At 33.7% G+C, this 210,302-nt stretch overlaps 4 protein-coding genes across 7 annotated transcripts; 2 read left to right on the plus strand and 2 right to left on the minus strand.

Annotated features, from left to right (window-relative positions):
• The first annotated feature begins 30,138 nt into the window (after positions 1–30,138).
• Positions 30,139–177,237, plus strand: LOC106667703. Its single transcript, XM_014395818.2, has 6 exons — positions 30,139–30,638; positions 139,406–139,620; positions 152,383–152,518; positions 152,582–152,715; positions 175,234–175,501; positions 175,999–177,237. Exons 1-6 carry the CDS (start codon positions 30,587–30,589, stop codon positions 176,124–176,126), a joined length of 933 nt encoding a protein of 310 aa, XP_014251304.1. The 5' UTR covers positions 30,139–30,586; the 3' UTR covers positions 176,127–177,237.
• On the minus strand, positions 172,689–189,131 carry LOC106667702 (serine/threonine-protein phosphatase 2A 65 kDa regulatory subunit A alpha isoform). 3 transcript variants are annotated; one of them, XM_014395816.2, is made up of 12 exons: positions 188,740–189,131; positions 185,056–185,247; positions 184,773–184,992; positions 184,513–184,673; positions 184,253–184,408; positions 183,924–184,195; positions 183,206–183,323; positions 182,961–183,126; positions 182,738–182,892; positions 182,523–182,665; positions 182,352–182,455; positions 172,689–172,942 (listed from the first exon to the last, which is right to left on the minus strand). In XM_014395816.2, the coding sequence occupies exons 1-12, from the start codon at positions 188,821–188,823 to the stop codon at positions 172,923–172,925; spliced, it is 1,791 nt and encodes a 596-aa protein (XP_014251302.1). In that variant the 5' UTR covers positions 188,824–189,131; the 3' UTR covers positions 172,689–172,922. The 3 variants fall into 3 exon arrangements, with proteins under 3 accessions (XP_014251302.1, XP_014251303.1, XP_014251301.1); XM_014395817.2 differs by lacking the exon at positions 172,689–172,942 and adding an exon at positions 177,048–177,293; XM_014395815.2 differs by lacking the exon at positions 172,689–172,942 and adding an exon at positions 180,865–181,291.
• A 2,542-nt stretch (positions 189,132–191,673) lies between these two features.
• On the minus strand, positions 191,674–205,164 carry LOC106667687 (transport and Golgi organization protein 1). Its single transcript, XM_014395783.2, has 16 exons — positions 204,989–205,164; positions 200,697–200,827; positions 198,328–200,635; positions 196,711–196,784; positions 196,539–196,646; positions 196,361–196,477; positions 196,228–196,305; positions 195,959–196,171; positions 193,760–193,894; positions 193,409–193,670; positions 193,215–193,353; positions 193,030–193,131; positions 192,862–192,958; positions 192,678–192,798; positions 192,252–192,524; positions 191,674–192,192 (listed from the first exon to the last, which is right to left on the minus strand). Exons 1-16 carry the CDS (start codon positions 205,095–205,097, stop codon positions 192,125–192,127), a joined length of 4,335 nt encoding a protein of 1,444 aa, XP_014251269.1. The 5' UTR covers positions 205,098–205,164; the 3' UTR covers positions 191,674–192,124.
• Positions 205,165–205,640: 476 nt separating this feature from the next.
• LOC106667689 lies at positions 205,641–207,342 on the plus strand. 2 transcript variants are annotated; one of them, XM_024230666.1, is made up of 4 exons: positions 205,643–206,422; positions 206,694–206,748; positions 206,924–206,981; positions 207,050–207,081. In XM_024230666.1, exons 1-3 carry the CDS (start codon positions 205,895–205,897, stop codon positions 206,938–206,940), a joined length of 600 nt encoding a protein of 199 aa, XP_024086434.1. In that variant the 5' UTR covers positions 205,643–205,894; the 3' UTR covers positions 206,941–206,981; positions 207,050–207,081. The 2 variants fall into 2 exon arrangements, with proteins under 2 accessions (XP_024086433.1, XP_024086434.1); XM_024230665.1 differs by lacking the exon at positions 206,694–206,748 and having other exon boundaries at positions 205,641–206,422; positions 207,050–207,342.
• Positions 207,343–210,302: the final 2,960 nt, after the last annotated feature.

Consider the following 210,302-nt stretch of genomic DNA (forward strand, 5'->3'; position numbering starts at 1 on the left):
GTTCACAATAAATTGTACTTTTACTTAATTGGTGAAATTTATACCATAAACCAGAAGATGTAAAGTTTACATCGGATGTTATATAAGAAAGAAAGAATGAGAGTGTGTGAGAGAGAGAGTGAGAGAGAGAGAGGGGGTGAAAGGGAGGGAGAGAGAGAGAAAGGGAGGGGGAGAGAGAGAAAGGGAGGGAGAAAGAGAGAGAGAGAGAGAGTGTGTGTGAGAGAGAGAGAGAGAGAAATAGAGAGTAATTGTCTTTATCAACGTTTTGGCAAGTTTATTAGGTTTTCCATCATCTTTCTAAAAGCACTCGCAGTTTTTGATCAAAAAGTTCTTGCACTGTAGTTATCTCGTTCTGCATTAACCCGGAAGTATTTTGACCTAAATAAACATTCTTTGACAAAAACAGATAACTTCGTATTTACATATACAATACGTAAATAAAGAAGGTCTTTATGCTTATTACTACAAAATGTAAGGCGAATATCTGACTTTTCTGTTCTTGTCAATAAAATCGAACAAAACCTTTTTTCCTCGTAAAGTTCTTATGTTTTGGGTTATATATAAACTTTGATTGCCGTTTTATACTGTTTCTACGCTGAACGTCGATTCAAGAAAATAAATGGACTGCAATATTTTTTGTCAACTTTTCTACGGTTTATTAGCGTCTTCATTGAATTTAGTCCTCACCTCTGCCAGCGGTAAATTTTCTCGATTGAAACTAATTATGGTACATGGATGATTTACAAAACGCTGAACCCTTTCCGGTTTTGGCCGTAACCCAAAAGAATCTTAAAATTTCCGGTATAAATTAATTTAAGTTTCCCCCGAGCATTATTTCATCGTTAAAGATGCTAATGAGCTAGAGAGGTTTAGAGAAAAAAGAAAGAAAGCCCGTCCATTTTCCCATTTTTTGTTTAATTCTCTCCCCTTCGATAATAATTTTTTTTTGTTTCACAAATTCTGATGAAAATTTTGCAAGACGATTTCAAACTTTAGTTTGAGTCTAAAGATGCGAAGAACATAAACATGGAGTTTAAGTATCCGGGGGGGTTTTGTGACTTTCAACTGGATTTCTCAACACTAACAAAACTGATCCGGCATTTCTTCTGTTTATACCTGTCTTTTTAACCTGGCTAATTTTGTTTTCCCGGGATAGCTGCCATTAGTCTAATTTGGTGAACGGCTGCTGGCATTCGATGGTCACCGTTCAAGCCTTAAATATCACTTTCTAAGTATTCATTGTTAAATACTGCACATTTTATTACCATTTTTTGAATTTAACGAAAAGTTGAAAAATAACAAGTTCTCTTTTGGTTTTCAGCAGCACTTGATTCTTGAGAGAGTCTAGCTATTTGAGATGACAAAAGGGAACTTATACGTTTACCAAGTATCAATCTCGAGACGGATCAATGTTTAGGGAGTGATTAGGGCACCCCAGCCACGGCCAATGCCTCATTAACTTGAGTGCAGTTTTAACCCCGGAACTCGACCCAGTATGAATTATGAATGTCCGCTCCCAGCCTTTCGCCCCCTCTCGACACGATCTCACACGAAACGCGCCCTCGACGATTCGCCTCCCCTTTTTAGGCCCCTTCCTAAGGATTGTGTCCTTTTGTGTCGTCTCGAAGTATGCGAAGGGTTCTTTTACTACCGTACGCGTCATCCCGACTTGAATCCCTCTATAAACACCTACAAAATATACTTCTATTGTTATACATACATCCTTGGTGAGATGTGCCAACTGAAAGTTTAAATTTTAAGTATTATCCACAATGTTTTCGTATTCATTCATATTTCTTTTTAAATGAATATTTAAATGGATAAATTTGATTAAAATCGGTCATTTCTCAGCAGAAATATGGGTAAATGCATCGAAGTGTGCTATTAGAATGTACTTCCATTGAATTATTTATAACAATCGTAAAGCACGCATACAATGACCGTACGTTCAAATCACATCCGTGGCATGGACTCTTAATCTCACCATTCGTGTATATGTTCCCGATAAAGCAAAAACGAAAGTTAAACCTTGGTTTGACCTGTTAAAGTTGAGATTATGAAGGCTTTGCGGCTAAAGCCCAAAGAGTTTCCAACGTCTACCACTTTTAACCGACTAAAACCAGGCCTTATCAATCCTAGTTGGTTAAAGCCTGAAGAGTTTCCAACGCTACCACTTTTAACCGACTAAAACCGGGCATAATCAATCCTAGTTGGGTAAAGCCTGAAGAGTTTCCAACGCTACCACTTTTAACTGACTAAAACCGGGCATAATCAATCCTAGTTGGGTAAAGCCTGAAGAGTTTCCAACGCTACCACTTTTAACCGACTAAAACCGGGCATAATCAATCAAATATGTTATATCACACATTGTAAAATTCTAGTATAAATGCAGGAAAATACGATGATTAGGGTGTCTCCTGTCCGGAAACCTCTCTCTGAAGTGAAAAAAAAAGTGAAGAAAGTGATAATTAAATGAATTCAAAGGATACGGTAAGCATTAAGAAGTCGTCAGCAACAAAAGCAACAAGCATATCTCTCTTCTCGGGTTGTTTTTTGTTGGAAAACAGAACATGAAATTTATATTCAGGTATACATTATTGTGCGATAGAATCCAAATGTTTTCAATAGGATCAACTTCGAGAAAATAACAAAAGCAAAAATTACAATAAGAGAGGTCATTAACATTCTAAATTTAACTAAATGTTGATTTTATTAAATACATATTACAAATACATACAAAATGGAAGATAACGCTATAACACGGTCAAAACAAATGAGAACATTTTTTCGCTTGCAAAAGAAAAACCAAATCGAGCTTAACCCAGAAACGGATCTTATTAAAATTTCCCATTCAATAAAAGTGGCATAAAATAAGCTCTAGAATCGATTTGTACAATAAAAATACGGGATTATCATTTAAAATAAAAAAGTTAGTCCCAGCTAGATGAGAAAATAATGTTAAATCTGTTACCACCACGCAATTCCTAGCCAAAATTAATTTGGATTTCGTGTAAGGACATTTTTTGATAAAGTTAATCGTTTCCAAATTAAATGGGTGGTCTGTAGGAGAGTTTAACACCCTGTATGTAATACATATATTTTATTTTCTAATTACAATTTATTCTTCTGCTTCAATCTATTCATGTTCTGCGAGATCAATCGTACTTAACATCGTGACAAATGGGACGTAACATTAGTGGGGGATTTCTGACAACGTGACATATAGTTTAATTAATAAAACTATTAAATTGGCTGAGGACTGAGGACGAGCTCAGAGGAGCACGAAAAAGTCTACCTAACGTGAAATAAACACTGTAAAAGCGCTGTGAAGTTCAATAAAGCACGAAACACCTTTAAAATCAATTGAACAACCAAAAGTAAAAGAAAATAAAAGAATTGTTTTTAACATTTCTCATTTAATTTAACTAATATTGATAATAATTTGAAGTAATTAATGAATTAAACGTTAATACATTATTAGAGCTTTATTTATTTCTTCCCTTTTTATGCTTGCCAACTTTGTTCTTTGACCATAGAAATTTCGTTTTAAAGAGTATTCCAAAGCAATTAAAGTTTAGCTGCCTTACCGAAAATTACAAAGCCAATGTTCACTCGTTCGTTAGAAGAAATTGTTTTTTGGTCAATTCAGAAGAGAGAATTCAGCTTCAAATTACTGACAACCGGAGTAATTGAGAGTCGTTAGTTTGGCCAAATGACTTCGTTCTCGTTTTATCCGTGATATATGAATGAGGCAGCTTTCCGTTTAATACACTGTGCTACAGACATTTATCCGATTGAAATATATAAAAGCTAATTGCAAATAAAAAGAAAAGTTCCTCGATTAAAATCAGTGAATGATGCGCCTGTTCCAAATTTTTAAGAGGTTTTAGTGAGTTTTTAACTTGTAGACGATTTACCAATTAAACTAAATTACGAATAGAGACACGTTTTTCAATTTTTCATTAATTTACACTCGTTTTTATATATTATTATTAATTTATTTTCTGTAATTTTTGTTCAGGGTACAATTTACAGTAGGTCTGATTTTACATAGTTTTGTCTTTACAAACCAACATGTCTCTGCAAATAGCAAGCATCGAAATTAAAAGAACATAATAATTGCATTGACTGTTAAACAAACATCTTAAATAACTGAAAATACTTATAAATAATAATTGAAAGAAAACAAACTAAGCGTTTGAATGATGATTGATAGCTGCACTAAATTATAGCTTCTTAAAACTTCTCTGACTAAAAACTTAGATCAACAATACATTTGTTAACAACAAATCAATAAGAAATAAACAAAAAGAAAATAAATATCATATAATTTAATTCTCCAAATAGCATGTAGTTTACAATATTCTGGTCAAAGCTGTCATATATTCTCTTTGTCAAATCATTTATTAAGGCATTAGTTCCTTAATCTTCTTATTCCCAAACGAATTTGTGAGGGGATATTTTTTTCTAAATATGTTCTTAAAGGAAAGTTCTAACACTTATGAAAGCACTGAAGCGATTGTAATGAGTTTATAGCACTCCTAGCTGCCCCATTGTCCTTTTTTGAAAATAGGAGTTACTTACGATTATTTTTGGATAATTGGAAATTTTCCTTCATTAAAAGACAAATTTATCAAATGTCATAGAGGTTCACAGATTTACACACATATTTCAGGACATTCGTAGAAATTTCATATTTATTTGTTGTGTCTATTTTATTTTTTAAGTTTAGGATAATGTTACAAACTTCAGCTTCTGTGACTGGGATAAGGATCATGGAATGACTAACAATGAGGTGAACTTTCGAGGTAAGTGTAATAGACATGTGTGGCTTTTAGAGAGTTTTCAACTTCATTAATTTTGGGCGTTCAAGAAAATACCTATCCACTGTTTCTGGATCTATTTTATTTTGATGATTTTCCCTCTTCTTCCTTTCGAAATATTGATCAGCATGTGCTAAGAACATTGTAGATTCTAAGACACGTTTCCTAGTCACATTCAGTTTGTGCTCATTAACCGCTTGTTTGTACCCGTCCCTAACAACAGATGGTAATTTTGCATGAATATTTCACAAATTTGTATTACTTTTTATAATTTTAGTCTGACAGTGTCTTCTTTGTTTACACTGTTTTTTTGTTGGACACTTTTGTCCTGTCATGTGAAATCCCTGCTAACGAAATTCCACTGTACTCGGGTTTCTTGTTGGGTTGTTGGCAATAGAGGCCTCCTGCTATAACTTTCTTGTTCACTTGTTTCTCAATTACCGGCAACCTTTGAATTTCAAGTCATTTTAATATATTCTCCAATCTGTAGTCTTTTTTTAACTCATTAACGTCATTTGCCAATAGTTGTTTTACTGTCTTAAGGTTAAGATTGTTTATTAGTGTAGTTAGATTCACCAATATACGCTGACTGTGTGTCCCAGTGTTTTAGTTACGATAATTTTTATTGGTTGATTGTTGCCCAGAACAATCTTGGCTAATTTCATGTCGTCACTTTTTTTAAAGAATAATAGATTTGGGATCTATCTAAGGCAGAAATCTTTGGGGATAACCACATAACAGCACGTAAAGTTAGTTCGATCCTTACTTTACATTATTTCCCTCAAGACGTTTTGACCCACAACTTAAATAGTTTTTTAACACTTTTTTACACAATTCCAACGTTTTTCACTTTGAATCCATTTATTCACGGCATTAGCACCACAACGGCACTTAATACCTTTCGTTTTCACACGTTCACGCTGTAATTTCCCTCCATCTCGTCCATCACCATCTCACCTTCTTATAATTATTGGGTTGTCCGGAAAATAATGCAGGATTTTGGTATTAAACAAAAAAAAAGAAACTAGTTACTTTAAAGCAATGTTCTTTAATCAAAATAATTTCTTCTCCCAACGTGTTGGTAACTTATTAATTCCGTCTGAGTAGAATTCAGAATTTTTAGAATTGATAAAGTCAATAAATGCATTTTCCAGTTCCGTTTGATTTTTGAATATTATGTGTTGTAAGTAGTGGTCCAGGTGTCTAAAAAAATGGTAGTCAGTAGGCGAGAGGTCCGGAGAGTAGGGTGGGTGAGGCAAAGTTTCATAGCCAAGCTCCAATAATTTTTGTGACGTTACACGTGACACATGTGGTCGAGCGTTGTCATGCAACAAAATGGGCCCTTTCCGATTGACCAAAGAGGGCTTCATTACTGCCAATTTCTGATGCATGGTATTAATTTGGTTACAGTATGATTCAGCATTGATGGTTTCGCCAGGATTTAAGAAGCTGTAGTGTATTAAACCAAATGAAGCCCACCATACCGTAACCATTACCTTTTTTTGATGAGTTGGGGGCTTTGGAAAATGTATTGGAGCTTCTCCTTTGTCGAGCCACTGTCCAGAATCCACTTTTCGTCACATGTAACAATTCTGGCCAGAAATGGGTCATTTTTGTTTCGACAAAGAAGTGATGCACAAACATCAAAGCGCTGATTTTTTTGGCGATCGTTTAATGAGTCGATTTTCGAGTTTTTTCACTTTTCCAATCGCCTTGAGGTGGTCAGCGACGGTCGTTTTACTGACTTTGAGTTGCTCTGCAAGTTCTCGAACAGTTGTTTTGGGGTTTTCTTCCACCACTGATCGCAGAACATCATCATTAAGAGAGGAAGGCCTTCCACGACCTTCTTCATCTTCAAGGCTGAAATCTCCCTCCCGAAATTTTTTAAACCACCTTTGCACAGTGCACTCATTAACACAACCCTCGCCCCAGACTTGGTTAATGTTTCTAGCCGTTTGGGCTCCGCTTCGGCCGAGTTTAAACTCGTAAAAGAAAATCGTACGAAATTCTCGCTTTGACATTATAAGGATGACTGAATTATTTCCAAGTAGCGGAATGCTACAGTGGTAAACAAACAATATCATTTGGAAGAGGATTAATAAGTGTTGACATTCATACAAATGAGTAATCCTGTAAACGTAAACAGAATATTTTATATAGATTTTTTTTAATGAAAACTTAAAATCCTGCATTATTTTCCGGACAGCCCAATAGTTACATAGTATTACTACCATGCACACATTTTTTAAATGGAAAATTACAAAAAAAGTTTAAAGTTTACCACTCTTTGCGTGGTCCGCTTGACCAATTAATACATGACAATTAATTAAGGTTTTTAGTTGAGATGAAAAAAAGTTAATGGCACGAGAGGGATTCGAACCCACGACCTTCGGCTAGATACGCCGCTGTTCTACCACCTGAGCTATCGTGACATCGATCCACTCGGACGTCAACTCCCTATCTCAAGGAGGGAAAACTCATAAGGTGGGGTTGAGATGGGGAGTTGATGTCCGATTGGATCGAGGTCACGATAGCTCAGGTGGTAGAGCAGGGGCGTATCTAGCCGAAGGTCGTGGGTTCGGATCCCTCTCGTGCCATTAACTTTTTTTCATCTCAACTAAAAACCTTAATTAATTGTCATTAATCTACATATTTTAACTAATACGGTCAATTATGTGTACTAAACATATATGGATTAATTAATCTATGTACCTAGTCTTTATCTACAATGTATTGTTGAACTATTCTAAACTATTGAAATCTCAATTAAAATTGATAATAGTATCGTATTAAAATGCAAAATGAATGGTAACTAGCTAAAAACACTGGATATAAAAGGATTATGTAGTAATGGCCCGAAATATTCACACACCATCATCAATCAGAATGATCGATTCATCAGACTAATTATGCTCGGCAGTACATTTATAAATATTTGTCTTGATAGGTCCTAATGGTGAACAATAAATCTTTGGTTTTGTATAACGCCACTATAACCATTTCATTGCTTTGTGTTGATAAGGTTTTTGTTTTTCCTGATAGTAATATTTTTTATTGTATGCTATGTCGAAGAGACACGATGATGAAAGAAAGACGTACTTCGACTTCCTCCCACGGCCACCTAGTACACTTCAGCACATCGCGACCGTCGAATAGGCAAGCTTTAATCCTCATAAATTATAAAAACTACGTTGACTCGTTCTTGAACAGCTGTAGCTCTAATTCCATACGCTTATACAAACTACGACGATGCCAGATGAGAATTATGTGCTATTTCAAACGCGTTTTATTGATTCCTGTGTAAAAGATTTATCAGATTTATAAACGAATGTGGCTGACGCAACCCCGATCTGCCAGTAATTTTAGACTTAATCTTGCTTGTAACTGCTTTCTCCAATTGCCAATGCAATTCCCAGTCATCGAAATGTCTTAAAACAAGAGGGGGACTTGATTTATAAGCAGGGGAGAAAGTCGTTCCCTCACTGCCAAAATACAAAATCTTTCTTTAACATAAGGTGGTGTTAACAAACAATGGATATTTGTGCCCTAAAAAAAATATCATAAATTGTTGTCTGTGATCGGTGATTACGGTTTATTTTCCGCAATACTGTTTAACAATACCTGACGTTTGAAGTTGGTTGAAGCTGTTTAAAACTTCCACCGCAAAGTTTCTCGTCTTTGCGCCCACTTATTACACAAATATAGACCAGTTTTTGAATAATTAACCAAATCTTTCACACTGCAGGAAGCAGCTAAATGGATGAACTGTCCAGTTTGTCTCTGTTTTTAAAGAGCCCTCACGCTATGTTTTAATTTCAGACCTTATCAAGCGGAGGGCAAAAATCTGACCACGAAGATTGATGTTGTTTCGAAAAAGTTGACTTTTCAACTTTCAGAGTTCGAAATACATCGTCAACATTATTAATTGCAGCCGTATCTGAAAATAAATGTACTACAATAGATAAATATTTTTATGTCTTACTAAAAATTTATGTTTATGCATAATCATATTCTTTATAAATTAAGGTATAGTTTTACGTCATTTATCAAATGAACACAAATTAAATCACTAATCGTATTTACTTAAAAGTGCTTAGTACCGCTAATACTTAAAAGTTGCCGAAGTTTAAATACTGCAATCACAATTAAAAGTCTTTTATAACATGAAATCACAATTTTAAAATCTTTCTGATTATTTCCGTCTGCCAATATCCAATATATCTGTTTTGGTCTGTTAGATGTTGTACATAAAAAAAGCTAAGGAATGTCACCTTTCAATTATGTGGGACACATCGCGCAACTATTGGGTTGTCCGGAAAATAATGCAGGATTTTGGTATTAAACAAAAAAAAAGAAACTAGTTACTTTAAAGCAATGTTCTTTAATCAAAATAATTTCCCATACTCTCAATACATTTCTCCCAACGTGTTGGTAACTTATTAATTCCGTCTGAGTAGAATTCAGAATTTTTAGAATTGATAAAGTCAATAAATGCATTTTCCAGTTCCGTTTGATTTTTGAATATTATGTGTTGTAAGTAGTGGTCCAGGTGTCTAAAAAAATGGTAGTCAGTAGGCGAGAGGTCCGGAGAGTAGGGTGGGTGAGGCAAAGTTTCATAGCCAAGCTCCAATAATTTTTGTGACGTTACACGTGACACATGTGGTCGAGCGTTGTCATGCAACAAAATGGGCCCTTTCCGATTGACCAAAGAGGGCTTCATTACTGCCAATTTCTGATGCATGGTATTAATTTGGTTACAGTATGATTCAGCATTGATGGTTTCGCCAGGATTTAAGAAGCTGTAGTGTATTAAACCAAATGAAGCCCACCATACCGTAACCATTACCTTTTTTTGATGAGTTGGGGGCTTTGGAAAATGTATTGGAGCTTCTCCTTTGTCGAGCCACTGTCCAGAATCCACTTTTCGTCACATGTAACAATTCTGGCCAGAAATGGGTCATTTTTGTTTCGACAAAGAAGTGATGCACAAACATCAAAGCGCTGATTTTTTTGGCGATCGTTTAATGAGTGTGGAACCCAATTTTCGAGTTTTTTCACTTTTCCAATCGCCTTGAGGTGGTCAGCGACGGTCGTTTTACTGACTTTGAGTTGCTCTGCAAGTTCTCGAACAGTTGTTTTGGGGTTTTCTTCCACCACTGATCGCAGAACATCATCATTAAGAGAGGAAGGCCTTCCACGACCTTCTTCATCTTCAAGGCTGAAATCTCCCTCCCGAAATTTTTTAAACCACCTTTGCACAGTGCACTCATTAACACAACCCTCGCCCCAGACTTGGTTAATGTTTCTAGCCGTTTGGGCTCCGCTTCGGCCGAGTTTAAACTCGTAAAAGAAAATCGTACGAAATTCTCGCTTTGACATTATAAGGATGACTGAATTATTTCCAAGTAGCGGAATGCTACAGAGGTAAACAAACAATATCATTTGGAAGAGGATTAATAAGTGTTGACATTCATACAAATGAGTAATCCTGTAAACGTAAACAGAATATTTTATATAGATTTTTTTTAATGAAAACTTAAAATCCTGCATTATTTTCCGGACAACCCAATACTAACCTTACCATTGAGCTTTGATCCTTTGACCCTAAATATTCAGTCAAAAACATGATTAAAAGAAAGGATCGGCCGAAAAGCTCTCACATATCACAAGTTGGCATTCGGAGGATCTTAATAAAAGAATAGGCATTATTCACATCTGAATACGAATAGACCAATCGAGGTTAACACACAAACAGTTACTGTTAGGCCAAAGTCCATGTCCAGCAAGTAGAGCTCGATTTTATTCTCAATTTATTAGTGATTCAAAGTCTAGCAAAGCCATCGGGAAGAAAATGTGCGTATTGCAGGTTAGGATATCGGAATTACTAAGAAATATATCAAAAATAAATAAATTATTAATCAAATTATTAATATTATACATTTTAAGCATCGGGCTGATTAGATTTGGATATTACTACAAAATTCACATGTTATTTAATTTTTGCTATACTGATGTAACTACAATATTTTTTTTAAATCATGATTTTCAAATTGATAACCATCCTACATAACAATAGCTTGTGGGCACCCCAGCACTCTAATGATTTACTGAGGGATTTGCAAGGTGCGTAGGTGGGCAGGGTAAATCACCTTATTGACGGCCGAGCCTGCTTCAAACCGGTGCAAAATTTGTTGCCCCGGAGAGTTCAAGGGTTGTTAAGGAGCTCCGTTGATAGTAGATAACAAATTGCCTCGCGCCATAAATCTTGCACAGGAGATCCTTCTCTACCTTCGCCCACCATCCCACAAAGCTCGAGGATGCGACATTTCAATTAGCTCAGTACACCAAGAGAGAAAGCCTCGGTAGACTGTTTAAAAACACGCAGCCCACAAATATTTACGTTGATGGCTCAATTGGCAAATTTTCTTATACACTCAAGTATTTTAATTGTTTCAAAATTGGACACTTAATTCAAAATATTCTAAATTACAAAATCAATCTATTTCAAAATAAACATGTTTTAACTAAACTTTAAGCCGTTTTTGACAATTTATCATAAGCATATTGTCGGCAATACAGTGGGTAAAAGAAATAAATACTGTTCATAAATCGACCTAGCGGGAATAAATTTCTTTTATAAGCAGATACAAGTTGTTGATCTGAAATACTGAATATATTACGAAAATATTGAAAAAGGTAAGTACCTAAAAAAGTAAGTAGCCTATATAAAGCCATCAACGAATGGAACCTGAATTGGCAGGAGACAACAGCAGCACAAATAAAAGTGTTTTTTTCTTCAGTTCGCTCTAGGGTAGAAATAAAGGATTTACCACTTAGCCCCAACAAAATCACTATTCTGACATGGTCCATTCAGAGGCTACCTCCACAGCATAGATAAGAATCCGTCACCAAATTGCGCTTGTAGAAACAGCACGGCCCAAAACATCAGACATATCCTTTGGGACTGTCCTCTATTGGAAAAGAATAGAGTTTAACTCATGAGGAAGGTTTTGGGTACCGGGAAAAATGGCGGCCGTTTGAATTTTCTTAAAAGACGATATTAGAGACACTGTCGGTATTTTTATTAAAATTGTAGACGTTGTTACATTAGAGCACGGATAGCTTCTTGGTTTTCGTTATGGTCAGATTTTTCATTGATTTATCATAAATCTAGCAGTTAAAATAATAAACAGAAAAAAAGTAAAATTGCATTTATTTATATAGAAGCATGCAGATATAAACTTTCCAACATCAGGGCGCACTGTTGTTGAAAAAACGTTAGTGATCTGAAATATTGAATATATTGCGCAAATATTGAAAAAGTAAGTACGTTTTGCAAACAAAACGTTTAAAAGAATTTACGAAGGCATTAGACGTTTCTTAATGCATATCAGTACTTTAGTTTCTAATCCTAATAGCCATGCATTGTTTTATGGCGAATCGTTTAATGCGGACTTTGAAAAGTTCAAATTGTTTTCTATTCTCAAAACAAAATTTGTTATATCAACACTAATGATTATGTGATTTTATCGTTAAATTTTTTTAGTCAGGCGTGCATTTACGCTGATCGGTCTTCGTTTAAACATCAGTTCAACGAGTTCTGCCTTAAAGTGACTTCTCTTTTTGTCTGCTTCAAGTGGAGCTTCTTGTGCACATACTTGAGAAACATGTCGATGAAAAAAAACGCGAGGGTGCAGGAGAAAAACGTATAAAAAATCACTTGTTTGCTCAGGGCGCATAATCCCGCAAATGGTTTGCTCCCGCTGCACTCCTTGCGGGATGACTGTTGTCAAGTCGCGTTTACAGGAGCCATTGTCGGAAATTGAAAAGGAGGAACACGTGAAGGGGAATTCAATAAGAAGTATTGCTCGTCTCCCCAGTTTATCTTCAACGAGATACAAATGACGGTTGTATAAAGCATCATAACTTTTAAAGAAACGAGGAACGCAGTGACGTCGAACATGATAAACTTTTTAAGACCCTCCGCTTATCGGGGGCTTTGTTTCATTACAGCCCTCTTCTCTTGTTCTTCCTTCATTTGTCATTGTGCTCCCCTTCGAGCGGTGAGACGACAGGGAGGTCGGGTAGGTTTAGCATCTACGCCTCCGAGAACTTGGCCGGCTCAGTCTGTTCTCGTGATGTACAAAGAATTAATTTAAGTGTCGGTCCGCCTGTTCTCGCTTTTGACTTCGCAACGTGTTACGGCTAACACAGGGAATTTTAACAACGCTATTGTTTTGTCTGAAAACAGTATGAACTTTTCACGCCGTTTGCATTTATTTAGTAATAATTAGCTGTATTACCAGGCGTTTCCCGGGGAGGGATAATACCCTTAATATTTTTAATTATCTCTTAAACCTCCATGGATTTACAACAATGGTTCGTTTTAAAGGATTAGAAGGGAATAAACAAAGATAAAATCTGCCTCTTGTGTTTACAATTGGATTTTGTAAATAAGTCTTTGAATAGTCATTCTCTTATTTGTTAGTTTTACGTAAAGCTTCTTTCTGAAGTTCCGGTAGTTTGATTTTTTAAGGCGAACAATTTTTTAAGTTTTAAATTTGTTTGAGTGATGTTTTAAAGTATACAGAATCGGTTTTTTTGTGGCTTTGTTGGTACACATTAGCCAATGAATAAACACTGTGAGGGATGTATATCAACAAGGAACCAGAGATCACGAACATGGCCGCAACAAACGGACTGGGAAAAGGAAGGGATTTTTTACCCTCTGACCTTCTCATGCATAAAAATTTTCTAATTTTAGATCCATTACGAAGGTCCTGTCTGGAGATGTTCCTTAGTTGCATTACGTCGCAAGATTAGCGATAGGGAAATTTTGATGTATGGATAACATCCTTTAATTTATCACAGTGTAATTTATAAGGGCCGCCCAAAGCCCTTCCACGAGCCACTAAAGGGAGGAGGAAGGAGTCTTCCACTGGAAGAGGGCCTGCTGGGTTTGCGCTGGACAAGGGGCGAGACGTTTGATTTTTTTGGTGAAAAAGCAGCAAAGATCAGCCCATTTTCATCTAGCGAGAATCATCAAGCAAGTTTTTTCATTTTAATTTGTTTTTCGTGGAAAAGGATTTCTTTATCATTTAGTTTACAACATAGAGTCAAATTTTTCATTTGTTTAATCAACACAAAGTCTGTCTTGCAGTTTGTTTATTTAATTTTATTATTATTAATAATAATAATAATTAGTCAATATAAAAATTGTTTCCGTTATTAAAAAAATAATGGTAATAATATTTAGTCAAGTAAGAATTGTTTCTGTATTTTAATATAAAAAAAATAATAATAGTAATCAGTTACCAAATTGTAAAATTGTTAATTCCAAACTGACGACCTTAATTTCAAGTTTTGTTAATATTTCAACATAAGAATTGTTTCCATTTAAAAAAAATAATAGTAGTAATATTTAGTCAATGTAATAATTGTTTCTGTTTTTTAATTTAAAAGAAGATAACAATAATCAGTCAGTTTCCTTTACAAAATTGTCAAATTGTTAATTCCAAACTGACGACCATAATTTCAAATTTTGTTAATATCTCAATATAAGAATTGTTTCTTTATTCAATACTCTTTTGTTTATTATTCATTTATTTATCAAAACAAGGAAAACATCCACTCCCATGGGGAAGGACCAAACAGTAAGGCAATAAATTGTAATTGTCTTTATTAGATTATTTATCAGTTTTAACTATCTTTTTCAATTTTTTTTACAAAGAAAAAATTTTATAGGAAAAATTAACAAAAAAAATTATAAGTAATAAAAATAATGATCACTAAATGAAGCTACGATGTTTGAGTATTGGCGGTAAAGGAGAAGATTTAAATAATTGTCGGTTGAGAGGAGGAATTGGTGTATCGTGGACCGGAGTCACGATAGCTTAAGTGGTAGAGCACTGCGGTATAAAGCCAGGCGTCGTGGGTTCGATTTCCGCTCATGACACTTCTATAATTTTTGTTCTCTTCTTTACATAAAAATTGCAAACAATACGTAATAATCTTTAATTTTAATTGGTGATGACTTTTCATTCTGCTGCTGTTAGAATGGTATTTTGCTGTGGTTAAAAAATGCCCCCAAAACGACAAAATATTGGTCGTCCCAGCCATGAGAAAATGAGAAGAAAAACAAAATGAAACAGCAAAAGAAAAAATACATCGAAATGAACGAACGAACATATGACAAAGTTACGTTATGTGCATTTTATACCTGTATCAAATATTAAAATTGAACAATTATTTCCATTAAAAAAGAGTAATTTCTGACAAATAATTTTGTTATTTTGAGTAATTTTATATAGAAATATTTTATTTATTTTTTCGTATATACGCCGTTAAAACTATTTAGTCAAAAAATTAATAAATTTAAATTAACAATTAAATTAAATTAATAAATAAACAATTTAAATTAGGGGTCCCTAAAGGTGCTAAAAAGAAATTTCATATTAGTTTCACGAAAAAAATTTACTAACTTGAAACAATTCGTTTTTAGGAATTTTTTGGTTACTGATAATTTTTGAAAGCTTTTATTATATTTATATTGCAATCTACGTAAAAAATCCTGTAAAATGATCTATTCACATAGTTGATTTGAGTACGTAGAACAGCGAAATAAAAATGCTAAAAAATGGAAAATTTCAAATTTTAAATTTTGGCGAAACCAGGGTTGATTCACAAGAAGTGGAAGAAATGTGTCCGATATTTTGAGAAAAATGTTTGTTCCAAATTCGTGACACATCAACCTGGTCGTCCTTTTGTTTAGGAAAGAGGACACTTTGGAAGGTATTGCTATAATTTGTAGTGGTTCCACAATAAATCTATGTAAAATGTTGTGTTGGAAAGGATTTTTAAAACCCTTATTCAACCCCCAAACCTCAAAAAATAGGTAATTGATTTTCGAATAAATAAACAATTAGTTTATGGATCTCATCTCAATAAAGTTGTCTAACTGCGATTTCTATTGAATTCTGCAGGTATTGACTATGGGAATAAGTTAGAGATAACATTTAGATCTTTCTTCGGGAAGAACTACCGTTATTTTTCCAGACATTTAAAGAAAAAATAGTTATAACAAAAAGTGGGGGTTCCTTCAGAGAGCTTTATGCAATACCAATAAGTATTATCATTCCCGCAAATACATCTAAAATACATACCCGTTTGTATATGTAAAGTGCAATGAGAATAAAACGTTTTTGAGCCATTAGCCCATAAAGTTTTGATATGACTGACTTCAAATTTCGCCATCGTTTATATTGATAAATAATATTTTCACAGTGAACAGAATCCAGAAAAAGTAATGAAGCCCGACCCCTTTAATCTATACTCATCCGGGGTCGTTTCTTTCCCTTCAGCCCCCCGGACTTTTTTTTTACTCCACCGTATAATTCAGCGATTTGTTAGGAAGGGAAAAAAACTAGTGTAAGTGCATTAATAATATTGTACAAGTCGGTTAGCCGCAATGACGGGAATTCTGCCTACGGTCGCTTTTTGTCTCAAAGGGCAGCGTGTGATTTATGCACACGTGCTCTCGAACCGCTGGCACAATTACCAAAATTCACAAACCGTGAATGCCGGCTGTCTTTGATCTGTCGTCAAATCGATCGGATTCGAAAGCATACTTACAGCCAATGTGCAAATCCAAAAATGTTGTTTGTTTCATGTTTTTTAAAATAGTTTTAATCTGCATTATGCCTTTTTCTCTGGCATCAATGAGATTAACAATTAGGGAAGAAGCTAGATCTAAAACGGTTCTCTTTTCAAATCACCCGTTTGACGGTGAACTCAGACCAAGCAAGAAAATCTGATCCATGGTAAAATAAATCGACTAGAACAAAAGCCCATCTGGAAATAAAAGATGAAGTCCAATTAGTAAGTACATTCGTTACGTCAGAAAAACCTTCTCGGGTATCAGTCATTGGATTTTCTTCTCCTTCTTTTCTAGCGGGAGTTCAGGTTTCCCGGATTTAGATTGAGCTTTCTTCACTTAACTTAAAAAAAGATTTTACTCGTTCAAATTGTTTTTACGAATTTCTAATTTTTAAAAGTATGGTCTTTTTGTCTGTGTGAAACTACAATTAAAATAAAATTTTAATTAAATGATTAGTTTTAAATGCACAATATATAAAACTCACATTTTTCTCTCAGGTTAAGATTGGCCTTTCGCAATTTAAATTACAAAAAAAGGAGTTATTCTTCAAAATTTTTTACAGTGATTATTTAGGGTTCGAGAGATGCGGTCTGGTGTGATGAAAGGTTAGAAAAACATTTTCGTTATCGTGCCAACGTTTCGATCTATATTGACATCATCTTCAGGGCCTGGGATTTATAAACATTGTTTGAATTATACAAATGATATGATATGAAATTTGAATTTATACAACGATGTACACAATATAGAAATTTTCGGTTTAATCAAAGTATTTGTACTCACTCAAAGTGTGTGTTTTCTGTCTAGATGTGTCATGGTTGTCTGTCATTTTGAGAGTGTTAGTGAGATATTAATGTTTTTTGTGTATATAGGTTTGATTTTGAAGGAGTGGAAAAGAAAGTAGGGTTAGAAATTCATTTTGCTATAAGGAGTCGGTTTTTTTGAGGAGAAAGGGACCGACAATGGAAAAAAGGGGTTGTGGTTTGCAGTTCGGGCCTGGTTAGCTTTTCAGGATTATTGTAGACGGGATTATTAGGGATAGGAGAGATTTTGAAGACATTTTTATATTGTGTTCATCATTCGATAAATTTATATTCATATCTTTTATGTATTTGTATAATTGAAACAATGTTTGATGATCTGAAGATGATCTCAATAAAGATCTTCGTTGGCACATTAAGTATGAATATCAGTGTATTTACTGAGAAGTTGTGTTATATAAAAAAAAATTATTTAACATAAAAACAAAACTCGTTATTGGATGTGCAAAATGTCTAAAGAGTTTCTTATCTGAAATAACTGTAATATCAAAAAGTTACACAATTAAAGTTAGCGAGACCTGCCTAGATTTTGTGTAATGATACTGACTTCGACCTATTAACTCATTAATTATTCTGTGGAACATTTGCTCAAAACTGGTTTTATGTAAGAATTTTATGTGTATAGTTCATTCAAAGAACATCTATATCATTAATTAAAAAAGACAAAATTCCAGTTGTTTTCAACATTTCAAGGTTTTGTTTTTCAACGACACCCAGCTGTTGTCAATTCCAGTAGCTCTCTGGATTGGACCACTGTATTACTGAGGAAGGCTAAATGATTTGGTGTCGTGTTTTGTTCCCTCGATTGCCCCCAGTCGCCCCTCAGGATCCATTTCTGGAGTATATAGGAGGGGGATGTTTACGTCTATCCACATCACAAATCGATAGTTGAAGTCAAACTTTTGCCTCTAGAATTTTTTCGTACGATAAATGTAAACAAACTGATCTCGATTCAGCAGAAAATTACATGATTTTCTATATTTTTAATATTCCCAGTTTTATAAAGAAGGGGTAATCTTTTTTTATATTGGAACTTTCTAGGAGAAGGTCAAGTATAAATAAGTCTGTTTTTATTTTCCTTTCCTATCTTTTTGTAGTTGTTCTATATGATATTTTATTGATTTATGCTTACTCTATTCTATCCCGTTCCCCGTCCCAATCACTTTCTATATTCGCGAAAATTAAAAAACACAAAAATAATTCGATTTTTGAAGAATTTGAATTAACACGGTAAGAATTTTTGAAAATTCTTACTTAAATTGTACGCATATTAAACATCGTAAAATGAAAGAAAAGTGGAAATATACAAACTGTAAAATTTAACAGTTGTAAATAAAATCATAAAGTGGTTATTGTTTCATTGTGTGGTGTGTCCTTTGTCTAAATTATTTTTAAAGTGTCCAATGCTGAGATCTCAGTGACAAAACACTGATCGCCCAACATAGCATACTAAAGAAAATCAAAAGAAACATTAGACTGCAAGGGATTAAATATACGTGAAAATTAAGGGGAGCATTACCAGTAAAGAGTTCGAATTATAATGACGGATCGAATTTAGATTTATAAAACGCCCTCCCTCATTAACATTGCCTCTTGTTACGAGAAATATTTCGTATTAAGTGTACCAAAATATATAATTTTTTTTTTAAATTTGAACAAACATTATCTGTCTATCTTTCAATAATTCTCTCCATCTGTCTGTCTCTCTTTCTTTCTCTCTATCTCTCACTCTCTCTCACTCTCTCTTTGTCTTTCTCTTTTTCATTCTCTCAATCTTTTATTCTATTTCTTTTTCTCTCTAGCTACTCCTCGATTTTTTTTTCTTTTGCTTCATCATTATATTATATTATAATCTATTATATTATATTATCTATTATATTTGTAAATAAACTAATATAAACTACGATACATTTGTTATCAGCCTTCAATATTTTTTAATTACAAAATAATATATGTAAGGCTAATGAAAAGAAAATCAGTTTTTTGATGATTTATTTTTATCGACAATTGAAAATATTTACAAATATGAACACATATTTAGGAAGATTAACGCGCAAAATAGGATTCGAAACATAACATTGTCGCCCGCAAAAACGTTACTTCGAGGAATGTGAAATAAAGTGAACGCAGAGGAAAATTTATATAATGTAGAAGCCAACAACGAGTAAAAATTGTGACGAAAAAGTAATGTGAAAACCTCTTCTGAATTGAATATTCTACTTTATATGGCAATGGTACAAAGAAAATTAAACTTGTATGGAAAAAAATATGAAAAATCAAAACCTAGGATTAACAGTTAGCATGGCTATGCTTTAAAATGTACAATTATCTCGCAGGGCAAAGAAGGGCCAACAAAGTCGTCCTATAGAAGAAAATGAGAGGAAAATTATGGAGTATAATATATAAAATAAAAAAATTGAAGTGAGAAGAGCATGTTTTCACACATGCAAAGGGTAAAAAAATCTTTAGTTTCACAAAATTTTAAATAAAATGCGTTCTGATGATTATTTATGATTGGGGTATGTTGTTTTCAATTAATCGAAACAATAAGCGAATTCCTGGGTTGAATAAAAGTTTAATTGCCAATTAGAAATGCTAAATTATTAATTGACTATTCAGTTTGCTTTACGGGTTTAATAGATTTTACTGTTGTACCATCCGTGGCCCTCGGCAGATATTGACCCTACTATCGTATATTTTAAGTAACATTTACCTGTTTATTCATTACATGAACCAACGTTTTTCTGACGAAATGGAAAATTAAAATTAGTATTTTCATATTATTTTCTAATGCAAAACATTTAAAAATTAAATTATTTAAATCTCGTTTAAATGGTATCAAAACATGGTGCTTTTATGTTAAACGTTAAATTATTTAAATTGCTTAAAAAAATGCTTACAAAGATTTTTTAATGGGAGAGAAGATTTTCACTCTGAAAATATATTTGCAAGTCTGACTTCAATATCACATTTTAATTTTGAATCTTTTATTTTATATTTTTAAAAGAGTCTTTTTAAATATAAAATATTTCATTTTTGCTAAATGTTAAATATAAGGATATAAGGAGTTTATTACTTATAAGAAAAAGTACACATTTCCGAATTGAACAATAACAATGAAAAATAAAAATGCTATTGGCTTAACCACGGTACGAAATCATTTTAAAAAAATGTAACGAGCAACCAAAATGTTGGAATAAATAATTAATTTCCACAAGAAACCGCGATTTAATTTTGTATCTTTTAGTTTAACGTATAATTATTTGTTAGAATATGTTAGTATCTTAAGTGTTGCACATGCACATTTATTACAGATGCTGAAAATACATAATGTATAAGAGAATATAGAATAGGATATATACTTATTTTCAGCATCTATAAAAAATATGCATATACAATACTTACGAATCTATCATATTCTAACAAATTAATATACATTAAAATAAAATATACAAAATTAAATCTCGGTTTCTTATCGACATTAATTATTTATTCCAAACAGTTTGGTTGGTCGTTACATCTTTTAAAATAATTTCTGAATTTCTTACTGTGGTTATGCCAATAGCATTTTTATTTGGACTCGACCGAACACATTTGGGGCCAACTTCTTGACGAGTACGACGGTGAAACCCAGGTCCAAACACCCTAGAAGAGTTGGAAATGTCTGTTCTTGAAGAATGGGAAAAACTTCTCAGGTTTTTACCAGAAATCTTTTCCAAATAATACAAAAGCGTTTAATGGAGGTGATTCATACCAGAGGTGGAAATGGAAGGTTTGGAACCTTTGGAAAAAAAGGTTCGGTATTAAAGGGAGCACAAAAGGATTTTAACATCTTTATTACGTTTTGTATTTTTTTTTGTTCTTACTCAACAAGTGCTTTTTTACAATTAGGTAATAAACATTTTCTTTTTAAATGTCTTATTTTTACAAGCAAACTATTTTTGGTATGAATAAACCTAAATACATTAAAATTTAAGGGTGGTGCGTTAATTTTGTCCATCAGTGTAAATTATAAATGAGCGAGATGGTCGTATTTTGGTTTTGTTCCTTACTTGCTTGTTTGTATTTATCTTTATTTTGAAAATGTTCAGCAGTGGTTAAAGTTTTATCTATTTTAGTTCTTTACTTTAAGGTGCTAAGAAATAGAACATTGTCGTTTACGTCGCACTGACGTCACCACAGTGTCTCCAAATTTCGCATTAACGGTAAACCATTGCAGAACACAAACAGCGTAAATAGAGGGCTTCAGAGTGTTTACCAAATGATTCAGTACAATAGAAAGGGTCGGTCCTGCTAATACGGATAGCAATACAACGACAAACTATGTGGTATTAAACCAAAAATGGGAGTAATTTATTTTTAACAAGTAATTAAATGTTGCACGACGGTTTTACAAAATACTATTTGTTATCGAAAGTTATTGTGCATGTATGTAGTTTAAATTTGAAACATAAAGTAAAACAGATTAAATACTGTACAACCTCCATATATATATATNATATATATGATTACGTGTGTTGTTGTTGTTTAAATTATTGTGAAGATATAAATTATAACGAATATATACTTGAAAACAGTATTAATTAGTTCACGAACGCACTCACACAAATGTTATACTCACAAAATCACAGTTATAAAAGAATACACATCCACAAAAACAAAAATACACACATCCACATAGATGAACACAAAAAAATACGTAAAACCACAAAAATACGTTTCAATAAAAACAACATACAAATCAATTATTACGCATGCACGCACACCTAGCGCTTTCCTGCTAATGCTCCTTTATTGAGTGCCCGTATAGTTAGATGTCCTAGAGAGAAAGGGGGAAAATCCGGCAAAGACAACTGGAATCACGCTATCTTTTTAGCATGGATCCCATCCAGGATCGATAATATGTAACGCGCCGATGCATTCTATGGATTACTGTATTATTGATGCCGACATAATGACAATGTTGGTTGTGCATTTGTGGTATACTCGAAAAATCAAATAATTAAGGAGGGAAAATTTAAGTTTGTTTATGTTCAACAACAAGCAGAATTGCTGGATCTCCTTCAATCCCTTAAATGGCTATATTAAAACAACAAGGAAGAAATATATGTATAAAAGTCTATCTTCACGGACAGCCAGCCAGACACGAAGGCTATAATCTTTCTATTATCTATCTTCTATAATCCTGGTCAATTATAGAAAGTTAACTCCTCTGGTATACAAAATTCGGAAATTGATAACGGCATTGAAATATAAGGCATCTGTAACATTTAATCGCGCCATATATAGGAATTGAAGGAAATTAAAGAGCCAATTAATTAGCAAAGGAAGTCAGCCAGAACTTACCTGAAGAGGAGGCAAATTATCCTGTCTCGAGCTTACACTTTTACTTAAAAGAACGATCGTTAGAAAAAGGATTACATTCTAGACAAAATTTTCGTCATAGGCAAAGAACTCAGACCGACAAATTCATCCTAAGTTAGAAGATGTCCTAACGGGCCATGGGAGGATGAGTACTATCGTCACAAGTTTAAAATATTACCAAGTGTATGGTGTCCGTCTGCTGATGGAAAGATCAAACACTGAACCTCATCTTTTCAACCGTCCCATCTGCGAATCAAATATAGTACCGATTATTCGACATGTAGCTGCCCTAGGACAGACAACCTTGGCACTTGGACACTTAACACTCCTTAGGCCGACAACTTACGGCGCTACAAAAGATTTGTCAACGATATCGATTTCGAGCAAGTGTAATAGTTATAAGTACAATATTACACAGGGTATTATTTCATTGATTAAAAAACTTAATTTACATTAATTTTTTTAGAGCTATTTTATTTAACTTTCAATTTTCACACACATCTAAAAATACCACCAATACCAACAAACGTACAAATAACATAAACGAAAAGTGAAGAAGAAAGTAACCAACGAATCACAGAGCACGTAAATAACACACAACAAACACACACAGATTTTCTAAGGATTTGGGAGAGGGTTGGTATAGAAGACCGTACTTTCCTCCATTGCGACCTAACCAGGCCAGGTCTATTGTACAAACCCCTATACCTTATAGCCATACCTTGGAAAGTGCGCTATTCCTTATAAAAATGAACACTTTTCTGGTGCCTCTTGGAGGATCTCCTTTGGTAAGAGAAGTGGCTGTATCGTAAACGGGCTATCGCATTACTTTCACATATGTGCCGATGTTTCTGATTCCTCTTGACTAAGCCGGCATAGAAATGTAATGTTGAATGTTTCTTTACGTAGATTATAGATACCTCGATTTATTATCATTTTTCAATTCTGGTCAATCTTTTTTTTTTTTAGTTTAAAAACATGGTTTCTAACATGGTTGTCTCTGCTTGGTCATTTAATATTTTAGAATTACATACAAAAATATGTAATTTTTTTATGTTAGTTTAGTTTTGAATTTATTTTTATATTATATTGTACGAAAATTTTATTTTGGTTTTATTTTGGTAAAAGTGCTTGTATAATTTATTTTTGTGGCTCTGAACAACCGTCTGCTGTCTGAATAAGTTATTCCGTTAATGACGGAAGGTTTAATAAAATAATTTATTCATTTAATCTATATTTTTATACCTGTCAAATAAATCACAGATAGTTGTTTGTTTAGTACTTCTTGGAATTGAACGAAAAAAGGTGATGTTTAAATAGTTCTGCTATGTATTTTATTTCGGCATTTCTAAAAACAATCGCAGAATATACAAAATGTAATAGGAACCAACCAAACCTCCAAAACCGACAAGGGTACGGGAGCTGGAGTCTTTGGGATGGATCTCAAGACCGAACTAACAGTAAACCTAGGCAAATATGCCACAGTTTTCCAGTCTGAAATCATAGCGATTCAACAATGTGCCAGAGAAATAAAAAGGCTAAGAATACATTTCCGGAAGATAGCCATTTTCTTTGACAGCCAGACAGCTCTCAGAGCCTTAGCTTCATGCGAGGCGAAGGCAAAGAGTGTTTGGAAATGCATGGAAGCCCTGACGGAAGTCAGCGACATTAATGATCTCACCCTGGCATGCGTTCCTGGACATTCGGCGCATAGAGGCAACGAAAAGGTTGACACGTTGGCCAAAAAGGGAGCCAACATGGACTCTAAGGGCATAGATCCCTACTGCGGCCTAGCAGCCTGCCACAAAAGAGGATACATCTTAAAATGGATCCTTAATGAGTCAAAAACCTGGTGGAACAATACCACAGGTATGAGGCACACGAAGAGATTCATAGAAGGACCATCCATAAAACTTACAAAAGAATTACTGGAAGGCAACTGCAACCAAACCAGGATTCTGGTTGGACTCCTGTCGGGGCACTGCCACTTAAGAAAACACACGCGCCGGATAGGAGTACAGACAGAAGTAACACTGTGCATGTACTGCCAGGAAGAGGAGGAGACTGCAGAACACATTTTATAGGTGCAACTAGGACAAGAAAAACCACAAGCAACATCCTACACCAAAAAACCGCTGGCAAAGCTATGTAGGCTGGTTAATAGCCTGAAGCTGGCCAGTGAGTTATAATTAACAGAGGAGCACAATTGATCTATTTAGGTCGAGGTGCAGTAGGCCTTGTGGCCGCCTCTCTTATCCCTATCCTTATCCCCTAATAGGCACATATTTATAGTATAACACCTGAACAAGCATTTTTAAATCCATTTTACTTTGGAAGAAATCTTTGATTATTTGGAACTAATTTTTGGCTGTGCAAAAGTAGATAAGTGTAAGTTATTTTGTAATATTGTAAAAGAGTTAAATAGAGAAAATGGACAGGAATTACATAATTTTGTTATTTATAAGTATGAAATTCGTCTTTTCAGCATTATTTTGAAAGTTAGGATGATCTTTTCCAATCTCTGTTTATATCATGTACCCTTTATTTTTGCTCACCAAAACGGAAGAAATTGCCGCATTTATAATATAAACTGAAAAATTCTAGACGGAGAGAGCTTCTTGTAAGGATATTGCTCTCCATCTAACGTCGCTTCAATGATTTCAAGAACAACAAAGACCGCTTTCATCAAACTTCAGCCCGTCGTCGAGAGTCAATAAGCAAAAATTCTTTAAAATATAATAAAACGCACTCCTTCGAAAAACCTGCAATATTACTTTTCTAACTACTTTTTTAAGACCACTTATGTTCACGACGAGGACGGTTCCTTCAAAGCATAAATTCATTCAAAAATCGTTTAGCATTGGAAATTTATTTAGAAGAAAAAGAATAAATGTACAACTGAAAGTGTGCAAAAGTTGCAATGGTTATTACAATTCTGTGTGGAAAATTCTAGTTTGCTAATTGTCTGACTCTAGTCTTTTGAGAACCTTGGCTTTTTAAACAAAAAGAACTCTCTTTCTCATTTTTTTGTCAATATGGTGTAATGAATAGAAATAATTGACTTGCAGTGATAATGACATAATATTGACATTTTTGAAGGTTTAATTTTTATCTGTCCTCATGCAATTTATTTTTAATGGTAACTTCTCATTAGGAATTCATGAAAGTAGACTAACTAGTTAAAGGTAATATTTTAAAATTTATAGTTAATCATAAAACATTGGTATCTCAATGAGTTTTGAGAGGGCAGTACTCTTAATGGTAGCTTTAATTTGTCGAACGGCCATTGATAAAAGCTAAATAGGTAAGTTGGACAATAAAATTTGACCCCAGGTCACCCTAAATTATCTTCAACCTCAATCACCTTTAATGTTTATCTTAATCTATTTTCATTTTAAATTTCTTATAAATGTATTTTTCAGACAACTGAAATCTTAAAAAAGGTCAACACTATTCACGAACTATCTATAACGATAATACATTTGAAATTTATTTGGCTAGGGTTTATTACATGAGGATCATATCAATTTTCTTAAAAACAAGATAAATGAATAAACTATTAATTAATCTAAATTATAAATTAAATTTGTGTTGTATTAGTGCTGAACTTATAAGTTTCGTTGGTATAACATTTCACGTCGACTTGCAGTAAAGTTTTTATGATCACATATATTGGCAATATTTTTTAGTACGTTTTTTAGGTCGAATAAAAAATATGGCCTAATAAACATAAGAAGGATGTAAACATAAAAATGTGTCATATTTTGTCATTATCTTGTCATCGTCAAAAAATCCTCTATCATCATTTTTACGGTACCTATATGTGTATTTCATGATCCTGAAAATTTACACAATTTTCTTTTCGATATTTCGGTTTGGCACTCTCATTTACGATGTATCATAGGTGACGATTTATGACATGTTGATTGGCTTAAATTGTCGGCTCATGATGGAAATGGTAATTAAAGCACTTCATCATGATGACAATACCTTGTATTAAAAGGTTATAGCTATGATTTAATTCGCGCTTCAACACGGACAGTATGAATATTTCATGACCGCCCGAAAATCGGGGATGAAAAATAAGCCGACGACTTGAGAGTTTACTTTGTGAGAAAATTGACATCCATCTTCTAATCGCCTCTTAAAGTATAAAGTTCGTAAAGATCAAATTAAATAAAGCGGTAATAATTAAAAAACTATAAACTTGATTGTAAATAGTGAAATAGGTGAACACCCACTCTCTACCTTCTTATCCAAACGGTGGTAAAATTTGTGAAAAAAGGTCGTGACAACGAAGATTAATACGGTTATTACTACAGCAGTTCTGGTGTGATCGTAGGGAGAATAAAAGATTAACTGTTTTATTAGTAATATGATACTTGGCAAACGAGCATAAAATTTCTTTTTCAAAGACATGCTATTTAAGTTAGAATCGCTTCCACGGAGGAATGCTTCTTTTATTTAATGGCTTTACAACCTTTGATTAGCTAAAGAACGTAATTGATCATATGAGATGCGTATTCCGTTTTTTTTGTTTTTTTTTTGTTTTGGGGGGTGGTTGGGGGGAAGGGTTGCGTGAAAATAAAAGGGTCTTGGCGAGGGTGGGAAGCGAACCCACGACCACGGTGTCTATGAGCAGAGTCTATCACGTGCCCACTCGGTCTCCAGACTGACTAATTCAGTAAATGCTAATAATTCAGCCTACTTAACCAAGCACTTTTTATTGTTTTTATTCGTTTTACTGTAGAGGAAAGCATACGGTATCCAGGCCGGAAGTCTGAATAATCTTTTAATAAAAAATGTATATAACAACTCTACCTTTTCGTGTTTAATTCCTCCCCAAGTATTAAATGACGGCTTTTGTAACATATTTAAATAGCTAATTGCTCGAATAATTATTATTACGTAAAATTTATACTTGATTAGGCTAATTAAATTGTTAAATTTTTGAAAGTTAATTCATTTTTCCCGAGCGGGGAAATGTTAGGATACAACAGGAAACAATAACGAAAATGATATGTTACATACAGTTTCAACTCGACACTAATTAATCGGCACAATTTTAAATAACATTTTCTCTTAACGTTCGCTATTTTTTGGAACGCTGTTCGTTATATTACCATTAATCCGTGGATATTGATGGGATTAAATCTTGCTTTGATGTTATATGTAGATTGATAGCGGCCGTTACTAAACATTCTTAAGGCAAGATCGAAAACAAAAGGAGTTTCAGTGGAAGTATGGGACAAATCAATAAGTCAAGAACCAGCGGAGTAGTTAAGTCAAATAAAAGTACCACGAAATGCTCAATATTTCATATTTCCAATTGCTTTGCAAACTACCAGACAGCCGTTTTTAAATATATCATGATCCGCGTTGACAGCTATTAATGACTGCCGTGCGAGACATTTGGAACTAAACATACATAATGCAGTATGTGCTATTTCATTGCAAGTTATTAATTAAGCAAACATAATTTTATAGCTTAGAGATAGATAGGTATATAAATGTCTTGATTTATTTTTATATATGTTTTTATACTTTGTATTGTAAATTATACAAATGAAACAAGGCTTAGTAAATAATCTTTAAGTTGGTTATATACATTCACATTGATAAAAATTAAACAATTGAACCTTTTGTTTTTAAACATAGAGAAAATAAGTTAAAAATCAATAAATCATGTTTTCTTTTTTAAGTGGGTATTTCACCCTTATTTTACGCGATATAGAAAACGAGAAAAAACATATGTACGTTATAATACAAGGCGAGTTGGAAATGAAAATAATCGAAATAAATGAAATTAGTAAGAAGTGCTTCAAAAATGCTTCACTATTTTACACAGACACTTTTGCGTATCTCGAGCACTGTTAATAGGTGACTCGTAAAAGAAGGATAATCCTCACCCGATTAAGGATAGGTCAAGCGAGGTTGACATACGGACTCTTACCTTCTGGCTAAAGCCCGCGTACATCCTACACCGGCATGTCGAGCAAGGTTGCTCGACATGTTCGACTTAATTGAAGGGTGCCAATCCTTGGCTCCCTATAGAAAGCGCGTAAGAGTGAGATTTGTGCTTGAGCACAGCAGAGAGTATTTTGATCCCCTGTTCCGATTAGAGAAAACATGGTTGCCTTTTTAGTAAATAGTATTGACAGTTTTGTGCCCCGAAGTGAGTGTTGAGAAATGAATGTTTTTATTGGCATGGATCTATAGTGTGAGAGGACTGATAGCGGAGTATTCATCGGCTCTCAATTAGGTTAGTCATATAATGTGAGCAAAGATAATCGATATTCCTCCATCAAACTAACTAAGTGAACGGTGTGTAAATATAAAAGAATTAATCAAAGAGTGAGTGAGAGAGTGTTCGGGAGACTGATTACTATGGTGCTGAAATGACTTAGCTGTTGATAGCTCTGGAGCCCCCCCCCAACCTTGGTGACTGGACGGATACGACCTAGGTCTACCTATTTCCGGGGTGGGTGATTTTCGAGACCTGCCGGTAATTTCATGTAAAAGACAAAAGCCGGAATTGCTGGTGGACTGCGAGAAACTCTGTACACGTGCTTCTGTATGTATGTAGACGAATTTGAGCTTATACAAATCCAAGTGCGAACTGAAATATGTACCAATAACCGGCAAAGATTAAAGTAAGTCAAAATAAAACCCTTTTAATTATATCTGTTAAAAAAGTTAATGTTTTAAGATCAAAAATATCGATAATTCCATGCAGCTCTACATCAATTAATAGGTAACTGCTTTTCTATTCCACTAATATAAGTTATAATTTTCTTATCGAGAAAGAATACTCCTCAATACATAATCTTATACATTCAGAAGACAAAGGCACACAACTTATAACGATATTTTGCAAAAGGAACGTTTGCTTTGATGGATCCCCAAATGTACTAAAATTCTGTTTCCACTGATCACCCCTCGCTTTGAATAGCCAACTTATATAATAAATTGCATGTTGTAATTTATATTCACCACTCTGTTTGTGTATTTTTTAAATCTTAATTTAGGTACAATAATTTTTCTACATTGTTTTAATGGTTTGTTATCATTTATTGACTCTCCTACTGAATAGTACATTACTGATTTTATGTTTGAAGTTATGTCTGCACATTTATATTATATAAATAAAAAGTTTTATGTAAATTTATCATTCACGAATACGCATACATAAAAGGAAACACAACATTCTCTCTCTCTCCCTCGCTCTCTCTCTCTCGCTCTCTCTCTCCCTCGCTCTCTCTCTCTCTCTCCCTCGCTCTCTCTCTCTCTCCCTCGCTCTCTCTCTCTCTCTCTCGCTCTCTCTCTCTCTCTCCCTCTCCCTCGCTCTCTCTCTCTCTCTCTCTCACACACACACACACACACACACACTGATCTTCCTCCGTTACATACTTTATCATTGTTGACATGTGAATCGTTCGAATACGTTTAATTATTACATATGGTCAACATCAGATTGTAAAAAATACGTTGTTCTTTGACATTGTCTTTTACATTCATTTCCGATTAATATATTAGATTGTTTTCGAATTAAATCGGCCGTCGGGCATTATTGGCCGCTGCGGCGGACAACTTGGCGTTGCTACATCCCGAGAATGGATCGACATGTGGAATTCGGACGTTATTAAGAGCGAAGCCGGCCGGACAAGAATGCAAGTAATTAAAGCCGTGGGGGTGGCCCGGAGGATGCGCTGTGGATCTCTGGCCAAATCCACCCCCGGCCCTCAGTCGCCCTCGTGGAACCGCTCGGATCGGGGCAAAACCTCTCGAGGAAAATTTGAGACTGGTTTACGTACAAAATGTTCGTCGACATACGTCATTTTACCAGTTTTCTCCATTCATTTTAGTTACGTTTGGTGATTCTATTTTAAAAACATATTTTGTGAAAAAAAAATCTGTGCGGCATGCATTTTTTTAACTTCGCATTGCACCTTCTTCTGTTCACAATTTTCAAAGGTAAGTTGTTTTTAGTAAACAACCTCAATGTTTGCAAAAGTTCTGCAAACAAAAATTATCACAATACCAAGAAAAATTCATGTATTTATTTAAAATATTTTATAAAAGAATTGGCACAGGCCAAAAATTATAAAGGACAAGAAAGAAAAAAAATTATAAATGTACAAGAAATATCAACCTGTAAAATTTAAAAACTATAAATTGCTAAAAATTATTAATGGCTGTATGAAAAGTTGAACTTAAATTTTCAACAACACGTCAGTTTTTACTGTCATACTTACAAATTCTCGCTGAAATGAAAAATATTTTAGGATCTATTTACTTTATATACATAAATGTCACGTTGATGGATAATAACAAAGCCGCCGAGAACTTGAAAAAACTAAGCAACGTTTTAAATATGAGCAATTGTGGAAACAAATTCCAGCAAATTGCAAACTTTTTAGGTCATATATTAACTTCCTGCTTTTTTAAACAAGTGCATGAGAGTGCGTTATTTTTCACACATACTTGTAAATTTTATAAATGTGCTCTATTCTTTTTACTACATGCTATTTTTATAATGAATTGTGCATATATTTCTTCTATTTTTATTTAAAAAAGAAAATAATTTGAATAAAAGGAATTTCTGGCCGATCGACGAGGGTCAATATAGGCACTGAGGGTATGTTTTTGATGTATTTTGCTGTCCAAAACAGCATACCCGCTGTTTATTTTCCAGGAAAACATCGCTGGAACGTAGCAGACATTTTTTAAACGCTTTCAAAACGAGGAAAAGCGAGAAAATGTATAACTTATTAACCAGCACCAAACTTCAAATCAAATGTATTGATCAAAGAAAATGGTCATGACCAGTGCTAGAAGTATTATTTTATTTTTGTAATAGAGTACGTATTAAGTAGTGGTAAAAAAACTGTTAACAATTCAACAGTTAAAGTGAAAATGCCCTGGAAACCTTTATGATTATAACATAAACAATTATGAAAAGAAATAAAGTCAACAAAATCATAAAGCTTAAGAAGATTAATCGTTACGAAGATGCTGAGAAATGCTGTACAAACCAATTGAAGTTAACAGTTTTCAAGGTTTTTTTTTTTTTTAATTTTCTATAATCATTTAAATAAAAAACCTATCTACGGGTTGTTAACACAACTACCTACTACATATTGTATAATTACTACAACAAAAAATGGATGTATGAAGGCAACTTTAAGCGAAGTACGTGTGGGTTTGGATAATACAACAAAATACAACAAATAGTACATACTTTACCGCGCCATACATTTCCAGATGGTATAATTTACAATAAATTTTGGTTGTCACATAAAAATTTAAATTTCTTCTGTAGACTTTCGAACATTTCATATTAACAAATCAAATATTCATCCAGTGTACAAATATTTTATTTTTTTATTATTTCCTTTTTTTACCCCAACTTATGAACCAGTATGAATTAAATTCATTGGTCGCGAGTAAATAACAAAAAACAATTCATCAATTATAAATTTTGATCAATAAATATATCACTGCCAATAACCCACCATAATATTGATTTTACGGAGTACTAAATTCTATGAACAGATTGAATTACACTTACTGCTAACTGTCTACTTTTTATGTTTTTATGTCACAAAAACGCTTATTACGAAAAACATTCTTTTCTTTCCCAGACTCGTAAAGTCAGTGCATGCTATAAAATTTTATTAGAACCATTATATTAATAGTATTTGCTTAATGTTATTCCATTAACTAATTACGTAATGTAGATAATTTATTGTATATTTCTGATAGTCATGCTGAAATTGTTTTACACAATCGAATAGAACTTTTTGGTTTAAATTTTACCATTAAACTATAGGCGTCATGTAAACGACAGTCAATGAAAATAATAAACATTCCTCCGCAGATGTTCAGTGTAATGTTATCGTTGATGTCTGCTAGTTCAAGCGTATTTGGTGTTTTTCCCACGTGTGCTCAATAGATTTAAAATAGAATTCAAGTCAAAAGTTTTACTGTTATGATCAGAGAAATTACAAACCTCAACGTCAATATTAGACAAATCGTTAAATAAATTGGAAAATAGTAAAATTTCTTCCATCCTGGTGTCTGGTGACATGTATCACTATTTGCCGGTATTGACGTCCTTTTTGCCAAGTTGCACTCAGATGTCTGTCACGCTAGCTTTCCGCAAAAGAAGTATGAAGGGACTTAAACCTCCGATAAACTTTCCGGGCGTTTTCAAGTATGTTTTTACCCAACGAACGCTTAGAAATAAGACCGTTGGCGTTATCGCTCTTGATTGAGTGACCAGCTACCCTACTTGACACATTGAAGACTCAAATATAATTACTCCCTGGTGACCCGGTCATTGATTGGCACTTTAAAATCACCCAAATATGGTTTTTCCAAGACTTAATAATTAATTAAATGATTGCACAATATTATTCCGTTTCAAATAAAGTATAAACAAAAGATTTCTTCTACGAATTATTTCCGCATGAAGCTGATTGTTTCTAACTAACAAAATAATTAACAAAGTATAACAAAAAATATAAGTAAGAGGATTTGCTGATGTATAGACGTACAGAGCACTTATTTTTAATACAGATCGTATTTTTATTGGTCTGTCTTGATATATAGTAGTTTATATAGTAAGCAATGATATACAGTATGTAATACCTGCAATTCATATGCATAAAAACAGAAAAAGAGGCAGAGAGAGGAGAAAGAAAATATGAGTTTTAAATTAGACATTTTAAAATTAAACATGAAACTTAACTAATAATGTCGCTACTCATAATTTACAGTAATTACCTAATATGTGTATTTTGTACTTTATTTATTCCCGTGGTGGACAGACAACTAATTTATTTGGGGGGGGGGGGTCGAGCAATTCTCGGATTCTTTTTCTAATCTTTCCATTCTAACCTCACATCTCGTGAAATAATAGCCCGATAACAACGTGGTTGGTCACTGTATCAACTGTAAAAAGCCCGGGTTCGAATAAAGCGGCCCTGCATTTGAACCCAACATACTTACATATGGGCTTTTTGTTTTTCAAAAACATCGACATCCGAGGGTTGATAAGATATCTGCTGTTGCTAAGCCTCGTAAAAGAAATACATGACGTTGAACATTTGGTACAAATTTGCCCCTAATTATCGTCAATCAAATTTTTGGTCACACTGGGCCTGAATTTATTTTAGATCTAAAAAAAAGCGCTCTTCTAACCATTATTTTGTTCTTGTTTACTTAAAAAATAAGCAATTCAAACAAATATTGACCATAAAAATAAAAAACGTGAATTTTCACTAGTTTTTTTTTTAGTTTACGTTCGATTTTCAACTTTTTGAGAGCGTTTTTCTGAAGTATCGTTTTGATGAAGCCACCCAGTACTGTCGGCTTTAAGACACGACCGCCGGATAGCAGAGTTCCAGTTTTATTGGAATTTATCCATTTCTAGACTTTTAATTTTAAATCGAGCTTTTCTCGCTCAAAATTAAAAATTCTTTAGACCAATCGACACACACAAAAATCTAGTTCAACAAAAAACTTTAAAAAACTTAAAAACTTTTCAAAAATTATTTTGGAGCACTTCCAATGCTTTCGACGGATATGCTCAAAATTGCAAATCTTTTACGCCAAACGATGCTGGAAAATTCTACTTTAATATATTATATTTTATTTTTGGTGACCAATAACCAGAATTGGTCGTCCCCCCATTAATAACAATCGACTTATCCATCTTTTATGAGTAAAATTTCTTATTTATTTTTTTTATTAAAAATTTTTATTCAATGTGTGGTTGAGATGAGAAATTAGCCTCACGATAGGGACTCGAACCCTCGCTCTAAGCTGCGGTTTGAGCACCGGGGTGCGGTCGGGGCCGAGTCCTGCTCGTCACGCTAATTTTTCATCTCAACCACGTTTTACACAAAAATCATAAATTAATTTGAATCATTACTTTGGTTTACTAGGACCAACTGAAAAACGTGTATTTATGAACTTTTTTGCTCAGACTCACAACATTAACATAAATCAGCAACCCAAAACAAACTGTTTTAATTTACTTTTAATTAAAGATGTGCATATAATATACATTATATGTAATATAAATATTTATTCTTATTTTTCATGACAACATCCAATCATCAAAGTTGCCACAAGTCTGAGCTATGAGCAATCTACTTTCAAATTTTTTTTTTGTTAAGTGTTAACACGAAGAAAATTTTTCCATTTGGGAGTGAAGTGCTTTTAATCTCGGAAAATGCCATCCCCATAATAAAATGTGTATACAATAATAATTCTTTCAACATTTTATTCAACGAGAAAATACACCAACCGCCCCTATGAGCGGATTGGCTCAGTAAAAATACGTGAAGCGTAAAACAGAAAAGTGGAGGATAGTTGAATCCAAATGGGTTGATTTTAGGCAGTCTTGGAGAAAATCCAATATCCGAGATGAGATTTCTTATGCTTCTTTTCTAAGAAACGCATCGCATCGATTCTGCATTCATTTTTTTACTTTATTTTAAAAATAAATTATGAAAAAAGCTTTAACTTCTTTAATATTTAACATGTGTTGTGAAATGAAAGTTGTGTTCAATGTTTACCTTTTTAAAATTGAAATACTGCGTGCATGCATTTTATTTTTATTTATTTTCTTACATCGTAAAATGAAGGAAAGCCCAGGATTTTTTTACGCAAAAGATTTATTTATTTTATATTTAAAATTTTTCAACATAAATTTCAACACAAAAAACACCCAAGAAATTAACATTCTCAAACATCTAAACTGGATTGAAATTTAACAAGCAAAACTAGCAATGCTAAAATTTAAAAAAAGTTTAAAATTCAAACTTATTACCCTTCAAGCTATCAGGATTACTATTATGTTAATCAAAAATAATCTCAACGCAATGACATTCACAATGATTAATGGTCAATCAATTTTAATATTCCATAAAATTATTTATAATCAAGTACCAGTGAAGAAAAGGACTTTTTGTAAATATTATTGTTGTAAATTTCAATGAAGATTTTTAATCTTATAGGCAACAAATCATAATCGATTAACAATGATTTAAACTGTTTAATGTTCTTTTCGGCCAATTTCATAGGTTTTCGTGTTTTTTTAATAAAATAATTTATATCCTTTCGTAGCTTTTTTAATTAACATATTATTTATTTAAATATAAATAATACAACTTAAACTACTGTTCTTCAACGCTCAGTATATCTGTCTCCTTCTTTTGATGTTATATTATATTGCACCTTAATCACTTATAACACACACTATTATTTTCTAATGCTGTAGCATAAACTATGACCTTCAAATCTCAATCAATCAAATCCAAGGAACTAAATACCAGCAGCTTCTGAGCTGTGGACCCTACCTCAATAACAACAAGTCCAGGCCGTAGTGTTTGGATCCCATCTCCTTCTCCAGTCCTTACCACCTATCTTCCACCTCCACTGTGTATTAACAACCAACTGATCTCATTTTATAAATCTTTCAAAACTTAGGGGTCACCCTTGATCAAACCCTAACCTGGAAACCCCCACATTTCCCAAATATCCCGTCACTGCTTCTGTATCCTCCGCCAGTTCCGTCATGCAACTCTTCCCAATCGTTTATGGCTGTTTGGCCTAAGTAGGCTCACTAGCGAGCTTGTTAACAGACTCAAGAGAATCATGAATTACTTTATACTTTATATATTCACTCTGACACGAATTGTGCCAAATTTTGTACATTTTGTTGTTCAAGGTGGCCCAAAGCTTCAGAATAAAATTGATTTTCTTCCTTTTGTAAACCAGGAAAAACTAAAATGAAGTTTTTTTAAAATGTTGATCTTTTTTTCTTTAATCATTCATTAGTGAATTGCTCACATTCGGCTAATTTTTTTTAAAGTTGAAAAGCATAGCAAAACGATCTTCAATTAAGTTGTAAATGGACCGAAATTACTTCATTTGCAGAAAAGTATATACAAGCAATTAGGATCAAAAAAATATATCCGTGATTTGGCCTTAATAACTGCCTTGAAAGTACTTTCTAGTGTCCGGTAAAAAATATGAATTCCATGTTTTATGTATTTTTTAATAGATTTAGACTGTCATGATATATTGCGTTTTTGCATATACTTCAACGCAAACATTAACACCAAATGGGAAAATAATGTATCCAAAAGGAATTTTACAGCCCTTATACAAAAACACTGTTCTAAATATTACTACAAGTACTGTTTTTTAGGTTCGATGCACATTGTTGGTGATTGTAAATTAAACGGGGGAGAGATCGGTTGTAAAACCGATAAGATCAAATGCCGATTCGACGAATCGCTCTTGAAAGAGGATCGCATTTTTCACCATTTCTTTTTTTTTTACTGCCGCGGATGTAATTTGAGCTTGGATACTTGTTGTTTCTCGATTCAACAGGGAGGCGAACGGTGCCAAAAAGCAACAGTTTGTCATAGAATCCTTTCATCGCGTTCTCCATTGTGCGATTTGATAAAGTGGGAATTCAGTATTTCCCTCTTGCTCAAATCTGGCCTTTTTGTGCTAGCCAAGATTCCTCGCTTTTCGTCGAAATTCGAATAATGTTTTATGCTTTAACACAACTGCTGGAATAAAGGATTGGGAATTTCACAAATTACTTACTCATAACTGTTATAAACTTAATTTCAATTATTTTCAACCTTATAAAATAAGTGACCTTATTAAATGAATGAGCTTTATATTATTGGATATTGTTTAACTAAGACCATCACAATATTGTAATGACCATAATGACAGTAGTGTCAAATTTGAACAAAAACTTTTAATTACTACCTTCATTTTTTTGTAGTTTTATTGTCTCCAATCTGCTGGTTTTCTCTGTCGAAACTGCATTTTACTTCAGATCTTCAGAGCAGGGAACGTTACAGAAATTTTACTAATATCGCATAATTATTTTTTTCCACCGGTCAGAATGGTCATTACCTGCAAACCCTTTATAATTATTGTTACACTTTACATTAAAAATGTCAAAGATGCAGTGGTACCACAAGGAAGTATTTTAGGACTTATCGTCTACACAGTATACACTGCTGATTTTCCTACCCTTCCTGAAACGACGCGTACCACCTTTGCGGATGATACCGCCATCCTTTGCGCTCATAAAGAAACCTGCAAACCCACATCACTTCCCTTGAGGAGTGGTTCAAGCGGCGGAAGATGATAATAAATATACAGAGATTCACCCTTCTTTAAATTAATTTAAAACGATGTAAGAATCACTGTTTCAATACAGTTACGCAAATACAGTGATTGTCCGGAAAAAATACGTTGAGCGAACCCTATCTCTAGTTTTTACAATTATTGCTATTATTACTGATTACAAAATACGTTCTAATTTAGTACCAATGCATAATTACAGTTTATTGACGGCTACTTAATTAATGCAACTGAATTCTGTTTGAAAAATTAATTCTGTAAATTATTGACATCCTCTAATTCGTATTTTTCCAAATTGTAATGGCATTGGGAAATGGCCTCAGCCCGGAGGGAAATAAGTTAAACAGAATACCAAACTGTCGAAAATCCCGTGGAAGCTTTTTGACGCATTTACAATGCGAGGTTGAGAAAGCTCCGGCTCGTTAAATCAATTTACAGCCCTGAGTATGAACGAGTGACATGCCATTTTCCACTTTTGGCACATTCACATCCCTCATTAAATCCAAATGGATCAAATGCCGGACTGTTAAGAATTCTGATTTATCTTCCTTATTAATGAACTATGGACATATGTCTTAACAATAATTCGTTCATAAAAAGTTATTGTTTTAAACTAAAATAGTCTTGTAAAAATGTAATGATATATGTTTACAGTTCAGGTCGAAAGCAGTGTATAAAAACATTAGTTTTCCTATACAATTCAAGCAAAACGCGTTTTACAGTACATCTTACAACACCACGTTAAAAGATTTTAAAATTTAGAAAAACGTTTAAAATAATGCTGGAAGACAAAAGCTGTCTTTTAATAAAATAAACATCGGTTTGTATAGAGCATATTGTTTAATGATTAGACTTTGGAATCGACCCGTTAACCGGCAAGCGTCACAGTTTCTGCAAAATTTAGAAGCGACTGTTCGCAAACACGACAAAACACTTATCACATTTATGTGAATGGTTAACAATATAGTGCTCATCCGATGACAACCGCGCTACTTGTACATTTATTATTAGTGAAGTAATTAAATTATATTTTTGATGTAAGGTCTTCGTTAAGAGGAAAACTTTAGTGACACGAGCAGAATTTGAATCCCCCACTAGACACATTCACTAGTTTTCGTGGTCCGCTTGACCAACTAATATCTTTCAAGTAACTAAAGTTTTTAGTTGAGATAAAAAAGTCAGTGTCGCGAGCGGGATTCGAACCCACGACCTTCGGTTAGATACGCCGCTACTCTACCACCTGAGCTGTCGTGCACTAACTTCCCATCTCAGCCCCACCTTTTGAATTTTCCCTCCTTTTTGCCATTTTTCAAATGTCATGTAATTTATTTGATTCTCGGCGACAAATGAAATAGCCACGGAGAGCTTTAGTGAAGATATACTTCATTTTAACTTTTTTTTTAAATTCACTAGTGTTCGTGGTCCGCTTGACCAATTAATATCTTTTAATTAATTAAGTTTTTAGTTGAGGCGTATTTAGCCGAAGATCGTGGGTTCGAATCCCGCTCGTGACACTGACTTTTTTATCTCAACTAAAAACCTGAATTAATTGAAAGACACTACATAAAGTTTATAATAAATTTAAATAATACGGTCAATTATGACTACTAAATACATGCATGGATTAGTTTTATTTGTAAATAAAACCGACAAATCTATTGTACACTATAGAACACCGTGTAGAAACTGATTCTTGATGTAACACAGCTAAAACATAACAGTGATACTCACTTTTCTAAACGTAGGTGCATAAGATATAGTTAATAAGTATCGAGAAAAATAGCCAATTAAACTTAACAAAGAAATAAATAAACTACTAATCGAGTCATTCGGGGATTTAGGATAGTAGATCTCGCGGTCGCGGGTTCGATTACCAGCTTCGCCTCTGGGCTTTATTCGGACGCATGATGAAAGCGATGACCGAAATGAAAGTTGACACGGCTCTTGTCAATGGAAGGCTCTTGGCGGGAACGAATCTCAGTGACTCTTAAAAAATTCGGTGGAAGAACACACTGGGGGCTCAATTTGTTTTGTTGCGAGCTCCGAAAAACGGAAGAAATAGTCCAATAAGCGGCTAATCATTCTGGACCCCTTAGACTCGCTAGTTTGGCCCTTTATACTTGTTTTGGTATCTCGTAATCTTCTACTGATCACGTTTTATCTGTTAAGTTTTAAGATTTGTTGCTAATTGTAAGACCTTTGCTGTGTTGTATCTGTAGTTTCTTCGTTTGCTGTAATATTCAGTAGTACCGTTGCTTTTTTTCTGGCAGAAGGTTTTCCTCACTCAGCCTTATAAGAACTACAAAAAAATCTATTAAGCGTAAAATGAAAAATGCGTTAAGTTTAGTTAATTAAGTTTTGAAACGTTTAATTTCGACAATAAAAAAACCACACATTGAAAAATATTGGCGTAACGTCTAATGATACCAAATCAACGTAAACATCAGCATTTTTCGATTCAATACTTTTAAATAATTAATTAAAACACTTTATCATTAAAATAATATTTAAAAAATCTATTATGACATTTTAAATACACAGTGTGGGCTAAAAGGTCCAGGAGCAAGGTAATTTATAAACTTATTTAAATCGAATATAAGGAAGTGCTTATTTTTTAATCCGATGGTGAATGGATATGTAATAAAATTATTCATGTTGGCCAACTAAATATTCAACAAATTGGAAGAAAAAACATTTAACTCTTTTCACCATCCTCTGAAAATAATTTCACGGAAAATTAACTTTTCATTGTGTTTTATAAATAAATATAAAGAAAATGACATTATTTATGGAATGATTTTGTGTCTAAAACAGCAGACATTAGCTATGAAAGGGTAAAAATTGGTAGACTTTTTGGGAGAGACCAATTAGACCATTTATTTAGCTTTATATCAGTGGATGAATAATTATGTATTTAATTCAATACGATACTGCTGTTTTGGATTGTTAAAACGCGAAGAAACATTTTGCACGGCCTTATCTTAAAATATTCCGTAAATGCTAACAAATGTTTACTAATCGCCACTTGCAAATGTAGTTCTGTGTGTTCACGGGCTTGTTTGTCCGTAGAGACGACTAAGTGTACGTGGGGGGGGCTTAATTGTGAAATATCGCCGCGGACAATTAATTCTGTTAACTTAGTGTGTCCGGTCGGATTAAGCCTCAACGCGGGCCGGCACGAACCCACTGCACGCACCCCTTATCGACGGTGGGAAAGAGAAAAAAAATAAAAACCTACCCACGCGCTGTTCAACTCGTTTTCTTTAGCGCCTATTTCACTATCTCAACAATTGCCCTTCTTAGTATTCGGCTGCGAATTTGCCGGTCGGACCTTCTCTCATCGTATAAACTGCGGAGTTGGTTTGCAAACGATAAAAGAAAACGAAACAAAGCTCGTTCCAAAGGGGAAACAATGAAAAAGATCTGATTAAGAAAAGGTTGTTGTACAGCCAATACAGAGACGTTAACTGAAAAGGCTGATCGAACCGAAGGTCAACGGGTTTACAGGGAATCTCATCAAAGGCCGAAATATCCTCTGTAAACCTAATTAAATACTATCAATGTTTACCTCAAACACATATTATATATTTATATATANTGTCAGTATGACCTTTTCCCTTTTTGACCCATTTTCCGTGAACCAGGGACCGACGTCTTTCTTAACCTGCCACAGTTTGGCAGGGTTATCAAACATATTATCAAACACAAGTTACCATTCAATTTACCGAAATTTGTTTTTGCGCTTACCACAATATTCTATTCATATTTACTATTGTTTTATTAGATTTTTACATTGTAAAAATTAGCTATCACTCACTGGTACAATATCCAACAGAACCATAAATTAAGAACGTCATGTAGAGAAATGTTGCAGTATGTGCCCCACTTTGACCCAAGACGTTAGATTAAAAATAAGGTTAATTAAAATAATTAATAGATCAATTGTGAGTGCTAAATCCACATATGGGTTAATGTGTGGTGATTAGTGACCGTTAATCGATTCAGAAATCGTGAGATGCGGTCTGGTGTGATCTAGGTTTCAGAAAAACATTTTGTTTATCGTGCCAACGTTTCGATTTTTATTGAGATCATCTTCAGGGCTCAAAGTGTTTGTCTTCTGTGTAATTGTACCATTCTTGCGTGTCGTGTTGAGAGTGCCACTTTGAGCCCTGAAGATGATCTCAATAAAGATCGAAACGTTGTCACGTTAAAGAAAATTTTTTTCTGAAACCTACATCACACCAGTCTCACGATTTCTGAATAAATATGGATTAATATAGTAATAACAGAAGTACTTACTTCGCTAAAAGCTCCCCGTGGCCGCATCATAAGCCGCCGAGAATCGAATTCTGATTACATGGTATTTCAAAATATGGCAAAAAGAGGGAAAATGCGAAAGATTGTAAGTTGAGATGAAGATTTAATAGTTTAATTTTATTATTTAATTGTTCTATACGAGTAACGTCATCAGAAAATGTATATAAAGAATTCCACTTAAAATTTCTTAAGCGACTAGAGAACGGTAACACCCTGTATATTTCGTTCCTACTATAACACTTTATAACCAAAAGTCCTATAAAAATCTCGTCTTTATAAAATGCTATCATATTACACCATATTATTTGGAATAAAATATTTATTACTATCTGTATAAAGTAATATATTTTGTAATTTTATGGAATTCATATATATTTAAATACTATGTCAGAGGGGAGTTAGCAACCATTGTTGGTCTCCCAACTTTACACAAGTGCTAATGCTTGGCGAGGAGGTCCTGGGGCCATTTCTGCATTAGTCGTCTGATAATGATGGATTATGTTGGACATGGGCGTGGGTTGGGGTGAGTGGAGAGTTCATCGTGGAACTTAGAAAATATTGTGGTTTTTTTTAATTTTGAATCGTTGAGACGGGTGGATATTGGAGACATCGTAGAGAGTGTTCTTCAAGAGGATTCTGATGAGCTTGGATTGGAAGGAATAATTTCGTTACATATTGGAAATGTAGTGGAGCTACATAGTCTTCTCTATATGTTCAAATCGGTTTCAGTAGTGTTTTGTAGAATGTAAGTTTATTTGTTGACTTGTTAAATTTCCGTCCAAATACTTTATAGAGAAGTCCGAAGTTCCTGTATTTTTATAGATAATGTGTCTTTTGCAGTCGGTTTCAGGGATAGAAATATTATGTGAGGGGTTTTGCTGCGGAGGGTAAATGTAACATGGGTGCATTTGTTTCCGTTACTTTTTATGAGTGATGTGCCTGGAGCTCCTCCGAGGTAATTCCAGGGGCGGGAACAGAGGAAAACACGGCAAGGGTAGAGAGTGCAAATGATGCAAGGAGGGTAGAGGTTGTAGCTGGGATGTCTGAGGAGGTACAGAAGTGGTCTGGCACATTATCCTGGGGGACTCCTGTTCCCACAGGATAGTAGTCTCAGTATCCGTTAGCTAACTCGGATGAATCGTGTTTCTTAATTACTTATTACGAGTAGCGTCATCGGGAAGTACATAGAAATATTCCCACTTAAAATATCTTAAGTGACTAGAAAACCGTAACAACTTGTGTATTTCATTTTTATAAACAAAGGTACTATAAAAAAATCTCTTCTTTATAAATTAATATGAAATTAAACCATCTAAATAATATTAATTCCATAAACCTTAAATGCCACATATTTTTAAGCATACTATAAAAATTAGTATGAATGAGTGAGTTATATGAAAAATGTAGTTAGGCTTGTAAATTATTTTTTCGTCCTAAAGATCTCGGTCATTATAAGGCGTATTATGGCTAAATATGGATAAAGCCTATTAAAGTTGCCCTCGATGGGACGTCTTTAAACTGCGTGGCAGACTTGACCAGACTTCTTTTCTGGAGAGGGGAAGGTCTGTAACGGCTTGAAATTCAAGCATAAGAGGTTTTTTCGTTTTGTTTTCTTTTACTTGAAAATTTTAGCCCATCATCATGAGTTGTACACGATAATTACAAAGTAGCATTTGATTAATCAGTATCATTGCCGAAAGGAACTGCCCTAGAGACAGATAAATAGTAATAAATTTTTCCGTTTGCTATATTGTACCGACGATGTAATCAATATCGCAACAAAAATCTAACCGTCAAAAAAGGCCATGTTCCAGACCCTCCTCCAAAACAATTAACCTTAACAGTGCAATGATATCTACACTGTGGGAAAGTCCGTTTGTTAGCCTAAAACCCGAGAGAACTCAAAAGAAAAGGAAAAACTGCCAGACTCCTTTGCAAAAAGTCAGCTTATTGATAGTGTATCTACATTATAGCCAATTCACTACTTTCATGGTCCGCTTGACCAATTGTAGCCAATCTCACTTCATGCCTATTTTTATGAGCAACACTGTACTTTTATTTTTATTGCTTAACACTTGACCAGTTCCTGAATAAGGATGTGTGCTCACAGAGGACAGGTGGGTGAAGGGAAGGTAGAGCCCAGAAGAAAAGGGGCTCATTGCTCATTCAGACACTGGCTAAGTGGACTAAAAACTAAGATATCATTTCATTCATAGTCGATTTTTTTGGAGAGGTCTGGAACTTGGTCCTTTTTAGACTGTTAGGTTTTTGTTGGGATATCATATTTTTTGCTCACCCTTAAAGCTGCATTAATTTTGGGAAAATGGCAATTTTCAGCCTTACCTTTTTTTACAATAGAGTACCAAATTTCACGTTCATACCTGTTGTATTCTACCTATAGGGGAAGTGCCTTACAATTTGGATGATGAGATTACCACCTTCACTTTCTAAAGTGGCACTAATTTTGAGAAAATTGCAATTTTCAAATTTTTTCCTTTACTTGATATAGAAATCCTATCTTTTTAACGAATTTCATGTTTCTAGTTATTCGGGAAGTACCTTATAAATTTGAAGATCAGTAACAAAAATGCAATTTTTTGAAATTCTCCCCTTTCGAACAGGCTCCATATTGAGTGCTCAAATTTGTACGATCACCTAGCCGACCTCAGCTTAATTTATATTTCAAATTTCAGAAGCCCATCCAAAAAGGAAGCCGAAGGGTGAGAAAAACCAGGAGAATGGGTTCGAATAAAGATACAGCTGGTAGCATGCTGGAGTTTGGACAGCGTACGCTCAGATTTATTCAGTTGTTTTTTAAATCTACCATATGTATCAGAAAATGTAAACTTTTTCCATTTTTTTGTCAAACATTTATAAAGAATTTGGTACTTGAACAATGAAGATGTACAGTAAAATATTTTTTTAAAATTTATTTGGAAGGTCTTTCTTTCTTCGAACAGACTTGCAGAGTTTTAAATCCTCTCGCCCTCCGCAGGGGATTGATGCAAACAAGGATAGTACTTGTTTGGCCTCCCGTGTTATGTGTAATTACTAAACTTGGTTATATACACACACGCGGATTATGGTTTCCTTCTTTTCTGCATGTAGTGTGGGATCGTTTTCATCCTTTTCCATGGTTCCATGGCCTCCGTTGTGGGATTAAAGCCGTTTGTTTCGTTTTTCATTTCACTTGTAAGGGAAGTAAATGAGAATATCACATCTTTATTATATCAAAGCCTTAATAAGTAAACGAAAAGAGTGTAACTCACTGGGGTAACATGTGGTGAAATTATTCTTTTTAATTGGAATTCGTATTAATATGATTTTACTTTTTCCTACCGCGAGGAAATAACTATCTCATGAAAATACAGCAGGGCATTTTTTAAATTTAATTCAGCCTCAAACTATACCATAATTTCCTTCCTAAACTTCACAAATAACTATTTGTGATGATTTTATTCTTTGTAAAGAGTTTAATAAGTTGTCTGATGTGATTGATACCATGCCTATGGCAGGAATCTTACCGATTTATGTATGCATTTGATTATTCAAATTATTTCTCTTTAAGATTATTTGCAATCAAAACACTGTTTCCTTTCTATTAAAAACATGTTACACAAAAGAAAACTAGACCCTCGTGAGGTAAGAACCCGTTTTTCAACTTGCCCCGACTTTTCTGAAACATATTTGCATGCTAACAAAATGGTCTCCTTGGATACTCAGCGCCCTGTCATCAACTTTGCGCAGAACGATTCAGAAGTTAGCATGCTCTTTTTACCCGCTCGACCGTGTGAGCGTTTCCTTTTTGCATAAGTTTCAATTATCCCTCTTTCTGCGCTAATGCTTCTTCAGTGTTTAATTTTAGAATATACACGTTTTAAACTTTCCAACCTTCCAATAACAAACAAAACATGCGATATAAAATGCGTAATGAAATTATTTGGTTACGGATCCGTTGATCAGAATAAGCAATTTAATGAAAATCAAAAATGATATGTGACATTTTTCAAAATCGGAACGGGATTAGGATGTGCAAAATTAGTAGAAATGCCTGTTTGCCGATGTTGACGTCGTGATAGTGCTATTACGGATTTCAACATGACATGCAGACTAGGTTCAGTATAGTGTTGACGAAATGAGACGTAATATTGTGACAAGAGTTGTAATATTCATTGAAAATCCACCTGGAAACGATGACCCGGAAGAAAAGGGGTTGACGACGTCGCCGGCGCGTCTTTGCCGGAGCCGTAATTCTCTTGGAGAGGAAGACACTAAAAAATGGCAGAATCGAGAAGTCTGAAGTAAGGGGTAGAACCTAAAAGCTGTGATACTTTTGGTAATAAAAGACTAAAAAAGTTTCTCTTCTACTCTGTGCACCACCCTCTACTTACTCGAAGATCCTCCTCACGTAATGCTGTAGGCGATTGCTAGAAGAGTGCTTTGTTGAAGTTAACAACGTCGACGTAGCAACGGGTTTCAGCATAGCCGTTCTGTCCCATTATCTACATTGTTAACTTAAAACAACATTAGATCTTAACCACTTAAGCTATGATGTTCAACTAGCCAAATTCACCCAATGAACAAACTTGTCTCCATTAACTTTTGATTTTTTCCTTCATCGTTCAATGAAATAATACGTTAATATAACAAGAAGAACCAAAAATAATTATAAAAAATAAACTATAAAAAAGATAAAGCGCAAAAATTGACGTTTGTATTAAGGTTCATAAATGGAACAGGGGTGGTTTGGCTTTGCGGCTCGTGATTTGGTATCAATCAATTTTTCTTATGTGTAAGGGCAGGCTAATGAACCTCCATTAACTATTTGTAAAATCGGTTTTCACCCAATGGCCCCTTTGATGAGATTAAAAAACTACAATTATTGAGCAGCGTATTAAGACGAAGGTCGTGGGTTCGAATCCCGCTCGTGATACAAATTTTTCATCTCAACCAAAAAGCTTCGATAAATTGAATAATTAATTGGATCCATTAACATGGTAAATTATGACCACTAAGCAAGTATGGATTATTATTTTCATTCGCTTCATGATAAAAAAAACAGTCATTCAAATATTAATATCAGCTCGACCTATTAGGTGCAGTTTAAATTGAAAGCAGTTTGTTTTATTCATTTGGGTTATTTTTCCCAGAGGTTTATATTTTATTTGTGGTGTGGAAAACATGGTTGAATTTGTGTTGAACTGTTCATGTAATAATAGATGTTCAATCCGAAATTATATATGTGTGCGTATGAGAATTCAAAAGGTTTACCAACAATCTCTGTTTGTAAAATAAACAAAATACGAATGTTTGTTTCGTCTGTACGTTTCGAATTTGGAGAAATTAATTACAGTTCGTTCAGTAATAAAAAAATATACAATTCTCTCTCTGTAGCTAACTTTTAATAACTTTTAATAGTTTTAAATATGAATTCACTATGCTGGGTGAAAAGGTACGTATTAAGCACAAGCTCCAAGGCAGAAAAGTTACGACTTTTCCCTCTTCTAAACCAAACTTTGCCTAACTTTAAATCATAAACCTGAAAAAGCATTTTACTCAGAAAAGGCCCATTTGGCCAAAACCTTTTAAATAAATTTGTACGGTTTTAACTTGTGCATCCAATTAAAATAGAGTCAGAAAACTCACCAGATATTTTGAGCTTTATATAAGAACTTGTCAGATGTGCATACATTTTCCGAAAATACATTTGTTAGGTCGAAATTATATAAATCAAACTACTGCGAAATCGGGTTTTAGCAAATACGATTTTTTTAATATCTTGATCTTGGTATTCGTTGCATGAGTGGGGAGTAGTGCGTGTCTATATGTGTCTTTATGAATTTATTTAACAGAGTTTTGACAAGGTGTCTAACACTACAATGAAAATACAATAAATGAAAAGAGGATAAGTTCCAGAATCAGCGGAATAATATATTGAGCAAACTAGAATAGGCACATTTGATGAAACAAAAATAGTGTACTACTTTAATTAAAAAAACATTTGCCCCATGTAATAATATACTGATTAACACAAACATATTTCTTTTACTTTTTATTAGGTTCTACATATTTTTTAATGAAGTTCTGTCACCATTAGTAAGGTTAATTTCCTTTGGAAAGAAGGACATTATCGGCAAGAGTTCTAAGTGCTCACTGAGAAATAACCGAAGATACGTTGGCTCGTTTATTTTCTAAACAACAGCTTAATCCTTGAACAGTTAGCCTGAAACAACAGAGACTAAATTTTGTTGCATTTTTGTTGATTGTTCTCAAAACGAGTTTTATTGATACATAACAAAAAACATTGCTTATAATCTATAACGATTTATATTCTATATAAATTACAAATTATTAAATTATTAAATTACTATTTGCAGAATGTAGGAAAAGTTAATTATTCGAATTTAAAATGTAATAGTCAAATTTTCTATTTGGAACGTGGCTTATTCACCACATTTCAATAAATTAACATAAACATATCACCAGGTCTGGTGACATTTATTACCCCAGAGTTCCCCGTGGCAAGGTCAAACCCACTCCAATCCCCCTAATAATTACTTTCACTTTCCAGACGGCACTCACTCGCCCCAGAGTACTCTATATTCATCTGGAAGGGGGTAAGCAACTCCTTTTTGTCAAGTTGCCATATTACATTCATTCCAATAAATTAACATAAACATAACACCCGTTACAGACATAGGTATCTGGTCAAATTTTCACTCCCAGAGTACTCGATATTCCTCGGACCCGGGTCAAAACCTCCATTCTCGTTAGTAACTTACTTTTAGTATCATAGCTAATATAAATGGTTAATAATTAATGTAATTAAGTTTTTGAAATTCTAATAACGTTGTTTAAGATAATAGTTATTTTAAATATTCTGTTGGCTCTTGCACAGTTGTTAAGAAGAATAAATAAAACAATATTCTTACTGTTCATGAAATTATATACTTACTTCAATACTTCAATTCAATACTTACAACGATAACGTGATTGTTAATAATTAGCGTAAATTCGAATTTCCAGGCAGAGTATTGGAATTCCGTATGGTTATCGTGATGTTGCAATTCTAAGTCTAAAAATTATTAACTTGAGGAACATAATTACTATCAACTTCATTGTTTTCGAACTTGCTCCTCAAAAGCATAGAGGATTCTAGGCTTGATTAAATCAGGAATGCGTATAGCCTAAGTACACATGTTTCTGTTCATTAAAATCAAAATTTCTTGCAAATTTCACGTTAAACTACTAGTACTACAAATTGGACGATGTATTTATTAGAATCATATATGACGATGGAGTTAGAACTATGGAGAAAATAAGAATAAGTTTATATTGAAACAAATAGAGAAAATGAAAAAAAGAAATAAATATGAAAAGGAATAGATTTAGAGAAATAAAGAGTGATAAAATATATAATGAACTAAATGCAAAGAAAATAAAGAAATAGTAAAACGTTTATGCTGATTCAACTTAAAGCAAAACATATTGTATGGTAACATAATAGAAAAAATATTATACAGCAATATGCCTTACAAAAATATTATATATCCATCATCAAAGGCAGGTCATGCATCAGTTCTGGACTTTGTGTAAAAAAATACTTATATATATAATATAATCTGTTTATATATCATAAATAGTTATAAAATTTATCACTACTGCCGACAATTACAATTATAATTCTAATTAATGAGGATAACGATTTTTTTTGTTATGCTTAAGTTATTTCTTACACTGACCGTAAAAGTTGACCATAAAAGTTATGGTAAAGTGAATGATCATACTTAATTAAAAATTAAAATGGTTATTACAATTTATTCTATCTAACATGTTTGTCGTACAAAAAAAGTTATATATTATTAAAAAAGATAAAATTTTAAATTGTATAAAAGCAACCTTAACCTACGTGTAAACCATTTCTTTCACCTTACGCCCGGGAGGCACTTCTTTATAATTCTCCTATTTAATTGAGTTTATTTTATTTAAATAATTGTCCTAGTATTTTGAAAAAAAGATAATACGATTCTTTTGTGATTTCAGCCACTTACAGTGGAACAGAGAATTTCTGGGTTTCTCTTGTGCGCTATATTTTAAAACAATGTTTTTTCAAAATTATTATTAATATCTTTCAATTAATTAAGGTTTTTAGTTGAGATAAAACAAGTCAGTGTCAGGAGCGGGATTCGAACCCACGATCTTCGGCTAGATTCGCCGCTCCTCTACCATAGTACCAATTGAGCTATCGTGACTTCGATCCACTCGGCCACTAACTTCCCATCTCAAACCCACCTTTTGAATTTTCCCTCCTTTTTGCCATTTTTCAAATTTTGTGTATCTATTTGATTCTCGGCGACAAATGAAATGAACAGAGAGCTTTAGTGAAGATGTACTTCATTTAACTTATTAAATTCACTAGTTTTCGTGGTCCGCTTGACCAATTAATATCTTTCAATTAATTAAGGTTTTTAGTTGAGATAAAAAAGTCAATATTATAATTTAATTATTAAATATTTTTTACGAGTTGATTCTAATTAGGAGGTCATATGAACTCTGGGGGTGCCGGTGTTTTTGAAGAAAGCCCATTTGTAAGTATGACCTTTACTTTACAGTTATGAGCGCCGTATCAACGCCTTAACCGTTGCTGTCACTGACGCCCTAAAAGCTATGTATTTTGAAGTGCACTTTTGTCTTTCATAAAACCTTGAATTTATTTAACGTAACTGATTAATATTTTACTTTACGTGGTGAAAAGATGAAGAATCATGAGTGTTGCTCAATGTAATGTAACCTTTTTTTAAAATTTCCCATATTGTCTTGTCACTAACGAATGTTTTTGTAAAAGTTTCGCTGGATTTTGTTGGCACCGATCTTATTTTCTGCAGCAGCCCCCTCAGTGGATTGAAGGGGGATCGGTCCCTATTTGAGTTGGCGGCCTAATGGCGCATCGGACGGGGGGAGGACCACTTGGAAATAGCCAGAAAATAGAAGGCGTTTTATTGAATGAGGAAGTTTTGTTTCCCCAATACTGAGATCGTCTCTAAGCGCTCGCACTAATCTACGACATGGGAACCGTTTTCCAGCGGCGATTTCTCACCTTAGAAAGCTCATGAAAGCCTATTGCCAAGGGCCAATGATTATTCAATTGACACAAACATCATATTGGATAACATCTCGAAGTGAGACGTTGCTAGAAGCAGAGAAAATCAACCCCTTCCTAACGTTAATAAATTATATTTATTCCAATAAATTAACATAAGCACAACACAAACACACATAAAACAACAAAAACTCTATACACATTTAAAAATCCCTACAGCTCAAAGCGCATCTGCACCCACTGCTGTGCCCAATGACCGATGATATATAGAAATATTGCCTAGAAACGTTATGCCTTCTTTAATGAAAATGTGCTGGTCCGCTATTTTATTCTTGCATAATGGGCACGAACGCAGTCGCTTTTCAGGCAGGAGGTGCCCGTGAGTCATTTTTGAATGACCTATGCGCAGTCTGGTCAGTATGGCCTTTTCCCTTGTCGACCGTTCTCCGTGGCCTACGGACCGACCTCTTTCTTAACCGCCACAGTTTGGCCGAGTTATTTCTATTTTTACGAGCCCAGCGGTTTTCTCATTCCCCTTATTTTAAATTAATAGTTTTAAATCGGCTAGGCGTACAGGTTAGGAAGCGTCGTCGTGTGGTCTTCCGGCGGCTTCTTTTGCTTCCCTGTCTGCTCCTACTTTTTTCAGGATGGCTTGGTAGTCAATTTATTTCCTTCTTTATTTGACAGCTGTAATATATTTCATTCGTATTCGTAAACAGTTTCCTTAATTTTTTTCAATTACATTTATTTGATATTTACAACTACAATTTATGTATTAAGTAAATATGTTCGTATATGTCGAATTATCATTTGAGGCTCTTGCAGGAGAAGTTTCCCAGTGGTAACACTCCTTCTCCCTGATATCTTGTTCAGTATTCACTCAATTAGAAGGTCTCGGGGCCACTTTCGCTTTAATCGTCTTGGAGGATTTTTAGGTAGGGTTGGAAGTGATAAATGTCGTACGAATAAATTACTGTGAGTGATTGATAAAATTTTTTGTAACTGGTTTTAATGAGTTCATGTACAAACAGGAAGTGTATATCGTTTTGAATAGTGTAATTTGAAACGTAAAAAGGAGCACTTGACGGAGAATTTTAGATTGGATTGATTGGAGACGCTGGGAATTGGAATCTTTGGTTGAGCCCCACATCTCACAACCGTACGCCCAGAGAGGTGTAATCATTGTTTTATAAATTAAAAGTTTATTTTCAATGTCTAATTTTGATCGTGAGTCAAATAGTCTTTTTAACAATTTATAACGTCGGTTTGTTTGCTGTCTTTTCAGTCTTGTGTGGGGATTCCAAGTCAGTCGTTTGTCCATGAAAAGTCCAAGATAACGCACAAGGTCCGTGGTAGGCTATGGAATTCCATTTATACTCACCGCATGACAGTCACTTTTTACGTAAGGTAAAATTTATCTGTGCGCTTTTCGTTAGATTTATCTTTATTCTCCACTTTGTGAACCATACTGTTAATTAATTCAGGTGTTGTTGTAAGTGTTGAGTGTTAATTGATAGGTCCGAATTACGTGTAAGAATCGCTGTATCATCTGCGAATGTGTGTGTCGAAATGTTAACATATGTAGGAATATCTGCAGTGTATATGGACAATAGAAAAGGGCCAAGTATGCTTCCCTGAGGAACACCCCTCTAAAGCGTATATAAGGTGAGAATTCAGTTCCCTGACGGATTGTTTTGTCGAGACAAGATCTCAGTATAAGATAGTACGTATGAGGGAGAATGTTCTTCAGTTTTCAAAGCAAGCCCGAGTGCCAGATTGTTCTAAATCAAGAAAGACACCAAAGTAATGCTGTTTTTGTTCGAGGGAAAAGGCTATATTGTCAGCAACACGATGTGATTGTTGAGTTGTCGAGTGAAATGTGCGGAACCCAAAGTTAAGTATTTTTTCTAGTATATTGGCAAGGATAGAAAGGAGACTAATGGGTCGATAAGTATTTGGAAGATCAGAAGGTTTATTTGGCTTATGAATCATTTTAATTATAGAGAACTTCCATTGCAATGGAAAATATCTGGTCCTGAGTACAGCGTTGTATAGGTATGTTAAGCATAGTAAGCCTCTGTGGGGCAAATTTTGTAATTTGTTTTGTAATTAGTTCATAACCTGGTGCTTTTCGTGAAGGTAGTTGTTTAATAGTGTGTCGTATATCTGATGAAGTAAATGCTTTAGGAGGATGAGAGAGTTCCAAGGGGACATTCAAGTCGTGTTCAATGTTATGCTGATGGTCATGATCAAGTAAGTTATGGTGTGCAGTGAAAAGTGTGGAAAGATGCTGTGAAAACAATTTAGCTATGTCGGAATTGGATTTTGCCCAAGCGTTGTTACTTGATAGGAGGCGTGTGGTCCTTATATCGCTGGATCTGACGGATGCAGTACCAAAAAGACTGTTTTGGAAAGCGAACTTGTTTGTAAATTTCAGCCCTAAGTTTGGCCAGTTCTTGTTTCAGCTTTCTCGCGAGTTGGTTCATCCGTCGGTGATTACTCGGATAACTGTTACGCTGCCAGATTGCTTTTTTCCCCACTTTTTCCAACAACTTGATTATGTCCCTTTTTGTACATGAACTACTGATCCCTTTCACTTGATTTTAAAAATACACATAACCATTTTTTTACTCAATTATGGTACTGTTGGTATTTGTAAAACTTGCCGAAACGGTGCAGATCACTTGAAAATTACATTGAATAAGTAAAATTAAAACACGAATTGTTACGAACGCCTTGTTTTAGAAAACTGTATAGGATATGTGAAACTTTGTACTTTTCCTACGAAATTTCATAGGGATTTCCCTAAGCCTCAGTGTATATTCTCTGAACATTCAAGTTTAATTGGATTTCCCTAGATTCATCTCTATATTCCATTATGAGATTCCCTCTGTTTCCATACACAACACGCTTTCAGCACACGTGCTCTAAACAGTGAAATAATAGAATATTAGTGAACCCAGGCAACTAATTGCTATTTGGAACGCGTGGTGTTCTTGTACCGAGGTGTGGCCTTCCAAGGGATTTGGTTTCTTGCATCCGTCAGATTAACTCGTGTGGGAAGAATTAAACTACAAAAACGAAAATTAGAATGGTCAATTTACCTGCTTATGTTAATTTAAGGCTGAGATTAAAAACAAACCGCCATCTCGAGATTGAATTAGAAAAGCACACGCGAACACCTGCCGAACATGGCAGATGTATCCTGTTTCTACCCGATTAAATCACACACCCCGAATTTTTCAGTGTGCGTTTGTTTGTATGTTTGACAGAGTTTTATAATTAAACTCACCCTAATTTGTTGGAGTGCACCGTTACGTATTTTTATAGAAAAGCGGGCATTGTCTCCCGTCCCACGTTTGAAGTGCCAACCGGTTCATTTGCTTGAATGGGCAAACAAATCCCATTGAGTACACGTTGTCGCTCTCATTAGCAGTCCTACGATTTACTAATCGCCTCCTAATTCATACTCGCAAATAAATTCAAACATATTTGCAGAGAAATGGCGAGGTGTTGGGTAAATATTCAACCTAGAAAAACATACCGTTAAATCAAACTGCTATTAATCATATAATTGAAATTACGGGTTCCTCAGAGCTATACTAAATAAGTGAGTACAACTCCCTTAGCAACAAATTATCTGATTTGACACACTCTACTCTCTCTCACGCGATAACTACCTTCTATTTTACACCAACTCAACTAGCTCACTCAACCTACTCACTCCTTACAATTTACTTCTCCAACTAACCCACTCGCAAATTCCATCAGGTCAGTTAATTTTTAAATTAAATTAATTTAAATTTTTAAATCAGTCGCCCAACTAGCAACATGATGAAGCTATTTAATCAAACACTTTCAACCAACTCAGCTCTTCAGTTGACTACTGCCTCAACTACTCACTCAACTAGCTTACACAACGTACTCAACTGAACACAATGAAAACACACTGAACTAACTGTCTTAAATCCGCCCAAACCAGTCCACTCGATACGCTCAACTAAAATCTTAATTTATTCTTCTAATAAAACTTATTTATTAAAATTCCTAATGATTCAGCATACAATCATACCAATTTAGCTTTTAACTTTATTCTGTAAAGGACTCGCCCAATTAATTCGGTGGTGTTGATTTATCGATTACTTATTGTACATTTGTAAAAAAAAGTTAAATGAATTATTAATCAATAATAGATTATTGATCATCATTAATGGTAATCATTAAAATCTATGCGACAGTAGCACTCGTAATTTTTTTTATATTTCAATATTTTATTACAATCGTCAATTTTTGGTTTGACGATACATAAATTTTTTTAGAGCTATTTACATATTTACATTGAGGGAAGGAAATAATCAATATTTTTCTCCCGCTTACTTCACTAAATAAACTTCACTGCCTACTCTTCTGAAAGGAGGTCGTGTGGCCTTTCTTTCTTAAAGAGACGCTTATGGGATTGTAGAGATGGGTTCTGAAAAGGCTTGGGTGATAATATTAGGGCGATCGGAGAGATTATAGTGGAACTTGGTAAATTTTTGGGAAATTATATTTTAGATAAATGAGATTTTAAGGTCGTTGGGGAGGGTAGTATTGGAGTCATGATACGGAACACATGATCTAAAGATTTTAGACCTAAAGGATTGGAAGTTTCACCGGTTCCCAAGTTTTATACTGTATGTCCAAATCGGTTGTAGTAAAATTTTGTAAATTTTAAGTTTGTTTTTCGTCGCTAGCCTGGATTATTGTCCTGTTAATTTGTAAAGTCGACTTTAGCCTCTGTTTAGGTCTTGTCGTTTCAGTCGTATATGCCGATTCCACGTTAAGCGTGAGTCTAGGCAGAGCCTAAGCCCTAAGGTAACGAACGCAGCTAGGAACGTTGTTGCAATATATTTTGAGAGGAGATTTGCTTCGAAGTGTAAATATATCATGAACGCACTTGCTTTTATTTTATTGTATTTTCTGTAATTTAATGAAGGCTGGGGTATATATTTTGGAGTTTACCAGCCGTTTATTGAGTCTGCTGAGGTTTATTAAAATAACCTTGATAACTTTGATTAACATTTTTATTCTCGGAGCAGTTTCGGGTTCTTCTGTTGCCCCTTCTTAGCACACTATATTATTAGAAAATAATTTTATAAAAACGTGATATATAAATAACTGATTATAATACAAAAACATCACTGACCTTATATAAACTCTTTACAAAAAAAATTAAAACAATACATTTCAGGTTAACCTACTCATAAGGACCAATGCCATCCCATGATAGGTCAAGATAAAAAAATCTATAAGTTAATTTAATATCTTCATTCTCCATTGTTTACATCAGTATGCTATATGTGCTATCCATGCGATCGGAGGATCGGGGTTAGAGAATATCACAGCTATGTCATCGGCAAGATATGAGAGACAGAGAGAGAAAAAAGTACTTTATTTTGAGACTAGAGTCCCATAATAATAAAAATAAGGTCACAAAAATTAGTATAAATATGGCACTTAAATTAATGAAAGTTTGACGTTACATATAGTTAAATAAATGGCATAAAACTCATAATACCAAATAGAAATAATAGTATCAATAATAAAAGTTTAAGGGAAAATTGTAATAATACGGGCCTTGCGCGATTATACGCACAGCTTTAAAGTTGAGAAAAAGAAGGAAACAAGCTTTCTTATGTAGTAAAAGGAACTAATAACATGGTGGACTATGTTGGCTCTGTTTGGAGAGAAATGAGGTGTTTGTGCAAGAAGGCTTTAGAAGAGGTAAGGGAGTCGGCTTTAGGGATTGACAAAGAAAGAAAATTCCTGAGATCTGTGGCCCGAGCAAGGAAGGATCGTTCAAATATGGAGGTTTAATTACGAGGAAGGTATAGGTCACTGGGAGTTGCGGATAGATAGAGGATATTAATTTAAGTACTTGGAAGATATATTGAAGTCGATTAATGGCACGGTATAGGAAGTTGCTTAGGAAATATTTCCTACGGAAGGAGGTATAAACCAAGATAGGTCTGAATGCAGGTGTGAGACTCTGGATATTAGTGTCGAAAATAAATCTGACACAACCGTTCATTAGTCTTTCAAACGTTTTTCTTGTTCCTCCGAAAGTTCACCATAAGCGACACAGCCGTAGTCGAAGAGGGGAATGTTGAGGAAGGAAACAAGACGTTTACGAGCCAGGTCCAGTGGAATTGAATGAGAGATGCAATACAGCGTCGGGTAATTTGGGTGATGTTTGGTTTCCAGGAAAGGTTTTGGCGGAACGTAACCCCGAAGTTTTTAATAGTGGAGCAGAAGAAAATAGGTTGGTTTGATGGTAAAAGTTGGGATGGGAGGAGAAATTTGAAGACGTAACTGGATCTTATAGCTATGGCATTGTACTTCCTTACATTTAATTGTAAGTAGTTTTTATGTGCCCTTTCGTTTATGATCTTCCTGAATTATGCAAATAGCCAAATGTAGTTCGGAGAGACGGAAGGACTTCTAAATTTGGGAGTCGTCGGCGCAGAGGTGGTAATCGCAATGCTGAAAGGAGTCGAGGAGATGTACATGCTGAACCCTGAGGGGAATTGTTAGAGCTTTGAAGAACGCCTGAAGCTAAAGGGAAGAAGGATGATGCGTGGCCATTAGGAATAGTTACTTCTTGAAAGCGGCAGGGAAAGTAAGAGTGGAATCATCGGATGATAGTGTTGGAAATTTGAAAGTAAGTTTTCAAATTTGATTGATGAATGACCGATGGAAACAATGGCTTTGGTAAAATATCAGTACGGTTTATTTTTTGTTGGTCCATTGCGGTGTGTAAGTCACTAGTAATTTTAACTAAGGCCGATTGGGTGGAGAAAGAATGACGGAAGCCGGATTGAAGGGGATCAGGAAGATGGAAATTTTCTAGATATGTGATAACATGACATTGACCTAACTTTTCAAGGGGTTTGGAAAGGATTGGATTGATATGGGTCGGATCTCAAAATATGCAGGAAGTATGGTAGGTTTAGTAGGAACATCTGCAGTATAAAGGATATAGGGGATTGGTCCGAGAACATTGCCTTGCAATCTCCCCCGGCCAGACAGCAGTTATTGGGAGTAACCTGAAAGAACCAGTTTTTTGGAAGGACGCGCTTTAATTTGTACAGGAGACACTTGTGCCACTTGCGGTCAAACGCTTGGATCCCATCAGAAAGGCTCCCATACAATAATACACGTTGCGCTCAAGAGAAGAGGATATGGGGTCTATAACACGAAACACTTTCTGGACTGCGGAATGATGGGGGCGAAAGCCAAACTGATGATTAGGAAAAGGTAAGAGTAATTTTGGCAATAGCCTTTTAAAGAAAATTTTTTCAAGTATTTTGGACATAATAGAAGTAAGGTAATTCGACGATATGATGATGCTTTTTGAACATCTGGTTTGCCAGGTTTCAAGAAGAGGTTCCAATATTTACAATGTAAGGGAAAATAGGCAGTGCGGAGTATACAAGTTGTACGGGATATTGTGATGAAAACAATAGCTTAGAAAGTTGTTTCAGAATTTGGGATGTAATTAGATCAAAACCATGAGCTTTGCAGTTCGGTAACCGAGACAGGATATATTTGACCTCAGCTGGAGTGACGGCATTTGGAGGAAAGGGCATAGAGAGAGGAGATAAAAGGTATTCATCAATTTCTGTTTCGAAACATTATCAGGCTCTAAATGAGGAGTGAGGGTTCTGCGGAGATGTCGAGCTTTTTCTTGGTTAGATTTTGTCCCATGATGAGGAAAAGATAGAATGTGGTGTTGTAGGATTCTTCTCGTGGCTGTATATTTAAAAATTACGGATGTAGCTTAATATACTAAACAATTCTTAAATACAAATATATAACTGATAATTACAAACAAAGACTTATTTCGGATTTTTTTAAACTTGTAATGTACTTCTAAAACAAATTTTACGTCTCTGATCATATAAAATAAAATATTTGTCATTTATACAGTTACAGTCAAATTATTTTAAATTAATAATGAAATTTCTTGAACTAAGTATGTAAAGTGAAGTGCAACAATTATTACAAAAATCAGTATCTACAACAGAATGTTGCTATTGTAATGTTTAATTTTAATTTTTTGTGCGTTGTTTTATTTCATTCTTACTAACCATCGATAATGTCAGACAAGTATTTTGTAGGATATAAAGATTTCTTTAATTGTAGAAATCTAACAATTGCCAATCCATTAAAGAATTTATTAAATCAACAATTTAACGGTTGACAAACTTCAAGGGTCAATATGAATTAGCTCGAAGTTAATTCAGTCAGCGCTGTAGAACAAGTGTTGAACTCGGCCCGTCAATATGAATGCAATTTAGTTGGAAAGACCATACCCATTTCATCCAGAAGTCGCCTCTCCCCCTCAAAGATTTAGCAACGAACCAATCAAACAAAGAATGATAAGAATCGTTTCTTGAATCAAGATCAGATCGGAGACATTGAATTTCAAAACAAGCTGTTACGGTCTGGATTAAAATTTTGGCGGTGGCCTATATTTGATTTGCCACCGGAATGGTCCGACGGTCTCGAGGATTAATCCAAGCGTGTATCCTGAAAATTTGTGTGTTGTACTCTTCGGAATTGCAAATTCGTTCATGGCGATGTCACGTTGGGGCTCGAGCTGAGTACACGGTGGGATTGAACTCAATTTTGAAATGAGCGAAAAAAAAGACCGGCCGTGACCGCGATGGAGAGAGAGAGAGAGAGAGAGAGAAAGAAATAGTTTTACTGACTAGTTTTCAATGTACGTATAATAACATAATATACATATAATAAACACAATGGGCATTAACAAAGGGAAAGCACTCCGCGCGCTACAGCATTCTTCTGAAAACAAACCTTGGCTTGTGCATAAGCGAAAAATGCTAGGAGGTCGTTTTATACTGTCTTGTAAGTTACTCACATGTAAATACTGGAGTAAAAAGAACTTTCTTTTTGTTAACTTACGCCCCACCTTTAACATAGGCTTTCACAAATCTATCCAAATACGAACCATCAGTCGGATCATTGTGCCATCACCTTATTTTTCTTCAAACTTTGAAATTTGTTGGACAATCTACCTACATCTACCAAAACATACATAGATCTAAATACAATCAAAGTCACCCAAAAATACTTAAGTGTCTTTAAGAGAATTTCCAGACGGGCATTTTATTTACACTAACTGATCACTCCTGAATGAACTTATAGGCTGTGTTTGTTATGATCCTGTACAGGGTTACAGGAAAACGTTTTCACTTTAACATCACCTACCTACATTCACAAGTTGCAGAGTTGGTGACTATGTGGGAAGCTATGAAGTATGCGATGAACAACCATTTCCCCAAAGTTGTCTATGAACTGATTAACAACTACAAAAATTTGTATATCGCAAAATACATTATTATAGATCTCTTCTAACTAGCTGCAAAGATCAAGTATAAGGGACACAAACTAGAAGTCACCTGGACCAAAGGCCTTACAGGGTTTAAACACAATGATCGGCTTACCAAAGATGCCACCACAAAAGGCAATTCCGTGATGACACCTGTACCCAGATAAGATCTCCATGCAATATTAGAGGTGCAACTGCATATAGATTGGTAAATACAATATCCGGCAAATGATAAAGGCTTCAGATTTTTTAAATTTGCAATGTATTATAACTACCTTCAAGTAGGTAGCATGTAATAATAAGCAAGGTGATATAGACAAAATTAAAAACATGAGTGGAGAAAATACCCATTGTTATTACTCCAATGACACCAAAATATTGTCTGTTTAATTGATATTTGTGTCAGTATCATTTTCACTTTGAAGTACTCACCTATTGCGTTTGCATTCTCGACTTCAGTAATTTTGTTATGAAGAAATTCGAAGAAGTAGTTTTAACATAGCTTGTTTTTTGGATTAGAACTATGTTTAAGACATTTAACTCTTTTCCAGAGTGAGTCATTTTGGGGATCCATTTTCGATCGAAAATTCGTCCAGCGGTATATTTCAATACCTTTAAGTATTTTGGACTTCAATCGATTATTTATAAGTCCTAAGGGGAGCGTCTCTTGTTGACAACCAAGTCAATTATTAATCTTTATACATAATTTTCAATTAATTAAGGTTTTTAGTTGAGATAAAAAAGTCAGTGTCACGAGCGGGATTTGAACCCACGATCTTCGGCTAGATACGCCGCTAAGCTACCACTTGAGTGACTTCAAAAAACTTTTTACCACTCGGGGACTAACTTCCCATCTCAACCCCATCTTCTGAATTTTCTCTCCTTTTTGCCATTTTTCAAATGTCGTGTAATCTATTTCATTATCGGCGACGATAAATATTTCTCCTTCATCAGGACGTTAAAACTACAATGTTTCTAATGATTTTAATGGTTAGCAAATATAATAATCTACTTACAATATTGATGGATCGAGGTCACGATAGCTCAAGTGGTAGAGCAGCGGCGTATCTAGCCGAAGATCGACCAAGACTTTTTTATCTCAACTAAAAACTTTAATTAATTGAAAGATATTAATTGATCAAGCGGACCACGAAAACTAGTGAATGTATATATAATCATTTTTTATTTTTTAAGTGCAAGAAAGCTTTGCCCGGCTTGAAATGAGTTTGCAGTTTCAATAAGTTGTGAAAACCGCGTCGGTAAAATTATCGATATCGCTATTAAGCTTCGGAACGTTGGCGAAACTATAGATTTACAGCCAATACGTGCTAGATATTGCACGCTGGCTTACCGTGGTAACTGCTTCTGAGGAATTTGTGATTCCAGTAAAAAAAATGTTGACAGAGCGATAAAGGAGGTTTAAAAATATTTGTTCTCTGTTTTCTAACTGTACCTAGTATGCCAGTTATGGCAACAACTAAACAACAACTCGTAAATGTTTTAAACAAAACAGAGTGAAAGTTGTTACGTTTTAGAAAAAAGAAAGAATAAATAATATAAAGAATTTAGCAAACAGTCGGTTTTACAAAGATTATTTATATATCATTTTCTGAGTTATACATGTTGAAAGTAAAAAGAAATATGCAACTACTTCCCCCTTTTTTAACGTTGTTTAAGGGTAGTTTCAAATCGCTAATTGTCACGATACCTCCGCTACCAATGCTGATTAATTTTACGAATTGATCTTTTTATTACATAATTTTGACTAGTTCGGATAAAATTAAAACTCCTTCAAATCTTTTCATCCTAGTTTGTTTTCTTTATTGTTATGAGATGCCCCCTTCTTACTGATTCCCTACTTTCATTGCATGGTAAAATTCATTTCAAGTTGTTCCTCCCCATTCTTCTCTACCAGTGTTTGATTTTGTCTTAATTAGTATTTGAATAATAAATATTGAATTAAAATTTTTGAAGTGAACATTGCCTTAAAACACCGTTAGTCTCAAGACTTTATCATTAAATTTATCTCAACACGACACGCAAGAATGGCACAATTACACAGAAGACGAACACTTTGAGCCCTGAAGATGATCTCACTCAATAAAGATCGAAACGTTGGCCCGATAAATAAAATGTTTTTATGAAACCCACATCACACCAGACCGCATCTCACGATTTCTGAATAATTATTAAATTTATCTATCTGAGATGATTAAGTGATTAATTGACCTACGTTTACTTCGGTTATTTAAAAAACAATGAAATATCAAAATAAATATCCAAACTTCGTATTGTACCGGTTTCTTGATACAGCTGTTACACATTTAGACTTACTAACATCATTTTATGTAAAAAAAAATATAAACATTTTTGATAAAATAACGATAACGGGTCAACAAATTTTCATGTTCAGCCATGCCATTCATTCGAACTTCGTTTGTGGTGTTAACTTTTTAATTAAAGGGTTATAAATATTATGGAGCGGAAGCCATGTGGGCGAAGCAATACGATAATGTAGCCGCCAATAATAGAAAATGAAATTCAACTGGCTCTGGTACAAAACTAATAATAAGTACCTATTTGTCTCATTTTAATCTGCTCAAGGAAGGAACAGAAGCTTCCATTTGGTAGGTCCTGCACGTGGTCATCCCCGGTGGTAATGTTTTTTCCAAGTTACTAAATGTGTCATTTAGTCAATTATATCAAGTTTAATTTATCTCTAATCGAGGCTGGTGTTAATCATGATGAATGCCAATTCAGGAAAATTATTTAAATGAATCTTGCATACATACATAAAATCATTGGGGCGCCCTTTTGACGCATTTGATACATTTAGGTTTGAAAAGCCAAACTTTATGTTTAATAATTAAAACAAGACTAACAAATACAATAACTAAAACATACAACAAAATATTGAAAGAAAAGCCCAGATTTGATATTTTTGTACAACACTTACATCAAGTAATTAATAGAAAATAAGCTCTGAAGGGTTTGGAAAGACAAAAAATCTCCTTAGAAGAACAAGGCAGCCTCTTGTAGATTGTTTACCTCATTAGGGTTTTTTTACAAAATCTAATTAACTCATAAATTCAAGATATGCTTTGCTCACACATGAGGACAATCAAAAGGATGTCTGATTCAACCAAGAATTTAATATTTTAAATAATGGCAAAAAAATTAACTCATCTCTCTTCCAACAAGAATGGGTAGATAGATAACCATGGCTTTCTTCACAGGTCTTTGTCTTTAAATCACCATTATCAAGTTTAATACCAGACTAGACTGGACGTAGTTTGTACCAAAATTCATGAATTCATTATGGTTGAAGCCATAATTGTAAATATTGAAAGTAGATTATTATATTTGCTAACCATTTAAATCATCAGAAATAGTTTCAACGTCATGATAAAGGAGGTATATTTCTCGAAAACGACAAAGGAATTGATTGTTTTCTTTCTTTGAAATGCGCCTTATATTAAATATTTATATACAACTAGCTACATAACTCGCCATTGCCAAGGGGGAAAATAAAAAAGTGTTATTTAACACATTGTTTTGAGTATATCCTCCTATTGCTAGATAGGAGCACACATGTAAATTAAATGAACACAATTGAATATTCGATATCAATGATTGTGTTTATTCATCATATTAGATATTTACATATGCAATATTATTTTTCTTTTGAATAACATTATATTAAATTGTAATTACTGTTGCATTCAGCGTTAAATTCCCTGCAATGCTTTTGGATATACAATGTTTTTCCCAATCAAACAAATCCCTTGATTTCCTGGAGCATGCAACTTATAATCGTCCATTAGAAAATCATGGATTCTCCAAACCCACATAATAGCAATGATTAACCTTGTGATTTATTTATCATTACTGCAAAAGCCGGTTTAATTGGAAATTGCAATCGTTACGTTTGAATTGGAAAGGTACTTCTGTGTTATCATTGGTATATGTTTAATACCACACTCTTTTGAATTTTAGTAAGTATATATTAATATTGAAAAGTAAGAAACTATCAAAACTAAAAAAACTCGGGGGAGCTGCAAATAGCTGTTATTTTATTCCATTTTATTCCTAAAAACAACCATTCACACCTTCACTATAAGATTATCTATTGATTTTTGTGTGTATTTATTTAATATATACAACTACATCACTTGCATGCGTAAACCACTGTTGTTCATTTCGATCACAATAGGGGAAAGATTGTCTTCTCTCTAATTCTTACTCGACTTGCTTCATTCCGTGCTTCATGATGTTGTAATGATTCAGTAGCACGTGAGGATGACATATCAAATATATTTTGTTCATTTCGTTGTGCTGTTTCTTCTTCTGATTCATTTTTAATATTTTTAACACACTCACTCCACCATTTATCCTTTCTATTACATCTTTAATTCTCTTGGCAATGTTTCTGCGACGACCAATATTTTGTCGTTTTTGTGGCATTTTAAACAACAACAAAATGCAATTTCAACGGCAATTCTACAACAGGAGCGTCAAAAAGACAGAATATAAGATTAAACATAATTCATAATACAACAAAAGCATATCAATTAATTACAAAACGTTGAAAAATTGAACATCGGAACTTGCAACATCACATTTTATAAAAGTCAGAATGGTAATAAATCCAATTGACAGAACAACAGCACTACGTATCACATTTAATTTTTAACTGACCGAGTTCGGTAAAACAATGTTTAATAATATTTTACATAATTTATAATTATTACATACTTGTAAAACAAAATATGTTTTTATAGTCTTTATATTTGTGCTCTAAATAAACGTTCACTTGGAGCAATTTTCTCAATTACGATGGTTTGGCGTTTGGGTGAATGGAATGGTCCACATGCTGGCAGTTCGTTTTCCTACCTAAAGCACAATCGGTAACGATACAACTGTGAAGTTTATATCTTCCTATATTTACATCAACGAAACCAATTCTGTAGTTTTTGCGACTATGATGTATCAGTAGTTTTAAAACTATAACCGATTCAGCAATTTTTGAGACTATAGAGTGTTAACTTAGCTTTTGCGTCTATTGACTATTAGCGCCAACAAATCAGAATTTGAAAGACTCAGGAAACGTGTCATTTCAGGAGCTGAAGGCCTGACTAGTCAGCTGACAGCTGTGAAAATGGACGCCACAATTCCTGAAATCTCCCCTTTTTTGTAAATCCTAACGCCCATTATTTATATGCCCATTTTATATTCTCTAAACCCGCCCGGCACTAATACAAAGTGTGAAAGTTTCATCGAACTTGGTTCCGTAGTTTTCGTTTTTAACATTAATACACATATGAACATTCACTTTTGTATATATGTATGTTAAATCACCTTCTTAAGAAAGAAATCGAGTAAGTAAACACAGAAACAGACTACGTCAAGAAAAGGCAGAAACCTTTGAAACATGGCACACATCTGAGTGACATGAATGCACCGAAGCTGTACCGTTGCCATCTCAAACTGTAAAAACCAAAAATCAATAATATGTTATGCATGTTTAAATATCACATTCACATCCATTGAACCAGAGTCACAATAAAACTCAAATTAGAAAATTCAATATTTCACACAAGACTAGAATATCAAAACCCTGCGGCAATCAAAAAGTGTTACTCTCTCAAATATATGAAAAGTTTACCTCGCCCTCAGCTGGTAAGCATTATCAGGGGGCTCTTAAATGGACATTAACAATTAAATTTCTATATAGAAAAAATGAGGGAAGGTGAAAAAGAAGCTGCCCTGCTGCGTTATATGCAATTTGCGTAGTACCAATGAAGGTACTAAAATTCATACAGAAAAGTTCACTCTCCTTCGTTTAGACAGATCTGAAATGGCCCGTAGAACAAAGAGAGTGTTAATAAATTAAAAGAATAAAAAAAGAGACAGTTCAACTCAAATTTTTGCCTGTTTTGGTCAGTGTTAAATTAACCTAACATTTATATTTTCAACATATTTTACCTAATTATTCTGTAACATAATTTATTCACCTTTAATTAATTATACGTGTGTGTTTTTGCACACTGGCGTCCCAGCCTCATTTATGATAAAGTTACAACAGCGTTGTTTTAAAATCATTGACGAAACGCGGATATTAATTAATTATGAATAATTAATGTCTACAGGATTAAGTTTATAAAGTGAATGTCATTGTCGATGCCGCTGAACGAACTTCGAGCCAGGAAAATAAAACCGTAAATATGCGTAAAACGGCGGCGTCTCGAACTTTGCTCTTCATAAATTTACGAAATGTGTCGTCCCGACGTTTAACCCTAATGAAAGCAAACAAAACAAAATCAAACACATTTATTAAGCACACGCCTAAGTACACACTGACAAGGGCTTATTAGTTCGTGTGGCCGGAGAGCCACTAGCGGCAAATCGGATCATCTTCATACCACGAGAAAATTCGATTTTTATTTATAATAAATTTATGATAACTTTTTAACATCTGGACTAAGCCCGACCGGCCATTTTAATGTACTTTAGATAACGATGATTAAAACTTAAGCGGAATTTATATTTTAGTATTTTAGGTCAGGCAAATCTCTTTAATTTCCATTTAATACCACACATAAGTTTTAACTGTTTTACTTGGAAATAAAATTCAAATCCATTCGAATTCTGCTTTGTAAATTTTTTTATATCATACCTAACCATTCTAATAATTATTTTTTTGTTTACAACATACCGTTTCTAACAAATAGAATATATTCCAGTATTTTCACAAATATTTGCTTTTGTGCTTTTATTTCTCATCAACCGTCTGTAAAAGCAAACATTCGATCGTCTTTCCGTTCTCATCACGAACTTATTCCAATCATCATTTCATCCACTTGTTTAACGGCATTAATTTAAGACTATTTTTTTTATTAACAATTCGTGATTATTTAATATTGACTGGGAATTACACCATTTTACGGAAACGATTTATAACTAAACAGTAAAGAGTAAAATTGTTTTCCGTACTTTCTTGTTTATTCTAACAACGACAACAGCACATTTATTATTATTACATACATAAGTATAATATACCTATTATATAAATAAAAGAATACATAAAATAATTCATGTCATACAGGAGGGGGTGCAGCTTCCCCTTGAGTGTCGCTGACGAGGGGGTAGAAAGTACTGTGCAATATATTTTTTATACTATAATCAATAAAAAGTAATTATTATATTATTAAATGCTTTAAACCTGTACAATCTTAAACAGAAAAAATAAGTTGAATAAAAGATTTTCTTACATGTATATTTAATTTCTTTAAATAAAGCATAGTTAAGAAACTCACAATCTATTATAGAATAATACTATCTATTAATTCACTACTTTCGTGGTCCGCTTGACCAATTAATACATGACAATTAATTAAAGTTTTTAGTTGAGATGAAAAAAAGTTAATGGCACGAGAGGGATTCGAACCCACGACCTTCGGCTAGATACGCCGCTGGCCTACCACCTGAGCTATCGTGACCTCCATCCATTCGGACATCAACTCCCCATCTCAACCCCACCTTATGAGTTTTCCCTCCTTTTGCCATTTTTCACTTTTTTTCATCTCAATTAAAAACCTTAATTAATTGTCATGTATTAATTGGTCAAGCGGACCATGAAAGTAGTGAATTAATGATTTAAAAATGAAGTACACTTCACTAAAGCTCTCCGTCGCCATTTCAATTGTCGTCGAGAATCCAAACCGATTACACGACATTTGAAAAATGGCAAAAGGAGGAATACGCGGCGGCGGCGTATTTAGCCAAAGGTTTTTTCATCTCACCCAATACCTTAGTCAAAGTATGATTAAAATAATGACTAGGTCAATTATGACACTAAATACATATATTGATTAAAATAATAACAACCTTAGACCGTCCAACGGCACAGATAATGAGTCGGATAGGAATGATGATCGAAGAGTCTTGGAGTTCCTTGGCTCCTTATAGGGAGAATGCAGAAATACAATCGGCACATTTAATTATTGGTAGAAATAGGAGTATTCTGTTGAATACAGTTGGTTTAAATAATCGATTGTTAATACACCTTATACCACCTATCGCTAATATTCAGAACAAGAGAAGGCCTGCACGAAGCTAATTAATAACCATGTAGAAGGCATCAAAATAAAGAAAATTCACATGTCCCTTGTGTATCCGTAACGTGCCAGTACGACTTTTTGGAAATATGCCCGGTTCTGAGGGAGCTCATAGAAGCATGCAAAATAACGCAAACCGTGGTTGGTTCACACGCCTACTTATTTTTAATTCCTTGGGAAAATAATGTAACACAGCTTAAATATTACAAAAATGGGTTTTAGATTTTAGATGTAGATTTTATTGTTATATTTGAAGAAATAGATTTGTTTTGATATCATTAAGAAATTTGGCACTTTGAACAAAAATATTTACTATTATATTTTTATATTAACATCATTATTGCGGGGTTATGCAACAATAGAGATCACATCAATTCTCGTTATGCGCTGTATTTTTGAAAGCCCGCATAAGTATGTTGGGTTTGAATTCATTAATGCTAAGTAGTACTAATTTATTTTGTATAAGAAAGAATAAGTCAATAATAGTAGCTAGAAGGCCCTACTTACAAAATAACATGTCATTGATATGCTGGAATTACGGATATGTCATTTTCTTACTTTATTTTCGATAATTATCGTTGTGAGGATTTATGTATCAGACTTCGTTGATAATTACCTGGAAACTAGAGTATTGGGTATATTCCTATTTCTATCCTTTCTAACACCTCAAAGGATTGATATGCTGGACCAAGAATTTAGAAAGGTTTTTATTTTTTATATTTTGATTTGATGCTGTACGTTTTCTGCATATATCGGACTTTTGTTTATGGATTCTGTGACTGTTAAGTCAAGAAACTTTGTTTTATTGTTGCTCTGTTCAGTTTCTACGGTGAACCATGATGATCGGAGAGGACAAAACCACAAGTTCATCACCTCGCAAATCTCACCAAAACATTTCACATTTTCCAAGAAACAATAATTAAATAACGGCTAATGCCAAAATTGTGCAAAATTTGGTTTACTGAAACGCAAAATGTCAAAATTACCAACAAATTGTAACTACTTGAATCCGATATTCGTTAACTTGACACAATATTGAAATAGCATTATAACACCCAACACATGAAAAATCTATTAAACTAATGTGCAAATTAGAAATGAAGTTATAAATCAGACCAGAAAATGAACAGAGTTGGGGTTTTCTGAAGCCAGCCATTGCATATCAATCCATTGAAATCTTGTTTTCCTCCTTACTTTTTCTAAATAAAAAACGAGATTGCCCAAGTGATCCGGTCATGTCGGTTTTATATTACGGCAGGCCCTGAAAACAATTTCCGAGAAATATGGAGGGGAACGGCCTCTGTAATGGCTGTTTATGAAAAGCTCGAAAGCCCGCCTTCATGACCCAACCGAAAAACTCGTGTTTGAATATCATTTTTCTTCCATGACCGTCCTGGTACTCGAGGAGTTTTTCTGGAAGGACTATCGATTCTTTTGAGAATCTCTTTGTTTACCGATTGTCTATGAAGTCGGGGCTTATTCAAATCCATTACGTCTCCGGGCATTTTATAGGGGCTATTACGTCCTATACAAACAAAAAGCTACTTAGAACTCAAGCCCACTTCGTAAAGAAAAATAAACCGAAAACGGTTCAATTCAATCGGAATATTTACTAACAAATACCACAATCATAACCAGCAAATACACAAAAATAGAATGGTAAAATACAATCGAAAATATTGCAAAAACAGGGAAAATTTCGAAAGTTTGTACGTTGGGATGAGGAGTTGGTGTCCAAATGGATCGAAGTCACGATAGCTCAATTGGTTAGAGCAGCGGCGTATTGAGCTGAAGGTCGTTGGTTCGAATCCCCCTCGACCTTTTTCAACTCAACCAAAACGTACAACACATACGTACAAAACGTACATCACCACTCGATTCAAACAAAGAAATCTTCACTCCCCCAGAGTACTCGATATTCATCGGGGCATGGTTAAAAGGTACGAGAACGGCGATTTCTGCCTGACACCGTGCCCCAAGACTAACCGCAGGTCCGACGATATGTCAAAATTGTCTATAAACATTCTTAATAATTATTTATTCGTTATTTAAACAAGTTGTTAACATAACAGTGTAGAGAAGGCTGTGATGAAAAATAAGTGTCACCAGCGGGATTCGAAACCACAGCCTTCGGAACAGTACCACGGCGCACTTGAGTTACGTGACTCCTCGAGACCTCAACTCGTCCCCATCCTAACCGACTACTATTTAAATTTTTTCTAGTTTTACGCCAATTTTAAAAAATCGTGGCATCAAACTACTACTATAACTACTACTACTCATAACTATTATTTCAATTTTCCCTCGTTTTACGCCAATTTTCAAACATCGTGGCATCATATGGCTGCTCAATGACGTTATCAGTTAGCTAATTATCGAAGTAGGGAGACGAACAATAATTGTCCTGAGCGGGACTCGAACCCACGACCTCCGGATCAGTACCCCGACGGTGGTAGAAGCGGAGGCGCCTTTTAACTGTTCTTTTTAACTTATTTTTAGAGGCGCTTCTCTTGAGCCTCTGAACCAAACTTTGTAATTCCAAATGTTTATATGAAATAACATGCTAACTAAAAAAAATAATATTGATCTGTTACATAAAGCGTTTTATTAAATTTAAAAAAACATTACACTTGAATAGACTAAATTTATCCATTACTTAGCCAGAAGTTTAATATCGTTTAAACTCAATAACAAATTAAAACATACACTTTAAACACAAACAAACTCTGGTAAAGAAATTAATTACTGTTTTATCTGGTTATCGGTATGCACACAAAACCCGTATAAAACAAGGCTACTGGTGAAAATTCGAGGGATCTGGCGAATATTTGAATTGGTTAATTGGCCCGCGAAGTAGTTAAACAATGTCGTGTTGGCATAATGAAGAAGTGAGACGTTCCTCGGGAAAATCCATTGCCTCTTTTTTTCGTTATCGTGGGATCGGTCGTCCCCAATAATTTAATTTTAAAGGAAATTTCCCCCAAAGGAACCCCGAATGGGTAATCAATGGGCATTCGGAAGTAAGGACCGGTCCGGCCCTTTTAGGCTAGATTGTCACAATCTTACTTCTAACTATAATACAATTACCATGTATTAAGAGAAAGTTGTTAATGGCTTTTATCAGTCAATTTCATAAAATATTAATAATCTTGCAACAATTATTACATCAATAACTACGAATTATATCTAATTCTTAACATCATAAACAATACATTTATAGCTGAAATTAAATATCATACTTATGATGTTAGTCACAAATACATAAGAATTAACTTTGAAAGTAATTTCTTTATTCCGCTCGTGGCACTAACTTTTTCATTTAACGCAATACCTTACGTAAAGATTAATTAATTGAAAGAAGTTATTTGGTCAATCGTACCACAAAATATAATGGATTTAAAATTAAAACGGAGTTTATCTTCACTAAAGCTCTCCTTGGCCATTTCATCGAATCAGCCGAGAATTGAATCCTGATTATACGACATTTGAAAAATGGCAAAAGGAGGAAAAATTTGAAAGGTAGGTTGAGATGGGAAGTTAGTGTCCGAGTGAATCGAAGTCACGATAGCTCAAGTGGTAGAGCAGCGGCGTATTTAGCCGAAGGTCGTGGGTTCGAATCCCGCTCGTGACACAAACTTCTTCATTTCAACCAATACCTTACGTAAAGATTAATTGAAAGAAGTTATTTGGTCAATCAGACCACGGAATATAATGGATTTGAAAGCAATATCCTAAAAATAATATTTAATGTGTAGTGATTAGTGGCACTCTCAACACGACACGCAAGAATGGCACAATTACACAGAAGACAATCACTTTGAGCCCTGAAGATGATCTCAATAAAGATCGAAACGTTGGCACTATAAAGAAAATGTTTTTCTGAAACCTACATCACACCAGACCGCATCTCACGATTTCTGAATAAATAATATTTAATTTTAAATAATTTATCCATGAACAATTGTTTTAATTGATATTGTTGTAATTCAAGTGTAACATTCGTTCGAAAATATTCTGATTAACAAATTCCTTTAGTACAGTTTATTTATTGTATTCTCCATTGCTAATGCAGGTCCATCTACACTTGATAGCTGCATTTGGTGGGTCGACTAGGATGAAATTGACCTTCGTTCGATATATGTAATATTCATGAAAATTTCTTCGAGCCAAATATCCCGAAAGAATGGTGATTCACTTGGATCTCGCCGAACTAAATTGTTTTGAACATCGTCCATATTGAAAAAAGTTAACCGTTAAAAAAACAGTCACCATCAATTCACTAACATGAAGTGTTTTAAATATCTTTGCTAATACACATGTAATTTGAAAATATTAGTTGCGTCAATCCTTTTTAAAAAGATAGTTCCTATTCACAGTAAGTTATTTTGCAACGATCCAGATTTCGAGCCATTTAGCTCATCATCAGGTTGGAGGACTTCTACAACCACGTCTCTCGACATGAATTGCAAAAATGAACTCGCTGATAGCCCCGCCAGCGCGACGTTCCAATTAGCAGCTTGTTTTTTAATGGCGCTCAATTTGAACCTGCGAAACACAAAAATTATAACACAATTAAATATAATGGTAAATACTGTAAGAAATTAATTATAAATTAGTAATTAAAAATACAAGAGAGAAAATTAGAATGATACCTTAATACCAGCTGATGATGAGCTAAAGGGCTTGAAATCCGGATCGTTGCAAAACAACTTACTGTGAGTAGGAACTACCTTTTTAAAAAGGATTGAACACCACACTCACTCCATCATTTATCATTTCTATCAGTTGCGTTTTTTGGACTTGAATCATGAGGACTTATTTCGATAGCTAGGTGGTGATGAGCTAACTTCTTCGTTACTGATCTTCCGGGTCCGCTTATCCTAAATGTAAAGCCTTACCAAGAATAAGAAGAGGATGATGATGATGAAATGCAATGCGTAGAAGCGGTGGTTTTATATTCCCTAAGTAGTGCATCCTTCTGGCTTAATATACTTTTCCTAGTTTCTTAGTTTAGTACAATTTACTTGATCGTTCTCTTAAGAAGTATTAGGTCATTGACTGTCATTGCTGAAATTCCATTCCTTGGTTTTTCTTGATATCCTAGGTTAAGTCTTCATTAAGCGGTTACGCTCATTCGAAAATGGTATGGGTGGCAGTTTCTTGCTCCACATTGCATAGCCTACAAATTGGGTCATCATTGAATATACCCATGTTGTGCATCAGTAGCCAGTGACCCCGTAGCAATATGTTTTCCAGTTTTGGTGATGGTTCTTTAATTTCTTTGTCTGGCACTCTTGAGCTAGCCCACGTTTCCTTTTCTTATTTGTAGACTCATTCTGACATGGAGGAGTTTGTGTTTGAACTTGTTATCCTAAGGTCTGGGCTGTAAATGATCCTCATCCTGGTCAAAACAAAATCATAAGCATGTTTCGCGTAACTATTATAAAAAAAATATATAACAACTTACAACACAGGTGCAGATTCAATCAACCATTACAGCCTCAAAAAGGCAGCATGAAAGTGCATAACTATTAAATACTAATGTACAAACAATTTGTATAAACGATTAAAAATTATGCTACAACGATCCAGAAAATTGTCATATTCACCAACCACATACCTAAAAACAAATCTACATCTCAAAAACACAAAACATTTAACGGACCACATTCACGTACATAAAGAAAGAAACATTAAATACGAACTAATCTAGTTAATAAAACACTCACTAAACATTACAAATACCGTTGGAAAAGATATTAAACAAAACTTCAATAATTTTAATTTAATTTAATTGTATCTAATTTACAAAGAACATGTAAAGTCCACGGGCTTTTTTTTGTTACATTGATCGTGACAGCTAGTATGTTCACAGTTTGTATAAATATAAAGAACGAGGTCTTTCGTATCGTAGTAAAATATATTAGTCAAAGTACGTCTGCAGACCCTGCTAACAACAAGTTTAAAATAAAAATCATATCTCTTTAAAATAGACTTCGTTTTCTTCCCTCTCGCTATATTGAATGACAAATGTATAATACAGATGGTACTTAATTTTCTCATCATTATATAGTAGACATAACAAAAACAGAAAACTAATTAGTAATTTTATACACTTTTTAATAGTTATTTGTTCCTCAGAAAACATAATTATCTCGGTTTACTGTTATTTTTTTAATTTATGAAAAAGATGAGATTGTTATTTATTTACAACAGATTTGGTCCTTAGGACGCAACCTCAAAATAAGATCAAAACAAAAATAATGCTACCTATTATTGTATTGGTCGAAAGAGTTTCTTTTTATGTATAAACCGGGCCAAACCCACCTGACGGTTTGAGATTTCATGCAAATTTATTCCCTGATAAATAAAGCCGAGATGTTTTTTCCCGCCAGTGACTGCGGCCTGACGATAATGAGACCCTTGTGGAAAATTTAAAGCAAAGTAACGGATTTAATTAACTAAACATTCCAATTTTTTTTACACCCAAAAGGGTCACTAAGCTAAACAAAATCACGTTAGACAATAGCTGGTGTTTTTTTCACTTGAAATTTGGTTTTATAAAATTCAATTTTTATTCAAATAATAAATATAATCAGTTTTGTGTTCCTCAGAGCGATAACACTAACTTATATATATAATTTTTTTCATCGAGGGTTTGCAACAGCAGAGGTTATATCAACCCTCGGGGTGCCGGTGTTTTTGAAAAAAAAACCATTTGTAAGTATGTCGGGTTCGAATGCAAGGCCGCTGGATTCGAACCCGGGACCTTTATCTTACAGTGATGATACCACCGACGCCCCTTTTATACTATTTTATGATCAGAAGAAGAAAATGAAGAAGAGTTTTTTGTCCAAACTGATGAATTTTTTGTTTTATAATTTTAAGCAATTATTTAAATTTTACGTCCACCCCCATCTATTTATAATACTATACATCTATTTATAAGTACTACATACTACACTATATATAGTACTTATAGAAGACTTTTTCCTTTATAATAAACATTATTAAGAGTTTTGAATATGCATCTTGCCTAACAACCTATTCGACATTATAATCTTATCTTTCTTCCTTTTTAGAAATTAAACAAAAAAGGGAGTTAAAACACTTTTTATATACACCCAATGACAAAATATCGGACACTAGTATATTGTTGTTTATTTCAAACTTTATGTATGTATTTTTATCGTTATATTATTTCAACATACTTATTTTAATGTAAACCAAGTTTAACCGAAAATTCGTATGTTTCAACAAAAATTATGAGAGTTTGAAAGAAAATGCACCAAAACACAAGAAAATCATCGACCAAATAAGCGATCGGATTACGTCGTGAAACAAAATCCCATTCTTCAACAAGAGCGGTTTGAACCTTGTTTCGGTCATTGCCGAAAAAAATGTTAAAAATAAAGAAAATAAAGTTATAATGAAATGAAAGTAAATGAATTCAAATAAAATAAAATAAAATAGGTGAAATTAAAAAATAATACGAACGGAAGTAATCTGGAATCTTCACAAGGAACCAATTAGTCACAATGAAGAGCTAAAGTAAAAATGTACTTACCACCAGTCACTAGTCGCCCTAGTGGCCCTACAGGCGACTCGAGCGGGCCTCTGCCAGAAGGAACGTGTTTCGCAAATCGTGATGGTCTCCAGTCGGTCTTCTCAGCCCCTTTTCTAATCAATAATGGCTACTTGCACGGACTCGTTTGATAAAGAAATAAAATAAAATAAAACTTTAAGGGTAGTGGAGAAAATCGCAAGATTCGATGGAAAACGTAAGAGCGTACAGACTTCTCTCATGCCTTGAGAGCAACTGGATTAACCGAGACCCCTTAAGATCAACGGTCACCATTAACTGTGATTTCAAATCAAATTACTTTACTGGCGTAAACAAACCTGTTCAACGATTGTTGGACCTGGAATGATACCTAATCCGACCTTCCATACATTCTTCCAGTAATAGGTGACTACTCGAGCTTAATTATCATGAATTAAAGCGAAGTTGTCCCCAATAAATGGAACGAATGGGACCACAGCTCCAGAAGACATTCCTCACCTTAGTGACGTCAACGATCCATTCTGTATGATTATCAGTTTGGTACTGGAATGGATGTTGTATCAACCCAATACTATAAACGACTGTTGTTGAATAGGCTGCGAGTCACGCATGGCAGCGATGCGCTCTCCACATCTCCTCTGGACATGGTCACGGTCATCTGATTACCACAAACCAAACCGGTAATCATATGTAAAGAAACCAGCACCCCCATTGTTCAAGTGTCAAGCGAGATGCTGATTTGCGAATAGTCGCCTCTTTCGATGCCTCTCCAGTCGTCAGCCCTGATGAGGGACGTATAGAGACAGCTATTCTCAAGAAGCCTTCTTATGACTGTTTTAGAGCTCACTTTTACATTACATAAGGCCCGTATGGAATTGACTACCTATCAAGGAAGCCGTTAAATGTCGGTTCGTAGAGCGGTATGGGCAATAAAACGATCGTCCCTAGCCGTTGTACATTGCGGTCGATTACTACCTTCTGACCAATTGAGACTTCCGGTGGCCCTAAACCGCTGTATACTATCGTGTATGGTAAACCCGGCACAATCAGGACTTGGACTATATAATGTTCGTCCTAGGCAAAAGCGTCTGCCCGGGTAAGATCTCGGTTTAATTATTCATTCGAAACTGAACTAACTGGGCGCCTAGATGGTATAATGAGAATATAAAATTCCCTGACCCAGAATTAAGAACACCTTCAGCAATAGCACTTTTGATGACATTCCAATTTTGTTGATAAAGGGTTATTTTTTCAGATATACGATGTTTATGTTGTTCAAGCCGTGCAGAATCACGAGAAAAATATGATTTCTTTGCGCCCGACTCGTGCGAGCCTGACAGCGTTCAGTGCCACAATTTTGTTTGATTTCTCGATGATAAGCTTTAACAGACCAACGGGCATCTATGATAGCTTTGACGTATTCACGGGTCGGATGTTCCTTGTTTGTTGCTAAGTAATCAATACTTTTGGCTATAAATTTGAAAATTCTCACCCAACTATAGCCTCGTAAGTTTATTGAAATTCCTTCTTCTGGGTTGTCTAACTTATTCAGTGGTATGTTACGGTTAACAATCCGATTTTTTCTCGACAGTTTGCTTTGGAAAGGGTGAAATTAAAATGATTTTCTTAACTTTTAATCTAATGAGTGCAAAAGGATTAGTATCACTCTGTAAAGGTAAACAACGAATTATTAATGTTGTTTTTACGTTTTAGGTCAACTAATAATTTTTATATCTAGTTATTATGGAAAATAAAAATTAAATACAAATTAAATGTAATAATTAATTTTTTAATATTAATAAAATTTAATGTAAAATTTAATAACAATTAAATTAGGATATAGTTTTTCCACTGATTAATATTTAAGAAAGGTATTTGGTTAAGATAAAAAAGTCAGTGTCACGAGCGGGATTCGAACCTTCGGCTAAATACGCTATTTCATTTGTCGCCGAGAATCAAATAGATTACACGATATTTGAAAAATGGCAAAAAGGAGGAAAAATTCGAGAGGTGAGGTTGAGATGGGAAGTTACCGTCCGAGTGGATCGAGGTCACCATAACTCAAGTGGTAGAGCAGCAGCGAATTTAGCCGAAGGTCGTGGGTTCGAATCCCGCTCGTGAAAAATGTCAATTGGTCAATCGGACCACGAACTGTAATGGATTAAATACAAGTCAGGTTTTTTGTCCCGGAATCCTTTTGCCTTTTTATTGTGTCCTGATATCATAAACCTCCTAACGAAGTATTCTTGGTGAAGTCTTCAGAATGAATCTTTGGTTTTGATCTGCCAGACGTGTTTCGACATGTTCAGTCGTAAGTTTGCGTCCTAATAATCGTATGCTCGATGCTGCGACACATTTTTATCGTCTCAGTAAAATAGTTTGCATTTAGTTCTTAGCACAGTTTAACTACATTCCGTAGAAATGATCATTTCCGTGTTTGTTTTTTTTGCTTTATCAGGGATATTCAGCCAGATTCAGGTAAAAGGGACTAACAAACTAAGTAACTAACTGTCTATGTATTCCGTGCATCATCACGTTCTAGGCATAATACTTGTATATATTTTTTACCGTTTTGTATGTAATTCAGAACGCTGTAAAAGTACATGTCAAATCTGTTAGCCATTACGGAATACAACCTCTCTCAATACATTTTAAAATTATTATTACATATATATATATATATATATAATATATATAATACTAATAATTTAGACGAACTGAAACTCACAATAAAATTTATTACGAAAAATGTTGTGGCGCTTGAATATTCAAACACGAATAAATAATAAAGAGCAAGCAACATATAGTTTGCAGTATTTTCAATATTGGTTTATTAATAATGTAAAAAACATGCAAACAAAGAACAAGCAACATTCAGAAATTGAACCTGCTGGTACATACCATTCATGAAATAATGTTAATAATCTTGGTATCATATTGTTGTAACAGAATCAAAATCACCATATTTGATAAGTCTGTTGAGATATCATATTTAAACAAAGTTTTATTTTGATAAAAATAGTAGGAGGATGTTGTAACCAATATGTGCAATTTAATAGATCTCACCCTATAATTTCAACCGTACACAATTCGTCTATTAAATTAAATATGAGAGAATGAGCCCTCCTCGAAATACTACCACCCAGCACTCTAACAAGATAAACGAGTTGAGCACCAATAAGCGAGGTATAAAGACTCATCTCGTATTACCCACTTCACCTCTTAGCCTTTCCAATATTCCTCCATTTCCTCATTTTCTAGCACGATTGGAATACCTTCGGTGAAATTAACGCCCTCCAAGGGGTTTTCAACATCCAAGGGACTTTTCCCGAGAGAAGCGCAACATGAAAATTTCAGAAAAGCTCCTCTCTGGTAGACCCATGTTAAGTCGAGAAAAGCTGCTACTCGAAACAAAAAGTATCACAATAAAAATAAAGTAAAACGGTATGAATATCGTAAGCTAAAGCCATTATAATATTTATTTAAAACTTTAGTTAAAAAATTTGATTTCCTGTTATTTGTGTAAGAGATAATTCCAACTTACTGCCATAATTTATGAGAGAATTTGTGAGGTCTTTCTCATATTGTAAAGTGGTTATTCATGTTCTTGCTTTTTTCTCAAAATGAGATTTTAAATAAAGGAAGACGAAAAACTAATGATGATGGACGAAGGATATAATTAAAAATTAACCATGAAAATAAATGTTCCTCAATTTGCCTCTTTTACACCTTGATCCTTCGGGGTTCATGATTTTCCGCCGCATAAATTCGTAAATTCTCTCATTTTCAACGGCAGCCGGCTCCAAATCGCCCTCCTCTTTTATTTATCGACCGCCCTTTCATTTGACGACCCTTTTGTAGCCGGTTAAGGCATTTTAAAACTTAACCGCTTTGGTTGTTAATTTATTCGCAAAGAATGCGGCCCCCCGTATGGTAAACGCTCTCGGACGGCTATGGCCTGCGGCTCCATGAGGTTAAGCCAAACATCCCAACGAAACAAGACCCCTCAGAAATTCTAAACCTGACACTTTTTCTTTTTTTAAACATAAAAGTTTAGCCCATTGTTTTATAAATGAACACTTGGAATTTGATCGAATACATTAGCTTTAAAATGTTTTATTAGCTAAGTAGTATATATATATATCTNATATACGTTTTGCAAAATAAAAATAATTAAAAAAAAAGTTGGTAACACAACTTTTTTGTAATGGGTAACTCACTATGGTATCGTCGTCTGTATACAAATATTATTGTTTTTCAATGTTTTGCAGATCCTCCTTTTTTTTAAACACATTTGATTCTATTGGGCTTCGGATAAACTTTGATATTAATGGTTGGGGTATTATAAATTGTAACTTTCACAGCAGTTGTTGGCCGGTTCGGACCATATGAAGTTTTAAACGTAGAAACAAAAGCCAAGGCTTCAGTAAAAGGCAAACATGAGGTAGATCCGACTTTTAATCTCGAAAAATAATTATTCCAAGAAAGTAATTCTTGTTATACAGGCGGGCTTAACCTCAAGGGGCAAAACCGATACATACGCTTTTTATACTATAATCAGTTAAAAAAAACCAAGGGCACTGCTGGGATTTGAACTCAAGTCCCCTAGCGTGGCAAATACGAATCGGACTGCTTAACCACTCGGCCACGCTGGCCCGTAAAAATAAGGAAATCGTAAGTAATTTAGAAAAATCGGCGATACTATTAAAAGGCCAATTTTAATGGTTTTATGAAGTATGTTAAGTATAATTATGTTCACAAAATTGAAGAAGGAGGGAGCAGACGGGAAATGTGAGGAGAGACTGCAGTATTTTTATATTATTTAATTATTTTATTCATGTAATAAACGGTTTGATTTGTCTTTTGTGAATAGCGTTATAATGTACTGTGTGAGAAAATTGTACTTAACCTTTTCCAGAAAGGAGTCTCAATTTATTTTATTTTTTGTCACAACTCTGCTAGCCTCGACTGACATGTGATCACTACTGGGCCTTTCTATTCTCACAGGCTTAGATTTAACAGAAACGCTTTCAACTTCACATCTTCCGCGAAGAGTTCTTTATAACAAACGGCAACTAGTATAGATACGCATACATCTTAAAAAGAGTGTTAAAGATAATTTTTTAAATTATTTAGGAACATAAAATAAATTAACATTAAATAAAAAGAAGGTGTATGTATATTTTTGCTTATTTTTTGCATATACAATGTACGCACTAGATATTTATGAATCTTATATTAACGATTTAGAATAGACTAAACCCGCACAAAGTGTCTGTCTGTTAGCCAGTAACGCCATTTATTCACGTCGTGCAAATCACCCACACTTATGAAATTATACATGGTGTCCAAATGAAGATGTCCACCACGACTAACCTCTCTAATATTTAACAATTATTTAATTAATTTATTTTATTATATTTTTTAATGAATACCTCTTAAAATTCATTATGGAACTATTAGTGTGCAATTTGCAGTTTCTAAGGTTGTCAAATGTTTTTATTTAATTTTTTTAATTTCTGCATTGATTAAATCTTCGTACGATTTTATAGATTAAAATACCTCGATTTGATGGTAAAGACTGTTCTTTTAAAAAATATCCTGGAAGTGACTAGTATTAAAAAGATAGATGATAAATTATTGTTGTTTTCAAGGTTCACTTTTAGCTAGGTATTATTGACCTCAGTGGGTCTATTTAAATTCTAACCAAAGACACCTAACAAAACATATACAATCGAAAGATCTTTAAAAATATTTCAGTTTCGGCTACAATTCTAAAATATGTGTATTGAACAATGATCTTTTCTTCAATGGAAAATTTTGATTTATTGGAATTAAAAAAGGCTTGTATTGCTAAGCATTAGTATGTGAAGGGGAACGTTTTAGCATAAATTCGAGTGTTTGTTTTAACACTGTCAGTATTTTTGTCACTGTTCCTTCTGTAGAGTGGACATCTTCATTGGGATACCCAGTGTGTGTGTATATATAGTTGTTGTTTGTTATCTTATGTAATTTAATGCTTAGTTTCAGCAAGAGATTTAATTGCAATTCTAACAGCGAGACCGCGCGGACAGAATAATTTAGGACGGTCAAATTGTGGGCACAAGTTGAACACTGATCCCCTATCTGCCCGACAATTGTACGATTTTGTTTTAACGACTATTCGAGAAACTATTAAAGAGCAAAAATTTTTAATTTGCACAAAATCAAAATTCTCTACTGTAACAGAGTATAAAAATGGCAAACCTTTCTTCAATAACTTCTTTTTAATTGTTGAATTAAACGATATATTTAATATTATCTGAGTTTTATGGTTGTTAATCCAGGGTGATACAATGACGGAAATTTTTGCAATAAAACGATTTGCATCAGTAAAGCCATTCTTTCATTTTTTTTAAATAATCTATTATTACAAAAATTGTGGATTATTATACATTCAATACAATATATTATAAATTCCACCGATATTTATAACTATTAATAATTTTGATATTTGAGCTTTACTGTCAGATTTCCAAGGTTTATGATTGATAAGGTGTCGGTTAAATTATATTTTATTTAATAACTTATCGTATAATCATTTCTAGTTTTTCTTTTTTCTGTTGTATATTTTTCTTCTTATTTCTGTTAAATATTCAGGAAGTTTAATCCCAGAAAAATATATATTGATGTTGAAGTGTTTATTTCTTGATAAAATATCATTTTAATTTAAGGTATCAACAAACCCAGCAACCAGATTTGTTCAACATAAACAATGCTGAGTTTAGGAAAGCAAGAGTAGCATAAAACGCTTTTGCTGATAGTGTACACCACCTGAAACTTTTACAGCCACCCTCTCTTGATCATCCATGGCAATTAATTAAACACGGTAATCTCATCGAAGAGGGTCTTGTCATGCCATAAAATGTACTCTACACCAAAAATGATATGATAGTACGTTAATTGTACCACCAGACCATAAATAACGGCAGGAGGAAACAAAATAAGAAAGAACCATGTTTCTGTAAAATAAGACCCAGGAAATGTTCAAATTTCTGTAATGTTTATCATTTTCCCTGTATGCTCATCTATGATTAACGTTTCTTAAAAAAAAAAAAAAAAAAAAAAAAAAAAAACTAGGTGTTTGTATTCCAAAACAACCAGAATGACCTATGGTTGCAATGGCGGCACTCCTCCTTGGCTCTTAATAGTTAAAAGGGGAATTTCATAAAACCCGTTGAATATCGGCATCCCGGCGAACTGGGTCGGAGACAAGGAATGCGGGGTATGCTCCCTTCCTGATGACACCCCAGGAATAATTCCGTCTAATCGTCTTATCTGTTTTTATTCCCCCCCCCCTTTGCCAAAGCTTGATCAGGTGTGCCCTTTCATTACCTTTTTTACATTTTTGACCTAATATGAAATTAACTTTTAACTATATTCACAATAATAAAAAAAATATTTCAAAAAACTGAAATCCTATAGGATTCTTTAAATAGCTAGTGACTAATTAGTTCTTTTGCCTTGAAAAACTTTTCAATATTTTAGGCAAATCTTGTACTTTTCTTAAACATTCACTAGATAAAACATTTGTTAACATCATTTATCATACTATGCTAAAAATACAAATACTTAGTACAATTTTTGAAATTTGGTTACAACAAAACAATATCATAAACATGTGTTACTTTGTCTTATACTGTCCCTAGTAGAGTTAAAGAAAAATTTTAAAAAGCTTTTTGGTACTTTACCTATTTTAAAGTCAAGCGATATATTGTACATGTCTTGTAATTTGTCATAAGTAATAGTATAATTTCAGCTAAACGTAAAAAATGCCTTTTTATATTTCGTAAGAGCCAACCAATATCGTGTTAACACCATGCACCTGTTTTCAAAAATCACTGACAGAATTTGAAATAGAAAGTTGATTGACCGAAGATCTTTCTTTCTGTTTTATTAAATTCATTTTTTTTACACGTTTTGCAACTTATTGTAACCTGTCATTACTAAATTTTAAAATGAAATATTTAAAAGCAGTATTTTTTCCTTAACATTAAGTTTTAATTGATACATAGAAATGTTGTTAAAACCAAAGAATACTCAGTAGATTTCTTGAAATTTGTCTTAAACTGTCACTACTTCGACCAAATCCTGGCGTACCACAGCCTGAGTGGGTCTATTGTACTCTTCTTAACATTGTTTAGAGTTGGGTTTCCAGTTTCAGTCTTTTAATTAGTATCTCGAGTTGTAGACAGTGGCTTTTCCTCCCCTAAATAGTTGTATGATTGCGCGGTCATCGATTTTAGACAAGGATTGTAAATAGTTATTTTTATCTTTCAGACGAACGTACATATAAACAATAAAAATGCAAAAGAATAATTTCAAAAATAACTATTTTAAAAGATGAAACGAGAATCGAAACGTTGAATAGTTTTATTGGCTGTGGTGTGTGAATAGTTGTGTTGGCCACTACATTCTAACAATAAATTGTATGTAGAGAAAAAAAATCAATTTGGCGTTGTGAACATCAACAATAATAGTTTTACTTTAATAATATTGTTAATAACAACAATATTTTAATATTTTATTCAAGTAATGCATCATCATTTACCACAGAGTTAAAAGAAAGTGTAAAATCATTACCCTGTTTAATTTAATTGATTCAATCGTGTTAGCCCGTTTTAATTTTGTGCCGATGGTCAGAGGGAAGTTCCTTCCTTATCTTTATAGTGCAAAAAGGTAATTTTCCTTTATACTTTTTTTTATCATGTTCCACTTTGATAACAATGAGGTAGCGCAATTTCCCCACTCGTTTAAACGGACCTTTGAATAATTTTCTGTTGTGAAACTTCTATGTAGGACAACTTAAACAATGACCTTTCCGACCTTTACCTTCAGATAAACAACGCCTAATTTGTTTCCTGACTTTAATTTAAACAAATTGTTCGTCAAAATATTTTTCATTTGTAGTTTTTAAAATTTCTAAAAGTGGGGATATTTCATTTACAGTAAGGAGATTAAAAACCTTTGTGGGACAATTATAATAGATTTTTGGTATCACAGCTGTTTTACATCTACCTTCAGCATACCGGGTATTTGATTAACAGGTCGGAAGGGTATGCACTTAATTGGCCTGCTATATCATGTTTCAAGCCTAATTCCGAGGCTTTATTTATTAGCTGACTCGTTATCCGGAGCAGAAAGCAGACATCTCGGCAGATTGCATTTTAGACGTTCATCCTTTATACATTTATTAATGGAAATTCCACGGCTCATACCACTGCGCATTTCCTCCCACACGAACTCTTTTCTAAAGTATTTTCTTTAAAAACGGCTTCTTCAATTAATCGTTATATACAGGGTGAGTTTAACTTTTGTTCCAACTACGTATTTTTTTAAATGGGGAGCCATTTGAGAAAAACCCCGAGACAAGTAAACTTTTATTTTTTTGTTTAGATTCTCGTGAATCAAATTTTTTTATATAAATCTTCAGGATAACGAGAAACGGATACTAACCTAACTATTTTCAATAGCAAGGTACTCATAATGTACATTTTTGGTTAAGACTCTCGGCTAGATATCCCGCGATCGTGGGTTCGATCCTCACCGTCGCCTCTGGAATTTTTTCTGTCGCCTAAAGGGACCGGTGGCCGCAATTGAAAGAAATTGACACGGCACTCATCAATGGAAGAGGCGGGATCAGATCTCAGCGACCCTGAATTTGGTCCCAACCCCCTTCAAAAATGAGTTTCTTCGATGGAAGAACACCGGGGCCTCAAATTCGCACTCTTGTTGCGAGCTTCTAAAAATAGAGCCAGGGATAAAGTACAATAAGCTGAACAGCTGAAGTGCTCAGGGGGAACTCTTCCAGTTGCTGGTATCCATTGTTTAAAAAAAGTACATTTTTCGAAAGGATTTTTGACGCTGAAATTAACGATGTAAACAGTTTCTAATTTGGAAAACCATTATTATATACATATTCGCAAAACAAGACTTCCAAACATGTTTTTTCTAGATGCTAGATGTATGGTCTAAAAATACAATCAATTAATTTCATTAATAATTATTATATGGCATTAATATATAATAATTACTTACTTTTTCTGATAGTTCGTCAACGTATGGCTAGCAACAAAAACCTAAACATTTTTTTTTGGCTGGGCGGCTGAGTCCGATTGTTGATATTCATTTAGTCATTTTTCCTACAATGGAATATTCAGTAATTCGAGAATTCGAATTCAGTAACACGGAGTTTCTTTTTATAAATGGCAACTCTGATCGTTAGGAGGTCCCATATGTAACGCAAGGGCACTGAGTTCGGTATCTGGTGTTTCTCTTAAAATTTTCTTTGAGAACATAAACTTTGAAATATGAAAAGTACTCTGATCTATTGCTTATTCCCACCACTCAAAGAAAAGTTGGGCGGCACGTCCTCCTGGATGACGTGAATTACATTACTAAGCAAATATACCATTCATTATTATACAACCTGTTAAACATTTCCCAAGTTTGAAATAGTTTGATTTACTCGACAGACATATGATAAAGTTGCTATTAATGGTAACTTGTCAAAAACTTGACTTCTGTAACTTGCACCGACGATTATGTCTAACGCTAAGTCAAGCTTATATTTACTTAGTACCTTTGTACTTAGCCTTTCGACATCATTGGGCCGTCATGAATTGTCATTCCCTTCAGTTCGCTGTAATCACTATTATTATTGATTAGATGAACGTAAAAAATTTATGTTTTTGACTGAATATGTTAATAGTTTTATTTCTTTCCATTTATCCAACATCACAAAAATTATGTATTATTTATGCCCCTGGTGTTTGAATAAGTTTCTACCTGTTGATTATTGATAAACAATTGTTGACTGTTTTTGCGTAGACTTGTCTTCTTGATCAATGGTAATGATTCTTTTTTTCTCCTGAGTGAACCGACTACTATTATCATTATCAAAAACGCCAAAAACAAAAATACAATACTATAATTCTTCTAATAATTAAACAATTATTAAGACTGTAAATCGATATTAACATTATGTTGTTATATTAATAGGCGAGGTCTAACTTCCTTATAACTGATTAATACACCAATTTTCCGTTCTATTGAGGATACAACTGTCTATTACAGTTAAATTTAGTTGATTATATTGTCCATAACATGGGGCGGCACAATTTAGAACCTCAACACTAAATCCAGCGAGGGGTCGTAAATCAATACGAGACTTGATTAATTTATTACGTTTCCGACGTGTCTAATTAGTGATTTTATTAGCTCTTGTAATGTCAATGGTGTTTGGCAGCTTCAAAAGTACAGAGTATATTTGATTTAACTGAATTCGATACAGTTTTGTTAAAAATCCACTCTTCAACACACTGCACAAAGGTAATTATGTTAATTTTTTATTTCACTCTTTAGTATTGACGTATATTCAGAGTCAAATGATGGACACTTGTAAAAAATAATGAGTGAATCAAGTTGAAACGTTTGGACGGTTTCAAGATCCAAAGATGGAGCACCATAAATCTACAGATACAAACGACCTGGACCTTTATCCCAAACCTTTACAGTCGTCCAGTAAGCATCAGAGTATAGTTTTGGTTTTTCATCTACATTCCATCAACGTGGTGCAAGCAATGATAGTTTTCTTAGCAGATTCATTTTAACAACGTTTCCTGTTTGTGATGATTAGATCAACAAGTATTGAAATATTCATTTTCGAAATCTGACCACTAGCTTGGACATAAATATAAATTCCAAGGCAAGTGATATTTTACGCGAGATCAGCTCAAAAACTATCGTAAACTTTTTTTTAGTTTAGTTGTTTCTATTTGAGACTATAACCTTGGTTGTAACAAAATTTATTACTACTATATATGAAATATAATATTACAGTAAATAATTCGTAGATAAAAGTATGACTTAAACGTTGATTTGTACTTGTTCGTTTTTGATTTAAGTAGTTTTTAGTTGTTTAAGTTTTACTTTAGGCAGGAGAAATGTAATCGGAAATGAAAATTTAGGGAAACAACAGGATTGAGTTTTTAGGATTTGTTATGTCGGAAAATAGAAGACAAATTATAGTGATTTGTTTGGCTTTGCAAATCCGGGAAAAACAAAGAAGGGAGCGACCTGTTGCTATCTGGATCAATTCCCAGATATTCCCGACCTTGTTATAATGGATAAGAAGATAAAGAAAAAATTCACTCTTGATCATCCACCCAAAGAAAAAGAAAAAAACTGGTCTCTCGTATGGAATATGGAATTTTGGATGCATATTTAAATATTTGCTATTGTAATAAAACTCAAAATACTAATCGAGAAATTATGATTAAAATAACATATTTCAAATAAACCTGTATTTATTTTTATTTTATTACATCATGGACGAAATTACGTGTGAGTCGGGATAAATCATTCTAGACGACGATTTAATGCGACAAGTAAAATTAACCATTTTAAATAGAGATATATTGCCTCAAGATAATGAAAAGCTGATTATTCGGAAATCGTGAGATGCGGTCTGGTGTGATGTAGGTTTCAGAAAACACATTTTCTTTATCGTACCAACGTTTCGATCTTTATTGAGATCATCTTCACTGGCACTCTCAATGGCCAAGAAAGGCACACTTACGCAGAAAACAAACACTTTCAGGGAGTAGAAATATATTGATTGAATATAAAAAATATTTCTTTGCATTGTATAAATTCAATTTTTTCCATATCTTACATGTATTTGTTCAATTTAAACAATGTTTGTAAATCCCAGGCCCTGAAGATGATCTCAAAAAAGATCGAAACGTTGGCACGATAACGATGTTTTTTCTGACCGAATCTCACGATTTCCGAATAATCACCGACTAACGATCACTAATCACCACACATAATGAAAAGCCTTATAAACAAAAGATTTTTAAATAATTCAATCATCATCCACTCGGTCGATTTTACTAGCTACTACTTTTTACTTGCAATTTCTTTTTGATGTTGCATAACTGAATAATGGTGCATTCACTTTCGTGTCTTAACTGACATTTTACCTTGTCATCGATAATAAAAATATAACACATTTGCAGCATATTTAATTAAACTATTTATGTAATTATGCTTGAATAATTGTGAAAGAAGTCTGACATCTGAATATAATTTATTAATGTGAATAGAAGGGCATACCCCCAATTAGCCTGAGGAATATCGAGCACAATGATGCCATTTGGCATTATTTTATCCACAATTTGCGAGGGCCTGAGGTACAGAGAGGCTAGGCCCGACAATTTAAATTTAAAAAGTTGACACATTACTAAACACTTATACGCTAATAAGAGAGACCCTTCGAATATGTACCGTTTAGAATATACTGCATGTATTATTGTACTAATTTCACTACACGTCACTACTAAACATTTGAATATTTATCTATGACCAAGTGACATCCAAAGAAGAACCAATTCGCTGCTAAAGCTTTCGTCTATTTTGGAACAAATTGTAGTAGGCAAGCGCCCAAGGGAACAAAATTTCTAATTCACTAATTTCGTAGTCCGCTTGACCAATTAATATATTACAATTAATTAAGGTTTTTTGTTGAGATAAAAACGTCAATGGGACGAGCGGGATTCGAACCCACGATCTTCGGCTAGATACGCCGCTGCTCTACGACTTAAGCTATCGTGACCTCGATCCACTCAGACACTAACTTCCCATCTCAACCGCATCTTTTGAATTTTCCCTCCTTTTTGCCATTTTTCAAATGTCGTGTAATCGGATTGGATTCTCGGCGACAATTGAAATGGCCACGTGAGCTTTGGTGAAGTATACTTCATTTAAATTCACTAATTTCGTGTCCGCTTGACTAATTAATATATTACAATTAATTAAGGTTTTTAGTTGAGATAAAAGGTCACGAAATTAGTGAATTTAATGAATTTACATGAAGTATACTTCACCAAAGGAGGGAAAATTCAAAAGGTGGGGTTGAGATGGGAAGTTAGTGTCCGAGTGGATGGAGGTCACGATAGCTCAAGTGGTAGAGCAGCGGCGTATCTAGCCGAAGATCGTGGGTTCGAATCCCGCTCGTACCATTGACTTTTTTATCTCAACTAAAAACCTCAATTAATTGTAAAATTTCTAATGTTAAGAATTAAAAATTGACTGAAAAGGAGATGTAAACATTTTCTCGTCTCTCCTAAACATTCAAATTTTTTATTTAATCTATACGTGACTCCCGTATTATACTTGAATGTCATGGCTTGTCACTTGAGCAATGTTTATCATCAACTAGTAATAATATATGATATAGGCATAAGACACAATTTTTAGATTAAGCAATGATTATCATCGATTTCCTGTTTGTCAACAACAAGTATTTCTATGACCGAAAGTATGTATTAATTACGTGCTCTTCCTGGTTTTAAATTTGTTTCTAACTAAATCAGCCCAAAAATATGCGATATTTTTGGAAATAAACATTAAAATAAAAATTTCACCATATACCCATGAAAGTAGGTTGCTTTCTAGCTTTCTGCTATTATCACAATAACTAGCAACTAGTTTTGGTGGTACATCTCAAATAGTTTTTTGGTTTGTAAGGAAGAGGTCAGTTATCTACAGGACCGCATATTCTCGCTGGTTGCATTTGATTCCGCGCTGTCTGCTTCTAAAATATTCCCTCGTCAGTGAATTTGTCACCATTAGGGGGAATATTCCCTCTCATTTCGACTTACGTTCCAGTGTTCCCGACTCGTGACGCTTAAAAGAAATGTGCGGTGAGTCCTATCAGTGACTTTTTAAGCAGAAAATTAACTTCGAAAGCCAATCACAAAGCCTCACCATTGAGATTGTTAGATAAAAATAAACCGTCCGAGTTGCGGCCGAAGCTTCTTTAAGATAAAAGGAAATAGAAATAAAAAGATTTCTTCTCATTTAAGCTTAACTCCTCTTTTCCATTAAGATAACACTGTAACTAATGCCTTGGCTAAATTGTTACTGATTGAGATATTGAAGATGAGATATTCAAAAGCAATGAAATTAATATTTTATTTATCGTATAATGGAAATTAATTATTATTTTTAATTGCGATTTTTAGCATTAACAAATTTTAATTTTGTGTAATTTATTGTTATTAGGGTTTTCAGTATGAATGTTATTTTATTACTTTTAAATTGGCTTATTTTGATTTATTTAAAACATATATAACGAGAAAATGTATAAACAGTTTATATCGAGTAACGACGCCTTGGTCGAGGAACATGAGAATAGTTGTTAACTATTTGTATAGTCAGGCTTTCTCTAGAATGAGATCGGGCTATATGACTCCGCATACAAGGGAGGGGAAAACTGCAAACCCTAGCCTGAGTTACTAACTTAATAACCAAGGAAAGCAGCAAGAGGGTTCTACCCCTATTTCCCATGTGGTTACAGCAATTTTAATAGTAAGTAATAGTAGAAAATAGAGTAATGGTTTCAGCAAGTCCTACTGCCACTATGCGAAGACAGGGACAGTCATAGACATTTACAAAAACGTTCTTGAATTCGCAAAGATTAATGACATTCCTCATGGTAGAATTTTGAAAATCATTTTAAAATATCTGGTCAAAATTAAAATATACAAATCGCAAATGTTCCTGAGCCAAAGCTAAGAAAATCCAACATTCCATGGAGATTATATACTTCTCTAGGAAATTACTTGAAATGCTGGCGGTTCATGTAAAAAGGAACAAAATTGCTTTTAGTGTAGCGGTACACTATGTAACTACCTTTTTTTCTGCCTAATTATTTTATCTAAAACATTTTTTTTTTCAATGCAAATAATTTTATTGAATTTTTACTTGAAAGGTATAACAACTGAAGTAACTCAATCATCGAGCTAAACTCTGAACTGATCTTACTTATAAAATAAGATACGCATTGTAATACAGGTATGAACTTCAATCTTAAACTTACGGCACAATTTAATACAATTATATGCTATAATTTAATTTTCGTTTAGTATCTCTTGTTGATATCTTCATAGACCTCCGGCAGATGAAATTTCCTATGTACGGTCCTCATATTGTAAACTTATAATTTTATTTGAATTTTACAATTGAGAACCTTTATTATTATTATTATTATTTTACTTTCAGTATACAGTATCGTACCATTGTATTGTGTTTAATTTTGAAATCCAGAGATTTCTGATTTTAGATGGGTCTTTGGGAATCGCTGTTGTCAAAATGTTCCGATTAGATTGGCTCTTCTTCCCTGCGGTTCAAGACTTTTCACCTATTGGACATCCCATCGAGATCTAACCACTTACCACGTTTTCTATCCTTAGATAAGTAAACTCGATGCCCCGTGCTGATTCTTACACCTCGTTGTAGCTTTTTTCACCTTATCTTTCGTCGAAATCCTTTACTTGCATGGGTCAACGTATAACGAGATTTTATACAAGATGCAAAATTCAAAAAAGAAAGGAGTGTTACAGATAATATTGTATAATTTATTTATTACAAATAAAATCGCGTTACATTTAGTTGCTAAGAAGATCTATTAATTAATTTATTTTCTTTATTTTTTGTTTTTTTTATCCATGTACGAAATTAGTTCCATTTACAAAAATTGATGGATTTAATGGAAACGTTAATAAAATTTCATAAACATAAACATTTTTTAATTAATTGTTTTTATGTTTGTTTTTTATTTTAACATTGTCGTTTTAGCTTATTATTTTTTTCAAGGATTATGTAATATCTAGTCGAGAAGGAAGAAAGGCCAGACTGTTGGAATGACCGTAACTTGTAGAACTTTGGAATATAGGGTTTAGACTAATTCTTTAAGGAAAGTGTTTATGAAGTATTTTATTGAAGGCACTGTAAAGTGGAGTGATGATGTTGCGATGGACTTTGGGTTGAAATATTTCCATTCGGATAAGTATATATTGCTTAGTAATACCCAGTTCAGTTATTAAAAAAACCCGAAAGATGTAATGATGGGTAAGTATATTTTCTTTGTTTTTCAAACAAACAGAAGTCCGTGTTGTCGTTGAATTCCAACTCTGAAGATAGCGATAATCTTGTAAGGCCCAACCGTCGAGGATAGGTGTACCAGGATTATAGGAAACTATCGAACTGAAGGCTGTTAATGGAGGGCGCCAAATGGCAAAATAAAATGTACATATATGAACTTAAAAATATCATCCAACGTAAATTTAAAATGACACAGTATTTACAAAAGAAATTAAAAATAATAGTCGTAGCATTGACAAACTAATTAAAAATAAATATTCAGTATTCTTAAATAATAAAGATTAGCATACATAACGTATTGTATAAAGGGTGAAAGACCTGATAATAAAAAAAGAACCTAAATACATGGTGCTAAAATTAAAAAAAAACATGACGCAAAAATATATTCATTCATATAAAAACAGCATTCGTGATAATGAAATCCCTGAATTTCAATGCTTCATACATAAAATTAAACACATCAATTGCCTGGTCCTCTGCTCCCAAGTTTAACCATGAACTTAAGTATGTCTGATTTGATATTATTTACACAAGTATTCTTTAAATAAAAGAATCTTTGAGCTTTGTAAATTGAACAATTAAAAAAAACATGCTCCAATCCTCCTCTTTCCACAACAGACGGAGCATATTGATTGTGTGTCAATTAAATATTTGAACCCATTTATAAACAATTTTATTTTTTTTGGTACTAGATAGCCTAAGTTGTACAAATAGTCCTTGCTTATTTAAAGGCAAATGTAACTGCAAATCATTTTCTCATTTCTACAAGGATGTAATTTTTCGCTAAAAAGGGATTAAATTTGGAGTTTAGTACATTTCCTATGTCTATTGAGTACAGACTGTTTTTCCATTTCGACAAAATACATAGTTTCTTCATTGCGTTTAAGACATTCAGAGTCGCAAAGGCATATTTTTCTAATTTAATTTTTGTCTAAATTAAAATCAAAATTAAATTCTTTATAAACCGATATTTTTCATTCGACTGAATATCATTTATTACCTCTTGTTTTTACCTCCCAACTATATCTTTATATAACTTGTCTTATAGTCTTATTTTGTACATTCCGAAAGCAAATTAAATTATTCCTAATTTTAAAATCAAAAATAATAGTTTTAAAGAAAACGTTTATTGTAATTTTAAAGAAAATATAACAAAACGAGGGATGAATCTAATACAGCAAAGATGGTTATATGCATTATAATTGGCAATTAGTATTTTGAAGTTATTCAAATCCTAAACCCTTGTTATTAATTCCCTTTAGACTATTATTCCAAACACAATCAATAATTCAAGGAAAGATAAAGTAGCCTAAAATTATTTTATGAATTTATTAATCAGCTATTTATTATCTGCCTTCTCTATCCCATAAATATCTATGGTTGTTTAAATTGAATCGACGAATTCTTTGTTCATAGTTTTAAACGGAAAGCCACACAATCCTCAATAGTTACCCCATTTATTTACTGCTTGACCGGATTTAAATGCCTAGCAGTAAGTCTATTGTAGAAAAAGGAGAAAGAATCTTTCACTGTTGATTCACCAAAGTTTCACGGCGATGGTAATAATGAAAAGTCCTTTAAAAAATTAATTTTCTTTTTAATAATCTAATGTTTAAGAGAATATAAATAATAACGAAATGATGAATCGAGAAAATGTGTTCTTTAAAATGAACCAGAGAAAGTTTTAAATTATCTGAAATTCATTTGACGTAATAATCAGGTCGTTTTTATTTAAGAAAATAATTATCAATTTAAATTAAAGCCAATATTCTTTGAGGTTTTCCACGTTTGCAATTTTTTTTCGAGTGCTGTTCGGAGAGGGAATATATTAAATTTCTGAGAAAACTTTTATTAATTTTTTTAATTAATTGAATTAGTTTCTTTTCCTTCAAATACAAAACATTCCTTGATTAAGCATTTGTCAAATTAATTGTACTTAATATTAATGGCGATGTATAAAATTAATGACAAATTTTTGTGTTAAAATTCATATTAAATTAAGTTTATAAATTTGAAATAATTGTCTCAAATTTATATTGGTCTTAATTAATTTATGTAAGATATTGATGGCTCTGGTTGAATAGTAAATGCTATTTACAACAGAGTTCTGTTGGTCAGTTTTACGCTTGGTTTTGTGCGCTACACGATTGCCGACTTTTTTGTTTTTACCATTTTTCCTCCTTTATGATACTTAAGAAGCGTTTTACGATCTACTGGTGCCGTTTAATTTAATTTAAATTGCCGTTTATTAATTGTCGTTAATAATTTACGACTATTGCTATCACTAAAGTTAACTGTTATTGTATTAACCACTACGATAATTTTATTATTACATCATTTAAAAATTAATATAGACTCAATTGTCCAACAGATTAAATTTTTTAGAATAATAATTATCCAGTATTGGAAGTCGTAACTTTTTACATTTTGTCACCTATAAATTTATTTTAGTAGTGATCAAATCGATTTTTTATAGGAATGAAAATTTAAAAATTAAATACTTTTATCTATTACTTTGTGCTGATTATTAGTAAAAACATGATTTTCCATGTGCCCTCGTGGCTCAACAACACTTCAAGTTTAAGAGAAAATTTTCAACAAAACAATTACTCAAATAATTTGTCTCTTAAGGCTCCGGAGCCGGTTATAAACTGAGATAGCATCTTCCTCAGCAGAGTACTGGAGAGTTATTAAGGGAAAAATTGGCCTTAGGACTCGTTAAAAGTAATCACACCGAGAAAACGAAGGCAGAGGTGAGCGAACAAGCATTTTTCCGGTTAACTGAGCTGGAATTAGCGACCACTCCGGCCTTAATTTGGCGATCAACATTCGTCTGTTAAATAACAAAATAACATACTCACCTGTAATTGGAAAAACACGCTATATGCTCGATAATTAACTGAGAAAAAACTAATACACTTTTGTTACAATATTATAGGCAGTCGTTTATCAAATTTTTTTGAAGTACTGTAACAATGAATAACTCACTGTCACAAGAATAATTAATAATTTGCATGTTAGAAAGAATTTTCTCCAAGAGTGAAAATATACCAATCTATATCAAACTGACCTTCTTTTTGTCTTGAAAGCATCAACTCTTGTATTCCCTTTCTCATCGTAAAACATTAAAAATATTAATAAGTAGTAATCGTTATTTATTTATTTTTTTTTTTACTGGGGCTTCCGACATCTAGGTCATTTCAGCCCCCAACTATGTCTATATTCTATTTACACTTTCAAACATCATCATTCATACAAATAAATACATACATACACATAAATACATCCATACAATACACTCATTCCGTTTGGTCGGTTGTACTTGATATTCCTCCACCGACCTTTACTCAAACTAATCTAGATAGGGGTCGATGGAGTACTTTTAGAAATATTCCGCCATCGACCCCAAACACACACACTCATACGCTCTCAACGTTCGAGGGGCGATGATGACGTTATATTTCACCCTCACCCCTCGCCATTCACGCTAATAAATACATGCACTCAGACAAAACATACAGACATACAACACATAAGACATATTATATACAATAAAAAAAACTAATTTCCCCCAAAAAGCGGAACAGGGGATTCTGAAACTCGCCGCAGTGGTAGAGTACCATCTTAAGGTTGGATGGCATGCCTACACGCTCCCTGTAGGGAGTCAAGGCATGACATGTTTCCAGTATATGGGACAGATCGAGCAACCTTTCTCTGCATAAGGGGTACCTGCGTGGACTCTGGCCCAAGAGCAGGTGCCCGTGTGTCAACCGCGCATGGCCTATTCTTAATCGCGTAAGGACGATTCCTTGTTTCCGACTCAGGTTCTCGGGGGGGCCATCTACGAATCGTGCTCTTGACGCGCAAAAGCCTCTCGGACGACCTGGCCCACTGACGCTGCCATCTTTCTTTTATCATGTTCTTTACTGCTAGCTTGACGTCAGTAATCGTTATTAACGACTCACACATACAAACGCAGTGCATACTCACACGTACATATTCAAAGTCAAACGCGGTGCAGAAACCAAATAAACGAATTCCTTCCCAAAAGATTGACAAAATACCATTATAATTTTATAAATATAAAATATAAGAATAATTTAATAAATATAAAAATAATATAATAGGATTTTAACCCAATGATATTGTTATCATTACCATTTTTTATCACACAGTTTTTATATTCAGGTAATCGCTAAACATAAAATTGTACATTAAATTGATGATTTTTAGCTCGTAATAATATATAGTCGAAATCTAAAATCCCAAAAGTAAATTAATCTTGAGGTTTTTTTATTTCAACGAGGGCAGTAAAAAAACTGTTCTTTCTATAAACCATTCAATGAATTTTATCATTTTGATACTTAACATAAACCAGGTTGTAAGAGAAAAATCAGTAGAAAGAGCCAAAGGGAAAATCGGAGAAAATAAAGTTAATTCAAGCGCCAATTCTCTAATTCGTTGAAATAATACACAACAAAAACTGTCAGTCAGTAATTACAGCATGTTGAATAGATTAACAATAGAATTGACAAATTAATCAGTAACAGAACTTCATCTGTCCATTTGCATTATTAAGCAGTTTTGTTGATCTACCTAATCAGCAGTATTTGAAATACATGTGCCGCCCCTTGCTCCTTTATTTCCATGCCGTTTTCCCCAATTGCTGTATATAAATCTTGTGTTATACATAATATGGTAATATGAATATTATTTCCTCTGTTGACCAAGCCTGTGTAAACGTTTTAAGTGGGTCTTCCAAATTTTAACGCTATCTGAGCGTCTGTTGATTAATCTTGGTTTGATAAATACAATTTTCTCTCATACCCTGGGCTTTTCTATCAAGTAATATACACTTATGATCGGTTGTGGATTATTATTTTACTTTTCTATATTTGTTTAATTATTTTTAGTATTTCATAAATTATCGTGTTTTTATCGTAAAAATTAAAACATTAATCGGTATGAAAATAATTTAAACGAACATTTTCATAATTGCATATTCTAACAAAACTTAGTATGCTATGCGCCATTAAAAACAATATTAATACAGGTCGTTTAATACTATTATTACTGATTATTGTTTGCGATATTTCTACAGTACGTTCAAGCAATGAATGTTTCTTAGGAAAAGTGAAAAAAAATGTATTTTAGAGTTTCATCTAGGAAGATGTTTCATTCAGGAACGAAAAGTGTAAGGTCGGAGGGAAATTCCCTTCTATCAGATTATCCGGCGGAGTTAGCCTCTGGAATAAATTACCACACATTATCAATTTTTCTTTGTAAGTAGCACTCCCGTTGTACGAGAAAGGGAAACCCACCGCAATTGAGGGTGATCCCTCACTTTCCGAATTCTAGAAGTTCTCAAGAATTCGCTAAAGATTTTTTCCGGGGTGTAGGCTATCAGCAAAAAATGGGAAGAATAGGGAATATCCTAATCCTTACAATGGATAAACACTTACCAGCCTTCTCTGGGTTGGATAATCTCTCAAATTTAATGCTAAAAAATATTCCCAGGAAGGCGCTTATCTACCTAGTTTAATTATCTAACGCCATGCTGTTTCGTGGATATTTCCCTAGTTGTTGAAAAACGGCTAAAATTATTGTTATCAAAAAACCAAACAAACCTCCTGGACTACCATCTAGTTGCTTATCAGTTTATTGAGTGCTATGAGTAAAATTTTCGAAAAGTGCCTCAACAATAGGTTAACCTAACATGTCATGGAACAAAACCTAATAATGAACGAACAGCGGGTTCAGACCTGGTTTATCTACCACCACCCAGCTCACACGTGTAGTTGATCATACTACAAGTATGTTCAACCTCAAGAAACTCACAGGTCTAGTTTTACTCGAAAAGGCTTTCGACACTGACAGGATGGGAAATTCTATAGGTTGATTGTCATGAATGTCCCAGGATATCTAGTCAAAGTAATTTCTAAATTCCCGTCACTTCCGTGTCCACCTAAAAAATGTAACCATGCTCCTTATCCTATAACCGCCGGAGTGCCCCAAGGTTCCATCCCAGGACCAACACTTTTTCTTCTATTTATCAACCCCCTCCCTAAGATGAAAAATTGTAATATCGCATTGTATGCCGACGATATTTCCCTATTTACTTCGGCCTGGAGGCCAGAAACAATTGTGAGGAGAATAACTGAAGCTGCAAATAGGGTGTCCCGTTTCTGTAACCGGTGGAAATTCAAAATCAACTCCCCCAAAACTGAGGCCATACATTTTACCAGGCGTCGCCCTCTCTTCAGAGACCAAGTATTTGTTAACAAGCTTGCAAGTTCCATGGGATGAAAAGATCAATACTTAGGCGTTACTTTGTACAGCAAGCTCAATTCCTCTAGTCATGTAAATGAAATCATAAAAAAGGGCAGGTAGCTAAAAGGTACCTCTTTCCGCTTTTGTTCCACAACTCTGGACTCCATTTCAATAATAAACTCCTCCTTTACAAGGTTGTGGTAAAGCCTGTCCTCCTGTACGCCGGCCCCGCTTGGAATTGCACCTCCAGATCAAATTGAAAGAAATTACAGTGCACACAAAATAAATTTCTGAGGCTGGTAACCTCTTCGAGCCGTCGCACTAAAATTAGCCTCCTCCATGAGAGTACAAACTTGAGATTGATATACGACGAAGCTAATTGACTTTTTCAATAAACTTACTGATTGAGTACAGAAATCCTACATGCCAAGAAATTGGAAGGTATCCAACGAATACCATTTGGACGCACAGGAGAATAAAACATATATTAAACTAACAGTAAGACTCTGTGTGTGTGTGTGTGTGTGTGTGTGTGTGTGTGTGTGTGTGTGTGTGTGTGTGTGTGTGTGTGTGTGTGTGTGTGTGCGTGTGCGTGTATGCACACTGCAATCTTGTAAATTATGTATACGAACGTGTATATAAATGTACATACCTTGCATAGCTGTTTGATTATTAATGTATTTATCAAATTTGTTTTTTATTTATTTATTCATTTATTTACATATTTATTTAATACGATTAAACTTAAATTGATTGTCCTATTTATTATGCCAAGTTACTGTTATATTTTATTATTTATATATTGTTATTATATTTGAACATCATTTACTCCTGTGACATCGCTAAAGCTACTCAACTCAATATGTACCTAATTTCATTTTGCTGATATCCTATTTTTGTGGGTTTTTTGTAATTTTCAACACAATATTAAAACCACTTTTTTAGACTAGGGATTAAATAGATTTTATTATTTATATGTTGTTATATAGATTATTAATTTTTATTATACGTAAAGAATATATATTTTTTATTATTTATTATATAGATTATTATATAGATCTATATGTTATATAGATAATAGATCAATTATTGTAACGGGATGTAATAGTGCCTGGCCACATTCCCTAAAACTTAAAGGAATGTGTTATATGTAAATTTATTCCAAATAAATCAAATCTAAAAAATCACTTATCAGCCAACAACGCTTGGAAATCAATTAAAGACCAATAAGGCAATGCTTTGGAATTAATTATAATTATCGAAGAATAATAACAATTATCGATGTAAAGAACATAAATAATTATTATCGAAGGACTCTCGTTTTACTAATGGAAGCGTGTTATTCAGGAAAGGATGTGGTGACCAGAGTGGTTCAAATCAAAACTCCAAACACATCATTAGTACGCCGTTTGCCATAACTCGCTTCTTTACTCCCACCAACCCCATTGATTAAAATAAGCATATCATCTAGTCCCTTTTTTGAGACTTGATAAGTCTTTCCTAGATTTGTTGCCAGGCTATAATTTTTGTCGGTCAAAAATTGGTGGGCGGTTTGTTCAAACATAGTTATTATTGTATACAAATTTTGTATTATAAACGTTTCATATATTAAGTATAATTTATTATTTAAATGTGGATTTGTTTGCCATGTCTTCTTATTTACAAGATATTTCAACTTTATAAATTATTACAATTAATTAAGGTTTTTAGTTGAGATAAAAAAGTCAATGGCACGAGCAGGATTCGAACTCACGATCTTCGGCTTGATACGCCGCTGCTCTACCACTTGAGCTATCGTGACCTCGATCCACTCGGACACCAACTTCCCATCTCAACTACACCTTTTGAATTTTCCCTCCTTTTTGCCATTTTTCAAATGTCGTGTAATCGGATTGGATTCTCGACGACAAATGAAATGGCCACGGAGAGCTTTAGCTAACGATAGCTCAAGTGATAGAGCAGCGGCGTATCAAGCCGAAGATCGTGGGTTCAAATCCCGCTCGTGCCATTGACTTTTTTATCTCAACTAAAACCCTTAATTAATTGTAATATATTAATTGGTCAAGCGGACCACGAAATTAGTGAAGTTATAAATTATCTGGAACGATGGTAAAACAGGCGCTGTATTTCACGCACCTGTAAGTCCTTGAAGCAATGGGCTATGTTGTTGACAAAGCATTTTACACGGGTCTTCTTCTTTCCAACAGTACGTTTTGAAGATCATTCCGCAGCCATTTTAAAAACTTTTTTATTTATTTTCGAGTTGTTTTCGTCGTTAAACGGTGACGATACTTATCCGAAACCGTTTTATACGTGTTCTTTCCCTCTCATCTCATTTTTCGTTGGATACTTTTAAAGATAAATATACAGATAATTAAAAATGAACTGAGTAAAACAATTTTGCTATGGAAACAATGAAGAAAATATTCAATTCAGTACGGAGTATTTCCTCCTCTTGCGTGGATCTCAGCTTGCATACGACGGGGCTACCATTTTATTAGCTTTCGAGTGTAATGTTATGGAATATTTACGTACTCCTCCAATATCTTCAAATGTATTGCGCAGCATTTAGGAAACCCGCGATGAAACTCAAGTTTATACAACCTTGCATAGAAATACCTGCTCTATAATAACTATAACATCACTACCTGTACAGCGAAAATGTTGCGATATATAGCTCTCCTGTTTTTTTAAACTTCTCCCGGCCGTCAGAACACCTCAAATAAAACTCTGTGACTCATCCGTTAACAAGATTATAGTCCGACCTTGCGGGGACCTGATGTAATTTCTTGCGAAACTTAACCGTGTTGTTCTGTACCTTGACAGAAGTGTAGAAGGCCTTGTCGCACGTCATCCAAATTCTGAAAGTCTTCATTTTACAGTAAGTAAACTGACTTTAACATTTGTAAATTGTTGAATTCGTTGCTAGATCTCGTCAGAGGTTGTACGACGATTACGGAGTACATTCGAAACAATAAAACTATCATCTCTCTGAGATGTGACACGATGGCGCCCTGATCCATATCTTTTTGAGTAACCTCCAGTATCTTGGTTACGCAACAACAGCGCTTAGGATCGTACAGAGTGGCATCAGTGAGACGACCGCCCACCCGAGGGGTTAAATCGGAGTGATTTTGGAATGGTAATAAATTTTCTGTACGTCGATATAACGACAGGCTTTACCTAGTTCTGAGAGTTCAAGTAAAGTGTATTCTCTTTCATTAGCTAGAACTGTACATTCATCAGTGAAACGTAAGATGTATTCCTTGATTCTGATCAACGTGCCGTAGGAAGCCGAGTTACCAATTTTAATGACGGCTGAAGGGTACTTATCTAAACTAAGTAGAACGGATTCTGGTTTTAGCTTAGGTAAATCCTGATATATTTCAACGTCAAACTATTTGATTGACCTCTGGATTAATGAGAAGTGTAATCCATCTGAGCACTTACCACTATGACTTGATGTCAATGATTGGATGCGTTTCTATATAAATAAGAGCAAATTACTTATATTATTATATATTTAGAAAAAATATATACTATAAATAACTATGCCTGAACACTCGTCCTTAACACAATGGCCACGTTTTCATATATTGATTAATATGTTTCACATGATTAATTTGTGTTTTTTCATACCGCATTATTTATTTAATTGACATACTAATGACTAATGTTTTCTGCTTTGACATAGCTCTTTTTCACATCGAAGAAGCCCCTTGTAAAAAGTCATGGCACGAGTTGAAACAGATTATAAAATTAGCTTCCTCCACTGCAGTCATTACTGAGTTGGAATGGGCCATCGACTTCTTCATATCACAACTTGCCACTCTGACACGCTTGAACTCCTTTCAAACAACAAATGGACATCCGATCGACGTCGGGATCCCTAGGCGTACGATTTTAACACCTTCTCCAAAGCCCTTTTAAGTGCTAAGTTAGCTATCTTTACCAGTTTTTTTTTTGTTTACGCCTATGTTTGGATATTTTCAATTTTCAATTGTCTTTGTATTGATTTTGTTTTGTATTTAATGGCGAATCAGGAGAAAAACCTGCTTTTTCGGATTGATGGCCATTTTAGTGAAGATTCTTCTGTTCTCAATTAAATCAGAATTTGTTGGCCATTATTCATCGATAAGAATAAGTTTGAAGTAATACTTTACTGGCTTTTGGACCAAATCTATTTCAAGCAGGATTTTGATTAAATCTCAGATCAAACTCAGATTGTTTCTTACTGTGCCTATTTGAAACTTTTCTACTTTCCTTTTTTGCTATTCTGAGACAGTTCTTGGCAGTAGTTGCAGTTGTTTCATTCTTGCTATATTTTTTGTTCATGTCATTTATTGTTTGGTATTTTTTGTTTATTCGCGTTGTGTTAATAGCTTCTTTTTACAGATTTTTTTAATAACAAACCTGTAAGTCAAGATAAAAAAGCCAGTGTCACGAGCGGGATTCAAACCAACGACCTTCGGCTAGATATGTCGCTGCTCTACTGCTTGAGCTGTCGTGACTTCGATCCACTCGGACACTAACTTCCCATCTCAACCCCACCTTTTGAATTTTCCCTCCTTTTTGCCATTTTTCAAAGGTCGTGTAATCGGATTGGATTCTCGGCGACAAATGAAATGGCCACGGAGAGCTTTGGTGAAGTATACTTCATTTAAACTTATTAAGTTCACTAGTTTTCGTGGTCCGCTTGACCAATTAATATCTTTCAGTTAATTAATGTAGGGAATTAAAGGTCTCCCACAAATAAAAAGATAAAGATTTAAAGTTTATTGGTAAAGAACACATAAACAAAAGTAAAAGGATAACTAGTTAACATTAAAATACATTAGCGTAAAAAGAAACGTGTTCGTAGGACAGCGTGGTGGTAACAACTAAAACTGTCAGCTGGGGTCCAGATAGAGGGGAGAGACAGAGTTCCCGCCATGTAGGGCCTCCGTTGACGTAGTGACGGTGAACATCCTACATTAATGTTTTTAGTTGAGATAAAAAAAGTCAATGTCACGAACAGGATTCGTACCCACGACCTTCGGCTAAATACAAATGAAAAATGGCAAAAAGTAGGGAAAATTCAAAAGGTGGGGTTGAGATGGGAAGTTAGTGTCCGAGTGGATCGAAGTCACGATAGCTCAAGTGGTAGAGTATAGGCGTATCTAGCCGAAGGTGTTGGGTTCGAATCCCGCTCGTGACATTGACTTTTTTATCTCAACTAAAAACCTTAATTAATTGTGTAATTCTTAAGTAACAATAATGAGTAAATTCAGTAATATGTACTTTCTAAATATGCCTTCTTACATATAGAACCTTTCAAACGAATGTACAATTAAAAATTGGGGAGGTACCGAGGTATTGATATTACGTCGTTGTCTTTCCCTTCAGACTACAAACATTCTCTATGCCTATCCTTAATTAACCTAAGTAGTTAGACAGGTCTGTGTGGTACTCTATATTCCCCATAGACTCGTTCGTTCACAATTAACCTTTCATGCAAATAGATACATTCTTTTACATATAGAACCTTTTAAGCCATATGTACAAATAAAAATTGGGAAGGCACCGGGGTATTGATATTACCCGATGCCTTGCCCTTCTATCACACGACACACATTTATTGTACTAATAGAGTTACCTAGTTCAACAGGTCGGTGGGATATTCTACATTCCACCACAGAAATGTGCCATTCTACTCACGCAAATAAATACATTCCCACCAAGTGAAGATATAAAATACACGTGTGAGGGATTATACATAAGACTATACGCATTTATCGATTTGAGATATTGAAGGAGTTTAACTTTACAATCACTGTTGTGCTTTAATATTTTCCATATATTGTTAAGCAGGCCAAATCCTGTGCGGCTCTAGTTGTTCACACTCTTCTAAAATATGTTTCACTGTCACAGTCGCGCCGCACAGGGGACACATTGTAGGTCTATTTTAAACGAGGAAGTGCCCGTGTGTGTGCCCATCAGGCGTGGCCTATCCTTAATCGTGTGAGAATAATTCTCTGTCTCTTTTTTATGTTCTCCGGGAGCCAAGGTTTCACTGATGACACCTGTGTACCACAGCTTTTCGGATATGTTAGTCCAGAGGTCCAGTCATTATATCATCAAGTTTAAAAAGTAAACTCTATCTTATGTTTGGGTAATTTTTTTAACAGGGTATTTCAACGGTTTAAAAAAAATAAACTCATTTGTAAGTAGAATAGAATAGAATAAATTTTTATTTGTACATGTGCACAACAATATATACAATAATTTTAGAATGTAGGGAAAGTGACATTTCCTACTATTTACACTAATCTTTTTTTTTTACAAATCAGTAAGAGCAATTCCATAACAGTTTGTGGAAAAACATTTATGTTAACAAAAAACCACAAGCAGAGGGATGAAATCTATACATAAATTAAATAAATGCATATAAAAAGTGTAGATGAGAAGTGAATAAATTAATTAATTAAATAAATAATTAAATACATAAATAGGTATATAAATATTCTTATTACTATTACTTTGATAACTATGACAAGTTTATAAGCCAGGTGCATTGTGTTTGATCCTCTTATTTTTCCAATTTGCATTTGTTGGATATGCACCTATGGATCTGCAAATGTTTCCAATGCTTGAATTCGAACTTGAGACTTTTACTTTACGTTAGATCCGTTGCGGCCACCGATGCCCTTTAAAAACGTTTAACAAAACATTTACTCCAAATGAAGAGCTTTGCTAAAAATATTTTGTGTGGGACGCAAATATAAACATAACAAATCCACAAATCTCTATTGTTCTTAATAAAGTCTCCAATGGATAAAAATTTAATGGATGAGGAAAAATCTTATGATAACCTCTTTTGTCTAATTTAAACGTCATTTACAAATAGCGGAACATCCGACAAACAATATAAAAATAAAAACTATTACAGTAAATTAAAAAATTAGGAGATATCCAATCCAAATTATAAAAAAAGAGTTGGGACTTACCGGCTTTGCAAAATGATTTTTTTCTCTGACAATATTGTGCGGTAACGAATGAGCATGTGTGGTTCATGAAAGAATTTGTTAATATATGAAAATGTAAAACCGTTTTGAAACTGATCCAGAAATTATTTACTACGTGGTCAAATCGAACATTCACATTGAGGAAAAAGTGCACACAATGTTTTCAAACGATGAGATGAAAATAAAAGTAGAAAAATTTATTTTTATTTCAATAAATTATTCTTTTATCTAAGGTCTTGGTTGAGATGAAAAAGTTAGTGCCACGACCTTCGTCGGCTCAATACGCTGCTGTTCTAACCACTTGAGCTATCATACATATATGGATTAATGTTGATTTTTATATAAAATCAATTACGACACAATAATAATAAAACTGCTTATAAGAAAACGTATTCAAGCTTAATTATACATAACGTCTAATATCCGTTAAAACTGCATCTCTATTTCCACTTCTATCCGTTCCCATGTTCCCTCGTGATTAATATTTATGAAATATCCCAGCAAGATAAACCGGCGAATATATTAAACCGGAATAAAGTAATCCTTATTCCTTTTCCCCTTTTTGTTTCCTTCATTTCTTTTCCAATTTCCAATCTTCCTTAACTGTACCTTTCTTGTCCATTTCGCCCGCCCACGATACGTCAGCAAAATTTTAATGAAATATAGGTCAACAAATTTCAACTTGAACAGATTCACGTGAATTCTTTCCCATCAGACTAAACAAAAAACCGTTAAAAATATTTGTTGCACAATGAGAAAATACATTTAAGTAAACTGGTAATCTGACAATATCGAGGAAGAAATACAGTAAATACCACATAATATGTTTGTGCAAACCTATTATTTTTATGATGTCTGATATTCATCCTTAAAAGAACGACCGAGTATTTGGGAACGCATGACAGGTATCCAGCCAGAATCCTGGTTGCGGTTGCCCTTCAATAATTCCTTTGTAAGTTTTGCGGAATTAACCATATACGTATAATATATGACAAATAGTAAATACGTTACTTATCACAGAAAATCCTTATTCCAGACAATAAAAAGAAACTGCCATAACATTAACTTAAAAAATATTTTTTAATTTGATCAGTGAAGAATCCAGTTCACGCCTTTCGGATAAAAAAAAGAAGGTTTCATAAAATTGGAATGTTTTCTATGGCAGTTTGACACACTCCTTCCTTTCAAGCAATACTTTTAAACATCATAATCGCTTTGATATTAATAGGGAGGTGAATACATTTTTAACTGAGTATTCAGTTATCGTGAGATGCGGTCTGGTGTGAAGTAGGTTTCAGAAAGACATTTTCTTTACGTGCCAACGTTTCGATGTTTATTGAGATCATCTTCAGGGCTCAAAGTGTTTGTCTTCTGTGTAATTGTGCCATTCTTGCGTGTCGTGTTGAGAGTGCCCTCATCATACATTTTTACACATATTTTTAACTGATATATCTATATTTAATTACGTACAAATATTTATTTATACAAATATTTTCCTATTATATATACTGTTTATATCATGATAATAGGTAAAAAGAAAGGATTGTCTAACAGAACAAAAGTCCTTTAATTTCCGAGTATTCGGTGTACGTACACCACCATCAGAATTGTACCGATTTTAATTGATAAAATAAATTTAACGTTTAATTACAGCACAGTGCGAGAAGGTGGTTTCTTCCAAATAAATACTCTAATATTTGGTAACGTAACGTTTCCGTACACGTAGGTGTCTTAATTAAGACAGAATTATTACTAGTCCAACCGCAAAAGGAAATTATTTTGTTTTTATTTCCTTCTGGTTAGACCGAAGCTAATGTATTTTGTCATAAACTAATAATTAAATTAGTGAGATACTAATTAATTATACTCTAATTACACTAATATTAAATATTTATGCTTGTACGTTTTGTATGGACTACTTGCGTATCATAAATTTAAGATTTATGTTTAATTTATTAATATCATAAAATAATTATATATCGTTGGTGATCTTGTTATTGTACATATGTTTGTGTTATAAATACATATATTCATATCTTTGGTTAACCCGATAAACGAGTAAATTAGTAAGTAAAACTGCCGAAGAATAAAAACAATTATGTGCGTTTAATCTAAAAGTTAATTATAAACTAATAGACATAATTATACAAATTTAGTGTGCAAACGTAAAGCACTCAAGTCAACATCATTAACAACGAAACATAACGTTAAGCGGAAACTCCTCGAGAAAATAACAGAATGTTGGCATGCTAATTCGATAGAAATAATAAAAGTGGAGGGAGTAACGTTTGCACACTAGTCGATTCACTTTTAGTAAATATATAAAATTGTAAATATAACAAAATAATCTTTACAAAAATAAAAACAAACTATGTCAGTGTTTTGCAACATTGTTGGTTTTAGAATGTCAATGTGGGATGTTTTTCAGCATTGATGTGTGTTATGGTCACTGTTCATTAAATCCCTGTCATCGTTGTTAGTGTTGGGAGTTTTTCAAAATCGATGGTTCTTTTTGACGTAGGTTTGACGTTTCTGATCATTTTTCCGGCTTATTCTCGCGGATTTGGTATGCCAGGCACGCTTCGGCTTTTCGCCATTTTTAGTGTTGGGTCTGTGCAATAGCGTAAGATGTTAGAAGAATAATGTATGAAAAAGAAATTATGTAAGAAGGTTAAACACGGTCTTAATATCTCAAATAGCCAACCGGCATTTCTTTCCTTTTTTCAGTATAATTTCGTTAATTTTTACCAACGCGAAATCATAGTGGAAATCATAGTGGCTACTATATTTATCTATAGAACTCACAAAGATACTTCCCTAACAGAGACACTCAGTAAGTGGTTAAACGCAGTAACCCACTAGCAGACGCAGAGAGATCTTCTATGATACGCTGTAACTTACAGTGAGTAGCTACACAGAACATGATGAATCGATGTCATTCTGCTAACAATAGAACATTTACTCTAGCTCGATCAAACAATTTCACCTAACATGGTTTGCACTGCTATGATTTGAAATGGTGATTTCCGGATCAATTCAATCCATTTCAAGATCCTTGAAACGGTGTTGTTTGTTCTCACTAGACCCGAGATTGTAATTAAAGCAATTTTTATAAACATTTACATAGATTTAAGTTGATAAGACTTCACTTATCCTGTACTTTAGGTGGTCTATTTCCTTTTGAGTAATCAAACCAATTCATTTACCGAAAGGAAATAAGAACTTGTTAAGCCATCAGCCAAAATAGAACGTAAACGGATAAATCAATCATGAAGAGTAATAGGGCCAAGAACGCTTGGGAAATCAATCCCAAAAAAAGGCAGACAGACAATATAGATTTATATAAAAAAAGGAATGGCTCGGAGATAAAATAGACGGGTTTTAGGATGTGCTGGAAAGAAAGGTGATCCCAGACAGGAAATAAGCGCTACGTGACGTAGTGGGCAAGTAGGTTTTAGTCCCGTGAGAAAAGTGAGCCTAGCACATGGCGTATCACGGCCCGATAATACCCTCCGACTTCCATTTGAGAACTCAAAATCATGCTGAAAATAAGTGCGAAACCCAAAGTGATCGGCGTAAGGACACTTCGTTAAATTCGTATGAACGTCTCGCGTTAAATCCTCTAGTTTTCAGATTTCCAGACCGAACGAATTTCAATCGGTCGGAGCAAATTAGCATAGCAGTATGATCAACATTGACGTACTATCCTAGCTGTCAGACATCATCGCTATAATTAAAAAAGACGTATTGGAAATCCTAACATAAATTGTATATATGTAAATTCAAAATTGAAATGTAGAATGCTGGTAGATCTCACGCTCTCTACTAAGCAAAGTTCATGTGTTCAAATGTTTCAAAGTCATTTTCAGTTTTGCCTTATCCCTAATTTTATACAATTAAAGTATTAAGGCTATTGATATAAATCGTTTATATTTAACCCTTGGCGAAATAAAGGCCAAAACCTGTTTGGTAGATATTTGTAAAAATAATTCTATACAATGTATGACAAAATGACAATAAATTATTATTTTACGTAATGTGTGGTGATTAGTGACCGTTAATCGATGATTATTCAGAGATCGTGAGATGCGGTCTGGTGTGACGTAGGTTTCAGAAAAACATTTTCTTTATCGTGCCAACGTTTCGATCTTTATTGAGATCATCTTCAGGACTCAAAGTGTTAGTTTTCTGTGCAATTGTGCCATTCTTGACTCTCAACAGGACACGCAAGAATGGCACAATTACACAGAAAACAAACACTTTGAGCCCTGAAGATGATCTCAATAAAGATCGAAACGTTGGCACCATAAAGAAAATGTTTTTCTGAAACCTACATCACACCAGACCGCAACTCACGATCTCTGAATAATCATTTTACGTAATTATCATCAAAACAATCATAATAAAATGCCTTGAGGAAAATATATGTCATATGTCGACTCCGTTCGTCATTTTTTTAAATTGAAATATTGAATTTATTTATCTACAATGTAAAGATAATTAGGTAACAAAATGCTTATTGAATAAAATACTTTACTTATAATATATGTATAAGTATATGTATACTGTAATGTATAATTATACCAAACATATTATTTTTTGTTTTTCCTTGCCGTATTTATACATTTTGGTTATTTATATTTTTTAACATAACATTTTTATTGATGTACGGCGCCTAAATTTTGTCATCTATTTAAACGAAAATTTTTATTGAGGTGCAATAAATACATGAAAATGATAATATGCCAAAACGTAGCTCTTAGAGGTAGAGAACATTTCATACACTGACAGGCAAAAAATTCTGTTCACTTGTTATATAACTTGATTTGTAAATATTTTGATATATTAATCAAAGTTTCACGTTTTTTGACGTTTAATAATTGAGTCTTTGTCTAAAAAATAAAAAAATGTAAATTGCTAAGGAATGAAAAATACATAAAAAATTTAAAAAAGACGGTCAGATAAAATTTGTTATAATTTTGTTTCAGATTTTTAATTAAAAATTCTATATCGCGTATTTTCTCCTCTTGCCTTAATTACAGCTTGAGGACGCCTCGGCATACTTTCTACCAGTCTGGAAATGTCTCTTCACTGGAGGTTAGCCCATTCTTCACGAAGAGTACTTTCAAGATCGTGGAGTGTATCAGGAAGTGCTGGACGTGCTCTTATTCGTCTTTGAGGTTATCCCATAAATGTTCGATGGGGTTCAACTCGCGAAGACCCTGATGTTATGTTGGTGAAAGTACGTTTGTACTATGCGAGCGAAGTGTGGACAGGCATTATCGTGCATTAGAATAGGTTTGTAGCTGATTTCATCAAGGAGAGGCAACGCTCCAAAATTTCATCCACATAGCGAGTGGTCGTCAATCCACGAACAACAACCAACTCTGGACGACTCTCCTATCAAATTCCCGCCTACACCATCACTGAGTTATGTTGAAAAGGTGGGCTTTTTGAGAAATTATAGGTTTTGTGCCTTTCATTTCGCTTTCCCCACTCTCTTTACACGACATCTGTAAAAAGTACATCAGTCCAATTGTCCGAAGACCAATGGTTGTGTTCTCGAGCAAATGCCAGACGTGCAATTCAGTGCGTTCTGGTCAATTCAGGTCATCTTATGGGGTGAAAAGCCATCAGTCCATACTGACTTAATCTTATTCGAGCAATGCGATCAGAAATTTGGACACCTCGAACTTCCTGGAGCTAATAAATCGCTTGAACAAATATTTATTGATAAAAACAATGAGAAATGTGTAATCGCGCTAAACCGTCTTGATTTGCGAGTTTTTTTAACTATAACTATCTGTTCGTAAGAACATTTCCTCATTGAAGATGGCGCGTTTGAGTAGTTCAACAAACCCGCGAGCGAAGATGGTCCCAATAAGTGATCCGATGCCCATTTAGCATGAATTCACCCGCAGATCAACAACTTTTTAAATGATATCCATATAAAATATATGAACTATAGCATAGGCCATGGAGCACAGCTCGGAGGATGGATGGATAAGACCGAGGTCGGACTAACCAACACTGGGGGTGATTCTCGAGTCCTGCGAGCAATTTATTGTAAGTTACTAAAGTTAGTATTGCCGCTGGATTGCTAAAAGCGATAGGTACACGCGTCTATGTATGTATATGCGTGTGCATATTTGAGCTTACTTGAATCAGTAATCAAACTATAAATTAGACTTGATTATAATGTACAACTACCGTACAATAGAAATTAATAGTCATACCAATGACCTGACCCTGGAATGGAGCCGCAGGAACATAGAGGCAATGAGAAAGTGGATATGTTTACCAAAAAGGAGTTTACATGGCTGACATTCTCTAGACCCCGAACCCTACTGTTGACTAGCACATTGTCGCAAAAAGGTATATCCAAAACTGGATCCTTAACGAATCCAAAACCTGGTGGTACCAACCCCCAGCATGAGGAACGCAAAGAATGTCATCCGCAAGACTTTCAAAGGAATTACTGAAAGGTAACAGAAACTAGATTCTGTATTGTACCCTGAAGCTAGTGAATTATAAAAAACAGAGGAACACAATTACACTTACACAACAACAACACTCATTAAACTTGACATGCTACACTCACAATAACTCAAAAGGTGAATATGAAGGAAGAATACAAAGGTAATACCCAAATGTTGGATTCTTAGAATGTTATACAAATACAAAACACCACAATCGTTGGGTCAATGTTTAAGCATTTATTCGCTTTTATTATTAATGTTTAACAAAGAAAGAAGTTACTTGACGATTGTCAGGATTTAATGGGCTTAAATGGAAATCGTAAGTTGTACATAAATGTTCCCCCATATCGCATTTCCGGGGCTGTCAGATGTTCCGGTAATAATATTCCGTTTTCCCTTTTGCGCTTTGTGGAAAGGCTAAAAATTGCAACGCTCTTTATATCAAAATTCTAACAAAGTTATCCGAGTTGGGCCGGCTCCTCGGCGGTGCCCCGCAATTTCATTGAGTTATTTTAAACTTCCTCTTCGAGACCGAGAAAGGGTCGGAAAAGAAAACTTGGGTTAACCTAAAAAAATATCATAGTGAATGATGAAGATTGACCGTGAACTCTGCTGTTAACGGATGTTAAATATTTAACATTTTTCTCATTTCTACCACACAGCACAAAAAGCTAACTTTTCTGTATGTGTAAGACGAGTTTGCACAGTTGAGGTGAAATTGAGACTACTAAATTGATCTGCTTTATTCTACATTACAGCTTTGTCGATAAGCACAAATAGAAACATGTAATAAATGTTGTAAATAAATTCACTAATTTCGTGGTCCGCTTGACCAATTAATATATTACAATTTTATCTCAACTAAAAACCTTAATTAATTATAATATATTAATTGGTCAAGCAGAACACGAAATTAGTGAATTTAATGATTTAAAATGAAGTATACTTCACTAAAGCTCTCCGTGGCCATTTCATTTGTCGTCGAGAATCCAATCCGATTACACGGCATTTGAAAAATGGCAAAAAGGAGGGAAAATTCAAAAGGTGCGGTTGAGATGGGAAGTTGGTGTCCGAGTGGATCGAGGTCACGATAGCTCAAGTATCGTGGGTTCGAATCCCGCTCGTGCCATTGACTTTTTTATCTCAACTAAAAACCTTAATTAGTTGTAAATAAAATCACAGAAATGTTCTACTCGTATTACAAAATTTTCATCTTTGAGATCTCAACTTTCTTTCCATAATTTGGTTTACAATCAAAAGAAAATACAATTTGGTTCTTTGGACGTTTTATCTGTAAACAGAAAAGTGCGTTACATTATTTTGTAGCTCCTAGACCAGTGGTCGGCAAACCGCGGCTCTTTGACTTCTTGGCTGCGGCTCTTTCACTAAATGTTTAGTGCAGAAAGGAAGCGAAAAGTATGACAGGTGCAAGAAATGGGATTGTTGCTATTTTTAAAGAAAAAAATTAATCACGAGATTCTTACTTACCATTGTATTATTCATCAGGAAGCACTATGTGCGCAGACATTACCTGAAGAAATTTGCTCAGCAGGTCCAAAGACTTTAGAAACAACAAAACGACGCTAGAGCCTTTGTTAAAAAAAACCTCTGAATGCCACGGTAACAGAAATTAATTTTTGTCCCTTTAATATTGATATTGGCAGCTTTGAAATGCAGTTGCTGGATTTAAAAAATAAAGAATTTTGGAGCTCAAAATTCGAGCGTCTTTAAACCGATTTACAGCTATTGGAGAAAAATAAATGTGTATTAAGTTTACAGCACAAATGGTCTGCTTTGAAAGATCTGGCGAGGAATGATGTGTTGATTTTTAACACCTGGACGATGATGATCCACTGAAGAAACTAGCGTTTGCTGTTCTTTCTTTATTTGGGTTTACATATTTATGCGAACAATCATTTTCAAGCATGAACCTTATCAAGAGTAGATTAAGAAACCGGCTTATCGATGAGAACTTGGAATCGTGCCTTAAATTAAAAACAACATACAAAGCTGACTTACCCCTACTTTCCAGGGAAATGCATGACCATTGTTCACATTAGTGGAGTATTTGTAGTTTTTAAGGATACCTTTTATATTATTTAACTTGTTAAATTTTTAAATAAATATTATCTTTATATAAGAATGATACGAAGTTTTATATAATGTACCGTTAGTTAAACTAAGAAATATTCAGCAAAGGCAAGCAAGCTCGAGAGTGTACTTTTCATTCTAATTATTTCCATAAAAATGTCTACTAAAGCAAAGCTTAAGTTTAAAAAATGGCTCTTTGAATAAACTTCAATTTTGTATTTTTTATTATATTTGGCCCTTTTGGATGACGAGTTTGCCGACCACTGTCCTAGACGTTTTAAAATTGATAACTTTTAGTTGTAATGAAGGTACTTTTAACTTGTCAGAAGTAATAACGAAATGATTACGCCCCGTTTTGTCTAACCTAGATCCTATCTGTGTATTTTTTTTAAATTACAAAAGCTAATAAAGTAAATTTACATTTGACTTACAACTGTTTCAACATTTCTAAATTATTCAACTTCAACATTTATTCCTTCAATAAACGAAAATATTATTCCGATGTTATTATTCTTCGAGACATTAGGCAAGAAAATGTAAGTTTCAGATGCTAATTTGTTCTCCTAACATCTAGCGAGTAAAAAAAACTATTTCAATCCGATGAAATAAATAGCGCAGATGTGTTGCCTATTATATTCCCTGCTATTTGTTAAATCTGTAAACCTAGTTTATCATTGACCAATAATTTTGTGTAAACAGCTAGACTACGCGGATGAGTAAGAGTCAAACAGACGATATTCAACCACTCGCAATCAATCAAAATGTACAGTAGACATATCCCAACAGAGACCTGTGATCTAACATAATGGAAATTATTTATAATTTTAAACATCCAACTCGACAACAGAAAAATTTATTTTATAACAGTTTATTTAAAAAAAATAGTCAGTGTGGTACTTATTCAGACTAGAAATAAACGTTTTAATTATTATTATTATTATTATTATTAAAACGTTTGTTTCTAGTCTGAATAAGTACCACACTGGCTCTTTTTTAAAATAAACTGTTATAAAATATTAATGACTGACGACCACTTTTTTAACCATTGCGTTAACTCACCTGAGGAAGGATTAAAATAAATCTGAAACGTTGTGGATAAAAACTGGCTGTGGTTTTTTAAGATGACCTATTATCCCACCTTCAAGAAGGAAGAATCATAAGGTTTTGGTTGAGATAAAAAAGTCAGTGACACAAGCGGGATTCGAACCCACGACCTTCGGCTAAATTCGCCGCTGGTCTACCACTTGAGCTATCGTGACTTCGATCCACTCGGACACTAACTTCCCATCTCAACACCACCTTTTGAATTTTTTTATCGTCGTGGGTTCGAATCCCGCTTGTGACACTGACTTTTTTATCTCAACCAAAACCTGAATTAATTGAAAATAATTCTTTTCGTAGTCGTTTATAATATATATTATCAAAAAGCCTTCTTTTGATAGCAACTGTTTTTGTTATTTCTTATTGTTTTGTGAAAAAATTCATTTTCTATTTTGTAAATAATCTAAAAACTGAAATATAACTAAGGTTAAATTAATTAATTGTTTAATCAATTAATTAAACCAGTAATAAACATAGATGGATCGTTCACACTTTTGCTGCCCAAAAATTTTCTGCGAACAATTTTAATTAATATCTAAATAATTTCAATTAAATAAAAACTAAATAAAATAAATGAAATAATAACTAAGTATAGGGAGAAAATCGAAAATACTACGTATATCTTGAAAGTGATGAAAACGTAAACGCTGTTACTCGTATAAGATAGTCCGAAGGCAGCATGTTGGAAGAAGAAGAACAATAGAGTTGCCTCTTCGTTTGCCGGATTTATAGCCCCTTGATTACATTGTGTGGAGTTAATTGAAAGCCGAAGGTATTCGCTATCTGATCATTGCTGAATCAATTAATAAATTATAAAATGTTAAATAAATATTTTACGTGTATAAGTATTGTAGGTGTAAAAATATATTATAATTCTAAACAATAAGTAATGTACGAAAGAAAGAAACAGCATCCACATATAGATTTAATCAGAGTTCAATCTCACAAATCAGAGAAAGAGAGGGAGAGAAATCATTAGTATACAGTATAGTAAATTGTTAGTATATAGTTACAAGATAATTTTATAATACAAAATTCAAAACTAAATGCCGATAAACATAGGATTAATAAAATTGAAAATTGTGAATTTGCACGAATAATTACAATAATCTAATTTATTTTTCTATTTTACTTCTCACTTCTCTGTTCACCATTGTCTTCTATCCCATTTAGTACAATAAAAATTAAATTAATCAGCAAGCAGTATCAAGAGAATCGAAGGTAAATTAAATTACTCATTTGAAGTGACTCACATGTGTATAAACAGTGATTTGTGTACCAAAGATAACGCTATCTCTTAATTGTCAACATGGTGGGGTAAAAGGGTTACTAAAATCTAATTAAACCACTATTTGCATCTCTGCAAATAATTTATACCCAACACTAACAATTAGACTCCGCCCGTTTTACGAAGCACAATTAATTTTATGATTAAATGTTCCTTTAATTCGATTTTTAAATCTAAAAAATATTGATATTTATATTTTGTAAGTTCACTTTTAAATTTAGCAATCTGTAATACTTGAAAACTGCCCATATACAAATATATAAATTATTGCTATTTAGATAATAGTATAAACTATTGCGATGATAATAAAACAAGTTAAAATATGTCCAATACTTGTGTATAGCAATATTTCCAACACATAAAACATAAACATTTCGTGAATGGGCCAAATCTAGATTCAGTCCACCCTGTGTCCTTGCTCCTTCAGACTTTGTCGTAGCAATTTGCCCACCATACACGTTTGGTGCCAAAAATGTGTGCTTCAAAAGTGAGCATACAGGTATTTTACACTTTTTTCAATCTAAATACAAAGTAGTATCGACAAAAAATTGAACGATAGATGTCGTGTGATAAGTTTATTTCCATGATCAAAGTAAAGTTGTAAATACAAAATAATTTTAATTTGAATACTTAATCGATTAGACGTGGTAACTTCTTTTATTAAATTAAATTTTTTTACCTTAATAAATACTCTGTCTTGGATGATAGTTGACTGGAACCGAACAACTTATCTAAATGAACTATGAATAAAAAAATATCTTTAAAAAAATTCTTAAACAAATGGAAAAGCTAGTGTGATCGTTTTTCAAAAAGCATGAAATTTAAAAAATATCTTTTTAGTTTAAATTTTGGTTTACAAAGGTGTCCTTTCTTAGATGGCCCCGCTGAACTTCTCTTAAACGGATAACCTCATGGAAAAACCAAAAAATGTACTCTTTACCCACTTTTTTTTAAAGGAATTTTCACGCTAAAACGATGACGCATTCACATTTTAAACTGATCAGAAAGTACCAAAGTTAAGGCATAAAATGTGAAAAGAAATATCTTAATTTCGTTTTTATTATCATTTTCAATTAGGAACATTTGTTTGTTAAATTCACTAGTTTTCCTGGCCCGCTTGACTAATTGTTTGTTAACTTTAATAAAAATACCGTACTTTCCTTTTAAATAATGCCACGTGAAAAACGTAAAATTACAAAACATTCTAATGGAGCGAGAACTGTCTGAACTTAATTTCTTGGGAGGATGTTGATGGGACTAGTAGTCGGTACGCACTTTTTAGTTAATAAACGGTAGCATTTTTCAAAAAGGTACTCAACATGTTTCGAACATCAAGAACAACAAAAGTCATCTCAGAAATTCATAAAACCAGCAAATGAAAATACGTAATAATAAAAACATAATTAAGATTTTTTTACATTGCCATAGCATCGTTATTCTTTGATCAATTTTAAAACTTATTACGCCATCGTTTTCAGTGTAAAAATTCTTTAAAATAATTGGTAAAAAGTATACGTTTTTATCTAAAAGTTCAATGTTGTACTGTCCTTAAATTATCCTGACAACAAATATTTTAAAAAGCAGTAATAATTTAACACAATATTAAACAAGTATGTTTTGCTTTTTCAGTAAAGAAATCTGTTCAATAGAACTTCAGCTAAAAAGGACAACCATGTGCATTATATTATTCTTTATTAAAAAAAAAACTATTAATTTTACCAAATCACTGTGAAAAAATGGCCAAAGAGGTAACAAATTCAAAAGTTTATTTTTAATCAATTGATTTTTTTAAAACCAAATTCTAAAAATCAAAAAAATAAAAGCATTATCTTTGTGGTGCTTTCTATTTTCAAACCTCCTTATAAACAGGCTGTTGTCCGTAAGCCTTTTGATTATTGATGATTCATCGTTACAGGACATTACTTGGCAGATAAATTTCAATGTATCCTCATTATGGTGGTTGGAAAGTTCTAGTTCTACAGATTTACACAAAGTGTTTGTCTTCTCACCACTTGTTATATGAGAAATATCAAACGAGGAGAATTTCCTGTTACAGAGATTACCGTACCTCCCGTAAAGGTAATTTTGTTTTGTTTTTCTTCTTATACAATTATGCGCGTCCGTGCACAGGCAAACATCCAGATAAAGAGAGATAAGAGAGGGGAGCAAAGTTAAAATTATAAATTGATGGCAGAGGTAATAATTACATAAATTACTATTTATTTGCAATACTTATTTAAAATTGTACATTTCTATAAATAAACTATTTTGCCGTGATATCAATTGAAAACATTTTATGGATATACGATTTCATTAGTGATAGCGCTTGTAAAAGTAGCAGCATTTTGGATTAGTTATAAACTTCTTCTTACATGCTTTTCCAACATCTGCGTGGAGTGACAAACAGCAAAAAAGTAGAATTTTAGAAACCAATATTTTCAGGTTTCACTTAAAAGACTGTTTTTGCTTTGTGCAAAAGATTGCATTATAAATTATTTACAATCCTTTTATACCGTTTTTTGAACTTTATCAGTTTGTTATTTAGTAACGGCAAGGTTTTACAATTGCACGACCTATTTTTCATTTGAAAAGGGGCTGCTAAAGAAACCAGCTAAAAAAATCAATAAACAATTAATTTTCAATTGAATTTACATTACATTATCATCACCAAAATTTCACTTTAAGTTAAGTTCATTATTGTCACAATTTCCCTTCCCATTGCTTTTATTTGTAGTCAATTCAATCCGTTCATTAAACAAAATTTACTAATTTTAAAAGTCAAAATTGAAATATGTATTCTCTTTTTGCCCGGTGGGCTAGCTGAGTAATTGGGGAACAATGGTTGGGCCCCCATGGCTTCATTTCCAAACGCTCCAATGAATCATATCTGCACTTGACAAAGGTTGTGTAATATTTTCATTCCATTGGATAAAAGAAGGCTGTTATCGTGAGCGTTTTCGAATTAAAATGAGCCAAATTTATTTACCATAATGTAATTAGTAGACTTAAAGATACCCTGCTTTAAATAACTTTGAGCTTTTGCGAACTTCACCGTCAGTCATTATTGAGTGTAAATATGAAATAGTATTGCCTTTTTTAATATTGTACAGATTGGTGCCACCATAATCGTAAAAGATTTAACAGTCTGTACACTGAAAACATCTTACTTTAAATGTTACTTAAATTTTTTGAACGAAAAATATTTATTCCTTTCAGTACATTGAGAGGCAAAAGTGGCCAACCTTATGTATTTTTAATTATCTCTTAGACAATCTTCCATTGATTATCTTACAATTATATTTTGTCTGTTTTAAAGGTTTAGAGGTAAATAAAACACAGATAAAATCTCCAATTGTGTTTACAATTGGATTTTGTAAATAAATCTTTGAATAGTAAATCTCTTCTTTCTGTTTTTCATTCTGTAAAGCTTTTTACTAACGTTCCGGCGTTTGATGTTTTTTAAGGTGTACCATTTTTAAGTTTCGAATTTGTTTGAGTGATGGTTTTAACTGATACATAAACAACTAGAATCATAGCATTGTTGAAATATGGAAGAAGTCAAGAGTATGTGGTTAGAGTGCTTAACATCCCATAACAACAGAAATGGTGAATGATGGAATGAGTGTGGTGTTCAATCCTTTTTTAAAAAAGATAGTTCCTACTCGCAATAAGTTGTTTTCCAACGATTCGGATTTCGAGCCCTTAGCTCATCGTCAGTTTGAAGGATTTCTACAACCTGACGATGAGCCAAGAGCTCGAAATCCGGATCGTTGGAAAACAACTTATTGTGAGTAGGAACTATCCCAGAACAACTGTCCAAAGGGTCTTCCATCGCTACCAAGATTCTGGGGGTTACTTAAGAAGGCATGGATCAGGTCACCATCGTGTCTCATCTAAGAAAGATAACCGTTTCATTGTTTCGCATGCACTCCATAATCGACATTCTATCGCTGTTGTGATCAGGCAACGACTTCAACATGTTAGAAATATTAATGTCAGTTTACGCACTGTAAGGCGAACACTTTCAGAAGCCGGATTCCGTGCGAGAAGGCATGAATTTGGTCAACTTCTGACAAGGCACAGAACAGCTTGGTTTTGCAAGAAATCACATCAGATGGTCAGAGCTAGATTGGAATAAATTCTTGTTTTCGGATGAGTTAAAGTTTTGTTTGAGGTCTTCTTACGGCCGAGAGATAGATTAGAGAAGAACTGGAGAGCAATGTATCCCCGCATTATTTTCTCTCCCGAGAAGCTATGCAGGTGGTGGTGGTTTGGGCAGGCATTTCTACGGTTGGACCTATAAACTTGAACTTCATCGAGGGTACCCTGACATCTGCTTAATGCATTGAAGATGTGTTATCACAAGAAGTTGTTGGTTCTATGTCACTAATTGGCGACTGTTTTATTTTTATGCTAGGATCGTAGGTGACTACTACGAACGGGCTTCTATCTTTGAAGTGAACAGATTACAAAGTCTCCCAGTGATGTAGAGAATTTGCAGGAATTAAGAATGGCGCTGTTGGAGGTGCATGGAAATATTCCAGAGCACTGCATTCAAACCTCATAAAATCGATATCAAGTCGAATGCAAGCAGTGATATTTTTCGTAAAAACATTTCGTCTCGGCCAAAACATATGACTGGGTGAGATTCAATTCACTCGACACGTTAGCTCTGAACAAGAAGCAATTGAACTTATTTTCTTTATTTTAAGTCCATAGAGTGTAAAAGGATTACACTCTAAAAGTTATGAATTTTGTGCTACGTTTTAAGTCAACATTAAACTTTATATCTATTATTATGGAAAATAAACAAAAAACTACAAGTTTCCAGTTTTGGCTTTGATTTTATAATGCCAAACATATCGAATTTTTAGCGGCACGTTTGATATAAAAAAAAACATTCAGGATCAAAGAGATTTTAAACTGCAAATAAAACTCTAACCGTTAAAAAATTTAACATGTAAGGACATTTTATCTACCTTACTAACTGAATTGCGTGCTTTGTGAAAATAAAATCATTCTATTTTGTTGATACATGTTATTTACTTAGAAAGGAAAAAATATTCTACCTTTGGTGAAGGAAATGATCGATTGTTTTGAAGAAGGTGCGAGGTGCGGGAAGGAGCGGAATCGCTCGGCCGAAAATCTCGACTCGCTCAAATATCGCTTTATTTGTTTTCGACGGTTCCGGCTTATCCATTCTTTTTTATCATAGGGGAGGATTGATAACGGCGAGCTTCTACAACGCGATCATCATCATCATCATCTTTCGACAGGGCTGATAAAGAGCGTAAGACGCCCGATCAGTCCCAGCAACCCATAGAAAATATATCGATGCCGCTCCTTTTGTGATGAGTAGTAACTTCTCCCCTTCGCCTTTCCCTTTCTCCGTCAGTCTTCCCTTTAGTAGCAATAACGGGAAAGGGATCGACCGGCTACCGAGATCGGCCCTTAACCCGTAAAATAAGCGAGACCGCATAACATTAACGAAATAAAATGCCAAATTATTTGAGTAAATGTGTAAAAAAGTAGTTTACTACAAGGTAGCATAAGATCATGCTTACCTTGTTCCAATCTTATATATCTAAATTTTGTTTTTAATATTACATTTATATTGTGATTCATAATTTATTTTTAATTTGAATGTTGACAACCAAATTTGACAAAATTTCTACAGTTCGGACAAAACAAGTATAAAATAAAACTTCGTCAATTCTTGCTACAGTCCAAAATTACAAATTACTCCTTTATTTAACTTAAGGCCAGCACCTTTATTTTTCGGAAACGCCAGCAAACCAATTTAAAAAAAACTTTATTACGTTGGGAAATGGTTTCCACCGCCAAATCGAAAAACATATGTGGAACCCCGCCCGTCAGAAATTAGGAGAAAATTAACAGATTTAACACCTGGGATATGCTCATCAGAAATTGGATGAGACAATCCGTTACTGCCAGTGCTTTGCGGTTTGCACCTCGCCAAAGTGATAGTTCAAAGAACCAACACAACTAGCAATTCGCACAGCCGTTAATCATCCCAGTCAGAAACAGTACTTACGCAAACTTCCTGCCCTCATCACTTTTTTTAATTGTCATGTATTCCGTTTTCGGCATCATAATAAAAATTAATTCAGAGAGAGAAATCTTCCCAGTTAGAAAGGTAGATACCTGCCGACATCTGCACTAAATAAGTACATGGAAAATATATTAAACGTGTCATCCATTTTACGTTACCAACAAATAAATAAACAATAATTTTATTTAGAATAAATACGTTTTCCTTGTCAACAGTTCATCTTTCTGATTACCCGCCATTTAAGCAGTGAATTTAGATCGTTTTGTAATTTCAACATTGAGTCAGTGAAAAAGAAAGCGTGAAAAAGAGGGAGCGGGATACAAAGAAAGACAGAAAGAAAGAGAGAGAGAGAGAGAGAGAGAGAGAGAGAGAGGGTAAATTCCAAAATAACTAATACTTTATAACTAAACTAAAGAATTAGTTAGTGAGGGAAAGAGATAGATGGGTGGCACTCAAGGACAAAAACTGGCACTCGTATTTTGTTGTTTATTTCAAACAATTGTGTGAATTTATAACATTATATAAATTACAACATGCTTATTTTACTGCTTTTACTTATTGTACAGTTCGATTCTAGAGCTTATTTCGTGCCAATTTTACTGAAAGGAAAATTTTGATAGGATCGACCATTTCTGAGTTATGCCCGATGTTTGTTTGTTTTTTTTTTTTTTTGCAAGAAAAAGTATGTTCTCACTTGTTCATTTCCCAGCTTGATGAGAAAGTTATGTTAAATTTGTACCAACACGCGACCTAGTCAAAATTACCTTGGGGTTCGTACAAGACCATTTTATGTTAAAGGTAATCGTTTCCGAATTAAATTGGTAGACTATAGAAGTTGATACACCCTGCATATATTATTTATATAAGCAACATATTTCGTGTCTTTCTTAGACGCTTGAGTATCCCCTCCATGGTGATACCAAAAAGTTAGTGACTTCCAGTGAGTAGTTGAGTGAGGTTGAGTTACACTGGTAAGTTGGTCACTAGTCAGAGTTTAGAGTTGTGTAATGGTCTGTGCCCAGTGATGAGTTAGAAGTTCAATTTCTGAATGTGGCAGTTGGTGATTGCAATAATGGAGACGAGTGAACTAGTCTGTGTTAGATTTTTATGAAGTGAGGCTAGATGACACCTCTTTTGGTGGAATAATGAACGACGCTCCGAGATGTACGTCCCTCGCTCTCTCTCTCTCTCTCTCTCTCTCTTTCTCTCTCTCTCTCTCTCTCTATATATATATATATATATATATATATATATATTCTCGCTGATGGTATGAAAGATACAAAAACAGATATACAGATATAGGAAATTAAGAAGCAGTTTAGAACAGAGTTGAGGAATTGAGGTCAAAGTCAACAAATTCCGTTAATTATTGTAACCTTTGTCAGTATGTTTTATGAGATTCGTGTGATGATCTGAGATCATTTCGGTAAAACATAAGAAATCATCTAGAATGAGCAAAGTTGTATATACTCAAAAATCCAGTGATTCGCCAAATATTGTTGTCAAGATAACGTAAATATTCTCAAATCAATATCCTGATCACAGATCGCCGATGTTTCTTATAAAAAAATTCGTTATAATAAATCATATTTTGAAAAACACGATATTTGATAAGGAATTTACTGAGCAAAATTTATACATTTACAATAAATAACGTTTATGTTACATGTCTTATTTTTAACGATTCCATTTCTTCTAAAATGGTCACATTCGTATCAACAATCTTGTTTTTATTCATTATAATTTCGGCAAATTTGATATGAACTATATTATATGTATTTTCGTTTATAACATAATTAAATTAATTACTTGTACTTCCACTTGATTTAATTAGTAGTCCTCAGCACAAAGACATCATACTAATTAAAGACGTTCTTTGATTCTTTGATGTGTGTGATGAATATTTGTTCAATTACACTTTCTCAACTTTCTGTAATAAATAAAAAATATTTAAAACGTTTGTGGTAGGATTAATTGACGCAAAATCTTAACGCAGTAAATAGCAAGTTTTATTTACTCTATGTGTGTTCTTGTATGTATGGATAACAAATAGAATAATAGAAAATTGATCAAATGCTCCTTGAATTTGTCTAAGGGCCACTTTCCAGGCGTAGCGAATTGTAAGCATTTAATTTTAGCTTTTTTCTATTTCACTATTTGCCATAACTGCAATGCCCTTACTGAAGAGTGCAGTTAATTTTTTCTTCAGAAGACTAGAAATCATATAAATTGGGTTATATTTTTTCCAAAGTAACAGATCTGTGTCGTATCACATGGCAAAACACACTGTTTCCAACTCCCAAGTAGAGCATAAATATTCAGAACTCGTTATAATTGAGACAGTGATTTGTGCCGCCATGGGAATCGGCATGCCATATTTCCCTGGGAATCCACTTGAAAAATAATGGAAATCTGCTTTTAAAGTTGACTTCGATATAAAAACTTCACTTTATTATTTTCAGTTTTGATAGAAAATCAAATAACGTTTGATATGGAATAGTTTGGTGTTGGAATTTGAAAAACCTCATTATCTACTATTTGATTCATACATTGTAAATTAATGAAACGGTACTTACTGTATATAACTGAGAGTATAATGACTGAAAAGTATTATGGTTAGATACAATGTATATATATGTGTGTGTATGTGTGTTCGCGCGCGTGCGCGTGTGTTTAAGTGTTTAATGTTAGGAAGATTTAGATTACATGGGATTATGAACAGTTCAAAGCCCAACAACAATAACAATACAATTGTACCGTGAAAATGACATCTGCACATGTTTTCAACAAAAAAGTCCGGCCATTGTTGTTTATCTTTATCTGTTAATTATATGTTTATAAACTCGACCTGAATACGGTTCTGTTTTGCATGAAGAACGGAAACCAAATTTTCATAGATAACCGCTACGATATGACCAAAAAGAAACTTTGGGCAGAGAGGCCCTTTTTTACATTCACGACAGAACAACGATAAAATCATGAACTTTTCCGAGTTTCTTTTCATATAAATAATCATTTTGTGTTCAAACTGTCCTTTAGAAATCTGAATCATATCTAACAAACGCAAAGGCTGCAATCTTACCAGACAGAATTTCGTCTCGTTTGAATTTAATGAGGGATGGGATTAAGAGAAAACCCATGTCCATACCTCAGGGCTAGTAAGTCATTTAATGAACCAGCATTTTCAGGATATTTTCAGAAGTGAACGCGTTCAAAGATTTCGATATACCCTTTGTGTACCCTGTCTTATTTCTTTCCTTGTAGACTAGTGCAGTTTATTTATACGAGTTCCTTTTATATGTCTATGAAAGAAAATCAGGGTTTCGGTGTTTACGTTCTCTTTCAGCATCATTAAGGAATAACTCTAATTTTATGTTCATACGTTTCTTTGTGTTTAATTTGTTCTGTTTTTGTATATTTCTTCACTTTGTCTGTATTGTTGAAGTTGCGTATTGGGGTATTGTAAGGTTAGTTCCATAATGCGATTTTGTTAGATATAAGTTACGTCTCAGTTTTAATAACGAGATTTCTTTTAAACAATACTTATCTCAGTGCTTAGGAAACTCAACAATTGCCCCTTCTTTCAATTGTTCCCATTAGATAAGCTTCTTATTTGTAGTCAATTACAGGACAGTTAACGGACAGTAAAGATCCGAATATTTAATTGTTATAGAATAATCTGTACCGTGAATAGGAAAGTTATTCTCTGTAACCGTTGTGTATTATTTGGCAATAAAGATTCTTTTTTTTTAAAGTCTTTCGTCTAAATCTCGCACATAACTTATATTGATGTCGGGAGAAGAGAAGACTTTTTTAAGAAGAAATACTAGATTATTTCTAATGTCATTAGTGACCCCGAGGTGCATCCACTGCCAGAATGTACGTGTGGTCAGGAAGACTATTTTTTTAAGAAAAAAACACATTACATGAAGAATAACTTGTTTTTAAAAATTGTTCATCAGAAAAATGAGATTTAATTATATCATGTTTTTATTGTAATAGTATTTTTGTTTTTTATATAGAACTTTCGGTAAATCCACATAGGATTCAATAAATGTTTGATTATTTCAAAACATCGTGACAAGACTATGTTTTGTATATCTCGTTAGTGGTGTAACTAAGGAATTATTAATTTTTAAAGATTATTGAACAATTAGAATGAGGATGTAAAACCAAAAGCATCGCATTTCGCGACTTCCTTGGGAGCTCGATAATTCTAAGGTTACACGAATTACCATCTTTATGAATGTCTCTTAAATCAATCTTCTACCTAAAAATTTTTCTTTATCCATAACAGAAACATTGTTAAAATCAAACGGTGGTTATATTTTTGACTGTGTTGGGAAAGCGAAATCAATCTATGAAAAATCAATATCCTACCTCTCTTGTAAATAAATTAATTAATGATAGAATTTTAACATATAAGAATGTAAGTAATGAAATTGTAGTACCTGTTAACAATACCGTTAAATTATACAGAGGTATTACATATGTGAAGGGCATTACTAACAAGCTCTCTGCCATGGTCAGAAGTAGAACTGCAAACTGTGATATACCGACTGTGATAGCCTTAAAATATAAGAACAATTCGGGAAATATATTTTTTTCAAAATCAACTGTGTAGCAATGTTGTGTATACATTGTGTTGTAACGAATATAGTGCTGTGTATTATGGTCAAACTAAACAATTATTGAAAAATAGATGTAGACAACACGCCTACGACGTTAGAGTTGTAAATAAGCAAGGGTCTGCGCTTTCCCAACACAGTCAAAAATATAACCACACGTTTGATTTTAACAATGTTTCTGTTATGGATAAAGAAAAATTTTTAGGTAGAAGATTGATTAAAGAGATGCTATACATTCATAAAGATGGTAATTCGTGTAACCTTAGAACAGATATATCAAACCTAAGTATAATTTATAGTTTTATCCTTAACCAATAGCTTTAATAGTATAATATGTACCTGAATGTTTATATGTGATAATTAATTTATTTTAGAATTGTTTCAAATTAATTTAGTTTCTTTTAATTGTATAATTTGTGATATTTGAAACCAAAATGTTAGGGAATTTTTTATAGATTGAAGATTGACCGTTGGCAATACTGTCGCGTTAGGAATATTTATTACCTTCGTTTATCGAAGGTGGGCTCTACCGGCTATCCGTTATCCACACATGTCCCTGTTCATATAGTATAACGATTTTTTTCGAGTTAGTAATTAAGGAAAATTTAAAAATTGTATATTTGAAAATTTACTTATGTTAATTTGTTAATACAGCGTCCTGATGAAGGCTATATATTCTTCCGAAAGCTCGACAAGAAAATAAATGTTGTTTCTGTCTTCCTGGTCTCATCCCCAATCTACCTTTTGGAAAGAAAAAAGTATATTTAAACTGAGAAGGCTGATCAATCACCAAAGAAAATATTAATATCTTACAAATATTATTTCAAAATTGACTTTCATAAATAATACCACTAAAAACTACAAAACTTTTACCCTATTGGCCCCATTTTCATTTTGATTAAAAATACGTTTAAGAAAGCAACATTTTACAGTGCTGTAAACCTCATATGGAGTTTAAGGGGAAAATTAATTTTCACAAGTTTAAAGTTGTTTTTCAACTATAAATATTTTTTAAATCCAAAATTCTTTTTAATTACTGAAATAAATCGTGGGATTTGAGTAACACCTTTTACTTATGTCGTTCTTGTTTAGACTTGTCACTTTTTAAAGTTTTCCGTTTGTGTTTGTTGTCTTTACTCCAGTTTAACGCCTAATTTAATATTGAATAGTTAGTAAATCTTTTTGTCAGCCTAAATATAAAAATGCCTTGGAGATACGTAGTTTCTGAAACGGTACAAATAATGAGGAAGGATGTTACATTTTGAAAGAGTCTTTCGTTCAGTGCATAAAACTTTGTGCTGTAAATTATATTCGATCCACCTAGTAAGTGAATAAATGTGCTCCTGAGACTCCACAAATGCACTCTAGGGACTTTACAAATGTTCTGAACCCTCAGTTTGAACGGCTTCAACAGGCTTACAGGAAACTTATGTTCCAACTTTAATCCTTACCAATTATTTTTAGTTAGTGATTTCTATGGTTAGGAAAGGAGAAGAAAAAAATGTGATACGCTTCACAAGAAATCACCTTAATAACGGCAGAACCTAAAATCATATAATATTACATTTATTTGTAATCTCATTATAAAAATTTAATACTTTAGAACTAATTAGGTTTTGGAAAAAATAAGATTTTTTGTGGGAACAAAGCTAGAACATTTTTTAGATAAGACCTTCAAACTACATAGTTCACGTCGTTTAAGGTTTTTAATTATATCGATGTTGCTTTTTTGTAAAAAAATTGTAATTTTTTTCACAGTTGAGCTATTACAGAAACTAACGATGTATGCTGTTCTTTTCAAATATTTAACGTTTTAATATTTTTAATTTTTAATATTTGAGTATTATTTGTTTTATTTATTTGATATTTGTTCTATGTCAAGTAGACAAGAACCAGAGATCAATTTATATTAATGTAACATGTAATGTATTAAAAATACTCATTACTCAGTCATGAGACTTTCAGTAGGCTCTTGGGATAAACTATCAGAGGTTGTTAACAGGACGGACAAAAGTGGAAATAATTAAAAAGGCAAGAAATGAATAAATTTACACAGAAACACCTGTGGGAGGTCTTACCGGAGTCCCTAACCATCCTGACAGCTGAGTACCAGGGCAAATGTCCCGTCAGTTTTCTGTCGCAAGAGACAAGCCTTTCCCGAGAGACTTAGCATAGAAACAGCTTTGGTTTTTGGCTTTGAATATCCTATTTTTCATTCTTAATACAATCTTTATTTGTCTCTTTTCATAGAGAAACAGCGGCAGCGTATTGACCGATTTTCTCGATGTCTCAAAGTTTTGCACTCAGTTGGCAATAAAATTAGATTGTAACAAACATTTTGTAGATACAAATGAACCTTCAATTGAATTATACTCATTCTTATTGCTTAAGAGAGATTATGTAGATTGGGAATATTTTGTAATATGTCTATATATATTTTTACTGTTAAAATGTACTGAAAATCCATTCATCATTGAGTAATAGTTAATGAACCTAAAGTTTCAAATAAATATTGTATTGTATTTGTTTTTGGCTTTTTGCGTTTCTGCCAGCACGACTGTCCGGATTCGCACAACGTGCTTTGAAACCGGGATCAGCACTACAAACGTAGTCAAACACAATTTGCGAACGGCAACGAGAAAGCTTTCTAAATAGGCTTAGTCTGGGCTTCAGTGTAAACAAACGAGCAGAAGAAAGTGCATCGGGAAGCTCCGGTGTGACCGAGAGTGAGAGAGAGAATAAAAGCCCGGAATGAAGCCTTTATACCTAGTAGGCAGATTACGGACGTCAGTTACATTTGAAAGTGTAATGAAGGTGCCGTGGCCTCGAGGTAAACTCTTTCTGAATAGATTCGGATTCTGAACTTTCTTTAAAAACTATGTTAATATATTTAACTATAAGCTTCACCCTTTTCTTCTTTGCATGTAAACATTAGCTCTATAAATCCAGCTCTATATTGTATCTCAAAACCAGAAGAATCCTTTCATCTTCCCAAATCATTCATATTTCAATACTTATTTTTCAATTATATATCATAAATTTTATTGTGAGATTTCTCCATGTCGCCTACTGTGTTATGTTAGGTAATGACTACATTATATAAACTTTATTTTTCAGTCGAAACATTACTTTGGTTGGCATGGCATATGGTATATATTAAATGAAAATTCATTCAAATCTAAAATAAATAATATAGGTATATCCTAAATAATATCCTAAAAATAATAAAAGTGGGGTGAGTTAGTCGATTCAATTTTTGTAAAAGGTGGTTCTTAATCACAGGTTGTGTTTACAACTAACCAAACAAGCCTGTTGTAAACAGTAGTAAACAACATGTGAGTAAGAACCATCCTTTACCATAACTGACTATCCTTTACCATTGAGATTTTTTTATCCATGTGACAAGAAGATATATGTACAGTGAGTAATTAACACATATTTGTTTAAAAAATTACACTATATTTAGTATCCCAAATAAATATTTTTTCTCTTTCATTTATCTATTTTACAACCGCATACGAATTGTAGCATGCTTAAAAAAATGAAATGTACAAAATTTACCTACATATCCATTGATAGTTGCCTTGATTATGATACTTATAATCGATGAGAGACCCAAGCAATGTTTTACAACCTCGGTAGGGTTCAACCAAGGAATATCGAGCACTCTGGATATGGAATTATGTATAGAAAACAGATCGAAACTCAAATGGCTGCAGATATAAAAAACTACTCGTTAAAGACCAGGAAAAGAAGTACAAACACGCAAAGAGCCGCTATGACATCATTTGTTTGTCGGCCCCAATCATGCCACGTTATATTATACATGTACATACACCTATTACAGGTGCACTTAGAAAGAAAAGTTGTACAGCTTAGGTTATAAATTAATCGATCGAAATGAAAGAAGTTTTGAATGGAATCTATTGTAGTGGAACTGGGCCAGGATTGGAACGTACTTATGATCAGAGTGTATGTAAGGTTATTATGGTTTTTTCCGTTGAATTGTAATAACAGTTGATGTGTTGAGATGTAGTGAGAGATGAGCAATAAATTGTGTAGAACAATTAATTAAATATGATTCCTTGGGAAAGTCAGCGAAACGAAAAGAAGATGAAGAGATGCTTGATGAATTGGCCGTTTCCGTTTAACCGGTCCGCCGATCCCCGCTGCAGCCAGTTAAAGGTGTTTAGGCATTTAGCTTTGTCGTGATCAATTGAACTTACAGCACTATACATCACCAATACTACTTTGTACTCATTTCGGAATGGCACTGCAAATAGTTACTCTGAAACAATATCACGCCTAATAGCGTTCATTCCTAAAGTAGAAAACTCACGTTCCGATAAAATGTTCGCTCTTTTTGAAAAGCGTAAGTAAAACTATGTAGATAAGGCAAAGGATTTTAATGGGTGAGTAAGTTACAAATTCCGATATCGTTTGCATATTGATGACATTTTCATTAATGTACAATTAAAACTCTTTCGTACTTGTAGCGTATATCAAATAATTTAATCATTATTGCCTAACAACGGCTTTTTAAACGTGTTTAATGTAATGACATTGAAACCAGGCATTTAACTCTTACTTCTAACAGCCGTTTTTATAATAATATATCATTACATATTGACTAATAAATAAATTCGTAACAAAATTATATCATTCATTTTAAACTCTGCTTGTCTCTAATATTATTTTATAATTCTTTCCTCTAAAAATATATAAAATAATTATGTAACAAATTAAGTAAGATTAAATAATTCATGCTGTCTTAAAAGAAGATTTACTCAACTTGACGCACTTTATATTCATTTTTTGAAATATATTTTTAATTATCATTCAAACCCTCGACACATAATTTTTTAAATAAACGATGTAAAACATTAAGTACATGAGCTTTCAACGAGATAAGTCAGACTAAGGCATGCACAAACGGATTAATTAAATGATTAAGTAAATTCAATACATTTATTTAAACTTTTTTAATTGTAAATAAATATTTAAATTTCTCTGGACAACCACGAGAAGTATCCTGAAACATCTGATCCTATCTGTTACCCTCATCGTCCTCAGATGGGCTAAGTCTGCCCAAGAAAAAACCGATACATTTGCTCGACATCGCCGTGAAAGCCTAACTCTTCATTCAGAGCCTGGTAATGTTTTGAAACTGATATTGATGAATACCTTTTATCTCCTCTCCCCATGACCCCTTCCTCCAAAAGCCGTCACTCATGATGAGGTCAAATATATCTATCTCGCTTACCGAACCGCAAAGCTCATGGTTTTGATCTAATTACATCCCAAATTCTGAAACAACTCCCACACATACCTCTACAATTGTATATTCCGCAATACTGATTTTCCCTTACTTTGGAAATATTCGAACATAATCCTCTTCTCGAAGCCTAGCAAACTAGTTCAAAAAGCCTATCATATCGTCCTATTAACTTCTCATTATGATCAAAATATTTAAAAAAATTCTCCTTAAAAGACTATTGCCAAAATTAAAACTTTCTTACCTTCTCCCTGATCGTCAGTTCGGCTATCGCCCCCACCATTCCACAGTTCTGCCACTCGAGGACAAAGAATGTGGGAGACTTTTTTGATGCACAAACATTTGGCCGCGTGTGGCGCAAGGGTCTCCTGTACAAATTAAAACCTGTCCTTCCAAATAACCTCTACTCAATTCTCCGCTCTTACCTAACAGAGCAGTTCTTTCTTTATATTACTCCCAATAACTGCTCTCTGGCCGCGGAAGTACCGCAGGGGCCGTGCGCTGGAACGAATCCTCAAACTTACCACCCTCCTTGAATCTTTTGCCGATGACACAGCCGCACTATCCTCTAACCCCGATTCTGCGGTTGTTTCGGAAGATCTGCGAGAACATATCACGTATATAACAGATTGGACCAGGTAATGGAAAATTTAAAAAAATGGAAGCAAGTGCGTCCATGTCACATTTCACTCCGAAGAAAATCTCCTCTCGCAGTATACTATAACAATGTTTCTAACCCCAAATCTGAATGCGTTCGTTGCCTTCGTATCCAGCTAGGCTCACCCTTAACGTGGGATCAGCACGTCCGACTAAAACGACAAGTCCATAGCAAACTTTAAACAACGCTACAACGACCGATTTGGACATAAGGAATAGAACTGTGGAGAGAAGCTAAGCCTTTCGATATCCAACGTCTCCAATCCTTCTAGTCTAACGTCCTCGATCAAAAATAAACGCTCCGTATTAAGTCACCATACTACCATCCACAACGACCTTAAAATCCCATTTATCCAAAACATAATTCCCCAAAACTTTATCCAGTTCCACAATAATTTCCCATATTCCGTAAGGCGTCTCAAGAGGAAATGGCTCCGCGACCTCCTTTCTGGGAAGTAGACAGTGAAGTTTATTTAGGGAAGAAAAGTGGGAGAATAATACTGATTATTTGTTCCTTTTAATGTAAATATGTAAGTAGTTGTAAACGCTTTTATCAAATTACATATTGTAACTAAAAATTGGGTATTGTAAGAAAATATTGAAAAATAAAAGCATTTACTTGTCAAAGTCGTTTTAGTATTTTAGCTTCAAAGCCTAGGAATGTTTCCAGGCATTTATCATCAATAAAAAAGAGCAATCTTTTCAAAGAGCAGTTTTTCATTTTTTGTATATTATTCTACGATATTTTTAGGTCACTTTTATAAAAAAATATTTTATAAAAATTGTGCCTTTATTCAGTGTATCAATGGTCGACTGTTACATTAATTGAAAATAATATTTAGGATTTTTAATAAAATTATACATCAAAACCATTTTTACTGGTTTTCTTTTGTATAAAATTTTAATTACTTAATCATATTTTACATAATTGTGACATGATTTTGCAATCTTGTATTCTGACTTTGCTATTCCTTTCTCAAGATTAGTTAAAAAATCAATTCCTTGTTTGGGGCAGATAACAATTTATAGTTGACGTTGATTGATCACCTATGGTCCGCCTGTTCTCGCTCGCCCGTTGTCGATTGTGGTCCGCTAAACAATTTTATTTTTCACCTGAGGGTTTTGCGGCCTTTACCTACTTCAGTTGAAATAGTTTTATTTTCGTTTGTACAAAAAATTCGTTGGGGCAACCAGTGAGATAGTGAGTCCCTTTGAACTCACTTAAAACGCAATATCAACTTTGAAAACAGCAATTGCGAGAATAGACATGATCAATTCTAATCAAACCGCTCTTAACAGTTTACGAGGCCGCAAAGATTTCAGTAATTCAATATTTCATATAAAATCAAATTAAATTTAGAACATGATCAATAATGGTATGATTTATTTTATATGTTTTATAACTCCTTGCGACCTATCAATATTAGTTTACTTATCAATAATCATCAGTTTTGTAAACTTTCTATAATAAAATTACTATAAAATATTTTGTAATAAATGTAATACATTACAATATGTTTTACTATACATACAGCGAAATGGACAAATATACTATTACTGTTTTGAAAATTATTTACGAGTTCTTAAATTTTAAAAAAATTGCCTTTTTGCAGCTTTAGTTTGTTACTAATTACTACTAAAAGCGTATTGTACTTAATTACCAATACATTAATTAATATCTTTGAATATAATGAAAAATTCAAATATTTAAAAACAAATATAAAGGAAATAAAGTTGACTCCAAAAATGAGAAAATAATGTCATAGTCATGATACCATTATTATTTAGAAAATTTTAATAATCAATTAATCGTCGTCAAACTGTTAATTAAACCGTGTTCTATTATTTCTATACAATTGCGTGGAGAGTTTTTAAATTTTTTAAATAAACGAGCATAAAATAACCTCTTTATACTTTAAGCCAAGCAAAAGTCAAAGGTTATCTACTTATTAGAAATGTTCAGTGAAAAAGATCGTTGTCTTTGAAAATCACATGCTCATTAACATTACCTTCTTCTTTTACTGTAAATAATGAGACATTTGTTTGAGTTTTCTCGTCCTGACTATCAAGCAGCAGTAAGTGGAAAAAATATAATAGATGTTTATTGACAAAATCTATGAGAAAACAGCAAGGTCACTGGAGTCTAACTGCATACGATTCAATAAGTAGATAAGTACAATAAATCGATAAGATCTATAGAAAAAGAGTTATGTTTAATTAATATCGATATTTGGCAGTTTAAGATATTTTGTTACTTTTATAATTAAAACACTCTAAAGACCGCTAAATACACATTTTTTTTTAATTTTTAATTTATCAACTTTTTGACTACTAAAATTTTTCCGTTTTTAAGAAGTTCTCAGAATATCTGATCGAAACGTCTATAATTCAAAAATGGTTAAAAGGATTTTAAAGTCAAACATACCATTTAAAAGAAGAAAAATGATCCTTTTTCTATTGACAAAGAGATATGTATCATAAAAATATATAAAAGATTTCAATAAGAAAATACATAAAATAAGAAAATAATTTGGTCAAAAAAACGTCGTTTTTTTTAAAATAATAGTCCGATTTTAATTACAGTTGTAAAATGTATTTGACAGTTTCTTTAATACGAATTATCAACCATAAAAATCGGTCAACTAGCTTTTGAGAAAAATGTTGCTAGAGCTTGCACTAAGAATTTCAGTCACGCAGAAGGTCGTGCGAGAAGAAATTATCAGTCAAAAAATTAATTTACACCGATTTCCGCGAAAGTCGGTATCTACGGGTTTTATAATGCTATAATCACGACAATGAGGTCAAATCTACGTTTTAACCATTTCTGAAGAATTCCGAATGAATATTTTTTACTGTTACTAATTACTTATCTACTACTACTACTAACTGCACTGATCAACGTCAAAATATCTTCTGGCATTCGCTTGCTTACAAACGTAAGGCGTTCCTGTTAACAAGGGAGAATAATTAATTCCATAAATACCCTCCACTTTTCTAATAACAACGTGTTAATTATAAATAAACTTAAGGGAATTCTTAATAAATCGAGTTAATCGGGGCACCGGAACACAAAGGGCTGCACTCTCAGGTATTAGAATATTCAAAACATCCTTGCTCTCCACAAAGTCATACCGATGTTCGTTCAAGTCAAATACTTAGGATTATACGTAGGCAGCAAACTGACCTGGAATCTCCACACAAGACTTAGGAGACAACAACTTAACAGAAGATATAGACAACTACGAAGACCTCTAGCACCGTCAACACTTCACTGCGACCACTTTAGACATAAAAAAGTTGAACTGCGGGGTTCTGCCAAGCCATCTAACATCCAGCACATGTCTTCCGTTCAATCAAAAGTCCTCATACAAATCGTCAAACCTCCCTACTACAGTAACCTCACTATCCACAACCAATTCCTTTTGTAAACAAACTGATCCTATTCCCGATTCAAAATATTTCTACCCTAATATCTCGATTCTTTCTAATCCTACCATGTCTACACGTCGCCTTAATCGACAACGGCCTCAAAACCTTATAGCCGCAGAACCCCTCACATACATTGCCAGCATTGGCTGGTTTTTCTTGGCATATGTCTTCCGATTGCAGCGCTGGTATTAACGTCAGTGCTATGATCGTGTGAAAAACGATTTGTGATCACATTTTAAATGTACTAGTAAGTAAGGGCTCAAATAAAATAATTAAAAAATAAATCAAATGGATCAACAGTTCGGCATGACACAGACGTTGTGCGGGTTTAGCCTATTCTATGTTATGTAAAATTCATAAATATTTAATAATTACTGAATAAACACTTCTCTCCTTTTAAAGTTACTTAATTTTCTGTTTCTAAATCATTTGGAAAATTATCTTTAAAACCCAACTTAAAATGTAAGTGTATTTATATTAATTGCCTTAGTAGGGGATGCCCGTCGACGCGGGCGAAGTCAGGTGTCAGGTTAATGAGATTTGGAGGCAGACGAAAGAAATATTTTAATATAGCTAATATTGTTTGTTTAATTGATGGAGGGATTATTAATATTTAAATTATCAATTATATGTAACCGAGGATTATTTCTTTCATTTTCTTCATTGTCCCTTAATTTTTACTATACACTCCCTACATTCTGATTCCTTCTCCGCTGGTAGCAAAGCGCTTAATTCACAGCAATGAAACTTTTTTTCAAAATCTAATTTTAGTCACAATTAAATGTCAATAAATCGTTATTTAGAGATTAAAAAATATTTAAAAAGGATGGTGATTGGTTATAAAAAACATTTTTGTATTTTATGTATTTTCTTATAGAAATCTTCTATAGATTTTTATGGTACATCATTCTAAAACTACGTGTCTCTTCTTTCAAATGGTATGTTAGGCGTTAAAATCATTTTAGCGCTTTTTGAATTATAGACGTTTCAATAAGAAATGCCGAGAACGGCTTCTTAAAATCGAAAAAATTTCAGGCGTCAAAAAATCAATAAATATACATTCAAACAAAAGTTTATATTTAGGGTTCTTTAGAGGTGCTAAAACGAAATTTCATATTATTTTCTCGAGAAAAAAAATTTATGACCTAGTTTACTTGAAAAATATTCGTTTAGATTATAAAAATTATTTTATATACTAATTATTTTTATACGTACGTAAATGTTTAGTAAAATTACGTTAGTTGTTTGTATATTTATTTTATTAATCACAGGATTGTATACAATTAAACAATCCAAAAGAAATATTGAAATAAATCCGTACTTAAAACAATAGAATTGAATAGTAGTCAATGTTTTAGAGCTAGTTCACTGGTTCTGTCTTCTTACGTTCACTAACATCGTCACATGTTACTAACTTCCAAAACAAATGAATATTAATTCATTAATTTAGGTGGCCAATTGAGCCGTTCAAATTACCCTCATTGGTCGAAAGCTCTTTTTCTTCAGGGAAAAAAAGATATAGAAACTAACTTTGTTCTATGGAACCACTTTCTTTCATTTCACCTTCCAATGGTTTTAAAATTCTTTTACTTATAACAAATGATCTACTCCTTAGAATTATTAAGGATTAAGTTACGTGCTAATAAATTAATTCTGCATATCACGAGTTGTCCGACAGGTTTTTCTTTATGCTGTTATTATTTGAAAAATATAATAAATTAAGACCGATATTATATAATAACGCAGAAATCAAACAATAGTTTATGTTTAATTTTTTAGGTGTGACCGGACTGAGGGATGTGAAAGTGACGGTGCCAGAGGCTGTCCGCCTGGGTCAACATGCAGTTCTTTCTTGTTCCTTCCAGTTAGACGGCGAATCACTTTACACGGTCAAGTGGTACAAAGGGGGTCGCGAGTTCTTCAGGTACACCCCCAAGGAGAACCCTTCACTCAAGATCTTCTCGATGCCGGGCCTCGGCGAAGAAGACATAGCCGTAAGTGGAAAAGCTCATCACGGAAAAAACGGAGGATTTTTACGGATGAAATAATTCAGTCAGCCCTCCGGGCCTCGTATTTTTATCCTTAGCCAAATAGGCGGCGTTTATTGCATTCCCACAGCCTAATGGTTTCCTGAGAATCCCTCTCCTATATTAGATCCTTTGCAAATGATATCTATTAGAATAATAAATTGTAACTCTCTTTACAACCTTAAATTTCTTAAATAATATTATTTCATTAAAATGTAAGGGATGATTACTCACTAAGAGACTGTAATTTTTAAGATAGTTTTTATGTTTCAAATTAAAGTAAAGAATTTTAATAGATAGTATATTATATTAGATAGAGTTTATATTGTTATTTCCTTAGGCTTGTTTCTTTTAGGCTTCAAGTTGTGTTCGTAAAAATACTGCTTTACACGTATTAAGAATAAGACCGACTAATTTTAATAAATGATCGCAACGATAAATGACAAACGATAAATACGTGATTATTTTAAAAACATTTTGTCGGTCTATTTGTGAAAAAATGAAGAACACATGTCTGAAAATATCGAAGAAAATCCAATATATGATTCGAATGTTCGTAAAAAAGTAATAACAGAAATTTATATCATCTACTCCAAAAGCGTCAATATTTATAGAATGGTATAAAAAGATTGTTTTTTTTTTCTATTCCATGCTCGTTGATTTTTATGATAATCAAACTAATAAAACCCTACGTTTGAATATAAAATTTAAACGATGTTATTTTTAAAATTTAAGAATTTTCTACTGAAAAATACAACCATTGTCATTTCCGTCGTAGAAGTAAACTGGATTTGGGATTTGGATTTATATAGGCTCAAATCCACATATGTATGCACATGCTTACATTTGCAGATGTGAGATTATCATTTCTTGCAGTCCACAGCAATTCCAACTTTTGCTATTTACAATAAATTACTGGCAGGCCACGAGCCATATCTTAGAGGACATCAACAGCTAAGTCATTTCAGCCTCCAACGAAATCAATTCATTTGAAACCGACACTCTCACTATCTCTTAAATACATTCTTTCTTATTTACATACCATTCACACAGTTAGGGTAATAAATTACTCGTTATTTCTCCATCACCCTTTACAAGTATTAAGATCGATAAGGTACTCAGTATTCCGCCATCGGCCTTTCACACTACACATTCACGCTAATAAATACATTCATTCTCAACACACACTAGGTGAACAAAACTATCAGTATCCCATGCCATAACTCTGTTTCCTCCAATTTTCGGAACCGAAGAACCAGATACTCGCCATCGTGCTCAAGCACAATTTTCATATTCGTTGGCATTCCTACACGCTCTATACATGGAGTCAAGGAATTACATCCTTCAATTAGGTGGGACACATCGAGCAACCTTTCTCTGCATGCCGGACACATATGCGGGCTTTGGCCCAAAAGTGAGTGTCCGAGTGTCAACTATCCTTAATCGGGTAAGTATGACCCTTCTTCTACGAGTCAGATCCTCCAAGGGCCACCTATGGACACTTTTTTTGATATGTGAGAAATTCTCGGATGGCCGGTTCACTGACGCTACCACATTTTTTTAAATCATGTTTTGTATTGCATTTTTAGCGATAGAAGGACGGTTCGCGGAGGCTAAGTATGGAGATACGGAGATTGGAGCAGCTACCATCGTCTCGCACTCCCCAATGCGTGCCAAATCGTGTAAACGTAACTGTGCGGCGGGAGCGACGTGAAATATAAACAGTTTCGCACTGCTGCTACAATCACTCAAGACTTTAACAATGTTATTATCGTTCAAGTTGATGCTATTGTTTCTTAAAAATTAATCTATATAAGTTTGTTCAAGAAAAAATTTGCGTCGGGTACAATGCTTTAACGCAGCGATAACCAAATTCATGGGCATAACGAACCATCTTTTATTGATGCCATGTTCAAACATTATCGTTTCTGATGCAATGCAATCATATTGAAACAAATTGTTTTCGCATTAACAAACCAAAAGAAAGAGAAAAAGTTAGATGGATGCCGCAAAAATTAGAAAGAGAGAGAGACTAAAATACAAGCATTCAGAAAGGCAGATAGTACAAAAATAAATAAAAAAGGAAAGAAAGAGAGGGAGAGAGAGGGAGAGAGAGAGAGAGAGAGAGAGAGAGACGGAAGAATACTTTCAAATATAGAAAGAGTCAGCAACAGTGTGCCGTACTAGAAATAAAAACGCAATGGGAAATTTTATTGTAAATTCAACTGTAAACAGGTAGCTTTGCGATTCAAACTAGAACAACAGTCTTAAGGAAAATATATCATTTTAACATTTAAATTTATTTCTTTAAAATCTATTTTGATAAATGACATTGTTTCATCCGAGTTGTCCGGCATTGCCGTAGATGGCCAGCGTAGAATTGTCGACGGCAGTTGGATAAAAATTTATTGGACCGCTAATTCTAGCTCTTATATGGAGGTACGCAAATTTTGCGCATTAACCCGTCGCGATGAATTTAAATGCAAAGTCGTCACTGCTATGTTTAGTATCTCCGAACTACATAAATGTTTAATTCAATGTTATCTGTAATATCGAGTTCTATATGATGATAGCTGTAAATTCAAATTAAAACTATGTCTTATTAGACTGAATGATAAGAAATGAAGGCCTAATTCTGTTAAAAACATAATTACGTGGCATTATTATTTTAAAGATGTACATAGATATTGAAGACAGAGAAAAAAAGAAAAATGAAGAAGGTGGGTATGTGAAAGAGATAGTAAAAATTTCTTCCAAAGTTAAATTAGTTCGAGAACGCTTGCTTACAGAGGAAAAAAGAGAGTGAATGTGAAAGAAGGAAAAAAAGAGGAGAGATGCAAAGAAAAAATAAAGAAAGACAAATATTTACAAAAGAGGTTCAGAGGGATAGATTTAGATAAGTAAATAGATAAATAGAGCGCGAGAGAGAGAGTTTGAGAAGGAGGTGCGAGGATAGAGAACTTGTAAAAAGGAACGACTGAATTTCTTTGGTTCCAAGGAAGGCAGTGAAATCGAAAAAAAATATCAAAATCAACAATCAAACAAGACTAAACGATCGAAAACTGGCAACTATAACTAACAAACTAATTCATTTAATTAAAAAACAAAAAATCCACTTTAATTCAATATAGCGCATAATTATTATTTACGTTCCAGCGTTTCTTCTCTCAGTTCATTAGTAAATTGTACGGTTTAGAAGCAGTTAAAGAAGTTAAAGATTTATCGGTTCTGTTTAATAATGAGAGTTAATTTATGCTTCCTTACCTTTAAGGAGTGCTGAGCTAAAACGCTAAACGGTGTGAGAGAGTCATCTAAATGCAAAATTTTGTTTATTCAAAAGCCAATCTCGCCCCCTTTAAAACAAAATAACACAGGACGCCACATTGGACTGGTATAAAACAGTTTTCAAAATATTTAAGACTACTTTCACGGAATAAACAATACTTATACCAACGTAATTCATCGTTCAACGTTAAAGTTTATGACCAAGAGAAAACAAAACTAAATATATAAACGAATGATGAAAACAGCTATAAAACGAATATTGACACCATTATATTTATGAACCATCGAGAGGAAATAGTCCTTCAGGCATTACAGCGAAAATTAATAAAGGATTTCATGAAATACGCCCTATTTATATATTCGCAATAACGGCCAAAACTTACCAGTCTAAATATCCTTTTATACAGCCCTGAATTAGATGCAATAAATTGCCGAAAGCGTTGCGAAGATTTAAAATAGGAAAATCTTTAATTGGCCACATCACTAGTCATACCAAAGAGAATATTGTAAAGTTGGTCGATAAATCTGCCAGATATTTTTTACATTTTATCTAACAAACTAAAATAGAGATAAACTAAATTTTCTGCGTCCAGTTTTGTTTATTTCAGGAATTATGAAAAGTTACTTTTTTGCACCAAGATGAAATCACCAGAAAGGCAAAAACCCACTTTGTTTATATTAAAAACTTTATTGAGACTGATTAAATTCATCACCTAAACCTTCAAAGTTCACATGTAATTGACAATGATCACGTATATTTTATTTGTTAAAAAAAAATACTGATCGTTTAGCAGGCTTGAGAATTAGTTGAGAATAATTGTATCAGAACTCATTAGCATCTTCTTATTGCTATTTAACCATTAAGGATCAATTTGATTTTTGTCACAGTAATCAATAAACAGTGTAATCGCACAATATTAACTTGCCGAAATCTCGCGTTTTAAGAGCACTGTTTATAGGTGGCCTTCCAAAAACCTGACTCATAGAAGAAGGGACATTCTCACACGATTAAACATAGAAAACGTACTTTTACACAAGCCCGCGTATGTGTGCGGCATGCAGAGAAAGATTGCTCAATGTGTCCCGCCTAACTGAAGGTGCGATTCCTTGGCTCCATATAGAGAACGTGTAGGAATGCTACCAAATATTAGAATTGTGCTTTAGCATGGCAGTATCTGGGTCCCCTGTTCCGAGTCTTAGCGGAAACAGTGTTGGTTTCCTGTACACAGTACTGACAGTTTTGTGTAACTAGCGTATGTTGAGAGTCAATGTATTTATTAGCATGAATGTGTAATGTGAGAGGGCCGATGGCAGATTATTGAGTACCTCATCGATTAGGTATTGGAGGAAGTACGAGTATTCAACCACACTAACCGAGTGAACTAAGGTGATAATAAGTTTTAAAAGAGTGGGTCAGCGTGTAAATAGTTTTGGATTTATGAATTGCTTGCGTTGGAGATTGAAATGGCATAGCTGTAGATATCCTCTGGAGCCCAACCTCGGTGCCTGGGCGGATAGGACTGAGGTATGACGCCGGACTGCCAATCCTCGTGATGGGTGATTGTCGAGACCTACCGGTGATTTATTGTAAATTACAAAAGCTGGAAATACCTTTGGACGATAGAAGTGATACGGTCAACTCTGAACACATGTATGTATATGTAAATTTCATGCATGTGCAAATCTGAGCATGTATGAATCAGTAATATATCGAATTAAATGAAATTATTTACATTGCGTTAATTTGGAATTGTAATATTTGAAGTTAAATTTGTATCATTGGCATACAAAAATCATTGTTGAGGCATATATTATTGTCAAACTTTAAAAGAGAAGAATTATTTTTATTTAAGGTTAACAAAAATACATATTCGAAATGTTAGTTATTGATTTATCATTTTGATTGATTCTTTATATCTTCACAATTTGTTATCATATTTTTTTATATACATAGTAACAACTCAAAGTAATGAAATTGTTTTCTTTAATTAAGGACTAGTACATATTATTTTTGTATCACAAATCTTCGCTGCGAATTTGACAAAAGAAAAATTCTAGGTAATGATAAAAATGTTTGATGTTGCTAATTGACAATGCCATAATGCTAAACGACGCTGTACTTTCCGTTTACATTTTTTAAGGACAATGTTTGCCTCCGGCTTTCATTTTGTAAAGAGATGCTTTTACAGGAAACTCCGCAATTTGTGAGCAATTAGCAATCGAGTCTTGAAGTCCGGATTAAATGGCCCACTATACTGCGGTATCTGACTCATCAAACTGAGCTCAAGTTAATTAAATTAAGATAGCTGATACATGAATCCTTTGTCCACTGCTGCTGTCTTGTTCCAATCTTCTAAAGTCGATTTTTCTCACCTTCGATTAAAACACCGTCCCTCTAGTTGTGGCTGAAGATACATATTAGTCTTACATGATATTTGTATGTCAACATAAACAACCTTGCCATTTATCACTCTCATATACCGTATGTACGAAACCTGTAACAGTAGAATTCCCAACATACGGCTTCCTCAAGATTCCTGTAAATACACTACAAAAGATATTTCATTTGTTTGTTATTTACTACTTGTATTAAGTAAATATTTTCAATATATGCTGTTCAAGTTGTCTGAATCACTTAAAGAACAACACACTATATCGAGTCATTAATTTTAATAAGAAGGTCTCTTATTTCATTAAAAAAATTTATTACAACACAAAGCGAAATAATTTTGTCAAGATGTTTTGTCATATTATTTAAACATTGTCTAAACACTTATTTTACCTTATTTCTATTTAAACAAGAGTTTAGATAATGCCGTTGAACCAATAGTGACGCGAGAAATTTAATAAAAATGCCTTAATAAAAATTCATCGTTCGATCATCAATTTAGTACAATCTTATAGACGGCTGCAGCTATTTAGATAGTAATAAATTGAAACTAGAATAATTAGGTCCATTTTAAATAAATCAGAGAAAGACGAAGAAATTGAAAACTAATGTGAAAGCAAATGGCCTTCCAATTGGAAACTTCCAGGCTTTGACTAAGAAAGGCAAAAACCCATGAAAAACCACGTTTTTTTACCTTATTCGTGAAATTGTTAGTAAACCGTTAGGCTGACTGTAAACCAGCTCGAAACAACATCTGTAGAGGATTAATTTTTGAGTCAAATGAGATTAAAACCTGCCTTATCGGACGAAAATTTCATTTTTGGCGATTTTTCAAAGTAGCTCGGAAATGAAGGGTTTGCGGACACAGGTTCGTGAAGCTAAATTTCAGCCAAGAAGTGTGTGATACTATTCTATTATATTATGGCTTCAGGAAAAAAAATTACAAGACAAAAGAAGCTAAAGCAATTTGTTATGACAGACTGCAATATTATTAGATGCAATTAAGAACCGAGGTTGCCCAATTATAGAGTAAATGAGAGTAATACCAGTGTTTGGGCTGGTTACTAAAATAAAAATTTAAAATAAAGGAATGAAAATAAAAAAACTTACGGTTTAGTGTGAACTGTAAAGGAACCACTCACTGGAGGTCGGCTTGCAAGATTGGGGCCGCCCTGCAATGCTGTAGAACGACCTAAAGTTCAAAAAGTTAAAAATAAAATGGGAAATGGCAAAAGAAAATGAAAGGGAAACAGAAAAAGTGCTTACGGGAGAGCAAATAGGTTTTTCTCTTTCCCAATAGATAGTAGAAAAATCAGAACTGGTGGAAAATGACGAAGGGAGAGGCGGAGGATAGGACTCGAAGGGTCAAAGTGCAGAAACTATTTGCTCTAGCCAAATGAACCACATTATTTTGTTTTTCTGTATCACGAATTTTACTAATAACGAGATAATTAAGTTAAAAAGGTTTTGGAACAAAACGAAATCATTTAATTAAACATTGTCCCATTTTCCATGGGAGTTTCTCGTATGTTGTGATGTCCAACTTCTTCCAGAAGCACATCCTTTTGATGACTTGGTCGAATTAGTCGAACGCTCGTCGTTTTCAGGATAGGACTTCAATTTGGCATCTGTGAAAAAAAGTTGTTGAAATGTTGCGAATTGTTTATTTTTGAATGTCGTTGACGAGTTAAGTACAATGGTCACAATATTCGAGTACGTGAAAAACCTCTTATCCTCATTATATTGACTTTCAAATCGTCGTAATAAATTTATATGAAATATATAATAATAAATTAAAGGGTAGATTTATCCATTGATCCAAATCTCGTTTATAAGGCTTCTTCACTCGAGTAAATATCTTCAAGGTAAGAGGAAATTATAAAAACCATCCGTGAGTGAATAATCGTAAATAACGTCCTTTAGTGAGCGTAAATTATTAAGTGGTAGAATCCGGGTCCTTTGTCTACAAGAAGGGATGCTTATCAATCCCGCTAACAGGACCCAGGTGTTATTAATTCGATTGACAAGTTATGCTAGATCAATCAACGGATTCGCCCTATCCGCCAATACTATCATAGGTCGTCAGGGGGATTTATAAACCCGGTTAGCGCCCCAGTCCGTAAAATAGTCTAATTTTCCGAACGGTCGCACAGGAAACTGTTTACCACGGCTTTTCCGCCGAACGTGATTTAGTAAAAGCCAACCGCCATAAAGATCTTCGACGGCGTTTACACGGCACACTTGTTAAAAGGACCACACAGATGGGTGTGTCGAAAAAAATGAGTTTCTTTAGCGCACCATTTACTACGTATCGTGGATGTTTGTACGTAAATGTATTACCGATAACGCTAAAATAAAACGAAGTGTAATATATCAAAATTTTTAGATGGTTTGTTAAAATCAATCTCAATCCTGTAAAGATCTTTAGTCAATTGCGACCATCCTGGTCCGCCTACTGTAGCTGATTAGATTCGATATTTTCCCCTTCTTTAGTAGTACATTTTTCAATAATATTTCTAGTGTTCAAGGAAAGAACAAACCACTAATTAAGTCGGAAAAAAATATTGATCTCAAATGATTTAAAGAGGGACGTTCTAATATTCCAATTAATTTTAGGCAATTAATTTTACACAATTTATACACCTCAGATGTAATAATATATCTGCCCAGCGAATGGAACCTAATTATATCATCCGAGCTTAACCTAAGCTGACAAACAAATCTCAACTTGTTAAAATTGGTTTATATTTAAAATAATTCAATTTCACCAAAGCAGGAAATTGTTCGATACACTTTTTTTTACTCTGAGTTTAGGGCTCTATTTACATCCAACAAAAGTAGTAATTTTCAAGTTGGAATACTAAATCTTTTAAAAATGATCAGACCAACTTTGAATCTTGTTGAATCCAAAGCTGCTCTGCCCCAACCATTACTAGCAACCTCTTTGACTCTGCCCCCAGTTTTGGTTGGTAGGTATATCAACACTCCGCATTACGGTTCGAAAGCAAATCTTGGAATTCTATCTTCAAGCATTTCCTGCGATTTTATCCACCATTTGAACATTTTTTAAAACATACATTATCAGATTACCATGACAGGTTTCGAACCTTACCAGATACTTAGGTGTGTTATTATGCAATAGAAGGAGGCAGTTCAAAAATCCTTGTTCAGGTTCCTCCCTTCCTGGATAGCTAATCCCCACAGCTCAAAAAACGAAATGATACAATTTCATCATAGCTTCCGAACTATTTATTAGCAGGAGCTTTAACAAGTATATTTCTAACAAACGAGGTAGCTATTACAGCTTGTTTCTCGAGACTTGTAACCACAGTAACACTTTACCTGATAACTTATGTTGATCCCTAAATAATTGTAATTAATAGTTTTATTTATTACGATCCCCCCATAATATAGATTTTGACATTTACCTTTCCGACCTTTTCCATATAAAACAAACACTTTTAATTTTTCTCTGTTCACCATCAATCTACTTTTACCACAATTTAATTTCATTATTTTTAGTTTTCTCCGAGCATCAGCCAAAATAATATCATCTCCGAATAGCATTGGGAGGTCCGTACAATTCTGTAAACCTTCAACTCCGTCCTTACGAAAGAACAATTCTATATCCAAAATTAATTATCTAAACAATATTTTCTATTCCAATTTAGAATTACCAAGTTTTTATTTGAGGTATTTGCTTTTCTGAACACGTGTGGAACTCACTACTTAGTTGGCTATAAATTATTTTATAATAATCTAGTATGTTAGCTTTTCTTGCGTGGGTCATATAATTAATTCACTCCGAAAAATGTAAATTGGCAAAACAAATTTATTTAGTACTCTGGCAAGATTAATATTAAATGTTTGGGATTATTAAGAGGCTATCTGTTTGTAAATTAGAACTAAAACGGCGGCGTGAAGTATTACAGATTAGAGATATGATTAGTAATGCATAGCAGTTGAATTTTTTTTTCTTTAGTTGATCGTTGACAAGTCTTAACGTTATAAAACAAGCGAATCCTAAAGAATATTTCTAATTTTTACACAGCAACTACAAATTTGACTTGAGGTTTTGCATCCGCAAAAGAGGGACCCCACTCAGGAAGCACGGAGTCCATATTTCAGCAGTTACTGCGGCCAGGACAGAAAGCTTTAATGGCTTCTGTTAATTAGACGCTCGTGGCTTTAGAACACAAACATTCTTTATTTTATGCATTTTCCTTTATCCTTTTACTAACCACGGCGCCATTTCTTACACCTCCATCCAGTAAAAGTTCGTCCTCCTGTTTCCAACGGTTCAAGACGCTGTCTAAAAAGAAAAAATAAACTGCCAAAAATACTCCGACATTTCTGGAATCCTCAGGTTTCGCTTTTAAGTAAAATCCTATTGGTATAGTCCTCTTTTTCTATTCAAGTCGTCAGCTCTATTTTGTACAGCGAATCGACAGGCAACAAAGTGGTATAGAGAAATAAAAAGTTCGCCATGTTTAAATGTTAAACATTACTTATAATTATATATATTTACAACTATAAGGCGGTTTAAAGAAAAATGTGTAATGAAACAAGATATCTCTTCGTTTCAGGAAATAGCAACCCTGTGCCATAAAATAAACCGATGTGAATTCGATATTTATATAAATAAAGTTACAATAGTTCACACTTTAATTGATAACTTAAAAATCTTTTGCTTTAATTATTATTTTATTATTTACACCTCAATTTTAGATAGAATAAGTAAATGTGGTAAGTCATAGCAAAACATAATAAAATTAAACATGATGGAGAAACCAGGCCCTGGAGCACAGGACCATTGCCTCTTCAGCTAACGTAAAAGATTTCCAGGTAGGATTAGCGTGAACAGTTTTAAGACGAGGGGATTTAGGTGTACTGAAAGTGTATTGTGGAATTTCTCATAATGCGTTCATTTACAAAGTTTTGAACGAATGGAATATGGGGGTTTAACTGGAGACGTGAAAGGGTACATTACGTATTTTTCTAAGGATTTTGGATTGGAGAGGGATGCTGTATGAATTGGTATGTTTGGTTGAACCCTATACCGGACGAATGAGAGTTTTGCAAAGAGTCAGATGAGATTGTTGGTTGAGTTGTCTCAGCAAGAATTTGTAACATCGGTTCATGTCTTGTCGTTTCATGCGAGTGTGTGGATTCCAGGACAGTCTTCTGTCCAAGAACAGTCCCAGGTAATGTACTATGCAACAATCACTGTCAGTATGTCATTCAGTGACTTTCTTAGTGCGAGTGACTTCAGCACATTTGCTTTCATTCACTTCAATGTTTACCATGCAGAATCATCAATTTCGATTCAAATAGTAACTCTTAACAATTTGAAACACAGATGTTAGGGAAAACTGATAACAAAAACATGTGGAATCCTTCATCGCACGATTAAAAATATTTATTACAAAATAAATTACATTATAATACTTTATTTCTTGTTACATTACAAATTACTCGTTCTCTATACAGGGTGTCTTTTTTAGATAGCCCGGCTGAATTTCTCTTGAACCGAAGCGACCAAAAAAAAACATGTTTAATATGTTTTGTCTAGATTAAAATTTTTAACTTATTTTGGAAAAAATTATACAGGGTACCTCAGGTCGAGTTCAGCTTCAAAATTTCAAAAACGACGCTATGGATACGGACACATCATTTTAAAGGGTTTGTTGCACTGAAAATAATGGTGCAAACGGATTTTAAATTGGTCAAAAAAAGACAAATTTGCTAAGTATGAAAAAAACATTTGCTTTGTTATTTACCAACCACATTTCGGGGTGACCGAGAAGACCAACAGATCGGTGAGGTCCTATCCACTTATACCGGAAGTTACAATTTAAATAACGTCTCACCTGCAAAGAATTGTGTGCGGGGCGTCCATCATAATGGAGAATCATTCTTTGTCGTTGTCGCAGAGTAATATCATCTAATAGTGTTGGTAAAACCTCCCTAAACAAATTGAGGAACTGAGTACCATTTAAATGAATTATTTTCATAGAAATAAGGTGAAATTAATTTATTTCCGAGAAGTCCACACCAAACGTTGATATTGTAAACCACCTGTGATGATAAGTGTACAAAATTGTCGGATTTTCCTCAGCCCACGTCCGAAAATTCTAACAGTTAATTATGCCATTAAAGGTGATCTTGGATTCATCATTCCGTAAGATCGTTTTCTTCAGCCTCCAAATCGACATTTTTGCAAGGAACGTTAGACGCCCGTCATAATCAGAGTTCCAGAGTCCCTGGCCAAGATGAGAGCGTTACGGCTTAAAATTGTAAGTCCGGAGTACATCTCTAATTTTATTTTTTGAAAAACCTAAAAACCCTTTCCACATTTCGGAGAGAGGAATTGGGATTTTTGCAAACATACGATAAAATATTTAGCTCCTCGTCGAAATTGCGCTGCCGTTTTCTTGGTGATGGATTAGCAACTGATCTTCTCATATTGCGAGAAACACGAATAAACGTTTTGTGGTTTACTCTGGAGGGATCAGGAAATTTATGGAAGACAACTCGACAGCACGACGCGCAATACCACCACAATCAATAAAGCAATGTACTTATCAACTCGCTGTTGATCGAAAAAATGAGCTTTTCGGTTCATTTTGAATGAAAAACTGAATGTAACGAATAGGTACTATTGTGAAATGTATTTACTTCCAGGAATTAAGATTTGCTCTCATAATGCGAGTTTGACAAACAATGACCGAATGTAAACAATAAAGGTAATAATGTTTACTTCAGTGAAGAAGCAAATTATTGGCATTAAGAACGAAAGTTTCAAACTTTTTGCCATCACTTTGTCAGGATGTATAGGGTTGTATTTGAATTGTTGAAGTTGAACTCGGCCTGATGTATCTTTATAATTTTTTTCCAAAAAGGTAACAATTTGAAACTAGACAAAAAATATTAAAAACGAATTTTTTATTTTGATAGCGTCATTGGTTCAAAAGAAATTCAGCCGGGCCATCTATAAAGGATACCCTGTATATTATGCACACTTTTTAGCTGATTATTTTATTTCCGTTTATTAGAAAGAGTATTCGAACGCAACGCACGTCTGGCTGAAAAACGTGACGCAGAACATGACCGGAAATTACGATTGTGAGGTGTCCGCGGATGCACCATCCTTCCACACGGCGGTCATGAGTGCTCACATGCATGTAGTTGGTGAGTAAAAGAAAAACCTTTTACTATTACTCACTGTGAATTCCTCAACGTGTCTTTTTTCAGATCCACCACACGGCAGGCCAATTTTGATCGGCCTGAAGGCCCGCTACAGGCTCGGCGACATCATAACAGCCAACTGCACTTCGCCTAAGTCAAGGCCTGCAGCTAACTTGACGTGGGTCCTCAATGGAAAGTCGGTAAGTGAAATCCTAAACTTCTGGTTACGTGTTGGTTGGGTGTTTTTTAATATTTAAATCGCTTTTAAAGCAAAATACAAGTAAATTTTTCAAAAATACAACTAATAATCCCATTTTTCTTTTGTGTCATCACAAGTAAACGTTCATTTTATGTACTTTAATATAAAGTTTACCTTTCTTATTTATTTAATTAACGAGTTTAGTTAATCCCTATCTACAAATTATTTACTACAGAAAATGAACTATACTAAACTATGAACTATGACATTCAATGTAACATGCATTCTCCAGATAAAACTATTTTTTTTTATAGTAATTTATTAACATCCGTTTGGAAAATTAAAAATATATATATCGTGAGAAGACTATTTTTTAAAAAGAAAAACTTTTCATGAAGTATAACTCGTTTTAAAAGATTTGTTAATCAGAAAAATGAGTTTGAATTGTATTAATTTTTTTTGTAATCGTAACTTTGTATTCTCAGAACTTTCCGTAGATCCTCACAGGGCTCAATAATTGAAATAATTCAATACCGTCGTAAGACCATTTTTTATAGATAATTAGTTGTAATACTAATTAATAATTAATTGTGTAAATATTATTGTATTAACTGAGTAGAACAATTTTAATGAGGATATGTAAATGTCGAAGCAATATATTTCATGACTTACTTGGGCGCTCGAGAATCCCTTCCAAAAATCAAATGAAAATGTTCAAACAAGGGTAGTAGCTGCCACAGGGAAGAAAGCACCACACAAGAGCCATCTAAGATGTTTGCGAAAGGTCGGTGATGGGAAAAGGGTAGTCAATGGTAGTCAGTCAGTAGTTAAGAAGAGTTGAAAGGAGCTGACACCGATCAGTTGGTCGCGAATCACTTACTGTTTAGAGTTAGTAACTGGTCAGTGCCCAGTGATGAGTTAAAAGATGGATTGTGAATGCAACAGTTGTTGGTTACAATAATGGAGACGACTGAGCTTTGTTAGATTTTTATGGAGTGAGGAAGCTTTGGAGGGTGGCTTCGTCTTAGAAACCTCCTTTGTGGACTTTTAAGCAGTTCATAAACATTATTTTGAAATGTGAAGACCTGGAGTATTTTTTTATCTTACCATTGACAGGATTCTAAAGAAAATGCAATCCTTACGAATGAACGACTCTCCGACATATTCGTCTCTCTTTCTCTCTGCAACCGTGCTTCTCAATTGACATATAGATATGTTTAATTGATTACGGCAATACGATTTCAAACCAACGATTCTTTAATAAAATTTGTTTATCACAACTTACCTGTGAATGTACATCGGTAATATGTCGATTCATCAAAGGTCATTGGGAAAGAACATCACATTGCGATTTAGTCTGTTTAATAACAGTGTTTAATGTAAACCGTTGTATTTTTTCCAGCGTTTAGTGTTTATCAACTATATTGTTCTACCACACGACAGTAATTTATTAGCTTTGGAAATTAGAAAATTATAAAGGTTTAATTCAAGGTTCATTGGATTTTTTAATATTTTATATGGCCAAAATGTCCACTGTTAAAGGCGCGACCGGATACTAAACCATCACGACAACTTTACATATACGAACTGTATAATTGGGGCGCCGTTTTTCTCAGCAAAAATTAATACTTGTGTCGTTAAGATTAGTTCACGTCAGCCTCAAGATAAAGATTTTAATCCCTTTCTACTAAACCACGTCAGTTTTAACCAAAGTTTCTCAATCCAGGCAGTATCGAACTGCAAATAACCTTTCATCATTAATACTACTACTTTCTACTACTACTTTACAAAGTTTCTCAATCCAGGCAGTGTTTAATTATTATTATAATATCCTCTTAAAGCATGACTCATGACTTAATATTTTTGTCCTTAGTCAAAACAAACTGACTAGGCGTTTAGATAAATGACATTTTTATTGGTATGTGATAAATCAAACATTAGCTCAATTAGATAACGAACATTTTGATCGCACTAGCCTGTGTCGTAGAAGTATGGAAGACTAAACAATATGAAACCTCATTCCTGCATCAATAAATATATTATATCATTAAATTAATAATACAGTAAAACGTGCATCTAAATTTTAAAAAATATCCTTTTCTAATTCTAGCCCTTGGTGCAAATTTTATAAATTATCACTTAAATTATCTTACTTTCTACAACGCATTATGCTGATTACTGAATCTGTTATCTTCTGACGTCTGTATTTTTGACTTAAATCATTCTTCTGTTTATAGTATGACTTGTTTCCTATCCCCTTTTTACCAAAAAAAAATTTTTTTTTACTGGGGCTTCCAGCATCTAGGTCATTTCAGCCCCCAACTATGTCTATATTCTATTTACTCTTTCAAACATTACATCCTTACAAATAAATACATTCATACACATAAATACATCTATACAGTACATTCATTCCGTTTGGTCGGTGGAGTACTTGATATTTCTCCACCGACCAACAACAACAACCACACTAATCTAGATTGGGGTCAATGGAGTACTTTTATAAATATTCCGCCATCGACCCCGAACACACACTCTTACGCTCCCATCGTTCGAGGGGTGATGATGACGTTATATCACCCTCACCCCTCGCCATTCACGCAATAAATACATGCATTCAGACTAAACATATAGACGCACAACACATAAGACATACTATATACAATAAAAAAAAAAAATTCCCCCAAAAAGCGGAATAGGGGACTCTGAAACTCGCTACCGTATTCGAGAACTCTTCTTAAGTCCGGCGGCATACCTACACGCTCTCTGTATGGAACCAAGGCATGGCATGCCTCTATTATGTGGGACACATCGAGCAACCTTTCTCTGCATAAGGGGCACCTGCGCGGCCTTTGGCCCAAAAGCAGGTGCCCATGTGTCAACCGCTTATTCTTTTTATAATATTATTAAATTGTTTTTTCAAGATACATAGTTTCCTAATATTGTTTTTTTTAAACTTACGATTTTTGATAACTTTTGGAGAAAAAAAATTTATTATTGGTAAGTGTTCGTTCTGACACTTACGAATAGCGAGTTGGATATACTTTTCATTGATAAGATCAAATATCAAAATTGACAAAATATTTCTTGTGGAAACCTCGACATTTTATTAAAAAAAACGTTCTTATTCTGCATGGAAATGTGTTTTAAAAGGTTTTTTCCACGAGCACTTCCTGTGCGTCTTATCAAGTTCGATGACCTCTGAAAACCGATTGCCCCAGGGAATATTTGGAAGGGACGAGCTATGCGAACATTCATCGGGAAAATCCTTCGTTTCTAAATTAGTCCACTTTTAGGTTGGAGGAGCGATATGTCGCCGGGGAAATCAAGGACCTCCTGGCATATTTCGATATCCAGGCTAGATAAATTGTCTTGCGCGCCCGACGAATAAAGAAATTCCACCTTTCTCCTCAGATAATAGCAATATATTTGATAAATTGTGTTAGCGTTACCGATTCTATCCTTTCTTTGAACAAAATAATATAAAAATTGTAAATGAGTCTTAAGTAAAGAATATACTGAAGTATAGAAATGCATTTGGTATCTGTGTAACGACCAGAATGAGCGGAAATCTTTTTCGTTTTGCGAAAGAAAATTTTTATATAAAAAGTGTCAAAAAAAAGAAACAAAAATCTCTCACATGAATCGAAGAATCATAACAGATAAACAAATTTTTCCAAAAAGGTAAATGATGGCGACTTATTCATCAGTCTAAAACCTGCCAACCCTCTCGCCCGATTATTTCACAAGGTTTTAACTTTTTCTTGCGCAATTGCCGTCGATTGAAAGAAAATATCGTTTCAAATCTCCAAGCTCTGAATTGGAAGCACATACAAGAAAATGGAGAAAAAGTTAGACGTTCTTGGGGAAAAAGTAGCAAGTGACTTCTCGTCCGTGAAAAAAATTACTAACTGAAGTTTGGAAGAAACAATGTTTTTACATCGAGTTCCAAATAAAATGTGTTTGCTTTCTCTTTGAAAGTCCTTTGTAGAAATTTAATACGTATTATAAGTTATAAAGAGAACGGGCGTATCCAAGTTATTCACTTAAACATGAATAAATAAATTCTGAGATTTCCTCTTGTGGTCTACGGGGTGATTAACCTATATTTGATAAGTACTTATCATTAGATAACAACTTATATCCTTCATAGTACATAGTACAAAAGGACACAACACAAACTGTGACGAAGAATGTGCACAACTCACAAACATAATACAAACTACGACACAACAAAACTGCTTTAAATTCAATGAACAGATAGACACACCAAAAGACGGAAAGAAATGGGTAATCCTAATTCAGCCATACTCGCAGAAGAATTTTCACAAAATTTTAAAAAGAAATACTTCCAGGAAATTTTTTTTTATTGTAAAAAAATTGATGAAACTAAAATAATAAATCACAAACTGTACAAAATACCAGAGAAATTTTGTTGTACTCGCATACACTTTATTATTCACCTTTATTTTTTCATAATTATTAGAGAATTGCAAGTTTTTATTATGCGTATTCGCTTGGAACAAACAAGCGAAATTTTCGAGAAGAACATACAGTACAGGCAGACATATAAATCTCCTATCCAAACGATTTCGATATAAACATCTATCAACCTTAGAACAAACGTCGACAGCGTCTTACAGCGGAGGGAAGACAAATGCTGCTTCGCTTATTCAACCGCATGTCCAGTTTATAACTCGCAGTACAAACCGACACAGTACCTTTCGTTATTTCAATAATGATGAAGAAAAAATAAAGAGTGGGCCTTTCGTGATGGATTATATCACGGCCTTGTTCTCAATGCGTCACCATTAATCTTGACAGTTACCTGCGGAAGACATAGGCCCAAAAACAATTTATTAACAAATGAACATTTCCAGTTTGTATAAATTCAATAATTGACTGTAATCAAGTATAAAATCCTTTTACGACCTAAGGTACAAATTGGACTGATTCGATGTCCAATTCCTGTAAGAAATCCAATCAATTTAGCATCGCCAAACCGGACTTTGTGGGTCATTGCCTTGGGCGATTTTGGAGTTGGGGTAACCCCTTCTTAGACATCATCACCATCAACAGATGAGAGATGAAGCAAACTAGTTTTAGAGAGATGTTGCCTTCCCCTTCAATGATTTATTCAAATTTAACGCGCGACAAGAAACAACTTGAACCTACCGTTAACAATTTAAATAGCATGTTAATTTCGTTTCTTTAAATAACATTTTAACAATTAAGAAAAATTTGGTTTTATGGTTTAAGATTTCAAATATGAATAGAAAACATATAAAGATTATCTAAATATTAAAGATTATTATTGTTAAATCCACTATATTTAGTGGTCTGATTGACCAAATTACTTCTTTAAATTAATAAATTTTTTTATATAATTATTACTATTAATTGGTGGATTCGTGAGGAGCGTTCAACATCGAGGTAGTTTTGAAAAAAAGTTTTCATTTTTTCCTGAAGTTTCGATCTTTATTCGGGTCATCTTTAAGGCGTGGGTAAATTACGAAACAAATGTTGATTGGAAAAATACAGATGTAAATATAAACTTTGAAGCCAAGTATTTTATACTCACATAAAGGGTGGTGTCATATTGGTGCTATGTGAAATTGTGAAACGGGAATTTATATTTTGTTGTTTATATACGATTGAAACCAAGTGGGTAAAGAAATAAATCTGGAAAATTTTCTTTGCTCATAACTGAAAGGAAGTCGAGAATGGGGATATTCTGGATTGGATTTGTGATTAGGGGTAATTCCGTATTGGAAAGGAAGTTAATTGTTAAGAACGATAACAAAGGAAAGGAAAATATAAAAATAATGTTTAATAGTTTATTTGCTTTATGATGTGGGCAAAGCTACAGCTGAGTTTGCGTGTATCTGTTCTGTAATTAATGTTGTGGGTGTCCCTGTTAATGAAAACCATTTCTTGAAAGTTGCGTTTGTATTTTTTTTTTTCAACGTTTAGTATTTATTAACTATATTGTTCTACCACACGGCAATAATTTATTAGTTTTGGAAATTAGAAAATTATAAAGGTTTACACCACGGTTCATTGGATTTTTTAATATTTTTTATATGGCCAAAATATGTCCACTGCTAAAGGCGCGACCGGATACTAAACCATCACAACATCTCGACATTTAAGAACTGTATAATTGGGGCGCCGTTTTTCTAAGCAAAAAATTAATACTTATGTCGTTAAGATAATTTTATTATTTCACGTCAGCCTCAAAATAAAGATTTAATCCCTTTCTATTAAACCACTTCAGTTTTAACCAAATCTGGTTTCTCAATCCAGGCAATATCGAACTGCAAATAACCTTTCATCATTAATACTACTACTTTCAACATTTATTAATACCATTAAAAAAAGACTAAAATCCCTACGGCAATAAATCGGAAATTAATTTAAAAAATTATACTTAGTATAGTGTACTCAAAGTTAAATTTCAAACAGTACGCACAAACTTTCACACAAAACCAATATGACACTACAAGAATAGCACAACACTTTACGCCCTGAAGATAACCTGAATAAAGGTCGAAACTTCGACAAAAAAAACTAAAAAAATGTTTTTCTAAACTATCTCATTCTTGACCGCTCCTCACAAATCCAATTCTTATTTGAACAATCGGTCTCTAAAAACACACGTTATTGTTATAACAATTCCATAATATACATTTTTCTTCGAAGCACAAAGAAATACTGAGAATACGTTTTTCCTTATTATTCTTACATACTTGCATAATGTTTTTTTAAATGTTGATAAATGGAAACATCAACAAATTATGGAATTTTTATGCAAAGTAAAAAAAATGAATACGTAAATTTTATATATATGTAAATCAGCCTTAAAAGGCCATAAGCTCATAGGAGTTTCGATTTAGAACACTCAGAGGGCCAATATGCTAAAAGTTTTTAGATTCGTCCTGTTTTCTAAGTTCACAAATCTTAAAAGATATTTTTCAACACGAATAGAAATCGAGACTCTTAGGACTCTTATAATTTTTCTTAAAATATTAATATTATTATTTATGTTAAAACTATATTAACACTTTTTGAAATATTTAAGCCAGTTTAAAGAATAAATATGTATTTTGTTATGTAACCAACCCCAATACCCTGAGGAATGGGAGATTCGCTCTGGCCCTTAGGGCCAATAAATGCTGGGAAGTTTGTAATTGCCGTCCTATATTCTATGTTACAAAGTTACGACAAACTAAACAAGGAATGATGATTTAAATAAGTTCCAACGTAAAATATATATAAGACATAACTTGAACTGAAAATGACCAATAAGTCACACAAGTCGATTTGTACATTGCAAGCTGTATTTGCTAGGTGCAATGTGTAATGTTTCTTTAATTTCATCAAATTTAAAAGTATGTTGTGTCGTACCGTAGACTATGATTATAGCATTATCTTGAAAATTTGCGTGTTCTCACATTACACATTTTTACACTGCCTGCGATGTAATGCGATGCGGAAAGAACTGATTTTAAATCTAACGAGAGTTTATACAGCGTGCGATGCATAAAAAAAGGTAGTCAGCTCTGTCATTGAAGACAATTAAAGCCATGTATGACAATATTATGTCAAAATTATATACGTAAACATAAATTTAGTGCGCCAATGATCACATCTTGTGAAATTGTGTGCACAAGTGTTCTTTATTCCAGCTGAAAAAAGCTTAACAAAAGGCGAGGTGGCCAGTTCAATTCCCAACAACAGTCCGTTAATCCCGTTTTATGGTTCAGCCACGTTTCGCCTTTGCACGCCAGCGTAATTGCATGTAATTGTAAGAATACTTTCGTTTGAAATAAGTACAATGGAAATTGATTTACGTTTGTTATAAATGCCCGGTATTTGCCGTCAAGATTTGTTATTATTAGTCTGAAGCTTCAATTAGAATAAAAATAAAATTGTTGTTCGAAAAAAATCAAAATTTGTCAGAACAAAACTAGCCTATGCAATAAAAAGTAAAAATAACAAAAAATATAAAAAACTTTCTTCCAAGAATTACGTTGAAATACAGAGGTATTCGCTTTCATACCTTATAACCCACCCCTACATACCACATGGAAAACAGCTTTTCCGGGCGGTGTCGGACCTCTCACAGAAATGCTGAACAAGTAAAAAAAAAAAATAACAGACATATTGACATCGTAAATTTTGTTCAGCACAGAATTCATTTCTTATGTTAAATGAAGACGTTTTGTAATGATTTATAAGACATTATTATATACAATATGAATTATTTTGGTTTCACGTTGATGACATAACCACTAACGAAAAATTATTACTATTTTCCATTATTCTGTTAATAAGTAATGTTTTTTAGATTTATTGTCATGCTGAACCTGCATAGGGTCTCTTATTGGGTCCCGTCTTCTTTCGCGGGTTTGTTGAATTACTAAAACGCGTTTCGGCTTTGCGCCATCTTCAGTAAGGAACTATTTGTCACTTTGTCCGAGTTCTATTGTTTAGATTAGTTCTATTGTCGTCCTGATGTGAATATAACTGCGTGATCATGTTACAGCTATGTATTTGATTTCCGATATCTATGTGCATAAAGTATGGATTTTTATTTTACGACGTTGTAATCAATCATTTTAATGCTATGTTTACTTATTACAATTCATTGTGTGTATTGTAAAATTCCATTCGTTTTGGATACATTACTACATTACTTTCTTACAATATAATATTAATAAATATTAAAAAAATCTCAACTTAAATCAACTTAAAAAAGATTTTCCTTAAACTTACTGCACATTTACATAAACTTTAGCAGATTATTGAGGTCGAGCTTTAGTTTCAACTCTTTCTTTGAGATCTGCTTTGAAAGCTTGCTGATAGCAGTACAGTTAAAGGTATAAAAAATCATTTAATTTCAATTTGTTATATCACCAACTTCAAAGATGTACAAACCAAATAAGTACAAAAGATTTAAATTTTAAGTTAAATTTTGATGTTTACTGCAGTCCACTCCGTTCTTATAGGTTTATATTGTACCTCACCCTGTCATCGCCCATTCGGAAAAAAGCTTTCACATTCAACTTAGCCGCAAAAACCTCTGACAAGGATCGACTCAAATCAGCTGTTAGATAATAGTTCGGAAGGCCTTATGTAAATGAAAAATCAGTTAATGAAATAGAATTGCTCAATTTATTGGTAATAATTATCACTATTGCATTCTGTCACGGGGTAAGAGTAAGGTTACTAGATCCCGGATGTATACGCAAGGAAAACCTCAAATATGCAACATAATGTACACTATTACAACCTCAAATATGTAATGTTATATGCACTCAAAAACCCTGGAATGTACAAACCATTAATAATTTGCTGTAAAATTATTAATTTTTTTAACAGAATCATTTTTTAGTCTAGTGCATATTCATTTTGAAAGGAAATAGGCCAGAAAATGTGTCACATAAAAATCCTATAGTTTAAATATTATACAAAATAAACAATTAGGCTTCATTACGTTCATAATCTGATGCAAAATTGTCAAGGAGGTACATTTCCAAGTTAGCTACAGCGATTATCGATCAACAATTTTTGTTCGTCGACAAAGGCTTTTCAACGTCGACAGAGTTGACGGAAGCATACTTGAAGGAACTTAAAATAACTGGATCATCGATTCACTGTGTAACAATTAAATTGTTTCCATTAAAGATTTCATTAATTTTCACCAACTCAGTCAATCCGGAATTTTTGTCAAGATTTTTTTTTTATTTCTGTTATGTTCTGTTGTGTCATAATTCCTAAATTTGGTAGACATTCTTACACGCTAGGAGCAATGCTGAAATGTTCAGTCAGATCAAATATGTTTTATTTCTCAAGACTAAAAGAAATACAACAACTATCAGTCATTCAAAAATTTAGGAATTGAAGGAATATTATTGTATTTTAAAATATTTTATAACATTTCAAGCCATTTGTTTTCTTAAACTGTTCATAACATTGACACGGTAAAAAATGAATTAGTGATGGCGGTTCAATCGGCGAGCAATTCCTTTGTTCAACAGGTCCCAACGGCGCAAACAAAGGCCGTAACTAAGCACAGCCTCAAATCAGGGAAGTCGTGCCACCTCACGACTTTGCCTAATTCTCCGGAAAATCAGCAAATTTCCTTTTGTCAAGGTCAAAACAAGAATTTACCATGCCTGAAATTTACAATACCATGTCTGTACAATCTTTATATATACTGGGTATCTCAGTTCCTTCTGGATCGATTTTTCTCTTCGTTTGAAGCAAAAAATGCTCAGCAGAAAATTTTCGGAAAGTTCTCTATTTTGAAGATATTCGTCAATTTAGGTTCAACTTTTCACTACCTTACCACATAAAAACGCTTACAACTTCCAAAATGTTGAGACTACAACAAATCCGATTACACCATTTGAAAGAACGCTAAATTTGCTGTAAGATACTTCTTTGCAATAATCTGAATGACATAAAATGTTTGACAATATCAGTTGGAACATGTCCAAATTACAAAATTTACAATTTTGGTCATGATTACACGTTCTGCTGAGGTTACAAAAAAATACCTACAACTTGTCAAATTTTACAAAAACTTCTTCATCTATTATGCTTTACGTTGTTATATCCAGGTTTTTAAATAACGTTCTAGTAGAGATCAAAAATAATTGAATGTTCGAAAGCTAAGGCAAATTTGAAGGGGGGGGGGTAGAAATTTAGAAAGTCAGTTATGCATTGGAGAAGAGGGAAAACACTTTGAGCATTTCCTCTGAAATGTTCCTCATTTGTTGTTAGGTGCTCGCTAAAAAAAGAAATATTGCATTTCATTGTATGAAGCTTTCTGGTATGGTTTTTGTGAGATTACAGATGTGTCATTTTTATTTTACAAAGCGAGTTCTAATTGATTTATTTCTACCCCTTCAAATTTACCTCAGCTCACATTTTCGAACATTCAATTATTTTTNTATTTATTTAAAATTCTACAAACTATAAGTCAAGAACATAAGTATAAATTTTAATAAATAACTACTAGAAGACGCCTATCATAAAATTATCTTTTATATTTATGATTTTCTAGCTTAATACTTTATCATGTTACAATCGAGGATAACGCCATTTCAGAGGAAAGCAATCAGTGCCTCGAGAAATAATAATCTATAATTAACAATTTATAAGGTTAATTAATATGAACACCTAACAACAATGTTGAAACTTAAGGTCTCAAGCATAATGAAATTAAGAATCGAGTTTGCAATGAACAAAATCGAGATCCGTCCGTTTAATCAAAATCTAATCTCTATCGTTCAGCATGCATCGTGCAGCTCTGCACTTAATAACTTTAAATATGATGACATTTGAAGGAATTTCTGACCTGCAGGATCAATGTCTTATATGCGGGGTTTGCGCTCCCCAGGCCCTGCAGCTTTCTGGCTTATTGTACCTTCCTAGTTCCTTACTTCAGTACACAATAGACTCAATCCTTCTACTTAGAAGTATCAGGTCATTGACTGTCGCTGCTGCAATTTGATTCCCTAAGTTTTTTCCGTACGTTAAGTTACATCTCCATTGAGCTGTTGCTTCGTATTCGAAGATGATATGAGTGGCTGTTTCTTCCTCCTCATTACATAATCTGCAAATGGGATCATCGTTGTATATAACCATGTTGCGTAGATGTTTTCTCAGATGTCAGTGACCGGTTAGTAGTCCTACCAATCCTCTGATTTGGCCCTCTCCAATTGCGGGATCATATAATCAGTCCCCATTTCTAATAATGCGTGTCTGATTTTTATAATTATGCCCGAATTTTTAGTTCCTTTCCAATTTAATTGTTTCCGGGGCCTAAGTGAGATTTTATTAGCCTCTCCTAGTATGATATTTCAATGGAGGTTTAGCAGAGTTTCTAATGCATTTGTAGGTGTTGTTCTCATTGCCCCTGTGATACGTAGGTTTGCTAGTCTTTGTATGCTGCCTAATGTTTGGCTAGCTACTTTTTGTTGAGCTTTGTTCCATCAGATTAGTGATCCATAGGTTATTCTGGGTCTTATTACTGCCGTGTATAGCTAATAAGCCATTTTCGGTTTTAATCCCCAAGATTTGCCTAGGGTCCTTCTTGTGGTCATTAGCAAGATTTATATAGCATTTTTATAGCACTGTGGTTATTAACAAGATAATTGATTAGTAGGCCCGAATTTCTTCTACGGTCACGTCGTACGTCCCAAAACACTTCTTCCTGAGGACAAGAGGTGGGTTGGTGTCAACTCTGCTTCTTTGCAGGATCTGCACGTACCGTGTTGTGGTATACCAATCTTTTCCGGTTGCCATTCAATATGCAGTGTCCTGTTAAGAATCCTGTCAGAATTCGAAGTTTATTCTTGCTTCCTTTTATGCATTCTGTTGCTTATTTCCTTCCAAAATTTGCTAGCAGTGTTTAGCATTGTTTATATCCAATGAATGAATTCCACTGTTTCCTCATTTTCATTTTATCCTTTTGTCTAATGTACTCATTGATAGTGTGAATCACAGGGGGCCTTGCAAGGGCATCCGCATTCTCTTTGTACTCTACTCCCACATATCCTGGGACCCAGCAGAGGGTGTATTTATTTTCCATAACTAATACTAGTTTAGTTTTGCAATTTAGCGCCATCTATGAGCTAATAAGTTTGAACTTAGTACTTTGATGGTCGCTTGGCCATCTGACATAATCGCTATATACTTGTTTTTGTATCCTCTGTTCAGATTAAACTGCGTAGATCTCTTAATTGCGTGGACTTCAGCCTGGATGAGACTGGTGAATTTTTCCATGTGTTCTGAGTATTTGATTCCAGGATCCAACATTCCTGTACATACCTTGCGTTCTAGATCCATCCGTACCAGCAAGTGCCTTTTTCAATGACCGGGCTTTTGCTTTTTGCCTATTTTTTCCAAAAACCCTACTCCCCGGGGTGAAAAATTCACCTTTGGCCCGTAAATAATAATATTTTCTTATCCAGAAAGTGAAGGATTACAAAACAAATAAAAAATTGAATATTGTAAAATTTTTTGTTATGGCCTGCGATGTCAAGTCCGTACGTTAAGTAAATAGGTATATTTTGAGTACACTCCCTAGATGTTCTGAACATTGGCGACATCTTACACATTAATGTATATTGTTTACATTTATCATTTACACATCATGAAGATAAAATTACGGTAAATGTTGTCTATTGTTATTAAGATAGCAAATTTATCAAAAAAGCAAAAAACTCCGAATATTTCTCAATACCATTAAAAGGTTTTTAGCTGAGATAGAGAGATAGATGAGCGGGATTCGAGCCCACGATCTTCGGCTTGATACGCCGCTGCTCTACCACTTGAGCTATCGTGACCTCGATCCACTCGGACACCAACTTCCCATCTCAACCACACCTTTTGAATTTTCCCTCCTTTTTGCCATTTTTCAAATTTCGTGTAATCAATTTGATTCTCGGCGACAAATGAAATGGCCACGGAGAGCTTTAGTGAAGGATACTTCATTTTAAACTTATTAAATTCACTAGTTTCGTGGCCCGCTTGACCAATTAATTGTATGATATTAATTGGTCAAGCAGACCACGAAACTAGTGAATTTCTCAATACCTTAAAAAAAACACTAATACAACACAAAACATCACGTAAGTTATTTAAGACAAAAGTGCAACAGTGAAGTTTTCTCTAATTGCGTTTAAATATTTATTAATCTTACCATCCTTTCTCATGTTCCAGCCAGAGACATTTCAGATATTTCTCATGTTGGATGGACAGACGATTCAACTACGTTTTGAAACGAACTTCCAGTTCAAAACTAATTGAAAAAATGATTATTATAATATTATAAAAAGATTATAATTAAAAGCATATAAACATTTTATTTCATAAAGTAATCTTCACTTAAAGCCTCAGTATTAAATACTGTCACATGTGGAATAAGTTAGAAAGAAAAGGTTTTAAACGCTTTCACCCTCTAGATTTTGGTACAGATCCTAGAACATTAATATTCTTTCTAATTACTCCAATTAACTATTCTTTTTACCTAAAGGGTTTGGTTGAGATGAAAAATTAGTATCACGATCGGGATTCGCACCCACGACCTTGTGCTCAATTCGCCGCTGCTCTAACCACTTGAGCTGGGAGTTGGTGATAGCTCATGTGGTTAGAGCAGTTGCATATTGAGCCGAAGGTCGTGCGTTTGACTAATTTTTCATCTCAACCAAAATCCTTAGATAAAAATTATAATTATCTGGAATAATTAGTACGGTCAATTATGACCACTAAGCAAATATATATTTTTCTAATAGTGAATTGTTGGATTAAGTGGCTCTTTACACTAATGGTTTCATGAATATTCACCCAACGCTGTGGAACTAATCTCTCTAATTGAACTCGGATAAGATTCCAAGGCACCTCTCACATACCCAGACTGATTAAAAGAAACATGATTTAACTGGGAAAAATATTTAAATCGAAAGTATTTGTATATAACCACCACCATATCACAAAGATGGCAAAATGCCGGAATTTGTCTGGATGATGAATTAAGTTAGATTATGTGGGCCAAGATCGTTATTTATGTTTCGTATATATATGATTTAGTGTTGATTTCTGCATGATGAAAATGTACGTAGTTTCCAATCACAATTGTTCAAAAAACGATCACTGCGCAATGCAACTCTTCTGGCAGGTGAAACCAGCTAGATTAGGCGGACCAGAACCGGACTCGGCCAAAACAGAATCAACTCCCCCCTAGATCCGTAAATTTTCAATTTGTTTACGATTATTCGTTAGGCATGTTGTTCTTTAAGTTTGAAACCGAAAGTTACTATGGTTCCCATTTACATTTACGGAATTCTTTTTTGTATTTTTCAGAACTTCATTAACAATTTACAGGTTTAAAAAAGGCTCAATTTCCCCATCAAGTCAAATCGCTTTGAAGCCGGGTTTTTTTGCCCCTTTTGACGAAGGAAAAACAAACAAACAAGTCTGGGAAATTATATTCCTTGTTTTTTACATCAGTTTTCAACAGATCGTGTGGTCTCATTCAGTTAAAAGGTCTTCCCACAAGTATCGTTTATTTTTAGCCGGGTATTTACTATCAAAATCATGTATATAAAATCAAAAATTATAAATTTTTTATCAGTGATGGAACGAGTAGTTGAACGTTGAATGTAATTTGTTCCTCAATAATTAAAAATTTAATTTTAACTTTTAATTTAATTAGCGGTGTAATGACGGTGTTGATGTTAATTATTAACGACAACAATGTTGATAATGTTGACGTTGAATATGCAATATATGTATGTACAACAGAATTAACATTGTTGGTAAAATTATTATTTATGCTTAATGAATTAATTAATTAATATTGTATCGTCGTCGTCAGAATATTCAACATCACGACGCCGGTAAGCTTCCGACTATCTCGCTGGGGGTGGCGTCGTGTTTTTCGGGGGCGTTGTCTGCCTGCTCTTCACCAGGTTATTGCGGGGGTTCCTCCAGGTTTTTCAGTCGGGGGCGGGGTCCCGTTGCTAGCGATATTTCCGGGGATGGTGGGAAGCAGAAAAATCTTTATATGTTAAATGTTTGTGTTGTCTTGTTCTTTTATTAGTGATTTGTCAAACTTGAGATACCTTGAAGGAGTTAACAAGTTAAGAAAACAAGAGACAAAATTTGAGCGAAGGAAAAAATCTTCTGGAATCCTCACACAAGATCAGGCTCAAGCGACAAATAACTTGCTTTTTATACAGTTTATCCGATGAGCTTTAAAGAGAAAGAGAGTATGATTATGTGTGATGATATCATTTTCCAGGGTTATCGACCACTAACTTTAATTTCAGACGAAGCCCCAGCCATAGGAGGCAAAACTCATTGTAATTACTAATTAGTTCCCAGTTTCAAAGAGGCTATAGTCACTTAAGAGTCCGTCATGTTATATACATGTTCACTCTTTTGTACATTTATTGACATCTTTCACCAACACTCTGGATTAAGGTGTGGTCTTGAAGAAGCACGTAAATTCAATAGTTACTGCCAAGCTTTCAACCTATTTTAAGGTCATCATCAGAGCAAAACAAGTTTTTATTGGGCGATCACAAATTTCCTTGAAGACCGACTCAGTCCCTACGTTGCCAAAGACTGTAACGATTGTAAGTTTGGCATTAACAACTGCTTTCTTCTTCAAGACCATATCTTCATCAAGAGTTTTCGTAAGGGAAAAAGTTTCGATATTTCTAATACGGAAATTGACATCTTTCATCGCTTGAAGCACTGCTCAAGGGATGTGACATGGGTTTGCAGGTTTCTGGTTAAGATGACATAACGATGACAGGATCTTTATGAGAATAAGGGATGGCGGTGTGAATAGCATGGTGAGGATCGTTTCAGTAATAGTAGGAAAGTCTGCGGTGTATACTGTATATAGGACGAGCCCTAATACACTTCCTTGTGGTACCCCCCCTATATCTGAATTGCAAAAGTCAAACTTACTTTATAACAATCTAAAATCGGTAGTTTTCTATCGTTTATCAGTAACATAAGTTATGTCAGTAAGTTTGGTATCGATTTTGTTTTTATTCATTGACAACTAGATGTAATGGCCTTTTTGATCTCTGCAACATCCTGGCAAGAGAATCTTCTTTCCTTTCTGAAAGGAGCGGAGAGAAAGTAATTTTTCGGATATATCTTATTCTGATTTTTTCACTGCTGTCGTAAAAATTATCGCTTTTTCAACACACATTTGGTATTTTTAGACCCGTAATGAGAATTATCACAATAATTCAAACTGTTGGAGCTCAGCCGCCTTTTGGGCAGGTCTGGGAGGTCCAATAGATTAGCCGTTAATGTTGCGGGGTAACTTGACAGCTCAAAAGGCGTATTATGCGTCATTGTGCTATACGTTATGCCATTTCCTCAAAACTGAAGGGTAAGCCCCTTCGCCCTGAAAGGGCCCTCAAACAAAGCCGGCCAACACTGGATTCAAACGAGCTGACTAAACACTCCTCTAATTCTATCGTCCGATTATTTTGATAATAAGTTGGAAATATTGTAAACATTACATCTTACTCAGAAAAGTAGAAAAACAAAACCATCTTTTTTTTTCATTATAGGATCCTTATAGAATTATAAATTAGTGTAACTTTTTCATGATTTTAAAGGACCAACCGGTTTCTTTCCATTCAAAACTCTTACTTCGCTTGTTCGGAAATTTTATAATAAAGAAATAAAAAAGTGAATAATGCAATATTGCTGAATGTTGCGGTTGGATGTCGTCCCGCTGCTTATCCGATTGTCAGCCGTTCATGAAATTATTTTAGTGCTATAACTTTAATTTGACTATACGATATAAGCACTTAGAAGCATAAAATACATACTGAAAACTTTCTGGCCAGAAAATAGAAACGTTCTTGACTGTAAGACTATACTATAAACAATTATTAATTGTGATTTAAATTGAATCTGTGTGATACGACTACTCTTCAAATAAACAAAAAGCTTGTTCGTAAAAATCCGATTTCAACATTCAAATTCTGCAAAACATACAAAACTATTATTTATAGGGGATGCCTTGCTCCTTGGAAGTTGTTATATTACACACATAGTGTATGGGATCTGGTTTCTGGTCAGGTAGAGAAAGAAGTAGACTCTGTGATCACCTGCCAAGCTTTCGGCCTTTATACGACCATCATCAGGGCAGCATCCCATTACTCACATTAACATTGCATAATGTTAGTTTTGGTTTTATCGACTGGGCCTGCATTTCGGGGAGACCACTATCCTTGAACAAACAACTCGCCTTAATTGCAACTTAACCAACCTCATGTACTTCCAGACCTCGTAGTCGATGTCATCGGGGTTTTTTCGACATTCTGTAATGTTTATATGAGTAATAGGATGCTGCCCTGATGATGGTATTATAAAGACCGAAAGCGTGGCAAGTGATCAGAGTCTATTTCTTTTTCTCCCTGACCAGAAACCAGATCCCAAACACATTAATCGTCGTGGTCGATTTCTTCTTCATCAGCATTACATACAGACACCTAACTTTGACGAAACTTAGATGTGGAACGAAGAACGAGTAAACGGTTGGGTCATATGCTTTATTTAAAAAATTTTATATTTGTGTGGTGTTTATGATCTCCAAATAATCTTATATTTCTTAAATTTCATTCCATCTTGCTTTATTATATAATATATTATATTATATTTTAATCGATATTTTAATCAAGACAGTTGTTATATTTAAATCATATTTAACAGAATTATCAAAATTTAAAGGAAATTGGATCTTAACTCATTTTTTGCAGAGAACCTTTTACCTATCTTTTGGTTAAGTTCTTCCATAAATAAGTACCTATCCTTACTGATATTTTCTACAAAAAAAAGTTAACATTATCATTCCGCTAGTGCTTTTTCAGATTGGTATTGAATTTCAATTCCGACAATAAACTTCGATTTCCCTTCTTTTTTAAATAGGCATAATTTTGCCAATTTTTCTAAAGTGGCGGGCTTAATGGGGGAGGGCCGGCCACTTTGCTAAATGGCAGGAAACGGTTTCTCGGGACCTGATCGCATTAAAGAAATGCGCCTTTGGAAAGCCCTCATCGGGCGTTATCGGCTGGCAGCTTTTACTGCGAAATTCGCAATTCGCAATAGTCAAACCTCTGGGAAATCGCTTCGATAACACGGCCCATTATCAGTGTTGGCAAAGTGCTCACGACGACTAGGACCTTCGTTTCGCTCGCCCGACCGTGAAGGACTGAAATTGAAATTAGCCAAACTTTGCCATCAAACGACACTGAGCTGACTCACGAACATGCGAAACGACTTTAGGTTTTGCACTGTAATACGATTTGAATAGACCAACTTTGTCCAGGGTCAACGCTTGGTTTGATCAAGCCCCATTTGACTTCGCGGCGGAGCCGACATCAAAACAAATCATCTTTGATTCGGCTTAACGTCTGACAGCATGCCTTTTATATATTCCCAGGATATTTTTACTGATCGACATACTCACCCCACCTTTATCATTTCTATACTAAACCTAGCTATTCTAAGCTATTTTTCTCTTTTAGTTGAGGGACTATTGAGATTATTAAAATCCATAAACATTCCCCTCACGAAATCGAAAAAACAACTTGATGCGAGCACACCGCACTATAATGGCGTTAAAGCAAAGCCAATCTGACATCATGGGTAACAAATATACATTTTTATCAAACTCATCTAATATTTTGTCAATTTTTTTTTGTCAAAATTATTTTTATTTACATTTATCTTCTTCTTTCTATATCAGGATAAGCATCAAAATTCAAATCACAAAATCCCTACCTAACGAATAAGAATTTTTTCAATAATGTAATTAAATCATCAAATTAATTATATCTTGCATAACAACAACAATTATAACATTCTAAACTTAATCTCTTTAAAACATAGTTTTTACTTAAAGTTTGTACTTTCCAAAGATCCGGATTTCAAGCATTACAGCCTCAGGTTGAAACAGTTACAAACACGTCTCTCGACATGAATTGTAAAATGTTGGGTAGGAAATAAATTGTCTTTTTATTTACAATTTATTTCCTACATATCATCTTATTATGAAGTTCAACAAATTCAGGATGGTCACCATCAAAAAATGAATTGTAAGAAGTTACTCTCAAGATACTCTTACAATTCACGTCGCGAGACTGTAATTCCTTCAAACTGATTATGAGCGTTTAATGCTTGAAATCAGTATAGTTGTAAACAACCTGTGAGTAGAAGCCATCCTTTACAAAAAGTAAATCGACTTACTCACCCCATCTTTATAATTTCTTTTATAGACCTATATTACCTATTCTACCTATAATACCTATTCTAACTTCACTTTCTCTTTTAGTTGAGAGACTATTGAGATTATTAAGATATATTCAAATTTACCATGCATCAACACGATGTTTAAACTAGGTTCAATCTTTAAGTCAGCAGTTTAAAGAAAACTATCTCAAATAATTATATATTTAATTTAAAAGAGAACAGATTTTATGTTAGGGTTATGGTCCTTGGTCTTCGTGCGGTTGGCCGTTTGATAGATGATGCATGGATGAGTCCACAGTAATTCACAAGCGCCTTGAATATTGTTTTAATTTCCAGCATAAATCATTTTCACGAGAGTCGGAAGAATAGTTAATTGAATTGGTCAATGCGACGGACTCCAAGGACCTAATGTGCTTCCTCTGTGCCTGTAAAAAGAAAGAGGCATGAATTGATTAACTTTTGATTAATGTTCATGAAAATATTATTGTACAAACTATCCTATATTTTTTGGGAGTTGTCTAGGTTTATTTTGTGATAAAGAATTAGGATCGGTATGAACAAACCAGATAGCATATTTTCGCTTTGTGCTTCTGATCCTCAAGGACGGCGAAGATCTAATGAGCGAAAATAAGCGACCCAGAATCAATCGAACTTCTGATAAATATTTTAGTCCGTTTATCTGATGAACCGTGAGGAATGAAACTGGCTTCCATTTTGTCTTTTGTCTCATTCCAACATTTGAAATTATGAAAGATAGATCTTACAAAAAAAACTTATTGAATAATCTTTAAGAAGTTGCTGCCTTCAAAAGGTTTTTGCCCATTTTTTTACTAATATTAAGTGAACAACAATTGACTTTCAAACTCATGTGGATAGGACACTCAAACCTCTAACACTAAATCTAAGCATAATCAAATCAACTTGTATTCAAATTAACAAAGCTAATCCTAGAAAAGTAAAAATAAAACAAACTTTTAATAAAATGTAGAAATGGAAGAAACTGAAGTTAAATTATGTTAAATTAAAGAGGGAAAACTTAAAAAAATATGATTTCAGAAACTGAAATTTATAGTTATTCCTTCCCCCCCCCCAAATTAAATTTCGGCTTTATGAAATAAGAACCGTTTTTCCTGAATTTAATAGGCTATATTTACTTTATCCATTTGCTTCATTTTTTAAAAATGAAATGACTTCTTGCATAAAATATAGTTTCCTTGGTTGTTTATTTATAAGTCCAGCCCTACTTTCATCAGAGTTAAGTTTTAATTAAGTTTTATTCCAAGAAGAACTTAGAACATTTTCCATTAACTCCCAGTTATAGAGCTGTGCTCGATATTTCAAATTTGTAATTCATCACCTTTATTGGGCTTATTAGTTTACTCTAAAATTACTGAACTATATACACCGAACCTATTTCGTGTACCAAGCGTGAATTCACTGTTTTAGGCTTAACTTGGATTCTCTCAAAGAAATTGAAGAAATCGTTTTAAGGAAGCCGATGGTAAATGGGGAAAGCCATTGAAGAAAATCCCGTCTATCTCTAGTGCCATACTTCCACATCAACAAGGGACATTTCCTTTTCTAACGTCGCAAATATTTCTTCACGGAAACAACCGGCCATTAATCAGTTTCCATGTCCCGTTTCTCTTCCTCTCTATTTCCGAATTAATTCCCCCTTTTACGTAAACAAGGCGATACTTGTAAGATAATTACAGTTAGAATCGTGAAGGAAAGTCTTAAGGAACTTAATTACAAAGCGCCGATTAAAAACAGGAGATAAATTGAGAACAATTAGTTTTTTACATACGAACTCTTATCATTCGATTTTTAGATTAACCGTTTTAATGAAACAGGTCAAAAAACAATGCAACCCTGTTCTGATTCTGTAACAATCCTAAACATCCCTAGTTTTAAGAGAGTTCCTCTGAGTATAGTACGCAATTATTTAAAGGATAAAGGACGAAAAATGAACATATGTAGATGAAAATACAAATAATGGCAATTCGCAATCATTTATACCGTAATTTTCAATAGGATCAACGGATTTGCCCAAAACCTTTTAGTTTTTGAGTTATCAATGTATATTTGAAGCAAGGTCGTGAAATCTTTAGAAAAAATCAGAAAACGTGAAATAACTCCAAAACTGTTGAGATTAGGATCATAGTTAATAGGACATTTTGGTTCCTTTTTGAATGTAGAATCTACTGGCAAAGTTTGTAACACGAGCAGACGAACACCCTGTATCGGTTGGTGAATTGCTGAAATTCCAATGAATACAGGGAGAATAGGCGGACCATTGGCAATCAGCGCTCAATAACTCGACTTAGCTTAGCAATAATTTGTACGAACACTCTGGATCGAGGTATGGTCATGAAGAAAAAAGCAAATTACTGTCACGCTTTCTAATTTTTTAAGGTCATCGTCGGGCAAAACAATCTTAAATGTGTATACAGATTGAGATATTTCAGTTTTTTATAGGCGATCTCAAATTTCACCATTTGAGAATAAATTGTAGTTAGGTCGTTTACTGCTCATCCTAGTCCCAAAACCACCACTAAAGATGTCGAATCCACATCTTACCGACAAATCCATGGAGGGATGATCGGAAATGACCTAACTACAGGTTCATCACCCTGCAAATCTCACCAACAAAGCTTCACCACAAATTGTTCTTGTTTTACACATTTTTCAAAAATGAAAAAACACCAATTTTCAGGTTGACCGTAAACATGTTAAGCAATACCGGAAGGCTGTCGAAGACGACTTGGAGATGACTATCCTCACGATCAGGATGCAGGCGAAATCGTCCCATTTTCCAGGAGGGACGATGAAACTGAAATGCACCGCTTCCTTCCATTCTCTATACTGGCAGACGACTGAAAAGGCGGCAGACTTGGACCGCCCCAGGATTCAGAACGAGGTCGTCGAACACCCACCGTCGAGAAACAACATGATACCGCCAACCCACACCCTCATTGACAATGGTGAGATAGTTGATTAATCCATAGAATTTTTTAAAAAATATTTAAAAAACCATTTGATACAGTAGATATATTTCTCCACTACCAAAATGGAACATTAAACAGTTAACGTTTTAGAAAATAGTGGGGGCGTTCACAATCTTGCTGTATATTTCTCGACATAAGTTAACATGTAACAAACGTGAATACTCCTAGTATATAATTGTAATTGTTAAATTTGCCCAGAAATATTAGTTCATGATTATTACAGTAATAAGTAAATAATCTAGTCAATTTATCAAAGTTGGGCTTATTTTCCTTTCCTTCCTTTGCCCCTACCTACTCACTATCACGAGCTTTTGTGGGTGAGCACACTTTTTCGTTTTTTAATTATTATTTGAAAGTATGTACTCCTTTTGAACCTCCATTCCGCTTGCAGTCAAAGATCAATTTTGCTTTAGCCATAAATAATATAAAGAAAGTCTTGTTTCACAAATTGTTTCTTTTTACATTTGTTCCAGGTTACGAAAAAAGCGAGCCGCCCACATCAGGTCTAAATAGCATTTGTTTAGATTTGTGCCTAATCACAATTTCTGTGACATACAGTGCCAATCTAGCTTTCGCCGGCGTAAATAAACATCTCTGTTAGCCTGACTTTTATTACAGAAAAATATTGCGACGTGCAAAAAAATGTAAATAATCGAGCCCCTTGAGCAATTTCTTTTTGAATGGGGCATTTGTCCAAACCTAACACACACCATATTATACAATCAAAAGTGAAAAACTGGGAAGATTTAATAATAAATTCCTATTATAACATGTTTACTTTTTTAAATTGAGAATTTCAGCTGGCAACTGTCTTTTTTCGTTAAAATTAATTGTCAAATAATGGATTTAACCAATCCCAATATTATGTTATACACATGATTTTCATGTCTTGTCAGTTGTATTTTGTATCGCAATGAAAAGGCAAAGTTCAAAATTTTAATAAAATGAATATAAGTAAGAAATAATTAATACATACAATGTAAACAAAATTCCTGCTCTTGCAAAAAATGCATGTTTCTTTACCCAGGATTTAACAATAATCAATATTGAATGTTAAAACAAAATAATTTTCAAAAAGAATATTTGCTATAAAATTTCAATTTATAAGGAATGTTCTGTGATTTATTTGCTAGCATGGCTGATTAAAAAAATACTCGAGACATTGGCTAAGGTGACAGAAATGTACTTAATGTGTTATTTGTCAAACAATAGATATTCAATGTAAGTTCTTATAAGTTTTGGTGTAATTAGTAATAAAATTTATCAAAAAAAATATGTAAAAGATATTTTGTTAAATCAACCAAAATAAAATGTGCTATACCATTAAAGTTTGTTCAAATTTGCCTGTTTATGTTTTCCTAAATGAAAACGACCGTTTATTCCTGCTGTACATCCTCTAGAACTTACCACAAAAATAAATGTATTTTTTCCACCACTGCAAGGAAAAACTTAAGGGTTCAACAAAACATTAAAAAGCAATTTATAAATTTACGAAGGTAATTTTTTATTGGATATACAAATCTGTTTATCATTTTTTTATTTGTCCTAGCATAAATAATTGGGTACTGACACAACATAAAGAGTACTAAAACATTAATAATTAATTACGATTAGCTTGACAAAGTTGAGTTAAATAAATGCATCAACTATAAACAGTCCTCAACAAAAAAAAGTAGATAAATTAACATGTTGAACTTAATTCTCTCTTCTTAGCAATAAAAGGATTATTTTAACCTCAGATCCGTTTGTTCAAACTATAAAGCTTAAGCTGAAACAAGCAAAAACAGGACACAAATGAGTAAAAAAAAGACAATAACACAGATTTCAAAAACACATGAAACCCGAAGTAAGACCAAATCGACTACTTATAAATAACATAAAACAAGCATGCACTTAGCTAACCGAAGTTGATTACAATATGTACGATGTGAAAGAGGGGAAAACGAATAAAGTGAAAAGGTTATTTAAATAAATAAAACCGTGTCTTTAAATAAAAAAGTAAGATCAACGTTTTCATGCCAATAAACAATACATAAAGGTGAGACCTTAAAACTAACTTATTAGTCCTTCATAATGTAAACGTACTGTAAAACATTTAAATAAAAATGTTTTATTCAACGGCTAAATTTGACCACTTTAAGATGAATTATTCAGAAAATACCTCGTCCTTCAGCATTTAAAATCTTCTAATTTTAAAATCTATAACTACATTAAGTAAATAATTGATTTGTTGTTTATTTTATTATTGTTATTTACTTGTTCATTATTCTCTTTTCTTTTCACTCAGATTAGTAAAACATCTGACTAATGTTAAATTTCTATTGTGATCATTATTAATGAATCATGTGAAAACAATTTTGTCCTTGCAATTGTTTTTCAAAGCAAATTCAACAAAAACAGGAGATAATCCTGCTTTAATTAAAATTCAATTATCAACAGTCAACCATGTTATTCGTTACTTTTCGAAAGAGCTGTCTGTTGTAACGCCTTTAAAACAAGAGCAATCCATCTGTCTCCAGGTACAGCAAAAAATTCAAAATTATTTTCAGTAGGCTGATGCTGCTACGAAAAATTTGTGAAATTGTGACGAATTGTGCATCTTAAACATAGATATTACAGAACGACGACATAGAAATTAAAATGCATAACGTGGTGAGGACATGATGAAATTACACAACTCATACAACGGAGGAGAAAAAAATTGTTTATATTAAAATGCCAGATTTGCTAACAAAATGAGCAAACAATAATTTGAAATGACCCAATAGTTTTATCATGAGAGATTAATAACGAGCAATGTGTACCATAAAGCCATTTTTAACCCATAATTTTCAAAATAGTTTATTTGTTTTACCAAAACAGAATCAATTATCTGAACATCACCAATTGAATTTGTCGAAGACCATTTTCAATACAAGTTTTAGACAGTTTAACCATACTTAAATCAAAATAGACATCTTGTAGTTTGACATTTAGAATGAAATTTGGATTTAATTACCTTTATTACAACCCTTTCTCTTCTTTTATGTATGAGGTTGAATTCCAAGTGGGCTGACATTTAGCACCAATAATACCAAAACATAACCCTAGTTTATTTTTATTGAAACTTTCTCGACAAATTTACATGGTAAATTGTAAAGATGGTGTAAACAAGAGGTCATATTTAGACAAATCTCTAGTGGAAACTTTTCTCTAGAACTAAATATGCTGTCTTTTAATTAAAAACATTTAAATGATTGTGATACACAATTGTAGTTCACCATTTAAAAATACTTGAGCAAATTTAATTAATTTTCAAGTACCAAGATAACAATTCTCTGGTGAATCATTTATTAGCAAATCTTTTATTTTATGATGATGAAAAAATACTAGGTTGGAAAGGCAGCAAAAATTTCCACACTGGTACTGTCCACTATGATCAATTTTTTTTTTTTCAAGAGAAGAATTGGGTTATGACTTTTGATCAACATATTTGTTTTCTCCACTCATCTCAGTTTTACTAAGAATCCAATTACACAAAATCGTTCATGCTGTAACATGTCAACTGTGTAAGACAACATGTACATCATGTCAACTGTCCTTATGGGTGTGGTGAACTCACGGACTGAGACCTTCCGTTTATTCTTCTTAAACTTTCCCTCTACTTCATCCGCTACACAATTCTCTTTGAAAATTGATCAGAGACGACAAAAGGATCAATTTTTTTTTATTTGAAATAATTTTTTCATTTATTCTATGAAAATCCTGTTATTTACCTTTCCGTATATGTGTTTGGTTATTTTAATTTTTGACCCATTTCGAAAGATTACTATAAACATAAATTATTGTAGAACATTATAACGACTTTTATTCAATTACACACCCAAATTGAACAAACGTTCTGCAAATTGCGCATTTTTTACTTAGCGCTACACGGGACACAACTGTTGTGTCATAATTTATATCATTTAGATAAATAAAATAAAAACAAAAAAATAATTTATATTATTTTCAAGATTAATTAAAATTAAGGTTTTTTAGTTGAGATAAAAAAGTCAATGGCTCGAGCGGGATTCGATTGAAAAATGACAAAAAGGAGGGAAAATTCAAAAGGTGGGGTTGAGATGAGAAGTTAGTGTCTGAGTGGATCGAGGTCACAATAGCTCAAGTGGTAGAGCAGCGGCATATCTAGCTGAAGATCATGGGTTCGAATCCTGCTCGAGCCATTGACTTTTTTATCTCAACTAAAAAAACCTTAATTAATTGTAATATATTAATTGGTCAAGCAGACCACGAAATTAGTGAATTTAATTATTTTTAAGTAATAGCTTACCATTTTATGTAATAAATTGGGTTCTGCCTGGGTAACGAAAAAAGCCAAACATAGAATATAGTAAACAGGGATGAGGAAGTATTAATAGATTTCAATAAAGTAATTCTTCTCATACACGCGGGCTTAGTGTTAACTACCAGTTGGGTCTCACATACAAGGAGTCAAAACACTTCACCTTTTTCATACTATGTATTCTCAATTAAAAAGCCATAATGAAAAATAGCCTTAAAAAAGGGTTACTATCGCTCCAAGACAGGATGCTTTCTCCTGATTATTAAAGAGTGCAAGTGCAACAGATGAGTAAAATCTTGGTTGTACCAGTATGTTCGATCTACAATCTATCAAGAAACTATGAGCATTGGCTTAACAGGCATATCCTGTTGTTCCTCATGCATTAAACGACGGCCAAAAAAATCATCGTTATGAAGTTTGTGCAACACTTCTTTGGCGAGACAAACGAAAATTTTCTGGTTAGTAGTGTTACTTGTGATGAAAAGTAGATTCTATATAATAACAATACACGTTCTGGACAGTGTCTCAACATAGGAGAAGCAGCATCACATTTTCCAACTCATAAAAAAAGGTGATGGTGACTCTTTACTGAGCTACGTTTGGTCTGATTTACTACAACAGCTTCTTGAATCCTGAAAAAACAATCAATGCCAAAATGTATTGCTGACACATTAAAGCAATGCACCAGAAATTGGTATTGCTGAAGTTAACTTTGGTCAATGGGAAAATGCCGATTTTGTTGGCCCCAAAATGTGAACAGGAAAACTGTTGGATCTTGGTTATGAGGCTCTGCCTCACCATCCCAATTTTCTAGACCTCTCACCTACCGACTACCATTTTTTCATACAATGTTCAACAACATAAAAAATTTACTGATCAAATGTCATTAGAAAATGCACTTACAGAATTTACTTTAATAATAAAAACTCAAAATTTTATTCAGATGGTAGAGACTGTTGTCTTGTTGGGAAAGTGTATTGAGAGTGATGGAGGATATTTTAATTAATAAAAAATGTTTAAAATCACTATTTGTTTTTATTTTATAACCATAAACCTGCATTATTTTCCAGACAACCCAAACAAAAAACTAGAAAGGACGAGGCAAAAATGCAATTGCCAAAAAGAAAATAGGAAATTACTTTAAATTCCCTAGCATATTTCATAATGATTGACAATTTAACTGAATCTGTGAAAAATTAAAATCAACTTTATCCATACATGTATCTCTTGCGATATGTCCCAATTATTTTTTCCTAACATCACATTTATAAACCATACATTTTCCTTTTGTTTTTACGAAACTTTCCTTGCATAACCATTCCTTATTATTTTCAAACAAAAAAACAATTGATTGAAACCAACTTATTTTTAAACTAAAATGAACTATTTAAATATTGTGTTCATAAAAAAGAGTTATGTTAAAATAGGGTGAGGTAGCTCTTCTGAAAATAGACATAAAACAGGAAATCAGTCTTATTTTAAAATGTTTCTAAGAACAATAAATGTGCAAAACCAAATAAATAATTTATGTTCAATGTTGGTCTATAGTATGTGAACTTATGCTGAACCAGCATTGGGTCACTTATTAGGCTTGAACTCAAATGTGGCATGGCACCATTTTCGGTGACAATCTATTTCATATTTGAGAAGTTCAACAAATCTGTGAGTGAAAATGGACCAAATAAGAGCCCCAATGCCAGTTCAGCACAAATAAATAACGAAGAGGTTTGAATAAATGAAATGCTGCGTGTTAAAAACCAACTCAACTTCAATTTAACTTGCAAATTTTGTTATAAAATGTAAATAAATTCACGTCAGATAAATTCTAAGATAGAAAAGATTATTTGCTAGCAATTACAGAGATTCATTACTGTGCTATGATTTTATTCAAGATCATGTTTTATAAATTTCAATTTAATTCCAAAAAAAACTTGTTTTTCTGTAAAATACTGCACTAAATGTAAACGTTTAAACATTTTTTTAAACTTATATCTATCTATAAGGCTCAGCTTGACTAAATCACTAAAAAATAATACACCAGTTTTATGAAACTATTATGATAAAACTGCCGTTTTCTGTAAAATAGAGATTGGCTAAATTTGTTTTTAAGGATAATATATTTAATTATTAGCTAAAATTAACAGTTAGGAAAAAGTTTTGAAATGAGCAATTTTCAGGCAAATGAGAAATAATCTACTTTAAGCTGGAGAAAGGTTAAAAATAAAATTCAAATAATCATATTACAATATAATATATATTTGTTGCAAGAATAAATTTAAATTAGCTTCAGCTTTTGAATGCACAAAAACATTACTTAAAATGGAATTCTGACTTTTTCTAATAGAACTATTTCTCCTTTGATTTTTAGTTCATTAGAATATAAAAATAAAATTTTAAAAATAGAAAATTGCAAACCAAAAATCACCATTCTATAATAAATCTCTAACGAGTGGTAAAACCTGTTATCTTTTTTTCTATTTGATATTTTTCAGTTTTAAATACCTGCAATAACTGCGGCCATAGCTTCAGAAGCAAAATATTTAACATCGACATCATCATCTGCATTCAGTTTTTCTAATACAGGTTTCACTTGTGATTGTAAACAACTGTAAAAGAAAGATAAATTTAAAAATAAATAAACAGCATTTCTAACAACAGTCAGTTTGATCATACTTTGCGTCCAATATGGGCCCAATTTTTTGCAGCGTCTTTGCAACATTAAATCGCACATTTGGAACAGAGTCAGACGCCATCGTTATTACGGTAGGCAGCATCAAATGGGCGGTGATATCGGTCCCACAGACTTGAGCCAAAACCTTTAAAAACATAAAATATTAAATAAAGTAAAAAGTTAATTGAATGGTGATCTCTGTAGTGTTAAGTCTTACATTTATACTGAAAAGGCATGTCATTCTATGGAGATAATTCTGATCATTTGACATGGCGAGGACCTTTGGAATTACAGTACTCTGTGCCCATTCTGAGCCGAATTTTTCCACAAGCTTTTTCAAATTTAACGTCGCAGCTTCCCTAATTGCGTAAACTAAAAAAATGCCAATATTAGAACAAATACTTCTTTAGAGATGTTTTTATTTATTTATTTTTATTTACCATGATCGACAAGCCATGCCATGCACAGTGCATTCAATTTCTCGTCGAAGAATTCGACTCCAAGTTGCCCGGCTAAAAGTGGCATGTACTCGATAATCGCCAGGCGCACTCTCCATTTTGAATCCTCTGCCAGTTCTACGATAGCGGGCAACAATGACTGGGAGAGCTGAGAAAATAAAAGTAACCAATTTTAAAACCGGCAAAAGCTGTAAATCTATATTGGCCGTTTGAAACAAAAACCCTACCTGTTGTATGCCAATGACTTCATTAACACAGTCCAAATTGGAAATAATGTTGAGTCTCACTTCTGGACAATCGTCTTTAAGTTGTGACAAAAACAGTGGAAGAAGTTCCTCTATTGTACTAAAAAAATCAGAAAACAACACTTTTTAAAAAAGTAACAGACATAAAATTAATTATGGATTATACAATTATAACACAATAGAGATCATTGTACATGTTTATAATCAACCTATCATTTACTGTTTCCACATCAATATTATTAACCATAATAATACTAGCCCCCAAAATTATTTTAATTTTTAGCAATATTGTGTTTTTAATTTTAATCAAATAAATAATATAACACACATCTGTTGAACCTTGTTAAAATTGAGTTTAGGGGACTCACTGTCCTATTAAATTAACTAAAGCAATTTATAACATTTTTATTGCAAAGTAAAGTTAGTTAACCAAACTAGTAAAGTCAGTTTCATTTTTGTACAGTTACTATTCTGCTTTCTATTATTAATAACGGTTAGTAAAAATTGCTATGGTTGTTCAAACTGCTTGAAAAAGAAAGCCCAAATGTCTTAAAATAAGAGTCAAAAAGTTGAATGACTGACTTTCTGTTATACATAAAAAGAAGTTTCCCCAGTTAATTTTTCTATATGGATTAATTAAATGATTAATTACAAAGGAAATGGAAAAAAATTATTTAAAAGAGATCATATCAAATCATACTTTTGCTTGCCAAGTATTGGAGAGAGGCCCATGATAACACTGGCCAGGGCGGCTTTGACATGTTGGTTCGGGTCAGATACAAGCTCTTTTACATAGGGGAGGATGTTCATCATGATCACTTGTTCTCGATGTGCCGGATCAAGTGCTTGACAAAAGTCCTTGACCTTATTCGCTGCAGCAGCCCTAACTTCTGCCTCCGAGTCTTTCAAGAGTAACTGAAGACCAGGAATGAGCTGCGATCGTGTGATCTCGGGACCTACAGCTTGTTGGAGCTAGAGAAAAAAAGATTCAATAAATGGGGAAAACTGTAATCTGAGTTACAAACTAACCTCTGTAAATTTGTCAGCGACCATGTAACGAACCCTCCAAGAAGTGTCACTTGTACATTGGCGCAAAGTTGGCATAACAAGCTGCTCTACATCATCTTGTTTCAGCAAGGAAGCAATGCTCACGCAAGCTTCTACAGCAAGAAGTCGCACCGAATCCTTTAAAAAAATTTCAACTTAAATATCAATAAAGAGTTAAAGCTATTTTTTCTCCACAAAAAGCAATTATTGATAATACGCACAATAAAATGAATAGGGTTTACCTGTTCATCTTGCGCAAGAGTAACAAACATCGGGATAAGATCTGTTTTTAAATACTCAAGCTCTACAACTTTTGCAAATTCACCGAGTTTACTTGCTGCTGCTCTTCGCACCATCGGTGTGTCATCTTGGCATAGAGTGCGAAAATGAGTCCTCAAATCAGCTGAAAGGACAGAAAAATTAGTACAAAACAGACTTAATGGTACATAGTAGGTACAATTTTTCCTCAAGAGATTTTTCATAAAATGTTACGCAAATTTACCTTTAACTGCAGCATTCACTCTTGAATAGCAGACAGAAAAAAGACCACAGGCCGATGTCCTGGATGTGAACCAATCACCAGAAGAAAGCCTTGTCACAAGTGGCACGAATCTAGCTTCTAGATCTGCAGGGCTATGCTGAGAACTGATAAACCTCAGTGACTCGACCGCCTTATCACGGACCACTGTTTCCTCAACCGTAGCAAGAGACTCAAGCGGTGGCTACATTTGTACCATCATCATTAAAATCAGATATTTTTTAATAAATAATTGCATATACCATACCAATAAACAATAGACATATTCCGGGCCTCCGACCAATGGTGTGAACTGGCCCAATTGCTCAGCCAGCGCAAGGAGAACTTCGTCTTCATCGTATATTGTGTCAGTGAGGAATGGGATCAATTCACTCCTAGTTCTTTCTACCCCAAGAGCAAGACAGATAGTTGATAGTTTTTTTATCGAATTCAACCTCAACTAAAAAAGAAAACATGAAATATTAATTACCTTATAAACAACCCTTTCCTGCTTAATTTATGCACAAAATGCTCTACAAGTAGCAAAAAATCATTTTATATAGGATTCTAATATTAGGCGATAACAGGTCCTGGTTAGCAAAATACAAATCTACCCACATAATCATCAAGACTAAGAAGCTTATTGAAAATTACTTTGCCCCTTGTAATTCATTCATTGCAAACATTAAATTTCATCAACCATCATATCAAAATTTCCGAAGCAACGGCTTTTGCTGATTTCACATTTCTCATTGTACGTAATAAGAGAAAAAAACCAGTATTTTCTCTCCGAGGGGAAATATACTGATGGACAAATTTAACACACCTCTTATCCATTATTTTTCAATATTTGTTACAGGTAACAAGGAGCTATTGTAATCAAAATAAACAGTAAATAATGCTTTGTTTATTCCTTTATTTACTTTTGTGCTGATTAATCCCATTTGCACAAGTAGCATTATGCCCTTCCTTTCAGGTACTCCTAAAGATCGCTTTCAGTTAATATTTGTTCAGTTCATTTGTAGTATTCTTATTTTTAAACCTTTTTCAATGGCTCCAGTCAGGCCCAGACAGATATAACATTATTAGAGAAAGGATACAGCCAGAACAAAGTTGCCAGGAGAGTGAATGTCAATCATTTTACAAAAGGAAGGATTCATCAGCGTTTCAGAAAAACAGAGCTTCACACTAGAAGGACAGGACAAGGTCGACCTAGTTCTACAAACAAGTGAGACGATTCAAATTTTCAGATGGGCGTAATTTCATATGAAGACAGGAGAAAGGTACGCCCTATGCTGTATGGTTCCTCAGGTGGCATTCACAGTGTGTTATTGATTTTCTGGGTGACATTTCCTTGGACACCTGCACCGAATTGGTTGTTGTGCAAGGAAGATGTCCTTCACAGAACTACTTACAAGGCATAATCGAAGAACAGTAGTGCCATTAGCCCCCCCCCCCGCATCAGTGTGATGCTTGTTAATGCAGGATGTCAGGCCCCATATAGTATGTATTGTGGAAAACTGCCTGCATGAGATAGGAATTAAATGCTTGGTGTGGCCAGCATCGAACTCATTTGGGACCAACTTAAGGGACGAGTACGATGGCAAAAGCCAGGTCCTAACACCCTAGAAGAGTTAGGTTAAGAACGGCTGTTCTTGATGAATGGGTAAGAATTCCTCAGGATTTTACCATCATTATTTTCGAAGGAATGCAAAGGTGTTTATCAGAGGTGATTATTAAGCAGATATACCCTGTATTAAAGGGGGCAAAAAAGTTTTTTCCTACATGTTTTCAAATTTTCTGTTTTTTACTCAATAATTTTTTATTAGGTAATAATAAACATTTTGTCTTATTTTTACAACCAAACCTATTTTAGGGTTTTTTTCGTTTTTTTTTTTTTTTTACTTTAAGGGTGGTGTTTTAATTTTGCCCATCAGTATAGTAGAAAAAACTCTTTTTATCTAACAAAACACTTTTTTTAAAAATATTTTTAATGGCTGCAAAAGTTAAGGCACTGACCCAGCACTCCACTCCAGGAGCCCTGCATCCAAATCCAACATACTTACAAATCGGCATTTTTCAAAAACACATAAACCCCCTGGGGTTAACATAATAGTTGAAATACCCTCATTAAAAAATTTATTAATATCTTCATTATCAATATATCCCGCATATATACAAGCTCAATGGCAAAATGCAGTTATACCTAAGAAATCATTAGGCAAATAAGTTTGTGCTAAAATATTATTTTATGGTTATTCAAAGATCATGAGATGCGGTCTGGTGTGATGTAGGTTAAGAAAAAATTTTTCTTTATCATGCCAACGTTTCGATCTTTATTGAGAACATATTCAGGGTCTGGTATTTGTAAGCATTGTTTAAATTATACAAATACATGCGAGATGTTAAAAAACGAATTTATGCAATGATGTATTATTATTATTGATGTATTATAAATGATATACTATTACACAATGTACAAATACTTTGAATGAGTTTAAAATTTCTATCATTGTAATAAAAAACATGTTCTTTATCATGCCCACGTTTCGATCTTTATTGACATCATTTTCAGGGCCTGGTATTTGTAAACATTGTTTAAATTATACAAATACATGCAAGATGTTAAAAAATGAATTTATACAATGATGTATTACTATTATTATTGATGTATTATAAATCATGTACTATTATACAATGTACAAATACTTTGAATGAGTCTAAAATTTCTATCATTGTATAAATTCATTTTTTATACAGGCCCTGAAGATGATGTCAACAAAGATCGAAACGTTGGCACGATAAAGAACATGTTTTTTTATCTCACGATCTCCAAATTATCGTTAAGTCGGTCACTAAATACCACACATTATTTTATGGCTTGCTTTTCTTTTGGTTGGATATGGATGAGAATCTGGATTATAAAAACTTCATAAGCTTTTCGAACTTTTTATTTTTTACATTTATGTAACATAAAAAGTTGGAAAAGCTTACCAAGTTTTTACAATGCAGAATATTATTTTACGGCTTTATAAGAGTGAATCTGTTTGCAAATGGCTAAAAGCTGTTGTACAACAATATTTAAAAAAATTGTTTCTCAATAATAAATTCTAATGCTATCTAACAATGAAATAAATCATACGAATGACACGATCTGCCCTTCTAACAAAATGTTCTTTCAAAGAAATCACTAGATTTATAGCGATGAATGTAATTTTGTTTTTATAAACATTATAAACAGAGTGCAAGTTGCAAAAGTTTTTTTTTTAATCTAAGGAAGTAAATCTAGCAAAAAATTCACCCTCAATGGCAATGCTTCCCAACAATTCACTACTTTATTAGTAAATTGCACCATCTATCTAAGAAATGACTAGAACAATGATTTTACCTTGAATTATTAGATAGCGTGTTACCATTGTTTTGGGTTTTTTTATTATATATAATTTGTCGTTTGTAATAATTTGAATTTCAATGGAAGCAGTGTTTGACAACTTTTTGTACCGGAACTTAAGCGCATCCGACAACAGAATGCAATTTACAACATCGTGAATTAACACAAAAGGTCGGCCCGTGCCTTGAAACGATAGAGCTCTCAAATGAGTCGAGTGCTTCTCGACCTCCCGGAGACGTCAGAATCGTGGAAAACAAACACTTTTTTACGCAACAGTTTCTTTGTCGAAAGGACAAACGGGACTCAAAACCGACAAAAAAAACATTTCGCTTGTTATACAAAAGTGGAGTATTTTTCGCCTGGAACGTTTTATGTCGGAAAAGCTTTCGCCGAGGGACGAGAGCTACAATTGTTGTCAAACGAGAGATGAGAGAGGAAGATGAAAATCTATGGAGGCGATAAAGGATTAAAAACAGGGAAATGGTATTAAAAGCGAGGTTATGCGCAACGCCCTCGGCGAGGGGGATATCGTTTCAAAGATTCGAATAAATGTTCACAAACCTGGACGTCTTCGTTTTTGAGTTCGTCGATGAGCACGGCGATCGGGTAGAGCGAATCTTCGGTCGCTGGGTCGCGAGCGGCCATTTTCCGGGTTTGAGCGAAACCGATTCCGAAAGGCGAATATCAACTCGGTGGAGATTCGTCACTCGGCGGAGGGAGCGGCTGGCCGTTTCGAACACTTCCCGGACTCGACTTGGAATTTTTAGACCATTTCACGTCCTCAGCTTCTCACACGTTCTCACTTTTTTCCCCTTTTACAAAACGCCAAAGTTATTGATTTGAAACGTGAGTGGTCGGCCCACGGTCGTTGAGATCTGTTTCTCACTTTTTACCACTCGACGCACGCTTCGGCCCCGGTCATCAATGAAGAATGCCTTCTTTAAACCAGCCTCGAGAATTCGATTTCTGACAAAATCAAACTGATTCGCCACTTCTTCGCCTTTCAAATTTAAATAAAAACGTCGAGTGAATTTCTTTTTTATATCCTTTCGAAGAAAATCTTAAAAAAAACGGGATATCAAATTTTGAGGCCCCCCTCCACAATTCCCGATATTTAAATTATTCAAATTTCTCTTGCCATTTTACAAAAATCCATAAGTTATTTTCATTCATACTCAAACATCCAATAATTATTGGTGTTTGTAATACTTTACGTTTTATATATAATATTTCTCTGCTTTGAGCAAGTAAAACTTAATCTATCTTTAATTATTTTTATTTATTTTATATATACTTTTAAAAGTACAAATAGGGGCTTTAAGTACATGTACATATTTTAAAAATACATTTAATTTTATAAACATAGTACGATAATAACAATAGCAATAATAATATATTACTAATAAGACATAATAAAATACCCAAAATAATAATACATTGATGGACAAAATTAACGTACCACCAATTTTAACGTGTTTAGATTTATCCATATTTTGCATACCAAAAATAGGTTTGATTGTAAAAATAAGACATTTAAAAAGAAAAACATCATTAAGTAAAGAAAAAAAAACCAGAATATTCTAAAACAAATAATTTTTTTTTGTTAATTATGTAAAAACAAAAACATTTTTTGTCCCCATTAATACCAAATACTTCCTCCTATGCCAAGAATTATGTGCGCTAAACGCCTTTGGAAAAGATTTCTGGTAAAGTCCTGAGGAATGCTTTCCAATTCATCAGGAACAGCCGTTTTCAACTCTTCTAGGGTGTTAGGAATTGGGTTTCGTCATCGTACTCATCACTTAACTTGGTCCCAAATGTATTCGATTGGGTTAAAATTTGTGCTTTGAGCTGGCCACACTAAGCACTCACTTCCAACTTCATTAGGTAGTTATCCACCATTTGTGCTACATGGGCCTGATAATATCCATCGTTAGCAATTTCTCACCGATGTAGGGGGTAAATGGCACTACATGTTCTTGGGGGTAAATGGCACTACATGTTCTTTGTGTCTTGTATCTCCGTGAATTTAGACATCTTACTCACACAACCAATTTGGTGCGGCGTCTGAAGAAATGCCACCCCAGAACATCAATGGCCCACCATGGAATGCCACCAACATATACCATGGGGTGTACTTTCCTGAGCATCTCCATATGAAATTACAACCATCTGAAGATTTAAGGCCAGCTATCACCTCATCTGTAAAAGAACTCGAGGATGGGGAAAATTTAAACATTTCAGACTTGTCTCATTAGAATTCTTATCTCATTTCTTGTAATGATGTGGTTTTGTAGAGCCTGATGACGGATGGATCTAACGTCTCAGCCCTGTCCTAGCCTTCTAGGGTGAAGCCCCCCTTTCTGATCGCTGAAGAACCCTTTCTATTGTAGTGATTTTCACCCAATGTAGTCCTGGCGACTTCAAGCTGGCTGTGCCCTTCCTCTAACAATGACCCTGACATACTCAAATGTCTAACTGGAACTTTTGAAAAAGGTTTAAGAAAAAGAATAATATGAAATGACATTTACAAAGGAAAAAGATTAACTGAAAGCGATTTTTAGGCGTAGCAGAATAGAAGGGCATAATGCTTTTTGTACAAATTGGATTAATCAGTACAAAAGCAAACAAAGGAAGTAAACAAAGTATTATTTGCTGTTCATTTTGACTGCGATAGCTTTTAATTACCTGTAACTAATATAGAAAGATAATGGATTTAATTGTAAACTAAATAAATTGAGTGTGCATTAAATTTGTCTATCGGTGTGTACTCTTTAAAATAATTATTTATAATTGAATGATGAAACCACATTATGAAAGGGAAGCAGAAAGAGAAAAGAGGTAAAAGGAAGTGGAAAAAGAAACAGAAGAGGGAAAAAAAGATTTGTGTTGTTTTTATAAACTAGGATGCCATGGACCTAAAGGATAAGGTTTAGAGGGCTGTTGAAGGCTGAGGTTATAATTGTTGCATTTGGTTAAGGAATGTGAGAAAATGTTGATAGATATTGAGGACATTTTTTTAAATATAGATATTAAAACTCAAGTTTATAAGTGCTTATGCTGTTCTACCCAAGTGATAACCAGCAACAAACTTGTACAAGTTTACCCTTAATAACTGCATTATATTTCATAGCGTCAAAATTTTGTCTACCATTCATAATTAAGATGCGATCTGTCAGATGATGAACCTATTATTAAGTAGCTACATTCTGGTGTGGTCCAGTATGTATAAGCAGGCCACAATAATCAGTATTTATAACACTTGGAAATGGTTTGCAGCAATGTAGTAAGAAAATTTATTCATTCTTGTATTGATTTAAGTCTTGGAAATAATATATTGTACAATTATGGCAATTGAGTGACAGATTATTCAAAAAATATTATTTAAAAAAAATTTTTAGGCGTTTTTCCTTATTAGGTAAGAATACCGAGGAAACTGTAGCAAATTTATTTAAAGGAATGGCATTTATTTCTTGAATAAATTAAATATACGGCAACCTTTTTAAAAATAAGTTGTATTTTACCTTGGGTAACTCAAAGATTTATACTTAGCACATTTGAATGAAATATCCGGGTATTAAATATCCACCAAAAACAATAGAGGAAACACTGATTATTAAATGTATTAACATCAGGCATTGTATATGATATCACACATTGTAAAATTTATGATGTATGTAATAAAATATAATTATCTTTATCTCACACATAATATATAACAATATTCCACAGTCATAAAACTCTCAATATACTCATTTAATTTTACTTACAAAAATCCTAATTCAAATAACATTTGTATTTATACAACATGTAAATAATTAAGGCAAGACTAGGAAAATAATTTACATACTTATTTACAGTTTTATATACAAAGCTTATTTTATGAAATGTTTGCTCTATTATTGTTGAAATTTTAACTGTAGTATGGGTCAGCACTTTTAAGTTACTATCTCTTGGATCGCCGTTGAGATTTTTCATTTGTCGACTCCGATGAATGGTTTGAAGATTGTGAATCTGGAAAGAAAATTATCTTTTTGGTGAAACTGAGGTTAAACTATTAACTAAAAACGGACCTTTCTGTTTTCTTGAAGCCCCATCTCTTGGTTGGGGCTTGTGCAAATATTGTGGAGGTGGAGGTGGCGGTGAAGGTGGGTACCTGTCGAACGGTGGGAGGGGTAATGGTGGTGTGAAGTCACCCAACGTCGGTGATGAGATTCTACCAAGGGGCGGGGGACGAGATGGCGCAGATATCAGAGGAGGTGGAGGAATAAATTCTCCTGGATAGAGCATGAATGGCGGCGAAGTCGCCGGCCCGAATGGCGGCATATCTCCATTAACTTCCATACCTGTTGATAAAAAAAAAAAAAAAATACGAAGCTATATCCTAACCCCAAAAGTTTTGTTTAACATTTAACATTCATCACAGATTATAACCGGTAAAACAAAAATACTTTATTGTGTACTATTATGGGATAGAAAAATGCTACTTTTGAGATTACCTTTCAATTTATCTTCTGGAAGGTGATCTCCAGAAATTTCTAAGTTAGTCAGTCTATTTCTCAACTGGGCTGCTTCAACTTGAGACTCTTTCAGTCTTCTTTCTGCCTGTCGCAGAGAGACCTAAACAGAAACAATTTATTAAATTAGACCAGGAAAAATATAGAACAGTTAATTCTCTCTCACCCAATAGCCATCAGCTTTTTCCTCTGCATTGGCGATAAGTTTTTTAAACGATGTCTCTTGATCTATTATCTCTTTTCTAAGTGTTTCGTTTTGACTTCTAAAAAAAAAAAAATCAGTAAATAAAAGTTTTTTATCAACTTAAATTAACAAATAGTAAGCAAAACTTACTTGTATGTCTGGTTCTCTTCTCTCAAGCTTCGCATCTGCTCATAAATTGTATGATCATCACTTTGTTTTTGCAGCCAAAGAGCTTCTTTAGTACCAAGTTGCCTGAATTAAATAAAATTAAATATATATAATAATATTATCTTTGCATTCAAACTGATTTAATTTAAGCATAATAAAATGCTCACTCTTGAAGTTGAGTTTCTTTTTCATTAAAATAGTCTGACAAAACTTTGAGCCTTGTCAGCCCTTCAATCTTTGCCTTTTCAGCTTCCTCATATTTGTTATTCAAATCTTCTATTTGATTTTCTAACAGCTTTTGTTTTTCTGAAATTTACAATTCATCATTACATGTGTAAACAAGAAGAAATTATTATACTACCTAATAATTCCTCTTTCTCTTTTCGAAGTGCTGCTTTTTCTTCTGTTAACTCAAGAAGTTTCTTTTCGGCCACGACCAAAGATAGACGTACTTCCTTAGACTCAAGCCACCTTGAGAGGGACTCAGATGACTTGAGTCCGTGCGCTTTTTGCAAAGCAGACTCTGCCAACTCCTTTTCGATTGTGAGTGATTCGCACTCTTTCTTCAGCTTACCCATTTCATCTTCGAGTTTTATCACGGTCGCCTTGCTGTCCTCAATTGTCTGAAAAATTTGCAGTCATCAAAACGTTAACAATGATTAAATTAATAAAATATGACCCTCCATGAATGATTTCGTCAAATTTTACTCACTTGTTCTAATTTAGCCACTGAATCTTGATAATGTTTAACTGCCACTTGTTCTTCACTCATCATAAGATTCAACTTTTCCTCAAGTTTATCCTTTGTATCATTGCTCTTCTGCAGCTTTACCATTAGAGTTTTGATCTAAAATATAATAATAAAAACACGATAGTCTGCTTGATAAGGCTCTTCATTCAAAACTAAAAACCTAAAACTACTTCGCAACATAAGTCAAAATTCATATTGTTGCGGAAAAAATGTTGGCAAGGGAAAACAAATCACCGAAAACCAGGACAACACTCAGTTAATCAAAAAGACATATTAAAGTGCCCACATACTTGGGTATTTTAATACATCTTATATCCCGCGAGTCGCTACTATAATGATGTAAAAAATTTGAGATAGACTCTAAAAAATAGCTATAGACAATACTTGTAACGTATATAAGAGACATTTGCTATGAAATTCTCTGCTTGGAACAAATGCTAGTTAATTAAAATTCCATTTTGTAAAACATAAATCATCAGTGAAATGATAAACACTGGAAAAATGCCTAGCCAAACCTTCTGAAACTTGAATATGGAAGTGCAAATATTTTGCTAGAAGGGGCCAACCAGCCAAAAATTCATGCAGCAGAGTTTTCGAGAGGAATTAAGAAGAAAACTGGTCCCGACTGACAAAAAGAGGGCTTTAAGGAATAACTTAAAGGGAGTAAAGTATAAACAACTTCTAATGGGGGTGAGAGTAGGTGTCCATTGTGTGGAGAACTTATCATGGTAGCATATAATAACAGGCCTCAAAGAACTAAGCAGAAAAAAAATACGACCTATGTGCGGCCAGGAGCCATGGTAGTAGGCACAAATCACTGTTCGAATACCTCAGGGCCATAAAGACTTTTAATTGTATATAGTTTCTTTGTGTCTCCATGTATGTGATGTATGTCATTTATTGGAATGAATGTATTTATTTGCATGAATGGAGAGGCTTATCCCCAACTACCCCGAGGAATATCGAGTATTCTGGAGTAGTATGAAGAATGTGTGAATGTAATTTTTTAACAAAAATGGTAATTTATCCCCAATTACCTAAGGAATATCGAGTTCTTTGGGGTAGAGTGAATGAACGTGTGAATGTAATTTATTAGCATGAATGGAGAGGTGTATCCCCAATTAGCTTGAGGAATATTGACTACTCTAGGGTAGAGTGAATGAATGTCTGAATGTAATTAACATGAATGGAAAGGTTTATCCCCAATTACCCCGAGGAATATCGAGTTCTTTAGGGTAGTGTGAATGTAATTTATTAGAGTGAATGGAAGGGCATATTCCCATTACCCCAAGGAATATAATCTTGGGTAGAGCATGTTTTTATCTTGTTTGTGTTTCTGTTTATTTGATTTTATTTGACTTATTTTGCCACAATTGACGAAGCCCTGAAGTACAGAGAGGCTAGCAATAGGACAAAGAAAGGAGATAGTTGGTTACTGTTGTACCATAAAATATCATAACTCAGCTGGAGAAACAAAAAAATAAATTAGTTGGATTAACACATGAGAAAGATAAGAAAAGAAATACAAAGCAAAGGAAGAGAGGATGACCAATGTAGTTTGCTGCACCAAAAAATATTTAAAAAAGCACATTTTTATATGCATTTCCTTCATATATATTTCCTTATAATCAAAAATGAGATAGAGCACACAATCAAAAGTCTCAAAAAAGAAAAGGCTACCAGACTGACAAAATGAGGAACAAGATACTTCAACTAGGCATTTCACTTCTCCTTCCTCAATTGGAATGAATACCTTTTAAGTCAGATAGTACAGAATGGCTAGGTACACAATTATTGACTTTTTTAAGGATATTTCAACTAAGAGGTTACAATATTCATACACAAAAAGGATGAAATTTTAAATTAAGAAATTATAGACCAATAAGCTTATCGCCAGTAGTTAGTTGTATTTTCTCCAGATTTTACAAACTCGTACAAGGAACACCCTAGGCTTCAATCAACCACCAGAACCGGATTTAGGATAGGCTTTTCTAAAATTAATCTACATACATTAAATCAACTAATAGAAAAGACAATTGAATACTAAACTCTAATATATTTGGAATTTATGATTATTTGAGTCAGCCAGACCTATATGTAAATCTAAAATGCATAAATAATATACACATATTATCAGATGTGAATACTGGCATAAAATACCTCTTCAGATTTAAGTTCAAGCTGATCTTTCAGCGAGAGTATTTCATTGTTGCTGCTTTCTTTAAGTTTCTTGATATCAGCAATCAATGCCGATCGTTCGCCTTTCTGCTTGTTCTCAGAGAACAACTGCCGCAGTTTGCTATAATTTGTTTCCAGCATGTTGCACTTCTTGATAAGCCCTTGCTCTCTCTCCTCAGCCTGCGATTTTTCCATCTAAACAAACACTTTCATGAATAAAAGGTACGACACTAACTGGGTAAAAAAATAACCTTAAGCTGTGACAGCTCTGCTTTCAGTGCTTCAACTTCATAAGTGGACATTGAAGATTCTTTAGAAAATTTATTAACCTAAAACCATGTACAAATTAGAATTTTTAAAATGATGACAAGAGTTAATATTTACAGCTTCTTCTGATTGCTGAAGTCTTTCCTCGAGAGTAATCCTTTCCTTTTGCAAAATGAAAAGCTCATCTGCTAAGCTGTTGTTTTTCATCATTAACTCAACGTCCCTTTTAGAATTCTAAAATTTACACATGATTATAACATAAACATTCTAAATTTTTAAGAAACATTTAATATACCTCTATGTAATAGCTGCCGAGTGAAAAGACCAAAATGACTCCTGATGTGAAAACAAGGAGGAGCACGGTTTTCCATGACATCCATGAGCTGTCACCATCAGAGAAATTCTATTCAGGAAAATACAATAAATTTATCTTTTAAAAAAAATTGTTTAAACATTACATTTCTTACCTCTTTGCTAACATGTTCCTGTGTGTAAGGAATATCAACTTCTTCAGATAGATTTGAAGGGATATCAAGTTCATCTGTAATTAACAAATTAAAGTAAATATTTATATGATTTAAACAAGTTTGTAAATCCCAGGCCCTGAAGATGATCTCAATAAAGATCGAAACGTCGCCACGATAAAGAAAATGTTTTTCTAAAATCTACATCACACCAGACCATATCTCTCCATCTTCAAATAATCATTAATGGTCACTAAACACCACACATTGTTTTTAAATGTAATACAATTATTTATGTGGTCAAATATTATTAGCTATATTTTTTTTAATGGTTAAAGTATTTTCCTAAAGGGTTTCAAACACAAAACAGGCTGTCCATTGACGGCATTCAATATTATATTACAATAAATTGTCGCCACTATTTACTTGTTTTTAATTATAGTTTTTCATTGAAATAAATCAATTCTCAAAGTAAAAAACATTTATACAATAAATATCGTTGGATATTTCATATTTTAAATTGTCCTTAGAATAAAAAAATCTCAGTTATTCTGATTTCCTTTGAATGGCCAAAAGTTAGCAATCAAAATGCCAAGTCAACAAGATAAATTAAAATTACCTTCTTACCAATCTCTGGTGATTATATATATTATATTTGATTAATGAGCATCAGCTTTGTTAATAGTGATGATATAAAATCCACCTTGACCGTCCTCTGATCTTTTTATATAAACAACGTAAAATTGGTAATCATTAATTCAACATTCTTAGATTTGTAAATGATTTTCTATTATTATAATCACATCAAAACTGTTTAGAAGTTGTAACCACAGAAAGCTCATGCTCAAAACAAAATCATCTCGCTTTTTGTAAACTCATTAAATTAAACTTGGTAAAGATGATGCATAAAGTTAACCATGCATTTTTGAATAAACTTAACAAACGAAATTCAAATAATTTGTTTTGTATGAATGGGCCCTACAATTCCAAAAAACAACTCTGTGCGTCCTAATCAACATGATGACAGAAATACAAAAGGCTAAAATGTTTTATTTAATTTTTGCAGTATACAGTAAATCCAATGTTATTACCCTAACCAAAACAGGGAAAATAACTAAATATTGAAACATTAAAACTGAAAGCTAAAACGTTTCAAAAAATTTAGCTAAACCAGAAAAAAATTATGTTTCAGTATTAGAAGTTTTGACCACTTTTTTACTCATGAACACTCCGGATCAAGGTATGGTCTTGAAGAAAAAAGCAAATTCAGTTGTTATTGCCAAGCTACATATTTTAAGGTCATCATCAGGGCAAAACTATCTTAATTATGTCTATATTGACATATTTAAGTTTTTAAAGGCAAATGCAAATTTCCTTGAAGAACAACTCCTTATATATATAATTTTTTTAAAAGATTATATCTTGATACAGTGTTCACGAATAAATTTTTTATTTAACTACTACTACTACTACTACCATTTTTAAAAGAAGATTATTTTATTTAACTGTTGCTCTTGACAGAATTTTTTTTTTTTAAATTCCAAGAGATTTCCAAAGAATTCATTTTAATATTTAACCTTTAAAACTTTGTATACATTAAACATTAAAAAAATTTCTTACTTGTATCAGTTTCTTTGTTGAAGTCTCCATGATGACTGGGAGATTTGCTAAACAAATCTTGGAAGCTGGCCAGGGCAGAGTACAATGCGGAAAACATACAATCACCCCCATTTCCAATGGTCACACCGATTTCTTCATAAGCTTCCGACCTTTTCTGGAATTCACTGGTGATGTCGTCATATTCATCAGCTTTATAATCAAGTTCTTTGGCAGCCTCTTCTGTAGGTAGAAGGCTGATTTCTTTAACTTCTGTAGGTTGGGTTTCGGAATTTGTAGTTTGAGTTTCCTTTGCTGTTTTTGCTTCTTCAGAGGAAGTAGTTGAAGGTGCTTTATTTACATCAGTTTCGTAAATATATTTATTAAATGTAGTTGTTTCATGTTGGACATCAGAGCCTGTTGTTTCAGATGTATGGTCAATTCCTGTACTTGCTTTATCAACAGAAGCAGTTGAAAGCACTGATTTATTTAAATCAGTTTCATCAGTGTATGTATTGTATGTAATTGGCTGATGTTGGACATCAGAGCTTGTAGTTTCAGAAGATGTTTCCATAACGGTTTTTGATTCACCAGAGGAAGCAGTTGAAGGCACTGATTTGTTTAAATCGATTGCTTGAGGTTGGACATCAGTATGTATAGTTTCAGAAGTTGGTTTCATTTCTGTTTTCACTTTATCATTTTCTTGAGAAGGAGTTGCTGGGGTGTTTAAATCTGTTTTATGAGCATGAGTATCATTTGAAACTTTCAGAGGTAGAGTGTCAGAGATTATATCAGGCGATGTTGGTTCAAATGCTTCTTTAACTTCATCAGACTCCAAGTGAGTAGGTGAACTCAAATCATCAACAGCTATTTTATTTGCAACTTCCTTAGGTTGGCTTTTATCAGCCTCTGGGAGAGTGTTTAAAGGTGTTTCAGATAAATTTGTTTCATTAGCATGTTCCCTACTATTAGTCTCTGGAGATTGGATATCAGTGATTTTATTTTGCAATGTTGGTTCCAATTCTGTTTGAACTTCAGGTCTTGGGATAGTGGATAAATCTGAAGCTGTATTCAAATCTTTATCGCCAGTATGCATTTCATTTAATGTTTCCAGAGGTTTTGCAACAGAGTTTTTATTTTGGTACGACTGTTCCAATCCTGTTTTAAATCCACCAAATTCTAAAGGTGTTTTCAAATTTGTATTGTCGGTTAATGTTGCATCTGAACTCTGACGAGTCTGCATTTGAACATATTCTGGGGGAGTAGTAACTGGTGTTTTGGGCACTTTTGTTTCATCAGTTTCATTCGTACTCTCTGGGAATTGGATATCAACACTTTTATTTTGTGACATTGGTTCAGCGTTTGTTTCAACTTTATCAAGTCCTGGGGAAGAAGTGTTGAAATATTTATCATCAGTGGGTTTTTTATTGGATGATTCCTGAGGTTGACCATCAGTGATTTTACTTTGTAATGTTGGTTCCAATCCTGATTTAACTTCACTAGACTCTGGCAAAGTTGTTGCAGTTGTGTTAAAATAATCTGTTTGATTAACAGGAGTGGCATTGGTGGTGCTTTTTTGTTGGTTTTCTACCAACCTATGATGTTGATCCGTTACACTGACAGGTTCAGCCATTAGATTAGGTACAGCTTCTTTTGTACTAGATTCGTTTCCAGGTATCATTTTTGAAAATATTCCCTCTGCATTTTCACTATTATCATCGACATGATTTGTAATATTGTCCGGGTTCACTGTATTATTAATATGCACATCACTAGGCTTTGCAGTTAATGTTGATTCTGTAACTTCTATAGGTTGATTTCTATTTGCATTATGATCTCCATTTGAGTATTCTAATGGTTCTTTCTCTAAATTTTCTGTTTTATAAGTATTATAATCATTTGTGCTATTGTTAAAACTATCATTGACATGCATATCACCAACCTTAGGATCTAATGTCGGACTTGGTTCTATTTTACTTTCATTTATGTTCACACTGTAATTTCCATCTTGCACTTGGTTTGTAAAATTCTGTTCTGACGGTAATGCATTGGTATTTACAAGACTATCATTGTACGTGAAGTTATTGTATGTTTCGAAAGATTTCTTTTCATCTGTCGGTAAAATGTTGTCTTCCATAGTTTGGTTATTTTCTACCATTTCCTTAATGGCTGGTTTTGAGGGTACATTCTGTTCTTTTTTAGCCGAGCCCAACGTACTGCTTTTTGAAAACCTATTTTTATTCCACTTACCTCCCACCAGTGTTTTTTTTGGTACTAGTACCTTCTCCTCTCTGTAGAAAATGTTACTTATGATTCCCTCTTGTTTATTCACCTGTAAATATTAAATGAAAAATAAAATTACATGCAATCTAAATATTAGTGAAAGGGCTTACCCGGGCGAGCAATATGTTTCCATCATTACTCATTCCAAACACCTCACAATTATCACCCTTTTTTAATTTAATTTTATATTTCGAGTCTGTGGCAGGGTAATCCGTAACTATACTTCCATTCGATATTGGATCTGTAAAGATATGCTTCATGTCAACCTACAAACTTATTGTCAGAGCCTATTTAAAAAATAAAAAAAATCTTTCTAGTATAAAAAAGCTTTAAAAGTTACAGCTTTATTATTTTGAAAATGTATTGCTTTATAATGAAACTGTCATTTATGTTCATTAAGCATGATGATATAAGATTGTATTTAATTTTAAGTTTTTCTTATTGGTAGTAAAGTAAAATGTAAGTTTTAATTTGAAGCAAGAGCCCTTTACAAAAATAAAGTCAAAACGCAAAAGTACATAAAATAAGACAATTTCATTTTATTATTCCAGTGTTTGCATAATATTATTTTTCATATGAATTCTAATGAAAAATAATTGACAGTAATTCTCTAATTAATTGATTAACAGTAAACAATAAATGTACAACATACTGTTAAGTTCAGACATAAGTAATAATTAAGTAGTAATAATTAAGTAGTAATAATTTCTAAATGCCCATCCTCTATATTCAAAATATTTTACCTACTATAAGTAAATTTTTTTTGTGGTGTAGAAATAAATGCAAGCAAATTAAAATTTTGCCAAAACTTTATTTCCTGCTGTTTTCTTACTTGTTAACTCTAAAAGGTAACATAATTTTTTTTTTTAGATAAGACAAATGAAATTACACCCCCTCAAAAAGAAACACATATGAAAGGATAGTGTTTAAATATTATTATTATTGTTAAAACTGGCATTACGCAAGAACAAATATCCATTAAATAATACAATATTTACACATACCACTTTGAAATATTGTTTAATCAATTTTTAACAACTTATTGCAGTGTAAGTATTGCTTACTGTTAAGTTACAAGTTCAGTTTATTTAAAAATCACTTTTACACTTTTTTTTAAATTGGGTTATTGCCCATCTCATAAGTGGCATGTAGGCCGAGCAAGCAGGACGCGGGACCTCAGGAGTGGCAGATGTTTTCACACAAAGCTTGTATGTGTGAGCACCATCCGCATCCCTCATGCAGGGGTTAACCACCCCTGGTTAAGCACCCTTTTACCCAATCGTTAAATTACGATATTGCCAAAACACTGGGAGCTGTTGTTTTTGTCACCGCACTAGGTAATAACACTCCAGGACAATTAAAAGAGCGCAATTAGCCCACATAGAGTTTGGTGTGTACAAAATGAAAATATCATCAGGGTGATTATTATAAACTCAATGCACCGGTTGATGAGAATGGTCATACCTGCCCTGATTTATCAGAAATATCAATGAGGGCTCGTGAAGCCCCCACAGACTACACACACACCATTTTATATTTCATTTTCTTTACTAATATTTTTCTATATTCATTAATATACTTTAATTTATATTAATAAAAAGGAAAAAGGAAGACAACACGAGAAGCTCATATTTTGTAGAGTAAACTTGCTGATACGATAAATCAAATAATTTATCTACACTACCTGGTTTTCGCCTAGTAAGTCACTTCTTGCTTACAGCCAGTTGTGTAGAAGTCTACGTTGTGTTGTGCATGATGTGTTTTGTTATAATGGTCTGGTTAATTCTTCCCTTTTGCTCTCCCAGCATTAAGTAGGCTACAGAGGGCAGGAGTTTGTTTTCATGTATATTAACCCAGGCCCATTTCCATTGACCCCAAACTTTTTACTCGCAAACTAGACATGTTACCCTTTGGAACGTTCTGATTCGAAGGTCTATAATGGCCACGTTTTTGCAGCTTTATCAGCTTTCCTTAATAACTGCATGTTCAGGAGCCCAGACAAAATAAACTCTCTTTCCCTGTGTTGGAGGCAATGATATCAATACATCCTGAACATTGGGAGTCATTTGAATAGGAACAGTCCAAGGCAAATTTTAAATCAGAGCAAATCACGTAACCGTCGTTGTCAAGCACACAAGATTAAGAGACGTAGCTCAGCGTTATATTTACTACAGAACTGATGCAGAGAGAAAAGAAATTTGCTAGGACCACATATAGACGCAACTCCCACACCACTGGAGCTCTTTGATCCATCCTTATAGACAAACACTGCATGACAGAATGCATTTCTTATTTTCAGAAACTCTTCCTGTTATAGATGAAAGGGTGAAAGAATTTGCGACATTTGCCTAGTGAATATAATAAAACCTCTATTATCCATCTAGGGTTCGATTGTACTTGAATCCAATTATCCAAGCACTATAAGTACAGGTATACAGGTGATGTTTGAGCAGAAAGTCACTACTGATTTGAATAACACTATCTTTTGTCTTGTTGTTGAGGTAAATGGCACAAGTATAGCAAAAATTAGCTGAGGATGATGCCTAACCCATATGGTCACTGTAGTCATCATTGTTTAATATTAAAAAAGTTATATCAAATGTACAACAGCAGATGGTTGGATGTCTATACATGTAAATCTGTTTTTTCAACTGATATTTTTTTTAAGAGCTTTAGCTCACACTATCTAATGGGCTGAGGTTCTATACAATGTGTAGCAGACACCTTGGTAGTAAATTCGTAAATGGACATCTCCACCGTTCTGCCTTTCCCCTCCTTATCCTCTGCAAGACAATGTTTTCCTTTTTCGACAATCTAACATCTCTCAAACTTTAAATGCGGTACCATCGTTTTTCTAGAAAATCGTTCGGCCCCAATATCTCTGTCTCATGGGGAATGTTAGTTTCATTTACCTCTCGCCCCTGCCCTTCCCAACCCTCTACCCTTCCCTATCATCTACCCTGCAAGCTCTTCCAATTTCCTTGATTTTTAGCCTCTTGTCTGCCAAGTGCCCTCAGTTTTAGTTTTACATTGTTAAAATTTGCAGTAATTTTCAGAATATATTTTTTGTTTTTGTTGTCTTTATTTATATATATTTTCTTATCAACTCTGTATAGTGTGTATGTATGTACATATATGAACAGAGTTGAGCTAAATAATTCAATTAAGAGTACTGTAGTATGATTATTCAGAAATCGTGAGATGTGATCTGGTGTGATGTAGTTTTCAAAAAAACATTTTCTTTATCATGCCAACGTTTCGATCTTTATTGAGATCATCTACAGGGCCTGGGATTTACAAACATTGATTTAACCATAAAGAAAATGTTTTTTTTTTAAACCTACATCACACCAGACCGCATCACACGATTTCTGAATAATCATCGACAAACGGTCACTAATCACCACACATTTGTACTGTAGAATGTTTTTTGTTACTGTTTTAAAATTCTGTGAAAAATTTTCAATTATATATAACTTTGTTTTTCCCCTTCCATTTGTATACTTCTGTTGAAAACTATAATATCTGAGGAATGTACTGTCAAATTTTGTACAGAATTAGTGCACCTCAAAAAAAGTAAGAGAAGTTCGAAGCGAACAAAAAATAATTCAGGCTGGGAGTCCAGAATAACATTTTACCATCCTAAAATTAGTACCAAAAAGGTTAATGTTATTCTGCTATTGGATTATATATAAAATGCTTATTGTATGCTGTTTACAACTAAAGTGTATCTTATTTTTTAATTGCTGAAATAAACAGTATTCCATTGTTTATAAACATGGCCTAGAAATTGATTTCTAGAATCGACAGCAGAAAAATATAGGCAGAATAATGCAAAAAAAAAATATTGGAGCTTGTTTGTATGCCGTTATGAAGATCTGACATATATTTCTACAGCACTATCAATTACACAGCTGAAATTGATGCCTTGGATGGTGACAACGATGATGAAAGGATTAGTGCTTTGAATTGAAGTAAACTACTGTAAAAAAAAAAAAAAAAACAGCTTTCAAGACTATTTTGTTTAGGAGACCTAAACAGGTTGTACAATCAAAGAAGTGATCATCATTAGGAGACAAACCCAAGACTGAAGATTTTACAGACCTAATCAGCAAGGATAGTCACATCAGCACGATACATGGTGAAGCTACATGTTTAATGCCCTGAAGATTTCGATGACAGACATGTTACACAACATTAGCATTATTAAGTAATGTTCTAAGCAATAGATTGTGTTGGGACAAACCATCCTGATGCTCGAATCCTGTCAGACTTCTTTCCGTATTGTATCAAGCGTCAACACTCCCAAACGAAAAAGTTTAAATACTTGTTAGTGTAAGTGCAAGTTAGAAGTTGCATGGTAACTTTCGAAGCTGCACACAGAAAATCCTCCGATACTTACTGGAACATTCTGAATCTGCGCATCTCAATGATATCTTGTCCAATTCCTCGTCGATCGCGAGGAGGCTCGGAACCGAAAAAACTAGAATTATTATTAAATAAATATTCATTTTTTATAGGGCCAACTCATCACCAGTCGACGGCCCGAACGGGAGAATAACCTGACTTTGACAATTGAGACACGGATAATAGAAAGTCTCGCCCCTTGTACACGTAAGCCTTCCATCGGCCTCCAACTTCCAAGGTAAAAGTTCAGACACGTCAAAAAACAAGTTTGGTGAACTATTCCTGTTTTTCGTAAACCGTCCGTGTTTGGTGAACTCAATTGAGACATAAAGAATGCAATGACATAATATTTCTTAAAAGAAATATTGAATTGAACTGAACTAAGGACGGAACCCCGGCTTCCCCTCGCATTCCATAATCATCAGAATCATCTATCCAGGAGGAGATCGTTGGCATTAGCTTCATCGCCCAGGAAATCGGCCTTGCTTCCCTACAATTGATTTCACCAAAAGCAATATGACTACAATAGAATAACAACACCAGAAATTAATTTGCCAAAAAAATTTGGAGGCTTCTCTTTTCCCCGATACTGACGTCAAATTGACGTAGTCAATATTGATGTCCTCTTTGCCAGTTCCTCCTTGACTCCTTCAGCAGCTTGACTTCATTCAAGGTCATATCGGTTTGCAACTGATCGTTGTGTGTACTGCGTATTAATCTTGTTTTTTTAATTATTTACCTTTAATTTTAAAGTTTGACATCGTCGTTCCAAAATTCTGTATAAATGTGCTTGAAGTTTTAGGATGTGAGACTGGATTCGACGCATTTTGTGCCCTGACTCTAGGTACATATTAGTGTGAACGTTTTCCTTTCGTTTGTGATCTCACAGGACGGAAATAAAATGAATCCAAGGCAGGACAGCTCGGATTCGGAGAGTAACTCCGCTGAAGAGTACAAGTTTTCCGGTCAGAGTGATTCCAGCGGTTCGGAGAATAACGCCGGCCCAGAAGAAGACAGGAGGTGCAGAAGTGTCAAAAAAGGCCAGTACAAATCGAGGGGGAAGTGCTTGAACAAAAACGCAGTTATGGCGAGGCAGAATCGTCTGAGGAAAAAGCTATACTTAGAGAATCTGGAGGAGGAGGTCGAATCGCTAAGAGAAGAGAACCGCAGGCTCAAGTCACACTCGAAAAAAGACAAAAAATCGATCAAGAAGTTGACTGACGAGGTAAAGTACTTGCGCAGCCTTGTGTCGAACAGGACCGACATATGGAAGATCCTTAATAGCCTGAATTCTACGCTGAAAGCGAAAGAACCTTCAGTGACCGTAGAGCGGTTGCCTACGGTTGAAGATCCCCTCCTTACCCAGGGGCTCCCGAGTGAAAGCGGAGACCCTCTTCTCAACTTCATGCCCGATGACTCAGAGCGCCAGGTTGGTATTTGTCTTCACCTTTCAGAAGGGCATGTCTCAATGGGGTTTTGTCCGCATTGTAACATTTCAGCATTGAACAATGAACTGTTTTTCTAATTTACCAAACGCATAACAAATGGTCAGTATCCATTATTAATTTTTTTAAAAATAACTGTATTATATAAAACTGGCATTTTGTCACTGTGCAAAGGGTTATTTTTCTTGTATTGGATTAAAATTAGTTATGACAATGCCTCGAAAAAAGTTTCTGTACAAATTATTTGTTTTCCAGTCACTTCAAGAATCATTTGGAAGGCTTGCAGTTCACCTTCCTTATGGAAATCAAGGTGCAGTAGTTTATTATTACTTAATAACTTATATATTATAACGAAACCTGTATTATTTCAACAAAAATAAAGCAAACTTTTTTTAAAGAAAAAAGAAACTTGTTTTTATCTTAAAAAAAGAAAGAAATAAAAGATTCAATTATTTTACTCATTGCACCCAGTTTTCTGATTTCAGAAGAACCCGAGAGATGAAGTCTACCCAACTTTAGCAGGTGCGCCGTTAAAATTACGAGGTAAATACTTTGAGAATATTTCGAGTAATTGTCAGAATTGTTATTAACGAATTGGATCCCACCTGCAGATGCATCTGGAGGCATGATCGTCGCTTACAAACAAAAAATCGGGCTGCAAATATTGAAAGCCCCAATGTGTGGTTGTTTTTCAGGCGAAGATGAATGTGATAAAATGCTAACAAATAATTTATTACAGACGCCGAAATATCTCTATAAACTAATAGTATGATTTAAATAAGTTTTTATTTAATTTATTTTTTAATTAATAAAATATCAAAAATAACAAAAGAAAGTGGTCTTGTCTTGACAAGTGATTGCCCCTGTTTCTGTATGGAACCTGTCTTTTTAAATTTTGATAAACAAAAAAATGTAATTCCTCGTTTATTAATTTTTTTTAAAATCAAACCCTTGAAGTATGATTAAATTAATCAAAATAATTATTCATCTATTGTTGAGGTACACAGGCATTTTGAGTATTATATACTTTTCAAAGGTTTTTTATTGGAGGTAAGAAAAACTTTTAAAATTAGCACTTTGATACATATCTAATATTTAACAATTTATTTTGTTGTTCTACCTCTAAGCAGAATAGAAATTTTTATTTACAAATATAATAGTCGCGATATTCCGAGCAGAATTGGGGAAATGGGTTTTTCAGATTATCAAATCGTTCAGATTATCTATAGCTTTTTATTAGTACAACAATTACGTATTGTACATATTTTTGATACGTTCATAATTATTGGGTTTTACGGAAAATAATGCGTTTTCTTTCAAATACTCCTATATGTAATAAACTTTGATAGATTATTCTTTTGTACGAATATCAACACTTTTTAATCCTCTTCCAAACAAAAATGTTTGTTTACCTCAGTACCATTTCATTACTTGGGAATAATTCAGTCAACATGAGATTTTCGCATAACTCGTATTATGAGTTTAAACTCAGTTGGAACGGTGCCCAAATGGCCAGAAACATTAAGAAGAATGGTAATGTGAGTGAGAGCACTGTTCAGAGATGGTTTAAAAAATTTCAAAAGCGAGACCTTGAAGACAAAGAAGGTTGTGGAAGGATTTCTTCCCTAGGTGATAATGTTCTGTGAGCTTTGGTCGAAGAAAATCCCGAGACAACTGTTTGAGAACTTGCAAAGAATCTTTCAATTAGCAAATCAACCATTGTTAACCACCTTATAGGCAATTGGAAAGGTGAAAAAACTTGCAAGTTGGGTTCCTCAGGCTTAAACAATCCCAAAAAAGAAATCATTGTTATGAAGTTTGTGCAACGTTTCTTTGGCAAAACGAACCTTTTCTGGATAGAATTATTGTGATGAAAAGTGGGTTTTCTACAATAACAGCAGCTGTTCTGGACAGTGGCTTGACAAAAGAGAAGCAACACCACATTTTCCAAAGCCCCCTAACTCATCAAAAAACAGTGATGGTGACTATTTCGTGTGCTTCGTTTGGGCTGATTTTCAACAGCATCTTGAATCTTGACAAAACAATCAACGCTGAAATTTATTGTTCTCAAATGCACCACCTCAATCAAAGCAATGCACCAAAAATTGGTATTATCGAAGCCATCTTTGGTCATTCGAAAAAAGCCGATTCTGTTACACAACTATCACATATGAAAACATGAAAATTGTTGGATCTTGTTCTGCCTAACCCCTCCCTATTCTACCGACTACCTTTTTTCGGACACCTGGACAATGTTTTACAATATAAAAAATTTATTGATCAAAAATGTGTTTTCAAAATTTGTTAATAATAAAGACGAAATTCTAATCACTGAGTATAGAGAAGTTGTCATGACATTGGGAGAAGTGTATTGAGAGTAATGGAGGGTATTTTAATTAATAAAAAATGTTTAAAATCATTTGTTTTTGTTTTATAGTTAAAAATGTATTATTTTCTGGACAACCCAATATAATTACGTACATACATAGATACAATATATTGTAACTCCAAGTTTGAATTATTTATGTGTTGTAAAAAGTCAGTAATTTTTTTCTAAACACTGGCATCCAAGTGCTGATCGAACGCTATGTCTCATGCATCTCAGCAACATGATTTCCTCAATGTTGTTTAGATTGTTTGTGACTCAACTTATATGACAGGGTTAAGACCTTCAAAGCAGATTTTAGAGGGGGAAATTCATTGACTATTTCTCTTCTCCTTTTCATTAGCAACATGCACAATTACTTCATTAGTTAAAATTTCTTTATTTGTTATTCCTTCATCACACTCAGCCGATTCCTCTAGTTAAAACTCGGATTCAGTTATAGTTGTGTTTTCTTGTGCCAACTGAATGGCAAATGGGCTAAAGGCACATACACACTAAGCAAATCTTGGCCCATGAAAAACCAATGTGTAAGGGAGGTGAATCAGAGCCAATGAAATGGTTGGCCTGGTCAAGGTTCAAATTTCTGGTGGTAATAAGAAGGTTGACATATGTGTGTCGCAACAAATGATGTGTATGTTTAAACAAGGTATAGGAAGTAAAATGATGCCAACCAAAAAGGTAAAGAGGATTAAAAATAGCCGACTTCTATTTGTGAGAGAGATGACGAGAGGCTGTTAGGATTACCGCATCCTTTGGATTAACCTGTGTTCAGATTATCATGACCCTGCTGTATGTACATTAAATATAGTGGTTTAGTGGAGTTTGGGTGTAGTGACACATCTAGTTGGTTAAGTTATGAAAAAATTATTAATTAATAATAATAATAATTACATCACATTATTTTTCTTTTAGAAGGGAAAGTCTTAGATCAAAAACTCCAGCAATTATGGCCAAGTTACAGGAGGACATTTTCTATTCTGTGGATGTACCTCATAGTTTATAATTGTCTATTTGGCAGAAGATTGTACTGGTACTGGCTTTAGATTGCTTAAAAAATTTGATGGTTAAACCTCTGCTGTATTCCAGCACTATCAACATGTTCCGATTGCGTGTATATTGGGTGGGGCTGTTGCATGCCTCGGAAACTTGTTCTGTATAAAATGCAGCCTAGAAACATTAGTTCTGCATCATGAATACTAGGAGGGGCAGTCATACAGAAGCATCGGCCTGATCACCACATTGTAAAAGAGAAGTTTATCAAATGAGTTGGACAATATTAAATAGTTACAAATCATTTATCACTGATGTTTACAAATGGAGTGGGTTTCTGACAGATGCTACATTCTTTTCTCTTACAACAGGAATATCATATAAATTTTCCAATCTATTTAAATTACAAAATGAAATAACTACGTTGGCAGCTAGAGTTTCAAATATTCGCATTGGTTAAAATAGGCACTACCTATGAACTTTTCTCT

This window comes from Cimex lectularius, unplaced genomic scaffold, assembly GCF_000648675.2.
Source record: "Cimex lectularius strain Harlan isolate CLEC.00 unplaced genomic scaffold, Clec_2.1 scaffold70, whole genome shotgun sequence".
In the NCBI taxonomy this organism is placed as follows: Eukaryota; Metazoa; Arthropoda; class Insecta; order Hemiptera; family Cimicidae; genus Cimex; species Cimex lectularius.

Bases quoted from the DNA above. Each gene is read 5' to 3' on its own strand.
- LOC106667703 (XM_014395818.2), top strand. From the start codon at position 30,587: ATGCATTTTTTTAACTTCGCATTGCACCTTCTTCTGTTCACAATTTTC. The intron at 30,639-139,405 runs GTAAGTTGTTTT...TTAATTTTTTAG, and splicing joins TCTGTTCACAATTTTCAAAG to GTGTGACCGGACTGAGGGAT. The intron at 152,716-175,233 runs GTAAGTGAAATC...ACCAATTTTCAG, and splicing joins GGGTCCTCAATGGAAAGTCG to GTTGACCGTAAACATGTTAA.
- LOC106667702 (XM_014395815.2), bottom strand. From the start codon at position 188,823: ATGGCCGCTCGCGACCCAGCGACCGAAGATTCGCTCTACCCGATCGCC. The intron at 182,893-182,960 runs GTAAATAAAAAT...GCATTTTTTTAG, and splicing joins GGCATGGCTTGTCGATCATG to TTTACGCAATTAGGGAAGCT. The intron at 181,292-182,351 runs GTATTTAAAACT...GTCTATTTTCAG, and splicing joins TATGGCCGCAGTTATTGCAG to AAGAGCTACCTCACCCTATT.
- LOC106667687 (XM_014395783.2), bottom strand. From the start codon at position 205,097: ATGAATATTTATTTAATAATAATTCTAGTTTTTTCGGTTCCGAGCCTC. The intron at 196,172-196,227 runs GTTATTTTTTTA...GTGTTTGTTTAG, and splicing joins CAGAGCTGTCACAGCTTAAG to ATGGAAAAATCGCAGGCTGA. The intron at 193,354-193,408 runs GTAGTATAATAA...TGTAAATTTCAG, and splicing joins AGAGAAAGAGGAATTATTAG to AAAAACAAAAGCTGTTAGAA.
- LOC106667689 (XM_024230665.1), top strand. From the start codon at position 205,895: ATGAATCCAAGGCAGGACAGCTCGGATTCGGAGAGTAACTCCGCTGAA. The intron at 206,423-206,923 runs GTTGGTATTTGT...TTCTGATTTCAG, and splicing joins CCGATGACTCAGAGCGCCAG to AAGAACCCGAGAGATGAAGT. The intron at 206,982-207,049 runs GTAAATACTTTG...TCCCACCTGCAG, and splicing joins TGCGCCGTTAAAATTACGAG to ATGCATCTGGAGGCATGATC.